This window comes from Melospiza georgiana, chromosome 9, assembly GCF_028018845.1.
Source record: "Melospiza georgiana isolate bMelGeo1 chromosome 9, bMelGeo1.pri, whole genome shotgun sequence".
Classification (NCBI taxonomy): domain Eukaryota; kingdom Metazoa; phylum Chordata; class Aves; order Passeriformes; family Passerellidae; genus Melospiza; species Melospiza georgiana.
In genome coordinates this window covers 10,778,065-11,021,857 of record NC_080438.1, presented here as the reverse complement: position 1 = coordinate 11,021,857, position 243,793 = coordinate 10,778,065, and the positions used below count along the sequence as shown (strand labels likewise).

General features: G+C 38.2%; 4 protein-coding genes across 6 annotated transcripts; 3 read left to right on the top strand and 1 right to left on the bottom strand.

Moving 5' to 3' along the window:
• Positions 1 to 3,057: 3,057 nt before the first annotated feature.
• On the bottom strand, positions 3,058 to 83,233 carry CAMSAP2 (calmodulin regulated spectrin associated protein family member 2). Of its 2 annotated transcripts, XM_058029871.1 has the most exons (18): positions 82,761 to 83,233; positions 70,153 to 70,412; positions 42,531 to 42,692; positions 41,793 to 41,876; positions 36,525 to 36,557; positions 32,266 to 32,407; positions 29,013 to 29,152; positions 22,454 to 22,547; positions 21,291 to 21,384; positions 17,662 to 17,732; positions 17,143 to 17,212; positions 14,127 to 16,323; positions 12,929 to 13,065; positions 12,212 to 12,432; positions 11,100 to 11,172; positions 9,074 to 9,189; positions 7,806 to 7,924; positions 3,058 to 6,309 (listed from the first exon to the last, which is right to left on the bottom strand). In XM_058029871.1, the coding sequence occupies exons 1-18, from the start codon at positions 82,897 to 82,899 to the stop codon at positions 6,004 to 6,006; spliced, it is 4,458 nt and encodes a 1,485-aa protein (XP_057885854.1). In that variant the 5' UTR covers positions 82,900 to 83,233; the 3' UTR covers positions 3,058 to 6,003. The 2 variants fall into 2 exon arrangements, with proteins under 2 accessions (XP_057885854.1, XP_057885855.1); XM_058029872.1 differs by lacking the exon at positions 36,525 to 36,557.
• A 329-nt stretch (positions 83,234 to 83,562) lies between these two features.
• Positions 83,563 to 105,539, top strand: DDX59 (DEAD-box helicase 59). Of its 2 annotated transcripts, XM_058030077.1 has the most exons (9): positions 83,563 to 83,649; positions 90,339 to 90,434; positions 99,254 to 100,077; positions 101,246 to 101,413; positions 101,962 to 102,051; positions 102,432 to 102,683; positions 102,845 to 102,997; positions 103,480 to 103,608; positions 105,230 to 105,539. In XM_058030077.1, exons 3-9 carry the CDS (start codon positions 99,265 to 99,267, stop codon positions 105,491 to 105,493), a joined length of 1,869 nt encoding a protein of 622 aa, XP_057886060.1. In that variant the 5' UTR covers positions 83,563 to 83,649; positions 90,339 to 90,434; positions 99,254 to 99,264; the 3' UTR covers positions 105,494 to 105,539. The 2 variants fall into 2 exon arrangements, with proteins under 2 accessions (XP_057886060.1, XP_057886061.1); XM_058030078.1 differs by lacking the exons at positions 83,563 to 83,649; positions 90,339 to 90,434 and adding an exon at positions 98,066 to 98,266.
• A 3,209-nt stretch (positions 105,540 to 108,748) lies between these two features.
• Positions 108,749 to 128,733, top strand: KIF14 (kinesin family member 14). The gene is made up of 29 exons (XM_058030393.1): positions 108,749 to 109,839; positions 110,173 to 110,427; positions 111,806 to 111,893; positions 112,399 to 112,497; positions 113,460 to 113,512; positions 113,868 to 113,898; positions 114,255 to 114,362; positions 115,507 to 115,623; positions 116,221 to 116,339; positions 116,644 to 116,816; positions 117,158 to 117,305; positions 117,401 to 117,464; positions 117,675 to 117,859; positions 118,568 to 118,670; positions 118,885 to 119,045; positions 119,813 to 119,960; positions 120,589 to 120,741; positions 121,308 to 121,434; positions 122,041 to 122,134; positions 122,628 to 122,766; positions 123,178 to 123,281; positions 123,749 to 123,843; positions 124,568 to 124,789; positions 124,933 to 125,117; positions 125,703 to 125,861; positions 126,401 to 126,520; positions 127,386 to 127,460; positions 128,117 to 128,255; positions 128,372 to 128,733. The coding sequence occupies exons 1-29, from the start codon at positions 108,749 to 108,751 to the stop codon at positions 128,731 to 128,733; spliced, it is 4,917 nt and encodes a 1,638-aa protein (XP_057886376.1).
• Positions 128,734 to 167,510: 38,777 nt separating this feature from the next.
• ZNF281 (zinc finger protein 281) lies at positions 167,511 to 172,308 on the top strand. Its single transcript, XM_058030014.1, has one exon. The coding sequence runs from the start codon at positions 167,511 to 167,513 to the stop codon at positions 170,127 to 170,129; it is 2,619 nt and encodes an 872-aa protein (XP_057885997.1). The 3' UTR covers positions 170,130 to 172,308.
• The last annotated feature ends 71,485 nt before the right edge of the window (positions 172,309 to 243,793 follow it).

Below are 243,793 nucleotides of genomic sequence, written 5' to 3'. Positions count from 1 at the left end.
GGGGAAGGGCCCTGAGGGGAAGCCATGAGGGGTGGCTGAGGGCACTTGGGCCGCTCGGCCTGGAGGAGAGAAGGCTGAGGGGAGACCTCACTGCAGTCACAGCTTCCCTGTGAGGGAACAGGAGGGACAGGCACTGACATCTGCTCCGGGGTGACAGTGGCAGGACCCGAGGGATTGGCCTGAATTTGCATCAGGGAGGTTTGGGTTATGCATCAGGAAAAGGTTTTTAACCCAGAGGGTGGCTGGGCAGGGCAGTGGTCACAGCAGCAGCCTGACAGAGCCCAGCAAGTGTTTGGACAATGCCCTCAGGCACAGCCTGTGATCCTTGGGGACAGTCCTGTGCAGGGCCAGGAGCTGGACTCAGGGATCCTTGCAAGTCCCCTCCAGTTCAGCTGATTCTGTGATTCTGTGTGTTGGCCCTTAAAATGGACCAATCTCGATTTTCTGTACTTGTAACAGAACCATTCAACTCCTTACATTTTATATTTACATGTTTTTGTAAAAACAGAAAAAAAATCTGTTCAAAACTCTATTCTGGAACAGTTTTTACTAATTTCAAGAAAGGAATTCCACAACTTTGAGGTGACAATTCAGCAGAATTCTTGCATAATCTATAGAATTCTTTATGTCAGCACCATAGCTCCAGTTTCAGGTAGCTTAAATAAGAAAAATACTGAGCCAAAGTACAATCTGGCTTCAAGTAATTTAAATAATTGCAGGCTTGTGGGGCCTTGCCAGGTCTTGTACTGCAGACATTTAGATCAGTGATGATGAAGAAATAATAAGACAGAGCTGCTGTGATGGAAAGCTCTATATTAGCTTTTAGTCTTTCTGCAAAGCTCCATTAACTGTGACATAAAAGTACATAAAGATATTACTTAGTACATCTCCATGAAGTTCACATGCCATTAACTGCAAACTTCAACACATGTGAAAAAAATCTTTCGGTATCTTACTTAAACAATTTGTCAGTGGATACTGAAATGCTTATTAACCCCTAGGCATTTTACACATCAAGTTGTTTGTAATGTTGAATAGGAGTCTGAAGAAAGTTTAAAGTAACTTTTTTTAGTGAATGCTTACCTTATTTGTGCTGTTTTCTGCCCTTTCTTGAATCCTGATGGTGAATAGCTCTTCTGATCAGTAGCAGTTCTGTCTAGCATCCATCAGCGTTATCCTTGAATTCAGAAATTTGATTAAAGGACTCTCACTCCTAAAGACTTTGTACTGAAATGTGCATGTTGTAGATGATTTCCTTACCTCTTACAGCAGTGATTTCGAGTGTAAGAGCTGCTTTTATTTCTGGGTAGAAGGAAATAAGCTGGAGCAACTTCCCTACCATGTTTGACTCATTGCTGCAGTTGTCTAAATAAAACATGTATTCTTTTTTCTGTATGTAAGCAAGTAAATCTGAGGGTAAATGTGCATTTGGATGTATGCATATCCAAACACACATAAAATATATTTTTACCTAATGGAACAGATTGCTTTAAAAAATAAATTTCTTATAAATGTACAAGTTAAAAATATATATTTTCCCCTGCCATCTACACCTGGAAAAAGAGTTTATAGGGAACCTTGTTCTTTTGTTGTTTTTCATTTATTTGACCAAAAAATGTAAAAGCAACTGTAAAGGGCTGTAACTGTCAAGATATATCTCTATAGCCACAATTCTCCAAGCTGCTTATTCAGCTCATTAAATTAGTAGCAAGGCAGCAAAGAAATGTTAATTTGCTATTTGAAGAGATCTAAATATTTAAAGTTTAGTCTTTTTTAATAAATTAGAAAAAAGACATCTGACATTGATCTGATCAGTACAGTTGGATTTGAGAAACAAAGCTATTTTTTTCATCATATTTGTATGGCAATCGATCCAAAACCTTCTGTTCCAAGCATAATTCTCTACACTGGATCCCACAGCAGCACAAATTTTGAATCAGAAATTCTGTACAAATTCAGGCACACAGCACAATCATATTATGTCAAATTAACCAGGGCATGAGCTGAAGTTTCTCAGGGACGGTGTTATTTGCCAAAAGATAGAAAAAAACCAAAGTCTGTTTTAAAGCAGATCTGTACAAAGGCTGGTTTTAGATGAAAATTTTGAGCTGGGCTCACCACTAAAAAATAGCTTTACTGGGTGCAACTGTGTGTTTGTGTCCCAATATAATTCCTTGCTTGTATCAGCCTTGTGATGCTGTACAGGGAACTCACTGAGCTGCCTGAAAAAGGATCAGTTTTCAGGGGGAGGAGGGAAAGCTATTAATTTTCTTCCACAGTAGCTTTCAATTCAGCATTAAAAGCACTACTGTCAGATTGCTGGTATTCTTGAAGTTACCCTTCACCCAGCTCTGCAATTCTGAGATTCTTTATCTGTGTAAGTTAGCCCAGCAGCTCAGTCTGCCTGGTGACAGTGCAGGGATGTCATGGCCACTTTCAGCAACTCCTTGCTCTTACTCTGCAACCCAGCAGAACAACACAAAGCTCCAAACAAGGCATGATTTGGACTGGAAAAATTACTAGTTTACAAATCTGGAAAAAGCTCCTCATTTTTTGATAGTGTTCTGTTCAAGATAGCCTCACTAGCAAGCACAAACTGTTGCACTAGAAGTCACACACATGCTTTATACAGTACCTTGACAAAGGTAAGACTTCACCTTGACAACCTTTCAGTCTGAAGCAAACCTTTTAACCTGACCAGTATGTTTGTGTGGCTTTGGAAAAATGGAAGCTAACCAGGGCCCCAAAGTTTATAAATGACTTAAAATTATGAAATTCACTTCTGAAGAGAACAGGGTAACACCTTGTTGTCTTCACAAATGAAATATGAAACCTATTCAATTATTCAGTAGCCTTCCTCTGATAACATCAGAAATCTAGATTATCTATGGAAGTATGGCCAAAGATGGTAAATCAAAGAAGAAATTGTAATGATGCATAATATTTCTAACGATTTCCACATTGCTGAAATATGAGAAGAAACAAGGTTTAAACTTTAATGTCAACATTTAATAATTTTAGTTTCTATTTAGAGGTAAGCAAGAAAACAAAAAAATGTTATTTTGGTGCCATGCTTTTATTTAAATGAAAGGAAAAAACTACACTGTACCACATAAGTAGCAATGACAATATTTTACAGCACAGCATTTGAAAAAATATGGAAGCTATGCTCCATAGAAGTGGACAAGTAAGCACACAATACACTGTACAATTTTCAACAGTGCCCAATAAATCAGAATTAAATAGCTGAATTTGGCTTTAAACAGCCAAATAATAAAAACTAACAGTCATACTAACATAAAAAAAAAAAAAAAAATTCAGTAGCTATTATGACTGTTAGAAGATGAAATTCTGCTCCAAAAACTAAGACGAGAGTTTGGCAATTCAGTCGTAGCAACAATAATAATACCCCTGATGAAAGCACCAGTGTGTTCTGGAAAGGTCAGTGATAAATACTGGCCTTTATGGAAAGCTTTCTTTTTTTTTTTTTCTTTTTCTTTTTTTTTTTAAACATGATCCCAACCAAAGATCCACTGTAATTAGAAAATTTGCAGGCTTAAAAAGGAAAAGCATCTCTAGCTTTACTTTTCCTGTATTAAGTAAAACCTTATGCTGCGAGCAATGAAATTTTCAACTGCATTATTCACATTCTACTTTTAGACATTGCACAAATCTTTAACCTGTTGACAAATGCAAATTTCATAATACATTCAGATATATTTTAAATTACTCAAAGAATTCCTGTCACGTATTTAAGCTCACTTTGATTAGGTTGATGCATGTGTCTTTATGGTGTTGCAAATCTTCAGTTAAATCATAGAACAGATTTTAGAAATAAAAAGCCTCCCATGATAAAACTTCTTTTGAAGTTATTCACCATATGTGTGTCAGTTAATTCCAACCTCCTGGTTTCTTGAATCACTGTATATTATACACAGTTTCATATTGTTATTCAAGATGTTCCTACAATGGTATCTGTAGGAAGTGTCTAACAGGCAGAATGTGCAAACCCTCTTTCCCCCTCTTTTTAATATTATTTATATCCTATATACACAATATGTATACACTTGAATTATAAGAGTTACATATCCTGGTGATATACATGCAAACAGTAGGAATCAGCTAACCACAAATAGTTTTGAGCCACATACATATTAAACATGTATTTTAAAGTGTTTTTTTCTTTTTTTTTTTACAGTTTTAACAAATATACATAAATATAAGAACATAAATTACAGTAAACTGACAGCATTTTTGAGAAAATGTTTATAATCCAGATGCACTGATGCCTAAGGCCTTAGATTAATTTAAAAAAGTACTGTTCTAAACTGCTTGATGACATCTCATTCCTGTGCATCTTTTCTCTAAGTAAATGAGCACATCGTAGTAGTGAGGCAGTTTCTCTCAAAGCAGTTTAATGAGAGAAATACGAACATCATTTTAGTCTCCCATGAAACTGAATGGACTACATACTCATAGCACAATACTGTCTTATGTGAATGGAGTTGTCACAACACTGAAACAGAACAGAATCACAAATCATTCAAGTCTTTTCCTGAGAATGAGATTTCCCTCCCCCCAACAAATTCTCTGGTGTACGATGTTATCAAAATAGCCACAGATTTAGGGGAGGCTTCAAGTTTGTGTTTTCTTTTTTTTTTCAGAACAGTGCTATGTTAAAAGCAAATTATAAGAAAAACAAACGCTGAAACGGGGTAGTGATTTATAAAATAATCAAACACTGTTTTGAAATAAAATGCAGCCCTTTATAAATAATACTGAAATATGCCTAGAGTTTGGTTTTGCAAATGGTCATGTAACAGATTTACTGAAATGTCAGTTAGGCTTTTTTGCCATACGTACTTAAAACTTGCTGTGTCACAAGACATCACCTGTTAGTGTCAAGAAAACAATTTACAAAGACACACTGAAAATTATCAGATGTCTGATTCAAGTCTGAATTGGCAGATTGAAGGCAGGAAGTGGCCTGAATCTTAAAATCAATGGGAATTGATACACGACTTCTCAAAGATCTGTGACTTAGTGAATTCTGTGATTCTTCTGACTATTTAGTGCTCTGTTAGGCAACGTCAGGGATTTAGTTCTGAATGTTTCATGAGTTCCTGTTCCTTCCTTGAAGAAGCAGGACCTGACCGTGTGCTCTCTCTCCAGCTGGAACAGTGCAAAGTAATGAATGCACACTGCTTAAACCATTTCAGAGACCTACCCAATCTTTTTACTTTGAGTGTTACTGATGTTATGAACATGCACATGGTCAGTCATTACATCTCAGATGGCAACTGACTGAAACATAAATAATTGCATCACCTTTACCCTGAGTTGTTAAATAATTCATTTGAAGAAAACTTCAAGCAGTTCAAAGGTTTTTCCTTTACTGTTTAGTTTATAAGCAAATCAGTACTATTGAATTGAAAAAGAATTATAAATACACAGGGGAATGAATCTTGATTTTGTTACAGCACGCAGTAAGGATCTTGGAGAACAGACCCATTCAGCTGTTATTCAGTGACATACAATTTATCATTTAGTCTTTACTGTAAGTCAGTATGCAAAGATCAATGGTATTGAGAATATTAAGAAGTTTTTCTTTAGTGAAAGAAAAATATTTCAAGACAAGCACAAATACAAACATATAAGGCAACAGATGTAAAAAATGTAGTTTGAGTCACTAAAGAGGAACATTCAGTGCTTCAGTGTATCTAATCAAAATACAGAGCAAATATACTCTATATGTTGCATTAGCACATACAAATCTCCACACAAGTCAAACATTTCCGTAATCACTCATAATTATTCACCTAAGAGTTATCTTCTGCACTCCTAAACACTGTGTTTACATTCCAGTTGGACATGATAATAGAACTTGGTGTCCAGTTTTAAGTTCTAAGAGTCTTGTTGGCAACTAGAAATCTATTTCCTATAGGCAGTAAAGATGAAGTGCAAGTTTATCATAATTGTCTCAAGCAAATTTTTTCCCATCTACTATGCCTTGGTGGGTAAGAGTTTCTTAGGAGTTACTGGTCTCTTGGTTTGCCACAAATGGCTGTGAATGGTAATTGCATCAACACTGGCAGACAAAGTTTTGGCAGGTATGTGGCTAAATTGCTTTCTGTCAGAGTTGTATTTATATAGTCCCTCTATCATTTTCTTTGTGATAGACTTGGGACCTATTCCTGTTAATTTATTGATTTCTTCAGTATCAGGGCAGTATGTGTACAGAGATCTGAACTGGCAGCCTGAATCCCGGAACAAGATTAAGAAATTATTGGCATCAGATTTTTCCATTTCCTTTAAAAGAAAGAAAGAAAAAAAGAAAAACATTCAGAATATGAATTTTGCATTGTAATTAGAAAACATTTCAATTCATTAGATTTCATTTTGAATCAGTTTTCTACTAGAGCTGAAACTTATGTCTAACTCTGTCCACTAAAAGACCTTATTTTCAATCATTAGAATTTGCTAAGCTTCACCCATCTGAATTTTGATAGGGTAGATATTCATGTTAACCAAAACCTAATTTATTTAGACAATTTCAGCTACACTTGTTTAGTTGTACCTCAAGAACAGACATCCCAAAAGTCTTTTTGTAGATCAAATAAAAATTCTTTTCATCATCCATTTCATCAAGTTGATTTAATACTTGCAAGTTTGGGAACAGGAAACTTGAAATGTGTCTCTGTATGTCTGGAAGATCCTCTGGTGCTAAAATGGAATTTCAGTCATCCCTAAATCCACTCAAGCTTGGTCAGACCATGAAGTCAGTTGGAATGTATTGAACAGAAGTTCTTAATTAGCTGAAATCTTCAGATTCCTATTCCACCTACAGACCTCCTATGGGACACATGCCTTGAAACTTACAGCTTCTATCAAGTGATGTATGCTTCATCGTAGAGGTAAGCATGACATTTGTGCACCTATTTTTTTCTGGCTCATTCTGAGGGTCATTTTGCTCCCAGTTACTTAAACTGCAGGAGTGTGTGCTGATTCCTGACTTTGTATTTCCAAAAAGTGTCTGGAAAGGCAGAGAAAGGAGCATCTAGACATGGATGCAGGATTACGAAGAGAAGAAGGGGCAAGAAATACTGCTGTGAAGTTTATTCCAGAAATGAAATTCAATCTGGATTCCAAGTGTCTGTGAGGTTTGACATCAGTTAATCTGTTGTATTTGTCATACTTGGTAAATGGAACAGTCCTGTTACTCTCAAGGCTCAGATTCTGTGTTACTACTTTTGCCTGGGAACACACTGTCCCTGCATTTTTACAATATCTGCATTTTCAGAAAGGTTTATAGCAATGTAAGAGAGAAGACTGGAAGGCACCTTCCTATAGTACAAAGTCCTGAATTTGCCCTACTGCTTGGAAACTGGAGAAGAGCCTAGAAGGGATGTATTTCAATTCTTTCTGTTCATGAGGGCCCTTTGCGTTAGTTCTAAAGTTCCCAACCTGAGGATCTCCATGTATCAGGGAAAACAATTTAATGAGCAAATTATGAAAGCCTAGATATTGAAGTTCCTCCATAAAACAAGCAATAACTATTAATTAAACATGTGAATTAATTCAGCTCCCTGTGCTGCATGTACGAAGTACCAGCTCTTGTTCCTACAGCACCGGAGAACCTTTCTGCCTACACGGGAAGGAAGTCACAGAAGTTAATCCCTTCACTGACTGCTGCCATCATCTCTAAGGTTTCCTTTCAGTGTCTGCATTTATCATTCAGAGTCTCCATAATGCTTGACTTTGGTTTGACATAGGTGTTTGTGCTTTTAGGGGAAAAATATTCTTACCTCCAGAATCTTTTTCTTTTGACCTTCATTCACTTTTCCAGCCAGGCAGCAATGTGCCAGTGCATTCTGAATTATATACTTATTAGATTTAGCACTGGGTTCTTTGAAGAGCTTTGGTCCTATGCAAAAGGAACAACAAATAAAGTAAATTAATCAATAAGCCAACAAAGAATTACTTTGAATGCTGTGAAGCACTTGTGGTGTGGAACTTTTGCATGCATAGAAACACAAATCCAGGAATAATACAGAATAAGGTTAGGGACCACAAATTTCATGAACAAGTAAAATGTCATTCAGCTGTCACTGAATTTACTTACAAATGTGTCTTTCATTATTAAGTCATTATTATTGGCAGCCTTGGTAATTTTTTTTCTCTCTCAGAGGACCTTTTCTTTTGCTTTTTCTAAACAAAATTTCAGTTGTCCAGGAGAGAGCAAAGTCTTTTTCTTTTCCTTCACCTGTGATTTCAAGGTTATGAGGTATAACAATGAGGCATATGCAGTGCTTAGAGTAACTGCTGCCTGTTCTCTTTGGAATTCCATAAATATTTTACCCAGAATCAGGGATTAAAAGATCTGGCTTTACACTTGACAGGTTATTCTGTCTGTAAAATGATTCATCTGGCTGAAGTAAAAATCTTCTGGTTAATTTCTGAAATGTCTGTGTACTTGGGTCAAGTCCATTTAAGAAAACTCAACACATGAGTACCAATTAGGAAAATAATGTGCAAGCATCAATTAAATTTAAGATTAAATCTGTTTGTCTAAGCTTTGGGGGAAAAAACCCTAGAAAATACCTAACCTTATGCTACTCTTATCACAAACAAAATGATATTAGGTTGGCAAAAGTGGAGCTTTTATAAGGCTGATGATACAAGGTCTTGGCAGTATCATGTGTGGAATAGTTAGAGAAAATATTTGATTCATAATATAATAAAAAATGAGTAGTCTGATCATAAAGTTCTTAATAAATTGAGTTGAAATATCAACACTTTGTGCTTTGCTAGAGACACTCTGAAGTACAGAATGGTGTGTGAGCTCATGTGCTGTTCTGAGCCTGACTGCAGTTTATTGTGGTTATCACAAATGCTATTGAGTCAGTGCCTTCATTTTGGATTAAAAATGTTAATCTTGTATTATCATCCTCTACTTTGAAGGGTAAAACTCAATCAAGTTTTAGGAGACTAAATCAAGGTAACTGAAAACTTTTCATGCATAGAACCACTATGTTCTATGGCAGGTACTTTTCTGATCCTTGTTGCCACTGACCTGTGTATTCTGTAGCAGAGGCGACTGAAGAAGTTGTAGATGCATTTTCCCAATCTTTTTCTCCATTACGACTCCCACAGCGACTTGGGGATAAAAATCCTTCCACAGATTCAGACCTAAACATTAGTTTTAAAATCTATTAAAAAATTCACAATGTTCAGCTGGGAAGCCTTCTGATATGAAAAGAAGGCAAGATAGAACACAATGACTTGAATTATAAACTATAAACCTAAATGCACAAAATTTAGTGTGTTTTGAGTGATGCAAGAAGTTGGTCTTTAGGTGAGGATATGTTAATTTTTGGGCTACATCTGAGGGACAGAGACCTAATAGATGTTCTTGGTTGTGAAACAGAATTACTAAGTGGAAATTTGTGTTACTTTTAACATGTACTGGCAATCCAATGTTATCTCATGTAGTGAACAAACCAGTTCTTGATAGAATAATGAATATGAAGGAAAAATTTAGTTCATTTACACTTATGACTGCAACAACTGGCAGTGAGAACTGCTGTATTTAAGACAGCAAAACAATATCCCTTCTAGTTTTTGTTTTCACATACAATAGCTTCTGGTGCTGTAATTCTTCAGGCTGCACTCAAATGTGGATAAGTTTGCATTTTAAGGTTTAAACAAGATTGTCACATTTTCTTAAATTATTACAAGATATTTAAAATTTTTTGATTGTGGCCACTGCAAAAGCCAGTCAAATTTGCAGCTTGGAATGAAAGTTTGCTAAGTGAGAAAAAGGCACAGAATTAGGAAAAAAAGTGGTATCACATCAAAATTTGTGTGCATGCTCATTTTCAGTAAAATCAGCAGCAGATGAAAATTCAATTTATAATATATCCTGTGATTAGCACCTCCATGAAGAAGGTGACAAATGTATCACTGAGAATCTCTCAGTGGGATCATCAAAAACAATGGTGATGTGAGGACAAGGTGACAATATGCATTTGGAAAGTTACTGAAAATTCTTTCAACTCTTGCTTTTAAAATGTTTTAAAAGTTTCAATCCCCTAAACAAATCCAAAGCCTGAGGAAGATGTGCTGCTCATTGAAAGCACAGTACAGCACTGCACAACTCCAGCTCCATACACAGGGGTTATCTCCTGCAAAGCCCGTGTAGATGAGCAACATCAAGTCTTTTGTAATAGCTAATATAGCTGGAAGAAATCCCCCTCTCAATTAAAACTGCTAATTTTTAAGAGATGACAAGAGATATTAGGCTAATTGAATCATTTATGAAAGTTTCTTATGTAATAACTGGAAAGTCAGTTCTTGAGACATCAAGGTAATTGAGAAGTCAACTGAAGCCAGCTGCAGGTTTGTCAGAGCTGATGAATAATGTGTAGTGGCCATGAAGACACAACAGGCAATAGCAGAAATTGTAGTACTCCTTATCAACTCCTCCTAGTTTACTTTTCTTCACTTTTTCTTTTTTTATACAAAGAAAATCGTATTTGTCTGAATATTATCAAATAGTTCACAGAAATAGTGATTTTCCTCTGATGACAATATGGGGTTTGTATTAAATTTTTTTTCTGTTATTTTCAGGTGGTTTTTAAGGCAAAATAAATTCTGGTGTTTGGAAAAGGCTGAAGTCCTTGTGAGCATTCAATAATTCCCCGTACAACTGCTAAAGAAAAAAAAAACAAACAGAAAATACGCTTCTATGTTAAAAAAAGAAAAGCAGCTATGTAGTTGCATGTAGCATACAGGTTTAGGAAAATACCCATAGGCTGAGACTTAGATACAAGCAGGTGAATTAAAGAGGCTGTGTGAACAGCATTTTGCTTTGACCTCATTTATACCTGCCCAACTGGTTCACTTGGTACAATTTCCAAAACAAATGATGATGGCTTGGTTCCCGAATGTCTGACAGTGGAAACCATCCACGTCTCAAATGAGGAAAACATACCTGTTCTCAGAGTACACAATATATACATGACCTCTAAAAAATTCATGCTAGTTTTACATAGCTGATTACAAAATTTTATTACATGAAATGGTTATTTTAGCTTTACCTTGGTGTTCTCTTGCCTGACTGCACACTCTCATTGTCCCCTGTATTCAGCGATGCCAATGAAAGACTAGATACTGAAAAAACACGATAAAGCTGTGAACCTGGATAAAAACAAAGTTAAAGCTTATAAACCTATGCAAGTAGGAGAGTCTGTTCATCAGACCAACACCAGCATCTGAAAGTCAGTAAGGGCTTTTCTACATGATATACCTGCATGCATATGTGCTGCACTTCCTGTAAACACCTGCTGCCACCCAGCCTTGGGCAGCACTGGGGATGGGCTCAGCCTAAGCACTAATGGGAAGCACGAACATGCGAATATTGGCACTATGCAAATCAAAGGATGCAATTAGAGTTAATAAGTCCTCTTGAAAGAAAGCTTAAGAGACTTAATTTAAAGCTTGGGATGGATTCTTGGAAGGTCTTAAGGAAATACTTTAAATTACACTGGAAGACAGACGGAAGCAGCCAGAGAAAACGCAGCACAACAACAAGGGTAGAGGAGTCTGTAACAAAAGGGATCACTGAGCAATCTGGTTATTTTTTTCTAATTGTAAATCGATAATACTTCTTCCAGCCCACTACTGCAAGTTCTGTTGTATCTAAAAGAATGCTAAGTTATTCCACATGGTTAGTGTTGCTATGTTCTTAACTATACATGCAGCTGGTGAGCAAAATAGAAAAAAACCATGAAATTTAAAAGTAACTGTCAAGTTTTAATTTTGTCCATATTGTGTGAGTTTAAGTATTCTTACCTTATGGTCACCATTTTATTTATTGATCCCTTATCTCCCAACTTTTATTCATTCTTAGCTCTACAGGTGCAAGAAGAGATTAGTGAAGAAAACATAGGTGTGCATGAAACTCGCAACACATATTCATCCCTCCATTGGGGTTTCAGAGCTAACATTTTTGTTTGTTTATATATGCATGCATGCATAGCAGGTAAGTGACATTCATCTTTCCACTTCTATGCCAAATTTTGCTTTCCAGTTTGGACACGTGCAGTTTTAATGTAGCACAAGACTCATAAATGCCCGTGCTTGTTAGGACCAAAACCCAAGCTGGTGTTTCAGCATGAACAGACTCTTTTTCCATGTAAACATTTGTTACCTGGTGGACCTTTGATTGGTGTCTTAGGTGATTCAATATGATCTCTGTGAATAGATTTTGGACGTGGCTTTTTCTGTTTGATTGAGAGGGAACGTGGCTTTATGACAGTATCCATGTCTTCCATAAGCTTTAGTTGTTTCCTTCTCATGTATTCCTGCTTAATAAATTCTCGCCGTGCTCGTTCATCCTCCTTCTTCTGACGTTCTTCTTCTGTTTTGCGTCTAAAAATGACCAAAAAAATTCAGCGCTAGAAGCTTTCCAAATAAGGGATTTCAGCTAGCACAGTGAGGACAACACAGGCAGCAGATTTTTGGAATTTCAATGTTCTCAAACACCAGTAAAAGACAATTGCTTTTAATTTTTTTTGCAATTTTCAGAGAGTTCAGACTTTTGGGGATATTGCTGCTAATAAAACCGAACACAGGTTTATAGCTGTAACTGAGTGAACCTTGTGCATTTGTGCAGAAGGAACCCTGAGGGATACAGGCTCCCTCAGAACTGTGCTCTGAGGAGCTGTGCTCAGGCCAGCACAGCTCCCAGCCTGAGACAGCTACAGACTGATGCCACCTGCTGTCCTCCTCTGCACACCTGGCTCTAGCAGCGAATAACTTGGATATTAAGATGCAATTCTTTGACATGCAGGTTACACTTTTAACTAAAGAAGACATTTTTATGTTCACCATTACTGATCACTTGAATAAGGACATGTAGTTTTACCTTGTCTCTTCCTTCTTATGTTCTAGTTCTGCTTCCAGCTGCTGCTTTCGAAGCAAGGTCTCTCTTTCCCTTCTCAAACGCTTCTCCAACAACGCTGCTCGTTTCATTGCCATATCATTTTCTGCCTTTTGATCATCCTAGCAACCGTTTGTGAAGGAAAAGGACCAAAAATATGAATACCTCTACAGTCAGCAACTGGCTTTGCCAAGTCATGAGACACTTAATTCTGTACACTGGGTATCCTAACATACTCTTGCAGTATTTGGAATAAGTTTATTTATGAAGATTTTTCTTAAGACTCTTAAAAACTTCATATAGGAATTTTTCTTTCCTGAGTCAAACAAAATTCAACACTGATATGAGAAAACTTGCTAAGTGACATATTTTAGTTTTGAGTAAGATCCCACATAGCATAAACTTCTTCTTTCAGCTTTGGAAGAGTCTACATGTATGAACATGAAGGTAATTATCACAAACCCCAATAATTATGCACCATATAAAAGTAACTTCTGAGCAAGCCAGGTGTTTTGTTAGAACTGAGGAATGTTTCCAGACAAGCTAGGTCCATCTAGATACACGATACAAAATGTTGGGGTATTCTAAGATGGATAAGTCTAGACCACTGTCTTACAATAGGCATTATAGTTAAAAGCCTGTCTGAATACAGTTCTTTAATAAAAAGTCTCCAAGAAGTGCTCCCAAATACAAACTTCAAAAGGGAGTCTCAGCAGACTTACACTTCCTTAGCCAGCTTAGAGAGGAAAAAAGGCTCTCCAAAGTGCAATTAAAAAATGTGAATAATTAAAAAAAAATGCAGGCTGTTATGTAGTTCAAAAACTTTTAGTTAAATTTGGGAGTGAGGTGAGGAAGTGAGGGTGAGATGTGAGCATGCTTAATCAAGATCACCAAAAACAGGTTAAAAAAAAATCTACATTCAGCAATAATCTTCCTCACCAAGCCCTCCAAGCACTCTTCCATAACTATGCATGGAAAGGGATACTCTGACATGCTCAGAATTGCAATATGGTAGAATCTCACCGCTCTTATGATGCCAAATTAATCAAGTCCAGAAGACAAGCCTGCACATTTAGAGTTGCAGTACTATCTGCTTTTACTTCAATCATCAGAAACATACATGTTTCACTTAAAGATTTAAACAAAGCTTAAAGCTGACACACACATCCACGAGTTCTCTTACCTTAAAAAAGAATCCACAACATACTTTCTGGTCATCTTCAAACTGTTCTCTATCACTCTCACCTTCATATTTCTCAACAGATACCTCGCTTTTTTCTGGTGGCTTCAAATCTGATAGGGAAACTTCAATTAAGTTAGCTGTTTTGGGAGCTGGAGGTGGTAAAATGGGTTGGTTTAGCTGATCATCATTTGGGGTGAGGCAGACTGTTTCTGTGATAGGCTGAGATAACACTTCAGAAACATTAGATTCAATAGGCTTAATCTCCTTTTCCTCCAACTTCTGCTCACCCTGTTTTGGCAATTTTGGTCCTTCTTCTTTTGCTGCCTCTTCTGTAGGCTTGACTTCCTTCGAAAGATTTCCCTTTAACTGAGGTTCACTTACATGTTCACCATCATCTCCAAAGCAAACAAATGATCTGGTCTGAATGGGAACCTGACTGGGGGAAAACCTCCTCAAACGGGGAAGGCTGTCCACAGAGCGTGGGGCAGTCAAGGTACGGTTTAGAGGCGTTATTTTCAGTTCATTTGGCCTAGGAGTCCTTTGCATTTTAATGTGAAAAGAGGCATTCTTCTTGTTGGAAGATTGTGGAGATTGATGTGTAGAGCGAGGAGATTCCTGTGAGAAAGGAGCAACAGGAGCTGGAGTTCCTCCTTGCCTCGAAGAAGACTTAAAGTCCCGAATCTGCTTCTGAGGAGAAGGTTGAGGAGGGGAAATAACCCAAGCCTGTTGCTCTCTCATCTGCATCAGCATCTCCTGCTGAAGGGACAGACGTTGCATTTCTTGTTGTAGAAAGTGTAGGGAAGAGTTCAGTTTTTCAATGGATTTTGTATATTCTAAGAGATCGCCATCATTAAGATTTTCTTCTGAGGGGCTTGCTAAATTCCATTGCTTTTCAGCATCTCCAGAAGTAGCAGGAGATTTTAACCATTTGCTATGAGAATTTTCTGTGTTTTCTTTTATTAATTCTGAAGTCTTACTAGTTTGGTCATCTGATTTTTGAGTTTCTTTTTCTTTCAACCGATTGCTGTCAGTGAATACCTTCTCATCTTCAGCTCCCGCTGCTTCCTCTCTGAGAGGCGATACCCCGTCCCCTTTCTTTTTCACAACATTGAGAAATGCTGTTCTTCCCATTTTCTGCCGCTGCTTTGTGAATGCAGCTTCAACTTTCTTCTTCTGTGCTTCAATGGCTCGCCTCTTTTCCTCTAGCTTCATCCTCAGCTGTACCATTTCAGAAGCCAGTAACTGTGTAGTGTCTCTTCCTTGAGGAACAGATGCCTCCTCAGGAATGTGAGCCCAAGCAACCATATGAGGGATGTTCAGCTCAGAACCTTCTGGCGTGGTTTTCTGAGAACTGCTTCCACTGCTTTTACTATCTGTGTGATTCAGCTTCCTGAATTTCTGCTCAGCAAAGCTGGTCATTTTAACCCCTGAGCTGGAAGAAGCACTGCTGCCTGCCTGTGATTTAGTACTTACTGAGCTGGGACAGGGACTTAATTGATCTCTGTGATTGCTAGCCCGCATGTCGTAATCCTGGAGAAATTTAGATGGCTCCTCCATGTCAGAGTCCATGCTTACAGTGTAATCTCTCAGAGAAGAATCCTCATCCATTGTCTCCGGGATATCTTCTGATGGGACATGTATTCCAGTATCTACTTCTGTGTTGTCAGTCACAGGGCTCAGAGCTCCCTTAGTGTCTGTGATTATATCTGGGGTAGTCTGATTTGGTTTAATGTTTGAATTCAAGATGCTCATTTCCCGATTGTGAAGGAAGAACCCATTTGTAATTTGGTCTGTTTGGAGAAGTCTGGGAGATTTTTCAGTGTCATGAATTATCTGCAAAGCCTCCTCAATGCTTGGAGTCTCAATCTGATTGCCAAAATCATCCAGAACTGCCCTGTTTTGCAGAGCTCCATTTGGAAACCTGTAGTGTCTGCTCTCGTTGGCATTTCGCTGATTTGCATTAAGAGACTGATTGGCCTTTGTCATGACCTTTTCCTCTTCAATGTCTTGATTCTCCTCTTCTCCATTTACTGGTTTGAAGGATAGATTTTTTCTAGGATGCTTCGGCACGCGGTTGATGTTTCCTGTAAGGCCTTCATTGCTCACAGATCTAGGAATTCCTCTGCTTGGAGCAGATGCTGGAATGCTTTTCTCTTTGTCAAAAGGAATGTCAAATGAAACTCCATGTAATGATGACCTAATAGAGATCAGAATAAAGAAAGTAACTGAGCAACTCATGATTATTAATAAAAATAACAAAATCTTTGTATTTGGTTTTAAAATTATTTTAATTAGAAGTATTAAAGGCACTGTTAGGTGTACTGTATTTTTGCCTACCTTCAAATATAATAAACAAGCATATATTTTTAGATAGATTTTTTAGATGGATAAATAGCTGTAAGTTTAATAATTTTTTTAAAAGCACAATAGAATAGAATATAATAAGATTTTCTTCACACTCAGACAATGCTTTTTACTACTTTGGAATAAATTCTGGGCATTTTAGGAGTATAGGAATGGCCACCATAGATCAGAAGGAAGGTGTGAAAAGACACAGTTTACACACCACTATAACTCTTACCATTTTAACTTTGGTTTATACCCCACAGATTAAGAGTTTATGACTGGTCTAACTGAAAGCTAAAACATTCAGCCTGATTGTTCTTAGCATTCCCAAAATAATACAAGCTTAAATGCTATTGAGATCATTAGCCATGTTACTGTTACCCACATTTAGTTCAGTGTGATGAGTAAATATGAACATATTTAACACTAACAATTCATATATCTGAAGTATACGTCTTTTAGTGTAAAGAATAAATTATTTACTGCTGAAGATTGTTTCATATTAACCAGTTTTTAATCCATGATATGGTTTTATGTTTCTTTTTCTACTTTTTCAAGCAGCTTACAAGAATTCTCATTATAGGACTGAAAATCCAAATTACAATGGAGCATTTACTACTACTCATAACCAAACCCCAGTATTTTGTAACTGGCTTGTAAGACTCCTTACCTTTTCTCTTTAGGCCACGTCCCTACTTGCCCATCTACATAAGACATTGATGTGGACCTTCTGATGACTCCTAAGTGAAACAAAAACAGGACCCACTGTAACTACTGTGAAAAATGATTTGGCAGAAAAGTGTTTATATATTGAAAATACAACTAAAACCAATTTCATCCTGAATATATATTTTACCCCTCATCCCTCAAAGAACTTACTAATGTGCAAAATATTATACAAATCCTACTAAAATATGCCACAAATACTTGTTGTAAGCCATCTTCCACATAATCAAAACAGAAGTCAAATTAAAAAACCACACACAATGCATTTGGTACAAACACAATCTTCCCACTTGTACATTTTATAAATTACAGAAGTCAATTATGTAAATGAATTATTTTTTCATGTAAAGGTGTACCCCTATTTCTGTATAAATGATGTTTGAATAAATACAAGCAGGATAGCAATTTACTCAGAAGATGACACCTGTCTCACTGCCTCTCCCAGCCCTTTGTGAATTGTTACCTGGAACAGATGAATAAGGCTGCTGGGGTGTATGCAGTTGGTGAGGGGGTGTGTAAGCTGGACTTCCCAATCTATAAAGCAAGAGACATTAACTTAGAATTAATACATCAAAAGCCACAATACAAAGGCCAACCAGTCACCCTGTTGTTGGCCAAGACAAAGACAAGATTTTTTTTTTTTTTTTGTGATGAGAAAGAAAGTGAGGTGTAGTTCTCTTGTGGAAATATTAATTTATCAATTAAAAAGAGAACACAGTAATAACTTTGGACTGGGACTAATGCAGGTGGACCAAAAAGTCAAAAAGGTATTTTTTGTATACAGACAGCTGTACAGACCTGCAGCATAAGTTTTGTTAATGTACTTGTCTCCTGATTTATTTCATGTAAATGCCTCTATTAGAAGGTTCCATTTTTTAGGCTTGATTTCAGTAAAAAGTCAAAACAGACATGAGCAAAATAAGGCAGCTCCTACTGGCCTCAAAACTGAGTGACTGCAGCCAATATCACATACTTTCCATACATTTCTATTTTCAGTCACTTAGTTCAGAACTTCTGCTTTGTGTCTGGACTCCAACATGCACTAGAAGTGGATAAAGAAGACTTTGTGATAGACATGACTTTATAAATAAAAAAAATGCATTCACTACTAAAGGAGTAATTATAGAGATTTCCTCTGTTTCTACTTATACAGATACTTTATTTGGTTTACAGAGAAGGTCTGTAATTGAGTAGCTGTGTTAATCCAGGATGGGATTAACATAATTCAATGTTTTGATCAAGGTGCTTTTTCATGATCAGAACAAAGACACATGCATAAAGACAGATGGATTTGTCTGTAAAACACTTCTAGAGAAGTCAGACTTCAAACACAAGCTGGATTAAATCCTTTCATGGTTTGAATTTTGTCCACTGAATTGAATAGGACACTCCCAAACTCACATTTTTCAGAATATTTGTCTAGTGTTATAATATATACTGTATAGTGTAGAAATGTTTCTAAATAATATTTGCAAGAAGGATATTCACATCAATTTAAGAAAAACACCATCTACAAGAGCATCTTTCACAACTATTTATTAAATTATTCAATATAGGTTCCCATAAATTCCTGATTTTTTTGTATCAATAACACTACATGCTAGCTACATGACATGTCTGTTTTAAATGGCATTCAAGATTTCTGTGAAAATTATAAAATCCTAATGTCTGTAAGTTATGTTAAAAGAAAAGCAAACTTTCCAAATTTAACCCCACAGCCTGTGAAAATTTGCTACCATGAAGAGAATCCATACACTTAATTTTGCTTAGGGAAGAGACTGATTCTGGCACCAAGCCTGGGCTCCATGGCAACCTCAGACACTGTAGCACTGCCACAGTCCCACTCCCTCCTCTGTGCTGGCTCTGCCTCTCCAGCCCATGCTCTGAGTCACTCCAACAGGCTAAGGCAGCAGAACATTCACTTTTTCCAGATGGGGTCCTTTTTTCTGTCTTTGTGTGCTGAAATGGAACTCAAACACTGGAGAGGACAGGAATGCACAGGGAGGAAGGCCACGACACAACATCCTGCAGTCAGGGAACCTGCAGCCTGTGTATGGGATTCCAACCATCTGAAATGCTTTTTGAGCCCCTCCTTTGTCCTGCAGTGATGTGTCATCAGGTTGGATGAAATAGCCTGGTTTATGAGGAGAGTTACAGCAAATGGCCTTGGGAACCCCCGCTTCAAAGGATATGTTCAAAAATACTGGCTCTTGTTCTCCTGGTTTATATGCTCAGTCTACATGAAAATAAAATCATTGTCTACAAGAGGAACATGCTTTGGACACATACAGGAAAAGAATTTGGAATCCCAGCATTTAATGGTAGTAGGAAATATTACTCTGTTATTAAAGTCAGCATAGCTTCTCAAACACCCAAAAATATACTTAGGAACCTTAAATCTCAAACCCAACCAAACCCTCACCTATCTCTCCAAAAGACCCTGAAGGATTATCTGGGTTGGAAATCAACCATTTGCTAAATATCCAATTAAAATGCTAATTTTATCCTTCTCCTCTGTGCCAGTTTAGAGACATTCAATAAACCAAAATAAAACCCCCAAAATTATTAATGTACTGTAATGCTCATTCACTAGGTCCAGATCAGACCACTGGAAGGCTTTCTTTACCTTGACAAAAGAAAGATTAATAAGAAGGCCTAAAGTACAATTTATGTCCCTTATCATAGAAAGAATAGGTGGGAAAAGGCTTTTAAGATCATGAAATCCAGCTGTTAACCCTGCCAAGGCCACCACTAAACCATGTTCATAAGTGCCACATGTACACATCTTAAATACTTCCAGGGATGGAGGCTCCATCACTCTCCAGGCAGCCCGTTCCAATGCTTGACAGCTGGTTTTGGTGACAAAAGTTTTGCTAATATGCAATCTAAACCTTTTCTAGTGGAAATGGAGGCTGTTTCCTCTTCTCCTATCACTTTTTCCTTGGGATAGGAGACCAATCTCCACCTGTCTACAGCCTTCTTTCAGGTAGTTGTGGAGAGTGATTAGGTGTCCCTTGAGAAATTAATGTATGAGCAGATACAGAACATTAGACAAACAGGATGTTTCTATATTGCTTCCAAATCTGTACCAGTAACAACAAAAATAATGTTTCACATGGTCTTGGTTTTGTCTGGAATAGAGTGAATTTTCCTGCTGGTAGCTGGTGCAGGGCTGTGTTTTGGATTCAGAGTGGGGGCACTGTTGCTGACACTCTGGTGTTTCAGTGGTTGCTCACTGGGGCTGTCTCTAAGCCAAGGACTTCTCTGTGCTCGTGGCAGCCAGGAGGGGCAGGAGGAGCTGTGAGGGAGCGTGGCCAGGACAGCTGAGCTGAGCTGGCCCCAGGGCCAGGGCAAACCATGGCTGCTGTGCCAGCATGGGCTGGGGGAGCTGCCTGGGAGGGGCTGGGAGCTGCTGGAGGCAGCAATTGCACTGTGCTGCACTTGTTCTTCTGGGGGTTACTCCCCCCCCCTTTTTCATTACAATTATAATTATTATCATCGTCATACTTTATTTTGTTTCAAATTATTAAACTGTTCTTATCTTGTGAGGTTTACACTTTCTTTCCAATTCTCCTCCTCATCAGGAGGCAGTTGGGGTGGGGAAATAAATCACACCATAAGTATTTATTTTTACCTATTTGAATTTTATGGTACTATACTAACATAACCAAATCAAACTAAATCCATCACTCAGGGTTTTCCTTGCTGTTACCTCAGTTTAGTTTTGTTATAACTTTTGGAAAATTTGCTGTGGATTCCAGAAAAGCAGCTTCTCCAGAGCAGACCTGGTCAGCAGCTGCACTGGAAATTGAAGAGGACAAGGCCCTGTGACACTTCTGTGCTGAATGCTGAGGCTCGTTTTGGACACTGCTAAGAGAACAGCACTGTCCAAGTGTACAAACATGAACAAGCAGCCTGCCATGCAGCAGGGAGGGAGGGCTGAACTATGGGTTATTGCACAAAATTCCAAATTGTATCTGGTAACTCAATCACTGAGCTTTACAAAAAGGCAAAAAAAAATTAAAAAATTTGTTTGATTTTGAACAGAGAGAAGGAGATTGTGAAACAATGCTAGTGATTCTCTGACATTACCTGGCTACAAAGTCAGAACCAGAGGGACCATCCACATAATTTCTTCTGTTAGCATTCAAGCTGTGAGCAGAAGCTGCATCTTTTGCAGGTTCAGCTGCCAGGAAGAAAAAGTTTAAGTTATTATAGTTTACTATTCAGTACAATTACATAGTAGAAAAAGCTATCCAAAATAACCTGAAAAAATTATTTTCAAAGATTTAAAGAATTTTCATTGATTCCATGATTTAGATTAAAACTGTCACTTCCTTTTCATCTTTATGTCCTCCAAAGCTGCTGTACTGTCACTAATTACAGAAATGGAGACTGACAAAATAGACTAGAAAAATCAAGGAAAGTAAAAATACAGAAAAACAAACTAAAAAAGAGCCACAAAATTAAAAGGAAACAGTTTTAGTAAAAGTTATTCTGGAAGAAGTGTTTCTGATACAATTTTTCCCCCAACCCTTAGACCGACTAGAAAAAAGGCTTTTTGTCCCACCCTAAACCAGTTAGCATTTAAAGATTTATGTCAGGTTTGTATGTGCTGTAAAGCATAAAAATGAAGAAAAGGTATAACAGCCACCCAATGAAAATCTCTTCCTAGTGCATGGAAAGCCAACCACAGCAGTGCTGTGTGAACATGTCAGTTACCTGAAATGTTATTTACCTGAAAGTAGTCATTAACAGATGTCAAGATCTATCTGAAAGGTGCATTTTTAAATTTGAGAATTGCTGATGGAAGATGGTGCCTTTGCACGTGGTACAAAATGAAATTTTACAATTAGCTCTCTATTCACTTTGCCCAGATTTATGATTCTTTCTGTTGGTATCTTCTCAGCAACACAAGCTCTTCAGGCTAAATTCTGTTCTTGGTTTCTTATTATGTTTGTAATTCTTGCATGGGCATAAATGGATTCAAGGCTTGTTTAGGTCAGGAAAATTTGCAAGTGATTATACCACAACAATTTAAATTAGTTTTTGGTAACAGAAAGAAAATCTAATTATGATTTATGAGATGAGATGAAGATTTACAATGAAGAAAGAGAACTCTTTTCCTTCTTTAAGGGGGTTGTACACTGCCAAATCCTGTTAACTAAAATTTCACTGCATCTGTGAACACAATGGCAATCTGTACACATACATATCAAAACATGCATATTAAGGCCAATCCATAACATAATTACCTTGGGGATGCACAACAACACGGGGCTGTACAAATGATGGCTTCACCACTTCAAACCACCAGAACAATTCTGCCATGAACACCATGTAATTGCTCTACATGAAATAAAAAAAAGATGGAGAGAAATTGATGTTAGAACACAAGCCTGCAAGTAAACAGATTAAGCAGCATTTGGGAGATGACTCTGTGTTGCAGCCAGTTTACAATCTCCATTTATTTTATAGAATCCCCACTGTATTTTTCAGAAATAGAGACCAGTACAACTGATCTGAAGCACCAATACATAACTTGACCAGATTGCAACCAATTGGGTTGAAATGTTTCATAACAAGCATATGCTCAAGCCTGATGTCTTGCAGGGAGGGCAGAGAGGAGCAGGATGGGTGGAAAAAAATGCCTGCCAAAGATCAGCCATTTCCATTAAAAAATAGCACTGAAAAGCCCACTGCAAGGGCAGATAACACTTTTTTCAGAGATTTTTAATATTGAAAAGCATGGTAGCCCCTTGTTTTAGAAGTTAGAAAATGATTTTGGCTTTTGTGTTAAGTATGTGCATTTGTCATACTTGTGAAGTTCTACCCAAATTTACAAGCCTTTAATACAAACCAAAAAACATCAGCAGAGTTTCTTGGCTGCAGGTTAGAACAAGGTTTTAGCTCCAAAGGTTTATGCACTGCTGATATTTATGTCCCTACTGTATGTTCCCATTACACAGCTATGAAACACACAGTGTGGGAGCCCCAGATAAAACACGAGGGGAAAAACAGACGAAAAGGAAAAAAAAAACAACTGGTGACAAACTGCATCAACAACAACAACAAAAATCAATAGAGGAAAGCCAGGCGGGAGCAGTTGTTTCTGCTGCAAGAACATATGAGGAGTGCAAAAAGCCCAGAAGGTTGTTGACTGCGGACCCAAAGAATTCAGAGGCCAAAGGTTCTGCATCTTCAGTGCCACTTCATATCTAGAAACATCAGCTGAAGGAGATCAGCAAATATCCAGGTTTGAGCTGGCTCAAACAGGTGCACAGACCTTTGCCACAGTCTTACAAAGTCTGAAGATGTAAACAATGCTTATACATTAAACTGGGAAGCTACAATTAAACAACTTTTTGTTTCAAAGAGTTTCTTTCAAAAATTTGAGACAAAAATGTCATTCTAATTCAAAAACAAACCACAGGCATTAAGGGTAAGAAAGTAATTTTAAAATAAACAAAATATGTACTAAAAACCCTTTGATAATAAATGAGATAATTTAAATTCCACATCAGTGTATTTGAAAATATAATTTTGAGTAGTTGTTTCACACTTTTGCTTCAGATTTCTTTTTCCTGAAGATTTCTAACATAGATAAGCCTATACTTCAGCAAAGGGATATTCAGACCAAAAGCTACTCCTACACTGCACTATATGGTGAAGGGATCAGGCAGATGCAGCACAGCTATTACACACAAGTTATAAATAGAATAGGAAAAACCCCATCGCTGTTTATTCAGCTTGACAGAACTGAATGAGGAAAAGTGCATAGCAGAATCTTTTCCATTCAAGTTAATGTCAAGCACAGCATTTCAGTACCACACACTGAATTCATTAGGAAGCTTAGACCAAGAAAAAACCAGATGTACTTCTCAGATGAATATGATTTTTAATACTACAATTTCAAAATATTATAAATTCTCTCTGAATATCTTCCCCTTCCCTCTCCTTAAACTTTCATATTTTTACTTGATTTTTAAGTAAAAACTTAAATCATAAAATGTTCTAATCATAGCTTTGTCTCCATCCAAAATAATATTGCATTTAGATACTCCAGTTTCTCATGTTTATGTTGAAATGCTGCATTTCAACAAAAAATAGACACACAACAGTGTGACTATTTTATGAAGGACAAATATTCCTTCTGAGAATATCTTCTATGCAGTGCTGAACTGCTGCAAGACAGTTTGTTTTTCTAAAGCCACAAAAGCAGTATTTACTGAACTAAAAATGAAAGTGCTGCACAGCCCACTGAGAACAGAGGCTATTTAGATGTCTGATGGGGAGCCATCAGGATGGAAATCACGTTTTCTCACAGGTTATTTTTAGTCAGAACGATCGAAGGGAAAGACTGATGATCAGTAACAATTTTTTTTGGAAAAACTAGCAATGGGTCTGTAGTAATGTTGCTATTCAGAACTCAAAAGAATGTACATATGATTTCCATAGATTTCTGCCTTGATTATGGTGACAGAAATTCTAACAGCTTGCCATATGATTATCAGATGCACTTACACACAACAATATTTTAACAGTTATTAAAAACTAAGGAAGCTCTGAGCAGTCCAGGCTGGCTCAAGCCCCCTGAACAGCAGATGGCAGACTTGCAGCTTCAGAGATCATTGTTAGCTAAACATTCTCATTTAATTGCATTTCATTTAATCTCATTTAATTTAGAATACTTCAAATAAATTATACCCTCCTAACACCTATAGGTTATAGATCTGCATATTTAGAGAATAACCACAATGTCATACATACAAATGATACATATAATTTGACACCAGGCTTGCATCCACTAAAATTGGGTGTGAGAGCAGCCGCAGAAGCTTTTAGAATTTTTTTCAAAATGAACATAAAATACACTGTGAAATTTTTGCCATGATGCACATTCAAATCTCTGTTCAGTGGGTCAGGAAAGGTCCTGTCCAGTGCAAATCCACAGCTTTTCTGTCATACAAGTGCCAAGGTAAATGCTTCAAGACTGCAGAAACTGGAGTGTCACAAACTGTCTTGAGAAGGCCAGACTACAGCTGTGTATGATCTAAGCACTACCAGTTTGTCCTCTGTCCTGCCACAGGCTAATAAATGCCACAACAAGTCAGTTTTCAAATCCACTCTGCCTTGTTTCAGACCAGAACTGAGAGGGAAGAGAGGCCGATTAACATCAGCGAAAGCAAACCACACTGCTTCCCTTTAAATAATGAGTCAGGAACATTTGGTCCCTCTCAGGGACAAACTGCCACAAAAAACTGTTCCCTGGTTGAATCTTACTTTTAATTCCTGATCCTCGATCGTTTTAACCCAGCCAGATGGGAATGAAATGGCTGAACTGACTCCCACCATACATAATAAGTGCCTCACCAAGCAGAGCCAGCTGCTCTCCCAGGTCCTTAAGGGGCTCCAGTTGCCAGTTCAGGCTGAGGTGAGCAGCCTGGCTGGCAGTGGGAGGGAAAGCTGTGCAACATGTGTGGACATTGTGCAGCCCTGAATTTCCAGGATTTATCTATGTAATATACTTGAGCACTATTCTGCTTATGTTATTTACAAATAAACACCATCAATATTACATCAGAAAGTACAAGTATTCAAAACTGCTCAAGTGTAATAAATATCTTTTAATATAAATCACAGAATGACTAGGTTGGAAGAGACCTTCAAGATCATCAACACTTCAGATATCATATACTCCTGTTCAGTTCAGCAGCGGGAAAAAAAAAGAAGTTCTGTATCTGAGTCAAAAAAGATCTGACAGTGCAAATGTTTTTTCTGCCACTCTGGTTAGTAATCAGGTGCAAAAATAAGGTACCTATTCTATGTGCTTAGTTGTGAATCTGCAGAGTTTGGAGTGTGGCCCACATCTAGGTCAGAGGAACGCCCTTTCAGCCAAGACACAGCAATCATCTCTCACATTTGCGTCATTTCACATTCTGAAAGCTTTCATTCCAACAAATATGCCTTCTGCATGAGCTTGGGTGAGCAGACTCTCCAGATCTCAGTACAGAGCAGCCAGAGAAGACAGACTCAAGATTTCTATTATTTCTGCTTGTTAAATATGCAGGGAGGATTCAGAAAACTTTGTGATTATTTTTATGTAATCACTCTCGACTTGTGTTTGTCTGTCTCAAAGGATAACAACCAGGAACCAGTATGGTCCCCTGTTGGTGCCTCAAGCATCCATGGAATGTATTGAAATATTTTTTCTTTAATATCAGTAGCCCTGCATTAGTAAACATCTTATGAAGAACTTTACAAATGTATTTTTCTTAGAGGAGAAGAAATGGGCAATAAAGAGCAACAAAACTTTCTGCTTCCTTTGATTATGACACATTAAAGCTGTCCAGAAATCCAGACAAAGCTTATTTCTGCTCTGTGCTAAACCAGAATTAAGCCAACAGTTTCATCTGCTGGGAAATCTCAGAGCCTCTATCAAAGACTTAGGATGCTTAAGTGAAGTCAGTGTTTCTGTGCATTTTGATGGGAAAACTGAAATCACCTTGGTCAAGTGCTGCACTAAATTTCTGCATCATATTCTATCTCTAACTTCCCTTGATTTAATGTACCAGGACAGTGCAGGGTGCCCTGGGAAGAATGTAAGGTATGTGGTTTGTGCTGGATCACTTAAGGAGAGGTTCTGCTCTCTTCCTTCTCAAGAACCAGCAGCAAGCCAGGATACCTACTGGAATTTCTAGGACCACACAAGGCACAGCACTGTAATTCCAAAAACTCTGCACAGATTTTTTCTTGAGGCTTTTTCCAGTAAGATATCAGCAGTTGGTATTTTTTACTTTTTCTGTCACTACTATGTAGGTAAGAGGTTTGTAAGCCAAAAGCACAGTGGCACCTACTGTGCAGTATGAGCTCCTCTGAAAACAGACAGGAATTTCTGCTGATTAACAAACACAAACCTTTACAAATAGTAAGACTTCATACTATGTCCATTTTGTAGGCTGAGATGAGTAGCTTCCACAAACCAGTGTAACTCAATGTGCAATATTTAAAATATCCATTCACAATACAAGTTTTTTTTTAAGTGACAATAAAATTCATTGGAGAATTAAAGCATTTATTAAAACTTACTCTACTCAGATGCACTGGAAAACTAAGGAGGAACTCTTTTAACAATGAATTTATTTTCCAAGCAAATTAGCTCTTGACACTGGAAAAACAGAGTTTACAGCACTAGCTGAAGTTTCCATGCCAAGTTTTAGAAGAAAAACTTGGCAGGCTTGCTTTGTAGCATTTACATCTAAATAAGCATCCATGCCACAACAACTTGTAAAAACATGATCACAAAAGGGCTCTCTCAGATCTAGAAATACTCTAACTCTTTGAAAGAATTCTGAATCCTGTCTAAAATCACTGTTCAGAAATAGCAAAATCACTAAGTGTAAAGTCTGATGCATTGGGATATTGACAAAATATTTACTATAGTTAGGTTTTTTGTAATTGAAGCTTCCTAGTGCATACTGGTTTGAGAAATAATTCAAGTCATTACTATAAAAATGGTATGACTAATTGTCATGAATCAAAACAAGAATAACTAATTCTCCCTGCTTACAGATACATATATTTCATATATCTGTAAGCAGAGAGAAAACATCAAAGTGCAGTGCAGGAGTCCTGCTGGAGCCCCCTGAGTGTGGCTATAGGACAGGAGTGCAGCCAAGGCAGACTGCAATGCAGCAGAGGTAGAGCACTGCATGTGAAATTTAACAGCACCAAAAAGCTGCCTGAAAGCACTCACTGCACAGCTCTGCATACACAAAATAAACCAGCAACAGCCAAGGAGTCTAGACTTAGGTCCTGCTGCCCTTACTCACCCTGGCAGCTCATTACTTATTTGGAAAGGGTTGGGTTCAACCCTACAGGAGACAACAAAGCTGTATTCAAGCTCTGGCCTCTGTGACTGCTTGTGAGATTGCTAGAAAATCATAAAAGCAGTGAAATGACCCAGATATTTAGAAACCAATTACATCCCATCTGCAATGGATATGCTGACTTCAGAAAAATACTATTTCATTCCCTAAAGGCAAGTCAATAAGAATCTTAAGCAAATGAAGTGTGTTTTATATAGAAGAAAGTCTTGGTGAAACATAATAATGAAAATTAAAATTACAATTAGGCAAGAAATCTTTCAGTTGCTCCTTTTCTTTCTGCATACGCTTAAAGAATTACAGAATAATGTTTTATTTTCCTCTTTCTAAAACAGCAAAATCTTAGATTGATGGAATACACTTAATTGCTTATTCAAACAACTGTATTTGTTGGAATTGTGTTGCTGCTTGTATTTGGGGCATCAAGCCATTGGTTGTTCAAAAAATTTAACTCAGAAATTTATACTTTTACAAAAGTAAAAGAGCTTTAAGATTAAATCCCAAGAAATTGCGTATACAGAAATGAGTAAGAACAGTGAGTAGTAATTCCATAAACAAAGTCCTCGATATTTCCACCCTTTATTAAGGCCTTGATACATTTAAACTAATGCAGATCACTATTACATTTCAACAGAAATATTGCAGATTACAGACTTCAACTATTAATTAATAAGAAAGAAGCTAAAGTGGGAAATAGTTTTGCACAAAATCAAAGTTCTTACAAAGCCTTTCACAAAGGCTTTTAAAAAATACTTGGAAATTACTAGGAAAACATAATGGCCAAAAGAAGGTGGCTTTTCATTCTGCTGAAATTTGTGTCTTGCATGCTATGTCACAAGAGAAGCCATACAGCAGCAGACTGTAAAAGACTAAACATATCATTAACAAAATAGTTGCTTGCAATTTTGTTTAATTGTTTTATTTTTACCTTTATTGAAGAAGCTGCATAGAGCATATCCTCAAGACTGAAATGGCAACACTGGTTGAGGTATTCCTGACAAAATTCTTGGATCAGCTGTAGATTATACAGGCTGTCAGCCAAAGACATTGTATCTTTCAAACAAATATCTAAAAAGGAAGAAAATAAGTAAAGATTAGATACAACTCCAAATACCCAAAAATAGCATTTTGGCTTTTACTGATTCAGGAGCATTTACTGAATAAATTCAGATATCATTTCTGCCCCACTCGTCCCCACCAGAAACTTTTATTTTTCTAATTCAGAAATGAAAGAAATTATTAATTTACATTTTATCTTTGAATTTCTAAATATTTAGATCTTTTGTAAAAATTAATTTTGTTTTTCACTGTTGCGAAGTTAATTTGTTTCTGTTTTGCCTTTTGTGAAAATCTAAGTTATTCTCTCAACCCAACTATTTCCATGTAATGAAAAAATACATCTAATCACTAATTTAATTTTTTTTTATAATTAGGTTTTCTATAAAACAAAGGCAGTAAGAAATAGGCACGTTTTTGCATATATTTCTCTGTACATATTAGTTCTTTGTCTTTAAACAAGAACACATTTTAGCATCAATAAGCCTGAATCTTCACAAAAAACCAGCCTGGTCTTAGGTATTCATGTTTGTGGATTGAGATGTTTGAGATGAGATTTTCCAAGGAGCTGAAGGCTGTTATATAAATTATCACTCTCTAAAAGTGCTATTTAAAGGCAAAGAAATGGTGGTTGTGAGCACACTTGTGTAGTATTCTCTGACTAGCATTTAAGCCCAGATACTCTCTGTTGTTCTTTTTATAATTGCTGCTTGGAATAATAAGTCCCATGAAAAAAACACAGTCCTCTTTAAAAAAAGGACTGAAGAAAATAATTAAATATACTTCCAGAGCATGCATCAGATTTTATTGTTAAAGCAACAATGTATGTCAGAAGTCCACATGAGTTTTGAATTGTTAAGGATAAAAGGTTTCGTCATAAAAGAAATCTGCTTTGATCCCAGCAGGATAAGGACTCCCACACTGAAGAAAATCAGACATAGTCCATAATTCCAAATCCACAGATGATGATCAATAGGAAAAAATGTTTGACTAAACTGACTGAAATGAGATTAATGTGAAGTCACACATTTGAATCTAATAAAATTCTAATGTGATTCACTGACTGAAGGTGATACGGAGCAGGGAGTTAGCACATATTACATATCACATATTAGCCAGTGTGTGCCTTTGGCATCATGCAGTGAGGAAAAAAACAAACATGATGCTAAAACCTATCAGAAAATTCATTTCCAGCAGTGACAGAGGAGCACTAAACAAAGCAGGAATGGGATGTCATTCTGGATTTTGCTGTATGATTACAACCCTCTACAGTCAAGAACAGTAAACCCAAACTAGACAAGCTGCAGAGGAAGACTATTGAGGATAACAATGAGAATGGAAATCCACTTCAGCAAGGGAGGATGAAAAGGCTTGGTTCAGTAGCCTGGGCTAAAACAAGAGGAAGAAAACAAATGAAAAATGTGAACATCAGATTAGAAACCATTCAAACCAAAGGATACTGCTGCAGGAACAACAAAGGCACATAAGACAGCTTACGTAAAAACCAAGAATAGGTTGGTAAAAACCAAGAATGAAATTTAAAATCATGTAAAAAAAAGGAACAGTGGGTAAGAAGAGTACATATTTTAAACAGTTTGGCAGTTTTAAGATAGAACAAGATAAATTCAAGAAAGGGATTATATAATTTTGTATAAGTCAACTTCATGACTCAGTGAGAGTCCTTTCTAGTTCTGTATTCCTTCAAGAAAACCTAGATTTGAAAGTGAAATGAAGACTTAATGAGAAGAATTTATCTATTCCAGACTACAGAGAACCCTAGAATACAATTTTCTTTTTTGTTAATGCATTTTTAGGCATTTTTGCATATGTATTTTTATTACCTGCCTTCTTCAGTTTCAGTACAGAACCAAATCTCAGTAAAATTCAACATGCATCAAAACCTGCATTACCTAAGTACAAGGAAGATGAGCAAAATCTTATTAAAGTGTTTCCAGTTGCTTTGGAGTCCCTTTGAATTTACTTCTGAGACAATGACATGCACATTTGTATCTTTAGGGAAGATGATGTCAGGACACCTAAAAGAATATTAAAACTGAAGTTCCAAAGCTCACATGTGCCTTGCCCTGCTCAAAGGTAGATGCTGGAGGAAGGTGCTGGTCAGGCAAGGCACACAAGGCCTTTCAGAGTGTCTGGGATCTCAGCTTGCTGGAACAGGACAGAGGCACCAGGTGTTACCACAGTCAATCCCACCCAAATTCTAACTCTTCCCTAATCTCATATGATAGTATGCATTTGGCTGCAATATTTATGTAAATTTTAAGTTCTATTTATCAAAATTCTCAAGCTGCAGAAGAAAGGTGAATGAATGCATCATTGTGCCTTTCATCTTCAATGCCTCCTGTGCTGAAAGCTCCCTATAAAGTGGTTGTGAATATGAATTCCAGATTTCAGTCCTTAGCAAGCTCTAAACCCTTCTTCATATTCCTGAATTTCTCAGGATGTTTCTGTCTAAGTGTTCCCACGACATCAAAGGTATCATAGAAAGAACACAGGCAGAAAATGATGGGTGTTAGCTGCCAAGACATTCTACAGCTCTTAGTTGCCAAGAGGAAGGTATAACTTTACCAGGCTTCTGAGCAAAAGAATGAGATGAAGCTGCTCATCATCACAGACAATTGCTATTATAGAACAGCATGACAGCAATACATTCTACACTATACATTTTTGGTTACTCTATAAATGATTCAGATAGGTCCCAGGTGAACTAAAAGCTCAGAATACAGAGCAACTATTTGCCATGCCGTGAAGCTGTACAGAGCCCAGCTCTAAACTTCTCTAAGTTTTATATCTGTAACTGCTCAGATGCAAAAAAAGAACTTATGCAACTTCAAGAGTAAGAGTTTTGCAGGTAGTTTCAAGTATGTTTATTTTAGTGTAGCAACATAAAAGCAAGCACACCAGGGAAGGACATCTGGGCTTCTTTTATTTAAATGTAAAAAGAAATGGCCATTTATATTAGAAAAAGAAAATTTATATTAAACCTACCATATTCAAATGATGCCTGCTGTATACTGCATTTAAGCACCTTGCTTCACACAGCTCCCAACACAAACATTTAAACTTTTATGGCCATGTATACAAGTTGAGAGACAGGCCAGACATACCCTCCAGTTTAATGATATCTGGGCAGTAGAAGTGGATGAGGGCTGCCAGAGCACAGCCATCTGTACCATCCTTCAGCAGATTCTCCACCAAGGGAATGCAGGGCAGCTGCTTCAGCAACGTTTGCTCCTTCCGGTAACGAGCCTGCAATGTGAAATGGACACACTCAGAGGAACAAAGGCTCTGACACATATGAAGAAACAGAGTCATAGTGTAGGTTTTACACTGTTAGTGAAAAAGCAGTATTCAAGAAATAGCTGAATATTCTCAGTATTCTATTTCCTACAACTATTCATGCCATGCTACAATTTTGAACAGGATAATATAGTATCTAATATTCTAATATCTAATAATTATCTTAATAATATCCAAGAGGAAAAAAACAATGCTAATACTGAGCTTAGCCTTCAAAACTACTAAGTTTTGATGATCTCTCTATAGCACACTAAACTAAATAACATTCTATCCCTTAATTAAAATTTAACAGTCATTATTATACAATCAAAAATGATCTGTGTGCAAACACAGTGAGACAAGTCCTCAGCTACTGCAACTTCAGTTTCGTGGCAAGTCACATGGCTCTGAAGTTAACACACCTAAGTATCTCGCCCAAAATCTTATTCATACAACTGACTTAATGACAAATTCAGAAACAAGGAAATCTGCCTTTGATCAACTCAATTTTTATTACTAGCATGTGTAAGCAGTCATAAACATAGAGAAATATTAATGGTCAACAGTTATGACCATGTCGTGATCCAGAAATAAATAGAAATATTTCAAAAATCCAGTCAGCATATAAAGAGATCCTTGGGTTAGAATGTTGATATGGCATTTATCTGCAGTGAATATATTTTCAATGTGTTGTGGGTGTTTTTTGTCGTAAGAGAGGAGGGCTTACTGAAAAAACGGACTTAACATAATTCCTATTTTTTTTCACTTCTTCCTGGGAAAACAAACAGAGGTGGAAGAAAGTGGCATAGATTTTAATTTGTTAGTATTATTTACCAAGACCTTTTTAAAACAGTAGTGAAGGGTTACTGCTGTACTCACACCACAGAACTACCTACAAGCAGCAGAGTGTTTCTAGTTAATCTTATGCTATTTAAATGCATCTATACCCACTGAACTGCAATCTCCCTGCAGGGACTCTCAGAAGTCTGTGGAAATCACTCTTCATGGCAAGGCTAAAACTGACTGTTCTTACCTCCCACTCTCCTCCTTTTGGCTGTGCTGGAGCAATTACTGATGGGACTGTACCCAAACCATTGCCCCAGCTACAGCAACTCCCTCCTCCTGTGTTTCTGCAGTGAATGAGGGCATGAGCAGGGATGGAGGTTTTATGGAGGGGCAGGAATTGTTTAGGCCAACTGTGCATGCAAAAAGGTCTGTGGAACCAGACTAACCCTGAGGGCTGTACTTACTGTCACTGGATTTCTGTCAAGGATCACATGGCATTATTTTAGTGAATGTCAGTGTCCTCTAACTGGCCTAAGAACTAAAAGCCTAGTCTGACAACAGCAGCCACATCAGTTCTAGAAAAATAAAGGGCTTGTGCTTGGCCCAGGGAACTTATACCTCAACCAATTAATATTTAAAAAACCCCTGAGACTTAGTTGTTACTTCATGCTTTTAGTGTAGTCGTATTTGTGTGCCAAATATGCTTTATAAAAATGAAAATCCCATTTCTGTGTGCTAGAGGAAACATTAACACCAAACAAAAATCATGTTCCTGTTATGCATTATTCATATTCTTTTCTTCATGTTCTTAATACTCCCTAGTATATATAATGAAATAGGTCAATTATAATTGCAGTGAAAGTTTAATCTCTCTCACTCTATGGCAATCCAGTGACCCACTATGATGAAAAAGCTCTAAGTTTCAAATTCCATGTTACTATGTTCATGTATGTCCTCCTCAACATGACTGAAATCAAGTCTATGAAATACCACAATTTAATTATGATTAAGCATCAATAATAGTAACAGATACAGGTATAGATGGACTGAACATCATGATTCCACAAGCTCTGTTTAATTCATAAATTCTTTTGAATAGTATCTTTTAATGGAGTATTCAAAAATATTTGAAAATGACAATCTAGTGGTGCTGCACAGTAAATCCTGTGAAAAAGTACACTGCACTTTGATGATGCCTTCACTGGCCTCATGAACAGTGCCCACCCATGCTAGAAACTGTGTCATATCTTTGAAGTGGACATAGAGGATTTAAGCCATTGTAGAGAATGCCAGGCACATTACTTCAGGAAAGATAAACTCATAAAACCTGATCTGCTAGGTTCATTACTGTATAGCAGGCATCATGTTTCATTTTGGTTGAAAAGATAAAAGAAATCATACTGAAAAAATGAAAGAGTTGGTAATTGCACTGCATTTTAAATAAACTTCCATTTGAAGAAACTCTTCTCATCAGCTGCAGTGTTTGCTACTAAATACATATATATATGCAATAATACAAAAGATGAACTTCTACATTATAAAGCTCTAGAGTCAATTGAAACATAAATGCTAATACAGGCATCTTGTTTCTGAGATCCTAAATCATTCTGATTTAGCATCTTTGAGCTTATTTCACTTAACCTAGTCTAGGTGTAGTCAAGACACTTGCCTAGAAACAAGGTCAGTTAAAGAACAGCACACCAGCTACTCTCTCATAAGTGCTTGTGTGTATTCAGAGCTAATCATTAAGAATGAATGCTCTTACACATTTACCATACAGTAGATAACATGTTATAAATGTACTTATCAGAGTTTTTAGCTGCCTCTATGCTCAGGAATATCTGTTACTGTGAAATGTGCTCTGTTCTAAAGGGGAGAGACAGAAGAGTGGCTCAAGTGATAGAGCAGCCTGAGTGTTATCAGTAGCACTTGGGGTTTAACTGCATCTCTACTGAGCTAACAACACAAAGTAACATAAATACCACTAATTCAAGTTGTTTACAGATAACTGGCAGGCAAACTGGAGTTAGCTTCTCAACAGATGGAGTATTTTAGAGTTGAATATCATTTTTATGCAAAGGAAGATACTCACTAGTAAAACCAACACCACAGACAAAAACAGAACACAGACATTCTGAAACTGTTTTCAAGTAGCCTTACTTTGACAAAATAAGAAAAAAAATTTTGATATCATGGTCCATCTGATATTTTTTTTCTGCATTATTCCCTCCAATTACACTCCCTTAACTCCAAAACAAAATTAATGGGCTGTACTGTGAAGAGCAGAGTATCTGTGTGTGTCACAACTGTAATAGATACCTTTACAGAGACTGTCAGCAGTCTGAACACTGCTCAGCCTGCTGGAGACAGGACCTTTAAATTACTTTTCCAGACACAGAGTAATTTTTCTTGTTGCCTACATGCAACTGCCTTGTTATTTTCAATTTCTTTTGCAATGTAAGAACAGTGTTTCATTAGTTATGGCAACAAACATCTGAGGGACAGCTAGATCAATTATTTGGTAATCTTAAGAGCAATGATAGATGGGAATTAGTTCTTTGGAACTCAGATCAGAAGTATGCAATTCTGCATATACATTAAGAGCTGTTCCCAGCCAAACCTAGCCAAATAAACAACCTGAATGCACATCAAGTGTGAATTCCTACATGATAGAGGAAAGTAATGATAACCCCAAGGTGACACAGCACAGAGAAAACAAACTTTATATTGCTGCAGATATGCAAAAGTATTTTTTATTACTTTTAGTGAAATTATAGTTTCACTAAAAGTAGGCTGCTTTGGGTCATTTTGTGTGGGGAGAAATTAACAGCAGTCTTAAATCAGCTGAAAAAATGGGGAATTCTAGATGAATGGTGTAATGATTGCATATGCTTAGAATAAATAAGATTTCAGCTTGCATGTAGCATCAACAATCAAAAGCTACTTCTGCAAGTCTCTTTTGAGAAGACAACTGATATCAAATAGCATGTGTTTACTGAAAGTTTATGAAAAAGTAATTTATAAATGTTCATTGGACATGAGTTAATAACAGGTAGCACTGCCTTGTACAAACCCACTGACTGCTTGAAAAGTAATTCCTTATCCAGCATCATATCTCACATTTCTTTTGCACAGATTACCTTGCAAAACAGGCTTCTGCAGGTATGCACTCCTTTGCAGGGCAATCTCATAAAATTATCTCACACAGATAAATGAAATGAATGATTAGACCAGCATGACATGGACAAAGCCATTCCCAAAATAAGCAATTGATCAAAGTGAAGCAGTTGGGCAAACTTACAGGAACCAGTTTCCAAAACCATTTGGTAGGAGACTTCAGAGGAAGCAGTAGGAAAAAAGGATAAAAGCAAAAAGCAAAGGAAACAAAAAAAAAAAAAAAAAAAAAAGGAACATTTTATCAGATTTCATAAATTACTTTTATAAAGCAATTTTCTTTAACATTCTCAGTTTTGTATAACAGTGAGCTGTAATTTAATGGCAAGCATAAGTGCACTGTAACCTCTGCATATTGAGCTAATTAGCAGCAATAACACTGGAGAAATATGTCTGCACTCTTTGTAGATCAACATTATAATTTTCCCACATGAACAGCTAAGATTGTCAGATCAATGCAGTTTTATGAAATGCTTTCACACATCTAATTGTACTCTACATATGCAATCCGACTGAAGAATTCATTTGAGACTTGAAGTCATGATATCACAAGTATCAAAATGAACTCCAGCAGCACACATGGGGAAGCAGGGAAGCTAAAGCAATGAAAAAAGGGATAAACACACTGTAGTACAGTACACCCAACTGCAGTGAAGCTTGTGTTAGTTTCTTCAAGCCAAACAGTAACATTCAACAATATTTTTAAACAATCATATGACAGTTTTCAGGACAACAAGAGGTACAGGCAGTTATATTTTTACAATGACAAATCACATTAGCATCAGCTGCATGATGTGCAATGACCTGAAATGTAGATGGAGTTTTGACTACTGGCAGAGGAATTATCAGAACTAATACATAAACCTCTAAACTCCTACACAACCAGAAAAATCTGAAGCACACTGATTTTTTCTACTCTGGCATAATACTTCTAGTATTAAGAATAAAAATATTATGTACCAGTACTATAAATACACACAGAAAATGTCACCACTTCATCAATTTCATTGCAGAAAAATAAAAAAAAATCAAAACCACTACCAAAGTGCAGGAAACAACTTATTTTGTTTTTAATGAAGATAAATATTTTCTGGAAATGGTAAAAATGCAGTTTAAAACTACCATGGAACAAACCACTGTGGAACCTAATTATTTTATTATTTTATTGTTAAAATACTGTGCTTTTACAAAACCTTGAAGACAACTAGTAACGATAGAGAGCTTTTATGGAAAAAAGGTATTGTGCACTAATGGGTGTGCAGCAGTAACACAGCTATTCTCAACATCCCTCTCCTCCATTTCACTGGATTGCAGTAGGAAAGAATCCCAAAGGCACTTAGAAGAAATCAGCTACAAGATGCATGTCAGTGTGTGGCTCTGGACACTTCTGTTACACCCTTTACACAGGATTCAGCTTCTCTTAATCTCACTGAAAAATAGTCAGTGTGTGGAAAACCATGGAAATTTGAAAACAAATTATCTTAATTTTCAACTACAATCAGGAATCCTAAAAACCTATTATAAAGCAAGCTTTTGGCTAAATTGGCTGAGATCAGACCTAGGGTGCCTTTTATTCTATTTAACACTGACAGGAACATTGTTGTTGCATTTATCGAAGTGCAGTCTATTTCAGACCTGGAACTCAAAAACTCTACCAATGTCTATGTAATGCTAGGGTGAAGAAGTACTCTTTGGAAAAAAGCACACATTTGTTTCAATTCTGAAGACTAGATCTCCCTAACAGTAACACCTCAAACTAGTAATCCAATATATATTTTTATTTATTCACCTGATTGAAACTGTGATTGAGATGACTATGAATATGCTTCAAAGGGGTAAAAGACTTTTAAAATTTAAATTCAAACATACCATAAGATTTATAAGTATACATTTTCTAAGGCCACATAAAGGAAAAGAGATGAAAGAAAAGCTGAAGTCTCTTGGACAACCTGGGAATTCAGTGGCTGTTGAACTGTCACTTCAGATCAGCAAGAATAAACTTTTTTGCCCTGGAACTTCACAAGAATCAGTCACTATGAAACAAACTAAGCAGAGAATCCTGGCTGACTTCTTCCCAATGTTAAAAACAACAACACCACCACCAAAATAAAATCCCACAAAACAATCAACCAACCAAAAAAAAAAAAAAAAAAACCAAAAAACCCACGAAATAACAAAATTGTCTCTCAGGTTGAGAGCCTATGATTTTACACTATGATTTATCACCCCTAACGAAAAGTTTGAAACATGGCTATGATAAATTATTTCCACATAAACTCATCTTATGGTGCCAAAACACAATAGTCATGCTTTTCATGAACTGCTTGTTTCTGCTCTCTTCCTTGCACCATCATTTGTGTTCATGCAGCTGAGCACTGATTGGATCAAGAAGCCGATTCTGCTGCAAACTTTTCTTCTTGACAGGTTAGCTTTTGGTAGCAGTGTGGATTTATGAAACATTAAATTCTAGTGGAAAGTGGAACTACAGTGTTAGTGGTTTACCTTCACACAAGAGGTTGCACTGTTTAAACTGATCTTACAGAAAGTTTGAAGAATTCAGGTACTTAAATGAAGTTGCATTTGTTTCTCTCACAGGATTTGCATTTGACTTAAATCTGTTAAGAGAGATTCAGTCTAAACCACAGAAGCAGACAGAAGAACATCATGTTTTTGGGAAAGCTCCAACTACACTGAACACCAGCAATTTAACCAGTGCAACTGTACATTCACTACATATTATTCAGTGGAAGCCTGAAAATCAAAGCTATTTACTACAAAACTTGAAATCCTAATTCTGAAAAGAGATGCAGAGACTCTACCAGAAAAAGATGAGGTTACCACAAATCACCAGCTGATCAAGGTCCACAGAGGACTACCTGGAACTAAAAATCATACACACTCCTTCCTCTCTTATCTTCTACAGACAGCTAGTAGCAGAAGACAGGGAAAGAAAACAAAAGCAACCTCATAATCTGTTAATACTGATTTTATCTATCCAGACATAGAAAACAGGTATATCTTAGAGTATCCAATAATCTGTATTTGATGTTTAAACCTTTTGTAAATGTAGAAATTTACTCTTTGTTGAAAAGATTCACCACAGTTCTGTAACAACACAGTAACACAGTTTGGCAGGCTTGAGGGCAACTCAATTATTTTTCACAACTGATTAATTTACAAACGTGTAACTGTAGGAAATTATGAAATTATTTTAAATTACATGTTAACTTTGTTCCACCTTATAGGTACCTAATTTTCCTGCTTCTTGGCCAGATATTAAACATAAAGAAGAGCCTTCCCTGTTGACTAAAATTATGTATTCTTCCCATGTTTGCTTGGCCATCTCTAATCAGCAGAAGGGGCATTGAGAATTTAAATCTGATTGCATGCAATGGACTCATCCAATGCATCTGCATTAGTTTTCCTTGTAAAGCCAGCATTCAGTACAATCCTCAGTTAAGATATTCAGGGTTTAGTTGGGATGTTTCATGTGTTTCTAAACCTCAGATGTTTGCATGCATGCAGTGACCATTACCTTTAGGAAGAGTAAGTGGAAACCTGGAAAATACTGTGAGACATATGACTAAAAGAAAAGCTGAGATACCAGAGCAGTAAATTAACCATCAGTTGAAAAGGTTCTCAAAGAAAACCTGGAGTTAAATAATCCTCATGCTAATACAGCCCCCAAGCACAGAATATCTTCCTTGACAAAGGGATTTATGCAGCTGATTCCCTATTGAGACAAAAACCATAATATATACCTGGGAGAATAGTATGAAAATTCAGTGTACAGAAGAGAGGGCTTTAAATATACATTTTTTCAGTGAGTGGGCAACTGTTTCAGTTTGTTATTTTGCCAATGCATTTGTACCTTGGCCAACAAAACCTGGCTCTTCTATTCTGTTACAGCTTCACAATTCATCCAAAACACCACAATACCAGTTTTTAGGTAAATGTGTTATTCCCCTACGTCCATTTATGGGATCAGTTACAGACTATATAAATCTTTCAAAAATTGATTTCAAAATGTTGACAGTGAAGATAAATTATACACTAAAAATTTTATCCTTTTACTCCTAATATAAGTTGCAAACTATAAGTGAAAATAAATATTACTGAATTTTTAAAAAATAGATAATTTAATGGAATTTGTCTGATAATAGTTTTCACTTTGATATATATTTGTTTATCATACTAAGACTCTCATGCAGTTTTGATTTTCAAAATTGCTCTCATCTTTCCAAGTGACCTACAAACCACATAAAACATCCTACTATTATTTTCGGGAAAAAGAGAAACCACTAGAGGACAGAGGAACACAGGTTATCTCTCTAGCCTCTGTTTACTTTATTTTATCTAAATTTGAGAAATGAACTTGCCAAGGACATCTTATTCTCCAGATTTCTATGCTACTATCACTACTGAACACAGTTTAAATTTTCCATGGCAGGGTATATGCACCAGGGTCACACTATTATTGTTACAACCACCATTTCTTTTGCTGAGTCACATTAACCTTCATGGGCATTCCTTACTTAAGAACTTCACTACCCTCATGTTTTTTGAAGCTGAGCATTGAATCCAGGCTGGTAACCTGCCACCCCCTCAGAGTGGCACTGAAAAGGAGGCAGCAGCTTACGTGAGAGCAGGCCAGGCTGGGAAGGAGGATTACAGCCTTGCAGCAGCTTGGAAATCTGCTCTGCATTCATGGGCAGGGATAATACCAAAGGTGTTCAGACTGATTACCAGTTCTCCAGTAATAGTTCTATCACAATAGGGTAAAGGATCTTTCTGAAGCAAGGAATTTTACATACTCTGGAACTGTCTGCTATCCCTATGTATTTGGATGGGCATATAATGCTACTTAATTAACTGAGCTATGTAAATAAAAGAAAAAAAATCCTGTTAGGAAAGGGAAGCAAACATAATATGTTTTTATTTTATAGGTAATAAAACCTGTAATCAACCAGTATTTTGGATCATGGCCAGAGCAATCCTTCCCATGATACCACATACACATCTCTCTTTTGACATTCACGCAATACACAAGGAAAAAACCTATTAAAAACCATGAAAAAAAGTTCTGGTCTTTTTCGTATCAGATCTATCAGGGATTTTAATTCACTCAAAAGTAGTCATTATTCTTAAATTCCTTAGCACTAATGTAACAGATGTTTCCCTGCTATCAAAGATTTATTTGTCAGAAAGGACAACTAGCTATAAAAAGTGCAACTCTGTTAGTTTTATTTTTAAATGTGTATTTTCATGAAAGTGATAAAATAATAACAAAATTAATACTACAAGTTTGCTTTCTCCAACAAGCAGCAAAAAGTTCAATGTCTGTTTACAGATAAATGCTCATTCTTGCTTAAAACATTTTAACTCCTCCACCTACCTTTTGACCTCCTGCAGATTCTGCACTGTGATGCTCTTTTAGTTTTTGTTCCTGTTCCATGATGTCTTTCAAATGCTCATTTACCTAGAGACAAAATAGTTCATTTAGTTGTCTGTTCTAAGAAACAAGTCACAGAAATTAGAAGTTCTTCAAAAGGTCTATAAATCACGAAGACAGAACTAAAGAGATAAACCAAACATTTCAGACTATAGCCCTGAAGCAAATGCCAGTCGTGGATGCAGTCTAAGGTCACTGCCTGTTAGCTCTACATTGTACAAAATAACCTGTCCCTTATTATGCTCAGTCACATTTGATTAACAGGGTATCCTTGTCACCTGATTTGATTATGCAGTGAAGGTAGATCACTTCAAGCAAGATGTGTTCAAACAAACAGAATAGCTTTGGGTTTAAATCATGACAAAGTACACATAAAGAGCCAAAAAGAGACCCTTGAGCAGGCACTGTGGCATCTCAACATGACAGTGACACCTGAGATGTCACATGTAGTATATATATCCCAGCATTAATTTAGACTTCCCATTTATTTAGTCCACACATGTTTAACTTATTTCTGCATGCTTTTCTTTTTCTAGTCCATAAACAGCAGATGTAGGAACAATCTGTATCAGAACAGTCCTGATATACCTACATACACAAACACACATCCTGGCCTCTCATCTCTAATTGAATCACACAGATAACAAAGAAAACCCCAGCTTGCTTTTCCAGCACTCATACCTTGTTTATCCAGTACATGACAGCATCCTCAATGTCATAGGGTACCTCTGCAGGCTGGAAGAAGGTGGAGTACTGCTGCGTGCATGCAATGACTTTCTCCACGCTGATCATCTCCACCGTGTAGGCCATCATGAGCGTGTCGATCATGGCCAAGTGAGCACTCTGCAGTGACAAACACCAACACTGATCAGGCTGCAAATCAACACATCTTTCTTATGCACTGCTTCTGAACATAGCCACATGCATGGAAAGACCAAAACTGTGAATGCTATATGTTTTCTGTCTGGTTGTCAGTTTTAAATGAAAAGCAAATTAAAACATATATAACAGACTTGGGAACACAGATTAAATTGAAAATTAAAATAATTTCTGTAAAAAAACCCCACCAAACTTAAAGAACTAAAAGTGAACAGAATAAGGAAGTTTATTGAATGATTCAAACATCACATCACTTTTAAGAGAGCTAAAGAGATCTTTTAAATTTGTCACCATTGCAAAACCAAACCTCCCTGTCTGATCAATGTTATTTGTACTGGAAATAAAAGCTGGAACTTGGGGATTGCTAAACCATCTTCATTGTCATGAAAATGCTGCATTAATATGTGAAAGTTCATCTATATTTAAAGTCTTAATCCAGGAAGAAGATGTGATTATACTAATCTTTAGTAAAAACCCAACCAAATGATAGAAAAACATCTCTTTTTCTTCCAGTAAAGTAGTTATGTTATGCAGATGTAAGGTAGGTGCCACAGCTATAGGTACACAGCTAGGTTTAAAATAATGTATCTGCTGTATAAAAGAGGAGCTACATTTCTTCTGGGGTTATATATTGAAAGAAAATGGCTGTTTCACAGTTTGTAATAGTTCAAAATCAGCAAAGAATTCCCCCCCCCCCAAACCCAACACAATAACAAAAGAAAAAAAAGGATAACAAGGATTTACACTAGATTCTTGTGATTGAATAACAAAATGATGGTGGCTTTTAGAGGCAGTGCCTACAGCTAAACACATTTCCTTCTGCTTCATGATAAGAAAAACAGAAACAGCAAAGTATTAAGCAAGATTTCCCATGGATCAGAACAATTTCCAAAGACAGTATTTTTAAAACACTTTCTTCAAACCCAGCTCACAAAGATCCCCAACACTTGTTAACACCACCACTTGAATACTATAAAAAATATTCATATAAACATCTCACAAAGTAGCTGTAACAGCCATGGTAACAGCAATGAACAACATGAGTCACACAGCAATATGCTATCTAATCATCACAGTTAAGGTAGCTCATGCACATCACTTATTCCAGAATTCCCAGCAGAAGGAACAGATCCAGACTCTGTGCTGCTCTTAGTGTTTGTGTCATCAATGAACGTGATCATGCTGACCTCAGAAGCAGGCAGCAGCGTGTACTGCCTTTTTTTACAGCAGGTAAATTGCTTTGTTTCACAAAGAAGGCAAACTACACTTATAAGACATTCACTGAAGCTGACAGCCAACATTCCTGGGACAAGCCTGGACCCTGGGTATGGCCTGAGAGCCCTGTCTGCCACAGAGTCCATCTCTGCTCCCAGCAGCAGCACAGCTGGGCAAGGAATTAGCACCTCTCCCCCGCTGCCACCACTGATGGACTGAATAAACTCCTTCCACCACTGCTTTTATGCCTTTAGGAGCTTATCTGCAGCCCTTTATGGACAAACACTGATACAAGCTTCTAGGTGAACGAGGGCACTTGCTGGGCAGCTGAATCTTGCCACTGCAAGTATTTCAGAAAGGAAAGGGTGTGCAGCCTCATGAGGAGCCTGCAGCCCAGGGTGCAGAGCAGCAATGCTCTACAGGGATGCAGGAGCTGCCCCTCTGCTGGCCCAGCAGTGCAGTGCAGTGCAGAGGGGGCTCCAAATCAAGCATCACAAACTGTGAGTACAGCCCCCCAAATCCTTGTGGGGGACTGCAGAGCCTGGAACAGCCATACAAACCCATGCAGCTCTGGTAGGAGCTCCCAGCAGATTGGTGAAAGGTACTTCAGCATATGCAACACACAGCAAAGGGAAGATTTGGATCATCTCTGACACCTGGGGTCCCTGCTCTAATAATCTTTCCTTGCTACAGCTTGCCTAGTCTGAATGGCATCTGGGTTAAAACCTTGTGCTATTTTCAGAGTCTTCCCCCAAAAATAAAAAGGAGACATTAAAACAGCAAGAAAATGCTGGATTTGCTTTTTAAGAGGAGGTAGTGCACAGAAATGTGTTTTCCAGCCAGATAGGAGAGTGCTTCATAGAGAATGCTACTGCTAGGAGCCATTGAGGCTGATCACTGCCTGCTGCACAAGGGAATGCTTTCCACCCTTTACTCCCTGCCCGTGGGAAGGACACTGCCTTCCATGTGAGCTCTGACAACCAAGGGAGCTCCCAGAGGTGTGAAAGCAGCATCTTCCCGCCCAGCTGTTGATCCATGAGTAGTGCCCTGGCTACTACACCTGTGCTCTGAGACCAGCCTGCAGAAAAACCAGCACTGAACTCCCCTGAGGGAACTTAGCAACCTTCACCTCCCCTGCTGGATCATCAGCTCCTCTGGAAAAGACAAAGTGTTTTCCTCTGGAAAAACCTACTAAGTGGATTGCCAGTGGAGAGAGAAAGCCACTGAAGTGTTGTTAGAACTGACAATATGCTCAATACATTATAAATACATTATAAAAAGTAAATTATTTACAATTAGTTAACTGGGTCTCATTTTCAATGCTTCTAGTGAATCATTAATGAAGTGCAAACTACTTAAACAAACAGAGGGAAGAATGACCTTAGATAATAATTTGTACTATCAAAACTAAGTGTAATAAACTTTTACCAACACTGTGATCCATGTTACAATCTTTATTGCTTGCATACAAGCAATCAAATACAAGTATCTTCAGTCTCAGAAGTGACTCCAAGTTATTTTGTTTATAATCCAGGCAGGACACTCAGAAGACTTTAAAAAACCAGTAAATAATGAAAAGAAGAATGAATAGTATTCTGAGAAACAAACAATCGCTACTTTTTTTAGCTAGCAAAAATCAAACTTTTGATTTAATAAATAGTTTCTTTACTACTGAAAATATTTAAAACTAGTAACATGTATGGATTTGCTCCCCTAGAAAATTGCAAGCAACCAAATAAACATATAGGATAACTAATATCTAAAATAGCTGTTTGTTTAGTTTGGTTTGTTTGCTGGGTTGCTTTTTAAAGGAATTACCAAAACTATTTACCAAACAACTAATTACCAAAACAACAAAACTATTTAATTGCACATAAAGCCCTACTGGTTTTCTTCCATTTATTCTGGGAAGAGCAGACAAACTGCATTCTTTTACATATCATCATTCACTGTGCTCAATAAGAAAGAGTAAACTAAAAACTGCTCTATAAAAATAGCATCCTGCTCTTCCAAATACAGGTTTTATTAACATAACTGCTGAAGTGCTGTAAAAAAACCCAAGTTTTAAGAAATTCTGTTGATAGTAATAAATGTTCTGATTTTTTTTTTGGCTCTCTCACTGAGCAGCATATTTTAGGTAGAGCTAAAAAAATCAAGAGGGAAAGTTCACTTTTGCTAGTCAGATCTGCATTTATCGGTGAATTATGCAAGGAGGCAACATTTCATATCTGAAGGAGAACCAGAAACCACTCTGAGCTGGGCAGAAACTGGGAGCAGCCGCTCAGCAATGTCCTCTTTCTCCAGACAAACCTGGACACGATGCCTGAAGGAAGTGCCCAGGAGCAGCTGACAACTGGGATCAGCACAGTACATTAATTTTTGGTATTTTCTCTGAGGTGGTACCATTCAGATACACAGCCTAAAAAACCCAAGCAGGATTTTCATGCTGTCACATACCTCCCACATCCAGAATTGCAGCAAGGCATAAATAAAGATATACAATTGCAAAAAAGAAAAATAATTTTAGAGAAAGAATTTTAAAACCCCCCACATGGTAACAAAATTATACAAAACCATTAGAGAAATATATTTTTAAAAAGTCATGATCAACACAGCAGCAGTGAACAATACAGGAAATAATACACTTTTCCCATAAGTGTAATGTAGAGATTTGGTTTATGCCAATTCTAAAAACCGTTTTTTCCCTTGATTGCTTCAATACAATGGTGCAAAGTAATAAAGCCTTAAATAGAACACAAAGATACATTAAAAAATACAAAATGCTAGATTCTTAGACGTATTTTATTTTCTAAGACACAAATGTGCTTTTGTCTTCCCCAGCTACAGCCTGCAAAGAACACAAGAGTTTTAACTTACTAATCTTAACAATCTCATGTAATTACTGGTTAGTTTCTAACCTGTAATGTAGGTTCCACAGCTTTTCATTCTACTGCTAAATAGTTCAATAAGAAGCTTACTGAACTGCAGAAGAAAAATTATTCTGAGCATGGCTGCTAATGCTTTCCTGTCTGCCTAACATTTGATTAGAGAGCTTTCTTCACCTCCATTGAAGAACTGAAAACAACTTCATTAAAAGTGTATAAGCAAAAGGTGTATATGATACTGTACACACAGATACTTAGGGATAAACACACAAATTACAGACAGCTCCTACATTGTTACCTGCTACTAAGGATATTTCTTATATTCCATTAAATGATACTCAGGCCAGGAGCGCCCTTTTGAACTCCCTCTTTAGGAAAGGTATAGACAAACTCATTTCCCACTACAGTACTTGAAAAAAGGGGAAGAAAGAAAACAGAGGATATAATTGTTACCCTCATGCTAAATAGAAATAAATAATTAATTCACTCTTTTCTGGAGATTTTTCTTGTAATAAAAGTCCCCTACACTCACTATGCTTTGGAGAAGAGATTTGATCTTGAACAGGCTGGCTTTTGTAAACAGAAATACATATTGCACAACAAATACATATATTTCTAGCTGAATTCACTAAAGATTTTGCCTCAACTGCATCAGGCACTTAAGCAAAGAACACAAGACATAAAAATTCTCCCAGCTAAATGTAAAGAGCTGATGTCTCCCTTGCATTAGTAGTTAGCATGTAACCAACTTCTTCTGCCTTCTGAAAACAGAGCTTTGGATCCAGGTACTTTTCACATTCCAGTATAAAAACAGTAATTCTAAGGGCTTCATGGAAATTACTCTGATTATCAAGAATACAGATGGAATAATCACTGTAGGACACATACTTTAGGAGAAAAGGTAAAAACAAGACTTGCTCATATCCATGGTAAAAGAAAGAGAGTAATAGCAGGTGAGTATGAGCTAAAACACACAGGAAAGCTGTGCCCAAAGCACTGCCAGGATCTCCTTACACACCACTCTGACCCACATCTGTGCACCCAGCTTCCTTGCAGGTTCTGGGAACAACAGTTCGGGCAGCCTGGCTAGCTTAAGCCTCCAGGCCCCTTTCCCAGAGACCCTCCCCCAGATAATCCAAATCTCAAATCAATCTGCTGGCACAGGGAGATATCATCTAAACTTCAAGTCTCAATTAAAAATCACAGAATTCAAGCTCAGGAAAAGTAGAGGCCAATGCCTAAATACTGCAGGTGAGGAAGGAATTAATGAGCAGTGCCAATAGGTGATAACTCTATTACAAATTTCAAAGTTATTACTTCATTTGACCATCATTTTTACAACAAAACAAAGACAATTTTGATACTAAAAAGGAAACAAGTTCTAAAGTATTTCAAACAACAAAATGGAGTAGTCTGAAGTAGTCAGTTCTGCTCTGTTTGATGATTTTTGGATGCAATTCTTCTCTAGCCTCACACAGTACTTAGCACAACGCTAAAATAAGCTGAACTGTCTAGTTAGTCTTGTCCTGCAAGGGAATGATCATGCTGAATTACCTCCTTGCTGCATTGCCACAAGGGCTTGACTCTCACAGGATGCTTACTCAGCAAGAACAGGCTTTACTGAGTCATGCTAAGCTCCTTGAGACAGGTTCAGCAACACAGAAGGAATGGCTTTTGCTTTCAGTATTTTTATAGCCTTCTCTATTTGGTTAACTTTTAAAATTTAGTAACCTATTATATGAACATATATATTAAGAAATCATTGTTGGGATGACTATACACATCTGGCACAGGAAACATAATTCATTTATAGAAAAAGGATTTCTCAGGTACAGATATTGGCTGTGTTAAGCATTTTGACAGCACTTATAAGCTTGACCTAAGATTTCCTCATAATGCTCGTTAGGGAGCTTCCTATTTGATTTACTAACTCAATCCTAACTCAACACCTAACAGAGATTCCCAGATTTTCTGGATGACATAACCAAGCAAGACTTTGACCTACTCCAGGGCATAGTGAAACAAAGTAACTGCACAACACACACTGGAATCAAGAACCAGCAAATGGTGTTCATCTCATTATTTGAATTTTGACTTATTTTACAGTTTCACATGACCTACTTTCAATTTTTTACATATACTTAGCAATTGCAAGTTGCCTGTTCTTATTTACTGGAAGAACCAAGAGTCTAATGGTAAAAAGCACAAAGGCACTTTGGTGTATGCTAAGTACTCCAAGTTTTAAAGATAAATACTGATAGTTAGACAGTTTAAACTAAAGTAAGAAAGTAACACAGTATAACTGGTAAGACAGTTATACACATTTCAACAAGTAAATAGCAAGAGCCTCAAATTTCCCAGAGGACTTTGTTTTTGCAGATAATTGGGGATTTTCCTAGAACATATTGTCAAATCCTGTCCAGATAAAACAACTCAAAAATCTCTTACAAAAATGACTTATGTGCATTGTCTCCTTGCTCTTATGCTGGTTCAAACCAAGAACAAGCAGTATTTGTATTAAATATAATCTGAATTTCTTATTTTCACAGCAAGCTCCACTACTCTTTGAAGAACACAGAAGTGGGCAAAAGAAAAACAAGGCTTTGTCTTATCCATATATCAAAAAAAAAGTAGTTCCCTCTTCCTGACTCACTCATACCTGCATAGGAATGACATTAAAACCACCGGTTTGACTTCTCTGGCAGCTCAGCTAACACCTGCAGAGGCACTTATCACCAGGAGGCATCAAGGCACATTCACCTCAGAACATCTGCTGGAGGAACCCAGCCCTAGAAGTGCTGGAGAACTACCACTGCCTCATGGACAAGGAGGAGTGGTAAGACAAGGCAGATTTCTACAGAACTTGGGGTGAAGGGTTCAGGGTTGGGTGACAGGTTGGGTTCTACTGTATAGAAGTACGTAAGAGGGGAAGTTCGGCAAATAGAGAAAGAGGCAGAGGCCCCAAAATAAAATTAATGTGTAGTGCTGAGGCATTAATCCATGGAGATGAGACTGGAAACGGAAACAGGGATGTCTTCTCCAGTGCATGAAGCCCTGAGCCTCAGCATCCTGCAAGCCCCAGTGGCAAAGCCTCCCTGTGCCACAGCTCAGCCTGGGGTCAGAGAGGACTTTGAATGAAACTTTACAGCACACACTGCTAGTTCATCTGTTTGACAGCTCAATATTGACAGCCAGTTCTGCATGGCAGCTTTTTAGCCCAGGTAACTGATACCACAGCCTTTATCTCACAATCCTTAGAAGGTTTAAAGACTTGAATGAATGTAAAATGCCCATTTGATAAAAGGCATGCAATCAACTAGATACTACAATAGTAATTTACTAAAAAAAACACCTATAGTAATACAGAGCATGGTATTTCACATAATTCTCAACATTTATTAAATCTACAGCCTTGTTTTCTGATGAACTGAATTGTAATAATGAGCTTTTCTGCATATAGTACTAATGATACTTTAATTGCAGTGATGAATAGCACAATATACTGGTTTGTTCAACTAATCAGTTTTGTTCAATTAATCTGTTTCAGAAACTGAATTCTCAATATCATTATGCTTGTAAAAAAGGTAAACAAAAATTACTGCTTTTCTACAAGAAAGGAGATGATGTTATCTGTGGTTCTTCCCTTATTTCTCAAACTAAATGAGGATCAAAGTAGGGCCAAATTATCAATGCGAATCTCCAATTGAATTCCACACAGTTCTGGGGCTGGCTGGCCAGGGTATGTTTTTAACTGCTACATTCTACTCAGTTTCCTCAGGAAATGTGCCTCCCAGCTGGAACTTGTGTGAGACTTATCACAATATAAAACTGAAAATACAGACTTAAATTCTCCAGGAAGGCATTTTAAGAACAACTTCAGTTATAAACAAGATATTTGGGGTGTTGTGTTGCAAAAACCATCTTTGTTTTTGAGAGTTACCATCCTTCTTGGTCCAAATTTGTATTGTTATAATGTATGGAGGAAATGTATATTATTCAGCACCTTAGATACAGAAAAAAAAATGTAGTATTGAAGAGGCCTAATGCCTCTGACATGTAAGCATCCAAGACCTAGGGACAGCTTCATTCTCTCATGTCAAATACAACCGTATATTTACAAAACTGCTGTCCAACCTCCAAAAAGCTTCTCTGGTTTTTGTTAAATTGCTGATACACAAAAATCTATTTTAAACATTAGAATCTTTGTTAGGCTTAGCTTTCTTTGGTAATCTAGCAAAATATTGGCTTAAGAAATCAAAACATGCATGTTCATTTCAACGTGCTATCTTCAAAAAGAAAAAAACTTTCAATTTTTATGCGAGAACATAATATGAAATCTTCCTGCATTTGCATATGAACAGGCTCCTGATAATTTCCTTGCTGTTTCTTTATTAACCATACAAGGGCAAAGAAATAAGGTCATCACATTCATTACTGTAATGGCGATTACATTAAGGAAAGGAGTTATTTGGCTTTTTTTTCAAACCTTTTTTTCAAAGGTTTTTAAGAATAACACAGCACAAGAAGACATGAGAGGGAAACTGACCCAGACAAAAATTTTCTGCTAAAATAACAGCCAAGGTCAAAAGAAATTACCTAGTCTACTCCTTTAAATGAAGCCTATCAGCAGTGTTAAATAATTAAAACAGACACACAAAATTATACTGATCACAAGAAATCTGTTTCTCTACAGCTGTTAATGTAGTAAAACCTTGCAAGTGACAAGCTGCTGACTAATAGCATTACTAAATCAGACAGCTGACCAACATTTTTTCATCTACTTATTAAAGGATTAGGACAGGCCAGCCCCAACAGTGGCTGCTAAACAAGGATATGGCCTACAGTGATGTTATAGCAGAAGTAGGAAAGGTACTTCATGGTTGTTTCAATAAACATATTCAAAAGTATTTCCACTTGTTTGGTTAATCTGGACTAAACACCAAACTTTAGGTCAGACTTTGAACCTCTGAAGTAGAGTATGGGTTCTTCAGAGAAAGATTCTTACATATGCACACACAGGTGTAAAACAATTGCTTTACTGTAAACTTTAAGACCTGTTCTTTCATTATTCAAAGCAACTGTACTAAGGAATACAGTTGATTCTTAAGAAAGAGCAATCTGTGTGCCCTCATAGAGATCATGCTGTACCAATAATCCTTTTTAATAGATTACTTGGGCCGAGGATGTCCACTTCATCTACTGCAGCAGATTTTTGCAGGACATCTGGCAGCAGTCTCCATCACATAAGCTTCTGCTAAGCACAGGGTCATAGCCAGGCTCTGTCTGCACTAGGAACTGCTGCAGACCAACAGGAGCAGATTGGTGCCCAGGAAAGAGTTGTGTTGAGGACAGCATACCTACAAGAAGGACTGCAGTTGTCAACGATCACTACTTTAAAAAAAATCTGGAATTCAAGCAGCATGCTAATAAGGCAGTGGATTGTCTTTCTATCAGTGCTTCACAAAATTGGGAAGGTTGATGACATAGTAACTAAAGGTTTTCTTGAAAGTTCCTTTGGTAAAGGCATGAAAAGTGGTTATCAATATGATATCATCTTCAGGTACAATTTCTTAAAGAAAACTTTCTTTTGAAAGTTTTTGAAATAGGAAATTAGCTTCTAGCCTATGCACAGAAAATATGAAAACGTTTTGCCTAAAGAATTAGGACAGAACAGGAGACCACTGTGAACTAGAGGCTACTTCTTAGTTAACTGGTGAGCAAGGTAAAACAGTGCCCACTCTCATTCTTCACAAGCATCTGTTTGTGAACCAGCACTTTTCAGGGTATGGAAATGAATTGGAAAGTCTCCTTCCTCCACCTCTCTTTGGTAATGAAGTAACTGTCAGTTCATAAGTCTTTTAAAAGATTAAAACAATAAACCACACGATCATGTTCTCATTCCTCATGCATTTTTGGTTTATAATGTTATTATTCCAGGACCTGTTGCATAATTAGTAGCTCTTGAAACAGTGAAGTCAGCTGCAGCAGCAACTTATTCACATTGTAGTAAACAACCATTTTCTTAGGCAAAATATCCCTCCCCCTATTCTCCCCAACTAAGGCAAGCTGAGTAAAAGAGCATGGTGATAAATGAAACAAAACAGAGAAACCAGCTGAAGAGAAAATCACAAGGCAGAAATGGGAAAACTGCTAACTCCTATCCTTTTATTTTCCAAATAATTACTTAAGATGGCAATAACTAGATGGTAAGTATTTTTTTTGCTAACAAGAATACCCATAAATACCAACAGTATTATTTGAAACCTTGTGCTACAAGCACAAGATGTCACTGCATGCTGGCCAGAAACCACACAAGCCCTTCACAAGATGAAACCTTTCCTTTGGCAAAAGCAGTGAGCCCCATACATGAACCCAACCTTGTGAATTGGAAAGAAGGGAGAAGATGAATGGAGGGAAGGAGCTGCGAAGTATTTTATAGCTGTCCTTAAACAATGGATTCAGAGACCACCAACTAGAAACATAAATAGTACCACCGTGCCACGCAAGGATCAGTGCAGGCCCTGTGCAAGATTCAGACAGTTCCACTGATTCTCAGCATTGTTTCATCAGCCAAATGTGTAAAACCACTGAACAAATATCTCTGCTGGGCAGTCTGGCTGTTGAACATTCGGAGGAACTGAAAACAGGGGTTTTTTTGATGAGGTGGAAAAGAAGCTGGTATAAGGATTGAGGAATGACATCAAGCAGGCCAAAATCCCTGAAGAGGTACTGCTGCAAGGACTTAATTGATGGTTTTTCCAACTGGACTGAGTAAAGCAAAGAAAAGTAGAAATTGTTGTTTTCCATTTTTTTCTTAATTTCTAAATGCCTTATTTTGTTCTGTGTTTCATGTCTGTGGGTTGTTTGGGTTTTTTCCAAACCTCCTTCTCATTAAAATTAGAAATTGCCTGACATCTGTTCTTTCTTTTCAAGCATCCAAACTCTGAAATCCCATAATCCGTAAATGGGAAAGGACGATTACTGAGAAACTTGGCTGAACTACATGTGAGACACATTATGGGACATTTCAGCAATCAATTTAAAATCATTGGCTTCAAGTGTGTTATTTCAGAATTGCAGGCAGTATCTGTAACTTATGTTACCTAAAATACCCAAAGGAAAATTTTATCAAACATAAAAAGTTGGCTGTCTGCATAGGCAAGTCAATCTGTAGTATTTGAAAAAGAAAAAAATCAATACTGTGATAGAACAAGATGCAATGGGCACTATTAGAAAAGCTGGTATGCAGTTCTCACTGAAGAAGAAATATCACAAGACATGTACTATTGGTCACAGCCAACAGGCAGGATATATTTCAGTATCTACCTGATCATCCAGACATATGACAGATGCAAATCAGAAAGCAATTTTGCCAATGAAAATTCTTACAGTACACATTATCACATTACAGATAAGAAAGACCGTGCAAAACTTTATATTAAACATGAAAATTTGTCAATATTTTAAAATGCACTTCAAAACATAAATTAGATAATTTAGGGTTTGCTTAGAAATGTTAATTATTCATACTTAGACACAGAACAGCTGCTATTTTCCGATGTGTTCCAAATTATGATTATTTCAAGTTCTGTGTTGGATACATATGGACACACATCAAGCAAGGCAAGAGGTACTAGAAAAGCCCAAGAATGAGCCCAGGCCAGAAGATTGCCAAGGCTACAGGAGAATGTACACATGGGTTCTCCCTGAACAAATGGCTCTGTGGTATTTTAGCTTCCAGTAAATAATGTGTACTCTGTGTATATAATGCAGGTACAGTGGCTATATTGATTTAATTCATTATTTTATTACCCCATGACAGATTAAAGGTGTGGGTATAGATCTGGGATATCTCATGAGTGAAGAACTACTGCACAATCTTATAGTAATTTACGGAGAACAATCACACATGCACCTGTAATCCTCACTTAAATAAAGGTTCACTTCAGAAAGACAATTTTATATGTTTACATTGCTGCAAAGAAAAAGGACAAATACAAATCTATTAGGATAAACTGTCAAGAATATTCACATTAGTACCCATACTTTCTGTTGTGTCTGGAACTCTTCCCATTCATCCTCTTTGCACTTGGATGCAAAACAAATACTAACCATCAAAGAGTGTATGGTGTAATACTTGTTACATCATTTGGATAGTTCAAAAGGCATTATCAAATCCAAACCAAAGGAAATGCTTAATACAAGTTACCCATACTGAATAAAAACAAAGACAAAACAAAATCAGTTTTGCATGTCCAGAGAGAAGCACAGAGAGGCTCAACCAGAGCAGCTACTACAGACAAGAGGAACATGAACATCCCTCACTCCTTTCCTTCCATTACAGCCTGCCAGCCCCTTGTGCCACGGCAGGAAGGTCGCTCCCAGCTCCGTGCCTCAGGCAGGCTGAGCAGCACAGGGTGCTGGCACAGGCTGCTGGGAGGAGAGGCCCTGGGAAGAGAGGGGCTGCTCAGACCCCCATTCCAGAGCCACACTGACCTACCTTATCAATGCAGGGCACCTCCAGCCTGGCAATAACTCAGTGCTCTGACTCCGTGATTCGGGAGGATGAACAAATGCTTTATTAAGCTATATTATATCACACTAATACTAAATTATAACCATACTAAAGAGATACTACTGAAAAACCCATGACTGTCTGGAGACAGTCAGGACAGCTTCGACCCAATCAATACAATCAACCCTGTCCAATTAACACATCACTCTCAGTAAACAATCTCCACAACACATTCCACACGTGCCAAACAACAGGAGCAGCGAGTAGAGGTAAGAATTGTTTTCTCTTCTTCTCTGAGGTTCTCACTGCCCTTCCCAGGGAAAATCCTGGGAGAGAGAATTATGTCTCCCTCTGTTCAAAGAATGTGAACACCACACTACCTGAAAGCTACAACAATGAAATAATGCAAAATAAAGAAAGGGCATGGTAATAGTGATTCTTCTTTTACTTGGGTACTCTTTAAAATACTTCTATCATAGATTAACATGACCTTTGCAATGACTTCTGAATTAATCCCTAACTGACTACACTGGGATTCTCTTTACATAAACTACAGATTCTTTTGGCAATGTGAGCTTTATCAATGACTGACTAGAGAAGTTATTTTGAATGCTGCCTTCATCTTAACTCTACATTGTAAACGTCTTATTTCTCTTCTTGTAGGTCTGGCTCAGTAACTTTCACGTTTGTTTACATACCCACATTTACACACCAATATGTCTATAGGAATGAGGTGTCAGAGTGGCTTTGAATGCACACAGTAAATGATGTTTGCCACAGGCCCTAATGAGAATGAATCAGTCATTCAAACAGCATTATCCCTTTGAGATATGAACGAGACAGCCTGTCACATTTAGAGACTAATGCCATGCTTTTGCCAGAGTTCCAAGACTCCAAATGAAGATGCCACTTTGGTTTTTCCTAGCTTTACAGTGTTTGGCACCACCAGTAATTTTTTAAAACTTTTGTTCATGCACAGTTAAATATATTTATCTTCAATTCTGTTTCTATAGATACTAATATCAGTATTAAAAATCGGGTTTTTAAACAGATCAGTTTTATAGAAAAATCAACCCTAACAAACACCAGCCATTTGCTTAACAAGTCCTGTTCAGCTCTTTATATTTTATGTATATATATTATGATCTTTTCATTCCTCTGTTGCCCTGATCCAACATTAAAAGTTGCCATTTCATCCTTGTATTTCAATAAGACACTGGATGAAACAAGTTAAATTCCCTTCTAATTACTGATAAAGAATGTACTGTCAAGTACTGAATGCATTCATATATACAAATATAATTCTATATACTTATGATAAAACATGCTGCTAGGTGACATAATGACAAACAATTCTTTCATATAAATAAATAATTAATAGAAACATATATAGACCTGGTTTTATAGTCTTCTCACTCAGCCTCCACATATTATCCTGCATTTGATTAATTTAATAAGCATTTCACTGAAATAGTAAGCAACCCTACCTTAAGCACTATGTACTGCATTCTGACACTCATGACAGGGGAAAACAAGTGACTTTCACCTCAAACCCTCATTAAACTTATATATATATGTTCAAACTGCTTATGCAAATGCAATTAATTGCATCCACTAAAAAGGCATCTGAAATACGTAAAAGAATGCAAAACAATTTCTGTAAATATAAGCCTACTGTAACATGCTTTTTCACAGCAGCAAGTACTTAAATGAAATCATATAAAAAGTTCAATTAAAAGTTCAGTGTTGTTCCCATACTTTTCTTCAGTTTTTTCCTGCTCCAATATTAATCCATTATTTTGGTCCCAGAAATTTTGACAAAATGTAGCAGATAATGGCATGTCTAGTAGCCAACAAATTAACAGTGTATTATTTTAATCTGTAAAGCACCATGTATCCTGATGCTGTTGCAAGAAGCAGAGGAAGAGTGGTGGGAGTTACACTGTGGGAGAAAAAATTATCCCCATTCTGGAAGAAGATATTCCCAGCAATAAGGCTTTATCACATCTTGCCTACACACAGATCTGGAAGTCTCTGCTTTGTTGGGATTGTCACAGATTGATCATGTCCTTTTTAAAGAATAACAGAAGCACTTTGGGGAAACACCTCCAAGCACTTGGCTGTGATTATCTTTTAGTAACAAGAAGGTGCAGAGTGGGAAGAAGCTAAAGTTGCTCTGTATCAGCGATGCTTTGTGAATTGATGAACTCTGAGCTCCAGCCTCTGGAGAAACTTCCTTCCTCTCTCACCCAGCCATCACTCCAAGTCCCCTTGAAATGCTCCCTAGACCCTCTAATCTCTCACATTTTTTCCTCAGACCTGCATCCTGAAGGCCTCCTTGAACTATTCTCAGTATGTGCTGCCTCAGGAAGGAAGCTCATCAGAGTCCACTGCTATTTGGTCTGCACTTCAGCCTTCCCTTTGGCAAAGGAGTGACTTTGGCTCACTCCCCTCTAGTCCAGCAGCTATCTCCAATATGCTTATAAGAACTTGTACAAAAAAGAATTTGTAAAATAAATAACCAGCTGAAGAGAGATATTGGCCATCCCCAAACAGAACAAAAGACAAAACCAAAACGTCATTGAACTAGGATTAAACTTGCAAATTCAGATCATAGTTTAAATTCCTTTCAAAGAAGATTTGGGAAAGGTACAGAAGCAATGCAAAGAATGAAAAATCAGCAGTATATACCATCAGGAAAACTAAAAAGGAAAAATCAGCCAGGTTTCATAGGATGTAACCTGAACTGGAAAAATGGTAGGTATTTTTCCAGATAAAATAACTGCCAGGAGAAAACCACAAACCATCATTTAGAAGACTATGATTTGGACAAGACAACACAAGAGACAATATGGTCAAAACAGAATATATTTTAGAGTAATATGAAAGCAGTCTTGCATGATTTATTCCTTAATTTAGTCAAGATGGCAGCTTACATTAGTTAAAAGTAAATATGAACTAAGAGCTTCTTCATACAGGGAAAAAGTGATGTAAGTGGCAGGAGAGACATGCAGTTATACCATTAAACACAGCACATTTTTAAACCACCTAAGTGCTGACAGGCTTTTGTGCTGCTGTGCAAGGTTTCAGCCTTAAAAAGCCAGCTTGTAGCTCCTTTCTTTGATGACTGAAGACAGGGTGGGAAATACTGGCCTACAGAGAAATATCTCAATTCTGTTAGGAGTTAACATACTGACCTGCAAGCTCACACTAGTTGTGCATTTCCCTTTTTTAAAAGAGTTCTAATTCAGTCTTCTAGAAAATATATTAATTTTTGATAGTCTTTGGATTAACTGCAAGTCTGCCAATTTCATGCTTAACCTAAATCTTCATCTCAGTGTAGAGCAAACAAGGAAAGGAAAAATGCCATGCTTTTAAAACTGCAAAAGGATTAAAGAGGAGTAATCTGTACACATTGAGCTATTCTTCCAATAAGTGTAAGAACACTGGGGACATTCCAAAAGATTAGAAGACACGAAAAAACAGATTGTTTTTTTTTGAAAGTCAACAGACAATACAAATAATTTTAATGCCCCAAATACTTCTCATCTCATGTAAAATAATTTCAGAGTCAACAAGCAGCTTGATTTATGTATGATAAATGAACACATGCCAATTTAAACATGAACTAACAGAATATAATCCACTCTCTAAATTCACGTATAATTTTAAGTGGAAAGTGAAAGACTTATTATGAGTGTAAGGCATCTAACTTGATACTAATTCATTCTGATTAAAGAGACTTCTTAATGCTGGATACATTAAACTGATGTAGAGTGCAGCCCTGAGCGTAGAATCAGTGATGAATTGGTGAATTTCTCAAGAAACACCACATGAATGAGTTATCAGCTCACCATCTCTTAATATTTTTACCAGTGGCCTGGAAGGAAAACTCATCACTGATCAGGGTTAAAGAGAAGGCAAAATTTGTGGGACAATGATGAATGACAGGAATAATCAGTTCCTCCTCTAAATTTGGGAGGGTAAGAAGAGAAATAAGTCCCACAGAAATGGCAGATCTCACCTTAACTCAAAAAAGGCAAGCTACAAGAATCAGAAAGGTACTGCCTTCTCTAATAGGAAATAAAGGAAATTTTAAAGTTGTTAAAGAAAAGGAACCTAAATTAATTGACACTAGATATGATAAGAGCATAAATGTGTTAAGTCATTAGATGTTGTTAGAACAAGCAAGGCTGCATTATCCTTCTCCTTCTCCCACAAGCAGTACAAGCCAGTAATACCAAGGTACATGTAATACTTATGTACATGTAGCCTGTTACATAAGTTCTCAGCTCCCAATGTTCTGGGAAAACCAGATAAGTTATTCTTCAGTGCTTAGAGGCATATGAGTATTTTTGCTGCTGTTGCTGAAAGGACATAGTACTTTAGGAGGATTGGGGTTTTTTTCCCCCAAAAGCTTTGACCTGGAAAAATAAGAATCTTCATACATATGCATCATACTTTGAGAATCAGGATTTGCTTCTCTCCAGCAGCTCTTTGGTAGCATGTATACATATTTCTTTATCACTTCAGTATTACCATGCTATTTATTTCCCAACTGCATAAGTTGAGTGTTCTTTGTATTTCTTCCTGTTGCTAGAGAAAAGCTAAAAGCAGGAGTTGGAATAAGTTCATCCTTTGCAATTATCTATCTACCTTATAAGATACATCTTATCATAAAGAATTTACCAACACAGAAGTTATGAGACTTCCCTGACAAAATGATATACTGAACTACATTAATTTCCAATCTTTCTATAGGCAGTCACAACATTATTTTTAACCTCACATACACACAGCTCTTTTTACAGTGAATTCTAAGTATCACTAGATGGTTTGGGTTTGCTTTTTGGAGCAGGGATGTTAAGAACAGGGGTTAGGAAAAGAAACAAACAAAAAAGTAAAACATTTATAATTGTGAAGTGAATTTTCTTTCCATCAACCTTCTGTCCATTTCACTGTTTCCCTTTTATATAATAGGATGTAACTGGCAGAGTCCTGTAATTTCTGTAATTTGCTCTAACTTTTTTTTTTCAGTCCAGGCTTCAAAGTGAATTGGCTGTCTTGGCAAGACAATGCCCCAGAAACATACCAGTGGGATTTACACAATTCTGTCTGTGTAATAGACCAGGAAGCTTTTACAAATGTTTATTACCTCACAGAGTGCCCTTAAGAAGGGAACTCAAGTGCAGGGTATTTTCCACCAAAGCCTGTTTCAGCAACATATGGTATAATCAGTTCCAAATTAATCTTCAGATGACGGAGAAGAGAGTCAGGAAAAAGTGTGTATTAACCTTTTGCACTGGAGGAGAGAACACATAAGTGAATTGCTGGTCAGTAGGCACAGTCTGGGGTTAAGAGATTGTCACCACCTGAACAGGCAATGTCACTGCAGGACAGGCAGCTGACACACACGGGTCACCTGCAGGCTCCTGCTCACAAAAACACCCCACAAGCCACATGCCCTACAAGCCTTGACAAGGTCAGTTGGAATCCTGGGCCCAGTTTCCAGCACAACCTGGCAAGAAAGCCATGAAATGGGGGGTGCTTGGAATGAAGAAAAGGTTTGGGGAACAAAGGGCCTGAGAGACTTTACCTGCCCACACGTAAAAGAGCTGCTACGAGGAGGAAGGGAATAAACTGCTCATGCTCACACAGGCACAGTAGAAATTAAGGAGTTGATACTACATAATAGATTTTAGAAAGTCTCCTTTTCCTATTTCTTTCTGATGGCAGAGTTCTTCTGACAGCTGATATGGCAAAATAAAGCCCCTCTTACCCCAGAGCCCCATTTACTTTATAATTTGCACATCAGCAGGCCAGCATCAGTAAAAAGAGGGTGAGGTGGTACAACTTCTGTAACTACACCTTTGAATAAATGCTGTTGACAAACAGGGAGAAAATGCCATCTATCCTTCAACAGCACTTAATTGGCACCTACTGCAGTGGTTTGTTGCCTAAATACTACTTACTACACTGTACTTCAATATATGAGTATCCTTTAATAATGTAGCAGATACATCAGTTTCATATTTAAGAAACACGTTCTTATATAATGAAATTGCATATTATATACTATATATATTTAATAATTGCATCATGTAAAATTAATCTGTTGGCCCATTACATGCTTACCCAATATCTACATATTCTCTCTGCTTTTCTTGTAATTTTCTTCTTTTAAAGGCCAAAATATTTTTAGCCTACCACTTCATGAAACCAAACAATTAAAAGAATTTCAACACATACTTCACATTATATATATACTTATAAATATTGATTGCTGTGTCTTCTAAATTGTATTCCAAACACCCAACTTAGATCTTATGAAAGCTCTTGCCATTTCAGGTTTAGAGGGATGTCATCAGTCTTGACAGCTGATGATTTGGATCTCTGGCTACTGCTAGATGATTATATAAATTGTGCTAAAGATAACTTTTTCCATTATTCTAAAATCATAAAGCTGCAGGATTTCTCTCTAACACACACTTTACTAATTTTTCCACTGGTCTAAGATTCATGGTTTGAGAAAGAAAAGAAGTATACTGGGAGATATCCTTCCTCATGATCTTCTGATACATGAGGAAAAAATGAACATCACCTACATTTATACTACATAGTCATTTTCCTACAGAGCAGTATTACAGTCAATTAAAAACTTAAACTATTCAACCAGTTATCAGGTAACCTTTTAATGTAAATCTTGTTTATTTACATAGGACAAATTCTACTGGATTTTGCTTTGGCTGATTGGGAGATACGTGTCTGCAAGGCAAGACAATTTTTTACTTATTCATATAAACCTACCAGTTCCTATAAACAATGGACGTACATGGCTATTTACAGCATTTCCCTAACTGTCACACAAGAAGAATAGATATACTATGGAGACTTTAAGATATTTTGTTCATTCAACCTCAGGAAAAGAAAATCTCATAATGTTAAATTCCATGGAGTTTGTAAGAACAAAGATTTTGTTATGATACATCTACTGTGATGACAGAGTGTGTTCTCTGCTGATAAAGGCAGGCAGATTGCCAGGATTATGTGTGCAGATTAACAAATGCAGACTCTCTATGTTCTTTTGTACTAGACTGGAGCAGCTGCTGCATTTTGGGGAGTACAAACTGTATTCCTTCAACAGTCAGTGTGGTTTTGTCCCCTTGTTGCTGTGTGTATGTACTACACAGAGCTGGTAGTGAAGCTCTCCTTATGTTTACATGACTGACCCACACCTCCTGCTAAAAGCTGCTCACTATTTTCCATAATAGGAAGAAAGCAGTGCTCTTCCACTGCCTGCTACAACCATGTAAGATTTTTAGCTTTGTGCTAGCCAGTATAAGGGATTTCTCTTCCTTACCATGATTCAAACAAACTGATGAAGAAATTCCTTCTAGGTAGTCTGTAAAACAATTCACAGATACATCTTTTCCTAATAGCTCAGTTAGTGTGCTCCAAAATATACTTAACCCACCAGAAGTAAGACCATTCCTAAACATTTATTTAAACAAACCTTTTCACATATTTAAAGATACAAAGAAAGTTCACAGCAGCAAACCAACAGCCAAAAACCAAACCACACTATGTAACAGTGCTATTGAAACAGGAAGAAAATGTTCTTAAACTGTGTTTAACAAAATAGACCTTCTTTCAAGGTTAATGAAAATACTTCCTGACCTTTTTAGAAAGCATTTTATACATAGTACCTGGCTTTCTTTATGGGCTTAATTCATGACATATTTCTTTCATAATTTATTCCTCCTTTTAACTGGTTTTCTTTTTGTGCTTCAGGAGTGGATTTTGGTATGCTCTCAGGTGGTTGTTTTGGGTTTTTTAAATTAAATCACCACCATCACCCCCTTCTCCACCTCTCCCTCTCCCGCAGGTTAAAAGCGTCATAAGATGGAATAATAACTAAGAACACAATCAGAAGCTCTTTGATTTAAATCTTGAGTTTGTTCAATGCAGAAGAACAACTATTTTGCAAGGAAGTGAACAAGATAGGCAAGAGACAATAATAATGCACTGCATTATTTTCTCATGAGAGGCATGAGGCTTGACTTTGGGAGGTACTACATTCTCTTGAGGTTCATTTAATTTCCTGTCATTATTTCCAAAAGCAGCAGTTTGATTTAGTAGATCATGTATCTCGTTTGGAAGACATATTGCAATATTCTCTTCTCATTTTAGTAAAAGATTAAATGTAGTTACCACAATTTTACATTAGACTAAGCATGATGTGCTGCTATTTCTAAATATTTCCTACTACTTTCAGCTGGCAAAGGCCAGTATAAGGACAGATCTGTAAACATCTGTATCTATCAGGGATTTTATGGTGGCACTGAAAAGGCACTTTCAAGGCAATACAAGGAGCATAGTTTATTCAATAGCTCTGCACAACTGAAATAAACCCTACAAGAACTGTCAAAAAGAACAATCAGATTTAGTTACCTTCTAGGCAAGAACTCTTAGTAATCCAAGTTTGAAATGCCAGCTACAGTGCTGGAACCCTAAGATCAAAATACTACAAAGATTTTTGTACTGAAATTAAGGATGCTGGGAAAAAAAAAAAAAAACAAAACCAAAACCACACACACGCAACACAACAACAACTAAAACTAAACATAGAGAAATCATAGAAAGCCTTAGGGTTTTTAGCACTAGAGCTTCTGGAGAGGACCAGGAAAGCATCCCTCCTTTGTATTCTTTATAGAAACAACTTTGGTGTCAGTAGCTTTGCTACCTTCCACATTAGTTGCACATTTGGTGCACAAGTTGAGCAGACAGCATTCCATGAAAACCCAAAGAATGTTGCAGAGGCCTTTGTGGTTATCTAAGTCTTCCACAAATTTCTGATACTGATATACAGACGTACAACAAACCCTACTATAATTCACATTGATAACCTGCATGTTTGGCACTCACTAAATTCTAGACAAACATACTGCAGAGAACATCCCAAGACACTGCCCAAGACACACAAAAAAAGCATTTTCTACGTGCAAGAAAAACATAATTAAATACAAGCAGCAAGCAAAACAAAATACCCAGGCTATGAGTCAACAAAAATTGCTTGAAAAAAAGCTAATAGGACATGAAGTCCTGTGTTAAAATGGTACAAGCTGAATGAACTCTGGGAGAGCTGCAGCAGTTCCTGTGGCCCAGAGTGCACTGGCACCCTGTGTGTGAGGGAGCCTGGTTCAACACTGCTGGGGCAAACAGGAGTTAGTGCAGTGCTGACTGCAGTGGGATGGCGTATTTGACACAGGAAATCCAGCAAAAATACTGGATCCCTATTTTCAAGCAAATGAGAACCTTATGAGGAATGCATGTGAAGAGATGAGACTAGAAATGGAACAAAAAATATGGAACTTCTAAAGATTACATTTTCCCAGCCCAAACTCCCAGCAGACTGGTTCTACACAGCACATCAGACTCACTGAACTCAGGTTCTATTTCACCACTACATTTGCTTATTATTTTAATCTTCTATAAAACATACTACTATCAAAGATATATCACAAGGCAGCTAGAATCTGGTGCTTTAACTAACAAATTATGGTAACAAGTCAAGTAACTGCAAATTCTTTTTATATGTCTTCATCTAATACCTAATTTACAATAGCATGGAATGGAAACTTGTTGCATCATGCTGAAAACCAGAAAAAAATATTCTTCAGGGCAGAAACCACATCTTACTTTGTTCTGTGAAGTGCTTAGTACATGTTGTGCTGCTTTCCAGAGCAGAGTTAAAGGAGCTGCACAGCCTGGGAGTGCAGAGACTGCAGCATGTAGCTGCAAGTAACAGGGTGAGCTGCTGCAGCCCTTCCTCAAAGAGAAACACACTGCTGATGAAAGGCACTGTCATTTCCAGTGAATGCAGTCTGCCAGGGAGACCAAAAGTCTGGATTGCAGGATGAGTTAACCACTTACTGTCTGTTATCTTATCCAGAAAGAGAGCCAGGCTCTGGCTGTGGTACATACACACCTAGCACTATCAATTCCCACTCCTCCTGCCTTCCACAGCAGTTTCACTGGCTTGGATTAACTCCACAATCAGTTCTGCACAACAGAAAAACAAAATTGGTGCAAAGGTCCCTGGGCTCACCTCTGCTCCCTCCTCAGGGCATTCACTTCAGCCAGCTGTGCTCCAGTCCTGGAAAATGGGCTTGGCAAGTGGGCTACCATAGGTGTGATCCTAGAGCCCAACTTCCAGGTTACAAGCTCAGAAAAACTGCATTTGTGCTCTCTGAAACAGCCCCACACTGCAAAGCATGAGAGCAGTGACTGGAAGAAATACAGGTGTTTGCCCCAAACATGCACTCCTGATGACTACTAACCAGCTAATACAGGCACACATAATTACACCTCAGTTACAGTCCAGATTCACAAACTGCTACAGAGAAATTACTGCCAGAATTCCTCACAAGATGTCTTCAAGGAAGAAGGCAATTTGCAGCTAAATGGATATACAACTTGCATGACAGCACACTACTTTTTATATTTAAACCCCATACACACAAATGATAGCTCAGAATTAAGAAAGCAGCAATTTTTATTCCTACCAGCTATTATGGACTTACTGCTGGGGTCTTGCAGGAGCCTCTCATTCCCTTTCTATCTTGGCTGAAAATTGTAGAATTTTATGAAGGATTTAGGTGCTACTTGATTAATGACAGTAATTATACATGGGTGTAAGTTTAAACTAGCTGCTCAGCTGGTTGACTTTCTTGCAACACTATTTTTCTGAATTGAGAATTCAACTCTTGACAAAAGTAATGCTTTTTGATTATATTAGGCTTAGCATGGCTTTTATACTTTCCCACACTGAAAATTTAAAAAAATATTTGTATGGCATACTTTCTTGGACATTTATACACAGGGTATTCACCAACCATTTTTGAGTCACTAAATTTTATTTAAGAACTAAGTATTTTCAAATGCCTTGCAAGTTAATAACTATTTTTTGTAGTCAGCTAAGAATGTTTCATCAATATACAACAATAAGCTTAGGCAAATAGATTTTTCTGATGCAAATTTGGAAAAAGTCTGTAATATCACTGTATCTCTACACCCCCTAACAACAATGGTTTTAAACAAGTATTCATTATTTGACATTACTACTCCTCAAGCTAGAAAATCAGATTGTTTTGGCCTGTCACATTAGGAAACTGCTGGGGTAGTTATTCAACTTCAGTTTCCCTGCAAAGTGAACTGAGATGCTGACTTTTTTATTCCTTTCCCCACATGGCAGAAGTGCATTGCAGGGACCTGAGGGAAGGAAAGCATTTCTTAATTCCTCTCTCAATTTGTTTATTCTTCCCTGCACTTGAAGCAAATTGAAAGAGACCATATGAATACCAAGTGATCAGCCTGATTAAAAATCAGAATTCTTGTAAAATGATTTGACATGGAAAATAAATTACTCAGTTAATAGAAAATTCTTGTTGTAATGGATAAATTTGTATAAAAGTCTCCTCTGACTCATCCTGCAATATATATATGTTTTTAAAACAAAGAGATAAAATGCTTATATGAGAAAAAATATTAAAAAATCCAAATTGCCTTCCTCTTGTGTATCTGATATTTGATGGTTTACGTCAGTTTGGGTTATGAAGGAAATACAAAATTTTAAAAAATAAATAGCAGAGGAAAACAAAGTTAAGCTTCACTTGAATACTGATCTATGCATAAGCATTAGAAAACTACTGCATTATTATCACAATCATGCTGAATTCTTATGCTATTTCTGATTTCTATAGCAGGTCAAAAAAATCTCGCATGTCCATATGGGGATGCCTGCTGGAGACAGATTTTTTTTTCTTTTAATGCAGTTGGAACTTGCCAACTGACATAAACATCTTTGCAAAGTTTTTTACAGCGTAGCTTCTGTAAACTTTTGAAACATCAGATAATTCCTTTCATACAGAAGTATAATTTCCAGGAGAAAAATACTCTGCTTCTTGCTTCAACACTTTCAGTTCCAAGCTCCAGACTATTTCTGCACTGTTTGAAGTCTAGCAGAGCAGAGCCAAGACCATATACATTTCAACCAGAAGAGAAATAACATGCTCTTTGGTTCTTTTGCTCCTCTACCAAAATTAAAAACAGGATGATCCTATGAAACACAGAGTTAACAAAAATAAACATAGAATTAAATTTTAATATCTTGCAATACATGGAGAACAGAAATTGAGATACCACTGAATAACCCAGCTTTTGGCTTCACCAGAAATGGAATAGGAGATGTGAACAAACCAAGCATGAGAAATAGTAAAAGAATGAATCAGACCACAGAGGGGAGGCTTTAAGAGAAGCCTTTGCTGCCATGGGTTAATTCCACCAGTGCCTCTTTCCTACCCCATTCCACCAGGGCACTGATTTGTATACATGCATACACCATGTATGTACACACACTGAGAACACAAACACAGCATCTGCAGCCTCTCAAGTTAGACACTAAAGCAGCCAAGTCAGCTGGGACTGACGAGCCAAGTGTCATCTATCCTGACCCCAGCAAAAGCAGCACATCCATTTGCTACACTTTGCAGACTTAAATATGGAAGGTCCTTCCAAGAAAAGTTCCACCTAAGAGAGAGAGAGGACCAAAATGCCTGCTTCATTAAAGGCTCACATGGGAACTAAGTCAACAATTAATCCCCACAGACGTCACTGTGCAAACATCCAGCCCAAGGAATTCCAAGTCTGTTGGCCACAGCTACACACGGTATAATACACGTGCAAAATTAAAACATTCCATACTCCAATCTCTTTCCATAGTTCCATTTTGTATTGTAGCTCACCCCTTTTCAGCTAGAGAAAGTACAGTACATGTGAGAAGATAAGAAATATTCACTACCATCTTTCCCCTATTCCTGGGGAAGACAGGCTAGCAAAAGGAATGACAACCATACTATGTTCTATTAAATGACTCAAAAGTACATTTTACATGGGTTTAACACAATCTGGTCTACTAGAGGAACATATGTGTTAATTACAAATGAAAACTTTCTGTTCTACATAATTGAAAAAGAAAAAATATCCCATGCTCTTAAACAGGATATACATTTAAATTTGTAAGACTTGTAGAAACTGACATATGGAATAATAGGAAAGAGTATTGGAAGACATCAAGGGAAAAGACTGTCAATACTGCAACAGCCAGATTTGAAGTTCTCTGCCAACTTTACTAATAGCATAATAAGGAAAAAGGTTGAGGCTTTCCAATTAAAATAGAATGTTGCTGCTAGGAACTTGCATAGGAACAAGAGCATGGTTTAACAAAGTAAAACTCCTGGGCTTGGGACATTAGTATGGAGACTCCAACTTCTCAGCCACTTCTTTGGCAGCACTTGTTTTGGACAAGGCTGTTTCTGCCCAAGCCAGTTGTTCCCTGTCCTTGCCACAGCCCAGCTGTGAACTGACAACAGCAAGAGTGCACCCATCTGTTCCTGGTGCTGGAGTGGGCACCAGTGCCCTGGGCACAGCAGGAACCTGGGGACATCAACTCTTATGATGTTCATGTGTCAGTAACTTCCTGCTGACTGTACCTGAACAACACTGGGAAAACACACAAACAGCCCCACAGGCATGGGGAAATAGAAAATGACTACTGAAGTGCATTTTAAGCAATATGAATTACTAAATCAAATATCAGCAAACCAAACTAGATAGTACTAACATCTTTTTTTTCAACTGAGAACTCTGGGAAGAAATTACTCTTACAACTACTCTAGACAGGGATCACATTAAAAGAATCAAATGGAGTAACCAGAGGCTCATAAATGCAAGTCATTAACCTTATTTTCCCTCAGAAGCAAGAACAGAATTAAGTTCTGCAAAAACATAAACAGTCAAAAAGCTCGTTTCTTAAATACTTTGACTTCTGTGGACATCAGGAACACTCCTAACTACCCACAAATATTGCAAGTATCCTCCAAATTTTTTCATCACTTGAAACATGGAATTATTTAGATTGGAAAACACCTCCAAGATCACCATAGTATACTCATTACCACACACCTTCATTCTAGAGGCAGCTACAGGTCACTGACCACAAATACTTTGTTTACTTAATTTATTCTCTATATTAAATACAAATATAAAAAGGTGAACATTTTAAATATTTCACTTTAAATTAAGTGAATTCGCATCTTATTCTATCATACTGCCATTTGCTAAACAAACATATGTAGACATCCTTTTTACAGGTAATTTTTTATAACTCGACTCCAAACCAAGCAGAAACCCCACGACTTAGAAGCTTACTAATAGAATCATTCATCACTTGAACTAATGCTTTAATTAGCAGTTATATAAAGCAAAGACATATTTTTGTTGTGTGTTTTACATTGACTTAATGTGCAACAGGTGACTCTTCAAAGTTATTAGGCTGAATTGCCTGCCATTAAAACTTCTTTTTCAAGCTTTTAACCAAAGATTTCTGCCCAAGAATAATGTTTTCAAACTTTTCCAATACAGAAATATTCACTTAGAGTCAGCACTGTAAATCTGAAATCCAAGTGATCATACTGTCACTGCTATATTTAAAAATGTAACATTTTAACTAAGTAGGAAGATAATGGGTGTATTCTAGCATTAATACAGAAGAAATACACCGGCACTGACAGCTGATGACACGAAAAAAACTCCTAAACCAAAACAATTATAAACTTCCCAGTAATGAATCCCATTGAACTCCTGTGAAAAATACTTCAACATAATGATGCATTTTAAAATACAGATCTGCAGGTATTGGGAGTACACAGATGGAGAGAAGAGATGGAACACACAAGCTTGGAACACTCACCATCTGAATTGGTTTTTTGTGAAGATCTCGTTCGGTCACCAACTTTTCTTGGTCAGTGACATAAAGGCCTTTTTGTGCCAGGGCTTGTATAACAGCATCATGACCTAGAAGTGGTTTTGCAGCATCACTCTTGAGAATAAGGCTTCCAGCACGACAGTAGAGCTCGGCAGACAGCAGCAAGTTCACAACAGGTGGTTTAATGTGCTCCTGGTCATACTGGTCTGTGTAAAACGGCTCTCGGAGCTCTTCTGGAACATTCTCTACAAAACAGAGCACAAGTCAGTATCAGAAAGGACAGTTAGACTATTAAGGGATTTTTTACAACTATATGTGAACTCAAAATTATGTTGAAGAAAGCTTAACCCAGTGGAGAGGCCAGTCTATGTCAGCAATTATGTTATAAAATTCTGGGGAAAATTTCATACAAAGGTAATATTTGAACCATAAATAGAAAGTTGAGAAAAATTCAAAGTGTCTCCCATTGCAAAGGCCACAACAGAAGACCAACCTGTGGTTTACATCATCATTACATTAAAATTTCTTGGCTTCTCCAAATACATGCCCAAACATTCTCATTTCCTTTGGCATGATATTATATAGGTCAGACATAAAAAGGCAGAACAACACCATTTAAACACAAACCCTGGACTCTATTACAATAACAAAATGGAAGTGAAACATTATGTTTCAGCACAGAAAAATTCAAGACAAACAGCAGCCTTCTAGTTTCTGTATATGCAGGAGAATTTTGATTACTATACTGTTTATTTCAAAGGTCATGCATCACAGAATGATGACAATTCAGCAGTTAAGCATAAATATATGGGCTTTTGACTGAAATCAGAAGAATGGAGAAAGAATAAAAAATATGATCACTTTCTCTCTGACAAAATACTGAGTTCTTATTTGCCTTGTTATGTTACTGACTTCCCTTAAAATTCTAGTTTTAATCCTTTTTCAGCAAGCTGGCTTAGTACTCACAGAAAGCCACGCAAATCTATGCTGAGATTTTTAACTCCAAAATTAGCATTCCAAGACAATCAACAATTTTTTCAAAGACTGTACACAACACAATACAGGCAGACTATAATTGTCTACCACAAATGTAGCAACTATATATTAATTAAATATGGTATTAGATGAAATTAAATTAAATCATGAGTCAAGTGGAAAATAACTTTCAGATTTTCAGGCATACACACTGCAAGATGCTTCATTTTCCTCTTGGAAGAATTTCATTCTCTATTGTTGTAAAATTAGTTAAGCCAACAACATTTATGGGATAAAGAGCACGTGTTTCTTTTCCTGAGTCCAAATGTAAAAACCCTATTTAATTGCTAGAAGAAAAAATAAGTGCGTAGGAAAGCAGTGATGCAACTCAAGTTTCTATTCCCTTTGCCTTCAGCTGGATAAATGGCTAAACAGACAAGGTTTGAATCAGTCTGGAGTAAACAGCCCAGCAAGGGTGGAGCAGGAGAAGAGAGAGAAAAAACAGAACATGCCATCACAAGATAATGACAGATTATCTTCTTCCTCATACATATTCTATTGCAGTTCATGTGCTGCCATGATGGGCTCTGCAAGGTGCCAGCTGCCTTCTAGTTGTGAGGGAAGACACGCTTTGCAGAGTGCAAGAAGTGAAAGAAATATTAACACATGCTTTAAATGCTGGAAGGATGGTAGGAAAGGGTAAGATATTGCTGCTTCTTTTGCCGATTCAGAGTATCAAGGGAAAGAGACATAGTTTGTCACTTGCTTAAACCATGAACCTAAATTTGGCAAGAAAACTGACAGCTCTGCTTTAGAATAGAGACCAAAATATACCATCAGCACAACTACTCTGCCCTTTAAAACACAAATCTAATGCCTTTTATTATCATCTTGTAAAGAAGCCCTACTTTTTTACAAGATGATAATAAAACTGCTAACAAAAATATCTGCTGGTGTCAGGAGATATTTCCATCTTCTCTTCCACTTCCCAGCTGACTGTGATCCAGATGATGATCCAGAGTCACCCAGTCCAACACAAAGCACTTCTAATTGAGGATCTCAGAGCTGCTAGATACCTGCTTCCCCAGGTATTGTTTTCATCTATCTTAATTCTACCTGACCTTCTTTCTTTTCCCTGTTTGACTACACTCTATTTAAATATTAAACTTGTTATTTCTGAAGTCCCTAATGATCCATCTCCAGTATCAGGAGCTCAATTCTCACCAGGACTTTACCCTCTACAATTCCAAATGCCAACTCTCTTTATGCTACTTCTTCAAGCTAGAGAGGATTAGAAAACATTTTTTGTAAATATCTCACAATGCACAGGCAGCAGATTTTGCTTTTGAAAGAGACCAAAAAAAAAACAAAAAACCCACAACAAAAACCCAACCCAACCAACCAAATAAAAACCCAAACCAAAATCCACACACCCTTTTTTGAAGCAGATGACAATTTCAATGAGGATGAGGGGAAGCAGGGAGGAACAGATAAAGACAAATTTAATTTCTTAGAAGACTTTAAAAAGCCTCATTCCTATATGAAAAAACCCTCTTGAGGCAGGAGTACTTAGCTACACTCAAACAGAAGTCACATACTCTGTGGTTCAGATTCACTGCAGACAAAGACAGATCTCAAGCCTGAAAATTTGAGCCAGAAGAGAAATCTCAAGACAGTAAATAACAAACCCAATGCCTGTTAATTCTCCTCTTCTGTATCACTGAAGCACATACAAAAGTGACAAGATGCAATAAATACATTTATCATTAAAGAATGACATCCGCTGCTGGGATTTTGTAATTAAAAACTCAATACAGCTAAAAAAAAAATCAACATGATGACTAGCAAAGGCAAATAGAATTATTTATAAAGCTTAGTTCTGCTTCTGAAAAGACAGAAAAAGACAAAATGACATGTATGCCATTTCTTTTACTTCATTGGCATACACAAAAATAAATCTGGAAAAGAAACTTATTGGTCTTCATAAAAATAAAACCAGAAAAATAAATTTATTAGAAAAATAAAATAAGGAAAGAAAGGGCTAGGAAAAGAAGCTGTGGCTACAGGGATATTCTGAATGTATAAAAAATGTGAAAGCACACAAACAAGAAATCTTTAGTGCAACAAGATCAGAATTATTTACAAAAATTCCTGTCAGACTTCCCTCTGCACAGGCAGAAACATGGCACTTTCCCCCACTTCAGAACATATATTAAACTGTTTCATATCAGAATAGCTCTTGATAGAAGATTCAAGCTGTGCTCTCATGTTAGAGTTGAAAAAGGAAACAAAAACCCCCACAGCAGATAGTTTTCTGTCTGTTACCTATCTCAGATAGAAGTCCTTCCAGAATTGGCATGTGCTGCCTCTGGAGGCCTGTGGCAGGGAATTTCAAGGCTCCATCAGTTCCCAGCAGATTACCAGCACAATCAGCAGGGTCAAGAGCCTTTATTAACAATTCTGTCAGGACTAGAGATTGTTACACAGGCTCTGCTAGGCAGAGAAGAATCTTAACACTAATCTGCAATGCGTGCATTTTACCAGCCTTCCTTCGCCCAGCTGACAAAAAAGAATCATTCAAGATTAAACTCTGAGGCAAATGACCCATTTTAACAGAAACACCTTGTTGCACATATTGCCATAAAACACCAACTGACCTTGAAATGCCTGGTAATTATGTCAGAGGGGTGTATGGGGACACTGAGTGCTAACACAAGCAATGCAGGTGACACAGGAGACGGGGGACAGTGCTGGAGACAAGGGGCAGGATCTGCCTGCACTCTGCCAGCAGGCCTTGGAAACATGCACCTGGATAAAGGCAGGGCTCATGGGCCCATGCAAGGGAAAAGCTTTTCAAGAGACCAAGAGCATAGGTGCAGGTTGCCTGGGGACCCAGCTGTGAAAGTGCCATCCAGAGGGACTCTCAAAACAAGGCCCTGGGAAACCTCTCTAACTTTGAGGCTGGCCCTTCCTGGAGAAGGAAGCTGAACTAGATGACCACCCTATTTTTTCCTAGAATTGTGAGCAGGACCACAGCTTTGGAAATCATTTTGACATTTTGAAATTTGTAAATATTGTACTATGAAGAGAATAAATGCAGCTAACGGGCAAGTTCAAGACACAGAGAAAAGAACAAAAAAGAAATAATACCACATTAGCCCAAGTCTGTGACTCAAATTTAACCACCAAGCTAACTTCAAAAAAGTAATCAATGTATCTTCAGGTGATTTTTCATAAATGATCAATGAATGAAAAGCCCTGCAGATGCTCTTTCTAGAGAAGAAAGAAAAACTTAAGAGCTTATTCAAAGTTTTAAAACAAATGCAGGATAATCATTGCTCCCTGTTGCGATTTAACCCCAGTTCCAACTAAGCTGCCCAGCTGCTTGCTCTTTACCCCACTCTCCCTGCTGGGATGGGAGGATAGGGAGGAGAGCTGGAAAAAGGTAGATCCTGCAGGCTGAGATAAAAACAGTTTAATAAGTGAAATACAGTCAAACATTATAACAATAATAACAATGGAAGGGAAAAAGAGAGACAGCCCATTCCCAAGCAGCTCCCAGCCCCTCCCAGGCAGCTCCCCCAGCCCATGCTGGCACAGCAGCCATGGTTTGCCCTGGCCCTGGGGCCAGCTCAGCTCAGCTGTCCTGGCCACGCTCCCTCACAGCTCCTCCTGCCCCTCCTGGCTGCCACGAGCACAGAGAAGTCCTTGGCTTAGAGACAGCCCCAGTGAGCAACCACTGAAACACCAGAGTGTCAGCAACAGTGCCCCCACTCTGAATCCAAAACACAGCCCTGCACCAGCTACCAGCAGGAAAATGCACTCTATTCCAGACAAAACCAGAACACTCCCCACTCTGAGACAGAAATGCAACTTAACTTTCCATTTCATCAGACCATTTTAAAGGAAAGGAATGGTCTAAAATTAATTCATGCATAACACTACTTAATTTACCTTTAAAAGTTGCTTTATAAGAAAACCTCCCTGCTCAGATAGGTATGAATTACTCCTTGGAAGACAGTGTGAATTTGTTCTTTGGAAAAAACTGCTTAACATGAAAAGTCTACATTTTCATTAAAAACAAATTGGGTTTTTTGTAAAGTTTCCATGCTTCCACAGAGATGAATACAATCCTTTACACAACTATTGAGTTTTTCAACTTTATAGCAGTGAACAATTTCAGATTTATGAATGCTTCCCTTAAGAATGCCCAAAAGCTCAGAAGTCTTCGTCAACAAGGTCTCCATGTTGTTTGTTTGCTTTGCCTTTTTTTTAATTCCTGAGGACAATAAAACAAGTTAAAATATTTTGCCATGGGCTTTCTATTTAAATGATGCCATCACTTTTGGGAGCCACAAAGCCACATTAAGCCTCAGTCCAGGAAACTTCCTCTCTACAGGTTACTGACATCAATGCACAAAGACATTGAGAAGAAAAAAATATTTGTAGAAGACTGAGATATAATACAGAGTTGTTTAATGAAAATTCTAATACCTTTAACCACCTCCTAGTGCAAACCAGCAGATAAATGTATGCCAAATCTTATAATGGACTTGCTGGTGTTCTGCAGCTCAGCAAAGGTGTGCTTTTGCCAGGAAATGGCTGTGTCAAGTTACCTCATTCAGACTCCCACTTGCCAACGAGGATTCTGGTGCCATATTCACAATCTGGGCACAAGACAGCAGAGCTTGCACAGAAGTCAAGAGTCCAAGAATTGAAAACAGGTCAGAGCAGACAGAATTATATTATTCAACTTCTAGTGAGTTTTTTTTTAGTGGACTCAATAGAAGAGGGAGACATTTCAATTTACTATTTTATTTTGGAGACACTATCAAGAAATAAGACTCTTACTGAGGAAGCGGAAAACAAAATGAGAGAGCAGAGATTACAAAATAATTTTTATTTTTTGGTTTGTTGAATCAATCTGCCACTTCCATTGCTCTTGGCCAGCAGGCTGTAGGTGTACTTCTGTCTAGAGACAAGTATCTGAAAGGCCAACACTCAATTGATGGCACACTCAGCCTCAGTATAACCATTCTTAGCTTTGTCCACCTTGCTAAGATGAACTCAAGAGATTCTTGAATTTAGCATCACAGAAGTACTATGAATAAACAGATCTTACCCTCCTGCCTCTAGATGCTACAAAAATAAAGCATTATCCACTGCTTCAACAGCTGTTCTGCACTTAAAAGAGATTCCTCATTCAAAAAAGGAAACAAACAAAAAATAAACAAACAAAATCCCCTCAAAGTAAAACAATTAAAAAACAAAACCCAAACAAAATCCTAAAGAATCCCCCAAAATCCAAACACAAACCAACCCCAAAACATTCAAGGAATAAACAAGCACAGCTCTACTTTCATAGCCTCACCAGACTTCAGTTGTTCTTTGAACACTGCAAATCACAGAAGAAATGCTCTATTAATTGTCACAGTAAGTGCCTGTCCCATCCAATATTCTGCCTTCAGCAGCACAACAGGAAGTGCTCCTCACAGAACCTACAGAATGTGTCTGGTACTGGCATTTCTTATTAAAATGGGAAGATTAGCATCTAATTTACTAAAACCTGTGTATTGATTCAGGTTTAATAAACAAAAGAATTACTTAGAATTAACCCTGCCAATAAGGTGATCAATTTTCATTAACATAAATGCCTTCAGAACTTATTTTTGGGAGAGGCAAGTTATGAGAAATGTAAAGATAGTATTATCATTATAATCCTATCTCACCCAGCTAGCACCTTGCTGAATATTACAGACAAGTCATGACTTAAATATCCTATGGAGTAGGGAAAAAGCTGCTTCAGAAAATTAGAGAAAACATTTCTTAACTTATTACTAGACTTCATTAAGCCAAAGAAAAGTTTTTGCCAGCCATAAGTAGATGTGAATGGACACATCATCTTTGGTGTGTAGCTTACAGCTTCTCTTAGTGTAAGACTGCTTTTAACTGAATAAAAGAAAACATGCAGGAAACAGCTAGAACGATACAAATCTAATATTTGGCAAATAGATTTCAAACGTTACATTTCAACTCTGTAGCAGAAATGGTTATTATTACCACCTGATGCAGTAATAATGTATTGTCCAATTGCACAAAATAAAAAGGAAGGGAGAGGAGGAAGAATTCACTCTACGTTTCTTATGAAGTCTTGAGAATTTTTCACTTATATCCTCATTTTCCAGTATGATCAGCAAAAACAATCATTCAGAGCTCTCAGTTTAGCAGAGCAAGTATTGAAAGTTACTCATTTCAGGACTGGAATTGTATCCAGTTGTGCTAACTGTAGAATGGAAATTACTTACATTAAAATATCTTATTGAAAAAGTGACACATTCCTGATCAACAGCATACAAATACTCTTCAAGTATGAATGAGAGCCACCCTCAAACATGGTCAATCAAGCAACACAAGAGATGACCATAAATCATAGGGTGAAGGGGAAATTTTTAAACTATATTTTCAGTAGTAAGTGCAATGGTGGTTCAAAAAATATAAAGAGAAATCAGGTATAGGGAGAAGAAATATATTTAATCTCATCACCTGAAATCAGTGAGTGTTTGGCTACAGTCTCTGTCAGATCTGTTACATTCTGCAGACAAGCCCTCAGAGTGGAAAAGGCAAACAGGCTCAAAGGCTCATGGAAAGAACAGATTCCATACCCCACAGGAGGTCCATTGTCAGCTGCCAATCCTGCAACTGTCCCCTCACTGATCACCTTCCTTTACACTTGTACACGCACAGAACTTCAGAGGGCTCTGTCAAACCCAAGAGATACAGAAGTTCATACAATTTTATGTATTTACTTCAAAAAAAGTGATCTACACTCGAACTACATTACAAACGTGCTCTACAGAAAGAAGTGATACAACCACCTTCCAAGTAAAAGATCTCAGCAGATGATCTGTCTAATCCACTGATAGTAGTAGGACCCACTGAAGTACCAATTTGTCAGCAACTATTTCAGAGAGGTAATGAAATCTACATAAAAAATTCTCACAAGAATCTCAAACATTTGTTTTTGAACTCCAAACCTTTCTACAAGGTTTTGCCAGACTGAATACAAGTGAAGAAATTACTTCTGCTAGAAAAAGATTAAAGTTTGCTCTGGCCTGCAACATCCAACAGATGAGAGTATTTAGCTACAACTTGTTTCTGTCAGATACACAGTGTTCATTTCCTCCCTTCATGGCTCTTCATGGGCAAAGAGCAGTAAGTAGCCACATACCAGTCCTGAAAATATTAATCATCAGGAGAAAGCTATTTTAGGTTTCTTGGGTAATATTTACTTGCAGATTATGCAATTGTAAGCTATTGCTTCAAACACCCATAAAGGATATATTTAATGTTAAATTTAAGGTTAAAGGTATACAGACTATCTTATTTTTACTTTAGAAAACACAAAAATGTTTATGGCAATTGCTCAGACTTTTGTAGGTTTTATTTTGCTTTTAGTTTATTCTTGTCCAAAAATAAAAATAAAAATCTCATGCTAACCAGTTAAATGTATTACTGAAACAGAATAATGTATTGTATGGATAGTAAAGTAGCAACAGCTTTAACTTGATTTAAAACTGTTCCCCTATTTTTCTGAAAAACAGACACAGATATATTCTTAACTTCGTAATTAAAAGTTGGATGAAAAGCTGTTTGAAAAACCATTTTCCAAGAGTACTCTGATGTCTCCCACCAAATGGGAAGAACATGTACTTCCAGGTTCAAGAGCTCACATCTTTCTTCACACTAGACAAGGTTGTAGAGAAGTGATTCCGAGCTACAGAAGGATTGGGAGCACCTTGGAGGACAAAATTATAATTCAAGATAATTTTGATAAGTGGAAGGAGTGGTTTGGAAATAGGATGCAGTTATGTAAGTATAGCTGCAAAGCAGGAACCTACAACAGTACAATTATAGGATGGGAACAACTGAGTAGGCAGCAGCTCTGCAGAGAAAGATAGAGAGCTACAGTGAATCACAGACTGCATGAGTCAACAATTCTAGGCTGAGGCAGAAATGGCAAACATCATATTTTAGTGAATAAATCAGGGTATTATAGGTTGGAAACATGAAATAATTTTTCAAATTTACCTTGTATTAGTAACGGTTTAGCTAGACCAACAGATCTAGATTTAAGTACAGAGCTCATGTAAACCAACCACAGGAAAAAATTATACAAAAAAACAACCAAGCAAAAAAAAACCAAAACAAACAACCCCAAACCCCTAATAAACACAGAGAGCAAAAAAAGTTTGACCTACCAAAAAGAAAAAAAGTCTGTTTTGTCTAAGCAATATAACAGACATTGCTTTTATTGTATGAAAGGGGTTATAAAAATGTAACATGCCCACCATTCTCAAAAGCACCAGGAAGAGGGCAAGTAATGGCTTAACAAGGGAGCAAAAGACATCAAGATTCTGCTCAAACATCTAAAAATAAATAAGGTCCAAACTGACTAAAAGACATGCCGTTGAAAGTCTATAATTAGTGATTTTCAAAAAACAGGCTAAACAAACATCTGTCAGGAATGATGTATATTTAGTTCAGCCTGTCTTTAGGAACATGGATGAATAACAAATTTTTCAGGCACATTTTCTATTACTACAGCAGACTAAGAAGGCAAAACCTTCACATTCCAAAACAGTGAAACACAATTCTCATCCTTTAGAAATAAAAAGAGCACAGACTACCACAACATCAAGACATTTTTCAACTTATTTCTATGAAGTAAGTCCCATCATACTTTTAAGTTGAAGGTTATAGTGTCTATACAGTTCACCCAGTTCTTTGGGAAGAAATTTTTCTATACTGAAAAAGTTAACTAATTGGGAGACAAGGCTGAAATTAAGTATTTACAGATTTAATTTCTAAAGTCAAACATCCCCCTTTTATACTTCACACTTGTTAATTTTCTTTCAGTTACTGCAAGTTGTGTCACTTAAACGGTTTGATTATTACAAAACATTTAATCTGACATGTCCTAACACTGATATAAAATCCTACACCCTCAACATTTAAATATGAATTCCTTCTTCAATTAGTATTTCTTAACCAATTCTTCATACAAGATGCCACCAACATGACTGTTAATACATTCTTACTCTCCTATGACACCTCACTAATAGGACAACTTCTTTTGACCTGCTTGTGTTGTGCGTCAAACTCTACACTTGCAGTTTAACCAAGGACAATAGCAAGAGACAATTTTTCTCTGAGTTTTTGGACCCAGGTATCAATGAAACACCAGAAGTCATTATTAATGGTAATGAACAGTACCTATTCTAAGTATTTTTCAAAGCAAATGCACAACACATAGGCAAGCTGTATCCACAACTCTGATTGTACGGAAATATGGTTTTAAGACTGCGAAAGCCATCCACTGAAAGATGCACCTTTTGATACATAAAGAGTTGGATTTCTTTAATGGATACATGATTGTAACAAGCTATGCTTTTCCTTAATGAAAGTGAACTGCATTACTTTGTTTCATAGGGAAAAACCCTTCATCTTCCCCTGCAGGCTTAGGGAACTTCAATACTTCAAGCATAAAAAAAGAAATAAAATGTGGCACCCATAAACACACTAATCATCCTTTGTCTTTCTCTGTACAAATGTATATAGCAATAGTTAGAAGACATGACTGAGGCTGTGATTTATTCCTAAGAACTAAAATAATTTAACCAACCCAAACTTCCTTCCTTCTTGGAAAAGGTGAAGGTCAGTTCTTCTGTTTCACTCCAAGGATAAAGGAAGCATTTGTACCGCAGACATGCAAGTCCTGAATACTGTCTTTCCCTACTTCAGCCAAACTTTTCTTTGACCTTTCTAGTTACATTAGCCTAGTGGAAGGACTGGGACCAGAAACACTACAATGAATTGGGACCACACACTACAAATGTGTGTGCTTACCTCTCTTCCTACTGTTACATTACTGCAGTGATTAGAGAGCAGATGGAGCAATTATTCCCCCTGATCATGTTTTATTTGAGCATCTCAGAACAACCCCAGTCATGAAAGAGTCAAGGAATTTGTTTTGGATGACACTTTTTATAAAAAGTAGCAGAAAAGTTCCCTGCAAGTGGCTTTACACATGCAATAGAAACTCAACCAGTATGAATCAAGACATTTCAACCATAGGTTGGGAATCTGTCAAACTCCAGTAGAAAAAAGCTTTCAGGTTAGAAGGCTGGGTTATATAATTGCACAAGCATTGTACACTCAGAATCCTATGAGTAAACCCTATGGAACCGAGCTACCTAAAAATATAATGATCTCTGAAAATGTTCAATTAGGTACTTCCAAGAATTTTCCCTACTGTTTTACCTCTCATACCTGCATAGCTAATAAAGCCATATATCAAAATATTATTGGTCCAGATTTCACAAAGAAAAGCAAGTAGAGTTTACTGACAAATCTTTATATGGAAACAATATTTTTATATTTTCTTTCTTTTTAAAGTGATGCACTCACTGAAATTTCACTAGATTCAAGCACTTTAAAAGTGACTTTTTGGAAGCATTGCATCAAATATGAGTTCCCAGAAATGTGTCCCACAAAGACATGCTTAATACATCCTAACCCTGGCTAAATACATAACAGCACCCTGGCCCTAAATGTAAAAGGTGCAGTACTCCATAAGAAGGAACTTTTCCTGTTATTTTTTAAATAAACAATGGCAAAAGTACTGATTGTTGATATGTACCTTACCTTTCAAAAAACCCTATTATTTTTAATGAACAGAATATTAAATTATTACAACACTACAGCTATACTAAAGCCAAAACCCACAAACAATAAGCAAACAACCCCAACTCCCCCCAAAAGCTAAAAAAAATTAATTAAAAAAAAAAAACTAAAAAAAAAATCCAAAACAAACAAACAAAACACAAACAAAAATCCCCCAGCTTGGTTAATTTTCAAAATGCTTCCCTCAGAAGACCTCTGCAAGTCTGGTATTCCTCAAGGCCAAATAATATTTCAGGCACAGAATAATAGGTCTGGTATTCCTCAAGGTCCAAGGTTTTCAACGACAGAGCACTGATGCCTTTTGGAGGCATTACAAATCGATTCCATTTACACTTACAGACAAGGAGAGCCTTCTGTATTGTGCAGGCCGAAACCTGGCACTAAATGCTCTTTTCCCTGAAACCCTTCTTATTGCTGAACCACTCAAATGGCTACAGGCTACTGTCACACATGTCAGAACCCATTTCCATTGCTAGTCCCCAATTCTGCTCCTAAGCAATACCAGGAAAATTTTCAAGATGACAGACGTGGATTGCTGGGGTTTTTTCACATTGTAGAAGTGTAACCAGAGTAATAAATAAAATACTATTTACAGAGATCGATTCACTCAAGGAAAACAATATGAGTGCCAATACACAAAATTTTTTTACTGATGGAAACAGTGGGACTATTCCAAAAAGACTAAGTGTTATTAAGGAAAAATAAAACATCTCACAAATGGTAAGAGATCTTAAGGATAAGGGAACAGACCAAAAGCATTTCCCACACATCTCCCCCCTTCTCCGCTCCTCAGGGAATGGCTCTCACGTCCTCAGTAGCGAAGCAACCAAGCAGGAACCAGCATCAAAGAAAGGGAAGAAGGAGACGCCACCTACCTGTCCCAAAGGCTTTGGCCACCAGCCAGGCCAGATTACAGGCGATTTTCGCTCGGGAGAAATCATAATGGTCAAAGGGTTTGATGGCAGGAACAATGAAAGTCTTCCTCATCTCCTTGGCGTCTGCGGCATCCCCCATCTTCTCACAGGACCCCCGGCAATTGGGAACTTACATGGTTGTTTCTCCGTCCTCCTCCTCCTCCCACGGCCGGGAGAGCCGGCTGTAAATACGCCGACAGCAGCTGAGAGCAGCGCCGGACCCAGCTGTCCGTAAAGGGCTAACACCGCCTCCCGCCTTTCTCTGCACAGGAATGTAGCCGAGTCCGAGTGTCCTCTTCTTCCTCCTCCTCCTCCTCCTCGCTCTTTGTCTCAATTCACTCACGCCGCCGTCCCTCCGCCTCCGAAGAAATGCCCCCGGCGGCCCCGGCCCCGCGTTCCCTGGGGAGACCCCGCGGCCAGGGCTGGGCGCCCCAGGCGGCCGCCAGTGCCCCGGCCCGGGGCGGGAGCCGCCGGCAGGGCCCCCGCAGCCGCCTCAGGCCGGGACGCGGCCCTTCCCAGCGCCGGGATGTCAAAATGCCGGGGTCCAGCCCCAAAACGCCGCACGGCCCCGCACCGTCCCAGCGGCGGCCTCTGCGGGCCGGGAGCAGAGCCGGCTCCCCAACGCTGCCCGGCGGCCCCGGCCGGCCCCCGCTGCCCGCGCCGCTCGGCGATGCCGCTGCGGCTCTCCACCCGCGGCTGCCGCACTGGATGGGCGAAGGCGGCTGCGCATGTGCCGCCAGCGCCTCCCCGCCCGGGCGGGGCGGGAGCCCGAGGGGCAGCGCCGGGGCGGGCCCGGGCCGCCCCCTCCCCACGGGGGCTGCGGGCGCCGCGTCAGGCGGGGTCGCTCGAGGTGGGTCCGGCCTGGGGTGGGGCGGCCTCGGGAGCGCGGACAGGCCCGGCCCAGCCCAGCCTTAGCCCGGCGGCAGCGGGAGGAGGAGGCGGGGGGGAGCGTTTCCCGCGGTCAGGGGGCGCCGGCGGCGCTGGGAAAGGCTGGGAAAGGGCGGTGTCCCTCGGCCGCGGGTCCACCCGCCCCGGCGTCCCCGCTCTCCACTGCGTGGCCGGACGGGCCTGCTGCGGTGTCGCCGGGGAAGGTCGGGATCAGCTCCGCGTGTCTCGTCTGTGAGGGGGCTGAGGAGCCGCCCGGATGCAGGGGAGCCCCGCCGGCCGGGGTCGCGGTGACCGGAGCACGGAGCGCGGCCGAGGAAGCGGGCTGAGCATCCCCCGCACCGTGCATTTGTCACTCCAATTTTAAATCGGGTCTATATATAACTTTAAGAATACTCGGGTAAAAAAATGACAAAGCCTTTAAAATGGTTGAGGGCCTGGTCACGTAACCACTGTAATAGCAGCAAGAGTAGCGATTTGCGCTAGAGACCATCTCCTGTCTTGCTCACACGTACCTGGGCTGTTTTGGGGCGCTCACCGAGCCCCTGTAACAGTGGCTGCGTGGAGGGAACATTAGTCACGGGAGGAAGCAGCGACTGCGTGATTAATGACTCAAACAGAACTGGATGGGTTGGCGGCTTCCGAGTGCGGGGCTGAGGGCGCGGCCGTGCTGTGACGGGAGCCCGGCGGAGGCTGTGCCTGCCCCGGCACGGGCACTGTGTGTGTCATCGGTGACCCGCGGCGCCACAGGGCGGGAATCGCCACGAATGGGCAGCAAATAGTTATTGTAGCCTATTGTGGATATATTGTTATTGTATGTGTGTATAAATGTGTATATCTACATGTATATATGTATATAAAAACCATATGTATGGTTTGGAGTAATGTCTAAGTCTGCCCTTCTTCCCCTAAAGAATAATTAGACAAAGTCTAAGCATGACATTGTAAGTTTTCAAATAATATTCCGGCCAGACTGTATTTCTTGTGTTTCGAGTGGACTGTGAATTGATCTGCACAGATTTTTCCTTTGGTCTGTGTCTGTGTGTGCTTCTAGCACTTCGGGTGCTCAGGGAGACAAACATCAGGATTATGAGACAAGAATACTTTACAGTTTTACTGACATGTAGCTGTATTAATTAGTAATGAGTAATGAAGGGGTTGTGGAGGTCAACATTTGAAGAAATTGTAGCTGAGTATTCCCCATACACTCGCTGGGATGGGATTCCCAAATTGTCATGCATACCACTCATAAGTGGTGCATACCTAGCTACAAAACCAGGAGCTGCTGTGGGCAGTACTCCGCAGAATGGAGGGGAGGAGGAAAGTTGAGAAATCCTTGCTTTAGCAGCTAAGGACTGAAATTCCCAGATCCTCTGCAGCAGAAATAGTAATAATAATGCCAAATTAATATACAGGTGCACTTGGAAAAGGTTCTCTATTAAGAAAGATTATATGCTTAGTTTTCAACAATTAATATTTGCACATTTTCCTAAATTATTTTTTATGCGTACTCTGGAAACAAGTAACATTAGACACTTCACATTATTTTAACTATTTTTTACACTGCCAATAGAAATTTAAAAAAAATTCTTCCTGCATATTTAATAACAAACACCTGAAATTCTTAAGCTTTAAAATGTCAAATGATTTGTGCTAAGAAGAAAAAAAAGAATTATGTTCCAGATCCAAATTAATTTGTTGTATGACTGAGAAAATACCTCAGAATTAGATCAGTCTGTAGGAAAATATGTTTAGAAACACTGTAGGACCATTATTTAGCTATAATGGAGTTTTTTGTGGGTGCAGCACTTGTGCTGATGAAACCTGTTCAGAGTTTCACCAGCAATCAAAGTGGAGTAACTGCAATCAAAGTGGGGTTTCACTTGCTTAGTTCTCTTAAAAGAGAATGCATGAATATAAAATCTAATATAAGTGCAAAAGAAGACATTACCACCAGTTGCTGGAGTGCCTGTGCCAGTTCTTCTACTTTTGCAAACATGCCAAAATGCCATCTTGCTTATTGCATTGTCAAAGATATCAACAGCCAAAATGGAAAATGATTAAAAACTGCTCTAATTGCTCAGAGTAAATAAACAGGAAAACTGAATGAGGAGTCATCCCTTTCTGCTCTGATCCTGTTTATACATCTTGAAATATTTTAAATAGTGATACTTTCCTGTATGCAAGCTTTCTGCTGCAGTGTTCTATACTTTAGCGTTAATTCCGAGCAGAAAGGCAAAGTATTAAAACAAGCATCTCAGAGATTTTTATTTTTTACCTTCTTTCTCCCTTCGCCTCCCTCTGCCCCAAATTAGAATCCCATTTGACTTGTTTTAGCCTGTGATTACATCATAAGCCTGATTGTTCACTGTCATGTGTCTGGCCATTTTCACAGTGGGTGTACCAAGCCTGTAGTGAGCATCAGGCAAAGGAACCAATATGACCATGAAGCTGTGAATAATGGTGTGCATGGAAGTTCTAATAGTTCTAACCTTTGGAGATAGTGGAGCGAGTCCTGACTAACAATTTCATTCATTTTTTCCACTTGTTTTAAGATTCACTTAGTTTCTCAAGAGGCTATGTGTAGAATAGAGCCTGTAGGCTAATTTCAGGCCAGCACTAGAGTACTGAAGTTATACTGAACTCTGAGTTATTCCAGTGTTGAGTCTGGAATAACATTTCATGCATAGTTTCTTCCTTTGCAACACTTTATGATAAAGGCAAAGTAAAATGTGTTAAGTTAGAAATACCTTGGCTGTTTTTGCAGAGGCACTGTCTGTAGCCTGACTGGGTGCTAGTGAACAGCCACTTTATCAGGCTGCCTACGGAGGATAGCAAAAACATTCCCACTTCAGTTTAGCTATGTTAGGGCAAATCCACAAACACAGCAGTTCACAGTAGCTATTCTGCTGAGTAATGCTTCACTTTTGAGGTTGGAAACAGACTTGGAATAACACTGTGGGCATATTATCTTTAATTGCTGTTATCAAATTTGCCTAATTAAGATGATCCCATCTGTTTTCCTGAGCTTAGAGGATATCAGTCATAATAAAGTGGTTTGGCTGAGGGGAGGGGTGCACCCCGTGGCCTGTAACCTCTGCAGTGAGGCTGCATGCATGACTTGATGTGGTGCTGTCAGTGTGCAAACCAAGAACCAGTCATGTCCCAGTGGGATCCCTCAGGAATGTGCTTGTTGACTTCAGCAGGTTTTGTGTTACATATATGAAGTTAAACAGGTAATCTATAAATCATTGTGTGAGATTATTACAGCCAAAGGATGACTTATGAAATAGAACTATTGATATTCCACCCTCTTCATTAAATATATTTATTTACAGGTAGTGTTAAAACTGTAAGAGTTAAGAAATTTTATTTTTAAATAGCAATCCAGTGGCTATAAGCAATCTAGGAGACTCCTGGAGAGTGTAGAGACATTTTGCTGGTCCAGGCATTACAGAAGAGAAGGATTATGGGTGCTGGTGCTTACCCATGCAGATGAGCTCATTAGAGGGGCCAAGATTGGTGGAAGCCTGAACTGCAGTGACCACTCCCTGGTGGAGATTGTGAGGACTGTGAGCCTGGCAAGGAGCTAAATTGGGACCCCAAACTTTGAAGGAACAGGCTTCCAGTTGTTTAGGAGTTGGTGAATAAGATTCCCTGGAAAACTGTCCATAGGGATAAAGAAGCTGACCAGAGCCAGCAGCTCTTAAAAATATTTTTCTTAAAACTAGATGATCTTTAAGGTCCCATCCAACCCAGGCTATTCTGTGATAATTATTTGAATGATTAGCTGAATGATTAAAGTGCTTTGCCATTATTACTAACATGCATATATGTCGTTTTTGCAAGCTAGGAGTTTTCTCAGAGCATATTTTGGAAGGGAATGTGCTCTTCCTGTTTCAGGATGATACAAAAGTACAAGAACAGTTACATAATTACTGTCTTTCAAGTTCTTCTATTATTTTGTGATCAGAAAGTCCTGAGGGAAGAAAACAGTTTACCAACTTTATACATTACAGTAGTCATGAGCCAAAGGGAAAATAAAGGTTTCTATGACATTTTACTTGAATCATCTGTGATTTTTGATACAATTAAAAGTAAAAGAAGGAAAATTGGAGTAATAGCTACTTTAGCACATTACTGATACTGAAATCTGCACAATGAAAAAGCTGCTCAATGAAAATCAGGTGTGGTACCCAACAGTCACTTCTCTTATTACTTGGACACTACTGGTTTCATTTCCTTAACCTGACTTTGACCTAATGTAGCTCTGCAAAACCTCTGATCTCCCTCAACACTCAGGACTTCTTGGTTTCTTTCGTCTTTTTCTCTGTTTACTTTGGTGTCTTCTTTTCTGAGATTTTAAATTTTGCTTCTGATTTTTAAAATCTGATTTCCAGATTTCCACTGGCTTCTTTTGTGTTCTTCCCATCTGGTGGAATTGCTCTTGTTCTAGGGGGTTTTAGATGAGCTGTCTTCCCACATATGCTGTGCAATACTCCCTAATTCAAGGGCTTTCTTCTTCTTGACATTCCACCATTGCCAGGTTGTCTGTGATGAAAAAAATACCCTGCTATAACTTGTATTTTTTACTATAAACTTTAAAACATATGGAAAAGATCCTGCTCCCTTCATTAAGTGAAAGATCTGCTCTATATCTTTATGACCATCTACTGCCTGACATGTTTTCTATGGAAAATTCTGAGGGTGATTTTTAATGAATATAATCTTTAAATGGCTTGGCTGCACTGTAAAATAGATGTATGGTGGGAAACTTGCATTCAGAAAAATACTTTGTACAAAAATAAAGCACTATGTTATTATTGTTGTTAGGTAATGCTTTATTTGCATCCCAGTTTAGAGGGAGATGGACATGACTCTAGTTTTCAAACTGTACATTCAGGTAAAAGAAGTTTAAATCAGTTAGTAAAACTTTTTCACTAAGTCTGAATGAGAGTGAATACAAAATTGTGCACTTCTTCGTGCTGTGACTGGCTTCTTTTGTGCTGCTTCTACATGTAAAGAAAGATCTGAACATTCATAAAAGCTCATTTGTTTTGAGCATATACATAATTTATTAGAAGAACATGAATAGACTTCAGTTTCCCATGTTTTGGCCCTGCTTCCAGTTTTCACTGAAGCTCATGTGTGTCTGAAGGAGAGCAGCAGTAAAGAGAATGCTATGTTTGAACAGTAAATTTCTGGTATCATTTCATTGCACTGAAATTCTTTCTTTTTCCCGAAGAGATGCTAAAGAAGATGAATGAGGAAGGGAAAGCAAGGGAATAGCACGGAAGACTATCCAGTGAAGTTGGTTTGGTTTTTTTTTTTGTTTTTGTTTTTTGTCTTTGAAACATCATAATCCAAATTTTCTCTTATACTTTTAGGGAGTTTCCGTTTCCCTTAAATTACTAAGAAATTGCATGTTATTGAGGATTTTTTTGTTACTTTAGGGAGCTGCTGTACATGGCTGGTAACTGTTTAAAAATCAGCCCTGGAAAGTGTATATCAAAGATTATTATTGTAACCATTTATGCATGCTCAGTAAGGTCATCACAACCTGAGTGTTTAGAACTCTGTTACATTTAATTCTCTTTTGGCATAACTTAATTTGTTTATAATACTTTCTCAGTAGCTTTACAGAGTGTTTGCCTTATGATTCATTTGAAAACATGTTCAAGATAGAAAAATGTATGGGATATGTAAGCCATGTACAGAACAATTTCATTTAAATACTCCCCAATTTTAATATATATGAGAAACATGGAAAGAACAACAATTATTTCAATACTAGCCTTAAACGAAATGTGTGTGTATATATATATTTAGCAATAAAATCTTGGCTCCAACAAAGATTTTTTTAAGTTCAGGTTAATCCTATGTGTTGCTCCCATTTGAAATCACTGGTGCTACAGACATGATTAAATATAAGTGTATATATAATTGGTTTTCTGGATTAAAGGTGTCATGCAGTTTATTTGTAATTGAAGAAAACAACCGAGGTGGTCTCTTTCTTGTGGAAAGTTTCAAAAGATAAATGAAGTACAAAAATTTGCACATCTCTGGTTATTCTGTCCTCCTGTGGTATTCTTGCCCTACAATACACATGGCTCCATTAAAGCCTGGAGAGTTATCTCTGCTATCTCACCTGGGCAGGGGGCAGTCTCTGTTCCACTTGGTGGCACAAAGAAAAGAAATGTCCATCATTTTCATGGTTGTTGGAAACTCTCTGATCACCAGTCTGGTTGAATGTGGATGAAGGAAGGAGGCCCTGGCCTTGCTGCTCAGGATGTGTGTGAGCCCCAGGTGTGATGGCCACTGCCCTGGAAGCAGCCTGAGACAGACAAAGTAGCCCTGGGACCCCCAGTTCAGCACAGTCAGAAAGTCTCCCCTAATCCAGGGTTTGTTCTCACAGCCACAGTTCAGTTCTTACAGATGGTAATTTACTAAAGGAGTGGAGAATCACCCTGGGGGAGAGCATGCTAGCAGGCACCGGGTTGAATCAAGGGATCATTCCATGAAACAACAAAAGTAACACCTGGAGATTTTATACAAGGAGGGAAACTTGCTGGGATTTATACCTATTACCTTTGATCTGGCAAGTCTCTGTATTTGTGTCAAACTCTTTCTTCCTTTTTTGTTTGTTCCTAACAGAAATGAAGCAAGTGCCAGATTGGAGAATGTAGGGCAACAGAACAGATTTCACTGCAATGTGCCAGTGTGTGGTACAGATCCAGCTGGTTCAGATGAGTGCGTATTTTGCTATGCATTGGGCAACTGTTGAAATGGAGTATTTGAAAGTCTCTGTTGCAGTTGGTAGTCTGCACTTTCAGAAGTGGGAAAAGCAGTAAGTCATGGTCCCCAAAGTGTTGGGGAAGCAAAAACAGTCTCAGTAAGAAAGCATGTTCAAGGTAGAGGGCACGTAGCCATGCTTTATTCTCTTTTACCACCAAGGTCCTAAGGGGTATTGTACTGGTATAATTAGGAATAAAACTTGACTTTTTTGGGTAAAGAGATGAACTGGAGATGCAATAGTTCAGTGGAAACAGAAAAAACACCCAAACCACATGGTATTTATGTTGTAGCATGTCATAGGACTTCTAGTCAAAGATACCATGGTGCATATGCTGAACAAACTGATGAACCATTGTAGTTCAGAGTGAGAATAATACAGGTGTTAGATATTTTAAGACTAGGCAAAGGGTAACAAAAAAAGGCTTTGATTACTAAATTGCTCTGATTTTGTTATCTAACAGAGCCCAGTCCCACAGAAATATCCTCACTGCAGCTAGAAAACAAGTTCCTTGTGCATCACCAGCAGGTTAGGAGCCATCTGAATGGAGATGGTGTGTCTGGGCTTCTGCTGGCTCTTTAATCATTAAAGGATGACATGTCATGCTTCCCAGGGCCAACACCCTCTTGTAACCACTGCCTCCCTTTGTGGCTCCTTGCAGAGCAGACAGTGGCTGTAAGACAGAAGCCTTTTGGCAACCTTGCCTTTTTAGACAAGTTCCAGTTCATGCAAACTCTCCAAGAATGGTAATGTCTTTATACACCCAGCATGTTAGCTGAATTGCAAATAATCTCAAAGCAACTGTGGTTTCATAGACTTCTGTAGTTTTGATTTGTCTTGAACTGTAAGGTAGGTAGAGATATTTTGGGGGATAATGTGATCTAGGGGAGAAAAAACCAAGTTAGGAAAATCAGCAGAAACTTATTTAAGATACTCTGTCTCTTGTTTTTTTTCTGGCCCTGTTCTTTCTAGTGTTTCTTTTGAAATGACCTCACCATATATATTAAGAAAAGTTTATAATATATTGATATTGATGAAATTTATATGTTTTGATTATCTCCTTTTAGTTTTGAATTGCTGGGAGGTTTATTCCTCATAGGTGTAAGCCTAAGCCACCAATTCCTTTCCAGTCTCAGTCAAATCAGTATTGTAGCCTTCTTGTTTCTTGACACCTGGCTATTACCTGATAGAAAACTTCCTTAGCTGGGGCTGAAATCTATTTTGTGCCTGAAATCTAATTTCTGTATATCTTGCTAGTTGCCACAGGAAAGAATATTGCTTTGGTCAGGAACTCTACAAAATGACCTGGTTGTAATGGGTCAAGAGGCAAAAATGAAATGGGTACGCTGAAATTAGACTTTTGTGTGGCTCAAAGCTTTGAATCATTTGTTCAAAACAAAAACAACCTGACATAATTTAACATTTAAATTCTGGGCTAAATGTTAAATAGCCAGGTTTTTTCACAACCTGGCATTATACCCAGGTCAGCTGAGTTGTATTGAGAATTAGCACAGATTTATTCCACTGAATTGTTTGGCATATAAAATAAGGAGTGTTTCATGTGTATTTCATAAAGTCTTCCTTAAAAAGAAAACACACTTCAGTGAAATCTTGACCATACAGCACAAAGTCTCCTTTCACACTTCAGTATTGAGACTTATTTAATATCCAAGAGTTAGAAAACATAAAATTATCTGGGGTGCAAACTTGATAAACACAAATTTTCTATCAATAAAGCAAGAGAAATACATGCAGTGCTAAATTGTTTACCTTGTTTAGTGTAAATTTAATTTAGTCCAAAACTCAAAAATGTCTTTTAAAGCTTGTAATCTGAATTCTTTTGAACAGGGTATCATGCTGGAATTTTTTGCCGCCAAGTTACAGATCCCAGAAAAATAAGGTTTGCATGAAAAGTTCTTGGCAGATCTCTCTTGGAACAGCACAAACAACACAGCTTAACAAGGAGGCATTCATTATTTCTGTCTTGTTACCCTCTGCTATTACAGTTACCAGCTGTAAGGTTACTGGCATCTTTGAACCTTCTTAATAAAAAGCATGGGGAGCAGTTATTCAAGGATGATACTGAGAAATATGTTGCATTTTTCAGGTTTATTTTGTTTTTAATAGCCATTGTGCTTTATCAAGTTGAGCTAATGCATTATCTGCATGTTCTCAAAACAAACAAAGTTAAGGAAAGTAACAATTACAGAAGGACAAACCTGTTGGTCTCACTTTAGCAGTCTGAGTTCCTTGAGTGTGTGATTTAAAAATTGTAGTTACAGCCTTTCTGTGCCCTTCAGTGATTTTTTGGTGAGAGATTCAACTAGGGCAATTTCATTGAGAAAGAAGGAGCACTAAATGTAATGTAGGGAAGCATGAAGACTAAACCAGTTGGTTAATACTGGCATCAATTTTAACAAGAGAACTGATAAAAAGTCTGGTTTGTAGCAGCTCTCTTGCATGTATTCTAGGCCTTTCATGCAGTGGTTTCTGCTGCCAAAGCCAGCAGTGCTGGTAGGAGCTTTAGTGGTGGAAAGAAAAATTTGTTAGCCATTTACTCAAGAGGTTTATGCCATAAATCTTGTCTTCAGTTTGTCATAGTATTGGATTTCGACTCTGTTTCCTTCACTCCCTATGAATGCAAAGTACCTATTATATTTGTCATACTTGCTGATTAATTAGAAAAGTCATAATCTCTTAAGTTACATAATTGAAATGAGAGTTTATTGATGAGCAGGTGGCAACACACATTGGACACAGGTCATCTGACAAGCTGGAACTGGATGATTCCTCTTGTCTCTTGTGGAATTTCTTTTTTTCTCTCCCATCCTTTTGTGTCAGACCCCAAAGGAGGAGGAAAAAAAGGTTTACTTTCAGTAAGTGCATGTTGTGTGAATGTTATCTTACTGTTAGAACAGATGCCAATCTCTTTTGCCTCCAAACAGACTTACTAATTGGAACACAAATATATCCTCTCAGAAAGAAAAAGAGATTAACAGAAAAGAAGAGAACTTTTAATTCTTAATTCTAATTACATTATATTTCAAGATTTATTTAATCTTGTTAATTTCCACCTGAATTCTCCAACAGTCTGGGTTATAGTTTGCTGCCTACTGAAGTCTCTGGAATCTGGCAATTGTGTTTGCAATCTTTTGATCAAATCCTTGCTCTCTAAGTCTCAGAGACCTAACAGAGGTTTATAAGTTTAAATTAGTTTAAATGACTCTCATACCCTAAAATCATTCCTTTTAATTGCAAGAAGCTAGACTATCTTGTACACAAAGGCTGGGAATTGTAGTCACTGTCGTTTTTATAACTGTGCTAACAATATGATGATACTGAATTAGGGAGTCCAACAGTTTTCAAAGTAAATATTATGTGCAGTACTTGAGCATATAATCACATACATTAATTATGTTCATAATTTTTTCATAAATTGCCCTATAGAGTTATTTCCCTATGGACTATTGGCATTTAATGCTGAAGCTTCAGGGCAGGATTGCTGTTATTTGTAGTTTTATAATTTTTTTTTCTTTAGAAAGGAAAAAATTATACCTTCTCAGTAATATGCTTTAAGAACTCAGATTTAATTAGATTATTTTTTAAGTTCAAGTTTCACTGTGGATTTCTGCAGAGACTTAATATTGGCCAATGTTTCCTTAGAATGTGGCTCTTCAAACAGAATGCTCAGGAAGCCTGAAAAAATTAGTTCAAATATTTTTTTACTGATTATTTACTTTCAAAAATGAAGGATTTGCCTGTTTAGATTAAATGAAATTAGAAAAACTAGGCCTCAGAATAAGTATACTGCATGTAATACCTGTACAATCAGGACATTTTCACAAGAATATTAATTGTCTAGTTAATGGTTAGCCACAATTATTTGTTTTTAGATTATCTGGATTTTTCCTGTGTGGTTCCTTAAAAGCTGCAATTCAGAAACCAGTGGAGTAATTGACTCACTGGTTCCTTCAATCAAAGAACTATTCATTAAATACACTTTGGGTTAGAGCTGCAGTTGATTACCTACCTAAAAAATATGCTGAGTGGCTTCAAAATCCCCAAGCATTAAATAAACAGAAAAATATTTAACAAGAACAATATTTAGTTTTATGGCATCAGGTGGAGCAGACACAGACACCAGTTCCCAAGTAAACATACTGTGGCTTCCATGCCTCCTGAATGGAAAGACATTCATTCTCCCTTCTTTCCACCCAAGCAGTGGATATTTTGTTAACTCTAATTATATGTATTAAAGTGTGGCATACTTGAAAAAAAAAAACCCACAGAGAATAATTTTTTCATTATTTAATTGACATCTTCATAAACTTAATGTTCTTCATTATAATGTTATTGAACAGCAGCAGCAAGGCTCTGGAATTTCTAGTTTAGAATGATGTGACATGGGATACATATTGAGATATTTGAAGGAATTAATAGCTTAAAGAAAACCCAAAGCTGTTCCTCTGGATGTGATTTTAGACACATTTTAATTGTCAGATCTGTCAGTCCTGGCACTTGCCACTTGAGGGAGTGATGCACAGGTGCTGGTGGGACTCCAGTTTGAGTCCACTCTCAGCAGATTTGCACGTGCTGGGAGCTCACTCAAGGTGGAAAACTCTCACATTGTGTGAAGATATTTTGGCTACAAAGGAAACTTGAAATGCTCTGTATTAAAATGTTTTGGACAGTTCCCCTTTGGGATGGTTTTATCTGTTCCTCAAACCCCTGTGTGGAACTTGACCTTGGCTGCCAGATGTGAGGAGGTGCACAGAGGTTTGGTTCTGGGGCAGTTTGGTTCAGGCTGGAATTAACGGGGTCACTGTGGGTGGTATCGCTGTGGGGAGCTGGGGTGCATGGCACAGTCAGGCAGCTCTTTGCAGTGCTTCTGATGCTGCCTCTGAATTAGTGCTTGGAATGCCTGTTTCTTATGGATTTACTGGGCCTGGCAGTAGAGGGATTTCGTCTCCTGCTTTAATCCAGTCTTGTTTTACTGAATTATTTATTATTTGCAAGTGCTGGGAAAGATTGGTTCATGCTTCAAAAGAAAGGCTGTGAGATGTTATAGGGCAAATGCCTGTTTTTAAACTGAGGGCAGGAATCCTTTCTGTATATTTGATATAGAAACCTTGAGTGAACATGAAAAAATCTTGATATAATTTAAGATAGACCAAAAAGTGGGATACTTACTATTAATAATCTGTTTTTTATGGTTTTCATTATTTCTTTTGACTTTTAATCAATAGTTGCTGTCTTTGTTATTCTAACAGAAATTTGCATGAAGTTGAAATAATCTGTTGCTACATATTTATGTAGTAAATCTGTCAGTATGTATGGGTCTTTTTGTACATGTGGGGTTGTGTGTGCTTTGTTACATTTCTGTAGCTCCTAATATTTACTTTAGAAGTTACTCTGAAGATACACTTTAATTATATAAGGACTATGTTTGTGCAGGGGTTTCTAATAACAATATGGGATACCTTCCTGAGCAGCTATTGTACACGAGTGTGGGCAAGATGGGAGTATTTAAAGTCTTTGAGTTTTACCAACTCAATTAAATAACTTTAACACTTTCCTTTATGACACCCCCAGATAAATTGTCCAGAATGAGCAAAAATTACTGTCCATAATTGCTCATGGATTTCTAGCAGGACTTAAATCCACCTTTATTCAGCCAGTGCTTGAACTAACTAGTTTTTAAGAGGAAAAATATGAAGACAAACCCCTTTGTAGGATATCTGAGAGCATCTTGTCTGGGACATGTAATGTTCTCTAAAGGTACAAAAATTGGAATTCAAAAAACCTATTAAAGTGCCATTCACCTCAGATCTGATTAGCAGCATCAAGAGCTGAGAGGATGGGAATTAAATTCCCCAAGGCACTTCTTACTCTTACATATTTCATCATTCTGAAAAGAAAACTTAGGCAAGTGACTGAACCAGAATGTTTATGCTTTAGTCCAGGAAAAAAAAATATTTATTCAGTGAACTCACAAAGTACAATATCTGTTTCAGAAGAGGTTTGTTACATCTATACTGATTAACTTCTCCATGTAAATAAAGAATAACCTACTACATTCTGTGAGCAGTGAGCACCTTTTATAAAGCATGTTATAATTTTTGTTAGAAGAAATAATGAACTATCAATAGCTGTCCAGCCTTTACAAGCCACTCAAGGCACAGTAGCTCTATTGTTACCTGTTATTAGTCATCTCTTTTTCAGACTGTTGAGTCTACATAGTTGTTTCTTGCATGGAAGCCCTATCATGCTTTTGAATATCCACAGAGTGCTTTTCTAAAAATTTTTTCAATTTCTACTGTAGTCTTTCTCACTCAAGAGGAGAATTTCCTACCTTAGTTTTTTCTTACTGCTGTTGCATACTGAAAACATTAGAAAAAGCTGATATATATAAGATGTTTGCATTTTGGTGCATGGACTGTATAGGGTATGAAACATCTCTTATACTATTAAATATTGTTGAAATACTGGTCTTTGTTTAGCAAATGATGTTTTGAATTCCAGGAAATGACCTTGTGAAAATGGAAGTAAGAAAAGGAAATTTGCTTCTGTTAGGGAGGGAAAATGAAGGAAAGAAAGTTAGTACAAACAAAGGGGAATGACATAGGCTGAATCAGAGAAAGGTGGGGATTTTCACAGGAATGTATGGAGTGTGGGTGGAAGGTGCCTGCACATTTTTAAGTTTAGTGATGCCCACTTTCCAAATGTTCAATAATCTTTTCAATTCTTTGTTTGATCTCTGTATACTTTCAAGCCTAATCAAAAAGAAGGGAAATTTAATTCATGGAACAAAGAGCAGCTAACAAACAAGCTCTAAGTGATGTCCAGGTGTTAGAAAAACAAATTACTTGTTGGTAGAATTACCTTGTCACGGGGTAGGGCTTGACATGTTCCACTGACCTCAGACCTATGGGAAGGCTGGTAAGGCCTTGGAAGAAGGATGTTCCCTGACACTGGACACAAAGAATGCAGGATTCACCAGAATTCCCAGGATAAGGAAGAAACTAATAAAGACAACTCAGGACTGTGCTGAGTCAACAGTCTCATGGCCCACCAACCCAAAAGAGAAAGACTGAGCATGCAGACTAATTAGCACGAGAAACGAGGGAATCATTAATAACAGAAATAGAATTCAGGTAATTAAGAGAACCGTGTAACTTGTAGCCAATGAACATGAATTTCTTTGTCGGCTAGAATAGTAAAAAGTTCCGATAATTGGCGCGCTCGGTTTGTGGAGTACCACCGCGCACACAGGCTTGCGCATCTCTGAGATAAATAATCAATGTCTCGAATGTGTAATTATTGCCTTGCTGCACGCTGGGCAGCGAAGCCGATTTTAGTAGGTAACAACCGCGCCTGCGGCCCCCATCGCAGGCCGAGCCCGGCAGTCGCGGCCCGGGCCCGCCCGGCGGAGCGCGCAGGCCCGGCCGGCCCGGCCGCGGGACCCGCCCCGGCCGCTGCCCTGCCCTGCCCGCCGGGAGCTGTGGGCGGGAGCGGCCCCGTGCGGCCGCCGCCATTTTGTGCGGGAGGCGGTGGCGGCCCGGCGGCAGGGGCTCGTGAGCCGGGGGGGCCGGGGCCGCACTCCGCCTGCGGCAGCGGGCACGGCTGTCGGGCAGGAAAGCCCTCGTGCCGCTCTGTTCTCCCGTGCGGTGTGTGGCTCTTGCCGGGTGACAGGGCTGGGAGAGGCTGCCCGGGTCCCGAGCAGCGTCCGCCCGCCCTGCACTCTGCGTCAGCGCTGCCCTCGCCGAGAGGCTGCTGGGCGTGCAGAGAGGTTCGTTGCTGGAGATTCCCATTAGGCGCGAAAATCCAATGGTGATATTTGGGTTCTGGTCCGGCAGCGCGGCGGAGCTGCGGCCCCGGAACCGCGGTCCGGCCGCGGAGCTCTGCGGGCCGGCGCTGCTGCCGCGTCCTCGGACTGCTCCCGGTTACACAAACACAGCTGACTGTGCACGCTGACATAGCTTGGGGTGCTTAAAAAAGATAGTGTGAGAAGAAGTTCGTAGAGATTGGTAGGCACAGTGCAATTTTCTCAGAATAAAATTGCCGTGTTTTGTGTACTTTTTTACTGATTGTACGATAGCAAACGATTGGTGAGCATATCTGATGCTTTTGAAGACAAATACTGAAAGTTTCAGAATATAAAATATGGTTATGTTTTCACAATATGTCTTGTATTACAGTGTATGTTTGGCAAATTGATGGTGCGAGTCTGCTTGTTTCTGGACATTGAACAAGCAGAGCTGAACTCTAAACAAATCTCAAAAGTTTGTGCTTAATTTTAAGTGGACTTTAAAAAGAGCAACTGAAAGAGTGATCTTGGATGGATCCTGTATTGGATTTGACATCCTTTCCAAAACTGGTAGTTTTATTTAGTTTAGGTTGTGTGGGTTTTTTCCATACCTTTGAAGAATGTTTGCATCTGTAGTTTCATCTTAGAAATAGGTGAACTCTCCCAGGATTTAAATATGACTGGCTTGCAAAATTGATACATTTCCACACTGTGAAAAGCAAAGTTCTCAGCTGCAAAGGCTGAATACTGACAATAATTAACTGTATTCTATATATTCTTCTTCACATTTTCATCAACATTGTTACAATCAAGATAATTTTTAAACAATACATATTATAGATCTTTTCAGAGATTGACGGTTGGAATGTTTGCCAATACTTGCTAGATTATTTTTTTTGTGGTAACAAAGTAAAATGTACCTTTTTCAGTAGTAGTAGTTTCTAACAGCTGTAACCATTTTCTTTCTAGTGTGCTGAAGCATGTTTTTACCACGATCTGTTAAAGTCAAGAGGACTGCTGATGAGGACAAAAGTTGTACAGCTAAGAAAAGTAAACTGTCTTCTGGAGGATCTTCACTAGGGGAAACCACAGAGTTCCAGGACTGTAAGTCAGTTAGAACAGAAACTTCTGCTTCAACAGACAATCCAAGTGAAATTGTACGAGAACACGCAGAACCTGCAGCTGCAGACCTTGGTGTTGCTAATACACCATTGGCACAGGACAGCCAAAATACCGAGGATGATGGCTCTCTGGAAGAACCCATCAAATCCTTCAGCAAGTCCCAGCGCTGGGCGGAGCCTGGAGAACCCGTGTGTGTTGTGTGTGGCCGCTACGGGGAGTACATCTGCGATGAAACAGATGAAGATGTTTGTAGTTTGGAATGTAAAGCCAAGCACCTTCTACAAACTCAAGCAAAGGAAAAGCAGCTTACATCTGATCAAGCTGCAGATTCTCAAGCAGAAGCTCACCTGCTTAATACACCTTATTTCTACAAAGATCATTCCTTTATTTTAGGTTTGCAAGAGGAGCAGGTTGAGAACCTTAAACTGCAGCTGGGTATTGCTGTCCAGGGCCAGCAAGTTCCAAGACCTATTGTAGAGTTTGAACACTGTGGTTTTCCTGAAACTTTAAACAATAATTTAAAGAATTCTGGCTATGAAGTCCCAACTCCCATCCAAATGCAAATGATCCCTGTTGGACTGTCAGGGAGGGATATTCTGGCTAGTGCTGACACGGGCTCTGGAAAAACAGCAGCTTTCCTGCTTCCTGTTATTATGAAGGTTTTGAAAGAGGTAATGAAACTTGAGATAGTTAGAGAAAGCAGTTTGCAGCTTTTTCTGTTGGATTCCCAATGTAATGGAGAATGTGATTGCAGTGTTTTTCATTAACATTCAGTGATTTATTTGACTTTTGATTGGTCAATCATTTGGTTCTTGGAGGGGGGAGGTGCTAATTATTTTTAATTAAATTGAATGTTTTTTCACTTTGGTCAGGAGATGAAGCAACTCTATCAATATTACGTATTACACAGTTCCTGCTTGTTGAGAAGTTAATTAAATTCTGTGGTAGACTTCCTAAATGACTTAAAATAGAAAGTGAAAATAACTCCAGGTCCTCTCTAAGTTCTTCCTGTATCTTCATGTATCAAATGACTCAAAGGGATTTGTTGGAATTTGTATGACTTCACAGAGTAATTTCTCTTGCAATATATTTGGTTGACTGTCAGATAATTGCAGGAAATTGGGGTAAAAAAATTTATGAAATCCTGTAGTTACACAGTCTCCACTTTTATACTGTGAGAAAAAAAAATAGGAAAACTACTTTGTAAGGACATGAATGTATGATTAGAAGCAATGGCAATGAGTATTCTGTACCTTGTGTGTGGTTCAGAAGTGCTTTCTGCTTTACGGGATTTATTCAAAAAGGGATGCATATATATTGGATATATATTGGATGTATTAGAGAATTTGGGACATGATTCTACTGATGCTCTGCACTGTTTAGATACTTTTACAGAATGTATATACACACAAACATGTATAACTTTTTTCAAATGAATAATTGAAAGATTATTTAAGTAACTCTTTTATTCTTTGAAGTACTTTAGCAACTCCTAAACTCTAGTTTAAGAACAAAAGCATTATGTAGAAGTAGGTAAGAAAAGGTGTATACACTCCAGCAGTTCCTCTGTCTGATTATCATTAAAGTCTGCAAGACAGATACATGTTTATAGCAATTTGTGCAAAATTGGGGTCTCAATGAAAAATGCATCTGTACACAATCTTTTCCATGCTTCATCTTTAGGTCACTGTACAAGTTAATGTATATATTGAGAAGTAATTTTATTTTGCTGCTTAAAATAATTCTCATTTTTAATGCAAAAGATTGGGAAATTTGAAAGCTTTTTATCTAAATAATAAAGCTATTCCAAATTAATCAGATTTTTCCTCTTCTTTCTAGACAGAAACTCCATGTGCCCTTATTTTGGCACCAACGAGGGAGTTGGCAATTCAGATTGAGCGCCAGGCGAAGGAGCTGATGGCCGGGTTACCCAACATGAGGACAGCTCTGCTGGTGGGAGGTTTGCCCCTGCCCCCGCAGCTGCACCGCCTCAGGCAGAGTGTCAAGGTGAGCTCCGACCCAGAGTGCAGAGCCACGCTGTCAGCATTCACAGGAAACAGAAATGTTACTGCTGGCACCTATGAACACACAAAAATGGCTTTCTCCTAAGCCTGAGCTACTGAAACATTTGTTACTGCCTGAAAATTTAGTTGCACAATTTTTAAAAAACTTTTTCACTTCTGGTTAAACATCTAATAGCTATTTTGTTTGTTTGTTTGTTTTTTAAAAGTTACATTCTGATATTGCTGCTTTCAAAGACTGAAATATGCCAGTATTTTACACAAGGAGTTGTAATTGTTTTTCATGCGGATTTTATTTCTTGTAACTTATCTCCATTAAAGTTTTGATAGGTCCATTTCCTATTAGCGCTTCATAATTTATAAGTTTTCTAGAAGTTTTATTACTTACTTGAGTGCAAGTAATTTCATTGATTACTGCCATTGTTATGTATGTGATGGAATTTTATGGTTTTTCTAGGATGATCCTCTTGTCCTTTCATGGAATTTCTTACTCCCATGGGGTTCTTTCCTCCCTCTTTTTTTTTTTTTTTTCAGGTGATAATAGCAACACCTGGAAGACTTCTTGAGATTTTAAAGCAAAGTTCTGTTCAACTGCATGGCATAAAAATTGTAGTGGTGGATGAAGTAAGTATTTATCAGATCTCTATTACCTACACAGGGGTCCTGGCAGAGTAATGTGAGTGGCTAATCTCACTTATTAAACATACAGAGTGTTTTATATAAAAATAGAATATATTTCTTAAGAGACAGTTTTATTTTTTGACACAGTTTGAAATGTGTTTAAACAACAAATGTTCTATTGCTGTAAAGTTAGGTACAGGATAATACTGTTGAGCCAGTGTGAACCATTTGTTTTTAATTTTCTGACTTAGCTTTTCTTCTGAGTGTAAATGCTCCTGCATTTGGATTGTTACATGTTACATTATGATTCTTTTGTCAATTTAAGTTTGGAATCCTGCTGTTCATGGAAAAAAAATGGTACAACTGTAATATTTTTCATTTAGGTGGATACCATGCTAAAAATGGGTTTCCAGCAGCAGGTGTTGGATATTTTGGAAAACATCTCTCATGATCATCAAACCATCCTGGTGTCAGCCACGATTCCAGTGGGCATTGAGCACTTGGCAAATCAGCTTCTGCACAATTTTGTCAGAATAACAATTGGAGACAAGAATCTGCCATGTTCCAATGTTCGGCAAATTATCTTGTGGGTAGAAGAACCATCTAAAAAGAAAAAGCTGTTTGAAATACTAAATGTAAGTTTAATATTTTTCTCATAAGAGCAATTTATAAAAGGATTCATATCTTTCCAAATCTGTCAGGTTTTCATCTCATGATCAGGACAAAATGAATCCATGCTGATGATGAACAGCCAGTTGTTGTAATCCCTTTTTAAATAAACACTTTAATTTTACAGGATAACAAGCTCTTCAAGCCTCCAGTGTTGGTGTTTGTGGACTGTAAACTAGGAGCAGATCTGTTGAGTGATGCTGTTCATAAGATTACAGGATTGCAGTGCACAGCTATGCATTCTGAAAAGTCTCAGGTGGAAAGAACAGACATATTACAGGTTTGTGCCTACTCAAGTTCAGGGTGTCTGGTAAATTTCAAATGGCCTTTTTTAAAATGTGGCTTCATTTGAATGACTGAGGTCATAATGGACTGCTTTTCTGCAGTAATACCTGAGGTATTGCTGGGGGAGGTAGAGACAGACAGGACTAAGCAAAACTGTAGATAATAATCCTGTTTTAAATGTAGATAAATACAGAGACTGTTTCTCAGATTATCAGTTACAATTAAATGCTTATTTAAATTCCCATTTCAAATAATGTTTGCAATTAAAATTGTGAGTTGGTTCTCTCTTTGGTTATCTCTCTGAATTATATTCCTGTTTAAATCAAGAATACAGGGAGCCATTCTCTTTTCTACAATAGAATAATCCCACTGGGTGTGATCTTACACCAAATAACTAGATGTTAACCCATGCTTGGAGAGGTTCAAAATACAAATAAGGAAAGAAGAATTAATTGTAGGTTGTTCCCTCCTTGCCAGGGATTACTTCAAGAGAAGTATGAAGTTATAGTAAGTACTGGAGTCCTTGGACGAGGACTTGACCTTGTCAATGTCAAGCTGGTGGTGAATTTTGATATGCCTTCAAGTATGGATGAATATGTACACCAGGTAAATAAATAAATAAATTGCTAATGATGTACTTGAAAAGTATATTGAAATATGACATCCAGCTATGGAAATGTAAATGTAAACAGAAAGATAATTTTCCTCTTCAGAATTATTTTTATAGGAAAGGAAAAATGGTGCTGGATGTCTCTTCTGTAAGTCTCTTATGTAAATTACTCAAATCTAGAATACTGTTCCTATTATCTCCTATATAAGTTACTAAAACCTAGAAGAATGTATTTAAATTACTTACTTTTGCAGTGTATTTCTTTCTGTTTTGTACTCTCTTATATCATTTTTTGTCTATAGAAAACAAAGTTTACCATTTTTTTATTGTATGAAGATTGGCCAAATGCCCCTCTTGCAGGTGCAGCTCATCTGCAGTGTGGGATATGCATTAATAGTAAGGACAGCAGTCATGAACTTGATTTCTTCCCCTCTTTCTAGTCAAGATATTTTTTTCTATGGATTTCGTGCTTTAGAAGAGATGGCCTGTGAGTTTCACGTGTGTGCGTTTATGTGCGCAGTCCCCAGCCCTACTTCAGCTGGCACATCAAGAGAACTCATTCTTGCCCTCTTTGTGGCATGAGGAAGACACAGTGCTACTGTGTGCAGTTCTGGGAACATCAGCTGTGGGAAAGGGCAGCAAACTGGAGGCAGTCCAGGTGAAGTCAGGGGCTGGCACACGTGACACTTCAGGACAGGCTCAACTGGGCTTGTTTGGGCTGCTCTGGAGACTTAATTGCTGTCTACATTCGGGTGATTACAGAGGAAACAGAGCCAGACTGGCCTTGAGGATGCCCAGGGAAAGGACAAGAACCAGCAGTTGTAGCTTTCTGCAAGGGAAATTGTGGCCTCATAGCAGGGAGAATGGTCCCATACTGCCTGAAAATCCTTTGTGCTTCAGACACTGGAAACAAAGCCCTGAGGGAGCTGATCTGACTTTGAAGTAAAACTGGTTCCAAACACATGGGGAGGACCTCTGGAAGTTATCCACTGTCATGAACTCCTCAAGTAGCCTGTGTTGTTAACTGCAAAATTCCCCTCTTGTTTTTAAATATCTTTCTGCTAAAGTTTCAAGCATGTATTAAGTAAATAAAGATGCTCTTTTTCTAGCATCAAAACTGTACCAATATCAACATGTTAGCTGTTTCTGAATAGAGAGTCGTTGTAGACTCTATTCTAATTTTTCAAGCATTTTAGAGAATATTGGTAAATAATTTAAAGTTACTAGGACATTGAAAGTAAAGGGCATTTTTGTGGCCGTGCTGACACATATTGTGCTTGATATGAAGTATAACTATTTGGCATCTTTAGTATTTTTTAAAACCTTTTGTTTGGATCAGATTTACTGTAAGCCTTTGCTTCATATCTCAATACAATATCAGACTTCTGGTATGTCACATAAACAAGTCATAATTTTAAATGCATTTCAGCTACAACTTCAGATCTACACATCCTGAATTCAGGAAGCTTAAGTACCCTTGTGCTTAGAGGATGAGAGAGATTTGTTCCTGTCACTTATGTTTACTTGCTGTTCTATAATAAGAAAATAAACTTCTGAGACAACTAGAAGGACTTCCATGTAATATTGCTAACTTAAAATGAATTTATGCTTTTTCAGGTTGGAAGAGCAGGGAGATTGGGTCACAATGGAACTGCAATTACTTTTATCAATAACAACAGCAAGAAGCTCTTTTGGGATGTTGTGAAGAGAGTGAAACCCACAGGCACCATTCTTCCCCCACAGCTGCTTAATTCCCCATATCTGCATGACCAGAAGAGAAGGGAACAACAGAGACTTAAACAGTTACATAATAACCTTGTAACAGGAGACAATATTATGGACATTATTAAAAAACACAACAAAAATAATTCTCAGAGGTAATAAAGGCATATTTATGTAATTACAATAAAAGTATGATTAAAAATAAATACGAAATGTTGTCTTGCATATTGCATTTTAAAAAGAAATTTGTACAGTTTTTAAGAAGTCTCCTTTTTATCTCATCTTTATTTTGAAATACTGGCTATTGTGTGCTTGAATTACTGTAGTACCTAGTAAAAGTACTCTGGAACCCTTTTCCAAAACCAGTAGTCCTTGGTCTTGCTGGCAAGGAAAAAAAATTAATGGCAGATTAGCCTCTGAAAATCCTTTCCTATTACCTTAAGTAAAATCTTCCACTGGAAAATGTTTCTCCAAGTCCTCGGTATGCTCTCTTGGGGTTTATTAAGAACATATATGTAAGTTTTGTTTGTAAACATACTGAAACTCTATTAGTGCCTGTGTACCAGCTGCAAGTTCTGTTGAAGGACTTTGCAATAAAAAAAAATAGTTTGTTATTAGTGTAAGTTTATGGAAGAGAAATAAGATGCAACCTATAATTTTGATTTTATTCAATCAAAATGATGTCTTCTGTGGAGATGGAATTTGTTAATTTGAAATAATCCACTCCTGCCTATAAAATGTTTTTGTGTAACTCTCCTGCAGACTAATTTAGGCATTGGTATGTTCAGAAGCACGGGAACCCCTGCTGTACCAAACTCCCATAAATGGTGTTAAACAATCATGAAATCAAATAACAGATTAACACCACGTTTGTCCCAGGAACTAAGTGCAAGTACAGGTTCTGTCAAGGGAAAATTGTATCAGCAACCCAGTTCAGTAAACTTGTAGCAAGCTTTCTCAAGCAAGCTTTCTCATTGTTACTGGGGTTAGATGGTTTCGCATAATATATTTTTATTATCAATGTGTCTCTCATGGGTGCATATATCCATTGATTCCAGCACTCTGTTTTTATTTCTTCCCCTGGTGCTGCTTGGAGTGCCAAAGTTACGGAAGCGTCACAGCCATCGTGTGTTCTTTTAATTCCTTTCGCACCAATTTTTCTCCCCTCTTCACTGGTGCATTGGCTATACACGGCAGTGCGGTGCAGGCGCGGTACTCACTGTGAGGCTGCCCGTTCCGATCGGGGGGCCCTGGCTGGGATGCGGGCGGGCCCGCAGCGTTCCCGGGGCACCGGGGCTGTGCTCGGTCACCGCTCCGCGCCCCAGCCCTCACACCCGGCCCGCCGGGGCTGTGCTCGGTCACCGCTCCGCGCCCCAGCCCTCACACCCGGCCCGCCGGGTCTGCGCTCGGTCACCGCTCGGTGCCCCAGCCCTCACACCCGGCCCGCCGGGGCGCCCTCTGGCGGCGCAGCCGCTGCCGGGGGCCGGGCCTGGGCGGAGCCTGGCGCAGCCAATCAAGCCCGCCCGGCACGTTCAAACGGGGTGGGGGCGGCGTCGCGGCCCGAGCGGAGCTGGGCGCTGCGGGGCGGCGGTTGAGGAGGGGCGCGCTCAGGTGAGGGACGGACCCACCCACCCACCCTTCCTTCCGCGTCCCGGCGGGGCTTCCCCTCTGCGGGCCGTGCTCTGGGCAGCCGCGGGGCTGTGGGTCGCGGGGGGCGGCGGCGCGTCCGGAGGTGCAGCTGCCGCCACCTCCGCGCCCTCTCCCTGAGGGCGGGCCCGTGGCCGTGCGGGGTCGGCCGGGGCTCGGCCGGGAGGGAGGGACGGAGGGGAGCTTTGCTGAGGGGTAACAGAGCTGCCGGTTGCTCCAGCTTTGAGCGCTTGCGTTTCCTATCTAGTTAGTGGTTGTAATTCTTTAAAAGAGGGGAATGAGCATATTTCTCATTCTGAGTTCAGTTCTCAAGAACTGAACCTCATTCCTTATTGTAGAACGAAGTAGGCTTTAAAGGGGAGTTTCACTTTTCTCCAGAAAGGCTTTGTTATTATTCATAAGGCACAGCTGTGGCGAGAGGAGGGGAGAACTTACAAGATTTATGTTAAAGGATGGTCTTTCCAGAAAACACACCATTCATAGCTTACATCCGTGTTTCTCTATTTACTGACTGCTAGAGGGAACCATAAAGCTTGTATTTTACTAGTCACGTAACATACTTTCCTGTCTGAAACTGGACTGAGCAATAAATACACTGCTCTGAAACGTTGACATTTTCCTCAAAAGTTGTGAGCTATGAAAACTGTACAGTCATGACATGTGTAAGTGGATGTAATTGCATAAATTCTGACAGTACTCTGAAAGCTACTACTTAAAGTGTAACATTAAAGGAAACTTCTGTTGGAGCAGTGGCTAAATGATTTCTTCTACTTCACTTGCTCTCATCTCGCTTGCCTTTTTTTTTCCTGACCATCTACTGCTGTTGTTAATGACACTGCAGCTTTTAATGGATCAAAGGCGGGTGACTTCTTGTTGGCTTGTAACTATGCATTAAATGCAGTTGACAAGTCTGCAGTGTGTATTAATATCAAACCTGATACAACCTAATAACTATGATGCAGATGCAACAGGGAGAACATGCTTTCCTATACAGATTATATATATAGAGCTTTGAAAAGATTTACATGTAGAAAGGACAGGGGGTATACTTTACAGTTTTCTTTTATCCCCTAGGCCAGGTATCTTTTGTTTTGCTATTTGTACCAGAGTGAACTAAAATAACGTCCAAAGTTACTACTAATAGTCATCTTTATTTCCTGTTCTGATACTGGGTTATATATTGCATATCAAAATCCTGGTAAAAATCTTCCTTCCATGTTTACAGACTTCCTATTCAAGGTTAATTTTGTTGTTCTGCTGGAGTCTGTTAGCTGTGAAACACAAAGAGTGTAAATAGATATGAGTGAATGGAGACATGATCTGGAATGTCCTCAGTTTGGAAATCATGGTAGATCATTTGGAAGAAATATCCATTGTCATCTTTTTGCTAAATAGTTAGATTGTTCTTTTTATCAACCGGTGCTCTTTCTGATGCTTGGTTTGCTTACTGAAACAAATCATAGAAGTCAATAAATCAAGTCAAATAGCCTTTTGTTGGAAGCAGTCATTCAGATATAAAAGAATTATTTTTTTTTAAATACCAGAGGTAAAACAGGATACTAGTTGTTCTTAATGTTTGGGAACATGTACTGCAGTGTGTCTAAGGAGCTCCCCATGCAGCAAAACATCACTTACACTGCACATCAACATCATAAAAATTTATTTGCTTTGTCTCCCCAGATTCCTCATGAAGCAGCAACTAGAAATAATCCTTTAGGAAAGTGCTGTACTTTTCAACATTTGGGTTTTAATTAGCTGGAAGAGAAGATGCCTATTTACACAGTTCCTGCCAGGAGCCCTGCTGGGCCAAGATGCGCAGCCACCTTGCAGAAACCTTCCTCACACAGTACCCTGGCCAGCAGTAAAGCATCTGGGCAGCAGCTGAGGTCACAGGCACTGGGAGAAAAGGATGGGCTGCCTTCATGTCCTCAGAGTAAGACTGAGGAAGTAAATAGGACCTATGTGATTTCAGCTTGTGCAAAAGTGACTGATGTGTCAACTTCTTTTAAACTAGAAGGCAGATTAACACTCCAGAGGAGAACTGGAGCAAGCAAAAAATCAGTGTCTGGTAGTGACACAGCACAGAGTACAGAGGAGCTCCAAACAGAGAAAAGACTGACTCTGCGCAGGCGTGTGAGGACTGGCTCCACAGAGAGGAGTAAAATTAATCAGAATACTGTGCCTAGAAAAGGAAATGATGACTTTGATGCACAAGGAAATGACAAGATTGCACTTCCACAAAATATTAAGGGTACAGATGGTGTTAAACCAAACCCAAAGTTAACTGAGGGTCAGTCAAGTACCAAGTTGCAGCACAACCTGAACAGCAAGGATGCCTTTAGTTTAGTTGGTGGTGTCTGTGAAAATGCTATCAACACGTGTTCAAAAGATAAGAGAAGCACTGCTGACATAAAGTTTCAAGATGAAGCTCCTAAATCAGAACGGTTCATTACCTCAAAATGTGCTAATAGTCTGTCAGGAGAGCAGCTGAATGGAAAAGGCAATATAAATAAGCTAGCTGGAAAGCAAAAGGTACAGCACTTGATAAAACACAGCAGCTTGGAAAGACCAAGGACACCAGCAAAGGTTTTAACAGAAAGATTTGCACTTACACCAAAGAGCAGCACTTCTCTAGACCAACCATCTCTCAAGCTGGCCTCAAATGAACAAAAACCTCATCTGCAAGTTTTAGCCAAGAAATTCCCCAGTGTCTCCAGCTCTCTTCCTGTGGGCACCAGTTCAGAAACAAAAGGGAACCCAGAAGGTTTAGCTGAGAGCAGCAGTGCTGGGGAAGATGATTTCAAGGTGAAAAACAGCAAAGTGATTGTAGCTGTGCGGGTGCGGCCCTTCAGTAACAGGTTTGTGTCCTGGGCTTGTCTGGTGCTGTGTGTTGAGTTCTACTTTGTTCTTGTTATTTCATCATTGATCCAATAAGGATATAATACATACCTGGTAATTACCTGATACTTCATGTAACACTAAGATTTTATTGAGAAACTGAATTGATTTTATTGGTGTTTGGGTCTGTTTTTTACATATTCATTAACAAAAGTGTTTTGAACCTTAATACTCTGTATGGATATTTTTAGCAATGATCATTGATTTTTTAATTTTCCATTAGACAGTGAAATTACTAACTTAAAGCATACAGCTTATATATTTTTTTTTATTTTCCCACTTTTTCCTTTCAGAGAGAAAACTGAAGACTCATTCCCTGTGGTCTCCATGAGTGGTTCAGAGACAATTGTACAAAATCCATCCACAAACCAAGTTTACAGTTTCAGTTATGACTTCTCCTTCTGGTCTTTTGATAAGAGTCATCCTAATTTTGCAAGCCAAGCTATGATTTATGAAACTCTGGCACTGCCACTCCTTGAAAGAGCTTTTGAGGGATACAATGCTTGTCTTTTTGCTTATGGGCAGACTGGCTCTGGAAAATCATACACGTAAGTTGCTAATAATAATTGTTAAAATTCTGCCAATTGTTATGCCATATTAAGTCATGAAAGAGATGGAATGGAATAGATTTCAGAGTGAATGAATTGTGTCAAAATGTTATTGTGTATTTTAAAAATAATTATATCAGTACTTTACAAAAGTTAACTTTAGAATATTTTTGTGTATGTGACCCTGACTTCTTTCTATTTTTAATGGAGAAAATAAAAACTTTTCTGAGATTTTAGGGAAAAAACCCCTTTTTTAATGCAGAGAGCTTGTCAGACTCTCCCAGTGGTGTTTTTCACCAGTGTTTGTTATTTTGTGCATGAAGTGGCATAGTAAAGTATAGCAAGTTTTTTGGAAAAGACATTTAAGAGATCATTATAATTAGGATCCTTATGCTTCAGAACTTTAAATAAATCCAGATGTTTGTGGCACTGCTTATTTGAAATCAAATCTTTGCACAAAATAATCCCAGATAAGTAACATTTTTAGGGTTTATAGCCAATTGTGTATACCTTATTTATATTTTTGAAATAGAATGCCTAGTGAGCTGTTTGGTTTCCAAACATGCATCTATTAAAATTAGTTTGAGTTTTATAATTCCTATGAGGTGCTATAGATTTTTAATAAAGGTAGTTGAGTACCAGAAATGTTTTTGTTCAATTTACAATAAATATAGAACTTAGACAGAAGTAAGTTCCCTCTCAAGTGGGTGAACTTCCATTTTAAGTCGATGAACTCAGTTTTTACTTACACTGCTGTTTTTACCTTGGTCTAAAAGAAAGATAAACTCAGGGTTGCAGCTGTTATCCTGTTTGTAGGTTTGTTGTGTTGTATTTGGATTTTTTTCTTTTACTTAAACAATAACTTACCTTTGTGTTTTGAACAAGACTGAAATTAGTATTGGGGTCCTCTGGTCGAGTTTACCCAACAGATTTGTGCTGTGCAGCACTGTGTGTCTCCAGACTGCAGGGGATTAGTGCAGTGCACTGGTGTGCTGCTGTGGCAAAACTCAACAGCAGCAAACTGCACCAGAGCTGGAGACAGGCTTAGGTTGCACTGGAAGTGTGCAGAGAATATGAAACGGAGGCATGGTAAGATACTGGGCATCTGTAGGTTTAGACTCTTCAGCTGCTGTAGAGTCTTAGTTTTACTTGGGTTTTCAAACTATTTCTCAATGGATGAAATAGAAAATACCTCTGGATATCACCTTGTCCCACTCCAGACTTAGACAAGCACCAATTTAGATCAGGTTAATTTCTGTTTCTTGTTGTTGTATAACTTAGATGTGAGTGGCATGGCAACTGTAGAGCTGTACAGTTAATGTTAAAACTGTCTATGGAGAGTCACAAAACTAAACCAGCAGGATTTTTGTGACTGCAGGATGATGGGATTTGATGAAGACCGAGGAATAATTCCAAGACTTTGTGAAGATCTTTTCAATCAAATAGCACAAATGGACGAGGAACAGGTGATATGCTTGTGCCATTGGACTGTGGGGAAAGTGATATTTAGTGCTGATCCCTTTATTAGTGTTCATATTCTTCTGCTGATTCAAATCTTATTTGTGTTGATAGCTCTGATTCATGGTGTTCCCTAAACAGTTAAAATCTACATTGTTTTGCTTCCTTAATGGCAGTAATGTGAGGAAGAAATATGGGCATGATATTTTTGTTGTCACTAGACAAGGATTCTTTCCTCTGTATTGCATGTCTTACATTTTAAGATATATGTAAGGAAAGGCAAAAACAAAATCCCAGTGGGCTCCATACTTTCAGTGAAGGCTGTAAAATAGAGCTCAAAAATAGGAATTTATTGTTAAACATCATGTATCAAAGCAAAATGCACTGTAATAGTATTCCACTTCTAGTATTCCAGCTCAGTATTCTAGCTGAAACAAAAAATAACTACCCTCACTTTCATTTTTTGAGTGGTTGTTTGTGTCTGTAATGACTGACTATCTTTAATTTTATTAGGTTTTGTATCATCTTGAAATGAGCTTCTTTGAAGTATACAATGAGAAAATTCATGATTTGCTTGTCTTTAAAGCTGAAAATGGACAGAAGAAACAACAAGTAAGTTGCTCACAGAATCAAGTTGTCTGCATAACCTTTAAGGAGTGACATTTATTCTGAAACAAAAATGCACTAATGACAAGTGATCATTGTCTTTAATCTACGTACATTAGTTGGGATTCAAGTAAAAAAACAAATAAAAATATCAAAATATCACCAGATGACTTAAAGCAAAAAGCTTGTCACTGGACAAATGCTGAGCAATGCTGAAATACAAACAAAATGATTCAGTAGAATCCATCAAAAAAGTTAAAATCTCCCCTTATATACAAAATGAAGATGATCTTATAAGCCTTTATAAAAAGTCTCCTAGGATATATCTAAATGTCCAGCTTATAATAACAATCTTCTGTACAATATAACTTGAGTTATAATCTTGTAATTTAGATGGAGGTTGTTTTTTTTTAACCTGGTTGTCTCTTAAGGAACTGGAGGAGGGGGAAAGAAACAAGACTGGACTGATTAACTAGTTAAGTATCACTAGTTAAACCAGTTTAGCTAGTGTTTAGTGGTTGTGTATTAAAATATGTAGAACTGTAAATTAAAGAAATTTGTCTTAAATAGTGTATATAAGGAAGGAATTATTATGTCTGATTTGTCAAAAAAAAGTACTTTCTGTGCCTTGACATTGAGCACTATCCTGGCCACTTGTGTGTAAATTAAATATTAGTTTATAATAGATGGAACAGATGGTATGCAAAAGTTGATATGCAACATCCACCTTGGTGTTGAAATAAGTCCTTTAGCCTAAGCTTAGATGGACTTCTTATAAAGAAATGAAGACTCTACTGTCTTGTCTAAAGCAGAAGTGCTTTCACTCTGAGTTTTGTTGGTGATTTTGGGGTTAGCTACTTAGAAACATAATAGATTTATGTTGTAGAATCTTTTATTAAGATATTCCTGAGTACTAGATCCAACTAAGGCACTCCTAATAATTTTTATTTTGAAATTATTCTCATCAGCTTCGTGTAAGAGAACATCCAGTGTTAGGACCATATGTGGAAGGCCTGACAGTGTAAGTCTGAACTTATTTGTTAACTGTTTGTTATCTGTACTTATTTTAACAGATGTATGGTGTAATCCTGAAAAAGGATATCTTGAGGGCTCTATGAAAGCTTGTGTACTCACCAGTAAATTAAGCAAGATCCTAGTGTTATGTAGTATTACAGAAATGCATACCCATGAATAGCTTGATATATTTTCTTAATTGCCTTAGTGAAATCTAAAAGTGTAGAAGTCTCAAGACAACTGAAGCTTTCATTATGTATTTGTATTTTGTTTGTAACTGGGAAAATGGTTCAGAACTCAGGCAGGGAAACCTATAGAAAGAAAATTGAACCCAAACTTTCTAATTTTTCCCCCCGCTCTAGGAACGTTGTCCGTTCTTACTCTGATATTCAGGTAAGAGTTTTTTGGTTACTAAAATGGAATACAAATATTTTTGCCTTCTCCTCTTCTGCTTACTGCTGAAAAATAAATTCCATGGATGGAAAGAAAATGTTTAACAGACTGTCCAGTAGTCTATGATATTTCAGCTGATTTTGTGAAAAAGTGATGTAAACTAGTCCTGTATAATGGAGCTGAATAGATTTGTACAGTCAAGTATCACTGTTCACATTGTTATTTCTAAAATTTAGCTTTTAAGTCTTCTCTTATAGTCATAATTTGTCTTAATAAATGTATTTGCAAAATTTTAATCTTCAGTTAACCATCCAAAGTAGAGTTTGGTTTCATGTCCTGATTTTTCTCTTTTACAGAGTTGGCTTGAACTAGGTAATAAGCAGAGAGCAACAGCTGCTACAGTAATGAATGACAAGAGCTCAAGATCTCATTCTGTCTTCACCCTTGTCATGACACAAACCAAGGTATTCTGGGGGTTTTGTGTATCTGTTTAAATCTGGTAGTAGAAAGTTCTTTTGTGTGTACAGCCTACAAAATTGTGAGAATATACTTGAAGATCTTTGAGTAAAGCACAGGACATTTTAACGTGGCTTTCTACAGCACAGAACTTGTTTTATTTTACATGCTTTGAGTAGATTCTGATGTCTTTGTGCTAAGTATATTTATAGCAGCAGTATAAATATGTCTAGGCTGACAGATCTAGGAGTAGTTCCAAGCTTCTCAGTGTGAGTTTTGAGATGTAACAGGAATCCTAATTGAGGCTAGATTGAATTTCACACTGCTGCCAACACATCTTAGCTTCTAAGAAGGTTGGTCTGTTTGAGGTGTGTGGCTGTGCTGAGTTCCTGCAGGCAACAAACTGGGGCACTGGTAGGAGATGCAATTTCTGCTCAGTTTCAACACACTTCACTGAATAAATGTTTTCTTGCTTCAGGATGCTTCTTCCCCAAGTGTCTCCAGGATATAGGGACTACAACTGCTCATCTGATTTACAGATGCTTAAAAGACAAAACCTGACTTAGTGATGTGAGCCTGAAGACAGAAATGGAATAGGTAGAGCTCCTCAGGAGTTGACAGACTGTCAGTTTTCTCCATCGACAAATGACTTGTTGGCTGGGGCATTCTGGTCTTGATTGGTTTAATATTTTGTCCCAGTTTCCTGAATTTTCTCCTTTCTTCATCCCCTTGCCAGTCTCACCACTATTATTGATTTTTCTCTCTCTCAGCTGTTCCTGAGTTTTTCCACTGACTCGTTAACTCATCTTCATTGGTCTAAGTCAGTAACAGCTTACTGATTTGCATGTTTATTGGATAACTGCAATTGGATTGACTGCAATTATCATGCACACTTCAGAGCCAAACCCCTGGTTTGGTAATCTGTTGGGTTTGCAGTTTATGCTTGTGCAGTTATTCAGCCCCAGCTAACTGATACTATGGTTATAAATCTGAGCTTAATCTCCTTCAAGGGATATACACAAGAGCATCCTGTCAAAAATTAAACGGCAGCATGAAATTTTTATGTATTGAATGTGAACAGCTTGTCCGATTTCTGCTCCTCCTCAGGGTTTTTATTTTGCTTTGAATGCCAGCTTCTCCCTTTCTTTCCAGGTAGAATTTGTGAATGAAGAACAGTGTGATCGCAGGCTCACCAGTTACATAAATCTCATTGATCTAGCTGGCAGTGAATGCTGTACAAAGGCTCAGACCACTGGAGAAAGGCTGAAGGTAAATCAAGAGTGAAAATCTGTGGAAAAGGCTTGATTTGGAAGAACACACTTAAACTCCAAAGCATGCTCACCAGGACTTCTGGGGAGGACCTGTAGCTATAAAAGGATGCATATAGCCCTTATGCTTGCCAGTATTACATCACATTTTGCCAGTGAGAGTGGGTGGCCTGAAGAAGCTCTTGAACTGTGCAATGTGGCAGATCTTGCTTAGAACACCTCTCCCCATGTTATGTAGGTCTAATGATCCTGCAGAAGGAGGGAGGGGGAACAGTTTATATGACTTTGGAAATCATGAAACCAATATCACATGGAGTTGATGCTTGCCCCTTCTTAGATTTTTCTAATAAGAGACTTTATTTCAAGCTGCCTTTGTAAGTTTGATGGCTCTTAACACTACTTGTTTTAAGGGCAGGGTCTTTGTTCTTTCAAAATGAAGATGCTCTTCCATCTTATTGTTTTTTAATAACTGGGGACATTTAACATGGTACAGCTGTAGCATACATTGAACAAACATAATTAATCAACAATATAGTTGTTAACATCACACATGAAACTGCAACTGTATCATAAATATTTGTATTTTTGCTTTGTGTAGGAAGGTGTGAGTATCAATAAATCACTGTTGACCCTTGGAAGGGTTATTTCTGCCCTGTCTAAACAGTCTCAAAATGGAAAGAAAACTTTCATTCCTTACCGGGAATCTGTCCTTACCTGGTACGTACATTCTATAGCGATTAAGGCTCTCTCAGGTTGTGGTTTTCTCATCTATTCACGATGCATCTCTTCCCATCCTTTCTCTCCCTCTTTCTCTTATGACCTGTGGAGGGCAGAATTTGCCTGTTGCATCAGATAAAGACCAAACAGAAGCTTGGTTTGTGTTTTAAGCAGCTAACAGTCCCTCTCAAATAAGTAGCAAAACCCTGGGTATTTTGTATTTAATCTGTTCCGATTGGGAAGTTTTGAATTTTCTGTCAGTGTGAGGGCCAGGGATTGACTGGTATTGTCCTGTCCAATGAAGGCTGCTAAAGGAGAGTCTTGGTGGCAATTCCCAAACAACCATGATAGCCACAGTGAGCCCAGCTGCCAGCAGCACGGAGGAGACGCTCAGCACCCTTCGCTATGCCAAACAGGCTTGTTCAATTATCAACATTGCTAAAGTAAATGAAGATGTCAATGTCAAACTAATCAGAGGTGAGCCTGACCTTTCATCAGTCTTTCAGGGTTGTCATTTGCATGTGTGTTTAGCTTATTTCTTATAAGAGTTGTTACTGCTAATATTCTGTTGTGTTGACTGACCTCTTGTCAACTAGACTAATACAGCTTTGGATGTCTTCCTTTTAATATTGTTGTTCTTTGTGAGCTTTTTTATTTTCCAAAATGCAAGTGAGATCTTAGGCTACACTTGAGAACCAGAAATAGAGAAAGATGTTTTGTTTTAAAATAAATAACAGGATTTATTTTGTACTGTTGTACTGAAGTGTATTTTACCTTTATTTTTTACATGTACTGTATGTCTGGTTTTTCTCATGTAGAATTAAAAGCTGAAATTGAAAAACTGAGGGCAGCTCAGAAAAGTGCTCTGAACACTGATCGTGAAAAATACCGGCGTTATTTGCAGGAAATAACATCTCTGAGGGTAGAATTGCACCAGCAGGAGAGAAACATGGCAGAAATGCAAAGGTCAGGCACTCATTAATGTCTTAATTTAAAATGAAAATGGTAAAATTTGTATGCTGTAATTTTCTCTTAATATGTTATTTTTTCCATATATTAAGGGCCTGGAAAGAAAAACTTGAACAAGCAGAAAAAAGGAAATTGGAAGACATAAAAGAATTACAGGTACTTTTTTTTTCTATAGGACATAAAGCAGAAAATATAACCCCTCAGCAAGCCTTGCAGAAGAATAAGAACAGTGTAAGATTTGGTTTCCCTAATACTCACCTTGCAACAGATTGCTGTGACTTCTTTGAAAAATTTAATGTAGATATTCATTGCTTTATGAATGCATAAAGTAAACTGTTTTTTAATGCAGAGCTCTTTTTTATCTAGAAAGCTGGAATTGCATTCAAAATGGACAATCATTTACCAAACCTTGTCAATCTCAATGAAGATCCTCAGCTTTCTGAGGTGCTGTTATATATGATCAAAGAAGGAGAAACTACAGTTGGAAGGTGTACACCAAATTCAAAACATGACATCCAGCTTTCTGGAGTGCTGATTGCTGATGACCATTGGTTTGTAGTGTTGTTTTTATATTTTAAATTTCTTCTTACCCTTCCCTTTCTTTTGGAGTCACTCTTCCTTCTGGCAGTAACAAAATATAGTCTTCTAGCCAAGACAATACTATGTAGGGATATGTTTTGTACTGCTCAAGGATTAAGGCAGCTACCCTCTGTTCCCTCTAGAAATCTGTGAACTGATATAGTTTAGTTTCTTTGTTTATTGCATTCATGTAGCAAAGGTTTCTTCTGCAGCATTTCTATAGAATAAGACCTGATCAAATGATGCTGTGTGATAGATAAATGTTACATTAAGTTCAGTGGAAAAGTGAAATGCCTTGACAGTTTTAATTTAATAAAAACAGCAGCTTGGCTGTTCTGGAGAAATATTGCTCAAAGTGCATTCCCTGCAACTGGTCCCCCAAAAAATGCTGTAAGAAATGTAACTAATCAGTTACTAAAACCATGCAAGTCACATTATCAAAGAAATTCTCAGATGGCAGGGTATTGCAGTAAGTTTCTAGCAGTGGATTCCTAGATATAAATATAGGTTCTCTACCAAAATATAGGTTGTCATTCAGTAGTTGTGTTGTACCTAAGTAGTATGAAGACAATACACACCTAGGAAAACAATAGCATCTAAAGCTTGAATTTTAGTCTATTAAGAAGCATCACCTGCAATTACCATGAGCTACTAATACTGCAAATGTTTCTTGTTTTCAGTGTTATTAAAAATACTGTTGGCAAAGTAAGTATTATTCCACTTAGAGAAGCCAAGACATATGTAAATGGGAAATGCATTTTGGACCCAACAATTCTGCATCATGTAAGTAATTGATCTGGTAATAGTAATTTGTGCATGTGTGGGTTTCTTTGCTTTGTTAATATCTCGGCTTCAGACTGCAGGTTTTCTGAGAATGCTTTGTAACCATAAATATTTGTCTCTTCTCTTTGATTTCTAGCTTCACCTGCACGTTTTAAGAACTGAAAATTTGCTTATAGATCTGAAAGTTTCAGCAGAATTTTTTTTCTCCCAATAGGGTGATCGAGTGATTCTTGGGGGAGACCATTATTTCAGGTTTAATCATCCAGCAGAGGTTCAGAAAGTGAAAACACCTTCTTGTGGGACTTTGTCTTTGCATGATGGTCCAAAAGATTTTGAATTTGCAAAGAATGAACTACTGATTGCACAGCGAACACAGTAAGTATTGATTCTTCTTGTTCTGAAAATAAGTTCAGTTGTTAATTCAACCATGCAATTAGTTTTAGAAGTAACTGAAGATTATTAATTATTTCACAAGGGGGGAAGTAGCAACTCCATTTGTAATGGAAGTCACAGACTTGCCTGGAATGATGTACACCTCTAAGCTTCAATCACCACAAGCTAACCCAGATACCAACAATCTAGACCACTATTAGAGAAACCCTGAGCTCCAGGGGTCCTCAGAGTACTGTTTATCTCTTTAATTATGTTTCTATCCAATCATGTGATGAGTCTGAAAATGACTTTTGATGTTTTAAAGAGATTGAAAATCTGATAAGTAAACGCCTTAGGAAAATGAGAAGAACTCAAAGTAATAGCCTTAGGTCTTCTGTGATGGAGAATTTGAGAGAGAGTGAAATGTTATTTGTACTTACTTCATTATGGGGTGTTATTAAACCAGAGGACTCATTGATTTAAAATTTAATTTTGTGTCTGAATGTGATTTAGTGAATTTCCATCAGAGTCTTTAAATTTGTGAAAATGATGTAATAAAATAAATGTGGAAATTGAGTGGATTTGAAATTCTGGAATGTCTTAAATGTCTTTCATATTTACATTGGAAGTGTCTACATTTTGACACCATGTAAAGTATGTAAGTTTTTTGTTAAAAAAGAATTAAACCCTTATGAGAGAAAAAAAGATTATAATCTGTATGCATCTTATAAGAGACAAACAGCAGCAATCTAAATGTATGACACTTGTAGGCTTGAATCAGAAATTGAAGAGGCACGACTCAAAGCCAAGGAAGAAATGATGCAAAGCGTCCAGATAGCAAAAGAGATGGTTCAACAAGAACTGACCTCACAAAAAGAAGCGTATGAGAGCAAAATAAAATCCCTGGAAGCAGAGGTGGTAAGTTGTCATTGCATCATTACATGAAGTATATCAATCAGGTAAACCAGAAACTGTAGCATGTGGTATCTGCTTTTTCAGTGCTTGCTTGGCCTTGCTTTGTGTGGCTTTGGTTCTCTTTTGCATATTTTAGCAGCATGTTAGAGAATGCAAAGCCTCATTCTTGAAAAAAAGTCAACCTTAGTTACAGAAGAAGTTGTAAAGTCGTTATCCTCTTCAGAGTTACTCCAGGAATTGTAACTTGTAAGCAAAGAAAAATACCTACAGAATCTACCTTTATTGTATGAGGCTTTTAATTCACTATACTGGATTGATTAATACAGTTTTATTTTGTCTTTCCAAGCTTGTATGCTGCTTTGTAATTGCTTTTTTTCAGTGCAGTTGCAACATGCATAAGTTGACATAAAATTTGGTATATTGTGGTAAAAAAAATAATGATGTATCTCATATCTTACATAGTCTATAGAAGACCTAAAGTGATGCTTGTGAACTGGGATAAAACTATTGCTGACCTTGGGCTGTGTAGGTCAGAGGCTGCACATTTAAAATGTATGGAATATCTGCCTGAAGGATGGGTCAGAAATTCTGTAGGAGTATTCCTCCTCTCACTTTTCCTTTTTGATATTAGAGAGAAGAATCTCGTAAGAAGCAAATCCAAGAACTGAATAACCAAAAAGCCACAACCAAAATACAGGAGCTGGAGAAGGCAAAGAAAAGCCTTGAGCTAGAACTCCACTTCAATAAGAAGCGTTTAGAAATGGAGACCTTAGCCACCAAGCAGGTGATTGAAAAAAAAAACCTTTTAGGGCAATAAACTCTGGTTTGGTTGGGGGACTTTTTTAAATTATTTTTTTGAAAATCAATTATTGTAAAGGAAATGATTTTATGCAGAAGAACTGATGTTTCGTTTGCAACCTGAGTATGCTAATGTATTAATGTTGGGGATTAGCTAATGCTGATCTCATTTCTTAAATAATGTGGATGGTTTTGTTCCTGCACCAAAATTTAGCAACTGTTGCCTTTGCCAAAAGTTATTACTTCAGGCATTAATGTAAGTAATGTCTGAGTCTTGGCTGGTGTTTGTACTTGTTGCAGCAGTCAGATATATATAACCTTTTAAAAAAGCTGTTCCTCTTTAATTCCAGGGTTTTTTTTGAGCATGGCAATGTGTAAGCAAACCCAGAGAACTGTCAGTTTGAAAATGAATTATTTTATATTAGCATAGCAGATGTCCAGTATAAAATTCTTTTTGTGAGTCTTGAAAATGCCAGGAACAGAAAATTTAGCTTCAACAAACAGTATTAAGAGTTGAGATTTTTTTTTTTACTACTGCCCATTTTCCCCCAGGCTCTAGAAGACCATACTATTCGTCATGCAAAGATAGTGGAAGCTCTGGAAGCTGAGAAGCAGAAGATTGCTGAGGAAATACATGCCCTTCAGAAGAACCATGGCAGTGGGAATAAATCAGTGATGGGTATGTAATGCATGGTGTTACAAAGGCAATGCTGGCTTCTCTTTCCTCAGTGGGCATGGGTGATGGGTATTGATACAGGAACCTTTTCTGTTCCACTGATACTTCTCCAGTGATCCTGACCAAGAACAGCCTTCTGGTTGTTGCAATCCTTTCTATTCATCAGCTGTATGTATGGACTGCTTTAAAAGCTCTGTTTAATCCCACTCAGGGTGGTTAGGGGGACATACCTGTAGTCTGTATTTATTCCAGTTACTTAAAAGTTGTTTCCTGTCTGTCTCCACTGGTCAGGCATTAATTCATTGGGGAAACTGAGTAACATTTTCTTCAGTTTCTTATCTTGGATTAATAATAATAATAATATAGTGTCTAGTCTTATGCCTCTATTTCTGAAATACCCTTTTCCCCAACCATTTAAAAGAGTTATCTTGCCTGGAAGGGTAATGTTTTCCCAATGTGTTGAGAATTCTTGGAACTATTGTTGTTCCAAGAAAATTACTTTTTTGCTTTTGGATGTGGTTTCTTTTCTGCCTTTTAGTTTTGAAACCCAAAGTTGTTGCATCACATTGTTTGGTTCACAAAATCAGTATGTTCTATATTCTTTATTAGTTCCACTGAACTGGAAGTCTCTGAAGCTGTCTGTGATGATTAAAGAGGCTAATGCCATTAGCACTGCACTAGGGAAAAACACTGTTTTCTGCAGGTCAGTATCTGAGTTACTTAATTATAATGTGTATATGTAATAGTTGTATAATATTTATGTATATATTTGGGGATGGATTCAGGATGTGCAGTGGGCTGTTGGTGTTTCTTTTAACAGTCTTGTGCAATTGAACATGATAAATTTCTTTTCCAAACTGTTGTTAGTTAGGTGTGTAGCTGAGCCTTGGTATTTTGAAATGGGAATGTCCAATTTGATCAAAACTTTAAAGGTATGCTATAGACAATTGACTTTGAATTTAGTGTGCTTTGGAGGTGAATCTTTTGATGCCCATGTCCACCTTACTTAGGTTCACTTATTAAAGTGGTCCTAAAGTGCAGTAACTGAGGTGCATGATGTCTGAAGAAATTTTTGTGTGTGGGTCACGTTTTTAGTTTCTGTATAATCCTACCTACCAGTATCTTATTTATTTTTGTAGTATTAATTTTTGTCTTGATTTTTGTCTTCTTTTATTTTAACTTTCTCCAATTCTTAGGCATGACAAAATAGATGACAAAACAGGAACAGTGTCTTCTATTCAGGTGCGGGTTCGTAACATCAAACTGGGAATAACAACTTTTTGGAGCCTAGAGAAATTTGAATGCAAACTAGCAGCAATGAAAGAACTCTATGAGGTCAGTAACAATTGAAGAAGAACCACTAGTAATCAGTAACATTTTGTCAAAGATAAGGTTTTGGTAACGCATACAGGAGGAAAATCTTTGTGATTTTTTGGGTTGTATGTCTTAAACAGCAAGATACATGACTACTTCTCACTAAAAACATGCAGATGCATTTGTCTATTAAACAAAAAGAATACAATAAAAACAAATTACTTAATTCAGGTCATTTTGAGTAGAGTAAGAAGCAGTAAAGCAAGGACTGCTTTGTGATTCTTTTGGTTGTTCAATTGTTTTATATTGTAAAAGAACTTGAATTTCTAAATTGAGTTTTCATTATTATGTTCTATTTATCCATATGTTGACTACTTTGTCGCTTTTTCTGTTTAACTCTTGTCCTCCCCTGTGTTTCCTTTATTTTTTCAGAGTAAGGATAGAAATGAAGCTGTTGTTGATGTGTTTTATGATCCTGCTGATGAGTGGGAACCTGACCTTTCAGACAGCTCCATTTCCTCGCTTTCCAGAAGAAGGTAAAAGTAATTTGTAGCTACTCTGCTATGCTCAAAACAAAGCAAAAAATTGTGTAGCTATCTAAATATATCTTGTATAGATATATTGTGTATATCTAAATATACTTCTGTTCCACTCTCTTACTTTCATCTGGTGAGTCTTCTCTTGTATTCACTCATTCTCTTGGATTTCCTCCATGGACAAATAAAAGGAACAAAAGTTGCATGTAGAGCTTTCCAAAGCATCAGTGCAGAGTGAAAAGTGTAGTTTTTAATGTTTCCTTCCCACTTTTATACTGTCAAAGCATTGTTTTTAAGGAGTAAATTGCATATGGTCTGGGACCTTGCATTTGACGTTTTAGCCTCATAACAGTATTTATAACTGACTCACACATTTGTGCAATCTGTAGCTCATCATGGAAATGCTTGATGAGGAGAAATGCTGTTCTTTTCAAGGTTTTTCATGTTCTTTTGTCATCCTTTCCTAGAAGTAGAAGCTTCATGAAGAACAAGAGAATTTCTGGATGTTTGTCTGAGATAAAATTGCAATCTATTCAAAATAAACACACTTCCTATGTATCAGGTACTTTCTAAATAGCAGAACACATTTCATTTCATACTCAGAATTTGAACCTACCACATGCATAAACTGTGGATGCTTCTGATGGTTGTTTGAAAATTATGGGTTGGAAAGCAAAATAAAAAATGTCCTGTTTATGATACCTTCAAATATGTAATGTCAAGCTGTTCACAGTAGGGGTCTCTGTATTTTTCATTATCCTTTCTTAGGGCAAAACCTTCCTGACCAGCACTTTATAAGCCTAATTTAAGAAATTTATCTAAAACATTACTTTGCTTAACTATGTGGGTTAACTGGAGAAAGAGGCTGAATTCTGAAACAGTAATATAGAGACTTCATTTGCTTGAGTTGTTATTAATTCAATTGCAAAGGTTTCCCCAAGCTTTTGGCCAGGTTTTACAACCTTTGTTTTCCTGAAGTATAGGATGCTTTAGTCTTCCAAATATTTGAATGCATTCAGTTATTTTAGGTTGGTTGGATTTTATTTTTTTATTTCTCTGTAGCTTTGATTGTTGAAACAAATGTATTCATGCTAAGGAATTTCACTATGGAATTTCTCTTTGTACTAACAGAACTTATAAGCTGTTAGAACATTTTACACATTTTTTTTTCCGAATGACTGCCTTGAGTAAGTAAATGTCTTTAGAAAAGTCATTAAAAAGACACATGGACTGCAAACTCCTATGAAGAGTTTCATGCATGTATTTTTTGCTTTTAACTTGTACAGGTTCATTGAACAAGTCCAGCATGTGCTCAAGCATTTCTGAATTGTTTCTTCCTGGAATTTGCAAGGAATCTCTAAGTTCAGCTTTAGATTTGCTGGAACAGAATCATGAAGGAGGAAAAAGCATAGCAGATAGTCTCCTTACTAATTTGTTAATAATTTTTTCTGGAGCATCTGCCATTTCCAAAGCCTATGAACAGCAAGATGAAGAATGTCAGGAAAACTGTAAGTCTCATTTTCATAGTGGTTTAAATATTTCTAATGACTTGTCTTTCAGATGCACAAGCATTTATGTCCTTGTCAGTCACAAGAATTAATGTTCCTCTGTTCATTTGCAGGAATTCAATTTTCATTTCTTTCTCTTGTAGTTTTCTCTCTTGATCGTGCTGCTCAGTCCTACAGCATCAGAATTGTCTCTGCTTTTGACCAGATTGTGGTTATAAGTAAACTCTGGCTTAATAATGTCCAAAAGTGTCCTGGATCTAGAAAAGTTGATGAAGAAATGAAACAGGAAATAAAGAACTTGGGAGGTTATTTACAGTTGCTGTTGCAGGTAAAGCATATTAAAGAATTCATCTGTGTATAGAAAACTTCTCTGCATTAATGTAGTATTTATTATAGACTTACTAAAAGCACTTATATGTCCAGTGTGTGTAATTACAAAAAAATGCACCTAAGGAAGATAAATAGCCAAGGCTGCATTTTTGGCTAAGCTTGTAGTTCCATGTGCTAGTGGAGAGTAATGCAGATTTCCTGTGCCCAGGCCCTGACAAAAGCATTGGTTCTTACTGATAAAATGGTAAAATGAAACATGCAATAACAGCAAATGATAGTTTAGACTATGAAGTGCTGCTGTTTATAACCTCATAAACCTGTGGCCAGTGAATATTATTTTTGTGCACACTACAGCCTTGTGAATCTATTGTTCCTTTTAAACTATGTAGTATAATGGTATGGTTTCTCTGTGGTTGCAAGGCATGATTTTTTAGCTGTTCCAAATAAGTAATTGGAAATAGGCAGGTGTAAAGCTGCAAATGCCTGAGTACTGTGTGCTAGGAACTCTTGCTGTACAGAAGGTGTGTATTCTTTGACCAGAGGTGCTTTCTGGCATCAGTGGAAATGTGCCTTTGTTTCCCAGGGGTGTTCTTCAGATATATCCTCGATGGTAACAGAAGCATGGAGCAAAGTGAACCAAACAGTGAAACAAACAATGAAGTACATAGGACACTTGGCAGTAGTCACAACAACTGATATTTCATTTCCTGAAGAGAACAACATTCCTGCCTCTAGTTTACAGGTGAAGAAATGTTTCTTAGAAATACTGATTATGAATAGTAATTCTAGTGTTGAGGTCACACTTACTATTGGTAACTGAACTCTGGAGCAAATTGTCCCATATAGCAACTTCATCAACCAAATTAAGTATATTTAGAGTTTATCTAATACTTCAAATTTAGGGCGAAAATGCATGTATTAATACCCTTGATTTTTTTTCCTTAAAAACCACATCCTTGGAATCTGTTTAAGTTAAACCTATGAAGAGAAATAAGAGTATGGTGCTTTTAGGAATGTACCTGCACTGTGATGATACACTGAGGTGACACAAGTCTATCTGTTTCACTACTTATATTTTAGTAATCTGTATCCCAGTACCACACTGAATATACAAAAATCTGACCTGAGCTCCTGTGGTCCAAGGACGATGTGTCTGAATAGACTTGCACTGAATAATTTGCTCAAAACAAACTTATTTCTAGTCTACTGTAGAAAAATTGTTTTAATTCAAGACCACATTAATTTCTTTAACCATTGCATTTGGAACCTTTGTTTTAAAAGGAATTTGTACTTGCCATTTATGATGGAGTAGGCTCAGGACTGGAGTGTCTCATTGATGCTGTACAGGAGAAAGCAAGAATAGTACAGAAAGAAGTTGTGAAACAATGTCCACAAAATGAGGTGAGATGAAATGAAGATTAAAAACTGCTACTATATCTTGGAGGCACTTGATCATGTTTTGTTTCTTGTGCTTGTATTTTAAGTCATGAGGATGATGCTGTAGGGAGTTACACAAAGTAGAGAATAAAGTATAAGGAGTAAGCACCATAGGTAAAAATATTTCTGCAGCTGTTTGAAAATTCCAGTAGGGAAGTTTGGGTACCCCTTGGAAGCACACCACTTTCATAGTGGGTAAGCCCTTTGGACAGAGAGCCTGGCTGAATTCCAAGAAAATACTTGAGAAAGAATGAAATCTTCTGAGTGATAAATTGTTCCTCTCAAGGACAGCAAAATTTTCTGCCTACTCAGGTTTACACTGTTGTCATTCTTAATCCTACAGATAGTAGTGAAACAATCCAATATACTTTATTTCAATGTCTTTTGCTTAACTCCCAAATGCTTTGGGTATCCAGCAAATGGAACTGAGCACTCTGCTTTCCAAATAATGCTGTTCACTTGCAGCTAATTCTGAAGTATCTGCTGTACATGCTTGTCCCTGGAGCAACTACTGTAAGGATGGAAAGAAAATGCCAGAGATACCCCTGCCACTTAGAATGACAGAGATACAAAGTTACAGGACAACCTTTCTGTAGTGAATATTTAAATATGTTCATTTGATCTTCCCCTAGGAAGGGGTTTAAAACCCTGCAGATGTAATTAATGCTTTCTACCAGGTAATGTTTTATTTGAAGAATTGCATGTTAAGTTGCAGAAAATTCTATTTCTTTGGGTATTTCTCTCTTTAGTATGTCAGTGTTTGCTCTTTTTCATTTAATGTACCTTGACTTGAATGAAGTGTACAATATAATGAAAAGTTTCTTTGTAGATTCAAAATCGAATAAAGGATAACGTGGTGGCATTAGCCAGATTCCTTGAGAATAACATGTCTTACTGCAGAAAGGTAAGAGAAATCTTTCCCAAAATGTGTGCTTTGAGTCTGGTATTTAAATTTTAAGGATGCATTTATCTAAGAAGAGGACTGTGTATATATATATATATATATATACACACACGCGTGCATACTGATTGCATGCTAACACCTCCTGTCACAGCAGCATTCCTGTGACTGGAAAACTAACTTTCCTTGCTCTGCATTTCCACTCAAAACTCACTTATTTTAATTTTACTTAAGATAAAGGATTTCTGGAGGTACTTGTATCTTCCTTTTTGTGCTGATCTTGAACAGCCTAACTACCTGTTGTGGTTTTTTTTAAGTTGAAAGATCAGCTTTGCTGGTGTAATTTTATAACTACTGCCATTGTTTATTTCCATAGTTACTGGTATTTTGAATTAAAAACCAGTATAGATGATTTAGCCTCTCAGAGCCAAGCAATTCCTGGATTTTCATGTCATTTGCTCTTTTCTTCTTTTCCTAACCCTGTCAACCATGTGCAGTTGTGCATTCTTTTCAGTGCTGTCTTATATGACATGACACTGATTTGATTTTGTGTTTCAGCATTGGCTTGATCTATGTGACTGAAACCATAATAGGCATGTTTAGTAGTTAATACACTGTGTTGTATTTGATTCTCTTGAAATTGCTCTTTATTAATACAGAAGGAAACAGAATCTCAGCTGCCAGAAGAAGAGTCTCTATACCGAGAAATAAGGAAGAGCACTAAGATTGCAGTGAAGTATTTGGAATTGGAGCAGTGCCTGACTGAAGTCTGTCAAATTGTGTCTTCCATGTTCCAAGGTATTGGCTGAGTTACCACCTGTAACCTACAGGCTACAGGAGACTTGCAAAGGGAGAGGGCTCTTTGGTACCTGCAAAATGCTGCAGTTGATTCTTTTTGTTTCTGTTTCTTATAGGTTTATACAGAAACACCAGCCCTCTCAGGAGCTTTGCAGAAAATATTTCTGTCATTGCTGGATATTTTAACAACTATTTCAGTTTATTTGCCTTGTCTTCTGCGAACAACCCTATCCAGAAAATGCACGTGCCTTTTACGAACCTGGATGAACTGGACTCCCTGGTTGATTCCCTTATTATGAATTTTGAACTTGAGCAAAGACAGCCATCACTGCAATCTCAAATTATTTGTAATGAAACTGCTGAGACTCGAGGAGGACAGGTTGAAACAGGTCAGGTTGAATTTGCTTGGAAACAGGATGGGATTTCAGAATGCACACAGACTCCAGAGCTTTCAGCTGGTAGGATAGAATGGGTATAAAATATTATTATCAAGAAATTAAAGAGAACTCTTTACTATTGCAACATATCAAAAAAAGCTACAATTTATTGCTAATATTATTAGTGAGTGAGTGGTGGGACAGTAAAATGCCATGTTTGTCTAAGTACCCTATATTTCACCAAAGAAAAAAAACATTCCTAAAGAGGCTGTCAAACTTCAAAATATTATTCCTTTTGTTTTAATTGAAGTCTATTACTACCTAATTTTATAAAAAATAATTTTATTTTTTTGAATTTTTGCTTCACCTCAGCTGCATTATAATCTAGTAATGCTACTGCAACTTGAAAGTGTTTTTTATGCCTTTTTTAAACAGAGCAAAAACTTTGTATTTATTTATGTAGAGGAAAATACAAGCTAGTCAAACTACTTTAAAGCCTTATTTGATGAATGTTTTTTAAAGTGGTTTTTAGTTCATTGAAGAAACTGCACTTAAAGTATCAATGATGCTGTTCAAAGTAATCTGAAGTAAGTTTATGTTGGGTTTGTTGCTCGTGAGTTATCTTTTGATTACTGAAATAATTTTCTCTACTATTCATATTGTAATAGAAGCATATCTATTCCTACATATAAATGATCCCAGGTTGTAGAGAGCTTCCCAATTTCCTTGAGCTTGTAGTCATTGCTAAACAAGCCAACAGTGTTGAGAAATTCAGAAGGTAAAAGCTAAGGTTTTTTTCCTATACATCAATGCATCTGTTGTGGTTTATGCCCAGCTGGAAGCACCACAAAGCCACTTCCTTGCTCCCCCATCAGTGGGGGAGAATCAGAAGGGTAAAAGTGAGAAAATTCCTGGCTTGAAATATAAACAGTTTAATAGGGGAAGCAGAAGCCACACACACAAGCAAAGCAAAACAAGGAATTCATTCACTGCTTCCCATGGTCTTTGCCATGGGCTGCAGGGGAATCTCTGCTCCCATGCCTGGAGCATCTCCCCTACTTCAGCATGGGGTTGTGGGTCCTTCCCACAGACTGCAGTTCCTCATGAACTGCTCCAGTGTGGGTCCCTTCCATGGGGTGCAGTCCTTCAGGAGCAGCCTGCTCCAGTTTGGGTCCCCTCAGAGTCACAAGTCTTGCCAACAAACCTGTTCCACCATGGGCTCCTTTTTCCATGTGTCCACAGTCCCTGCTAGGAGCCTGTGGCATCATTGGCCTGCCCTGGCTTTCCCTCCATCAGGCCCACCTGTGCCAGTGTGGGCTCCTCTCACATGGGCTCACCCACAGATCCCAGTCTGACTTGTGTTCACTCCGGATTTCCAGCACGTCCAGTGCAGCAGCACAGAAACAGCAGCGATGCCCTGGCCATGTGCCAGTCCCTGTGCAGCACCATGGCTGTCCTCAAAATGTCCTCAAGCACAGCAGAGTGAGGGGAGCAGCAGCACCACAGAGGGAAAGCAAAAAGCAGCCACAGATGAGCCCTGCCCTGATGTACTGTAAGGCATCAAGCCCAGGGCAAGCACAGGAGCAGCCAAAGAGCAATAACAGCTATAAATTCCATCTAACACATTCCAATCAAAGCTCTTATCTTGAACCTTCTGAGCCCTTTTGGGCATCAAAAGGAGCTGTTGTGGTTTAACCTGAGGTGGTAACTCAGCCCTACACAGCTGCATGCTCACTGCCTCCCAGTGGGATTGGGGAGAGAATTGGAAGAGTAAAAATGGGAAAAAATCAGGGGCTGAGATAAAGATAGTTTAATAGAAAAACCAAAAAATTGTGCATACATGCCAAACAAAACAAGAAATCAATTCACTACTTCCTTTGGCCAGGCAGGTGTTCAGCCATCCCCAGGAAAGCAGGGCACCATCACATGTATTGGTTACTTGGGAAAGCAAATGCCATCACTCCAAATGTTCCCACATTCCTCCTTCTTCCCCTCTGTATACTGAACACGATGTCACATGGTCTGTCCTCCCCACTTCCCAAGCACCTCCAGCTTCTTCCTCAGTATGGCAGTACAAGAAGCAGAAAAGGCCTTGGCTTTTGTAACTTCTGCTCAGCAACTAAAAAAAAAACAAAAACCCCCTCTATTTTATCATCATTCTGTTCAGCACAAATCCAAACAATTGTCCTATACAAGCTATCTTGAAAAAAACTAACCTTACCTAAGCCAAAACCAGTGCAGCTTCCAAGGTGGATATTCATGGCTGTAATCTCTCCTTCAGGAGGAAAATGTTCAACATCTTGAGACTTTCAGTCTTTGAGGACAAGTCAGGCTCTTGGAATTCTTACATGAAAAGACTGCAGTAGAATTATTTGTCATTTTCTTTTGAAAATTTTAGTTATAATTGATGCTGTTATTCAGTGATATGATGCAGAGGAAATGGGGAAGGTAATTATGCTGCTCCAGTAACCCACATTTGTATTTCCTAAAGACTAGTACACTGTAGTACTTTCCCAGAAAATGTCTAGCAGTGCAGTCCTGCCACCAAAAACACACAGCACTTTTTTTTGTGGCTAATAATTTCTCTCTCACGTGAAGTGTGATGCTTAATTGCTTTCTTACTGTAAAGGCCCTTGCAAGTTTTGCTCAAGGGTTAAGAATTTATATTCAGTTGTTCAGATTTTTATGCTTTAAAAATGAAGAGAAGCCTGATATATTTCTATTTGTGTAAATGTGTTATTTTGTATTTGCCTGAAGTTTTTAAAATGTACCTGGTTCTTTTGTGTTGTGTATCTAAGCATGGGAAATGTAAAGAGTAAAACTACATCATGTACCTGATCACTGATTTTTACAACTTCAAATGTAAATTTCTTGTTTATTTTCTTCAGTTGATTTTGAGACCTTCCTTTGTCACTGAGAGTATTGCTTTCTCACTCATAATATTGTAGTGTCATAATATTAAATATTAGTAAGAGGCTTTTTCTGTAGCTCACAAGAGAAACAAGCCAGAAAATTTCTTCACTTATGTAAAATTTCTTTCTTCTGCCAAGACACATTAACTTCCCTCAACTAACAGCCCACGTCCATTGACTGAGTGCTCATGAACTAATCTATGCCTATTAATGTCAATTCCTTTCAATATCTGCTTGTCAAGATTGTGGTATTGTGTCAAGTGTTCATTGCAAAATTGCATTCAAGTGTTAGTGATATTCCACCTGCTCACATGATTAATCATGTTAGCTTTTGTTCTTGCATTTAATGAGAAGCATTGCTCAGAAAACATATTAAGATTTGTAGCTCTGTGTATTGTTAAGAGATTTTTTTTCCCCTTTCTATAACTGAAAACCAAGTTTTTCACTTTCAAACTTAAAGCTCAAAATTACTTTGAGTTTTTAGCATTTTGGAAACTCAGGAAGTGACCATGAAAATTAGTGGGTTTTTGATAGACTTTTAACTGAAGTATTGGAAAACCATCTTAATAATGAAATTTAGCTTTTGCAGGATAAATGACAATGTGCCAATAACTTCCCTCTGCTCACTTGGGGTTTGTTGTTTTGGAGTTTTTTTTCTTTTTTTTTGTTTGCTTTTTCGTCTTCTCTGTGCTAACCAACCCTGTCTAATCAATCCCTCTCTTAACTCCCACTGGTAATGCACTATTTTAGAGTAAGATGTTGCCAAAACCTACTTCTGCCAGTGTTTTCTCCAGCTTGGTGCCCGCGTTGCAGTTACACATGGCTGAAGAGCCTCATTCTCAGGATCCATGCGGTGCCCATAGATAGCAGTGAGCCAGAGCTCTCACACTGTGCTGCATTAACACATCAGCACACCTGGCTGAGGCCCAGCCAGCTGGGGATGTGACATACCATAAGGTAAGGTGGATTTATACCTGTAGGTGGTGTAGCTAGAAACTATCAATGCCAAAGAGCTGGCATCACAACCGATATTTATTCAAACACCTTTCATTCACTGTTATTGATGGAATTAATATGTTTACTTCCAGCAGGTAACTGTTCACACAGTACATTCACTTACTCCTTCACACTTGCAGCCACACATAAAAGTCACTCATGGCTACAAGGCTGGAGTGACAGTTGTGAGCTTCTGACTGAGGTGGCACATCACCATGTACATTGCCTCTTTTTGGCTGCTGTGTTCTAGCTACCATTTCTTCATCTGCAGCCACAGGTACCCATAGAACCATTCACACACACTTACACAGACAGAACTTTTATAGTTCAGGCTGAAACTTACTCAGCAGCTGAAGTCAGGCTTTTCTAAAAGCACTGAATGTGGTCTCCAAAGGCTTTGGTGTTCTCAAATCTACAGCTTGCAGCTCCATGACACTGAAAGGAACTGTGAGTGAACAGTCAGGAACGTGGGAGGAGTGGGAAGTGCTATGAAGAAATGTTTAGACACCTGACTGAGATGTATCATTTTCTGCAGTAGTGATGAATTTACTTTGTTAAATGTATTGATGTAATCTGTGATTAGTGTGTTGCTGTGTTGGTGTGGGGGTTTTGTTTGGGTTGCTTTTTTGATTTTTTTTTCTCTTTTTTTCTTTTTGGTTGATTTTTCTTCTCTTTTTCCTTCAGGAAATTATTCTTCAGTCAGCTTTCAGGTAAAAAGTAATTGGAATTATAGGTACTTGACCTATGGGTTTTAATGACTGACATAAAAGGAAGGGGGTTTTGTTTTAATTGGAATGTAAAGTGGGGAGACCGGGACAGACTGCTGTACCTTAGTTTAATTTGAAAATGTAAAACTAAGAAAAATCTAACCAATTAAATACATTCTGTTTACGATAGAAGTCATTTTAAGAAATGAATAAGAAATAGTTATTCAGTTCCATACTTTATTTTAAAAACAGTGTTAATTAATAAAAAGGCATAAGGATTCTGAGAGTACCAGTGTTAGCCTATCTTTATTGAGACACATTGTGTGTAAATGAGCTTTTAGAAGAAAGTGCACTCTAGCTATGCTTTTTAAAGAATGTGTATCAGTCTTAGAAATGATGGTAAACTCTTCTAGTACTTGCTTGAAAATTCTAGGTGAATGAAAACAGCAAGCTGCAGTTTAGATTTAAATTGATCCAGTAATGGCATCTGCAGGAAGAAGAGGAGACTACATTTGATTTACCTCTGCAAAGACAACCTATTATTTTCAGACAGGAAATTTTTTCTCATTCTTCATTTATGTGAAAATACTGTGATTTGATGAGTCCTGTCACTTTTGTATGTTTTGCAGCTCTTATGATTTCAAGGTAGGTTTTTGCTTTGTTAAATTTTGAGGTTTTTTATATTATTATTTTAGGACAGTACTTTAATTCCCTTCCTAGCTTTTGGTAGGGTCTGAGAGGCTTATGCCCTTTCCCCAGAAAGAACTGTACTTTTTTTTTTTTTTAAGTCTTGATTTTTAATTTTTCTGCACTAAAAAAACCCTCAATAATTGCCAACTTTTCTTTGTTTTATGCTCTTTTTATGACCTGGAATTGGTACATGTAACAAGATTTGGTTGTTCTTGAATTTTTTTCCTGTCCCAGTTTTGTTTGTTTGTTTTGTTGTCTTGGTATGTTTATGTTCATGAGTAGCATTGGCTTCTAGGACAGGAGACAGTTTATGTAATCTAATCAATATTCATATGATTTGGTTATTACAGTGAAAACAGGACAAAATGGAGATCTTCTGAGCTAATGCTTCATCAACAGCAGGTGCCACAAACAACATAAAAAAATGTTCCTTCAGGTATCTTCAAAGTGAGCTAGAGTGGCTCACCTCTGTCCCAGTGGGATTCTGTGCTGGGGCACCCAGCCAGGATGATGAGGCTGATGAAATACTCCCATAGCAACTGGGGAAAGTCCCACTGCCAGGGCTGATTGTGGAACTCTCTATCCACAACCGTTTCCCATTTATTAACACTTTATAATTCTCTTGGCAATGTTCATTCTGCGGCTTGCCAGCACCGTACCTGAACAGCATTCTCAGAAAAACATGGACGGTAGAGAAAATGTGTGGCTTTTTCCCTTTTAGTTTAGAAAAGTTCTGCTGGCTATGCCTTGTGTGTTTCCCAGGAAGCATGGGATTTGCTGCGGTTTTTCCCTGCCCGGCTCGGGAGCTGCAGGAGCGGTTGGGATGGAGCCGGGGCTGCGCTGTTCCCGCAGCGCCGCTGGATGGCGCTGCTGCCCAAGGCGAGGCCGCCGCTGCCGGCGCCGGGAGGGAAACCCGCGCTGCTGAGCGCTGCTGCGCTCCCGAGAGCAACTTTGCTGCATACAGCCCCTCAATTAACTGGCTGACAGCTTGAAGCATCGCTGTAATGAACGTAAAAATATCTGCTATCTCACACTTATTTTTCGCGTTGTTGATTTAGAATTTTTTTTTTTTTTTTTTAAAGTTGCTGTTAAGGAAAAAAAATATCTAATTTTGCTTGTGCATAATACAGTACAATAATAATTGTTATCAAAATCAGGAGTAAATTTCGAAAATGGCGTGCCTAACTCTATAAGCAATCTTAAGGAATAGTGTTTCCCATCATGTTTACATGAATAACACAGAAAAAAAAAGCTCAGGTTTAATACTGGGATATGTAAAGCTAGGAGACATGGCGGCTAGTAAAGCAACTTTTATGCCAGTTTAACTTCATTCTGAAGCCACTTCTAATTACCAAAATGCCTATAAATAAACTAATGTTTTTCTGCAGAGGGGCTTGGGCAATTCCTTTATTCCCCCTTGTGCCTTCCACAAGTCACATAATGGGTCAAGAAGGAAATTCAAAAGGGAACTCCGAAATTATGATTTTGGAAATTCTGACTTGCAATTTCCTGTTGTAATTGGTAGGTAAGAAATATCTTAAAATCTTTTTGGTTTTAACTGGTAAGGTTGGTAAATAGAATTGTTGTAAATGTGTTCAAATTGCAAAACCAAGGTTTCTTAGTGTTTATGTTTGCATTGAGAATGAGATGTATTATTGGGAAAACCTCTTATGTCTGCAGAGAAACTCAATACTTAAGAATTATTTATTTACTAACTTTTCTGTCCCCTGTTTAAAATAATCCCCACTGCTTGTTGGCAAGTCTAAGAAGATCTGAGATAAACTGTACTTTTCTTTCCTCCAGCCCTGACTATGCACCTTATGAGAATGAGGTTGTAAATCAGATGGAGAGGAGGAATTTTTTTTTTGAAAGAGTCTTTGTTTAATGAGCAATCCACATTTATGTGCAATCTCACCTTTTCAATAAAAAAATAAAAATTGGTATGGGGCAATCCAACCTGATAATAATTGTCCTTACAAAACTTAGACCACAGCTTTAGTAACTATTTTATTAACTTTGTCTTAATAACATAGAATTCTTCCAGAGTTGTTTTGTCTGCATTTTAGTGGCATTGTAGTGGAATAAAGGAGTTAGCCCATTCCACAAGTACCTGTGGAATTAAAGCAATTGTTTTAAAGATGTCTCATCTCTAAAAGGATACCCAAACCAACCAACCTAAAACTCAATTTGTTTTTCAAATAATAAGCATTATTAAATATTATGTGTTTTGCAGACAGATTAGTAAGACCAACATTGGATGCATCTCCTGATGTATATATCAAATCTTGCAGTAAAGTTGTGGGGGGATTTTTAAAAAATTTTTTTATTTTGTTTTTGTTTGGTTTTGATTTTTAGAAAGCCAGAAGTAGCTACTTTTCATAATAGATATATTTTAAAGAGAGGATTTCTCTTAGCAGAGTATTAGTATACTTGGACCATAATAGCTACAGCTTGACCTCTCCACTTCTGATGCAATTGAGTCATGCTACAACTATCTCCTGTTCTGCAGCTGCAACTGCATGAAAATCTACAGTGTTCCTCATCTAGTAGATATCAAAGTGCTTTGAAAAGGTGAGGAACTTTTTGTCATTCAACAGATGGAAGAGAAAGTGTTTGAATTGGTGGTTCCTGTTGCTCAGTTGGCAAGCAAATGAGTGATCTGCTTATGAACAGATCTTATTGAAGAAATAGATGCTTAGATTTGTGGAGATCTGCTTAGCTGAGGTGGTATTCTTTAACTTCTAGGGAATAGACTATGTAGAAGTTGTTTTAAGAATTCAAATATAGCGCACCCTTGGCATAGATACAGAGTTGCAGCTCTGTAAAGGAACTTAGTGAACTACAGCCTGGGTACAGACAGACATCCTGGTATAAAGTAACAGGGAAAGTAGGCTTTATCCCTTGAGCTTAGGAGTGCTGCCTAAGCTCAGCCCTGCAGTTTTGCCTGCCCATGCTTTTTAATGTTAACATTAGATGAACATGTGTGACTGTTCTTACAGTACCTAGAACTCTTGTGGGACCTGCTTTTGAATCTGACGTTTAATGGTCTCTTTTCTCTGTGCTTGAGACTAGACTTCCATGCTATTAGTTTACAGCTGTGGTCCAGGAAAGATGAGGCTTCACTAAGATATACAATACATAAAACACATTTCTGACACATTGCACTGGCAACCCTCTATTTGTAGGCACTGCTGTCCAGGGAATAAAGATCATTCTCTGCTCTGTGCTTTAAGGCAGAGCCGCTGTCCTGAGAGGGCATTTACAGCATTCTCTGCTCAGAGAAGTGAAGACATCAGTGACATGTTCTTCACAAACACTGTGTGTTAGCCAACAGCATCCAGCCAACAGTTCTCAACTCTCAGATCATTGGGGCTTTCAGAGGAAAATAGGATTCTAAATATGGAAAAAGAAATCCTTGAGAGAATTTGTTGTTCACAGTATCTAGAAAACTGGTTTGTAAACAGTATTGAAATTCATCACAGTATTTTGGCAACATCAAACATTGAATATAAACAGATAAACCTAGATGTTCTTGTGGCTTAAATTGCAAAGTTTCTTTGAGGCTAAGGTGTAACGGGACTGAAATATTTCTCTGCCTTGTCTAAATATTAGAATGTGGGAACCATGTATTGTAGCAGAATGCTGATATCTTTTACAGTTACTTGACGTGATTACTGCTTTGCAGAAATTCCCATTATGAAATGTCTTAATTGCCTATGTCTTTTGTAAGAAAGGAGTCATCTGCTAGGGATTTTCAACAGGAAATTAATTCATAGGCAGTGCAGGGTGCCAGGTCCATTTCCCATTTCTTTGTGGGCTGTACAGTCACAATAGGATGTACTTTTGTCACTGTGGAATTGAAAATATAACTTTGAATGTACAAAGTTGGCTTTTGTGTTGAATAAGATAATTTTATTTTGGCAGTCACATGTACTGATTGTAACATTTAAGTATTTGTTTGCACAAATTGGGAGTTATGTCCATTTCTTTTGATAGTCTCAGTGCTCTTTTTATGACCAAAGGAAGTCACTAAAATGATATTCGTTTAAGAGCAGTGGTTTAGGACCAAGTTGTTAGCTTCCTGTTCTGTTTTTCTATGGCCAGTGATGGATTTCTGTGCTAGTATGCTTTTATAAATGAACAGTAAACACATTTTTACGGGTGTGCACATATTTGTTTTCTGTTATTTCTGTATTCTTAAATGTCAGTATATCCAGAGCACACCAGTATATTCCATCTTCATGGGATGTTTTGTTGTAAGTTGATGGTGCCTGTATGTACTTAACCTGTACTTTATCCACTGGAAGCTGATTTTTACCCATTGACTTTCTTGTTAATTTTTACATGAGAAATGTATTGACTTTTCTATTATAATGTAAATGCAAAATCAGACTATAAGAGTTTGAAGAAGGTGAAGCTTTTTTAGTTGACTAATGCAGAGGCTGCATCAGGAATTTGCTTAGGTAAAAACATTTGTTATTATTTAGATTTTATAAATGCTCATTATTTGTAAATCAGTTTCTCATTTTAGAGGAAATTTATTTCCCAAGGACTTTAGAACTGAAAACATAGGGGAGAAGAGGAGGGATTGAATTTGAAAAATATTTCAGGGTCTGAGAATTATTTTTTTTTATTTATACAGATATTATTTTTAAATATTGCTATTGTTCCTAGAAATGCCATCTAGAAGAAGAATGAGTTCTATCTGTTTTGAAGGGAAGGAAAAAAATCCTTAAATCTCCAAAACAATGAATATGACAAAAGGTAGGAAGATAATGCATATTAAAATAAATAGCAATTTTAGTTAAAAGTATCATAGGATTTATATGATTTTATTCTAAATTAAGAATTTCCACAGCATGTTACTGTGTCTATTCTGTAATGAAAATACAGCATAGCCATCTATTTTCCAAAAAAAACCCCAAACAAACAAACCTAAAAATAGATCTTATGATATAACATGATGAGTCACACAAATAGCATATAGGAACTCTCAGAATTCTTGTAATAAAAGAGATTTAAAATGAGCATGAAAGACTTTCCTTGACATTTCAATAGTTGATGTTGTCCTATTAAATAAAGGGTAGAATTAAAAAGCAAGTTCCATGCCAGTGGTAATTGTGAATTACTACTTAAATGAGTAGTATAAATTGTGCTGTTTGATGTTCTGCATTGTAATACAGTAATTATGCTAAGCTCTTTCTTTTGCTTGTGGATCAACTTTAAAACTGTCGATGCTGTGTAAATAACAGTAAATCTGGGCAAATACACATTTTGAAGCCCTATAAACCACATGCATTTGTAATGTAATCTTGAAAATAGCAGTGCCATTCTGTGGAAATTAGAAAATTTTACACCTAGTTCTTGTAAACTCATACCACTACTAAAATACACAGCTCTTTATAAGAGAATACAGATATTTAATGATGTGACAACTGCATAAATATGAAAGCTGCTGAAATGGTGTATCATAATGGGAGGGTTTGCAAAACCTGCCATGTTCTGTGGGTGCATAAATACCATTAGATAGTAAAGGGACTCTGGCTCCTAAATCTATTTGTTTATTCTGAAAACTTCCTTGCAGGGTTGAAACTGTCACTGCAAAGAGATACACAAAGTGCACTTAATCCTTCCAAGTGGTAACTTGAAGTAGGCAGGCTGGTGCTGAAGTGCTTGCTGTGAGGCAAAGTCGAGTTCAGCACTTGCAGCCTGTCACCGCGGGCTGTGTGACACCGCGGGCTGCAGCCACTCCTCCTCCCACAGCTCTCATCAGCACCTTCACAGGGAGATTTCCAAAATCTGTGGAAATGTCCTCCTTTGTTATCCCTTAACACGGTGGGGAACTTGCAATTTTCCTTGTTCTGCTTTTAATTCACTGATGTTGTGACATCTGAAACTGCAGCTTTTGGTGTGAACAGGCCTGAGGCTGACAAAAGCACGAACTAAATGCAGCAAGGAGTAGAAAATGGGTGAACAAGCAAGCAAATTGGAGAACTGCGTGCTCACTTGGTCTAGTGAACAAATATTACTGCAATTTAGGTACTGAACAAACTAGACTGCTCCCTACTCCTTCAAAACTTGCAGAATTTGCTCATCAGGTCTCTCAGAACTGGAGATATATACAAACTGTGGTCAGTGGGGTCCCCTCAGGCCTCAACTTAGAATAAAACTCAAATTCATGGTAGTAATAATGTCAATGGGAAGTAAACTTGTTAAAGCAAATTATAAAAACAATAGGAAATCTACCATGAATCAAAATATAGAAACTTATATTTAAATTAGTGAAATTTGGTACATTCTACCAACTTATGTATTCTGCATTTTTAATGTAATTTTGTTTTATTTTTCATGAAGAACTCTATATGCAAAGAGATTATTTTTAAAAGATAAGGTAAAAACTGTTTATATTCTAGGTTGTTTTAAGGATACAGTACTGTAGGTCTACTGTTGATCTCAAGTTTACTAAAATTCACATCTACGGTATAACTTAGAGAAAGCAAAAGGGAAACTATTTTAATTTAAAATTGCACACCAAAATAATGCAAGTAAAATTTTGAACCGTTTTGATAAGCAAGGCCTGTGGATGTTTTGACTGTTGCTCAATTAAAAAAAAAGTAAATATAATAGGTTTTTGAAAATAAATAATACAGTACTCCTGTGACATTTTTTCAGATGAACAATTTTTCAGGAAGATTACAAGGCTGAGTAGTCAGTTTTTGAGAGGTGGAGAATAGTTTAGTTGGTGGGCCTGCTGTGATTGGAATTGATTAATGGGTGTTGTGATAAGCATAGAAACAGATCAGTGGCAGCTTATCCTGCTTTCAGCTGTCACAGCTGTGCCTCTTCACTCTTCTTCTGGCCCTATCACACTCCCTGGCAGCCTTTAAAGTACCTCCTTCCCAGTGGAATTTCTGCAAATCATCTACTCAAATGCCAAGATACCCTAGAAGCAGCTGTGGCTGAGAAAATTTGTTCAGGCTCACATATTTGTTGTGATGAAGAATATTGCGTTAGAGAATCCTTTCCTCCCGCAGGAGGAAGCACTCTGTGCCATACCCTGAAGAGAGAGTTAAATGATGCTTCTGATGGGCAGGTGGGCTCCTTAGTCAAGAACTTTCAATGCTGGCTGGAACAGGAACACACTTTGCAAACCTGCTGGCTAAGAGATATCACTGCTGCTGCTGCTTGACACTTGCAATAAATAACCCCTGAATGTTAATTTTATTGCTAATGGCTTGAGAGAAGCAATGCTGTTACATGCTTAAAATCCTGGAAGCTGCCTTTTTTGCTCTAATGCTCAAAAGATTTTCAAATGCAGGTTTTAGAAGTTCTGAATGTGCTTTGAAAGTATTTCCCTAGTTTCCTTAATGAGAACTGTGATCTCCACTGTGATCCCTGATGTGGGTAGTTTGATTGGAATCATGCAGTTTGAACAGAAAATTATAGGTATGTGGATTTTGTACAAAATAAAGATGGGACCCTGAGGTCCCTTCTAAGCTGGAATTCAATGAGCCAGATCTTTTATGTAACTTCATGGATTTGAGGAGGATAGCCCAGGAATAATGTGCTTTTTGGGATATGAGACTTAATACTCTGTTGGATTTCTCTGATTAGTTACAAAAATATTTTGTTGATTTTATTGGAAACAGAATAAGCCTAAAGCATGAAAATAACTGCGCTACTCTTTCTGGACATTTTGTAGATTATAATGCTTAGGTGATAAATAGTCTTTTTATGAAATCTCTGGGTGCTGTAAATAATTTTTGGCTTCTCTGTATGCTTTAAAAGCCTGAGGCAGCTATCCCAGTATTATCAATAAATATTAAAAATTTTTTTTTATCCAACTCAGGCAAATGAAATCTGAATTGAAAAGCAGATGATGCACACAGAAGGTCTCATCTCTGGCTAAATCTGCAAGATGTTTAACTGATCCACCAAGGTAGTGTACAGTTTATCCACTGTGGCAGTCTGTGAACAAGAATAAGTTTAGACTATTTGGGAAAATAAATACTCACAACTAAAAAAAGATTATTTGTTAAGTTTCTATTATAAGTGCATGTACAGTTCCTGTATTGTATATAGAGTCAACTAAGTCACATCAGTGGGAAACTACTTCTCAATGAGAAAAAAAAAAATCTTATTTCAATTTTGAATTATATTTTACAGAGGAATATATCTAAGGCTGTTTTGTAAAATCATGTTATTTATTTATTCTATGACTGTATCGTGTGTCAGCTGTATTTTGTAATGTCTTCTGGCATAGGAAAGCAAACAAAGTCGTTTTACATTAATGACTTGTCTGAGACTGCTTGCCTATAATTCCACGCTCCTTTGCTATAGAAAAAACATGACCCTGAATCCTAAACAGCTTTTGAATAAAGGCACCTAAAATTATGATATGATAAACAAGTCCATAGGTTTATAACTTAGTGCTTTTGGTTTTCTTTATTTAGTGGGTCTTGCTTCAATTTAGATTTGCATGCTCTGCAATTAAAAAAAAAAGATATTTTAATTCAGTGCAACTTAAAATTTCCCTGTTTCTATATTATCTAGTGCTGCCAAAATTGAATCTTTTAAATGAGAACTGATTAAAAGGAAAGAAAAAAAATTGATTATATGTTGTTCAGATGTAGTGTAATCGCTAAGTTTTCCACATCTTGATCTGCTACAGGGGGACTTGTTCTTTGGGAATTCAGCCTGCACTTTTGTCCTTCCTGTGATTTCTTATTTCAAGCTTGATAGAGAAAGCATCCACTGTTGTATCATTTCCTTAGTGCTAACAGCTTTTATTCTCTTCAACAAGTGTTTACAGAAAAGTGTTGATGCTTATTAATCTGTTTCTTGTCTTACAAATGTGCTTATGCATGATTTGTGGTAAAATTGGCATTTCTGACAGCTCTCAGTGTAATCTGCATAGCACAACAAGATTGTTACATTGAACAGATGTGGCTTGGAGTTGTTATTCTTCGTAATTGCCATCATTAAGTGAAAGCATGTGTCAATCAACTTTGTACTTTAAACACACCACTCATTCGTGAGACACATGCATCTGCGTTTCAGCTACAGATCTAAATTACTTGGGCTTGAAATTTATTTCTGTTGTTTCTATTTAATACAATACTCCATGAAACAAATAATGCCCAAAGATGTCAAAGCAAGAGATCATCAAGTTAAGAAAGGCTTTACTGGGAGTTTGTGTAGATATAATTTTCTTTTTGGAGGGGGAAGAGAGGAGGGTGATGATAATAGATTCATTTTCCTTTTCTTGTGTAAAGAAAAGGCATTTAAGTTTAATTTTATAAATTTCCAAAGTCACTCTCCTATTTTGATGTTTATGACTTTCTTATTTGAGGGAAGGAGGTTCTGTTTAGTTTGATTATTTGGGGGCAAAAATGAACGTGCTTCAGTAAACTGACATAATGCCTTTTAAGGATTAATGTTTGGTCATTAATGTCGCCAGAATACCTTGTAGGGTCACAAATGTTCATACTGGTAACAAACAGGATTAGATCAGGAAATTATATTTTGAGTAGAGTTGAAAACAAAGGGGTCTTAGCCTGATTGCCCAACAAATGACAATAGAATCAGACTGAAGCACACAAAAGCAAGGACATTTGGAGATGACGTTCACTTTCTCCTTGTTTCCTTCTCTGAGGACTTCAGTTCTTTGTGTCAGGCACAGTAGACATGATGGCATCTATATACTGGGGGTTTGTGGGTTTTTCACCCTGTCCTGTGACACCTCATCAGTGCCAAATAAGATGGACTTGTATATGAGGCACAAAGTGACACTCATCATGTTGAGGTGGAATTGCCTTCCATTTTTGAGGGTATTTTAGCCTCTACCTTTACAATGAAAGCATTTGTTCCATGATTTTTAAATCCTCCCAAATTAATGAAAGAGAAAAACACAATTACACTTTTATCCTTTGATTTTCTTTTAGGTCTTTGCCTGCTGCATTAAAGATGATTCTGTTATTCTGGATGTGGTGTGTGACTCGTATCTACTTTCTGACCAAAAAACCCCCATTGTATAACTATTTTTTGGAATATTTCCTGAAAATATATTGTTTAGATCCTGCCAGAGGCACATAAGATTTCATATGAATGATATGAATGCTGATTATTTTTTAGATCCTAATCATCTTATCCTTATTGAATCTTCTAGAAGTACTGAAATAGAAATTTAAAAGAATTAATTTGAAAATTAGAAGCCAGATTAGCTACAGCCGAAGAATAAAAAACAAAGAACTGGGAAATAACTCTTCATTTAATTGAATTTTGAAGAAAAAAAATTATTTGAAGTCCAAATGTAGCGCCTAATATAGAACCAGAAAAAACATGGGAATCACATGGGGAACAACACAGCAGTACAGTCTGACAGATAGTGAAATCAAGTGTCTGTTCTAATCTCAGCCCTTTCAGCTCAAGAAGAAACTTTCTGACAATCTCTTGGAAGTTATTTGGTAGCTGTGTAAAGCCAGTCCCTGGGAGGCAAGAAAACCAGGGCCATGCATTGATTAGTAATTAAATGATCCCAGCCAATTTTGCACATTTGGTAATTTTCTTTGCCAATAATTTCTCCACCTGTTGATGGGGATGATATGTGGCTACTTGGAATTCATCACCATGCTGGTGAAGCAGTTTAGCAGTGTTGGAAGTCCCACAAAATTGCAATCTGGGGGCAGAGGAAACCCTGGCTGCCTCTGTGACTTTGGATAGTTGTCCGTTATATTTGCAGATTTCCAGCTGCCCTGTGTGGGAGTGACTGGACTTCTGCAGGTGCACAGTGTGTGGTGATTGTGAGTGGGGCTGGCCCAGCCCCATCCCCAGTGGGTGCAGCTGTGGCAGCAGGTGAGCAGCACTGACAGCAACGAGCCAGGGAGTGCCCAGGGGCACTGAGCAGCCACCAAAGGGAACAGAGGGCACACAGGGGCAGGGCATCAACAGGAGGGGATAAAAGGCTGGGACAAAGAGCAAGAAGGGCAGAGCTTGCAGCCTTATGAAGGGGTTTGGTGTTACTCGGTATGGGCAGATGCCTGAAGCCTTCTGGTGAGGTGTTACTCTAATTTAAATTAGAGTTAAATTTTATGGTGACACTCTGTGTGTGGCGGCCATCTCAACTGTGACGTGTGCTGTGGCACATGCTGTGATAGACTTCTATTGGAGCAAAGTTCTGGGAAGAAGATTTCCTCATGCACTTTAGATTTAATATAATTTTTTTCAAAATAAGGAATTGAACTGTTGAATGGGCTGGAATTGAATGTGCCAAAACCAGCCTTATGTAGACCCAGCTATAAGTAAGACATGAGATGCCAAGGCAGCTTGCAATGGTGGTGTGCTAATCAACCCTCTCACCCTTTGTTCATAAGGAAGGTTGTAGAAACTAGAATGTCCTGATTTTATTTACCCCTGCCCTGATCTCCTGGGCTAGTGAAGTTCAGGGTAGATATTCTGATGTTTCTTGCATGACTGCATTGTCTCTCAGCTTTTTCAAGTATAAGGTATGAATAATGAAAATTTCCCATTTTCTTCAGTGCAGAGAATTGTACATGAAGTACCATATGAATGCCAGTTATCTATTGTTACATTCTCTAATAAATGAAAATTTGGTTTCAAGAAGTAGAGGGTCATTTCTGATGCTTTTTCCTAATCAGTGCTTTTTCTTGCTCTTAGAAGTCCTCATAGTTGAAGATGGTGTTACATCTGCTTTTATGTTTTGTTGTAATGCTTTATTTTAAGTGTTTCAGAACATGTGTGTAGTATTTAGTAAAGACACCTAGGACTGGATGGCACTACACACAGTATAGACCAGACATAGTCTGCTGCTGTGGTGAGACCCCAGCATCTCTAGATTTCCTGCAGGCACACCTATTATTTCTTGTATATTGTTATTTTAATGGTTGAACTTTCCAGGAAGCTTGACATGTTTGCTGTCAGACACCAGCTCTATTTCAGTTATTCTGCTGTGTTATGCTTTCAGTTACTTAAAATGTAAGGAAATATTATATGGAGATAATGAAAATAAATAACTTTAAAACAAGATACAAACTTTTTTTACATATTTGATTTTACTTTGGCAGTTTACTTGGATTTCAAAGGTTAGTGTATTTTTTGTATTAATTGCTCTGCTTTAGAACATGATGTTTTATTTCTTGATGTTAGAGTCTTTCTATTTATTTACATGTATAAAATGGATAATTGTTTAAACACAGTCTTTGCTCACAAAGATAATATTTTCATGCCATGAGGGCAGAAATAAGAAAAGAGAATAATCTGAATTTCACACTGTATGCAAGCAGAGCAGATATTTTATTCAGTTCAAGCTTTAACACTTATATTTTTTTAATCTGTTGTATTTTAGGGAGATTGTACTATTGTTCTGCTAGAAGAAGCTTGTAGCTTCTTGAAGTGGGTGAAATAAAATATTTAAGTATGTTTGAAAAGAGAAGTAGAGTCAGAAGAGCCAGAGCCTTCTGACCACTGAGTTCTTCTGAAGTAGAAGTTACATTATGAAGAAACTTCTTCTTGAAATGTTCTTAAGATTATTATTTAAAATAAGCTGAAGGCATATTTTTAAAAAAAAAGTTTTGTTTTGGGTTCACAAGAAACAATGTGCTATTAGGCTATATTTAACAATAATTTGTATATCCTTATTCTAGCCCTTAGTGCTTGTAATTTGGAAAACCAGCAATTTTTTGAGAATTTAGAACTCAGAAGAAGTTTTAAATTTTATGTTCTAATCCTTTCTTTCCCCCTTGCCCCCATGATATTATTTAAATGGAGAAAGGCAGCTAAAAACATCCTTGGTTTTGTTGTCAGTTAAATATCAGAGTAATTTATTATACTCTAACTAGAAGCAATGAATAAGCTCAAAGGTCTTTCCAACAGTAAGAGATTCTATGGTTCCATGAAAAAAATCCAACTTTTGTCAGAGACTTCTTATTTTATTATCTTGGAAATGACTGAGGTTACTTTCTTTGGAAATGACAGCTAAAGAATACATAAATTTATATCACTTTTACTTATTTTCAATACAGAAAATGAAGAGATTGAAAGAGTAGCTTAAGTTACTCTTACCCTCTGAAGCTATATAAGCTTGGAAGTTAAGAAAGACATAGAAAAAAAAATGTTGTTTGCAAAGATATTTCACTGTTCCATATGTGCTCAGAGATAGGCTTTTGTAGACATTCAGTGGGTATTCATTTCTGTTATGCATGTTTTATTTATTTTACTTTTTAATGTAGAACCATAGACAAATTTAGCAGTAACTATTTAGGGATGTTATATGTCCCTAAAATGGGATGTGTTTGAAATCTGGGAGAGGCATGTGTTGTGTTGAGAACAGTAAATTTCTTGTAAAAATCTACCTATTAGGGCATTTTCTCCTCCTGAGGTGCATATCTAGTTTTGATGAATGTTAATGAGGTTTATAGAACTGCAAAGGGAAATATGCACCAGACTATATGTTGTATATATGATATTAACATCCCACAGGGCTTTTGTATTCTCCTTCATGTGCAATGGAACCCAGAGATGCACAAAAGACCAGCTTTAGTCTGACATTTTGTTTGTTGTATTTGGCAAAATTGCTTTTGAGTGTAATTAGCTCCTGACAAACCTGTTCCTGTCCCATTTTGGCAGCAGTCTGGATATTTATTGATACACGTACATGTGAGCAAATTTAGTTGCCTAAATATGAATTGACAGCTGAAAGAAAGCTTTCGCTTTCCCATGGTTTATGCTGGGTTAAAGGGGGATTAGTAGTTATTTTAGCTGTTGAAATTTCACTTTTTGTATTCCCATGACTTTAGCCTTGTTTTGCTTGAACACTAAAATTATCTTCAGAATATTAATCCAGTGCCTTTGATCCTTTATTCAGTAGCCACAGCTCAAACAGTTCTGCTTGAATTTAAGATCTATTCCAAAACGTGAAGGAAGCATTTTACCTGTGGATAATGAAATCTGACAGTACCTGAGCTCCAAGAGGAGATGAAATCACTATCTATAGAAAATAATATTTTTTCTACATATTCAGGTTAAATGTGTGCACATCCTGGTAGCTGAAACATCTGTTTCTGGCTTGTTGTTCCTCATGGCTGCTTCTCAATTGGATTTCCTCAAGCAGGTCCAAAGCTTGTCACCTTAGCCAGGGTCTGTTAACTATCACCACTGGCCCCACATTAAGTAGGAGGTTCAGGGCTAAGCTAATAACTCTCCTGCCTTTCTGACTGATCACACTGATTCTCCCTGTGGCTACTTATCATGCTGTGCTCCTATGGGAGGGTTATCTTTGTCTCTTCTTCAACTGGGAATTATTTTTGTTTTCTTCATTCCTAAGTCTTCAGGTGCTAATTCTGAAAGCCTTGTCACTTTCTGAAGCAGCTGTTTCATTTCAATCCATTGCTTCTCCCTTATCAGTTTCATGCTCTCACGTTTGTAAATTTTGCTGCTTTCCTTTTCTCTGGCTGAAAATGTAGCTGCTAATTTTTAAAGCAGAAGTTGTAACTAGACACTAGGCAGAACAGATGCAATAGAAACATGAACCTAATGCTGGTTTGTGTGAACCTTGAATCGGTTTGGTGTCATCACAGGTGAAGTGATTTTCCTGATTTTTCCTTTAGTGTACAGTGCTGTGTTACACTTTAACATGTCCTGTGCAGCTGATTAGGCTGTACCTCCCATGAGCTTTGTGAGAGAGCTCAGGAGAACTGAGTGAGAGAGAGGAACCCGTGGAACTGCTGATTTATGGTCACTGGCTGCCTTGGTGCCTCACATACAGCGGTACCCAAGTCTGTGAAATTGTTTCAGCTGGCTTTAAGGGGCATTGAGTAAGGCCCAGAATGACTACCAGGGTATTCAGTGGAGGCTATTTTGCTTGTTGAGAATTTGAAAAAAGATGATGGGAGTATAGGCAAATCCATGTGTCTTCCTTGGAAATTGTTCTGTGGAATTATGGAGCTTGTTGTCCTATGATTTGAAAGGAAAAATAAGCCAAAAAGAAAGAACTTTAATCAGATTTGGATAGTGTGTCAACACTTTGAGACATATACAGTTAAAACTGAGTTTATTTAATTCTCACATTGGGATCTGGTGTGCTGGTTTGGCTTTTTGATTCTCCCTGTCTTGGATATGATGCTTTATGTCACCTGTATTAACTGTTCACTTGATAAATGGAAAAGATACTGGTGTAAAGTGTTTGACAGAATTTGTGTTTCAGGGAAAACTCAAATTGTGTGGAGAAAAAAATTGCCAAAGAGAAAAAATATTGTTATCTTTCCCATATTTAGGTCTGGATAAAAGCTTCCTGGGTCATGAATAATACTGTGGAGAAGTGAAATGTTGTTTTGTTTTACTGAGTGAAACTAGTCTGTCATCCCGTTCAGCTTGGGGTTTTGTGTGCATGTGAAGAGATCAACACAAGGACAGCCCTGTGTCTTGTGAAAGGTAGCTTTTCAAATTGAAAACAAGGGTGAACATTGCATAACTCTCACACACTTGTGTTTCTCACCTTTTGTTTTACTGTACTATGGTTAGCTTGGGATTAGCCAGATCAGTCACAAAACTTGGTATAAGCAGGGACATGAAAATATAGCTCCTCAATGAACAGCTAGTTTTTCATCCTAACAGGGTCTGCTCGCTTTCACTTTATCATGCCAGTAATTGTGAAGGCTGAACTGAGTTATTAGGCACTCGTGAAAAATTTTAATGATTTTAAATAAGATTTCTCCAAATCTATTAAGCAGCAGTATTTTTAGTCCATGATGTAGTACTGCAAACTCTTAGATAGTTTTTAAAGGTAATGAAATGAAGGAAAATAGGCAATGGCAACAGATGAGAAATGGAATCTGAACTGAGATGCAGCCTAAATAGGAGTGATCCCCAAATTGTTCATGAGATAAATCTTACAACGTTGCATAACATATGTCAGAAATAGCTGTAAGTGAACACAAGAGAACAGCAAAGACAAAGAATGTTGGAGACTGAAATGTGAAGAAAATAATGGCAGAATTAATAAGGAGGGCTGACTGGGAAAAGATTACAGGAAGAGGTAGGGATGTCTGGAAACATGACAGCATACATAAAAAACCAGAGAGCAATTGAGCACCCAAACCTCTGTGTGACTGTGCATTCCAGACAGACAAGGCAGACAGTCGGACAAGAGAATAAGGATTGCCATCACAGAAGTTCTCTTGCTGATTAACAAACTCTTTTAAAATTTCTTCCTTCAATTTCTTGCTCACCTATGGGTAGTAATTTCATTGTTTCTTACTGTCCTTTAGTCATAGTGTCCTTCTGGATCTCATATTTTCTGACCCACCCTCTTCTTTCCATTTCTAATTTATTGTTCTGTTTTTCCTAAAATATCTGAAACTCTCTTCTTTAAACAATGTTTTTGGGTCACAAGTGGTGTGGAAATGTTGCTACTAGAAGAAAATTCTTGCCAGATTTTTTTTCAATTTTTGTTCATTAATGTTTAAATTTTTAGAATGTTTTAGATAGAGCATTACAAATACTAATGAAAAGTAAACAAAAATAATATTTGTCTTTCTGTGATAGTAGTCTGCATAGTCACTTAAGCACATAGAATACTAAAAAATATTGCTCAGAATGAAATACTGCTTTCTAAAACATGCTTTAATTAATTCTGCAAATATCAAAAATATGACTCTGACCATGTAGAGGAAAGCAAAGAAGGGAATAAAGAGAGGGAAAAGACGCCAGAAAAGTTATTAATAGATCTGTAATGATCGGAAGTTTATTCTAGGGTTGAGGCAAAACTTAATGGTTCATAAATAGCAAATTCATTATGTTTTTAATACTCAGGTTATATTAACACTATATAACATCTTTATGGTACCATTAGTACCACTTAGTCTTAAACTAAGTTTGGAAATAAACATTTCCAAATTTTTTTTTTCATGGAACAATTGGCCAAATAAATTATTTTTACAATAAATATTACCTGATTAGTGCATGACTCCTTCAATCATAAACAGACTTATAAATGCTTTATGCCAACTCTTGCACGGTATTCTTAAATGTTAACAAATAAATTTATTTTAAAGGCCATATCAAGGTGAAAACACCAGGGCCTTAGGCAGCAGGACAATACATCACAGAGCCATTTCTCATTCAGTTACAGTAATGGCAAAGGATATGTTAAGACATAAAATGTGATATGGTTTGTTAAATATTCATTTATAATTTGCATTCATTATTAAATCATGTGTTAGAACTAATCTTTAATCTCAAAAATACATAATGTGTCATGAAGTCTATTTGAAAGCATAACAATAAATATTTTATGCTTTTTATGTTGCTTTTTAAAGGTTGACTAGAATACACCAAAATGCTTGTCATTAATGTAATTTAATTATTCCAAGGAGATTTGGTCTACACTGAGGTTGATTTCAATAATTTATTTGAACCTTTAGGTCAATATAAAATAAATACCTGTTTGGGAGATGGGCTGTTGTATGATTAATGACAGCTGAGCTCCCCAGCCCTCCATACAAGGCTGTAGCTCATTGTCTGCAGCCTTGCGGTGCAATGCGGTGGCTCCGAGAGCTCGATTTTCCCGAGGTCCCGAGCAGTTTGCTTGGTGATTCCAGGGCCGCTGCTTCACTGCTGGGGACTGCTGGAGATCTCCTTTAGATAACACAATAGCTTAAACACTTGTACTGCTGGGAGCTGCACTGCCTACAATGTCCTGTTTCTAAAGATCCATGGATCTGCTATTCCATTTGCAGTTCACACCCTGCCTGTATGAGAGGGGTGAGGGTGATGGAGATGTGATTTGTGTTGTAGGAGACTAGGAGCTACTCAACGAACCATGTAAAAACAGTTCATTAAAATGTTGGTGCGCTTGGCTGCTTAATGCAAAGAGAGCTTTATTGCTGTCTTATAAAACCTTAGTAACTTCAGGCTGGAGTCAGATCAATGCATCCATAGTAATTCAGACAAATACCCAGTTTAGGTTAAGAATCACCAAAAAATTGGCAAGAAGTAATAATCTTATTTCCAAAATAAAACCCACTAGCGTATTTATCGTGTACAACTGCAGAACAGCCATACTTAGGTAAAGATTTTTGGACAGAGCTTGTGTCAAGATTCCTCTGGATCTTTTCAACCCTTACGTGACTGTTAGGTGGTATCTGAGCTGTTTGGGCATTTGCTAATTAGCAGCACTTGTGCCAAGGCTCCAGGACTACTTGGGATGTTTTTAAGGTATGTACTGTGTGTGCCCTTTACACCACACTTTATATATGGCTCTGGAAGAATTCTGGTTATCCTACTTTTGGGGACTACTACAAAGAAAAAAGTTAAGGCTCTAATTATACTTCTCACTTAAATGTTGACTTGACACATGAGTAAGTGCTTGTTTGAAAATAACTACATCAGTGAAATGGCCTTGTTTTTAATTTGTCCTGAACAAAGTGTGATTGCTCTAATTAGATGCTATGGGATTAACATTAGCAAAAGTAAATCCACAGTCAAATGAAGTTTCCTGGTTCCTGTCAGAGGCAGTGGCAGAGAAAAGTAAAGTTGTTCATACCAGCTTAGCAGGCAATGAGCAAAGACTCTGCAAGGAGAATGTGCCATCCTGGAGATTGTCCAAAAGCAGAGGAGCAGGCCTGCACAGGAACCTGTAGGAGAGTGGGTGGAGCTGTCTCAGAAGCCGTGCCGGGCTGCCTAAAAACTCACAATGAATTGGGTGGTGATTAATTAATTTCATTACTTTTAATGAAACAAACTTCCCTCCCTGAAAAGCAGTGCCCTCATTGAACAGTAGGGAATCTTCTCTTATTACTCACATTCTTCTGAGAACTGCTAAGAGAGGAAAGGAGTCTCTTTAAAAGATGCATAGTCAGAGCAAACCCCTGACTCCTAATCAGCCACATCCTCTCCCTATCTTTCTGGAGAATATGGACCATCAATTTCCCCATAAGATGAAGGGGAGGCAAAGCAATAGTTTAGCATCCTATGCATTATCTCTCTTTTTATGATTACAAATAGAGCACTTATGTTCACTGACCCATATCTCATACCAGACATCAGTAGCCAGGTCCAGATTTAGGTTATTGTTCCAGCATGGGATTAGGCCATGTGATCAGAATCAAATTTATCTAATATGATCACTTGATTGTGGCCTTTCTTACTGGGGCTGTATGTATGCACAGCTGAAACTTCAAGACATAAAGCAAATGCTCTTAAGGCCCAAAAGAACAGTTGTCAGTGTTTTCACAAAGAGCTTCAGAAAGGTTGAGGAGACACTCTCTATTGGGTTAATTAAGCTGTCCTTTTGCTTGCAAGTTTAAAAGGGAAAAGTGAGTTTGCTCCCCATGTGGCTTTCCAAGTTTAAAAGGGAAAAGTGAGTTTGCTCCCCATGTGGCTTTCCCAAACTCTTTCAGCTGTAGCTCTCAGCTTAAATGACCCTCAGTCCTGCAGCATATCAACTTGATGTATGTAATTGATTGCTAAACATTTTTTGCAGCCTGTTAAATGGTAAGGCTAAAAAAAAGTAATATGTGAATGTTGATTAAAGTGCTTTTGTAGAGAGGGGTCAGAGATATTAGCAAGTTTAAAAGCAAGTGTGAGCTCTGCTGTGGTATGGTACTTCTAACCTGCATGCTTTATTTCACATAATTGATCCCACATGTTTACTCTAAGGACATTTTTGTCAGGTTTCAAATGCAAATATTAGAATGCATTTAGAGTAGGGTGTGCTTCAGTAAGGACACTATGCAGAATGCTCAGCAATGTAGATTGTTGGTATTATAATGGCAATGATACAAAAGGAATAATTACAGTAGCTCGTAATTGTGTGGTGAGGTAAGAGGAAAAAATATCAAGGTGTAAAACCTCAGAGTAATAGTAAATCTAAAATGGATGAAGACATTAAAATTATAATTCTCAGCAATTTTGTTTTCATTATAATTTGTGGGGTTTTTTTAAATAACTGACATAAAACACAATGTGTTTTTCAGGAGTTTGTGATAACTGGGCAAAAAATAGAATCTGTCACAAAATTTTTGTAGCTTCTTTTATTGAGAAAGGTATGATGCTGTTACACAAACAGACTGGAAAATATTCTGGCTGTACATCCAGGAGGTTTTTGCAATGATTGGGTATCTGCAACTGAACAAATTGTTTATAAATTTGTTAAAAGGCAAAGAATAACTCCCCAGTCCTTGTCTGGGAAACAATGCCTCAAAAGTTTAAAAAGCACAACTTTTAAATAACAATATGATTTTCTATATTTTTTTCTTTGAATTATTAGCATTGTTAAAGAAAATGTGGAACTTTCTAGAGTTGCCCAGCCAAGTTAATTATCAATGAAATTCACAGGATTAGAAGAAAAGTTTGGTCATTACTATTTCACTCTAGCTATGCCAGTTAATGCTCGTCACAAAAACCCATTTACTATGAGTTGTACACAGACACATCTGACTGAATATAAACTCAGAGCTTTGTGTATATATTGTTGAGGAACTAATGCATAAAAGCAAATTCTAGCTTGCACTGATCAAAGCAGGATTTGAAATATTCATTTGGGGGTGCAAATTTCAGTGTTTGTTGTACAGAACTTCTGGACTGTGGCACTTGCTGCCATGATCTAGTTGAACAATTAGAACATCAGCTGGACTAGATGATCTTATAGGTCTCTTCCAGTCTTGAAATTCTGTGACTCTGTGACTGTCCCCTTCCTTTCCATAGCATGGTTTGTCTGTTTTTCCTAAAAATACTAAATGTAGATGCTTTATTATATTGAATACTTTAAAAATAGATTGAAACATAATTTGTTCTCTGGAATGTGGTAGTTCAACAGTTATTTTTCAAAAAGATGTTCTATATTTGTATCTATGCTATTGGAAATTGCACAGAATATTTGTCTGGATGGTAAAGAGTAGCAGGGGTTTGCTATAATTAAGTCATAACATTATTTTAATTGGTAATAGCATCTGCAAATTATATGTACCTCTTAAAAGAATGAGACTCAGCTGAAGTGATTTATTTTAAAAATTGCTCAAGAAGTTATATTTCACTTCTGAGATTTTAGATTAATTTATTTTTCATGTAATCTAAAACTATAAATGTTGGTAAGATGACCCTAATATTATTTCAGCTTCCCCATTTACCCATAATTAGAAACAATGCTCCTAATGTTGTAAGTTTTATTTTGATATGCTTAAAGATAAGACAAAATGGGTTTAATTAAAACAAACTCCAGTCTTTATTAGGGTGCTGCTTCTAAAAGGTTTTGAGTCTGTTACAACTTTTTAGCTGCATAGGGCAGTATAAATTGCCTAAAATGAACACAGACTCAAAACCAGACAAAAGCTACTCACAAGAAATCTACAAGAAATTGTAGGGTTAAAATGACTGGGAAAGTGACAAGAGAAAAGGAGAATCTCTCTTAACATGGTCTGATTTTTTTTTTTTTTTTAATTTTGCAGAAGATTATCAGTAAGACTTTTTTTTCCTGCACAGTATCTTGTTTATACATAATTATCTATGTGCCTGACATTAACTTGAAAGCTTTGTAACCCAGACAATATATTTCTGGAATAAGTTTCATTTAAGACAGCAGAACAACAGTGAAGTTAGAAACATGTTTGTGTCTTTTTTTTTCATGACTAGCCCATGTCTATTCTCTATGAAATTGATGTCAAAAAAGTATTATATATTTTCAGTGGGAAATAGAAGGCTGCCCTCTACTATCCTTGTCAGGACGTCGTATCCCTTTAATCATACTTTTCATTTCAGTACATTGAAATTTCCGTTACCAAGGACAACATCATAAATAAAAGTGTTTGTGAAATTTTTACCTGCAGCTTCCTAACTTTGTGCATTAAGCATGAGACTAGCAGAGAGGTGGTCAAATGTGAAAATTTATAATCATTTATTACGTACGGCTGAAGCGAGAAGGGAATAAAAGCGTGAAGGCATACATCTATAAACTGGAGCAGAAAAGCTTAAATGAAAAGTAAAGTGAATTTCTGTGTCTTGTCATAAAGTAATGAGAAGCTAGAGCTTTATTCATAGCAACCCAAGATGCATTTACTCTCAATCTAGCTTTAGCAGTAAATGCTTCCCTGATGTATTGCTTTGGACTTACAAAGAAATATTTGTGCTCTACATAATAGTATAGTTAGGAGAATTACTGCATGGCTGAGGAGATTCTATAAAGGTTTATAGCTGGTGCTGTTACTGTAATTTAATCACAATGTAGCTAATGTAGTACTTTAATATCACACGTTACTTTTTTATTTACCATTTATTAGTAGCTGACAGTCAATCATCACCACATCATAAACAAATCACGCAGGATTCTGGAGGAACCCTGAAGTTCCAGAACAGATGCACTGTAGCTCTTATATGTGCTCCATAACAAACTAGCCATCAAATTATTTTTTTAATGGAGTAATCATGTAAGTCAGGGTTCTTGTTTTCATTCAGTTTTCAGCCAAAGAAAATGTTTTTTTGCTGTGAATACAAATAGCGTTGCATATTGTGATATGTGTTGGAGTTAGCACTCTTCTGCAAGGAATACAGGAGAATGTCTTTAAAAACATGAATATTCAGGTAAAAGGCACCATGTACATACTGATGAATGCATTTATACAGACTAAGAATTGTGCTCTATTGCTTTCAGCCACCTTTTTGTTAGGTTTGCTGTGTTAGATTTGCTTTGTTAGATTTGTGAATGGAGAAAGTAAATGTAGCAGAGTCCACCAAGAGGTCTTGAGGCACTGAAATCACAAAAAAATATGTTGCAATAAGAAGGATTTTTTATCTTAAGAGTAGTAATTTTATTGCCCTTCTTAGATGCACTGTAGGATCAATTTATCTCAGGTTTGATTTCATGATCAGGTTTAAGTACAGAATCACAGTATTTCTCTGAAGTCACTTACGCTAGCAAAATAAAATGCTGATTGGAAGTCCAGCCCCTTTGGGCTGAAACCTGTGCTTCTCTCAGGATCCTAAAGATCTTTTAATTGCAAACAAAATCATTGTTTTCCAGTCCTCTCCAGCTGTGGGGGAATGACTGGTAACCACCATCAGACTGCCATGCTGATTAATGTGCAGCAGTAATAAGCCCCTCAGAGATGTGTGTTTGTGGGCTATTGGTGCATGTCCTGGGTGTGCTGCAAAGAACAGCCTGAACACCAAGGGCCTTCAATCACTTGAAAGGCTTGCCAAAAAGTCTAGTAATGCACACCCTGGCATGGCTTATTGCTACTAGAATATCTCTCTTTAATTCAAATTTCATGGAATTTACCCTTTGATGGTGAAAAATTATTCCTAGAAGAAAAATGTAAAATCTTTGGAGGAGGTATATGGGAAATCACCTTGCTTTGCCATTAAATAAATTAGAATATTAAATCTTCTCTTTCATTCAGCATTGCCTTGCTTATGTCCACATGTTCTCCCAACCAGCTGGACATTTTCAAGTATTAAATGTGATGTAAAAGGATTGCTGTTGACTTGACTTTTCTTCGCTGACTTTAAAAAAAACAAAACAACTCTCCCCACTTTGCTATTAGGAGAGGCCTGTGAGCACTCTTCTCCCTAAAATTACTGGGAAAATATTTTAGGTCTTAGTAAACCTATGAGTTTATGTATTTATTGGCTCTGATATATTTTTAAAAGGAACCTGAATCAGTCTGTATTCCGTTGTAGTTAGTTTAGGTAAATGGATAGTTGTGCCAAGTACAGCCAACTGAAAATGGCTACTGAATGTTTAAACATTACTGGTAATATGTAAAAAAATATTGTGAAAGGAAGAGACTGGTAAAAACCATCCTCATTTTTGTCTCTAGTTTTCCTTTTCTTTTGAATGGCTCTCTGTGTACAGTCACTTTTGGTGCATTCTCAAAAGGTCACCAAAGATCCAATTTAAATCACACTGCACAGAGATCCATTAATTTTTAGACATTATGTGCTATTGTGCGCTGTAACTTCTAAGGGCACTTTCTGGTTAAATTTACAATATATTGAATTTCAGACACTAACCTCTGCTTTTGAAAGGAGGATTTAATACCAGATGCATTCAATTAATGCCACTGTATCCATATCTATTCAAAACATATATTGATCCTTGAAAGCTGTAGAATGATTGTTTCTTTACAGAGTTAGTTTTAAACAGTTACTCTGCTGCAGATGTTTGGGACCAAATTTCTGGCATTAAGTCCTTCTGTTCCGATCTAATTTTATTGTAGCTGCCTAAGCAGCCTGATGCGGTTTCCTAATTTTCTTGACTCTTTCCTCGTCTCAAGTTGTCCTTTCCTTTCCTCACAGACCTGCTGATCATGGTGCCCCCAAGTTGCTCTGTGTCTTATCTGGGGAGTGGCTGCTCTCATTTCTTGTTCATCATGTGTGTAATGTTGTCAAGGATGCCACTCTGTGAAGAGTGGGAAGGGTGGCAGGAAAATGTTCCATGACTCTTCTGGGTGGTCACTGGGATGTGAAAGAGATGCTGCAATGCAAAGTGAGATGATTCTTTGGATATAAAACTTAAATGTCTGCTTTCCATAAAATAGATTGTTAGAGCACTCTGTCTCACAAGCTAATGTGGAAATAGACCCTATTTTCTTTCCTTACCACCTTAAATATGCTTAACTGAATTATGAATTATTTAATGCTGGGCAGAAATTAAAACTTGGTTTAACAGAAATGTTGTATGAACTTGCATTGCATTCTCAGACTGTTTTTCTAAGAATGAACCTTGAAAGTGTGAGTTGGTTTTAGGTGTAAATAATTTGGATTTATCCACCTTTTAAAAATATACTTCTGTGAGGTCTTTAAAAACTCCCAAATGAAGCCAAATGAAACTTTAAAGTTTCTGGGGTGTTTTTTATTGGTCTGTGGTGCTGATTGGGTTTTTTGTTCCTATAAAACCCTCCTCTCCCCAGTTAAAATGTTTTTATTTATTTTGATGTGAGAACAGAGAACATATGCATTTTGGGTCAATCCTGTTGTATCAATTAATTTCAGCACCTATTTTGAGACAGAGTTTTAAAAATCAATTATTTATACAGCCATACAGTTCAGTGATTTCTTTTTTTTGGGGGGGTGTGGGGTGTGTAAGGTAAAGTGCTTCAAGTTTTTTTCATTAATTATACCTGAGATACTGGTTTGTGTTTAGTGTTTTTCAATCTTTTTCTAGAGGTTAACTATCATCCTCAAGTGAGCAGTTTAAGGATTCATTGCATACTATATGAAAATTATGAAGAGTCCTTCAAAGCACAGGGCACAGAGGTTTTACTGCCAGACTGGCAGCAGAATTTCAAAGGCATGTTTGGAAACCACCATACAATAGAAATGCAAATGGCTGAGATAGCTTGATCCTGCATGAGCAATCAGAACCCATCACGGCTTTCACAATCGTGGAAGTGGCAGGGCTGGCTCATGAAAGAACTCAAATTGTAAACTGCACATGTTTGCTATGCAACAAAGTGAAATATAAGTATGACCCTTGGAAACTATTTTCACATGAATTTTTAGGCTTAGAATAAATTTCTAAGTTTCTTGCCCAAAGCAATCTACTGTACATTTGCATGTGGATCTTTGCAAGCATCTGACTTTTTCCTTTTTCATCTGGATTATCATCCTTTTGAGAATATAAAAACCTAATATTTGGAACTTTTTTCATATTATCATGAAAACCAGGGTCCATCTGGCAAGCAAGGATTAAAAGACAGAAAACAGGCAGCAGTAAAAAACCCCAAACTTGCAAGTCTGTTTCTGGGTAGTTGCTCATTTGGGTAAGTAAGTTTCAGATCCACACCAAGACATCAATATTTTCAACATAATCGACATAATTTTGAAAATACCAGTGTATTATTATGGGACTATCAACTATTTCCCAGATCTGCAACAGCAGTCAGATTCCAACTCATTGAGACATTAATTTTGAAGTCAGTGCAACTTGGATGTTTGAAGACCTTTGCAAATGTGGACCTAAGTGACAACATGTTGCAAATAGGTTTTGTGCTCATTTGTGTGTGTTGATTTATTTTGGGTGGAGCAGACCAAGAGCACGGATTAATTTTTTGTATGAAATATAATCCACTTCCCTGTGTGTTCCCAGTTCAGTAAGGGACTTAGAGAGAGTTTTATGCAATGAGAAATTGGGGGTTAGTGACAAGAGAAAGTAATCTCTTGAGTGGATGACAAGTACAAGGAATGGATGCAGTTGGAAGAAGTTATAAGCCTGTAAAAGCAGGTGGAATGAAACTTGCAGTTCTTTCCCTGCAGCCAATATTCTAAGAACAAAAATGTATAGAAAGACATGTTTTGTACAGCAGTGGAATCATGCAAAGGCATAGCAAGACCAAGGTCTGGGTACGCTGGTTGTTTTCAGACCACTATGTGTGTGAATAACAGAGTAGTGAAAAAAAGAACTGAAGGTCTCCTCTCTCTGTAACTGGTGCTGTTTAGGTTTTTGATGTGTATGGTGATGGTGTGATTATGGTAATGAATTTTCTCAGAAAAAGACCCAACTGGCTTCATGTCTTGGCTTTTTCTTGCTCTGAAAATATATCTTGATTTGTAAAGTAAAACTGGGAAAAGAAGAAACAGAAGCAGGAAACCTTTTCATAGTATGATACATTTCCTTTAAAACTCCTGAATCCTGTAGCCCTGACTGTAATGCTTATAGACTTATTGCAAAAGTCAAGAGTTCTTCTTTAAGGACAGGAAGAAAATGGAACCTGCTCACCTCAAAAAGCAGATTAACACAGGCTTGTCTAGGGACTCCAACACGATCTTGGTAAGGGTAAAAGGTAAAAAAATCTGTTGGATGACACATTTATGTCAGAAATTTGTTATACCTGGATTATGAAAGCTTATCCTGATACTTAAATATCCTATTTTGCTTATGCAGAGAGGTGGACAGCTGACATCTCTAAGTCCATTCCAACTTTTTTTTTTTTTAAACATGGGTATTTCCTATAATTCTAAACATACCTTTGTGCAGAGAGGTTATTGCTGGCTTTATCTAAAATAAACTTTAGGGCTGGCTAACATTTGGAATGCTAATCTACTAAGGCTGTGGAGAATGAGCTATTCTTTTGATATCCTAGATCCCAGTTATACTACTGGCACTTATATAGAATTTCATCTAATATTTTCTATATGGCTCTGTAAAAACTGTTTTTGTACTTCACTCCTTGCAGAGATTCTCAGTTTGGAATCCAGAGCTACACTCAACCTGTCCATTTCCACTTCACCTGACAGTAACATCTCTTTAATATGGCTCAGAACTAGAGATGAACTGTCGGGTTCTCGATGCAACCGAGTCACAGCACAATTTATCTCTGAGGCCAAAGCCACGGCTCTGCTCAGGGTAAGTTACTGATTTGCTCCAGGACCTTTGCTATGACTGTTTATTACTGCCAAATCTCTGTGGATCTGGTAATTAGCATTACAAAATTTCCGTTGATTTTGTTTTTTTCTGTTTTGCTTCTAGTTTTTATAGGCAGAAAATCCAACTCAGTCACATACTTTGCTCCTGTTTGCAAAGCCTGCAAGCACCAATTGAGTGATAACAACGACAGCTGAAATAGTTGCCTGTGGGACAGTGACTTTGAAATTTCACAACAGTGCTGTTTCTAACTTCAGGCTTCCCAAATGTTGAAGAAAAGATTTCAAACTACTTCAACTGTGGTAGAAAAATCCCATAATTTTGATATTCTTTGCATTAAAACTGATGCTGTATGACAAAAGTTTCCTGAGACTTACAGTTTCTAGCACAGGTCTAGATTTAAAACAAAGAGTAAATTCTTAATCTCTCCTTGCTGAGACAAATTTTTTTTTTAGGATTACAGAAAGACTGATTGTGTGAGTAACAAAAATTCTATTTGCAGGCTGCAGTTTCTGTTGCTGCAGTAATGTTATTTTTTAATTTATGAAAAAAGCAGTATTAGTCCAGTATAGCTGCATGTGATCTATCTTTATCTCTTCCATAAATCATAAAATTTCTTGCAATCCAAAAATTTACAGTGCTGGAGATTTTTAATGCTTTTAAATATTGAATTGTTTTTATTAGGTGTTGATTTATTTAGAATATATTCCATTGATTTTTATTCTTCTACGGTTCTTCTCTCTAGTGTTTACATGCATATTTTGCTAATATGGTTTTATTTAATTGATCTTTTGAGGTATTACAATTAGGATTTTAGTAGCTGTGATTCCTTAATGATCCTTTTCAGTTGTCAAACAAATCAGAGACTGAATGCTTAAAGGGAAGGATGAAGTAATTTCACATTCTCAAGAATGTGTATATTGAAAAAATGCTGAAATTTAAAATATTGAAAGTATCAGTGTAGCAGTCTCAACACACCAAAAAATTACTGCAATTTATTGTTTAATCTTGAATGAAATATGTCCATACAAAGAAATGTCAAATAGTAACAGAAGGAGAGGCAAGCATTAAAATCATGGAAAGAAACTTCTGATAAAAACGACTGCCATGCAAATTTCTGTTGCCCTAAAGCAGAATGAACTTGTGATAAAAGTGTCAACTTTCAGTAGTACCACCCAAACTGGAACAGATCCTGACAAACTTGCTAGAGATTAGAACTGTCCAGATACTGATTTATTCAAGATAGCAAGGACAATTCAGGCAAGAGCTGCCAAATTTCAAAGCTGAGCAATCCATTCCTGCCCTGCCCTGCCCAGAGTGACAGTCAGAGATGTAATTAAGCAGGGCTTTTCTCAGATTCCAAAAGGCAGAATTCAAACTCTGCTGAAGGTTTTTAACTTCTCTTTAGTCTACCAAGAACACATCCTCCTTTGGCATGAGACCCGAAAAATGGCAGGTGTGCTTGCATGCTCTCTTTTGTCCATCATGGCCAGATTTTCTGTCTAGAATCCTTTTCCTTTTCAAGGCATAGATGGCTTATTCTAGATGTGGATGGATTTGTTACTGAGCAGAACAGGCTACAATTCCTCTGGGGGTTCACATGTGCTATCAAACACAAAAAATACAAATGTGCTTTCCTTCCTGACGGAATTTTACTTTATTGAACAGGTAACATAAACATTTCTGGATAAAATTACTGGCTTGGTCATAACACTGTTTAATTCCCAGAAGTCAATGAATGAATATCTGACCAGCCTGAGCAACTGAGGCAGCTGCTCACAGAACCACACTGCTGCTGACACCAGGGCCCACTGAAATAAACAGAGGAGCTCTTTTTGCAACTAATGAGCTAAAGAAACCAAACTATCAATTATGTAAGACAACAATATTAACATTTCAAACCACCTGAGGCTCTGCACCTCTTTATTTTCACCACAGATGGACCACACAACTATCCTGTACAGGTAATTGCTGATGACAGCATTGTGTGGAAAATGACCCCTCATTACCAGCTGTGGGTGCCAAGACCTCGTAACTCATTTGAGGCAATAAGTAAAATCCTTGTTGAGCTGATTCTCTTAGAATAATTTGATGTTGGAGGACACCCCCACTCTGAGATAAAGCAAGACCAAAAGCTCCCAGAAGTCTACAAGAATTAAGATAAGAAAGTCCACAGCATTTCATATTTCTAACAGTTAAATATTCAAAGGAGTTGTTATCAAGCTAAAGAAAAGCAAAAACTTGGCATGCCAATTTAAGCTCTGGAATCTTTAATGATTTGTTTCAAGTTTTCTGTAAGATTAGTGAATATCCAAACTTAAGTAGTTAACTACTTTGTTTTTCTGGGATGATATGAGATTCACAGACTTCAGAAGAGACTCAGAAGCAATTATCACATTATTTTTGCATACCTAGGTTAAAAAGAGCATTCTAATCTTGAAAGTCTAGAATGTATATTTTTTAAAATTTTTTTTACTCTTTATATCAGAGCAACCAGTACTGCATGGCAAGAGTTTTAACTCATGAAAGTACCTGGACAACAAGCAGCATGTGGTTTTACTCTCTCTTCTGGGATCAGCCTGAGAAAGTTATATATATGTATTTTTTTTCCCTTTTTTTTTTCATCTTAACAGCTGATTATTTGTTGCCTCCCTCTCTATGACAGATACCCATAGCAGCCTCTTGCCTGGGATGGAAATCCCTAAAATCCTGGGAACTTGAAATGAAAATAGGAGGAAAAAAATATGTTGACTTTGTACCCCCTCCTTTTTTAATGTAGATTTCAGATGAGTCTGTGTTGGGAGACTCAGAATGGTCCACTAACTCTAAATATAGAGATAACTGGGATTTTATTCCACAATCAGTTTGTCTGTAAGTCACTTATGTGAGTTGCCAAGCTTCAGGATTGTGGCAGTTCTGTTTGTAAACGAGCACCATAATATAATTGTGATACATATTGTAGGCAAAGGCACACAAACCCACAGCTGGCTCTTTTTGAATCTATTCTTACTTATTGTTGAGTTCATTGATGTAACCTGAAAAATAACTGAAAGGAAGTGTTGGATTTCAGATTCTTTGAAAAACTAAACAAAAGAAATTAAGCAGAAGTTCTCTCTCCCAAGAGTTTTATGCTAGCATTGGGTAACCCATGGAATTATTACATATCAATGGTACTTCTTACTCCTCTCTGCTTAATAACATAGTGATTTTGCTGATGAGCAAATCCAGAATTAATCCAAAAGTCTTCAAGTAATTTGCATGTTGGATTGAAAAGTTGCAATTTGTTTGCTATTCAAATGCAGTTTCTTACCAGAAAGTATTTTTGGTTTGAAAATCAGGATTTTTTTTCCCTGACAAATTCAAATTCCCAATTTTAAGTACTAATATTACAAGGTAGGGTAATTTTACAAATAAGTTTAAAAATAAGTTATAAACCCACAGTGAATCTGAATTACAGAAGCATTTTCATAGCAAACTATGTATGTTTTGCATTTATTTCCATTTGTGATTCTATTCTTCACTGTAATTTGAGTATGTTTTTCAGGATTCTGCCTGCAGATTGCAGGAATCAGTACAAAGCTGCACTATTAACTCAGATCCTGGACACACAGCCTTCAACAAGGTGAATATGTTCAGGAGAACTGATTGAAGTATTTTGTTTGGTTTTAGCTTGTTTAGTCTAATAAGAGGCCAATGTGAAACAAGCCCTTAAAATAACTTTGGTGATTCATGTATGTTATCTGCTTGGGTTTTTTTTTTTCTGTCCTTGTACATTTCTTATTTTCTTCCTATTTAAGTTTTTAAAATAATTAAGTGTATGAATTTGTCAATACTTAAGTGGGAGTATATCTTTAATGTAGAATTTGGTAGTGTATGTTTTCTTACTTTCAGTTTTACAGAAAGTAGTATCAGAAGTAGAGATTGTTCACTCCTCAGTTTGCCTTAGCATCTTCCTATTGTCACTTTCTGAAATAAATTTGTTTTGTTGGTCGAAAGACCATTCAAATATAAAATTAAATTTTCTAATTAATGTTATGCATCTTTTGGTGCTAAGTTTTTCATTTTCAAACAGTTGAATATCACAGTATAGTTGATGCACTCCCATGTTATCAAATAAATGCTCAAGGTACAGCTTATAATGTTGAAAAATAGAAAAATAAATTGACCTTGATGAAGTGTGTCTTCTTTTGTCTGTTCCCAGGAAAGTTTATTTCAGGTATTTCTACTGCTGAAATGATTAGAGTTAACAGCTTTTTCCCTCCATTTTATTTTACAGGGTCTCTTCATCTTCCTGATATATGGGGTGTACAACACAGAGGTAAGTCTGCTTGGAGTATCTCAAGGCTGACAGAGTGAATGAGAGAAATGACAGGTTTCTTATCTTGATAACTGAGGGACAAAGTTGGCTTTCCATACGAGTGTCCTACTGCCCTTCATGCTTGGACTGGCTTATATGCATCCCAGCTTACCATTAAACACAGACACCCTGAATAAAGGGACAGACTCATTTCTCATAGGCATTGACTAATATTTTACTGCTGCTTTAAGTTTTTTGAATTCCTGGTCTGTCTTTTAACACTTAGCTAAACCTGACAAGCCTAAACTGTTGTAATCCAATGTACATTTTGAAATTAACTGTTAGTTTACATGCTATAAAATATTTAAATTATAAAAAGACCTAGTTTTATTTAACAAAATTTTGAAGTACAGAAATGGCATAAAATTCCACTTTTTTCATCAATGTTTAAAATTTTAAGATCTGACCCGAGCCTTTGTACCAGTCAGGGTTATGAAAAGTACTTGCTATTATAGGGTTATACAGTATTTGCTGTATTATATTATAGGCTCACCTGTCATAAAGGAAAATATCTTTGACAGATAAAGCCTAAAAATTTTAAGGAATCTATCCACCTTGCTCTGTTACTTCCATTACATCAATAATAAAAGTTAGTTTTAATAGGTTTAATTCCAAATTTTTAAGCTAAGGTACCCCTCTAATCCTTGCATTTTAAAATCTTACAGAAAGACAAAAATCTTTTGAAGTAAGCACTCAGAAATTAAGCAGAATTCAATTTATATTTTATTATCCTACAAGGAGGGCATGGACTATTAGAAAAGTAGCGGAAAAGGTCTCCTGATTAACCGAGGTAAGTTACTATTTCAAAATAACAATTTTATCTCATTTCTAGTGTAAGGATGAATTATTTCCGTTCATGCAGCTCAAGCAATGAGCATCGTTAGAACGGGTTGTGCTGTGCAGGGGGCCCAAGAGCCCCGGGGAGCCGAGCTGCCGGCGTGTCCCAGCCCGCGGGGGCCAGGGCTGCACTCGGCGCTCCCAGGTGGCGGCAGTGGGAGGCTGGCACGGCAGCCCCGCCGGGCAGCGTGTGCATGGCAGGGAGCGTGGGAGCAGCGTGAGCCCAGCGTGCCCGATGGACACAGCCCAGTGAACACCGCCGTGCTTCGGCATCTCGGTGGCGTTACGTGCGTCTCATGGCTCTGCTCTGGGGTCAAACATCAACACCCTCGAGCCTTTGTTAAAAATCTCAATTGTAGCCTTTCTGTATCTGCCGCTTCTCCACCCGCGTCACGAGAGCCGCAGCCGCTGCCCGCGTTGGGGCTTGGCACAGCCCGGGACCGGCCCTGCCGCGCGTTCCGGGGCAGCACCTGCGCTCCGCTCCCGGGCTGCGCCCGTCCCGCCGCGGGCGGGCGGCGCTGCCGGGTCCCGTTATCCGGGCCGTGCCGGGGGCGGAGGCCGTGCCCGGCTCTGCCCGCAGGGATCCCGCGCCTTCCGGAGCGCGTCCCGGCGGTGCCGCTCGGCCCGGCCCGGCCCGGCCCCGCGCTGGGCAGCGCCCACCCTACGCCCCCCGCGCCGCGCCTGCGCGCCCGCGGCCCGTGCGGCCGAGGCTCCCAGCGTGCCGCGCGGCGCGCATGTGCGGCGGGGCGGGCGCTGCTAATTCCATTGTGGAGCGGACGCGGCGATATTTGTAACTGGCGGCGGCGGCGGGAGCCGTAAGTGCAGCCGGGCCGGGGCCGCCGCGGGCGCGGGGCGGGAGGCGGCGATGCGCCCGGGCGGCGGCTGCCGGGCCGCCGAGGGAGCCGCCCGCTGAGCCGGCGCGGTCCGGCCGGCTGGCGGGCGGGCGGGCGGCGGGTCCCGCAGCCCCTCTGGGCCGCGCCTCCTCTCCGGCCCGCCTTCCCGGGGGATGAAACTCGGCAGCGGCTTCCTCGGCGGCGGCAAGAGGGCGGCGGCCATGGAGCCGACGTTCCCCCCCGGCATGGTGATGTTCAACCACCGCCTGCCCCCGGTCACCAGCTTCGCCCGGGCGGCCGCGCCCCCCGCGGCGGCCCAGCACCCCCCGCAGTGCGTGTTACCTCCGGCCGCCGCCGCCGCTTCCTCCACGGCGGCGGGCGAGCCCCCGGCGCCTCCGCCCCCGCAGGACGTGACTTTCAAGAAGGAGCCGGCGGGAGCTTTCCCCTCCGCGCCCTCCTCGCAGAGGAGCCCCTGGGGCTTCCTGCAGTCCCTGGTGAGCATCAAGCAAGAGAAGCCCAGCGAGCAGGAGGAGGAACAGCAGTCGCAGCACCATCACCACTACGGGGGGCTTTTCGGGGGAGCGGCCGAGGAGAGACCCCCGGGCCTGGGCAGCGGCGAAGGAACCGGCCAGAGCGTGATCCAGGACCTCAGCCTTCTTCACCACCTGCACCAGCATCCCCACCGAGACCTGCTGCTGACCGGCAGAGGCGAGGGCGCTCCAGGGAGCGCGGGTGAGCCAAAGCACGACGCCCAGGTCAAGAAGGCAAAGAGGCCAAAGCCAGAAACTCAGGGAATCAAAGCCAAGCGGAAGCCGAGCGCTTCATCCAAACCCCCCCTGGTGGGAGATGGGGAAGGTGCCGTCGCGTCCCCCAACCAGAAACCTCACGTCTGCGAACACTGCAGTGCTGCCTTCAGGAGCTCCTATCACTTGCGCAGGCACGTGCTCATCCACACCGGGGAGAGGCCTTTCCAGTGCAGCCAGTGCAGCATGGGCTTCATCCAGAAGTACTTGCTGCAGAGACACGAGAAGATCCACAGTAGGGAGAAGCCTTTTGGGTGTGACCAGTGTAGTATGAAGTTCATCCAGAAGTACCACATGGAAAGACACAAGAGAACGCATAGTGGAGAAAAGCCATACAAATGTGACACTTGTCAGCAGTATTTTTCAAGGACTGATAGACTGTTAAAGCACAGAAGAACATGTGGTGAAGCCATAGGTAAAGCAGGGGCCGGAATGGAGCCTGGATCATCAAATAGCATGGGTAGCTTGGCTGCATTGTCTCAGGGAAATACAAGTTCCTCAAGGAGAAAAAGTAAAACAAAAAATACGTCCACTGAAAACAAAGGAAGCAAGTGTAGCAGCAAAATCGCTGAATCTCAAGTTACAAGTAATGTGGCCATGCCAAGTTATGCAGTTGATATTCCAATTGTGTCTTCCAGTGGTGGTCTAGTTGGCACAGGTGTAGAAGAACTTCAGAAAAAGGTGCCAAAATTGGTGTTGAAAAAAACGAGCAGAAAACAAGGAGACAAAAATTACCTTAATTTTGTATCACCACTGCCAGATATTTTGGGGCAAAAACCACTGTCTGGGAAACAGAGTGGCTCTCTAGGCCTAGTAGCCAATACCGGTGTAGAATCTATTGGCCTTCTCCAAAGTACAGGTGGTAAACCGGGTCAGATAAGTAGCAATTATGATGATGCCATGCAGTTTTCAAAGAAAAGAAGATACTTACAAACTGCAAGCAGTAACAGTGCCTTTTCACTTAATGTCGGACACATGACTTCCCAGCAGTCCGTCATCCAGTCTCCAGGTGTTAGCGTTATGGATAACGAAGCTCCTTTATCTCTTATTGATTCAACATCTTTAAATAATGAAATCAAGTCTTGCCACGACAAGTCTGGTATTCCTGATGAAGTCTTACAGAGCCTTTTGGACCAGTACTCTCACAAATCAGAAGGCCAGAAAGAAGATCCTTTCAGTATAACTGAACAGCGTGTGGACTTGCACACCTCAGGAGAACATTCAGACATGGTTCAGGAAGAAAACTTGAGCCCTAACTCTCAAACAGTTTCAAACGATAAGGCAAGCATGTTGCAAGAATACTCAAAATACCTCCAACAAGCCTTTGAAAGAACAACCAACAGCACTGGTTTTGCTTTTGGACCCAGTTTCCAGTTTGTTAGCTTGTCTTCAACTCTCCATAACCACACTCTGTTTCCAGACAAACAGATATACACTACATCTCCCCTTGAGTGTGGCTTCAGCCAGTCCGTTACCTCAGTATTGCCAACTGCGTTGCCAAAACCTCCATTTGGGATGTTGCTTGGCTCTCAGCCAGGCTTTTACTTGTCTGCTTTGGAGGCTTCGCATCAACAGTTGACTCCTTCTCAAGAGCTGGATGATCTCATCGATCCGCAGAAAAACTTGGAGACTTCCTCGAGCTACCAGTCAACATCTCAGAAACTGACTGGCCAGAAGGAACAGAAAAACTTAGAATCCTCAACGAGCTTTCAGATCCCGTCTCAGGAGTTAACCAGCCAGATAGATCCTCAGAAGGACATAGAGCCTAGAGCAACCTACCAGATCGAGAACTTTGCACAAGCGTTTGGTTCTCAGTTCAAGTCGGGCAGCAGGGTGCCAATGACTTTTATCACTAACTCTAATGGAGAAGTGGACCATAGAGTAAGGACTTCAGTGTCAGATTTCTCAGGGTATACAAATATGATGTCTGATGTAAGTGAGCCATGTAGTACACGAGTAAAAACCCCAACCAGCCAGAGTTACAGGTAAGGTCCTGACTGTGACCAGGCTGTGGGGTCTTCTTAATGTAATTTGTTTTACTTTGACAACACTGCCATTGGAATGTTTCTACACGGTCCTTTTAAGAATAATGTAACATGCCCTTTCAATGCAACTTTTCATATTTAGTTTATTTTGTTAGTGTGATTTTTTTTAGCTCTGTTTATTATGGTTTTTAATCAAAAATCAATAGTTTTAAAATAGCATTTTTGTTCAAGTGACAATGTTTAGCAATCAAATTTACATTATGTAGATTGTCAGGGAATAGCCCAAGATTTTAAAATGCAAAAAATTAACTTTGTTCCTAGGACTAAAGTTTATTCTAATTGCTTTACTCTCAGGAAAGTGTAATGAAGCATGGGAATTCTATGCACCGCAAGTGTATTGGAACTTCCAATTTACAGATGATGACAAATATATCTCAGCTTTTTAAGGAAGGGATCTTTGACATTTCAAATTGCTGTCTCTTATGTCAGCTGATCTGAAAGAATTTTGCTACCTAAATCTTGTTGTTTTTAAAGTACTCCTGTTCTTCCAGGTGATGCTCATTCCAGGCAGGTGGAGCAAATATTCTTGGGTCTGCACGATGAGCCCAGCACGGTAGCTTTAATTGAACAGTAATGTCCCCAGAACTTCTGTGTAAGACTGTAATTCCGTAAAGAGATTCTGTTGACACAAACCGTGAGAGCAAAATGTGTGCAGCTGGTTCATGTCATTAGAACCCCAACTTGAAACTACAGTCCTAATCCAGATAGGGTTTTGGGATACATTATTTGTTACACACGGTTCAAAAAAGTCCATCTCCTGCTCTTCCCCTTCTCACATTCTTCTAGTGTAAAGGGTTCCCTCTATTTTATTGTGTTCCTGGTTCCTCTGGACTTGATCTTGGTTGTCTACCTGCCCCCCCCCCCACCTCCTCTTCCCTACCCCTTTTTTTTTCCCTTTTCCCCTACTCTCTCTCATCCCAAACTAATAGCTAGCATTTAAAAAGATTTACATTCCAGAAAGTGCATATTTTATGATGTACTTTCTGATGTCTTATGACATCAGGTGATGAACAATGAACGCCCACCTGTTTTAGAACGATGTCGAGGTTTCCATGTACCGTAAGAAATAATCGACTCCCAGTTGTACATAGTGAGGCCCCTGTCCTGCATCAGGATCAGCTACCACAGACCCCTGTGCCCAGCAGTGTCCCGGTGGTGTCACTGGAGCTCTTTATGGAGAGAGGGGCTTGCAGCAGTTCATCATGGCAGGCTTTTAGGGCCTAAGGCTGCAATTCCATCAAAGGATTCTGGTGATGGCATCAACTACAAAAGTAGAACTTGAGTGGCTTGTTAATATCAACAGAACTTTTCTTTGGAATTATTGCCTTACTTTATGTATATTTTGTGGTACATTATTTATTATATGTGAATCCTGATTAATGCCTGTGGAGCCATGGAAACCTGCTAGAAATACTGGTGGCCATTCAAAGCTGCTGAAACGCAGTGGCACTGCTCTAAACCACTTTTTGCAAATGAATTTTTTGATTAGTTTTTTAATGTAATTTTTGGTGATGTTTATGATGATGGTTTTTTATGTACTCTTGGTGATGTTTCAGTCTTATGTACTTTTCTGTTGTCAGGAAGGTACCAGTGGTTGTTTGCAGTCTTATTGTGTAATCAGCCTATTACAGGCTTCCATGTATAATAAAGTTATTAACATTGTGCAAGTGTAAAACACTTCTGTTATGAAAGTGGTGTATTATTAAAGGAATTGTTACAAAAATCCTGGGTAATTTCTCCTGTTGTCCCTCACCACTATGAATAGAAACCTGAGCCCATTCGTGACCTCTTGCTAGTAAACTTTTTCCCCCCCCTCACTAACCTAGAGTTTTTTCTCATAGAATCTGTAACCCCATTAACTTTTTATTTATACTTGAATCTGTATTTCATGCTATTTCAGTTTAAATAATCAAACAACAACAGTTCTTTAAACACAGAACCCAGCCTGTTATCAGGGATGGAATAGTCCGTAACCACTGTGTTGGCTTTTTTAGTACCTCCTTTTCTTTTGTTTTACAGAGGTTATAATTTACATTCTTTATATTGTGTGTAGTAGAAGTTGCATATGTATTGTTCTGGCTGTTTGCTTTAACTTAATAAAATCCATTATTCACAAAATTATAAAGGCATCACTTCTATTATCCAATCATGCTTTTGATAACTTAGTAAGGAAACACTAGGAGATTGAATTTTGAGAAGGAATAATATTACTTACTGGAAGGTTTTCCGTTTGTTTTCTTCAGTTTCCTTTTGAGTCAAATAATCAAAATGTGCTACAGGGGTCTAATTCATACCTTTAGCTTAGCAAAACTTAACAAATTTCCTGAAGTTAAATGTTTATACAGTCTCATCTTTTTAAGTCTTTGATTTTAGTTAAAGATGTCTAAATTGCATATTGTTAACTGCAAAGACTTTTCATAATTGCTGGAAGTTCAGACTATACTGTACATTAACTTAATTCAAGGTAAAGATTGTAGAAAATTCTGTGTATGCTTTTTGCAGGTATTATTGGGTTGTAATTTCCCCCTCACCCTTCTGTTAATTCCTGCGTTATAATGAAAGTCGTGTAAAAGTACTACTATAGCAAAATACTTGAAAGCATTTTAGGTAATCTCAAGGTAGGTTGTGGATTTACTTAGCCTGTATTTTTCTTCAGCTTTGCATGTGTATTTCAATCAAGGCAGTGACATGGATGAGAAAAATCCTTGGCATGTTGAAAAACAAGCACAAAAACCTTACAAAGAGTAAATATGGAATATACTCAATGTCTAATCAGAATGTTGCTAGGAATCATTTAAAAGTATGATGGGAAAATGTAGTGGGATTTTATAAGCTCTTTGCACAGCTTAGTCCTTCAAACATGTTTCTAAATAGAGCAGAACAAAACATTTTTCTACTTTAATAAGGAGTTCAAATTTTACTGTAATGAAAGTAGGGATATGTTAAAATTGCATGCAAATCAGGCTGTGGCTTTACCTGGTACATATTTGAAAACTGCATAGTAGCAGTTAACCCATGTGAACTTTATTTAGGGATGTGTGGGCGAGAAAAGGAAAAGGGAAAGCAAACTGGCTCTTGAATTCTTTTCCACTTTATGTCAAGGTTTAGTTTGTTGTTTTTAAAGGAGTTATGGGAGAGGAATGATAACCTCTTGCCTACCAATTACAGGACTGTAAAGAATTCATAGATGTAATGATATAAAATGCTGCATAAACTGTTACACTTCCTCTTAGGGTAGTTCACATAGCATTATTGCCTTGGAACCTAGTGCACAATGATACATTGGACTGTGATTGCACCTCTTGTCCCAAGCCACTGAAAGTGCATGTCTGACCTGCCTGCATATGATCTAGAAGAGCTAACTAAATTTTTTTGTAGTTCCTGAATTACTTCAAATGTATGCAAACTTGTGGGAGAAATACTAGAGTAAGAAACTGAAATGAAAGGAGAATAAAAAAGTGAAAACAGAATGATGTGAATGGTATGCAATTTCAGGCTTATGAACTACTGATGAAGAAAAGCAGTTTGATGCCTCATGGAGACCTTGAGAAGCTACTGGAATAATTCAATGTATTCTATTAGTGTTTTTTTTGTTTCAATTGTTTAGTCTTCCCCTCACTCCCAGCATTATATGCTTGATAACAGTGTATTTGTCTGAATGATGCTTCTGCTGGTTTTTTTTCCCACCAACTAGAAACCAGTCTTGTTCATGTGAGGCTGCTGTTGTGGCTGTGGCAATGTTTGTAACACCCAGGAAGATACATGTGAGAATGTGTAAGTTACCAGCTCAATACTCCAGTGGTTGAAGGAATCGGGTCACTTTAAAATCAAATATCCTGTTTGCAGCCCCTGCTGACTACCAGCTTTAAACATTTGAGCTGTAGTTTTCCAGTCAGTCTGTCTCATGCTCTATGCACTATCTTTCTCTGGAAAACTTTGCAAAAATAGCCCATGTATTTCCTCAAATTAGATTAAGGAAGAAAACTTTCTTGTTCCACTGGTGTTTTCATCCCATGCTTCTTCAAAACCAAATAAGTGTCATCCTCCCCTACCTAGGACTTTAGACTGTGTCGATGGATGTCCCTTGTTGAATCCCTGCTTGTGAAACCTGATAAGTTTCTGAAAAATGCTTTTATGTTCAGAAATGGGAAAGTTTGGTAGCTGTATCTCCAAAGATGATCCCTCCAGGACAATGCATCAGGCTGTTTCAGTCATTTGGTGTGTTAGCCCATGTGGCAGTCCTTTTTCTAATGTGTTGTTTATTGTAAGAGGAATCTTTTCTTGCTGCTTATATAAACTGCAGTGTTCACTTTTAATGTTTTTCTCAGGTGATTTTTGTGCAATTTTTTTGTTTGTACAAACACCTAGGAAAATATGGTTTACTGTTGTGCACATCATTTGGAACACAGGATGTATACCCTGCTTAGCAAGTGAATAACTCTCATAAACTTTTAATCTGTGTTGTTTGAAATACATTTCAAACACATTTCTGCAGCCTCATCCTGCAGAGTCCTGCTTCATGCTCTGAGTGTCATCCTGCTCGATGTGGATACAAAGAGCAAGGCAGTGTTGCTTGGAAGAAATTCTCTGTCATTGTGTCATCAGTCTGGTGTACATTCGAGATGGGGTGAATTGAGAAATCCACAAAGATTTGGTTATGGCATTTTTTAACTTAAAATGCTTCATAATCTTTACAGTAGTGTAAATTTTTGTATATAATGTACTGCTTGGTTTTCATATTGATACTTTTTAATATTTTGATTTTATTAATTGGATAATGGATCTGATAATCTGAAACCCAAGGTTCTCCTTAGTAATGGGATGCTGCCACACTAGAAAGCTGTCCTTTGCTTGAAATTTGCTAAAATATTGTGTAGCCAGATTAAAATGACGAAAGAATTAAGAACTGATTTAAGAATATATTTTAAAATTATTTTAATATACTCTGTCTTACCTGAAATATATCTTAAATAGTCTCTTATTTAGCGCTACAGTTAGCAAAACATTCTGTGAGCTAATGAGGCATGTAGTGGTCATTATACAGGATCTGCAACAAGCAGATATCTGCAACATCCAGATACTCTGTAGTAGCTCATGTGCCACCTTTGATGCTAAAACTTGCTTAATCTAAAGCAAAGGTTATTACCCTTCAGAATATTCCTGTGTCTTGTTCAGAAGGATCCTTTACTTTGTGCTGTTGGCAAAAGATTTCATTTTAATTTTTATCTCAAAGGTCAAAAGGCTGGTTGATTTTCATCCCAGATTTCTCCTTACAGTGTGTAGTTCTCTCTGTGCATGTACTGTGTTCCCACTGGATAAATTGGAGACTTGACTGGGATATGATGTGTGTGGGTGCTGGCATATGGCCAGAAATTATATTGAGGATGGATCAGGCTGCTCAAAAATTCTGAATGTTTTTTTTTTCTGAAGGGGGGAACAATACCTCACAGGTAGGAATGTTTCCAGATGGTTTTATATTCTGAGATGAATGGGAATAAGATTGGGCTGAGACCTGTGTAGAGTAGAATTTACAAAGAAATCCATGTGCAATTCGATGAGTGACAAGGTTTAGAATCACTTTAATTTGCTTTCCAGTAATGAGGAAATATATAGATGTGTAATAAAACATCTTGCATGATTTGCTGAGGTGCTTTAAATTCTAGTGGGTAAAATATGTCAATGGATCATCTTACCTCTTAAAGAAAATGATCTCTAGAATGAAAAATACATTCTCTAGGAAGCTGCTTGGTAATCCTGGAAAATGAGGCTAATAAGGACTAGCTTCTTCAGCTGCAGAGGGCATTCATGTTGTGTTAGCTCTCTGCTTGGAATTCGGTCAGGATGGTGGTAACACATTTACTTGTGGCAGCTCCTGGCCCCACGCTCTCTCCAGGGGCAGAAGGCACTCCCAGGGTCCTGGCAGAGAGGACATGGCCTGCCCTGCCTTGTGCAGCTGGGCTCAGGCCAGGGGCGGGAAGGGGAGAGACAGCACAGCCAGCTCTGCTTCTCACAGCACTGAGGGTTTGGGAAGTGTTTCCAAGCACTGATTCACTCTGTGAAACTGAAATGCAGAGATCTGAGCGAAAAGTCTGCTAGCTCAGGTTTGGCCAGAGGGCTGAATAACCCCAGGTGTTATTCAGCAGTGATAGTGGAGATGTGACACTTAAACTATTTAACCTGTTTAGCTTAAGAACTCTGTGAGAGGTAGCTCATATTGTATCATGTTCATGTACTTGGTCCATCAAGCCTTACAACTAAACATTTACACTTGGTAATATTAGTGTAGAGTTAAGTCTGTATGAAATACGTAGGTGATTTAGAAATTTACTTCACAATAATTCTTAATTAAAACTTCTTTCCAGTCATTTAATATTAGCCTGGGGACATGGGAGTTAAAATGATGATTCTTTTTGTGTTCTTGGACTTTTGCAGAGATGGCAATTTTTGTGCAGTGATACTAAATTTTATTATTTAGTTTGGAGTTGAGAGACATTTTAGAGTTAAAGTATTTTCATATTTTATGTGGTGGTTGTAGAAATCATATTTACACGTTATCTTAAGAGTGTAAGATGGAAAGAGAGTAAGACTGCTGAAATCTTTAGTTTTTATATTTTTTAACACCATATTCTGATGCTTGCATGTTTTGTTCTTCTCACAATGAAGCTAAATTAAAATCTCTGAGAAAGAGGTCCCTCTAATATAGCATAATGAAGTCTTTAAATGGGTACAGTTGTAGGTCATGGTGAATAGGAATGCAGTGACCTTTGTCTTGACAATGAAGCTGACACAAGCTTCTCAGAGCTGTTCTTTTTTTATTATTTCTCCGCCAGAAAGGACACAAATAAAACAGAGGATTCCCCTTCTCTCATCAGTGAACAAAATCAAAAGACTAGAAAATGTGTTGTAACTTGTCAGTTTGCAAAATCTAGGAATAACACTGACTTCTTTCTCAATATAGACACTGCTGCTGGAACAATTTGTGGCAAGGAGTTGGGAAAGGAAGGAAAGTCTACTTGATTGCCCATATGACTGCTAAAGGGCCTTCCAGTTTCTTAAGGTACTTTCTAACAGCCTGTTTTGATTTTGGGATACACAGCAGCAAGGCAATATTATTTGTAATACTTATAGTTTTGTATCTAGAAAAATCACAAATCTTCCTTCATTTTACATTCACTTTTCAGTCATTCATTTTACATTCACTTTTGCAGCACAGTGCAGGCTTGCAATGTACTGTGTTGGAATCTAGTAAGGCTTGAATTTCTTGGTGGCCCATGTAAGAAAGTGAAGCACATAAAAGTGGCTGTTTCCTTTGGGGAGATGCTGTGGCTCTATCCAACTTCAGCAGAGACTTGTGAATTGCAGTGCTCAGCAATTTTCTTTAACCATAGAGAATCATCTGTCATTCTTAAATAATGGCAGGACTGCTGCTTTAGGACTTTCTCAAGGCTTCAGCACTGTTGATCTGAATTGTGCTGCCTCTTGTAGAGGAGAGGCCTGTGTGGCAGAGCAAACTTAACCTGTGCAGTCAAGGTAACGAATGGAGACTTGTTCCTTTTCTAAGAAGTCATAGCTACAGGACTGGTTCTCTATGATCCAGATAATGATGTTTTTTATTTTTAGCCAAGGACTAAAACTAGATGTTTTTTTTTGAAGAGAAGCTTGTTTACTCAATGATGATGAATGATATTCCCAAAATACAACAGCCTGGGTGAGTACCTGGAACAAGTATTTTTATTGGGAATGTACCTCTCTGAGAATATGCTTCATCAAAAGGAAGAAAAGAAAGAAAATAAAAGTTTAGAATATCCACATGTTATATCAGAGCTGTGTAAACTGAAAGAGTGAAACAGCAGTTAACATATAATATTAGAATTTTTTAAAACCTATTTCAGGAAAACAATACACTGATGGCCTATAAATGGATCTAGTGGACAGTGAGAAGTGACTTCAATAGATGAAAATAAAAAGATATGTGAGACAGTATGTTAATGATTGGCTAGAAATATTTAACTTGTTGTTTTCTATAAATGAGAAGACATACTCATAAAGCTTACTTAATAAGCTGGAACATGACCAATTTGATTCCAGAACAGCAGTATGCCCTTGTGGCAAAAAAAGGAGTCCAGCAGTGCCACGGGGATGAAATAAGCACCTGGATTCACTTTGATAGTAGGAGAGAGCTATGAGTGTTCAGTCTGGAGAACACCAGGCTCAGCAGGATCTCATCAATGCCTACAAATACCTAAGGAGAAAGAATGAAAATGAGGGACCCAGACTCTTTGCAGTACTACCCCCTGGCAGGACAAGAGGTAATGGGCACAAATTAAAACACATGAAATTCCACAAGAACATTACTGGGAGGGTTGTCAAACAGAGAAGTAAGTTCCCAGAAAAGTCAGGGAAGGTCTGCCTGTGGAGATATTTGAAGCTCAACTGCACATGATTCAGGACAGACTGCTCTACCTGACGTGGCTTGAGCAGGGGATTTGGGTAAGATGGACTCAAGAGGTCCTTTCCAACATCAATAATTCTGTGATTCTCTCTGATTGGTGCTCTGTGCCAAACAGCAAGGACAGGTTCCATGCTGAAGGGACAGTGAGTGTCTCTAGGAAGCAGTACAATGGTGTGACTCAAAGACCATTGTTTGATGGAACAAATGGGCTCAGGAATTCAGAATGTTATTGGGACTCCTGGTAAGTAGTTCAATGTTCTGATGTCTAGCTTGGACACTTGAGTCTGCCTTAACTTGCAGGCCTTTTCCATGACCTTCCTTAGACTTTTTTTAAAGATTAAGAAGAAAAGATGGTGAAGGCATTGTGAAATAAAATGTTTGCTGTTTCTATTAAATACAATACAAAATATAAAATATTCAATATGTAATATTTTTTATTTGTTACTTTGTTTTACTAACTTTCCTCCTTTCATTTCTTGTTAATTGTTGAAGGTTACAAAAAGGAAACATCTAACTGACACTAATTTACCTGATTGGGAGATGGTAATTGCTTTTTCCTCTCTTCTCCCCAAAGTTAGCTGAAATGGCCTGACTTGAAGCTGCTCTTGCTCAGACCTCATGCAGAGCAAAGCAAGGAGAATGCAGCTTCTGGTTTTGGTTCAGACTGTTGACTTGAAATCTTTCTTCTGGAGAAAGGCCGGCACAGAGCAGTATCTTATCAGTCTGTTGATAAGTCCTAACAGCATTAGGCTCTTTCAGGCATTGCTGTCAGCTGTTGTTCTGGTCATGGGCTCCGTTGTTGCAAAAGACTGTCTTGACAGGGTGAGGCAGATTTTTTTTTTAAACAGAAAGCAAAAAATGATTAAAAAGGATAGGGATTAAAATGCATACAGTGAAGGGATGACAGCAGGAATGTAAGTTTTGTATTCCAGATGCCTTTCAAAGCTTAATCAAAGCTGGCTATTATGGCAATGTCATTTGGGTTGTCCTTGGTGGGTCTGGTCTGGCTGTTCCTCAGCATCAGGGCAGCAATGCTGAATGGTGCTGCAGTCAATCCTGAGCTCCCATGTCGTGACAGCAGTCAGTTATAATGAGAAGTTTCATAATTTTCACATGTCTGTTGTAGATCTAGTTTTAAGTGATGGCTTTTAAGAGATGTCAGCATTTTTCTGACATACTTGCAACAGGCCTTTCTTTTCTCTGCTCTACACTTTTGTTTGTTAGACTTGATTTCATCACAGACCTTGGGTTTTATCAGAGGGTGTTGTTTGGACTAACTCAGTATTTCCAACTGCAACTTTTCTGGCTTCTATAAATGGTAAGTCTTTGTTGGTTTATGCTTACAGATACATGTTGTCATGCTTTTAAACCCTTCTTTATGCACACTCTGTCTATACTGGTATGTATTTGTCAAATATTCATAATGTAAATGCAATAAAAATTTCTGTGAAAATCCCTGTTTCTCTGACATGTTGCAATAGAAAGATGTTATATTTTTTAAAGGGTAGGTACTGGAATAGTGTTTGTCTAAAGTGGTAGAGGACATTATCCTTTTTGACATGCAAAGCCATATTATTGCTGAACACTGTGATTATTGATTTTTATGAAACTTGTTGTTCTAATAATGTGGGAAGGTAGCCCTTTATTCATGTAAGTCAGTCTGTAATTGCTGAACTTAGGGGGATTTTCAGAAAATATTAAACAACTAGCCTGAGGACAGATTTATGTCTTTAAGTAATCTTGATATTCTTCTACAGTTTTTCTGTATATATTTTTCCTTTTTTTGGTTTTGGTTTGATTTTGCTTTTTTAAGATAGCAATCTGAAAACAGCCAGAATACCCCAAGGTGGACCTTTCTGTTGGGGATCATCCTCTGGTTCAGTAAGTGGGTCTGAAGCCCTTGGATGAGAAGGACCATTGACATTTGAGTTAGAGAGTGGCTGATGACAGTAGCTGGTTTCACCCTCCATGGAGCAGGACCAGGGGAGAACACACCTTTGGAGTTGTTGTCATGGCACATGCAGATACCTCAGTAATGGTGTACTTGGTGATGTTGCTCTTTTGAGTGGGCTAGGAACAGCAACTCAAGAGGATGGACTCTTGTTATCTTGGCCTTGACCCTTGTTCCAGTCCTGCTTCTCTTTGTGCACTTAACCCAGTAAGCAAATACCAGTTGTCTCATTCAGACCTTCCTGTTCTGCAAGTCTCTGCCTCCCTCTTAGCTCCTGCTTTGCTATTTCCATTATCCTATGTGTAACCTCCTTCAGTCCTAATCTTGTTATTTCTGCTTCTGCATTCCTTGCCTAATCTGTTCCTGCATCCTGCCACATGTTCTGTTTTTCCCTCCTGTTCCAGATTCCATGTTTCTATGTATTATTTCCCTTTGTCTCTGCACAGATTTTATTTCTTTGCATGAGATGCAGAGGATTGATATTTACTTGCCATGTGGATGTCTTGCTGCTGTTGGGATAAAGAGCTGCTATAAATGGCCTTTACATGAAGAGTTTGGTTTTACCCCTCTTGGCAGGGCAGGAGGCACATATCCAAGCCTACTGGAAGAATAAAGCCAACTACAGTTTTTCAGAAATTTATATCATGTGGATGAATTTAGGTAGATTTCCTTGACCATACACAGTAGTGTACACCTGTGACACAATGGATACATTGCTATTGAAACTCAGTCATCTTTGGGAGTACCAGAGATTGCCCCCCCCTTATTGTTTTTTTCCTGTAACAGTTAAGACGATGTATTTTCCATTTACATTTTTCTTGAAAATGAACAGGGCTTTCTGAATAACAAATGTGTATATTTATTTTCATGCATATGTGTGCACAAGAAAGCATCTGACAGTGTCAAATGTGGTTGATGAAAATGTGATCAACATTGCAATCAGAAGCTTGACAACAAGATTGTGAAAGGTTTTGTGATAACATTTTAGAAGGCAAAACTATACACTGTTAATTAGAGTAGATCAGTTGAAATAACATTAAAGGTAATGGAGATGTAGAGAACTTTTCACAACTGAAACATCAGCAATTACATTGCCCTGGGCAGTAATGTTACCAGATCCAATGGGTAGTTTATCTGTTGCTGCAGGTTCCATATTCCTATAGAGGAGCTAGTGCTGCAAATTATCCAGTTGTAATGCAATAATCCATCAGACATCATCTCCTTTTGAAGGCTCTTTAATTGAATGAACTGCAGTATAAACAAGTTGTATGGTTACATATTTGAAAGTCCCAGAAGGATGTGACTTCCTTATTTTATTGCCCTTCCAAACCAATTTTTTGATTTGCAGTGAAGAATTTTAGAAGGATATTTCATTGTAGTAAACATTTAACTGTTCTAAATGTCTCTATGTAAATTAATACCAAGTATTACAGCCTTTAAAAATATAAATGGAGTTTTATGGAGGGTATTTATGAGAGGCGCCTTCTTCTTCCAGTAGTATCTGTAGCCAGAAATTAGTTTTGGTTTACATGTTAAATTGGTAGTGTTGCTTAAATGAACCACTTTCAACCTGCAGGGAATACTGAGCAATAGTTTTGGCAAGTGTAATTGGAACTGCCCAGATAATTAACTGAATGCTTGTACAGTCTTTTCTCACTGATAAAGAAGACGCAAGAATTGATGAAGACACCAATTGCACTTAAAATGTACTTTTTAAAGCATTTTAATAAAACTTTCAGAGTTATTTTGACTTGAACCAAATTTACTTGGCTTAAGTTGAGGAGTTGTCTATTTTGAGCTAAATGGGAATCACCTTCACATATTGCAGATACACTAAGGAAAAATGTTATGGTTTTATTTTAAAAGGTTGTCATAAGCTAAAGCAGTGCATCATATACAACAGAATATACACTTTCCAGTCTGTCATAAGCACTGTCTTGTTGACTAGTGCAGAGTGTAAGAGTATTGTAAGTAAACTTGGTTGCAAATGGTATTTTTTATTTCACCTTTTTTGTGATGGAACGAGTAACAGTGTGAGGGATTTAGGCTTTTGCACAGTTGGTGGTCTTGTGTTCTGGGGCTGCATCTTGAATGCTCCAAGGTGGCACAATTACTGAAAGAAACCAGCCTGCCTTCTGCAGTCCTTGGCTGCTTGCTCTCTCCAGCAAAAAAAAAAAAAAAAAAAAAAAAAAAAAAAAAAACCAACAAAAAAAGGCAGCTTATTTTTCCTGTAGATAATACATTTAATCCCATTCACTGCAGCTCACAAAAATACTTACCCCGCACAGGTGTGCATAGGGGCACTGAATAGGACAGAGCTATGGTTTGTGGTTTTCTGTGAAAAACTTGATTTAAATTGATCATCAACATGTTTTTCCATTAGTTTAATTGCTGATTGTTCCTGTTCTTTTGTTGTGCTCTATCTAGAACTTCAGGTCAGGAGGTCAAGTCTGCTGGCATTTTCCTGTGCCTTCAATGCCTTCAGAACAGTGTTGCCTCTGGCCCTTGCATTCATCTCCCCGTGTGTCATGCTGTTAGTGCTTTCTCTGCTGTACTCACTTTAAAAGCACTATTTACGGGTTGAGATACTCCCTCCAAAACATAAACATGAATAATTTAATTTATATGTGACACCACTGTAAGTGATATAAACATATGTAATTGTGTACAGTATGCTAGGAAAGAATTATTTCAGTTATAACGCCAGTTATTTCTAACTGATTACACCGAGTCTTTGCTAAATTCATCTAAAGGGAAGAAATGACAGAGAGCTTATTTTGCAGTTGACCTTTTGAAAGTTGATTATTGCTGCTTGATGTATGCACAGATTTTTCACTTCTGACAAGAAGAAATCTTGTGTTGTCCTCATTTATAATGTATAGACCTCTCTTTCCATATTTATACTATTTAAATAAAGAATACTGTGAGTTCTCAGAAATGTGCCATTCAAATGAGAATTATGGTACCCAGCCTTCTGCATGTACAGTTTGGAATATGGTGAGGATCCTGGTGGCCTAATTACTGTGCTGCTGCTTTTCTGATTAATGACTGAAACCTTGATCAATTGGACAACCAAAGACCATCTGAATTTCATTGTTTCTCAGGACATGCACAGCTTTGACAGGTCGAGAGAAGGAAAAAAATTAACTGACTTCTGGCTAAAATTCACTAATTCCTCAATTGCTCCTTTGAATTAATCAGGTCTTCTTGCTCAGAGAATAGCTATAAGTGTGTAAAACAGAAACTTCCTAATTCTTCAATAATTGAGTTTTATTTAGACAGTACTTTGTAGAAGTTAAAGAGTCAAAATAGATCACGGGGCTGGATTCTCCACAATTTGGCACCTTTCTGAATTCCAGTAGAAGCACTTGTGTCCATAGTTAGGGCAACTACTTAACAGTTTAATTGATTTCTTAAGAAGAGGGATCTCTGAAGGTAAGAGGATCTCTGAAAAATGAATTGATTAAAAAGAAATCCATCTCACAGCTGTATAAGTTTATAATCTGGTTGGATTTATATGTCTGGAAGACCACTTGGTGGTTCTGTGGGCTCTGATGCTGGGAGTTGTTAGCTGAATGCATAAGCATTATTGGTACTGCTGTGCATAGCTGGAAAGCCTTCTGCAGTTTTCTACTTTGAAAATTGCCTGTAGGTTGTTTAGCTCTTAAAGTACAGCATATACATTATCACAGCATCCCAAATCAAACTTACCTTGCTGTATTCTTGCCTCAAAATCAGATTTTGTTTACAAGACTGTATCAATAAGCTTTGTGAAGTTTTCAGTTTGAATCTTTTTGTCATCTTACACTAATATAGCACTACAATATTTAGGATCACAAATACAGCTTTATTTAAAACAAACAGCTTTCAGTGAAATTGCATTACTTTTCTACTACTAAATACAGATTTATATGTGAGGACTAGAACACTGAAGGTCTCCGAGTCCGATGTTATAAATGTGAATGCTTCCAGTAGCTAATATTTATGCTTTTTCTTATTTTCTGAAAGGTAATATTACTTGTTAGATACTCATAGTGAAGAGTTGAATATCCTTTTCTTTGTATGAAAGTGTAACAGTCTTCTCTGACTGATTGTGCAGTCATGACATAGCTGAGGTGAAGATCCAACTTCAAACATTGCAAGATAAATCATTTCCACATTCTTGCTTAAGTGGCTATTTTAGTGTAGAGAAGCACATTTTCTGTTGAGTGCTAATGCCACTGTCTCCTTGACCCAAGGTCTTAACTATTCTGAGCAAAGTGGATTTGGTACTTAGCGTAAGAAAGAGTTTGCAAGTAAAACAGTTGTGCCATGTGAAAATTTTGAAATTTCTGTACTTATGGGATTGTCTACCGATAAAAGCAGTGATTGAATGGAGTATGCTTTATACAAAGAATTAATAGACATATTCTCTTTTCTTATTTATAGAAACTGAAGTGGGTGGCTGGGATCAGAGCTATGTATAGGACTGTGTAAGGGACCCCTGAGAAGGGTGCATGTTTCTCAAGTTATTGTTTTGGCCAGCTGCTCTGCCCTTGTTTTCAGCAATGAGATCTATTAGCATGAGGCATTTTGCTAAAAGGGGAGGAAGTAGGAGTGTTTAATGTTGCTTAATGGAAACAAGACTGTAGTTTTATCTTAATTTTGCTGTTTGAGGGCAGTCTGACAATTAGCTCATGAGAAACAAAGCCATGGAATTATATTTGCAGTCTTAGCAAATAAATCTCTGGAATTTTGTTAACTAACAATGCTGGTTAAGCTTTAGTAGCTTTATTGCCACTAGGAATATAATGGCATTAACTACAGTCAGCTACATTTAACAGGAGCTCAGGATATGACCATTTCTGCTCTCAATGTGCCAACTTTGAGATGTGTTGCTGCTTTCAGTCAGAGTTGCCAGTACTGTGTCATGATGTTCCCAAACCCATTGGGCAGTGGCAGTCCCATTACAGAAGAGCCTCTTCTGCCCCTGGATTATCCCAGCTTGTGGTGTCCAATTTTTCCGCAAATACAGAGAGGCTTTGAATATCTGAAAGGCTTTCTAAGTTTCAAAGAGGAAGAACATTTGCAGAAACAGGGAGAAAGTATATGCAGTTATTCTGCTATTCTTTCGGCTGCTTCTTTTTAGTGGCTGCATAAGACAATTCTAAAATTGAGCATTTCTGTGGGAGTAAAAACAAGGATGCTCTTGCCCTGCTGCTACCTGGTGATTCTCCAATTATTTTTCTAACACAGAACTCTCCAGCATTATCTGCCAGCATAGAAAGAGCATGGGATGAGGTCTCTGTCTGCTCCATGCTGTTCCTGCCTTTTGCAAGAGTAGTCTTGCATCTCTCAAAGAGATGAGCTATTGTTTGGAAAAGCCTTTTCCTATTTCTATTTTTTCCTCAAAAACCAGATCATAAAAGATTGATGGCATTTTCCTTTAAATTAATTTTGCTGGGTTTAATTCAAGCAGCAACTTCAGTGACTGTTTATCAAATACCATCACACTGCTTACTTTTTAAAGGAAATGGAAAAAATGTCTGAAACAACGACATCTGAAGTGGAACACTCAATAATCACAGTATACCAAGATCTTACCTACTGGAAATACTGTGTGTCAGTGTTAAAAATAAAATGTAGACTCATTTAATCCTGAGCATTTACAAGTAAATTGTTTGAAACTGAAGAGAATGGATGGAAAATTAGTTTTCCTGGGAAATAAACCTGGGTACTTCAATTTGTGCTTCTTACAATAGATATTTTAGTAGTGTGCATAATAAATGTAAAGTTGTTATTTAGTAATGTGAACAATAATGTCAGCAATAATAAGGATGGGTAATTACAGTCCAGCAGCATTTTCTGGTTGAGGATACCAAGGAAAAAACTGTTGTAACTCTGCACTTGGTAAAGTATTCTATATATATTTTCTCCTTCTACTTCCTCCAACTGCCTGTCAATCCACTGTTATTATGCTCATTTATGTCATTGCATTATAGGGTGACCTAGAAAAGCTACTCATGAAAGGTGCAGCTGCATTAAAAAAATTGTTTAAAAAAGGAATTCCTTACTGGTTTTACAGGACTGCCCAAAGGAGTCAAACATTTATGGATATGGCAAGTAGCTATGTGGTGGAGGACCCATAACAGCCATAAAGTGTAAGTATGGAATATTGAATCCTGAAAAGTAAAAGCAAGTGTGGTGTATATTTTGTGTAATAAACATATTTAAGGATGCAAAGTAGCCATAGAAAAGATGCTCAATACCTTGCTTTGCTTTCTACCCCTCTTCAGTTCACATGTGCACACAAAATTAGATTCTGCCGAGTGAAAAAACTCTTTTTTTCCCCTTTGGAAACATATTTAATGATACTTGCCTAGCTGCTTCATATTTCTAGTCTTTCTTTTCCCTCCTTGAAATGGAAAGATTTACACAGCTTCTGCAGTTGTATGAAACATGACAAAACGATTAGGTAATTGTTGGGCACAGTATGCTGAACATATAAAGCTTCATGTGACAGCATAAGGTATTAGCTGCAATTGAAGATAAATGTATTTTCACATACTGTGCATACTAATTGGTGAAGTTCTGGTTGACCTAGCATCTTCTTCCAACCTGAAAAATGAAAAATGTTTTTTTTAAAGTGGGATTGCAGTGAAGGTTTGCACTTAAATTTAAGATGGTTTTTTATTTTAATTTTATATTCTTTGATTCTAATAAGAATAGTTGATATGACATATGACAGTTTCCCATGTTTTTAGCTGGAGGTGCTTTTTGAAGTATCAGATCCTTTTATTCTTTCAATTAAACAGTGAAATATGAGTTCAGAACGGGTTACACTGCAGGATGAGTTTATAGTTCTCAGGTAGCTGCAGGTCAGTTGCTATTTTTGATAATTCCTTCAGTGCGGGGAAAATGTAATAAAGGAATATCTGATATTTTACAAAGCGTTTCTGAATATACAAAGTATATTTAGTGTTAATTTACACATCCAACTTTACAGGCCTTTCATCATAAAGATTTTTCTTTTTAAATTGATATTTCCTTTCACCATTGTTCTGAAAAGGAAGGGGAAAAAGAAGTCTTTGAAGTGAGTAGCTATAGTTGAAATTAGTGTGGACTGAGTTCAATGTAGCACAGAAGCGACATCATCTCAAACTGGGACACGGGGGAGGAGACATAGCTCATAAACTACTTGGTGCAGTCAAAATATTTAGTTTGACATTTCTCTTGCTATGGCTTTCAAGGCTTTGATCTCCTTGCAGAGAAGATGGAGATTTGCAAGGAGCAAATTAGAGCCTAAATATTTAGCAAACCTTATGGTACTTAGAAAAATTTTAAAAATGGAGCATTTATTAATTGGACATTAGCATTAATTATTAGTGTGAATAAAAGCATGATTAGTTAGGCTATTATTTGGTACCTTTAGCCTCTAGAAGAACTCCTTGAAAATTGTTTTCATGTTTGCCTTAAATGCTACCCTTTCCCCCCCCCCTTTTAGATTTATTACAGTAGTAGTAAATTTGTAGGTTTTCAAATGTAGAATCTAAACTTCCTCAGCCCTTTTCTGTGTAGCTTCTTGCTTTCTGCTTCACTCCAGTTACCTTTTTCTTACCCTGAATCATTGTCTGTTAATTGTTCTTTGTTTCTCCTCTGGCCCAACTATGACTGTGACCTTTAACACACAAAGAAGGACAATTTCTTCTTTTCTGGTGTTATAGGTTTGTGTATACAGGACTGTGATTGTCTTTGCAGAGAAACTACCTCTTTTGTTGGCTTCAACCAACTAAAAGTTTTGTATTTAAATTCTTAATTAAGACTTCTGTGCATGTAACTTTTTTTCTCAAAATCATACACCTCCCATGTGAAGAAAATGTTCACTTGCAGGGTGCTGCCACTGCTATTTCCCTTTGTATTGTAGGGATTTTACACCCTTTAACTTTGTCACTGTGGGAGATGACTTTGCAGTGCCTGGTGGAAGGAAGCACTGGGGAGCAGAGTACCTCTGGATTTAAAGCCAAGTCAGCTGTGATGTAGAAGCTAAAAGCAAAAATCAGTAGTGTGGTGAAAAGAAATTGATGTCTGGGAGAAATATTTTATCTGTGGTGGTTCTGTGACATCACTTAAATACTGAAATAAAAGTTTGATAGATGTGTCATGAAAGCAGCCCAACATCCTCATTAGAGGAAGTTCAGATTTTTTTTAATAGACAAAAAATCCAGATTAGATGACTTTTTTCATGGTTTTAATTACAGATGGACAAGAGTTTCTCATGTTAAAGTGATTCTTTAAAGAAATGTATTCTGGGTAATTTCTTGCCCCTTATTGTGTCAGTATTTGAAATTTTCTTTTGCATTGTTGCTTGTGGCTTTGACACATTAATTTAAATATTATAATATTCTTAAGATCTGTCTCCTTGGAATGGCTAACCTCTGCTGTTTCAGAGGAACATTCTCCAGGCAGATGCTCAGTGGAAGCATCTACTTTTCTTTTGGTTACTTCAAAATTATTTTTTTCTTTGTGTCCTTCTCCTTTGTAAAGTTCAAGATCAGTTTTATTAGAAATAATTGTGTGATTCATATCTGTGACTCAGTGTTTTGCCCAGCCCATCAAAACAGAAATGGTAAGGCCCCCACAGGAGTCTGCCTTGGGTTAACATCATCAGTGTGTGAAAAGCTTCAGTATCCAAACATAACCAAGGGTCTTGGAAAATCCTCAGCAGAGGAAAATGGGCTGTTTGTCAGTTTTGTAGTGTGTACATGCTTTTCCTATTGTGACAACAGATTTTATTTTCTAAAGCCGGTTTAACCCTCAGTGTCACTGTGTTAACCCGAGGGGCTCCAGTGACGCCCTTGAGGGCCCGCGAGGGGCTGAGGTGGGACCCGGCATGAGGGGTGGGGGCACAGAGCCCTTCCCTCCAGCGGCTGGAACCCTTCGGTCCCGGCGTGTCCCCGCCAGGCTGCGGGCAGGGCCGAGCCCAGGCCGGGCCGTGCTCCCCCTGCCCTCAGAGCCGCCGGCCCGGTCCGGTCCAACCCAGGCAGGGCTGTGCTCCCGCCGCCCTCAGAGCCCCCGGCCCGGTCCGGTCCGACCCAGGCAGGGCTGTGCTCCCGCCGCCCTCAGAGCCCCCGGTCCGGTCCTTCCCAGGCAGGGCTGTGCTCCCGCCGCCCTCAGAGCCCCCGGCCCGGCCCGGCCGCTCCCCGCTCCCTCAGCGAGCGCTGCGCGGCCAGCAAGGCGCTGGGAATGGTGTGAGGGCTGCGGGTGGTGCCGGCCCTGCCGAGCGTTTCTAGCAGGGCCCTTGCACTGGCGGTGAAATGCTGAGGGATGAAGATAAGCCGAAGGGTTCAGCGTTTCTATTTCTCTTCCTCTTTGCTGAGTTTGAGGCTCCGAATATGGTATTTCCATTGCGTCTTCTTTCCAATGATTTTTTTTGAGCGAGCATAAAGCTTGGCTCATTCCTTGAAAGTAATCAGATTCAGCCTTCTGCAGTTTGAGTGAACATCTTAAGGCAGATTTACGAAATAGTCAACAGATGTGTGTTCCCTGCCATCAAACGGGAAAGGATGGTTGTTTGCTTCCCCCCCACCTTTTATTTTTTCTTCCCTTTTTTTGGTTTATCTTAGTGTTTTGGTTTTGTTGTTGTTTTTTTTTTTTGTTTGTTTTTTGTTTTTTTTTCCCTTTGAAAGGAATTGGGAGTTTCCACGAAGTTGTGTTTCAGTATTCTTTTAAAAGAATACATTTTATTCCTAAAATTCATGTTAGGCAATTCCTCATCTTGCACTTCTCTGCCAAGAAACATGATTTCTCAATCAAGCTTGTACCGTCTGTTTTGGATTCAAATATTCATCGTAATTGAATCCCGTGTTATCAGAGTGACTGTACTTGTTGCCAGTCACTAACAAGGTACATAGTTTGCTGACATCTGCATATGGATAGGTTTGAAACTTGTTGTGTCCTGTAATCACTGCTCCTCAAAGAAAAGGCTGGGTGAGGAATGAGCCCTCAGGAGCTGATGGCGTTTATGGAGGGGTCGTCAAAATTCCTTTAATAGTCTGTTATTCAGTGGAGTCATAGCCTACGGTTCTGTCTTAAACTCGCGGTTTTGCAAGTTTTGCTCAATTTTAGAGCATACTGTTATCAAGTCAAGGGTTCTTAGAAGGTGTTTTTGGGTTTTTTGTACCATTTTGATCTGATCGCTTCGATCATTTCCACCAGCTAGACAGTGCTGTGGCGTATTTGTAGGTTAAGCTGATCGTTGTATCCCACTGATAACAGAGTTGTTTATATCATGATGATTCTGGATGTTATTCTTTCATTCCAGGGCTTACAGTTCAAGTGGAGAATTTTATTGCAGAAATGATAACTTTCAGGTATTGCTTTAGAATTGAGCTTGTGGTGACTCAGATGTTTTAGTATTTAAATAATTCCATTTAATTGTGTATTTTGTAGAAATTATTACTTGTAATTTCAACTGTTTTTCTCATTCCTTAACTAAAAAGAGTTTTGTAGATTATGTTTGCTTCTTTATTTTTTTAATTAATAAAAAGTTACCTTAAACATCTTTTACTTCCCACCCCAAATTACTTGTTGAGAATATGCAAAATTTCTGCTTGGGTGACTGGGGAGAAGCTGAATAGCTCTTGATGTTCCTGTTTTCTGCCCCAGGTAAGGGAGAAGGAAATGTGCTCAGTGTCATGAAGCAAAAGGAACTGCAGTGTTTGAAGAAGTGCAATGAACCTGGTAAATTACTGTCTTGATACCACTATATGTAAAGGTGAAGGAAAATTAAGAAAAATGTGTTGTAAGCTCATTTAGCAGGGTCCATCTAAGTGTGATTTCCAGCCTGCTGAGTAAAGAACCCTGATAATCCCAGATTGTCCTTACCCTCCCTCTGCTACTGAGGTAGGAAACTACAGCAAGGGAGATGTGATGATGCTGCTCATTAATTTTCCAACAAATGAGCTATTGCAGATAGGTAAGTAACCCAGGATTTGGTTTTGTGGTTTTTTTTTTTTTTTTAATCTTTAATAATGCATTTGAGCTTGTTTCAAGTAGTTACAGATATAACTCACAAATGGTTCAAAAATTATTTCTCTTTCTCTGAGAAGTATGATCTTCAAGCAAGGAACTTTTCTCTACTTTATTTCATTTTTGGTTTTTCTTCCTTTGCTTTTTTTGACCTGAAGATTTGGGCAGCCATTTATTATTTTAGCCTTCTAAACAGTTTACAGGGGTGGTGCAGCTGTGCAGTGTATGTAAGCTGTGTGCCACAGGTTGTGAACAATTTTATTCCTGTATTAATTGGCTTATAATTCCTATTAAGCTCTGTAGAGTTTAATTTAAAAGAATTGAAAGTAAATATATTATCATTTCAAAATAATGCATCCTGCAGAGGTGTGTAATACTGAATATACATTTCCATGCATGAAAACTCCTGGAATCCTTGGAGTCAAAACTACCATTGGTTACAACATGAAGGTGATTTTTTTTTGGTGTGGTTTTTTTTTTCCCAATTTGGTGGAATTTGCAAGTTTCTCTCAACTTTAGAGACTATTATAGTGTTAATTTAAAAGGTGTAAATAACAGCACTAAAAGGGTTCATTTGAAAAGACCATAAGTCAAATCATATATTTACTATGAAGTTTTATTACTAGATGTTTCATCTTGGGCACATGAAAAAACCGGTGTGTGAGTTTTTTGTTTTTTCTGGTTTGTTTGATTACTCAGTTAGGGAGGTGTCTTCTTTTTGCTACTTGTAGTACTTAACACACATCTTGTATTCTACTACTGTTGTGGAAAGCAAAACTGGAAATGGAGCATAGTGGATCCTTTGCAGCTTCTGAGCAGATGATTCTCTAAATAAATCAGTGGTTAAAATAATTTGAAGCAAGCACTGTTTCACTTCTACAGCCAAAAGAGTGGTGGCTGTTGTCATGAGGATTGCCAAAGAAGAGCTATAATGTGCATGTTGGGGAGATTTTCCAAAGATTTTAGAGCAGAAATTGGAAGTTGCCTATAAAGATTTGGTGTGAAGCCAAGTTGGAGTCCTGAAATGCCTAATAAGTGTTGATATGTTTTTTTTTCTTTTTAATATTAAACATTGTTTAGAGTAGTATTCAAGAATCGTCCTTAACAGTGGTTTCTCTCCCTTTTGGATTAGCAGATATAAGATAGATAAAATAGCTGCAAACACAAACATGTTATCTGTTCTGCCTTAGCTGTGCATATTTGTGATTGACACACACACTGATCAGTGTCTCAAGGGTTTTTTCCCTCATCCTTTCCTTTTGATGTAATAGATTTATAATTAGTTAAGAGTAAATGCAGAGATGATCTCTGGTGCCAGCAGTCTGGCAGCCTGTCACTGAGCCATTGCACCTCACCTTTCCTCCTGGAAAGCTGGCCTCCAAAAGCCACTGTCCCGTGGTGTGCCTCAGGAAGTGACTCTCCATTCTGAGCAAGTTGTATTGGCACTTTCTTTCTTAAAACTGTATGTGCTCCTGCATTAAGTTATGCAGGCTCTGAAGTTTGGTGTTTTGCTAGATTAAGGTTTACTTTTATACTTCTTAGAGCCCCGGCAGTTGTGTCTTATGAGACATGGATAATCAGCCCCATTGTGTTCGTGTGGGGTTTCTGGCATGGATTTGCATCTGTATCCAACCAGTGGGTTGTGAATATTAGGATGAGCAGGAGTTTGTCTGCTTCAGCAAATTGGAGTACTGGTCTCTTCCTGCATGTTCTTGTTAAAATACCCATTTGCTTAATGACTGAAGACAAATGCATTAAGGATACTGTGACCTATGTCTGGAATCATTAAATAGGGTTGTGATGATGAAAAAAGAATCCGGAAAATTAGGTACTCCTTCAAGATTTTTTTTTTTTAATTTTTGATGCTGAGACCAGCTTAATTCACTAGTCTAACAGATCTTCTCTGGCTTTTCTTGTCCACAGACTTTGAAAAAGATGATGGCTGTTTTTCATTATGAAATACTTTCTCACATGGATCAGTGTAGTGGTGACCAGAGAAAAACTGACCGAAGCACATATTTTATTGTTATGCAGTAATTACTTAAGACATGCAGTGATCTTTTTCTATTCCTGTCAACTGTGTAGCAGGTTCAGTTAACAGATCCACTCCCATGTGTGAAACTGCCTTGCTTAATACAGACTTTGGTTAGTGTGTGCCCAGGCTGCCTTGGAGGAGGCTCGGTTCTGGACTGTTTTCCTTGCCTGTGAATCACGCAGCCCAGTGTATTTTTAGTGCTGCAATGTATTTCTGTTCTTAGATTAGCAGCAGCCTCTCCTGGACATGGGCAAAGCTAAACCAACTGGGAATGCCTCCACAGAAGATGGTGCTGGTGTCTCTTGCTGCTGATATTCTAGAGAGACTCTTAAGGAGTGTTATGTTATCCATGTGATATCTTAATAACATCAAATGGTTTAGGTGCAAAACATATGAAAAGTTGTGAGTGCAAGAGCCAGTCCCAAAGTACCTTAATCCTTCTATCGATAGCACCGCTATTGGGTTACACGGTTTTAATCCCAGAGGAGTTGTTGCCTGACATTAAACTGTCCAAATAGTATTTATATCTGCTGCTGCCCTGCAAGATCACTTAACCCTGCACAGCAGTTTAAAAGTAGTTAATGACAGACCCAGCATGACTTGCCCCTTATGAATGATCACATAAGTTCGACCTGTGCTGTCATGGTTTATGGAGGAAGGCAGTTTGTCCATAGCCTGCTTCAGCCACAGCAGGTAATTTGAAATGAAATGAGACAGTTTCTACAAGCAGATTGATTTGGGAATCTTGCCTGTTCTTCCCTTTGACCCTTGACAAGTTGACACTACAAAGATTGTGACTTTAAAAAATGATTGGGTGCAAATACATTTAGGTAGATGATTTACTATGTGTTAAAGCAAGGACAGTGCATTTAGAATGGAGCTGTGAGGGAAGGTAATTGTAAACTTTAACAACTCGTGTTTTATGTTTCTGTATCTTATTAATTATCTGAGTAGGTGAATCTTCTGATAACAGGAGACCAAGAACTGTATCGAATAAACTGTGTGTGAGAGTCCACAGACTGCATACCACTATTCAGTTTTTTAGTTATGCAGAAATAAGTGTGTGGAATTTAGAAATGCAACTGGAATGCTTTCTTGGAGCTGCAAGGGTTAAGTCTGAAGATGAACATCTGGATGTATAGGTTTTCCAATGCAAATAGTCTTTATTTTGCTATTCTTTTGTAAATACAGTCATGCAAATACAAATATTGAAATAGCAAGTTCCAGCATACCATGGATAACTGGCAAATAATGAAATAATGAAAGGATGCCAGAGAATGAGAGAAAGTCACAATTATGTGTCTATAAATACTCTGGTTTTGCAAAGCGTACACCCTCTGAGTTAAAAATAATTATGTAGATTTTGTAAGACACTAAATGGAGATTTTATTTGTGTGCCTTTTTCTGATTTATGTAATTGGATTTTCCCCAACTATTACATGATTAATTGCATAATTTGAAAATAAATAGCTAAAATGTATTGCTTCTGAAGAATTACCTTACACTCATCCAGGATAGTATGTAAAACACAAGTACAAATGTTGCTGAGGTATGTATCATAGAAATTTCATTATAATTTAAAATTGAATGTTTAATTAAATAACAGTCCTAGGAAGCATAAACTAATCTTTGATAAGCCACCTAGCATTAAATGTGCTATGAGTGTGCAGTTGTAAAGGCATAATGCAAAGTAAATGTTTGCACAAAATTCATCTCTCTGCAGGTCTTTCTCCCACTGTCTGTTCCAAGTGCTTTGTATGAAGCATTATTTCGAAGATGCTTCTAAAAAAATTCTTATTGGTCTAGGTTGAAATTGTTTAAAACCTTTTTGACCATGTCTTTACTGAAGAATATTAGAAGTATTTTGCTGAAATGTTTCTTTATGTTGTCCATTGGGTTTAATAGACGTGCCATTTAATAAGCTCTCTACCTGTAAGGATAGACTGTTTGACCTCTGTGACCTGCCAGTGGTAGACATAGTATAAGATTGCTTTGTGAAATAAAGCTGTCGGTAACATCAACAAAATAAAAAATGATCGTATTCCAATACTCTCTGCTCAGTACTATGACAGCACTGAAATATGGAATAAAATTGAAAGTAGATTAGTTTTGGGTCCTAAGTCATGTTTTGACAAGATATAAGAGAGGAGAACATATCTTTGAACTTTTAGTTTTAAAGTTTTTTAATGAAAATATTTATCATTTTGTAAGGTTCCTTCTTTCTTTATCACAATGGGGCTGTATAACCTTAAAACAATCCATTCTCTTATTGTGAGGGATATAAATACTGTACTATCTTTTATATTAAACATCATAAAGGATACATGCTCAGTATGAAATTGCTTGACACTTGCAAGTAAAGCACTGTCATGTTAATAAAAAGCTTATTGCAGAGGTTGAAAAATAAGTCATTAATAAGCCACATATTTTTAAACTATGTAAAGCATGTAAATACTGCAGACAAGAAGGCAGGCTTTGCCATATTTTCTCCTCTCTTTTTGAAATACATAAGGTCTAAAGCAATAGTGTAAATGAAAATTATCCACTTGCCTCTTCTGTGCTTATTCCAAACTTTGCATGATTAGAAAAGAAATGAATACTTTTAGCTGCGGTTCTTAATCAAACCAAATGAAGAGTTTGGGGGGAGCAATGATGACGTGACTGTGAATGCTAGAATTTAGGCAACTTGCTTTCAGTCTTTTCTGAAGAAGAAAAAAACAAACCAAAAGAAGAAACCTTTAAAGAGGGAGTAGGAAAATCCCGTTGCCAAAATCCACTTTGCACTATAGCTACATGCTGTGGGAAATGGAGGGGAAGGTATATTAAACAGTGACCATAGTCTCTCTGTCTTAATTTCTGTGCATCAAAAATAGAAATCAAATTAATTTTAACTTCTCAGTCTAGAGTTATCATCATTAACTGTTTCTCTTTGTTTATTTCTTTAATACTACCTCTTTTGAAAATACCTTTCAGTTTGGTTATTCTCATTTGTCTCTTCTATTCCTCTAAATGCTTAATTGTTGGTCTTTTTTAAAAATACTTTTAAGTTAATAGAGTGGATTTTTTTTTCCCATGGCAAACATTTAATTTTGAAGCCAAAGGAATAAAATGCCTTTCCTGAATGAAGTCACAGTATTTCGCAAAGATAGTAGTCTTGGCAAATGAGGGTAGTCTCTGAGAAAATTCAGTATTTTTTTAATGGTAACCCATAAACAAAGATATTAACATAAAATCAGGTAGAAAATTTGTACAGGATTTCTGTTTTACCCAGTGCCTCTAAGAGGACTGCAGTGATGTGCTTTTAGCAGAGCTTTATCTTCTTGGAGCATGATACAACTCCATGGTTTGGTAAAACAATGTAAACCCATAACCAAGGAATGTTACCCATCCTCAAGCTGTGCCTCAAGTTGTTTGAAATGAAGAGAAGAAAAGCTTGCAGGAAAATCTACTTGCTCTGCATTGGACTGTACTAAAGGACAAATGCATTTGACTGTGATATGACTTTGTGGTTTTGCCCTTTTAGATGATGTGAAAGCAATGTAGTTGGATTATCCTCTGGCCCCTCAGATGGTTGAGGTGCTCTGCTGCTGAGATCTTTGGTGGGAACTGTTTTCTCTCTCTCTCTTGGAATGGGGTTAATCCCCATTGCTGTTGGGTTCTGTGACTGTAAGCCAGGAGCCATGGCCCCATAGCAGCATCTTTGCTGTTTTGAGTTCTCAGTGCTCCAGGGTCACTTCAATGCCAATGGCCAGCAAGTGGGGCAGGGGTGGAGAGCATGGAGTATCTCATGGGCAGGCACTGAGGAGGAGTCTCCTGCTGGAACTATCATGTGCCCCTTTCTCAGTGGAGAGAAGCTCCTGGAGAGGGTAAACTCTTCCTGCACAGTGAGGTGAGGTTTCCATGTGTGCCTGGCTGGGGTTGTGAGCAGCACTAGGACATGGCTTGTTGTGGATTCACTTAAGCTAAAGGAAAATGCTCCCCTGCTTCCCCAGATTTTGCATCAGTAGTGTTTCTTGTGGCAGGAGTACTTATTTTTTTCCTTTCAGACTTATGTGCATATTTAAAAATATAGTTTATAATGCTGTTTTTCCTGTGTTCTTTTTGCAGAAGCCTGTTGTGTTGGAGGTGAGCTGTAAGGCAGTGAACAGCACAGTGATGAAGCACATGGTTTTGTCTGTAGCTATACATTTGCTGTTTCACTTCACAATGTGTCTTCTTTATCCTAGTCTACCATTCCTTGCCCAAATTACAGTGATAGATAGAATTGTTCAGAAAATGGGCAAGAGAAAGCATTGTCTAGCTGCCCACGATTTGCCAGCAGTTCTTTAGGATTTACACTCCTTGTTTACCTATGTCAGAGAGATTTTTAGTCATTACATTGCTAACTCCCTGAGATGAGCCATGAGGAATTACAAATGGACCAATCCTAAATGTTTTTTTATGAGTCAGTATTTGTCACTGCTGAGAACTGTTGCTACAAAGATGATCAGAATTACTTTAAACTCAGAGTTTTGGAGACCTTTACCTCAGTGGATTAAATAGAGACTGAGAACATTGAAACAATCAAGCAGGTTTTCTTACCTTTCAACCCCAGGAAATTTAGGGTCTTATGCCTAGTTGAAATAGTATGTGTTTCTTAAAACCTCTGACTTCTTTGAACAGCTGTGTAGCCATATATCTTTTAATTTAATTTCTTTGCATCAAAAATCATGAAGATTTGAGCAGAAGCTCCAGATTCTCCATAACTGACCTGAATAAATGGCTTAAAAATGGAGGTGTAAAAAGTAACATCTAAAACTTGATATTAAACCGAAGGTAGAGGTGGGGAATGAGAAGGATCAAGAAGGGACTGAGAAGGATCAAGAATGGGGACTGAGAAGGATCAAGAATGATGTAGCCCAAGAGATGATGGTGTGACATACACTGTCTCACAGGTCTTGGTCACTCATAATGCTGCATCTTACTTGGACAGTTCTGGGTGGTTTTGAAATAAGTCCTAGCATAGCCCAGACAGGTTTGTGGAAGGCAGCTGTCTGTTCTGTTTTGGTAGGTCTTGGAAGAGAGCCTGAGACTGAATGAAATATGGGTAGATGGAAATTTTTGAGTATGGACCTATTAATTACAGGGAAGCTGCCAATTAGCCCATTATATCCTTTCTGAAAAGAAACCTTGCCTTTTAAGAATGCTAAGTTGCCTGTAAATCAACACTTGAAAAAGAAGTTATCCCGTGGATCATATGGTGGGCTCTGACCTGGATTACTTGGCTCAAGCGTGTTTTGACTGGCATTGTGCAAAAGCCATTCTTGCAAGTTCAAACTCACTGCACACTGGCACTAGAAATTTAGCATAGATTTGCCCTTTTGAACAGACATACAGAAGAGGGCAGATAGAAATGGTGAGCACAGTATAAATTACATACAAATATGTAGTGTTAAATATATATAAATTATTCACCAGTAAGTATATTTCTTTGGAAACTCTCCCAAATTTACTATACAGTACAGACTTCTTTTTAGCAATTGATCAGCTATTCTTTTCTTTCCCTTCCCGCCCCATTTGTGATTATTCTCATTCATTTTTACAAAGTGCATAGTAGTTGAATTTACTACTAAAAGCTTGTTCTTGAACTTATAACTCCGTTCTTTATAACCTTTTTCCAAAATTCCGCAAAAGATTGAAATTGCACAAATAGTATTAATTCGGGAAGCAGTATAAGCAGAGGAGCTTTTTGATTATTTTTTATTCGTTGCTATCCGTGGTCACTGAGGTCCCAGGACGCTGTGCCAGGAGCGGTCCCTGTGGGTGCCGCGCTCGGGATTTCAGGGCTCGTGGTTTAGCCGGGCACAGCGGCTGCCGCCGATGGTTCTGCTCCCGCACTGCTCCGAGCGGCCGAGAGGTGGCAGCACCACCTGCGCTCTCCGTGCCGGGCCCGCCGTGGGGGCACACATGGGGCAAACCCGGGACAGCGGAGACTGCCTTGTGCCAACGTGGAATACTTTGTTAGCATGAAAAATGTATTGTTGGAGCTCTGCTCTGCTGCCTGCTCTGTGCTAACAGAGACACAGAAAGTCGTGCTAATGATTTTGGGTGTCATATAAAGGCTCTATGCGTGAGATTTCAGTGACTAAGTGTCTGTTTGTGTAAACCCAAATATTCTCTTCTGCGGTGCAGGGAGTGGCAGCTGATCACACAAGTCCCAGTCAGCTGTGAGGCCCTGGCACACACTGCATCGTGAGCTGCTGCTCCCGTCAGCCAGGGCCACAGCAGGATCGGCACAGTCCTTTGCTGGCCATCTGCTGTTCACTGAAGGTTTAGATTAATCACTTCCAAGGGATGGAAACTGAAAGGATTTGCAATGGTGGTTTGTCTTCAGTTATTATCATAATTATTTTTATGAGTAGGACGTGCTAAAGAAATGTTCTGCATTTTGACCAGGACAGTTTGTTTTGGTGAGCAACCTTTATAGCAGCTATTACTGCTGCATGTCACTTTTATGATCACAGTGAAATCATCTGAAATACAGCTTATTTGTGTTGTACTGAGGTTTTCTTCTCTTTGAGGATTTTATTTTTTGTTTGTTTGTTTTGCCATATTGAGTTAAAGTTAATGGTACTGCTTAAAAGCTATACATTTTTTCCTTCTTTCTGCTTCTGCCAAATGCTTTTCCATTCACTCTGTCTTTTGTGCATGGTGTTTTTGGAGGAAGAGGACTTGATGTTATTCCCTTCAAGGGCCTCACCAACTGGTTTTCACCTTTTCATTGCTACTCTGTGATAGGTGAAGTGCACCTCATTGTGTGTGTAATTCCATTCTGTCAGGCTCCAGAGCTTGCTTTGGAGTGAAGCAGGCAAATAGAAGCATGAGCTGGAGGTGGTGGAAGTCTTTGCAGTCTGTATTGCTCTTTCATTGTGTTCCTAATATGAACAAATGTTAAAGGGGCTTATAAAATGCCTCCTATTTTCTCAGACACAAGAAAATGGTAATAGACTTGGGCATGGAGAATCACAGGAAACTCCTTAGCAATGGGCAGCATGCTGCTTTCCCTGTGGATGAATGAGCTGTTCTCCACTGCAGTTTGAGTCCCAATCAACTTGGGGAGAGAGATGGAAGACCATCATGATGAATGAAGCTGAGTGTCCCAGATGACAGTGTTGTTCACTTATGAAGTACTCTAAGTTATTTGCTGATTTCCTTCCCCCCAAGGTTACACTGCTGTACATAACACAGGTCAGATCTGTACAAGAAATACTATAGACTGAGGTGTTCCTGGTAGTTCTTTTTCTGCCCTTTCATCCCCTCACACTCTTCCTTCTTCCTCTTCTCCCCACCCCCTTCTGTTGGAGGTAGAGTTTAGGTGATGACAAACCCCATCTATCTGGCCAGTGCTGGATCTGCCTGCACAGCTCTGTGTTCCTGCAGTGCACCATGTAGCAATTGTGTGTCAGCTCTAAAACAAAGTTTATGATGTTTCTGAAGACTCTGTTAGTTTCTGCCAATGTTAACCTAGAAACAGCAATAGCAATTCACTACTCTGGGAAGTTATTTTATGGATCTGGTGGTGCTTGCCAAGAGGACTGTAACCCAGAAATGGTGGCATCCTGCAAAGAAATCAAAAAGGAATGGGGTGGATATTGAAGTGATTAAAGAGCTGGGATATTGCATGGCTTTGTCACTGCCACTATGATCAAGCCTCCTGTGGAACTGCTCTTTCATGCCACCAGTTAGCCAGGAGAGCTGATAAAGATACAAATGCAACATGAATAATAGTGGTTTCCTTGCCACACCTATTTACCTGGGACTCGTATCTCCTTAATTCTGAAAGGGACTTCAACTGGATGAATTTTAAAAAAAGGGCCAGGCTGTCAAAATTATGAAGCCTCATGATGTATGGCAGCATGGGTTTTTTTTTCTTGTTTGTATTTTGAATATAACTTTTGTTAAAGTAATTATGACTCTATGTGTTACTTCTGCATTATCCCAGCTGCTGAAAAAAAACCTGAGAAATGTTTTGTAATCCTCTCCTTGAATATGTTATTTTTCTTTCTGCCTCATATGGCAACCCCATAGTCTGTGAGCACTATCAATCATTCATAGGCTTATCTACAGTCCTTTGTGGAGGTAGGGAATACTATAGAATGGCACCTAAAGTCTTTGGGGACTTCACATAGGGTGGTTGGCTTTGGAGTTTCTGACTGCAAAACCCACGTTCCATAAGCCATCTTGTTTCTCTCATATATATTAGAAGTAGAGGATTAAATCTGAAAACAAAAGCAAAAAAAGGAGAAACCCCAAATATGCATCTTGAGTGTTGCAGGAAGCTCTGGGTATTTGCAATTTGACTCAAGAACACACTGACAAGATCATGTGCAAAGCAGTCTGTGCACATAATAAAGAGCTGTTTTTCATGTGAGCATGTTTTTATATGGAACTGTAACACCCTTCAAATACTCCTTTGTGATATTTTAGTATAGTGCTTTCATAGGAAGATTAGACTTGACCAGTGTGCTATTAATCCTCTGTGTTCAGAAGAAATGCAGCTAAGTGTTGCTTAGTGACTTGTTTCAGCTATTTCTGTGCAGGGCAGCTGGATGCAGCATTCTCCCTTGTCTTTTTGTATCAGTGAAAATTGTAAATGCCTTTTTGTAGTATCTGACACAAAATTCTGTGTTATATTTTTTTTTCTCTGAAAATTAGCACTGTATCATGGTAGCATTAGTTCAGCTTCAAATATTTTGTTGCTCAGATTTGTTTCGGACTCTCAGGCAAACTTTCTGCTGTAGGCATTGTGTTGCTGCAGGTGGCATGTCCTTGGATTCTTTTGGGGTGTATGGTAAAATATGTATCAGCCATTCATTTAGTCCTACTTGTAGTTAAGAGGTTTTAGAGATGGGGTGAGATGAGTGGGAGCTGTTCTGCACTGCCAGCTTTCTGCAGCTGCCATGGTGTACTGGCTGACCTTTGGGAATGGGTCTAGGGATGGTCTTTGTTGGATGGTTGTTGCTGGTAGCAGGTCACAGTAAGCAATGACCTCATTCCATCATTGAGACCACTGCCATGTGCTGTTCTGATACAAAGCCAATGTCCACTCAGTGTCTCAAGTGCCACATGGCTGAATTTTTGCCATTTAGTGATCACTGTGGATCAAATTCTGTTGTTTTCAGGTAAATAAGCCTCTCTGCAACCTTTGGTGGATGTTTTTCAAAGGTTCTGCTCTAAAACTCTTCCTTGTGCATTTCCCTTGTTGAACTTAGAATTTATATCACTTGATTCTTCTACCTTGGGTCTGAGGTAAATGAGAGTATCATAGTGTAGTATGGAACACTTTAAGGGACTTGTAGAATCAAATTTTTCTGTTTATTTCATAGGTTAAGGTGAAATGAAAACTTAATCTGCAGAAGGAAATAATAGTCCTTGAGGTGAAAGCAATGCTCTAAGATTCTGGACATCGGTTTCATACTTGGTTTTAGCACAGATGGTTTCTATAAGCCAGAAGCCCTTGTGGGCCTCAGCACCTGATGGCAAGGACAACATCTTCCAAAATGTAGCTAAGGGAAAAAGTAGGAAGAGTGTCATTATTGAAATGTATTTACCTAGGATCATTATTGAAATATATTTACTTCTCTGCATAAAATTTTCTTCCTAGTGTTGGTAAAGAGCCCAGCTTCTTTGCAGTGCTGCTGAGTATCCTGATTCCCTTCAGAGCTGACACCTGCTAGTCCCTGCATCAGGGAATGAAGTGCTGTGGCTTATGAGGGACAAACCATGTCAGTGCAGCTGTAATTCCTGCTTGTCCTTCCTGGTTCAGGATAGCCCCATTGTGGGGGTATTTGGTGGGGTTGGAGATGTGGTGGTGATTTGTGCCAAGATTGTGTGATGCTGGCAATGCTTTATTGCTGGAGTCCTTGTGTTGCAGGTTTTCAGGAGGCCAGCAGGGCTTGATCTTGGGTGAAGAGGAATTTCTGAAGAAAGTGTCCTTTCATGCGTGGTAATGAAACTCTTCTTTCCCAGAGGATCATGCCATATCTGAAATCCTGCATTACATGGCACTTTGATAGGGAGGTGATGGTTTGGTTAAATTGCAGACCGTCTTAGCCCTTTCTGAGGGGGGTAATATCCAGTTTGAGGATTTTTTGGGAAAACAAGTACGTATCTGTGTCTGTGTCTGCTGGCTTGTTCTGCAGGGTTCATACAAACTGCTGCTGTCCTCATGTCCCCAAAGCAAGGCTGAGGTCTTCTCTGCAGAGACACTGCCTCTCTTTGCTAATGCTCTGGACACACTGACAGTCACCTGCCTTGGAATAGGGCAAAGCCACAAGCATTTCCTTCTAAACCTCTCTTTCTCTGCTGAGCAAGAATTTATTCTCTCTATGTAAAATGTTTATAATAAAATGGAAAATCTGTAATAATATGTATGTAACACCCCTGAAACTAAATTTATAAATGTACAAGGTCTGTTCCTCATCCTGTACGGAGCAAATATAATATTGAGATGGCCCTTGGTATTTCTTCCAAATATACAAGAAAAATAATTATGGAACTGGCTCAGAAATAAAACAATTTAATTTTTAGGCTATAAAATAATTTTCAGCTTCTTTGGACTCTTTGTCTGGGTTTAGAATCTACATGGTACATTTAGGTTTTTTCAAACATGTACTTTATTTTATTTTTTTAATAGGAATCTTCTGTAATCTTGGCTCTCTGTGGGCCTGATGTTAAAGTGAAGCATGAAATATTCTGCAGCTTGCAGTAATACTCTGTAGTCTGCTGTAGAAAGCAAGTGCACTATGTGATCCTAAATAAGAATTAGCTGATATTTTTCAGCTAATAGAGTTGTCTTCTATCTGAATTGTTTGCAGGCTCACTGTGGGGGTGTCCCTGCCGACGCAGAATTAAACCCACGACTCTCTCTATTCTGTAGAAAACTAAATACAAAGTAGCCTTTAATGCTACTAATGCTTGATTTTTCCTAGCACAAGGAAACGGGAAGGATTTCAAGTTGGCATAATCTTTGACTTAGTAGAGAAAGATTGGGCCAGTGGATACCTGTATGAATACTTTATCAGAAGTATTTTATTTGAAGTAAACATCTGTGTTTGTATGTGAAATAAGGTTTTTGGTAGGATTCAAATTTCCAATGACGTGGTGTAGACCTGTAATATTTATATATTGAATGAATGTGTTGAATGGCTTAAGAAGTAACATGTCTTGTTCTTCAGAGTATTCACTTTGTTACCAGTGTGGGAAAGCTCTCATACCTATAGAAATACTTAAAATTTTAGGTGAACGGCCTAATTATATTCTGTAGGGTTATAAATGCTATGAAAAGACATTACAAAAAAAAAATGCAACTATTTAATGTCTGTTTAATGTAGAAAGGGAGAAGCTTTGAAGAGAAAGGTTTTAGGGCAGCTGCCTTGCTTTTCTGAGTGAGAAGACAGGAAGCCCCTGGAGGCAGGAATGGGTATAGATTTTGGGGGTTTGAGTTTGGGTTTTGTGTAAGAGCTGCTGCTGACTATGTCACATATTTTACATGTTTTGCTAGGACAAGCTTTGAAGTGTTTGGTGAGGGCAAAACTTCAGTGCAGGCATAGCTTTGTATTTTGGGGATAAACGGCCTCTCCTTGAACACAAACAATGTGACTAGCTTCAGTGGAAGGAAAAAACCTTATTTTTACACTAAAGCATTAACAGCACACATACATGTCATTAGCTTCAGCTTAGAGATGCTGATATTGACAGGGGGAGAGGAAAATTGCTTTGACATCTTAGTGGCCATGTTTGAAAGGTCCTCTCTTTTATCTCCATCTGAAAAGGTTTTGCCAGGATAATGCCATCTGTTTTTGCTTGCGGTGATGTCAGTAAGTATTTTCCACTGTAACAGGAGAGTGTGTTCAATATTTAGGTTGCCTCCTTTTCAGTTATGTATGCTGTGGTCATGCTGGCCACAGTACTGTACCCTCCTTTTGTTCCCTGACCTGCATGCTGACACAGAAGTGACTCTGAGACAGAGGACAGAGCAGTGCAGCCTGTGCCCCTTCCTGGGACAGCAGCTTCTCTCCAGCTGGGGCCATCCTTCCTCCCTTGTCCAGTGTACTGCAGTGTGCTCCTGACAAGCAGGAGAGCCATGAGCGCCACGTTCCTTCCTCTGAATCAAGTCTCAGACATGGTTAAGAGGTATTGACTTGCCAGCATTAGAAATGCCTTGTGTGTTTTGGAGAAAGCAGGGGACAGGTTGCCGGCATAAGTTCTTTTTTTTAGTAGTAAAAAGTCTAATTAAATAGTCTAGCTAATCTGTCCTTTTGTCAGTGCTGCCATGATGGATTGCCTTGCCCAGTCGAGTGCTGTGTGCCTCTGTGGCAGTAAGTGGCTGTAAGGAAGCTGGGAGGGTAGGAGTGCCTGTTTGCTTTCATCTGCTTGTAGAGCTGTGCATCCTCCTCTGTGCTCCTGGCCACCTTGAAGTCCCGTTGAGGCAGTGCAGACTCCTCCTCTGGTCCACAGCCCCTGTAATGTTGTCCATGAATCCCAAGTGCAAAGGCTGTAATAGCTTTGCAGTACTGTGAGGTACAAATGCAGTCAGTGTCTGTTGCATTGCAGAATCCCTGACAGCAATGCCCGGGCTGGGAATTGTAATTGAGGTCCTGGAGTGGTAGCAGGTTTCTGGATCGTGTCATGCAGGGGTAATAGACTGATTCTGCAGCCCAAAGGGAGCAAACTCTGGAGGAAGGGGTTCCAGATGGCTGAGCATGGTTCATTTGGCTCAGTTTGTTGGAATTGCAGTGAGCAAATGACTCAACTCTACTTTAATAAAGCTTTGTGGATACCAGAACAAGGGAGTTGAGGAGACTGTAAGGTATGACAAGACAATTGAGCCAGGCTACTTAGCTGCTTATAGACCCCAAGAGAATTGCTTATTCTGCTGTGTCTGAAGGTATATCGCACACAAATTTATCAGGTGCTTATGCTTTAAATAAGGTTCAAATATATTACTTTAGATGTTTTATCTAGGTATATAAAATATACAGTTATATGTAATATCTATTTATATATAATGATATGTGTATTCTTTTTCTGGTGGGAAGCTATTTTAAAATTTGCAGTTGCAATAACCTCTCTATATGTATTCAGATTTCAGATAATGACTCCATCCCTTGGGTTGAGTGACTGATCTTTTTCTCTTTCAAAATGTAGATCAGCTAGGCAATTTAAAATGTGTTGCTTTCTTGCAGGTCCTGATTCTGCAATCCTTATGTGGAACAGTATTTACCTGAATGAATAGTACCATTGTACTAATTTGCAGGAATAATTGCTCTTTGGTTTAGTAAGGGTGACAAAGTTGAGCTTTAATTTGCAACAGCAAAGACATGTGCTAGTGATTTTCACTTTGCTGCACATAAACAAAGAGTCAGCACAGAAGTATAGAGTTTAACGTTTTTCCATGTTGGTATTTTCTGTTTGGTTCTGAGGTATTAAAGGAAAAATCTTAAGACAGCAATTTTTCATTGTATGAGAATGTTTGTCTAGACTTGTTAAAACGGGTACATTTCTTCCTTCTCCTTTAAAGAAGCACAACATTGATGTCAGGAAAGTTTTGACACTTGAAAATGCTTCTGCTCTTAGGAAAAAGAAATGGGAAGAACCAAGTACAGGTGTTAAAGAAAAATGTTAACAGAAGTTTAGAGTTAAATACCTGCTTTTGAAGAAATAGTGAAGTTAAGGCTTTTCAGGCTTTTCATGGAGATTTTGCAGTAACTGTACTTGAGCATACATGTGATATAATCCTTAATCACACCTTTATCACACCTTGACTATTGCTGGTCATTTTATTCAGATCAGTGGAAACTTCTTCATCTCCATCTTTCCTGACAATATCAGGTAATAGTGTAAAGACAAACCCTCCAAACAACACTCTCCCCACCCCTCCCCCCCAAAAAACAAACCCACAACCCCAAAGCAAAGCAAAATTAATTCTTTCACAACAGTTTTGCTTTCCTCTGCCAGCTTACACATTTTTTCCCATCACCTCTAAGAAGAAGCTTCTGCCTCTGAAGAAGTAATGAGATAGAAAAATACAGAGACTTATTTACCTTGGGTAAAACCAGAATAAGTTCAAGAAACAAGGTCACTGAGGCAGCAGGAATTCCTATTAACATTTGAATAAGTGACAAAGAAAATGAAGTGTCAAGCCTTTTAGTCTCATGATCTCATGGTAAGTGGTGGAGGCTTTTCTTTTTTAGTAGATCAGAAGTCCTTATTCTCACCTCCTGCTTGTGTGTTTTTGTTGATGAAAGAGAAGGGACTAGTGAGAGAACAAAATCTTGAACTTTGGGGTTCTTGCTGTTAGGTACTCAGGAGAGACACACCTAACTATGTAACTAAAGATGTTGAGTTCTACTTAAAACCACCTGATCTTCTTTGGTTTTGTTTGTTGTTGTTGTTTTGTGGTTTATTTTGGTTTTTGCTTGCTTGGTTGGTTTTTTGAGGACGGGAGGGAATTTCTGTCATTCTTTTTTTCATTTCAGTGAAATGCAGTTCTGGGTAAAAATTCTCTTTGTTTTGATGGCATGATCCCATCTAGTCTGGCTCAGTGAAAGCCACCCATGAAAGAAAGGATGTGACATCTGAAAGTCTTGTGCTATCACAAGAGAAAAGTCCTCCTATGCTATGAAAGCATTGAATAAATCTCTGTGGCATTTCTTGTAAGTGGACTTTGTTGTGTGTTAAACTGGTTTGTAGGAATAGAGGTAAGTTTTCTGCTCCATATTTGCTCCCTTCCTTCTGCTGAGACAGTGGTGTACCTGCTGTGATGGGAACATTTATTCAGCTGGACTGAAACCATCGATTCATTTTTGCAGAGGTCACCAAAAATCCATCAGGTGGTAATGACACTCAGTCACTACTGATGTGGGCTGGACGCGAGCCAGTGATCTAGAGGGGAAAGGCAGTCTAACCCATTACCAATCCCCTGGAGCCATTGAGTCCCCCACTTTTTGCTCATCTTTCTGCTTCTACAGTTCTCATAGGTTAATCTTTCTTTTTCTATGTCTAATGTGATCATCTTTCTTCTCTTACATACCTGCTTTTGACTTTCATGACAGTATGGCTGACAAACATCCTCAGCATTTTTCCTTCTGATGCAGAAGATATTAGTCAGTAGTGCAATGGTCAATAGGAGTTATTAAAAAGAAGGAAAAAAACCCCCAAAAATAAGGGCTGGAGAGAGAAGGGAAAAAGGCTGCTAGACAAAGGGAGGTCTTTATTTTAGACTTTCACTGTAGGAATAACTACTCAGTGTTTTGAAGTTTGTAATCAGAGTATGGCTATGAAGGCTTACTGTTTATATACTGTGCCTGTGGTAGAGTCTCCTGTAATTCAGGGCAAAAAAGGGAAGGAGAAATAGCCACCCCAGCTACTAGAGGTGATTACACTGGGAATTCCTACTCTTCATGCTGTAGTGTCCTTGGTAGTGATGGGGAGATGTCTGGCATAATTTGAGTGTTGATAGCAGTCCCGCTGTCCTAGACAGCAGCAGTGTTTCAGCATCTCAGCCTGCTGGGACTCAGGTATAGGGCTGTGCTGCTTCTGGTGCTTAGGCTGTGCTTAGGCTGGTTTGTGATGAGAATCCAGATTCAATATGGGATACTGATGAAGGTTTGCCTGGAACATGTTTATTTTGAGAGAATAAAACCCATTAATTATTCTTGTCTTTTTAGAACTTTTCCTCCTTACTGCTATGCTGTATAAATGCATCCAAATGAGTATTTTCAATAAGAAAATAAAAATTAGATATAAACTATGAAGTTATGTAAGTACATATTTATTCTGGAACAGGACTTGCAGACTTTCAGAGATTGCTGCTGGAGTGTACCTAGTTAGGAGAGAAAATATCCTGTGACAAATGAATAACTTGCAGGGGTTGCTGTGAGTACTTTGGGAGGAAGATATGTGCTGAGGTGATTTTCCCAACAAACCATATTCTATTTTTATGCACTTTGTCAGCCTAAAAAAAGCTTTGTTACTCAAATTAAGTCTTGTTGCATCACCTCAGATTAAAATGGATCTTTTGCCCTTTATTGTGCGATATTCTGATGAACTGGGAGTTATAATAGGAACATATCCTCTTGTATCCTGTGCTGTTTTCCTCCCCTCCTCCCCTTCCAAATTAAAGAACCCGGGACCTACTGTTTCCATTTAGCAGAAATTGTTTTAAATTAGCCTGGAGGTGTGGTTACTCCTGTAATCCAGTGCTTGTAAACACATGATCCTGCCAATAGAACTGCACTGGGTATTTTAAGCTGATACAAAGTGGACCTATGTCAAGAATTTTTTTTGTAGGAATAATTAAGTCTATTTTTCAATGTCATGATTTGGTCTATTCAGCCTCAGTTATAAAGTAGTCTTGAAAATAATCTCTAACCTTCTGTGAGGAAGTAAATTGAAAATGCTGAAAATTACACTACAGCAAACACAGCAAGCCTCCTTTCCCTGTTACTGGAAATTTCCTTTCATTTACATATATGAAATCTGAAATTACTGGAAATGAATTGGTGCAAAGCTAATATTGCCACCACTTCCCTTTTGCATTTTGTTACACCTTGTATCTTTTCAGGAACAGTTTGCACTTATCAGTGGAGCTTTAAATACTGCCCTAGTGAATAAACATTTCATTTCAGTAAACAATCTCCAGAAATAGATTTTTACCGCAAGTAGTTTGTTTTTAATAACACGTGCTGCCTCTTGGAGTTAGATTCCTAAAGGAACTGCAAAATGAATTTCTATCACAGCATCTGACTTCCCTTCTTTGTCAACCTTCTCACAGATGTGTTGGGTTCCCTGTAGTTACAGGTCAGCTCCTGTGTATTAAAAACTAAATCAAAACAAACCAAAAGAAAAAAAACCCAAAAAACAATGGAGTGGGGAGACAGAAAAGGAGTGTACATAGACTGAGATAATTATTTAGATGCAAAATTGAAAACTTTGGATCCAAAGCAATTTTTTTCGAGTAAAAAATGCTGACTTCTAGAAAACCTGTTTCAGATTCTTGAGTGTGGTATGAAGGCTACTGTTAGGAAGCCAGCATTATTATTATTTATGGTCCCTGTTTAAGTCAGAGACTTTTTACTGTCATTTTGAGGTTGCCAGCATTTTTTCAAAGTTAATCTAATTTCTGAGGAACTGATTTTGAATTTCTTTTAAAGTAGCATAAGCAAAAATGGATTTGCTTGTACAAAGCACTTTGGAAGCGATGACCACATATTCAAGTCAGGATCTGCAGCAGGAAGCTCCCCTACAACTTGTACTTTTTACATGGTGTTTGGAGAGCACCTTGGTCTGTCATCAATTTTCAGGGAAAAAAAAATCAGCTGTAAGATTTTTGTGGACCAGAGGAAAAAAAATCAATCCCTTGTGGATTCATAGTGCTTGTATATGAGGATTAGGCTAATGCAGATTCACAGGCAAAAATCAATACAGATTTCAGAAATCCCTTCTGCAACGATGGAACTGATCATGCAGTTCACAGGCTTAATTATGTATCTTCTTTATGAGACAACAGTAATATCTCTTCACATGGGTATACAAGCTGAATTTAACCTTCACCCTATACTAATATTTTTCTTACTGAAATGTATAAGTAAAGCACTAAATATTACTTGCTTGATCAAAAAGTAATAAAAAATGATAGACCATAGCATAATTTGTTGAAAATAAGCATACTGTAAGTAATAGATTGACTTCTCCCATCTCTCCACCAAAATATCAAATATAAAGACTATTTCCAAAGTAATTTTGTCTACAGAAGTTGCAGCATTAGGCAGAGGTTTAAGGTAATTAGTGTAGCTATCACACAGATTTTATGCTTTTATGGAGTAATATTGCAAAGATCTTTTAATCTGAGGGTAACAACATTTCTGAAGGGGAGCAAAGGACCCATTCCTTTTAAAGGGATGCATATTTCATGTGAAATCTCCCAGCCTGTTCTGAGGGCTACTGAAGAGCTGACACACAGTGAAACCACTAGTGATTTTTTTTGTCTAGAGATTGCAGAACAGTGCTCCAGGATGGAGTTGTGTGAGGGCACAGAGGATGAAGGGATGGTTCACACCCCACTAAAATTCACCTTCACCAGAAGCATATTGGGAGTTCTAACAGGAGGGGCAGGTCCTGGGGGTTTCTTGTGCTGTCTGCCACACTTCATTTTGAGACATGCCAGCCCTGTTGGTGTTAGGCATGATTGCTTTCCCCAAAAAGGCTTGCCTTCCTTTCTCCATTTCTCTGTCATGTGTCCTGAGTTTCACGGCGTACACTGTCAAATATCAAAAAACATATTAAGCCACATTTTCTGCCTTCTGACTGCTTTGATCTGTCTCACTTCTCTCTGCCATCCACCGACCACAGTTAAAATTACTTCAGCTGGTTCTGCAGTGCTGTGGGGTTCTGCATTGAGGTGAAACTCTGTGGTCTTGAACAAGGAGGATGTATTTGAAACCATTGTCTCTTGTGATGTTTACATAATAAGCGGAGAGGTTTTGTTGCCATCCTTTGTGATTTGATGCATGTGGAAATGATAGAAATAGTTTTATTTGGTGGTCCCTAAGGTACAAGTAAGGTTACCAACAAGCATACATAAAAAATATATTTGCCATCTATTAATTACTTTTTTGGGTATTCTTTTTAGGTAAAAAAAAGTGAAAACAAACACTTAGGTTAATATGATGTGTTGCTGAGCTTGAGATGCATCCATTCTTTCTTCCTTCTAGAATAATGCAGCATATGGTGGTTATTGCTGGATTAAGAGGCCCAATTTTAATTCCAACTGTAATCACTTGCTTTTTTTTTTTTTTGGTAATTTACAAAGACTGATGAGAAATGGATTTAGAATATGGGATTTGAATTTTATTGCCCTGATATTCTCTTAAAAGGGAGCTTTAAATTGCGCATTTTTTATAGATGTAGGTGTGCTGGAGCTGTAATGTTAATGGAGCTGGGCACAGCTGGGGTTGGTCAGGACCATCTTCTTGAAGAGACTCCACTGTGTTGCTGCAGAGTGGAGTGTGATGCAATTTGTTAGGTGTTTAGAGTAGCTGAAATTAATCAATTAGACCTGAGATATAACTTTGAGATATAATGTATTTCTAATGTTAAATGTATAAAAGTTGTTTTAGTTCATCAGTAAGAACTAAAATAAGGAGAGAAACCCCAGAAGTGGTTATAATTAAGCTCAAATGGAAGAAAACTGCCTAGATGGGAGAAATATAGATCTCTACTACCTTTTCAAAAGTGTAGTTTGAGTTTGCCTTGTGTCTTGCCATGAAGTGGCTGAATACTTGGTGTTTTCTAAGATTTTGTTATTTCCAGTGTTATGCTAAAGTAATATAAGAGGGGATTTACAAGGAGAATAATATTAATGGAAGGGAATTTCCATGCTCTTTCAAGTATAATTGGTGTTTTCCAAAAGAATTAAATCTCTTGACCTCATGAATGCTTTCAGATACTTTTCCTATTTCCTTCCTACACCTTTCAAACATAAACAAGCCTCTTCTGCACTTGATGTTGCTTCTCCTCTTGGTAAGTTTTGCATGGTGAATAGTCAGATTCTCTCTTCACCACCACTGCATTTTTCTTGAATAAAGTCAGTAACAGGTTCCTCAAGGCAAAGCCTGCTTAGTCTGTTGAGGTGGGGGGATTTTCGGCACTTTTTTTAAAAAATACAAACAATATTCTCTCTGTTTTTAAACTTTCATCCTTGGGCTTCCAGGTTGCAGTCAATGTTTTTATATTGTTCTTTGCACATTTTCCTTAATTTTCACAATTATTTGTTCCTGTTCAGTCTTCTCTGCAATAATTCTTCCAAATTCTCTCCTTTTCCTCCAGTGCTTTCTCTGTGACTGCCTTCTGCATTTGAAGATTTGTATTTTCACGTTGATAACATTTAAATTTCCTTTGACATCTTTTCATATTTCTCTTGCCTTTTCTTTCCTTGTTCTGGTTACCTGCAGCTCAGTCCCAGTCATTGTTAACTTCCCCAGCTATGTTGCCATTCTCTGGACACCCTCCAGCCCCTCGATGTCTTGTGGTGAGCAGCCCAAAGCAGGATTTGAGGTGTGGCCTCACCAGTGCTGAGTACAGAGGGGCAATCACTGCCCTGGTCCTGCTGGCCACACTATTTCTGATCCAGGCCAGGATATTGTTGGTCTTCATGGCCACCTGGACAAGGTCCAGTAGCTCTCATCCCAAGCCAGCTACAGTCACTGCCTTGACTCCAATCCCTTATCTGCTCTAGTAATAACTCACTTACTCCTACTTCTTATGGACTACAGGGAAGAGAAGGGAAGTGAAAACAGCAGCACCTTCCCTCCTTGGTTATGGTCAAATATGGAAGGTAGGAGCTTGTGCTCTAAAAAATGTGAAGGGGAAGCAAATCTGTTCTTTTCATGGCCTTGTTGAAAAAAGAAAGGAGAAGGGGGTGGAAAACAAGGTAGGGAGAGAGCAAACAGGCACTTGAGAAGCTCTTCCCAGAGGAGCTTGGTGACAAGAAGGGTGTGATGGCACCTATCTGCCCAAAGAGGTGTTGAGTGCTGCTGTAGCAGGACTTCCAATTTCCAGCTTTGCCTGTATCACCAATGCTGATGGTGTGAGCAACAGCTGTGTATTGGGATCAAACATCAGCTCTTGCCTGACGGCCATGCGTGATGTTTTTGGCTGTAGCCTAATGAGAGAAGTGTCTGACCAGAGAAGGTAGTGCAGATCAGAGCCCAGCCCTCCACTGCTGGGCAGCTGTTGAGGCAAGAGATCAGTTTGTATTGCTGTGCATGTGAAGTGTAGGAGGAACTAAAGGAGCTATCTATGCAGTCATCTTATAGATTACAATTAAAAGTTAATTTACTCTTGGAGTCCTGTAAAATGATGCATGCAAAATGCTGGTGTATAGATTTGTGTTGTGGGATGACAGGCAGCACACAAAGCAAGTCACAGCCATCTCATGCTGCCTCTCCCCTGCCCATTTTATGTAGCAGTCATGTGAATGTGGATTAAAAGGGAGCAGTAAAAAATTAAGCAGTAGTTTGTTAAAACGGTATTGAAAGAAGTGTCAAACTTGCTTAAGTCCATCTCACTGACTGTTCTGTATCCTTTGGGTCTATCTGATCCCACCTAGTTTATACAATATTTCTATTGCAGTCATAAATAATTTCAGATACTACTTTAGCTGTTTCTAAGCTCAGATTCAAAGTGTACATGGAACATAGGGCCTCCTGAAACCCTGCATGCTTTGCAGTAGGCATTTCTCTCTTATATTTACTCAAATAGAAGTGGATATAGTGTTTTCTTCTCAAATTTTTGGTCTGACTCCTGTGACTCTGACTCCAGTAAGCAATGCCAGTAGCATGGGTAGACGGATCTGACAGGGCTGAAAACTAACAGCATGTCAGACGCTTTTCTCCAATGAAGGCTATAGATCAGAGCTAGGAATCTGCTGGAGCTGGAGAGGGTGACAGGGGAATAACATCCCTTTCTCTTCCATCGACAGGGGTAATAACTCCTGGCTCCCTAGGGACAGATTGTAAAAGCCAATAGCCAGAAGCTGTGAAGCAGGGAGGGTAGAAGAATTGAAAATTAAAGAGGGAGTGAAAATTTTGTGTAAGGCTTTAGTGAGATGTTGGAATAAACCATCAAGTGTCATTCTTTTAATTGCCTTATTGTTGACAGGGTTTTTGCAATGTTGGGTTTTATTAGTTTATAAAGTTAAAATACTAGTTAAAATGATTAAGATATACCATTCTTGCTTTTATATGTGGCTAGGCATTGAGTATTCTATGTTGTTATTATTGAAAGTATGTGGAAAAAATATTTTGCAAATACTGCTTTAAAATTAAATGAAACAATTTTGTTAATATCATTACTATACATAAACATATTTTGAACATGTTGATGCTGTACACTGTATAAAAATTTGATAATTAATTTAAATGACGGTGTGATTTATAGGTGTTATCTCCATGTATAAAATTCCATGTTGAATCTCTCATAGCTCACAAGCATTTAAACTTTGGCTGCCTTTGTGTCCAGGAGGAGTGTTCCAGTCCTGATAGATTTTACTAATGTTATGGTGCTTGAATTATACCATGGGGTCTTTAATTCATTTCTTTGTGGAGCAATAGCTTTTACCAGGTTATGATAGACACTTGAAGAAGCAGAACCATAATAAAAAGGCACAGCTCCTGCACTTTTAAGAAATAGAAGTGCTTAAAAGTGTTATTTTTTATATGAGTTGTTCTTGCTTAGTTTTTAAAGTGTGACTCGTGTTTAGTTAAATCTTTTACGGACTCAGTTCACTGAAGGTGACAGAAGTACTCACTTGAGCTCAATGAAAAGTAGACGTGACAGTAAATTTTTCAGTCAGAGACAGGAGATCTTGTTATAGGAGTCAGTATGGGGGTCAGGGCAGAGCCTGTTGATGATTGAGGAAAAGAGAAGTAAATTCATTCTGCTTCATGCACTTTGTCAAGTGCCAGTAGCTTACCATTGAGAACTAGTCACCCGTTCTAGTCTTACGGCCCTAGAGGTCACTCATTTGATATAAATCATAGCACTGCATAGGCTCAGCAACCTATTGCCATTCCAGATGAAATAAAAAGAGAGGAATGCTTCATTCTGAATTAAAATGGCTGTGAATATCCCACCACATGTTGCTGTTCAATGCAATATGTGGTTAGATATTGATCTCCAAAATCAAGTCATTAAAATGTGCAGTTTTTGTTTATTGGAATGAAGCAATTAAATGGTTCAGTTATGCCAGACCTTACCTTTTCTGATGAAAACTATTGATTTCTTGCCACAGCTTTATAAGCGACAATGTTTTTGATTACTCTTGACAAACCTCCTTGGAGTGTTAATTAAAATTGTACCAGATGAGCAGGTGTGGGAGATCATTAGATTGCCCGGATCACACACTGTACTTCATATTCTGCAGCCTTGCATAATGAATAGGGCACAAGAGGGGAAAAACAATATCTTCATCAGCAGAATTAGCATCTTCTCTCTCTTTTCTTTTTTAACTAGGTGACATTACATTTTACAGTACATCCATTTATCATTTATAGAATAACTTCTTCTGAATCTGATAAAATGAAATTTCTATTGTAATATAACATTGCTACAAAAATACAAAAAATTAAATACTCAAATATTTTGTGTGTGAATGCTGATAAACTTGCAATACCCACTGCATTCTTTCAAAAACAAAGCAGAAACTTTGACGTTTTCTGAGATAAGATATTTTAATAATATCTGCATTTTTCTCTTGCTTAACTACATCATTGTATAAAATAGCATGAGAACTATTGATTATATTGGTTTTCAAAGAGCAAATTATTTCGTGATTTATTAATTTACCATAGATTTCTTGTCTGGTATAATAGTAATTGTTTGATAATTTTTTTAAACCTTAATATTATGCTAAGAAAATAACAGTGTGTTGTAGTTGTGTTGTACAGTACAAGGATGGCCTGTGGTACTGATTATGAAGCCTGTGCAGGGCTATTCTGTCAACTAGGCAGTGTAAGGGAAAAAATGGGAGTAAAAAGCTAAGAAAAGGATGTAATGTAATTAAGGATGGGATATTGTTTGGAACAGCAGAGGGAAATGGTCAGAATATGTGATCATAAACCTCTTGGCCTGTAAATAAATAGCTGCCATTAACATCACAGGTGAGTTGCAATTGTCACTAACTGGAAGCTTATGTGATGTGTTTGTAGCTCAGGCCAGGTCTTATTGAACTGTCAGTTTGAGCCTTAGAGGCTTTAAACTGCAAAAAGAGGGGGATATGAAAGAAAATAAATAATTGAGATAATACTTGGAAAAAGGTAGTCACAAGCAGTGTCTGGGATAGGTGTTCACTGGAAGGGAGCCAGGTAGATATCATATGCACTTTGGCTAACTTGCCTTCTCTGTGCCTATCTTTCTGGAAATTAGATAAAAATTAGTGTTTGCAGTTGCAGTTCTTAGTTTTGCAGTACTTATTTAATGTTAATAAAATTATTTGAAGTTTTAGCATAGCTGTAAATTCAAATTACAAAGAGATTGGAATTTCTTCATGATTAATTGGCTGTGCGTTATGCTTTTGAAAATCTGTCCCAAATGGAAGTAATACTGAAAACAGGCAATCCTGTATTAACTGTTCTTGTTGCAGAATTGTAAAAGCTAGCACATTGCAGCAGTGGAGCAGAAGGTTCAGAAATTACCTACACATTGGAAATGTGGGTGTATTGTCTTCTAGCAGAAATCCAGCTGGATGAGTTGAGTTGTCCCATTGATTTAGGTGAGTACTGTAAATGAGCTGAATATTATTAACTCCAGCTGTAGTGACTCCTTTGCAGTAGTAGTAGTCTATATTTGAATCTTGTAATTTGATAATGTTTTTGAGCTTGAATGCAGACTGTATTAATCATGTATATTTTTGACCTGATTCTGGAAGATGTGGATATTCCTGAAGTTCTGTAGAGCATTCTTTAAATAATGAATCTATTATTCACAGGCATTGCTTCTTTTCGTTACATTTGAAACGGGTAACATTACGCATATAATTTACAGGACAATTTTCTGTAGATTTCAAATATAATTTGGAGGGTTTCTCAGTAATTTTTATAGAATAAAGTATTTCCATTCCTATGATTTCTTCGGGGTTAGACTGAAAGAAAGGGAAGAGGATGTTATTTGCAGAGACAGAAATTGCCATGCACACAGCGCTTGCTTGGTAGATTCCAAGTGAAGATTCATCCTTGCAGGATGGTTTAACATGGATACCTCTAACAGCCAGTGTTGCTTGGTACCCTTTGGAATAGCCTTCGGGAGGCTGTTAAAGCAGAATGGAAACTAATCTGTGCTCTCAGCCCCTGTCAGAGCTGAGGTGTAATGTGGAAACCTTGGAGTGTTGCTGCTTGTGCGCTACCTTTCTGGTGGATAAATAGGCTACTGTAGCAGCTTGTAAGAGTCAAATAAGTGTAACAGATAAACTTGGCAGGAAAAAGCCAGTGACAAAAAAAGGTGACATAACAATATAAGTGAAAGAGAAAGAAGGGAAGATCATATCCTAAGAGGATTTTGGGTGGGTTTTTTCCTCATGTTTTTCAATACATTTGTGCCTGTTGATTTGAGATTTAAAAATCAAATGATATTTTAACTGGTGTGCCAAATGTCTTATGTGATTTAGTAAATAGTAATACTTCCACAGGTGGAAAACCAGTTCTGCGCTATATGATCAGCACCATAAGAAAAGGCTGAGTGCAACAATTTCAGTTTTTTACCCAAGATTTGAAAATACTTTTTTTCGTTTGTGAATTCATCCAAATAATATTTCTGATTCCTGCCTTTTCTGCTTTCCAAAAGTATTAGTTGTATAAAACTGATCTGAAGGGGAGGTTTATGTAAAGATCCAGAACAGTAGTAGTAATAACAACAACAACAACAACAACAATAATAATAATAAAATAATTTCTACTTTTAATTTCAGGAGTCAAAGCATTTCACAATCACAATTTCATCACAGTCAGTGATTAAATGTGAAATGGCCAGATTACCTGAAATACAGTCTTGATTGCCAACTATGCAAAATGTAGGCAGAATATAATGTAGTATATGATTGGATAGGCATGGGAAAATCTCCATGCTTCTAACTGTTGATTTCCTATCTTCAGAACAATTACATCAGTGCATTTATAAGTAACTTTTTTCTTTTGTGGCATTCCCATGGCTGTTAGCCACATTGCACGTAAAATGAGTAAAATCTGGAATCTCTCAGGATTAGTAGGTCTCTTTATTCTTTGCTCTGTATTGAAAATCGTTCCTGTCAGCTGGTGCTCTCCAAGCTGCCTGGAAGAACTTTGGCATAGTTTTCCTAACCTTTCAAACAGTAAAAGCAAAACCCTGCTTTGATTAAAAAAGAAAAAAAAAAAAAAAGGCAAAAAAAGCCAGAGGACTTTGGCCCCGAGCCATTAAGGATGCAGGCGGCTGCGCTGCGGGCTGACAGCGTATTCCACAACCCCTGCAAAGTTCTCCTCGGGGTCCCTGGAGTGGCTGAGGCACTTTGCTTGTACTTAACATATATCAACTGTCACCCGACGGCAGTCGGTGCTGCACTGAACACAATGGAACATCCAGATGGTCTAAACAAAGCCAACAAATGTTCACTGCTATTAAAAGCTGTTTACATCAACTTCCAGTATTTCATGTGCTGAAGTTTATATTGTGTCACTACTGGGGTGCTTAGCTCCATCCTCAGTTCAGAGCAGGGATTTCTAAACTATTGTTGCTTATGTGTTAAAATAACATTCTGAATATGCCCTAAATACATGCCACTGAACTTTTTTTTTCCCTTTTAAATAGGAAATTGGTCATTGTATGCTAATTGCATGCTTTCAAATATTGCAATTGATTGTCCCATCTAATTTCCCCTTGCTTTTCCCTCCTGGTAGCCTCCTTCCAGCACCTTCCCCCTGCACATGCACGTCCCACCCGTGCTGTGCCTGTCGGGCACCCAGCTGGTGGCTGCCAGGCTGGGCTGTGTCACTGCCTCAGCACAGGGTGCCCCCACTGCTCCCTGGCCAACTGATGGAGGTGCTGGTGTGTGGTGTGGTTTGCTTTCATCCCTGAGGCACTCTGAGGCATCTCCTGCTGTCCTGTTAGTGACCAACACGTGGAGGTGACAAACCGGCATTTTACACCTCCTTCCTCTGACCCTTGTTCCTGGTGTCTGCTTTACTGGAAGTCCACATCCCTGCCACTACTTGCTGAAATAAATTAATTGGTGGGACACAAGCTTAGATCAGTCTGTTGTTTTTCATGAGGCTGCAATAAAATTCTTAGGGAGACTGTGAATGACAGTGCTATATTTTGCAAGTGTGATTTCTGATTAATCATATACTGTTCTTGAAAAAAAGGACCAAAAAGTGCTTAGAGCACTAAAAATATCCCTTAATTGCAGTGATTTAAAAAATTAAAGAGTTATAATACTCTTTCAAATATATGAGTGAAAGATCACATGCAAGCTGTTATCCTTGTTTGGAGTATTTGTTTGCAAAATAAAAAACAACTGGTTTTTCAATTAATTTTAAAACGAAATCTGACTAGTCTTCCCTTCTCCCCACAAGCACCACATTAAAGCATTAGGGAAGAACAAATTCAATCTGTAGCCTTTTCAGGTAAGATCTTTTTCTTTGGTTTCCACCCTGTACATTTAACTGTTACTGGTCACCATGCTAAAAATAATAAAATAGAAAAAAAGGAACCTGAAAAACATTTTTAGACCACAAGATTCTAATATTGACATTAGGGTATATTGTGATATACCTTTTTATAATATCTGTGGTGTTTATCCCAGCATATGTCATTCACCTTCACGTTAGTTGTAGAACTAACTTTCACAAAATGGACAAAAACATGCTTATTTCTTCTGAGAAAGAAATCCCATCACACTTTTGGGTTTTTAAATAAATAGAGCTCTGCAGCACCATAACAGAGCTACTGCAAACATGTTTTGAAGGTTTATATGGGGTATGCTAGCAATATTCTTTCTAAGATGTTTATAGTTTGAAGATCTTTGAAGATGTAAATGTATGAATGAACAGTTGTAACTGTCTGAATCTTGCTTGGTGTTTTTAAAATCTGACAAAGCAAAGGTACTTCTAATAGAATGTAATGTGTTACAGAACTATTTTCCTTTCTGACAGCAGCATGTGACCATAGTGTAAGTAAAAAATATAAAATTTTGCTATCTGTTTTCACTATTAGCTGCAAAGGGAATGTGGCAAATAGTGAATTTTCCTGTTGTGTTCTACCTGATACAAGACTAATTCCTGTTCTCAGAAGCTTTGAATGTGAGATTCCCAGATTCAAATTGGATTTGCAAAACTTTTTAAAGTCAGTTCCATTTCATTCTGAGCTTTATTAAATATTTAACTTAAGGCTGTTTATTTGAAAATCTTGTTTGTAGGATTTTCCCTCACACTCCTCAAAGTGTTGCAGAGAACCAGAACAAACTCCACTTTTTTTCATGTTCCTCTCATTATTTTATTGTTGCACAGCTAGATCTCCTTTCCATACTCTGTTGTACAAAGACCAAATCCTTGTGTTGGCTAACATCCTTAGGTGTAAAGTTACTGCTGTTACTGAATTTCCGGTCAGTTCCACAATGCTCCTGTTGTTTGCAGAGATGAAGTGACTCCTTACAGATATCATTATCTGGAATCTAATGGAAGGAACCTGATCCATCTCTCTGTCAGAAAAGGTCTGTGATTCATCTTATTGTCCTGAATGTTTTTGGTCATTTTCCTGTCCTGGTAGGTAAACAGCACCCTCTGCACAGAGATCAGCTCACAGCATTACGGTGAGTTTGTGTGCAGGACACACTCTGGAAACACCAGGGTAAAGGTTTTGCATAATGAGGTTGCACAGTGTTCAATTCTTATGGGGTCAGTGCATCAGAATTATGGAATATATAGAACAAGTAGGGTTAAGTCCTGGTGGAACTGAAGGCATAGCATTTGAGATTTCTTTCCTGGAAAGTCAGGCTAGTTCCTATGTTACATTGCAACATGACAATAAAAGAACTGAATATTGTTCTGCATTACAAAATGATTAATCTCTGATGTTTCCATCCCAGGGAGTTTATTGCCAAAACTGTAGGAAGTGGATGCATAAGGAAATGTTTTACAATAAAGATGACATCATTAATCTTCAGTATTTCTCTAAGCAAGACCTTTCCTGACCATGCCGAATGATAGAGAAAAAAGTATTTTACTTTATATAAGGGAACCCTGAGAGGCATTAGGACAGAAAACTCTTCCAAAGCCCTGATTTTCATGTTTGACAGGGGTCAAGCTTTGTGCCCGGTGTAGATGAGCCTTTGGAGCCAGATTGTCAATCCAAACGCAAGCTGCTCCGTTTCCTGTTTATGCCTGTGCAGAGTTACACATCCTGACTCGCTTGCCTTCAGCTGCAGGTTTTTCCGCACTCCCTAGGAGATTTCTTCCTTAAAATGGTTTGTTATTTATCATTTAAGTAAGCCATTGGAATTTTGTTAATTCCTGTTTTATTTAACACATGCAAGACGGTGTCATTAGCTAAAGGAAGATAATGTTAAGGTAGTAAGAGTTACTGATACTACTAATTAAATGACCTTTGCAAAACAAAATCTGGTCAGCCTATGCCTGAATGTAGAGAACTGATGCCAAGTTTACTGCTTCACAGAGGACTGGCCCATTGTATATCTGACCTGAGGTTATCAGCAATTGAAACCTGGTCTAGTAATTTAAAAATAAGCTTTTTGTATATTACACATTTCCATTTTTCCATCTGTCATAAGTTTAAACGTGTTTCAGCATAAAGGGACATTCTTAGAAGAGCAGTTTGCTTGGTATGTTTACAAAGCTCCTCCATTGATAGACTGTAAGAATTTTTTATTGTTCAGCAGTATAGCTCCTAAGTAGTAATATCTTTTTTTTTCAATTCCCCCATCCAATAAAGTGGACTGAAACCAAAGAGATCTGACAGTTCATGGTGCTTTGTCCTTTCCCTTTAAATTGGAGCACAATGAGAAAAAATTTTATTATAGCCAGGTTAGGGCTGTCAGAGTTCTGCATTGGCTAAGTCATGCTTTTCTTTAAAGGTAAAGTTTTAGTAAATGTAATAAGCTTTCTTAATAGGTACCAAAGAGCTTTGGTTAATGGCCTGTATGCTTGGCTTAAAATCTAAAGAAGAGCAGTTACTGAGGAAGGAGATTGCTAACTAGGCCTTACTTCCAAGCAAATGTGATAGAATGACTGACAATGAGTTACATATTCCTCCCTCCACCTCTTGTGTTGCTTTACTGTAGCTAGAAATTAGATCTTTCACACACGCTACACTGATATAAAAGGACCATATCGAAGTTTGAAGGGATTTTATTAGTTTAACAGTGAACTTTGCCATAAAATAATTAATATATGTCATGAGCAGAGTGGGTGTGTAATAAAAAGTCATAGTATGTTGAACCAGCATAATTGCAAGGAAAAAGAGAGCAGTTTGCAGCTTATCTAGAAAGTTGACAGAATTAGGAGGAGCAATATTTTCACGGTACTTGGTGGGAACAGAATTGTACGTGATCTTCAGCTGGAGTCAGTTGGCCTCATTTCAAAGTTAATGGTCCTTTTGGCCTTTACACTATCAAACAATATAGCCTTTGACATACTGATAAAGACTGGCAAAAATAGCAGCCATAATGAAAATGAAGAATTTCTTCCTTTGATCACTTTTTCCTAGTTTGTGCATAACTCCATTAAACTTGGTATGGCTACCTATGCTTATTAATATGGTTCCTATTGGTATGGTATTGAAGTACTTCCCAAGGATTAATGGGTTTTAATTTAGTGATACCACTATGAGGCACAAAAATCTTGTTGTTCCCATTTTAGGAGACTGAAACTAAGCAAGTTTATGCATTGGTTTGTGTAACTTAGTGTAAGATTCTTTGAGACATCTTAATTCCTTGGTGTTTCCACTCCCTGCTCTGAGGTGGGCTCAGCCACTCCTCCTAGAAACTTAAGTACCAAAGATTCACACCTGAAATCTTCATTCTGAACTTTGTGCCCATTCAAAACTCCCTCTCCCCACAAAAAGGAAACCCAAGGCAACAAAAAACCCCCTACAAACCATCCCAATCCACAAGACAGCTTTGGAAAAGTCATTACACAAAAAAATCTTTCACGTGCACAACTGAATGAATTCCTTTTCTCCCAAAGCTTGTTTATATTTAATGACAGAGTAGAGATGAGATTTAGAAATTTAGTTTTAATAGATGTTAAACTAATCACTAAATGCAATCAGGTTTGTTTCCTATGTTGTTTGAAGTCAAAAGTGTGGTCAGAGGCGCTTTCCAGACATTCCCTGTTGTCTTGATACATTTTCTTGAATAACATCTGATGAGAGTATTTATATCTTGAGTAATATCAGTATTGTTTGTCTATCTTCTTCTATTTTATAATCATTTATTGTTTGCTTCTTACATTATGGATATATCTGATGTAAATTGCAGAAAATAGCATTTTAAATGCTTTTCCTGAATTTTCTACTAAGTACTTGTAAGATCATGAAAACACCCTGCAGTACCCGAGTTAACTTTAGAAGGGTTAAGCAGCAATTCCCTTGGTGACCGTGTTCACATTGTGAGATGCATCAACACACATGTTTTGTCTATCAAGCCAAAAGAATGTCCCATTTAGGGCTTTTCCCCACAGTAATCAGGGCCGACGACAGCAAAACAGCATTCCCTTCAGAGGATGCAGCAGCAACATGAACTCAACCTTTGTTAAAGGCTAAGCTCTGCTAATAGTTCCTTTTGCAATATGTTCTAGCGTGACTTAGTTTCCTACAGTGAAGGCAACCAAGGTAAAAAATACAAGACTGCAGAATATTGTAATGAAAATGTGCTGCTCTGCATAAAGCTCCTGAGTTTCAGACTTGCTGCTGGTCAAAGCTGGCCTACTGACCCCTGTCCACTCCAGCTGAGCTAACCTGCAGGTCTTTGCTAAGGTATGCTTGCAGCAGGAAAGGTCTTGGGCTCTGATGAAATATAGAAGACATGCAAATAGGCTTTCCAGATGGTTTAGTTAATAGAATTAATATAAATCTGAGCCTAATGCCTTCCTTTATTTTGGAGGTGAAAGCAGTGTTGGGAAATGCTTGAGTCTTTGAAAATGGTATTTGTTTTTCTCTTTTGTTTTGCACTATTTTTTTTATTACTTACAACGAAATTAATTTTTGCCTACAAAAAGCATTTTGGCTGTCTCTTGCTGGAATAAAAATTGACTGGCATAAAAGCAAACAGCCTGTGGATTTGGCAAGATGATAACCACAAAGATTTCTCTTCCATTTGCAGTAGAATATTGCATTATGAGAATCATGAATAGTAATCTCACTTCTATGTACCTCAGGATGGCTTGCTGGAGACCACTCAATTTTACTTCAAAAACCAACCAAATATAACTAAGGAAAACAAAACAAGGCATGTTCACAGCTTTGTTTGAAAATATCATAGGCATATTTTTACTAAGGACACAGTTTTGACAGCCTCTTTGTAAAATTCTCATCTGCTCTGATCATTTGATAAAGGCTAATTTTTCCAGGTTGCTTTGCTTTTGTTTAGTTTATTTTTTTTTTCAGAATTCTTAACCTTTTCATACTTTCAGTGTATTTTTAAATTATTGCAAAAATTCCCCTTCCTTCTCCTGTGGCTAAGCAGGAAGCCAGCAGGATACCAATACTGCTTACTCACGGAAATTAAAAACAAAACAATAGGTAAGAAAAATAAAGAAATAGAACAAACAAGAGGCACTATATTTTCTGTTAAATCTTGATGTGTTGTGCCCTGGATATTCAGTATACTGGACCTTAAAGTATTGAAACTTCGGCAGGAGAGTTTCTGTAGAATTTGACTTTTAGTTATTTATTTCAATGTCTGCAGCTGAAACCTGGAGTTAAACTGCTAGTCTGTCTGTGTGCCCAAACTCCAGGGAGAAAAAGCAGTAAGCCTTGCAGTCCAGAGCCCAAGTTAAGGGGTGATAGTTTTTGGAGAGGCATTTTGTTTACTGGTTTATTTTTGTTATAGCCCTGCAGGTGCTGGTGTTTATGGGGCTCCCCAGGCAGATACAGGTGATACCAGGCTGTCTGGACATGTGTGCTCCTCCTACCCTCAATGTGTGAGGTGTCTCACACTTGTCAATTCTTTCCTGAGATGCCTGGACTCCTTTTCCCAAGCAGAACTGCAGTGTGTGCCAGGAGAGCACTGTCCTTTGAACCAGCCCAGACATGGGCACAAACATATCCCCTGCTTGTGCAGTTAAAGATTGCCTTAGGGAGAAAGAAAAGGGGAAAGTATGCTTCCATCTTCTTTTCCTTTCTTCCAGTGATGTGGTGATGTGATCAAGTTGCCTATTTTCCCTTGAATCAAAATACACCTTGTTAGGGTGGCTATTTGCAACCTCTTCTAATGCAATTATTTAATTTCATTTCTGTAACTTGTACCTCACCTCTCCTTCAAAAACACTGATCCTGAATTCTCAGTCTCCTGTTTTTCTCCAGTGTTGCCTATCTTTTATTCTCTTACATTTTCATTTGTAAGTTCATATGAATGGAGACTTGTATCCAATTCAACATCTTCTCTGTAGACTTTGGGATAAATAGAGTTCTCCATTTGCCACTGACATGTGTGTGAAGAATAGTTCATAACATGATTGAACTCTATTGATTTTTCATAAAAGTTTAATAAGCTGATACAGGTCAAAAGCATTGCAAAATTTGTTATAAATTCCTGTGGTGATCTGAACAAGACAGTGGGGAGAGCTGGCACCACATACATTTTGAATTACATGGAGGATAAATACATGCATAAATATGTGTTGAATTACCTGGAGGATAACAAGGACTTGAAACCTTTTGGTTAATTATTTCGAATATTGTGGTTCAAATTATGAGCTTTATAACCATTGTATGGCTCTCCTTGTTTATGTTTTGTATTTGTTTACAGGTGATTGGCTCATAACTGCTTTAGTAGGAAACTAGGATCTTGGAAAAATACTTTAATTGCTTCCCAAAAAGAAAACCTCAGATTTACATGTGAGCCCACTAAAATTGACTAACTAGTAGTTGACTAACATTGCATGAATCCATTCAAATTGGAGGAGGTTCCAGTTGTGCTACAATTTTTGATCAAGTCTGGGCAGAATTGTCTGATAGGTTCCCTGACCTGGTTGCTGTGTGAGTTAGGTCATGTTTGAAAATTGCCTGGACAAAACACAGAGCCAGTGGTACCTCAGTTACAGATGTCCTTTGGGCTTACGATACAGAGAACACCCATGCAGAAAAACTCAGTATCTTCTGCAGGAGCTTGGAGATTGCCCCCAGGCCCCATCTCCTTCTCTGCTGGTCTGGGCCTGTGCCTGCAGTGAGGGAAGCCCTGCATGGCCCATTGCTGCTGCTGAGCTTGTGGCCACGGGCCAGAGTCACGATCTGACCAGTGGCCACGTCAGTCTGGTGTGTCATCCCTCAGGACATGAATCTTTCATGAGCAGCAAAACCTTTTTATGGCTTAACTTTGTTCTTTGAGACTGCAGAGGAACAGGATGTTTATTGTATGTACAGTGACCATTCCCACTGAAGAGGGAATCCTTTAGGATGAGCACAGCTCCTTAGCGGGAAGCACCTCTTGTACCTTGGCCCAGAGATGTAGATGTGGGTCCTGAGAACCTCTAGTGTGTGCATTGTTCCTCCCAAATGCACTAAGAATAGAATTTATTATGATTAAGGCACCATGTTTAACTTAGTCCTCAGGCCAGCATTATCAGATGAGGTCTCACAGGGTATGGTAAAATTCTTCTTATCACTAGCTGATGTTTTGGTGTCATATGTGCCATATAGATGGCTTCATGAAAAGATGTAGAATTTTCTTTCAAATTCAAAATCATTAAATATAGTTTGTTAAGAATATTAGTAAGTTTTGGCCACAGGTTTTGTGGCATGGTGCAAGTATCCTTTTAAGATAAGCAAGAATGCCAACTTTCATATGGATCTAACACACTGAAAAATGAGCCTTGTGCTCCCTTGCTAGCTGGCCAGTGTAGGAGGGGAGAATTCAGTGCATGAATCCAAAACCCTCTGGAAAGCATTATTTTTATAGCTCCAATAAAGTCCTCTAGCTAGTTCAGTGTTTGCTATTGACACCAAAGACACCTGAATATTCCCTAATGTACTAGAATGTCCCAGAGGGTCACTAGTAAGAATTGTGCATTTTCTGGTATGGCACACAGTTTTTAAAGGTTCCTTTCTATTATCATCTTCATTGCTGTCCTACAGATGAAAAAACAGGCAATTTGCTCTTTGCTTTATGCGCTGCCTCAGCGCAACAGCCGCGTTCCAGCGTGATGCACTCAAAGTGTCAAGTACGAACCCAAAACTGGGGGGAGGATTCTGCAGCAGCCATAAATTCCCTCTTCTCCAGAGGTTATTTCTGCACTCACCCTTGATGTGCAGAACTTATTTCTGTGCTTGGGTTAATGTTTAGGTTTTCTTTATAGGTCATCTTTTATTCTAAAAACTAAATAGAAATCCTTCTGTTCATCTATTAAATTTGTGCGTTCTGTGTTCTGTACAACATGTTTAAGGGAGGGGGATATTCTTTTATGAATTATAGTTCTTCAAGTGAATTGGTTATTTTCTCTATAACCTTTCCTGTCAGTGCCTTCAGAAAAGCAGTCCAGCAAATCACTTAGGTGTTTATATTTTATGGTTAGTATCTTATAATTAAAAGATGTTTTCATATAATTTTAGTTTATCCAGTGTATATGTCAGGCTCAAGATCTTTGCACAGTGACGGTTGCTCCTAAGACACAGTAATTTGTTAGTAGCTCAGCATCTGATCTGTTCCACATTTCCTTCACACAAATAGGTGTGTCTTGAGTTATGTTGTCATTAGTGTTTATTCTGATAGGAAGTATTTATGGCAAGATTGGGACCTGCAGACAGTTAGCACGTTTCAAAAGTCAATGGACAAGTGACCTTTTAGCCAAGGTGGCTCACCAAAGAAAAAACATCTTCTGAGCTGGGGATGGACCCAGGAAAAAGGTGTGGAGGACAGGACTTGGTTGCCCACTGGTGGGTGGATGGCACAGGTCTCAATTGCATCCTCCTGTATTTGCTCCAGCTCTGCTCTCAGGTGTAGCTGGATGGGCAGGGTCCTATGGCCCACCTAGTCTTGTGATTTATGCTGAATGCTGGAAGGTAGGATACTGAAGCTGTTTATTTTCCATTCCTGTTCTGCAATGCCCAAATTACTCTGAAATGTTCCTGAAAGTCACTCAACTTGGATAAGTTTTGGTGTTGTGTGTCCCCCTGCCTTAGCTGTAAAGTGGATTCATCCAGGTGAAATATTTTTTGGATATACTGGGAAAAGAGACTGCATTTATATGAAACTGTTGGGGTTTTTTTTTCTGTTATGTGGCCATTGACTTTAGACATGAGAGAAGTTATTTTTATGAATCCTTTCCTACCCTTTGAACATTAAGCACCTTTTTGCTGTTGTCTTGGTTATATTTGGTCTTTTGGTTATATTTTCTTATGAATCTCTTGCTCTGTGAATGTGTGTTATTTTTTCCTTCTCTGCAAAGACTTGTGACTTTTCAAATGCATGTGAGTAGCATTTATTCCTCTCCCTTCCAGTAATGCTTTGACTACTTATATTTTCTGTTTCTGAAGGATTCAGCACTGTGGGGAAACCAGAATGCTGTGTAGGAGAGAAATAAAAAAATATTAATGGATTCAAATGAAGGGAAATGAAAATTGAATCCAGACTCACATTTGCCTATCAATTGTTAGAATGAGCACAAGTATAATTTAATAGAAAGTAACTTAACTGTAGTTTACTAATACTATACTTTATCCTGTGTGTGAGTAGTAAGAAATGTGGTGTGCTAGGCAGGGAAAACAGTGTTTCTTACAGTTTCTACTTGACAACTGGAAAACAGTAATGTAGAGAATCTTAGTGATAAATCCAGGAAAAGCAAGTTGACCTTCATAAAATTGGCTAATTTATGTACAGATGATACCAGAGCTGCAGTTAACACTCAGGAAACTTTAAACTTCTGTCAGAGGCCTCTGAATTTTCTTCTTGTCTCTTTTTTGTCTTCTCTGCCCTCTGTGCCTTGTTCCTCTTGTTTTATGACTCCCTCCTTGGCAGTTCCTGCTCCCCTTGCATTGTCTCAGGTCAGCTCAGCTGCCCAGGGAGGTGGGCACTAATGCCAGGACGTGGTGCTGGCTTCCACAAGGCTGTCTGAAGGTGGAGGCACTTCAGGAGCCACCAAGTTGAGGAGTGCCAACACTGACAATGTTGGACTCTTGCCATTCTCTCAGTGCCTTTGTGGCCACTCTACTGCCCTAAGCAGGGACAAAGGACACCCAGAGGGGCTGCAGAAGATCCCCACACATCAGCACACACCACACAGGCCATGGGAGTAACCCTAGAGAGCTGTCAAGGAGCAGTGACCTGTGTGCCAAATGCAGCCACCTCGCAGCGGGAGCTGCAGGAGCATGGAGAGCCTGGAGTTTCTGGAAAGCAGTGGGGGTGTAGGAATAGGCCTTGTCTTCTCTAGGGGCACAGATGTGCTGCCTTGGACAGGCCATGGTGTTGAGCAGTGGGTATGTAGGAATAGGCCTTGTCTTCTCTAGGGGCACAGATGTGCTGCCTTGGACAGGCCATGGTGTTGAGCAGTGGGGGAAGCTCCCTGAGGATGGGCCTTGCCTCAGCTGTGGGGATGCTTGTGGGAACTGCAGCCAAGTGCTATAAAATGAAATGTATGCATGTTTCCTGTATAGGAAGAGCTGTGCCCTGAGGAAATGGGCAGTGCTTTGAATGCAGAGGGTTGGTGTCTAAGCTAACTTTTCTGGTGCCAGAAAAGGAGTGTGGGGCTGAGGAAAGGGAATGCAGCTGAAGGATTTGTGTATCTTACTATTGTTTTTGGCAGTAACTGTCTTTGAAGTACTTTAAGTGAAATAATTGAAAAAATGTATGAATAAATAATAGGAGAAAAGACTTAATTTTGGCCATAAATATATTTTTGCACTGAGTTTTAGGCTTTCACCTTAGTTTGTTAGGCTCTGTAGTCCCAAAGTAGCTGTCATTAATTATAATTTCCCTTTTACCATGTAATTTTCATGGTTTGTCAGGGTTTGGGGCAGTAGTCTGTGAAATGATGGTCACCTTTCCTTATGCAACCTGTGTGCAGAATTCCCTCCTGCCACCAGGCTTTGAGCCTGCCTGACATGTGCTTTTGGTCTTCTGCTCTGCTGCCTCCTGTGTCCTGTGCCATCCCCATGCCTTGCAAGGTCTGTTAGGAGAGAGGGAGAAAACCTTTGTTTGTCCCTCAAAATGGAGGCAAGCAAATACCAAAATACCTGAAAGCTTGTAAGACTACGTGAAAGAGGGAGGTTCAGATACACCATTCAGTGTTACTGATGTGTCTGAGAGCCTCTATCCACACTCTGGTTTCTGCTTTTGTTCATGTTAGAGGAGTGACAACAACAGAATCACAGGGGCTGAAGTTTTCCTCTGTGGATATTCCTTGGGAACAGTTTTTCTTAAAGGTTTTTGAGGAAGGCACTTCCTTGTTTTCTTCAGTTTATTTGTGAGGATTTTTTTCCTTTTCTCCCTGTTTTTTTAACTTTTTCTGTTTACTTCTCAGATTATAATTCTGTTTTCTCCTTTGTGCCTTTTTTTTTTTTTTTTTTTTTTGCTGCAGGCACTTATTTTTAAATTTTTGTACTTTCTCTTTCTGTTACGTTCCAGTGTGTAGGCTGGTTTTAACCTTGAATTTTTGCAAAATATCCCTTTCCAAAACATACTTGCCTTCATAATCTGCTTTATTTTGTGGATATATAAACTCATTGATCAGACTGGTTTTGGTGTGATTTTGGCAATCATGCAGGTAAACACTAAGAGCAGAGCTACCTATTCTATGTGAACAGTGAAATGCAACTGTATTGCCAGAGAAATTAAAGAGTGGTTTATCTCTACCAGCATTACCTGTGTTGTCAGGTGATTGGTGTTACTATCTGCACTGACTAAAGCCTCTAAAACTCATGGAAATACATGATACAGACGATCAACTGAAGTTTTTTTTTTAAGGGATTTGAAACAGGATGCAAGTCCTCTCTTTTTAAGAGGTTCCCCTATCTTTCTGTAAATAGTCTCTATTAGTAGTATAACGCACATGTCACTATGATCTATGTTCCATGTAATGAAATCAGTTACAAAAAAGATGAAAGTTTCATTTTTTTAAGTTCCTCCATAGGTTGCCAGCAGAGAAGGGAGATTGGGGGGTAATGCTGGGTGCATAAGTGCTAGCACACCTCACTGTTTTGGTGGATACTTTTTGATACATCACTGCAAGTGTGAGCACAGGTTTAAATTAGTGAATCTTTTTAAATTAATTCTACCCCTTTTCTGGCAATACTTTTATTGAGTAGGGTTGTCTGTAAGAAATCCTTCATTTTACAGAGCCATTGCTGGTGGCTTTGAGGAGGAGCTGGTTGTTTGCAGCATTTGGGTGTGACTGCAGAGGGGTGATGCCCCAGCACTGTGTGCAGGGGGTCAGGGCACTCCCTCCTCCCTGGCACAATGATCCACACAGTGTGTTAGAATGTTGTGCTGGTTAGGTAGTGGACTGTGAAATAGCTTCTTAGCTATATCAATATTTATGTTTTGACCTTCTGTCCCTAGTGAAGGCCTGTTTATGAGAAATTAAAAAGAAAGAGAGAAACAACCCCCCTCCACCTCCCAACAACAAAAAAACCCCCACCCAAACGGATACAATGTAAATAAGTTGAAAACCTCACAAAACTTCTATTCAGAGCTTTCTGGTTGTTGCTGTTTTGGAGTAATCCATTGTCCAAGATACAGCACTGCCATGATGTATTAGTCTAACATATCGTAAGAGTGTCACAGCTTTGATGATGTATTAATGGAATACATCGTTAGGGTGCCATAGCTCTTATGATGCATTACTCCAAACATGACCAGCTGGGTGGGTTAGCATGCAAGCATGGGTGTGTATGAAGTAGTTTTTCTCTACCTAAAAGTTCATGTGCAAGAAAAGTTAGGAAGACCTGAAAGTCAGGAGCTTCTAAAGAGAGGGGTTGAGCTGTGTAGGACCAAAGCTGAGGCTGGACTTGTATGCTTGCAAAATCTCTGAATGTACAGAAAACATGGGGAGGGAAGAAGGAATTGCCTGTACTGAAGCAATGACAGATTTTCATTCCCTTTCAAAGAGTACAATGGTATGTGCTGTATTACATGAACAAGTTCAGCATTTTTCAAAAATGTCTTGACAAGGTTTTTCAGGGTATTTTTTCAATTTGCTATCATATTTTCTGGGAAAATTAGGTTGAATAGGTTTTATGCAGATATAAACACTTCTGTTGTAGCTGTTATTAATCAATTTTTTTTTGTTGTATATGACAGCTATTTCTGGTTTCAGAGAAGAAAGCAAGATAAGTTCTGGTAAGCAGTCTTTTAACAAAGTTTGTTTATACAACATTTCCAGATAGCCAGCTTTGGACAGGCTTTGGAGAAGCAACCTGATAAATCCCCCTCACCCTGATAGTGACATCAAACTTGAAAAAAAGGCATTTATAAAGTACATTAAATACTGATGATGATACTCACCTTGTTCCCTAATTAAAAGACCTTGTGCAGTGTGTGTTTATACTTAAAAACCTTCTGTTACCTTTTTAAAATGTGTTGTATTGTCTTATTACAGATGTCATTGACTGCATGTATGTCCTTGAATAGAGTCTATTGCCTGATTTTGTTTAAAATCCAGCTCACAATTGCTCTGGTCTTGCAATGGTATACATTTGCTAAACAGCTAAATATTGCTGTTTAATCTTATTAATCTCGTGGGGATTTTTTTGCCATTCATAGAGCTGGGTGCAAGATTTGTCCATTGCTGACTTTTTTCCTCCCTCTGCCATGCTTAGAAAGAGAAGGATGCAGGGGCAGATGTAAAATACCACTTTTTGCTGAATCTATAGAGAGGAAAGTGTGGGAACATTTCCGGGTACTAAAAATCAACATTTTCAGTATAAATTACTCTTTTGCTCTTTATGATGAGAGGCATAAAATATCCAGTGAAAAAGTTTCATTTGTCAGGTTTCACAGCACACAATATTTGCACGACTTTGCCCACTTTTTACATCACAGTACCTTGAACACTAGGTGGCATTGGCTTTGTTAGTGTAAGTGGGGAGGAGATGGAGGATAATCAAACCCTTCAACAGCCCCTATCTTTTTTCCTGCCATTCAAGAAGCCCAATCAGACAAGAAAATCCTCAATTTCCCAGAGTTAGGACCACACCAAGTGCTGCATTTTCAGGTACCCTTCACTGATTGCTGCCCAGTCAGTGCAGAAATGACCCAGCCTACTTAGCAGATTCCTGCTACTGGGTGGTTTTGCATTGCCTGTGCAGAGCTGAGATTGTACCTGCAGCACCCCCAGACACAACCTGTGCAAGACACTGTGCATGGACTTGCCAGCTACTGTGTTACAGTGCATTCACAGTGATTAGCAGACTGCATTCAGACTGCATTTTGTCTTGGCTGGGGTCTTGTTTTGTTTGTTTGTTTGATTGTTTTTAATTCTCTTAAGAACTGTAATAGTTACTGTGGTGGTGAATTTCTTCTGATCCTGTCATCACTCTTGCCCGTAAGTACAGGATATTATTATATTAGTGGGTGTTCTAGGCTTCTCTCATTAGAAGCAGTGGGTAACTAAGGGTGTTTAAAGCAATCTGCTTCTATAGATTTGTATCTTTTCAGCTCAGCAGAACAGTGTTTTGCAGCATGAAAGCTGATATTAGAAGTCCTGTTGCTGTCCTTTAATAGTGCTGGTATGACTTTGGCTTTGTGTTCCATTTTGTTGTAGGCTTATTTATGAAAGCCTGGGTGCAGAGCTTGAAGAAAATCTTGGGAAGCTGGTTGTGAGAAGTAATTTCTGTGTTGTTTCTGCTTCAAAGCTTGGTGTGAACTGATACCAAGTGACTAAGTCTGGGATTAGATGGCATCCCTGCATGATATGGTAATTTGGCATCATCTCAGTGATGCCCTAGACTTCCTTTAAAGTTCTATTCTGACCCAAACCATTCTAGGATGATAGAAATTTAATTCTATTGACTGAACCTGTTTATTTAGGGATGACTGTGTAAAAATGGGCTGTGAAGGCCATTTGTGCTTGTGATCTTGGAGAATAATATCAGTAGTAGACCCACCATGCCCTTCTTTCAGAAATGTGCCGTTTAAAACACCCTGGGTAGGTTCCATCCCTTAAATTTGCATTATTTGTGGAATTTATATAAGTAGTAAAGGAATTGTTTGAGAAGCAATGCTTTGTTCCTGCCATATAGCAGTGTGTTTTATACAAGTTGCTGTAGTCTTTGGTTGGGGAGTCATGTATAACCTAGTATTAAAAGCAATTATTTTAATGACAGTTTAGTGACATGTCATCAGACTTGGAGCAGATGGGTAAATGGATTCCCAGAAAACTGAGCCTTTTGTTCTGTTCTGTGATTATTATCTAGTTGTTGCTGATTAAAACTAAGACAGGAGGTGGCAAAATAATGAAAGTAGTAGAGTCTGAGTCAAGAAAGTGACTGAACTGTTTCATAAGGGTAGTAGTGGAGAGAAGTATGAAAGCAGGGCTGTCTCTTGCTTGCCATTCCTTTATTAAGCATAAAACTTCTTCAAATGCTTGTTATGGTAGTAGCTAGGGACTCAGCCCCAGCTCAGAGCTTTGTAATGCTAGTGATTAACATGCAGCTTCCTGTGCAACGGATGATATTAGAGTTTTCTTTAATTAGAATTGGGGTTTTTTTACACTATCATAGAGGTAATATCAGTGATATTATTAGAGAGCAGTACCTTTCAGTTGTAGGCATGCTGTATTTCAACTTCTCTGAGCACAAAAGCACTCACTGCTAAGGCAAGGTGATAGAAAAATCTCATTCTTAACATACTTCCTGTGTGTTGCATCAGCCAGAGCTGGAGTGTGAACACACTTCTCAGTGTTTGAAATGCACCCTTTGGAAGAGCTGTAATAGCTGTGCTCTGTGGCTTTACCTTTGATAAATCATATGCCACCAATACATGCTCCTATGGTTGATGCAGTCCTTATGGTGTGTTTGAAATGTTAAGTGTCCCTCTGGGACAGTGGTTCCTCTCTGAGGAACCTCTGAACACGAAGCACGTGGGCACCCTCCCCAGGAGTTGTGTAGTTTGAACCCTTGGCAGAGTCAAAGAACAAAGGAGACTTACTCTCACCTGTTGTTGAACCAGGAGGTCCAAAGCAGAATTTTCTGAGGGATGTATTTCCAGATTTGTCTGCTTTCTTCAAGGAAACTTGGACTTTGTGTTCCAGGAACCTGTCTCTCCTTCTATCGATGAATTTAGTTACTACATTGTTGACACATTTGCTTTAATATTGTAAAAGAAACCATTACTTTTTACTCTGTATTCACAGGCTTAATGCTTCTAAAATGTTTGGTGTGTGGTAACTTCCTCCCACTGGGCACTGTCCTGCTCTGCTTGCTGTCCTGACCAGCTCTGGCAAGGGACAGCCAGGCAGTCTCCTGGGGGGACATTTCAAAGCAGAGGAGGTGGGGCAGAGAGGAGAGTCTGATGGCTCTGTGACTACTACCTTGGAGATGTATCTTAGTAATGAGGAACAAATTTTTAGGAACTTTTGAGGGATGTTGTCTTGCTTTTGGAAATGGAATGAAATGTTTCAATGAATTTGTCTGGCTGCACTGCAAGGTTGCAATGGATTTGGAGAGTAAATTCTTAACAATAAGTGGAACTCTCAGAACTTTCATTGTAATAGTACAATGTGGGATCCCAGTGTTGTAGCATAATTTATCAATGTCAGTGCTGGCTGTGCGTGCAAATGTGATCTTCCTGAACATGTGTATTACTAGAAGCTGCCATGTTTATTTCTTTGATAAGAGATGCTGATTTGAGAAATCAAAATAGATTTTCTCTCTGTTAGCTTCACAAGAAGTTCCTTGTAACTGTAACCACTGGCCCAATGAGCCAAGTCCCCTCATCAACTCTCACTTAATGATGTCTTTTATTACAGTTCAGCAGCCCAGTTGAGTGAGTAGCTGCATGGTGAACTAGGTGCCTCTGAAAGCTCAGCAGTAAAACTTTTGCAAATCAAGTGCTGTGAAAATTTTCTCTCATGGCTTGAGTAGGCATTTTTTACTGTGGTTTAGAAGAAATTACACACTAGCAAAACAAATCAGGAGAATAAGTAGCCATCAACGTACAAGTAATGATCAAAGATCAGTTTGTTTGAGAGAGGTTTTACAGTGTGTTGATATCACCAAACACATCTTTGTAGTCAGAGCTTCAACAACAAATACAGAATGAGACCCATTCCTAACCAATTTTTTTTTTTTTAACAACGCAATGCAATCCTCCCTCCTGGCTCTTCCTTGCACAAAAGTGTACTCTTGTGTGGATTAGTTTGGGAGGTTTCCAATTTACAGTGTATCAGGGACAGAAACCAAGTAAACTCTGTTATGTGAATGGGCTGTGGAAATAAACTGCGGTATAAGAAAGTGAATTGACTGCCCTGAGTCATTCTCAGCTACTTTATTTGCTCTAATTGGTTTGCTTTAATTAATTACATTGCTTGCACTTCTGTTGTGATTTTGCACAGCTTCTCATTAAGCCTTGCCTTTTATCTTTTCCACTCTTTCTGGTCTGTGCAACAGGTATGCTAACTACCTTTTAGCATCCTGGAAAGATTTCCATCAGCAATGTCTTGGTGGTTGTACCCATTCTACACATGCCATGTCAGTGTGCTTGTAAACAGCCTGGGCTGGGGCACAGAGATCCTTTTGTAGTTCCAGAGGTAGATGGTGCCTAGGGAATGAGGCATGGCAAAGGTCTGAAACTCAAGGGGTTTATTTCTGGGGAAGTTCACATCCTTAAGATCAGTTTCTTGGAAAAGGCCCTGCTTAGTTTTACGTTAATAAAAGATGTGTATTTGGCTTCATGTCAGAAACAGGAATTCACAGACTTTGAGAAACCTTTGAAGACTGTTACAGCTGTAATTGGTGTGTTTTGTCTTGGGTGGAGAATTGGAAAGGTTTATTTCGAGAATATACACTCTTAAGGGCAGGAACTGTTACTCATCTGTGTTTGGAAAGCAGCACCAACACAGTCTGGATAACAATGATACTACAGAAGGTTTAAAGAACAATTAAAGAGTGGAAATAATTACTTAAGGGAGAAACACAACTTTAGCACACCGACGACTGCACATCATGTGTTTGGGGAAATCCAAGGAGAGACAGAGTGAGAGAGTTGTCAGAGAGACTAATACTCTCAGAAGAAATATGTTGAAATCTCTGCTTACATTTCACAAAAATGATATCAAATAACTTGAAGAAAATTCCTTTGAAACGGAAAGAGGGAATTTGTCCGTATTTGTGTTTTCTCCCAGGAGAGCTTGCCTTGTTTTTTGGTTCTTTCTCTTTCCTTTCTGAATACCTTGGGACAGGGGGAGTCTGTCAATAAAACATCTCCAAAGCCACACTTTATTGTGTGCAGGGAGATGCAAACAAGAACTGCTGGGTAAATCCAGCTTCCCAAGGCCGTTCTTCCAGAGCAGCCTGGGTGCTCTGGAGCCAGCCAGCATCCCTCCAGCGTGGATACACTAGAGATTCATGTCCTGACACCACTTAGCAGCTATTTTTTTGTGTTTGTTGCAGGTTTGAGATGTTACTGAGACTGTCATGTTTCTGGAGCAGCACAAGATGTAGGTCAGCCTTGGCTGTGTCCTGCAGGTGGGAGGATTTAGTCAATGCATCCTGGGCATTTTCAGGGATCACAGGTGAGTTTGTGACTGAAGAGAGTTATGAATTCCTGGGTTGTGTGCTCTAGATCTCCAGAAGACAACTCTCATACAAGCTGAAGTACAGACCTGTGTCCAAATACGTCACGATTGACAGGCCTATTGAAACAGAACAGAATTTTATGTATATATATATATATATATATATATATATATATATATATATATATTTATATATAATTATATATACACAATTATGCATGCAAAATCATGGTAATGATAACAATAATTTTTAAAAGAGTGAGAATTTTTGCTCTTTTATCCATCTTCTGGAACATGTCAATTATGTCTGTATATACGCTTTTTTCTAAAATAGTTCTTTAAACTACAAACAAATTACCATTTTCTTCCTGGATGTGTTGGTTTGTATTGTATTACTTACAGCTTTCATGAGAAGGCATTAAAACAAAGCAGAACAACTATAAAGTAACTACCAGGAAGAAAACAAGGTTTTTCTTGTGTTCTTGGCCTCAATTTTATCACCCTGAAGTGATCACTTCCTTTCTGGAACTTTTTTCTTGTTTTGTGTATATTATTTCTGTGTGTAGTTGGTCGCATGAAATCAGCCTCCTAACAGAGCCAAAATGTAAATTAAAAAAATTGTTGAGGAGTGAAGCTAACAGCCTCAGTAAAGTGATCCTTTAAGAAATCAATTATAGTCTAAATATCTGAAAATACCTGTTACTAACATTCTGTTATTCTTCACAGCTCCCACAGGCAATAATCAAACAGTGAATCTGTTACCACTCAGGTAACAGATTGTTACTTCCAAATATATAAATGGGGAAACAGTTCTAGAACTGCAGGTAATCTCCCTAAATCTCCCTCTTGTCTTTGTTTCCAGGCTGGCAGCTTCTGGCACTGATGCGCTGTGGCACAGGGAGCAGTTGGGCTATGCAGTGTTTGCTTCCAGTGAGTGCCCCTGTTGTCTCCTTGGAGTTGCTGTTCCATCCTGACCAAGACATTACTGAGACACCTTTGATGCTGCCCTGCAGGACATTCTCAGGACTCTTGCACACCAGGTGAGGTACCAGCCAGCTTTTCTGACAGCAAGGAAAGGTGTCTTGAATGTTTCACTACAGAAAGTAGTGAAAGTAGTTATTTTTCATTTTTTTTTTCTCTCTGCCAGATGCCCAAGGGGCAAAGTTGGGTCAAAGTTTGATAAATAATAGTTAAAACACCCCCAAAACAAAATAATAATTTAAAACCCTCCCAAAACAAAAAACCCAAACAAAATCCAAAAATCACAACAAAAAAGCAAAATTTGACTTCATTTCCTCTTTTTGTCAATGGCTATTTTCTTGGTTATGTTGCATATTGCTAAGCATGTCATTAGTGAAAAAAGCATTGTCTTCAAAGAGTTTAATCCTAGCCCAGATGCCACTGCTCTGTTTAGATTTGTCTATTAATATTTCTGTGCAGTTCTTTAACTGAAATTCTGGGATGTTTCCTCTTTCCTCTCTGAAAACAATGTTTGGTAAGGACTGTAGGTTGTTTAGGTCTGTGGAACTGGTCATTGTAAGCCAAGACACAGAGGGCTGATTGGTGACCTTGTCTTGCTTTTGGCTGGAGCTTCTTCAGGTTGGTCTGATCAGACCCAGCGGTCACTTTCCTGTTTTGACATTGGTGGTCACTTTGCTGCTTCAGACATGTAGACAATGTTATGTCCTTGACTTTTCCCACTCCTTGACATTTAAAAAACTCTCCTGAAAATCCTGATATGTTGGTAAAGTTTACTCATGACTTTTGGTTTTGAAACAAAGAAAAGGAAAATTAAAGTAGAAATGTGGCAGAGGGAACCTGAGTGGTACAAAAGGAGTGGGAACACAACAGAAGGGTCCCCTGGAGAATGGGGTCTCTCGCTGGGAGGGTGTGGGGAACATCAGCTGGGTGTTCAGTAACACAAGTGAGCAGAGGAGGGACACTGACTCAAAGAAAGAAACAAAAACTGTGAGATGTGTCCCAGCCCCACCTTCTTGGGTTCAGCACCACTGAGCGTCAGTATCTGAGGTTCTGTATGTAAAAGCATGCAGGACTTGGGGGGAAGCTGCAACTGCCAATGCAGATATTGTGGGACTCATAGGAAAGTGGTCTTTGGAAGAGTAGAACATTGCTGTGGAATTCTTCAACTGCATTTGTGAATTGAAAAAACAATTTGACACAGTTTGTTAGGCAACTGTAGGGTTTGATGCTAAATAAAAGCATACTCCAATAATAAGCCTCTGTTTTCACAGCATGAGTTGAATGAATTGATTAAAAAAATTCAATCAGTTATTCCATGTCATGCTTTTTATCTGAAATTTTTATACAATGAAAAATAAAACAAAGTTTATTAAATGAAAATTAAAACCAATATGGCTTACTGTGGCAGCTCCCTAAAATATATACATGATAATTTATTCAGGCCTTGTTAATACTTCAAAGCAATTATAATAATCCAGCATATTTTATTTAATTTTTTTCTTTTAGATTAAAAGTGAATCAATATTAAATATTTATGAAACATAAATATCCTCATGTCTTCTCCACGTCCATGTGCTTCCTTTTTTATTTTACTTTTGGAGCTATTCCTCCCCCATGATCTCTTTTGCTCTCTACTATAGTTTATGCACTGATCATAATAGACATTCACAATACTCTGTATTTTTTACTGTTGAGTTCAAGCACAGGCAGTCCTACAGACCTTGCCTTAATGTACAGTTGTAGTGTGCTGCCTTGGTACATGAAGCAGAGCTCTTTGCAGAACTTCCCTGCTTTGATCCATGTTGATCAAGATCAAGTTGTAAAGAGCAGGACAGCTGTTGTGATGTAGTGCAAGGTATAAACACCAGGGTATTGATTTGAAATGCCTGCCTCACTTCTGCGCTGTTCTGCACCAGCACTCTTCTGCTTGTATGAGTGGGAGGACACCACTGAGAAGGAGGACTCGATCTGTGCTATGACTGAAACTCAATGTCCCTCAGGGAGCTGTGCCTCATAAAATATTTGCTATAGGAACAGAAGTACTGGATGTTTGAGCATGCTTTAGGAATTCCCAGAGGTGGCATGGGGGGTGTGCACATGTCTGTAGGCATGCCAGCAGTTACTGAATGGCCGTCAGCATTTTCTGTTGTACAAACAGCAGCTTGTTTGGGGTCCTTCCCACAAACAGGCTTTATTCCCTCTGCTGCAGAGTCCCTGTTTTGGTGGCTAATTGCAACTGACAGCCTGGACTGGTGGTATCCAGCAAATGTTCAGCAGCATCAGTGGCAGGGTGATTGATGTGAACACCACACAGGGAGGCTCTTGCTCTGTGAAGGTTCTGGTCTGCAGCAGCATGATAAGCAGTCAGTGTTACTGGAAGCATTCACAGGCTGCTCCTCAGCCTGAGAGGCATTTCACCCATTTACACCCTGATCCTGAACACAGGGAGGGCAAGATGTCAATGGACACAATTTTGATTCCACTGCTGTTTGTTTTGGCCTCTGTTTTATTAGCAACTAATGGTAAACCCTGCAGTCCTTGCTGAGGCAGGGCAGCAGTGGTCTAGGCCTCCATGAATACAGACATCATCAGGAGCTTGTGCTCCACCACCTTGCTTTACCTCAAGTCTGAATTATCTCCTGGGGCACACACAGGACGTTCACAGGTTTACAGCAGTTTAAATAGGATTTAGGGAAGTTACAGTGAAATGGAAGTGAGTCAGGGCCTTCCTGGGGCAATGGTGAAAACTCACCTATTGTTGGAAGCTCAAGCTTGCATGCCAGACTTCAAAGCTGTCAGTAAAATAGAGAGAATTTTGTTATGTACTGGAGCAAACCCAAGGGTTTGTGAAGTGTGTTTGATGCAGAGAATCTACATCTTGTCCTACCAATGTGTGCCAGACCAGACTGTATCTATCAAGTAGCTTCTAGTGCTGCTGTCTTCTGCTGATATCCACTGGCATCAGAGTAGGCATCAGCTGTGTACTCCATCTGAGGTTCAGGTCCCCCTTTACCCTTATCATTAAGGAAATTTTTTTTGTTGTTGACAAGATGCCCTTAGAAAATGGATCTTTTTTCTACTCAAGTGCAGCTGAATTTGTTTGACTGTCACAGAAGTATTTGGGCTCATGCCAGTATCATAGTGTAATACAGCTCTAGGATCTGCCCCTAAAAGTTTATCTGCAACTTTCTTGGTTAGCTAGTTAGTTTAATGCTGTTTGCCATCCCAAATTCCTACAGATGCAGCTATATGGAATTTCCCTAGAAAAAAAAACAGCAACTCTGTCAGAGAAGGTAAAAATATTGTTAGAACTCTTGTGATGTATTTAGACTATGGACTTCAATGTAGGGGTTAATAGAGTGTTATTCAGTATTCCAGGAAATTGTCAGGATCACCAAGTATTGTACTGGCTTGACCTGTGTTACATTGAACTCACTCTTTCCATGTTTCCAATAAAAACATACAGCAGATTGTTCCAGAAGCAGTGTCAAATTCAGTTAAAAATAAATCCCCTCATACTTTAAACATGTAGTGTGTATACTAAATATATCTCACCAAAATGTATCTCTTGTAAGGAAAACTATCTAAAATATATCAACCCTGGAATCTCCCCTGGGTCTCTGCAAAACCATGGGTTTCTGTTATGATTCCTAAAAGTTAAAATAATCCTTTCTCATTTGTAAGCCACCAAATCCTCTGTGTTTTACTCTGCTTT

Bases quoted from the DNA above. Each gene is read 5' to 3' on its own strand.
- ZNF281 (XM_058030014.1), top strand. From the start codon at position 167,511: ATGAAACTCGGCAGCGGCTTCCTCGGCGGCGGCAAGAGGGCGGCGGCC.
- KIF14 (XM_058030393.1), top strand. From the start codon at position 108,749: ATGCCTATTTACACAGTTCCTGCCAGGAGCCCTGCTGGGCCAAGATGC. The intron at 119,961-120,588 runs GTAAGTTGTCAT...TTTTGATATTAG, and splicing joins AATCCCTGGAAGCAGAGGTG to AGAGAAGAATCTCGTAAGAA. The intron at 121,435-122,040 runs GTATGTAATGCA...ATTCTTTATTAG, and splicing joins TGGGAATAAATCAGTGATGG to TTCCACTGAACTGGAAGTCT.
- DDX59 (XM_058030077.1), top strand. From the start codon at position 99,265: ATGTTTTTACCACGATCTGTTAAAGTCAAGAGGACTGCTGATGAGGAC. The intron at 100,078-101,245 runs GTAATGAAACTT...TCTTCTTTCTAG, and splicing joins TTATGAAGGTTTTGAAAGAG to ACAGAAACTCCATGTGCCCT. The intron at 102,684-102,844 runs GTAAGTTTAATA...TTAATTTTACAG, and splicing joins AGCTGTTTGAAATACTAAAT to GATAACAAGCTCTTCAAGCC.
- CAMSAP2 (XM_058029871.1), bottom strand. From the start codon at position 82,899: ATGGGGGATGCCGCAGACGCCAAGGAGATGAGGAAGACTTTCATTGTT. The intron at 16,324-17,142 runs GTAAGGAGTCTT...GATCTCTATTAG, and splicing joins ACGTGGCCTAAAGAGAAAAG to GTCATCATTACATGGAGTTT. The intron at 11,173-12,211 runs GTAACAAATGTT...GTGTTTTTTCAG, and splicing joins ACCAATCAAAGGTCCACCAG to TATCTAGTCTTTCATTGGCA.